This window comes from Aotus nancymaae, unplaced genomic scaffold (genome assembly GCF_030222135.1).
Source record: "Aotus nancymaae isolate 86718 unplaced genomic scaffold, 86718_ANA_hifiasm-v0.15.2.pri h1tg000028l, whole genome shotgun sequence".
Taxonomy (NCBI): domain Eukaryota; kingdom Metazoa; phylum Chordata; class Mammalia; order Primates; family Aotidae; genus Aotus; species Aotus nancymaae.
Window position 1 is genome coordinate 37,526,141 of NW_026988441.1, and position 282,990 is coordinate 37,809,130.

Consider the following 282,990-nt stretch of genomic DNA (forward strand, 5'->3'; position numbering starts at 1 on the left):
TCATTAGTTGACTGGAGGCTTGCTCCCAGGGGGCGTCAACCACTTGAAACTTCAGGCCTGGCCTCCAAGCACATAGAATGGGCTCCAGTTGGTATAATCCCACTGATAACAAAACGTAGTGACGGGCAGATGTTGAAGTGGTGTCATTCAGCTGGGGTAATACCCAAGGTTCATTGCCTCGTGGCGAGGAAATAAGAAATGCAGACATACAAGGAATAAGTTTTAGAGCAGAGGTTTAGGACGGGCGCAGTGGCTCGTGCCTGTAATCCCAGTACTTTGGGAGGCCGAGATGGGTGGATCACCTGAGATCAGGAGTTTGAGACGAGCCTGGCCAACATGGTGAAACCCCGTCTCTACTAAAAAAACAAAAATTCAAGGCCGGGCGCGGTGGCTCAAGCCTGTAATCCCAGCACTTTGGGAGGCCGAGGCGGGTGGATCACGAGGTCAAGAGATCGAGACCATCCTGGTCAACATTGTGAAACCCCGTCTCTACTAATACAAAAAAATTAGCTGGGCATGGTGGCGCGTGCCTGTAATCCCAGCTACTCAGGAAGCTGAGGCAGGAGAATTGCCTGAACCCAGGAGGCGGAGGTTGCAGTGAGCCGAGATCGCGCCATTGCACTCCAGCCTGGGTAACGAGAGCGAAACTCCGTCTCAAAAAAAAAAAAAAAAAAAAAAAAAAAATTAGCTGGCCGTGGTGGCAGGTGCCTGTAATTTCAGCTACTTGGGAGGCTGAGGCAGAAGAATTGCTTGAACCTGGGAAGCAGAGGTTGCACTGAGCTGAGATCATGGCACTGCACTCCAGCTTGAGCAACAGAGTGATACTCCATTTCAGAAAACAAAAAAAAAAGGAGCAGATAGGCAAGAGCGCTCTCCCTTGCAGAGAGAGAGGGCTCCCAAATGGATCTTCCAGTTCCATGGTGAAATGTATGGGGTTTTATAGATGAGCTTGAGGTGGTGGTATCTGATTTACATAAAGCCCAATGATTGGTTGGACCAGGTGTGCCATTTACATAGATTGCAAAGAGGCTGGCCGCCCACTCTAATATTTTATTATGCAGATGGGGTCTCTACCTGGCCAGGGCCATGTTTCCTGTTCCTTTACTGTACACGTGGTTGACAAAGAAAAGGGAAGATGGAGACTCCACGTTGAACATGGCCGGCTCCCGGTAGCCTTTTCCTATTGGCATAGCTGCCGGCGTTCATCCGTGCAAGCTTCCAGCTTGTTTTTCTACATCTGCAGCCTGACTTTTCAGGCTGCTCTTTGCTAGAAAAGAAATGATTTGGGGGCTGCTTCTTATTAAAAGAGCAACCTTACCGAGGACCCTCTTGCCCTCACTCTCTGCCTGAATAATTTCCTCCTGGCTCCTGTATCAGTGTCAAGCTAGGGTATATGAATGTGTTAAGTTAGGTCATGGGTGCGGGCAGCCACTGATAGCATCTGCTACCAGCTACAGAGGAGGCTCAAAGAGCATCCCCAAGTTCTTAGAAAAGTTCTACCTGTTTTTGCCTTCCCCTTTTCTTCTTTGCAAAGCAAACTATTAACTTTGGAGTTACTGTCACTGAAAAAAAGATTCAGGTGGCTCACTCCTGTAATCCCAGCTCGTTGGGAGGCTGAGGCGGGCAGATCACCTGAGGTCGGGAGTTCAAGACCAGCCTGACCAACATGGAGAAACCCCATCTCTACTAAAAATACAAAATTATCCAGGCATGGTGGTGCATGCCTGTAATCCCAGCTACTAGGGAGGCTGAGGCAAAAGAATTGCTTGAACCCAGGAGGCGGAGGTTGTGGTGAGCCGAGATTGTGCTACTGAACTCCATCCTGGGCAACAAGAGTGAAACTCTGTCTCAAAAAAAAAAAAAAAAAAAAAAAAAAAAAAATTCACAAATGGCTTTCTTTTTTCTTTTTCTTTTTCTTTTCTTTCTTCTTCTTCTTCTTTTTTTTTTTGAGATGGAGTCTCACTCTGTTGCCCAGGCTGGAGTGCAGTGGCACAATCTCGGCTCACTGCAACTTCTGCCTCCCAAGTAGTAGCTGGGATTACAGGTGTGCATACCATGCCCTAGCTAATTTTTGTATTTTTAGTAGAGACAGGGTTTCACCATGTTGGCCAGGCTGGTCTGGAACTCCCAACCTCAGGTGATCCTCCTGCCTTGGCCTCCCAAAGCGTTGGGATTATGGGCATGAGCCACCGTGTCCAGCCAGATTCATCAATGGCTTTCTCTTTGTGCCTTCATTCTTTCCCCGCTGGCCCCAAGAATACCAGCTGATGATGCTTGTGGCTGCAGCATTTACCCCGAGATAATGTTGCCACGAAATATCTCGCCTTTATTATTATTTTTGCATTGCTCTAGTATATCGACTTCAAAAACAAAAGAAGACATCATTCTACTTACAGTGTTCTGTTTTTAGTACGGATCTTTCCAGATTACTATATTTTACAAATATGATGTTTTTAATATATACTCAGTATACTTTACAAAATATAGTAATTCTTGATTGCTGAAAATGTCAGATCCTAGAAAACGTGACTTTCCCACGTGTGATATTAACATCGTGCTCAAACATCTGTTGGCTGAAGATTTATTTGATAAATTCAATTTCCCAAAATAGACGATTGTGGGCTGGACATGGTGGCTCACGTCTGTAATCCCAGCACTTTGGGAGGCCAAGGTGGGCGGATCACAAGGTCAGGAGATTGAGATCATCCTGACCCAACATGGTGAAACCCCGTCTCTACTAAAAATACAAAAATTAGCCGGGTATTGGGGTCGGTGCCTGTAATCCCAGCTACTCAGGAGACTCATGCAGGAGAATCGCTTGAACCCAGGAGGTGGATGTTTCAGTGAGCCTAGGCTGACCCATTGCACTCTAGCTTGGGTGACTGACAGAGCAAGGCTCCATCTCAAAAAAAAAATTCTTTTTTGAACTGACAAATTAAATTATAGATATTTATGGGGTACAACATGATGTTTTGAGATATGCATAGACAGTGGAATGGCTAAATCGAGGCAATAAACCTTTCTATTCTTTTGCATGCAATTATCATTTTTTGTGGTAAGAATAGTTACATCAACCCTCTTAGCAATTTTCAAGGATATGCTACATTGTTCATTGTTACTAACTACAGTAACCGTGTTGTACAATAGACCTCTTGAATATTTTTCTCCTGTTCAACTGAAATTTTGTATCCTCTGACCAATGTCTCCCCACCCACATCTTCCCCATATGCTTCTGATCATAGGATGCTGAGACCCTACACTCAACATCCTATGAGGTCTCATAGAACGAGTATCTCATAGGTCCCAGATACCCAAATATCCACCTGGGGACTCACAAAGATTGTAAACAAAATGGTTTCCCCTGGTGCAGTGGCTCACACCTATAATCCCAGCACTTTGGGAGACCAGGGCAGGGAGATCACCTGAGGTCAGGAGTTCAAGACCAGCCTGACCAACATGGTGAAACCCTGTCTCTACTAAAAATACAAAAATTAGCAGGGCGTGGTGGTGGGCACCTGTAATCCCAGCTACTCTGAAGGGTGAGGCAGGAGGATCGCTTGAACCCAGGACGCAGAAGTTGCAATGAGCCGAGATTGTGCCAGTGCGCTCCAGCTTGGGCCACAGAGACAGACTCCATCTCCAAAAAAAAAAAAGAAAGAGAAAGAAAGAAAGAAGGAAGGAAGGAAGAGAGAAGGAAGGAAAGAGAGAAGGAAAGAAAGGGGTTTCCCTGGAGAAGTGTTTGCTCTGCAGAGACCACAGATGGAGCGCTCCTTTCTCATTGCCTGGAAATATTGGTCCTTGCTCTCCCCCACTCCCAATAATTCCCTTTCAGGTAATGTTAGCTACTAGAAACGACTGTCAGAGGCTTGCACTTTCTCCTATAATCCTTGTTCAATGTATCCAGGAGTGTAGGCTCTAGAGGCAGGTAGACTAATATGGTGATTTTAACATATGTCCATAAAATTTTTAATACTCTTCAAGTGGTAGAGACTAATCCCTCTCTCCCTGAACATTGACTTAGTGACTTGCTTCTCTTTTTTTTAAGACAGGATCTTGCTCTGTTGCCCAGGCTGGAGTACAGTGGCGTGATCATAGCTCACTGTAGCCTCCAAATCCTGGGCTCAAGCGATCCTCCTACATCAGCCTCCCGAGTAGCTGGGACTACAGGCATGCGCCACCACATCCAGCTAATTTTTTGTTTGTTTGTTTGTTTGCAGAGATAGCGTCTTGCTATGTTGCCCAGGCTGGTCTTGAACTCCTGGGCCCAAGTGGTCCTCCTGCCTCAGCCTCCCAAAGTGCTGGGATTACAGGCATGAGACACTATGCCCAGTGTGACTTGATCAGCTGATCAGAAAATGGAGCATGTGACAGTTTGTGACTAGGTCGTATGTGTTATCATGGCATCCTCCTTGCTCTCTCTTTCCAGGATCATGCACTGGGGAGAAGCCAGTCGCCATGTTGTAGGGACACTCAAGCAGCGCTGTGGAGGAGCTGAGCCTCCCACCAACAGCCATGTGAGTGAGCTACCTTGGAAGCAAATCTTCCCACCCCAGTTGAACTTTCAGATGATCCAGCCCTGGCCAATGGCTTGACTACAACCTCATGCAAGAGCTTGAGCCAGGACTATGCAGCTAAGCCACCCCCAGACTTCTGACCCTCAGAAACTTTAAGAAACTAAAAGTTCTCTATTATAAGCTGCTATGTTTTGGAGTAATTTGATATACAGCAAGAGATGACCAATACACCTAAGAAGCAGTTTTCACTATTAATAAAATGAGAGTAATAATGTGTCTAACCTCATAGGTTTGAGGGTTAAGGTGATACAATAATAAAACCTAGCCGGGCGCGGTGGCTCACGCCTGTAATCCCAGCACTTTGGGAGGCCAAGGCGGGTGGATCACGAGGTCAAGAGATCGAGACCATCCTGGTCAACATGGTGAAACCCCGTCTCTACTAAAAATACAAAAAAAAAAATTACCTGGGCATGGTGGCGCGTGCCTGTAATCCCAGCTACTTAGGAGGCTGAGGCAGGAGAATTGCCTGAACCCAGGAGGTGGAGGTTGCGGTGAGCGGAGATCACGCCATTGCACTCCAGCCTGGGTAACAAGAGCAAAACTCCATCTCAAAAAAGAAAACAATAATAATAAAACCCTGCCTGGCACAGATTAAATGCTTAAGTACGATTAGTTATTATTGGCATTATTATTATTCCATCATGCTAAATGGTCACAGTTACTCATAGAAAAAAATCCTGATACCACCAAAATTGAATTGCAGAAGCCAGCAAAGTTCACATCAGGCAGAACCTTATAACGTGGGTGAAAGAGTTTAGGCTTTATCCTCAGGGCAATAAAAGGGGGTTCAGCAAGGAGCCACAGGCTCAGGTTGGAATTTTACGCTCGTGTTTTATAGGTGGGTATTGGACGGGGGGCTCACAGGTGGGCGGACAGGGAGGAGGCTGGGGATATAGCCAGGAGAGAGAAGAGGGCAGTGGTCTGGTCTGGGGCAGGGGCTGCAATGATGGAGAAAATTTTAGGAGGCAGGAACAACCGAATCTGGGGACTGTCTGGATGTAGCAGGAGTTTGAGACAGAAGAAGGAGTTGAAATTTGGAGGCTGGAAGGTTGGAAGGTTTTGCAATCAAGCCCAGATGCCTCCTGGGGATGGAGATGGGATGAGGCTCACGGGTGCTACAGTAAATGGCCACAGACCCAGTAGCTTGGGGAAAACACAGATTTAGTATATGATTGGTCTGGAGGTCAGAGTCCTCCCCAGTCTTGTGGGACTAAAACCAAGATGCCAGCAGGGCTGCGTTCCTTCTGGAGCTCCAGGGCAGAATCCATTGCTTGTCCTTTCTGGCTTCTGGAGGCAGCCCGCGCACCCTGGCTCCTGGTCCCTTCCTTCCTATGCAAAGCCAGCAGCTAGCAGATTCACATGTCGCCTGCACGCTCTAAATCTCTCAGTCCTGCTCTCTCTCTGTCTCTCCTTTTCCCTCCCTCTTGCTCTTTCATTCTCTCTCTTTTTTCTTATGTTTATTTATTTATTTATTTATTTGAGACACAGTCTGTCACCTAGGCTGGAGTGCAGTGGTGCAATCTCGGCTCACTGCAACCTCCGCCTCTTGGGTTCAAGGGATTCTCCTGCCTCAGCCTCCCAAGTAGCTGGGATCACAGGTATGCGCCACTACGCCTGGCTAACTTTTGTATTTTTAGTAGAGATGGGGTTTCATCATATTGGCCAGGCTGGTCTCGATCTCCTGACCTCAGGTGATCCACCTGCCTCGGCCTCCCAAAGTGCTGGGATTGCAGGCATGAGTCACAACACCTGGTCCATTCTCATTCTTGTTCTCTCTCCTTATTGCTCTTGTTCCTCTCTCTCTCATTCTCTCTCTCTCTCTCACTCTGTATCTACCTCTCCATCTCTCTCTGACCCTCCTGCCTTCTTCTCATAAGAACTTTTGTAATGACACTGAGTGAAAGTCGCAGTGAGCCGAGATCATGCCACTGCACTCCAGTCTGGGCAACAGTGAGACTGTCTCCAAAAAAAAAAAAGCGGGGTGGTCCTTAACTGAATTCCATCTGCAAAAGTCCCTTTTGTCATAGAAGGGAACTCATCCATCCACGGGTTTTAGAGATTAGGATCTTGGGTCCTGGTGGGAAACTGAGGACCCAAGACTCCAGGCACCCTTCAAACCCACAGAGGTGACGGAGGCTATGAGGTCTGCCCTGCAGCGGCCCTGAAGGCAGGGGTGTGAGGACAAGAAGGGGAAGGATGCAGAAGAGGGAAATCAACAATTCTGGCCAAGCAACTTGCAAAAGTCTGACCCCTACGACTTCCTCAGCAGAGGGGAATGCAAGGGACTCTCGAGATTAAAGAAGTCAGCAGAGGGGTGGCTGCAGGAAAATCACTTACTGTCACACAGAGTTCCAGGAAGGAGTGGGGAGGCTGGGGAATCCCTACCTAACTTGACCCTGCCCTGCTTAGACTCTAAATGCTTCCATAGCTCCCTGTTGCCCTTGGAATGAAGTTCAGACTTATTAATATGGCACTGAAGGCCCTATCTAGTCTCACTCCGGTCTCCCTGTCTTGTTTTGTGGCTCTCCACTCCCCCTAAAACCCTAGTGATCAGCTAGGCACAGAGGCTCATGCCTGTAATTCCAGCACTTTGGGAGATCAAGGCAGGAGGATTGCTTGAGCCCAGGAGTTCAAGGTCAGCCTGGGCAACGTAGTGAGACCCTGTCTCTACAGAAAAAAAAAGTTTTAATTAGCTGGGCATAGTGGCTGGTGCACGCCTGGGGTCCCAGCTACTCAGGAGGCTGAGGTGGGAGGATCCCTTGAGCCCAGGAGTTTAAGGCCAGCTTGAGCAACATGGCAAAAACTTATCTCTACAAAAGAAAATCTTTAGCCAGGTGTGCTGGTGCATGCCTGTCATCCCAGCTACTGGGGAGGATTGTTTGAGCCCAGGAAGTCAAGGTCACAGTGAGCCATGACGGCACCACTACACTCCATCCTGGGTAACAGAGTGAGACCCTGTCTCAAAACAAAAAACAAAAAAACAAAACAAAACAAAAAAAAAACAGGCTGGGCACGGTGGCTTATGCCTGTAATCCCAGCACTTTGGGAGGCCGAGGCAGGTGAATCACCTGAGGTCAGGCATTCAAGACCAGCCTGTCCCACATGGCAAAACCCCGTCTCTAGTAAAAATACAAAAAATTAGCGGGACATGGTCGTGGCAGGTTTCTGTAATCCCAGCCACTCGGAAGGCTGAGGCAGGAGAATTGCTTGAACCTGGGAGGCGGAGGTTGCAGTGACCTCAGATCACGCCACTGCACTCCAGCCTGGGCGACAAGAGCAAAACTCCGTCTCAAAAAAATAAAAATCAAAAGTCCCCGAGGGATTATAAAATACTTGAAGCCCCTGTTGTGGGTGGTGTCAACTCCCCGCCCACTGACCCTTCACAGGCTGGTGCAACCCCCCACCCCACCCCCGGCTGCTGTGGGTGCTGCCTACGATAGCTCACAGCTTCCCCCTTCTCCTTACCTGAGCAACTGTGCAAACCCTCAGACCCAGCCCACAGCCATCACGGACGGTCGCCGAGGTGCAGAAGGCCAGCCCCGTGCCCTTGGGATGAGATCAACCTGGCGACGCCAATCACACTCCAGGGCTCCCCGTGGGATGCGGCTAAGGCTGGACTCCAGCTGAGACCTCTTTCTTGCTTAGTTCTTTCTCCTGCTCTCTGCCTGATCTTCTCCCTCAAAAACACCTGTGCACAGGAAACCTCACACTTCAAACTCTCCTTTTTTTTTATTTTTTTGAGACAGGGTCTTGCAGTGTTGCCCAGGTTGGGGTGCAATAGTGCAGTCACAGCTCACTGCAGCCTCAACTGCCTGAGCTCAAGCGATCCTCTCACCTCAGCCTCCTAAGTAGCTGAGACCACAGGCGTACATCATGCCCTGATAATTTTTTTTTTTTTTTTTTGAGACGGAGTTTCGCTCTTGTTACCCAGGCTGGAGTGCAATGGCGCGATCTGGGCTCACCGCAACCTCCGCCTCCTGGGTTCAGGCAATTCTCCTGCCTCAGTCTCCTGAGTAGCTGGGATTACAGGCACGCGCCACCATGCCCAGCTAATTTTTTGTATTTTTAGTAGAGACGGGGTTTCACCATGTTGACCAGGATGGTCTCGATCTCACGACCTCGTGATCCACCCGCCTCGGCCTCCCAAAGTGCTGGGATTGCAGGCATGAGCCACCACACTCAGTTCTCTCTTGATGCCAAGTCCGAAATGCACATTCACCTCAAATCCTATGCAACATGTCTGTGTAGATATCACCTCCTCCAGGAAGGCTTCCTTGACTTCCTGTGATGCTCCTCCTCCATCCTCCCCCCGCCCCATCACCATAGTCAGTATTAACTATGCTTGCCTGAATGTCTGTTTCCCTCAAAAGATTGGGCATTTTCTCAGGGCAGGGAAAGAATTTCATTGGGTGTTGTATCCTAGAAAATAAAGAAACAAATGAAGAAAAAGAGAGGAAGAGAAATGGAAGAATATACTGACATTTGCATCCTTACCTCGCTGCCCCAGAAAGACCACAATTCTTGAGTGGGTGAGAAATGAACAGCAGCTGCCCTTTTGCTGGAGAAAAGAATCAGGGTTTCTAAGAGGGAGGTAGATGCAAAGACTTCATCGTCCTTCAAAGACTTCATGATTTATCTACGGCCCCTGAGGCTCTTTCTTTAAAGGTAGGGGTGGTTTATCCGGAGTCCCCAAGATCCCCCTCCCCAAGCTCAATGATTCTCTAAGAAGACTCAGCATATAGTCATGCTAATGGCCATGAATTATTACAGTGAAAGGATACAGAGCAAAAAGTCAGAAGAGGGAGCTGCATATGGTGGCTCACGCCTGTAATCCCAGCACTTTGGGAGGCTGAGGTGGGCAGATCGCTTGAGGTCAGGAGTTCGAGACCAGCCTGGCCAACATGGTGAAACCACATCTCTACTAAAAGTACAAAAATTAGCTGGGCATGGTGGTAGGAGCCTGTAATCCCAGCTACTCAGGAAGCTGAGGCAAGAGAATCGTTTGAACCCGGGAGGCAGAGGTTGTAGTGAGCTGAGATCATTCCACTGCACTCCAGCCTAAGCAACAAAAGTGAAACTCCATCAAAAAAAAAAAAAAAGAGGGAAATACTATTCGAGTTGAAGTCCACAAGAGACCAGGCAAGCACCCTGGGTCCCCTCCCAGCGGAGTCATGACTTACTTCATTAAGTAATTAATTCCACTTGCTCTTGCTCTGCCTGCGACAACAGGTGTGAAATGTTGTCTACCAGGGACACTCATTAGAGATTCAGCACCTGAGCTTTCTTCCCAGAAGGAAAACAGGTCAGCTGCGCATGGTGGCTCAAGCCTGTAATCCCAGCACTTCGGGAGGCTGAGGTGGGTGGATCACTTGAGGTCAGGAGTTTTGAGATGAGCCTGGCCAACATGGTAAAACGTTGTTTCTACTTAAAATACAAAAAATTAGTTGGGCGTGGTGGCAGGCACCTGTAATCCCAGTTATAGGGAGACTGAGGCAGGAGACTCGCTTGAACCCGGGAGGCAGGGGTTGTAGTGAGCCAAGATAGTGCCATTGCCCTCCAGCCTGGGGCAAGAGTGAAACTCCGTCTCAAAAAAATAAATAATGTGTGTGCATGGATGTAGAGTGTGGAATTACTAGACATTGGAGACTTGGAAGGGTAGAAGGGGAGTGAGGGATGAGAAATTACTTTGTAGGTACAACGTACGTGACTTGCGTGATGGCTACACTATAAGCCCAGACTTCACCGCTGAGCAATACATCCATGTGCCAAAACTGCCCTTGCACCGCATACATTCATGCACATTTTTGAAAAAAGAAAGAAAAGAAGCCAGACAGAAAGATGGAATAAACTAAAAGGATCCTGTATTATTTAAGTTCCACATAGAAACAAAACTAAGAGGAAAGACAGAGAGAGAGAGAGTCAGAGAGAGGGAGAAAGAGAGAGAGATTTTAAAGAATTGGTTCACGGGATTGCAGGGGTTACAAGTCTATAATCCCTAGGGCAATCTGACAGGCTGGAGATTCAGGTAAGAGGTGATGCGGCAGTCTTGAGCCCAAAGGCTTAAATGTAGGAAGAATTTCTTTCTTAAAATTTTATTTATTTATTTAGTTAGTTAGTTATCGAGACGGAGTCTCACTTTGTCACCCAGACTGGAATGCAGTGGCGTGATCTCAGCTCACTGCAACCTCCACCTCCCAGGTTCAAGTGATTCTCCTGCCTCAGCCTCCCAAGTAGCTGGAATTACAGGCATGTGCCACCACGCCTGGCTAATTTTTGTATTTTTAGTAGAGACAGGGTTTCCGCCATGTTGGCCAGGCTGGTTTTGAACTCCTGACTTCAGATGATCCACCAGCCTCGGCCTCCCAAAGTGCTGGGATTATAGGCATGAGCCACTGCACCCAGCCTTGTTTCTTTTTTTATAATTTTTAAACTTTTTGTTTTTAGTTCTGGGGTACACGTGCAGGATTGTTACACAGGCAGGCATGTGCCACGGTGGTTTGCTGCATGTATCAGCCCGTCACTAGGTAGTAAGCCCAGCATGCATTAGCTCTTTTTCCTAACACTCTCCCTCTCCCAGCCCCACCCCCTACAGCCAGTGTCAGTTGTTCCCCTCCCTGTGCCCATGTGTTCTCACTGTTCAGCTCCCAATTATAAGAGAGAACACACAGTGTTTGGTTTTCTGTTCTTGAATTAGTTTGTTGAGGATAATGGCTTCCAGCTTTATCCCTGTCCCTGAAAAGGACATGATCTCATTCCTTTTTATGGCTGCGTAGTATTCCATGGTATATATGTACCACATTTTCTTTTTATGTTAAAATATTCCTTAATGAGCTAGCAATTATTTATGTGGAGGAGAGTCTGGAAAACAGGTTCATGACTGAATTATCCTTGTCCTTGATTACAGAGATTCACGAATTACACATATCACACTATCGTGTGGAGTAGCTGCTGAAGGTCTATGGGGCTGTGAGCTCGGAGGAGCTTCTCCCTGCCTGTTAGGCTGCTCCCATTGTGTCACCACAGGATGGATGTTATTTTTCTCTTGTGAATTAAATCTTTACAACAGTTGGGATGCTCTTTCCAGAATGCATCAGTTCAAAGGCTTTGTTAATTTCATCAAAAGACAGATTGTGAGTCACAATGTCATCAACTTTTATCTTTTTGGACATATATTCAGACACCAACTTTGGGGCATTTTCTACACTCTCCATCCTCCAAAGGCAGTGCCTTTCCATGTGCCACCTGTTACCAGCTGTAATGGACGATTGGCAATTTCTCCACCTGAAGCGGCTACTCCAAATCACTACGCTGACGCCTCAGCCCTTGCGACATGCCTCAAGTGCTGCTCTCATGACCTTCACATTACTGATACATCCAAAGGAATAGTCCACTCCTCCATCAGTCATCTCAGTGAGCACTTCCTGGACAGGTCTGCTAAAATCCTGAGGGTTAATACATTCAGTGGCTCCAGACTCTTTGACCCTTGCACATTTATCTTTACTGATGTCCACACCAATGATCTGGGATGCACCAGCCACCTTGCAGCCCGTTATAACTGCCAATCTAACTCCTCCCAGGCCAAAGATGGCACAAGCAGAGCCAGGCTCCACCTTGGCAGTGTGCACAGCAGCACCGTAACCAGTTGAAATGCCACAACCTAGAAGGCAGGCTTTATCCAAAGGTGCTAACGGATCTATTTTAGCAGCAGAGATATCAGCCACAACTGTGTATTCAGAAGATGTGCTGGTTCCCATGTAATGTAAAATCGTCTTTCCTTTGCAAGTAAATCTGCCGGTACCATCTGGCACGAATCCTTTCCCTTGAGGGACTCTTACCTTCTGGCAAAGGTTAGTTGGTTAGTTTTAGGATTTAGACAAAATTTCATTGTCCACACTGTGGGATGTAAAGTGGGATGACAGTGTCACCTGCCTTCAGCTTAGTAACTCTCTCGCCAACACTTTCCACAATTCCAGCACCTTCACGTCCCAAGATCACTGGAAAACAAGCCTCAGGATCAGCTCCACTCAGAGTATAGGTGTCGGTGTGGTAAACTGCAGTGGCAATGATCTCGATTTGAACTTCATGAGCCTTTGGGGGTTCCACCTCTATCTCCTCTACGGAGAGAGGCTTTCCAGCCTCCCAGGCAACTGTAGCCTTGCACGTGATAACCTGGTTTGCCATGTCCGCAGGTTTTGGTCGGCGCCTGTACCATATTTTCTTAATCCAGTCTGTCATTGATGGGCATTTGGGTGGATTCCATGTCCTTGCTATTGTCAATGATGCTGCAATGAACATACACATGCATGTATCTTTGTAACAGCCTGATTTGCAGTAATGGGATTGCTGGGTCAAATGGTATTTCTGGTTCTAGATCTTTGAGGAATTGCCACACCATCTTCTACAATGGTTAAACTAATTTACTTCCCCACCCACAGTGTAAAAGCGTTCCTCTTTCTCTGCAACCTTGTCAGCATCTGTTGTTTCTTGACATTTTAATAATGGTCATTCTGACTCAGCGTGAGATGGTATCTCATTGTGGTTCTGATTTGCATTTCTCCAATGATCATTGATGTTGAGCTTTTCTTCATATGTTTATTGACTGCATTAATGTCTTCTTTTGAGACGTGTCTGTTCATGTCCTTTGCCCACTTTTCAGTCGGGTTGTTTGTTTTTTCTTGTAAATTTGAGTTACTCGTAGATTCTGGATATTCGACCTTTGTCAGATGGATAAATTGCAAAGATTTTCTCCTACTCTGTAGGTTGGCTGTTCACTCTTTTTGTTTTTGAGATGGAGTCTTGCTCTGTCTCTCAGGCTGGAGTGCAGTGGCGCAATCTCAGCTCACTGCAACCTCCACCTCCTGGACTCAAGCAATTCTCCTGCCTCAGCCTCCCCGGTAGCTGGGACTACAGGTGCATGCCACCACGCCCAGCTAATTTTTGTATTTTTAGCAGAGAGGGGGTTTCGCCATGTTGGCCAGGCTGGTCTGAACTACTGACCTTGTGATCTACTCGCCCCAGCCTCCCAAAGTGCTGGGATTACAGGTGTCACTCACCAGGCCCAGCCGTTGCCTGTTCACTCTGATGACAGTTTCTTTTGCTGTGTAGAAGCTCTTTAGTTAGATCTCATTGGTCAATTTTTGCTTTTGTTGCAATTCACAGGCAAAATTTCTCTATCTCTGTGTTAAAGTCTGGAGGCAGAATTCCTTCTTCTTCGGGAATCCTGTCTTTGCTCCTAAGAAACTCAACTGATTAGAAGTGGCCCACTCACATTACAGAGAGTCGTCTAATTTACTGAAAGTCAACCGACTATAAACATTAATCATAGCTAGAAAATATCTTCCCACAGTCAAGACAAATTGACACATAAAATGAACCACTCTAAGCCTATGTGTTTGAAATTCTCGAAAGCACAAACCGCATACGGTTAGGGATAGAGAAAGCAAATCAGTGGTTACCTAGGGCCAGGGGTGGACGGAGGGATGAATTACAAGAGGGTCTGAGGGGATTTAAGGGGATGATAGAAATTATATATGTGTGTGTGTGTATGTGTGTGTGTGTATGTGTGTGTGTGTGTGTGTGATATTGTTTTTGAGACGGAGTCTTGCTCTGTCACCCAGGCTGGAGTGCAGTGGCCCAGTCTCAGTTCACTGTAGCCTCCACCTCCTTGGGTTCAAGCTATTCTCCTGCCTCAGCCTCCCAAGTAGCTGGGATTACAGGCACGCACCACCACATCCAGCTAATTTTTGTATTTTTAGTAGAGACAGGTTTTCACCATGTTGGCCAGGATGGTCTCAATCTCTTGACCTCATGATCCGCCCACCTCGGCCTCCAAAAGTGCTGGGATTACAGGCGTGAGCCACCGCGCCCAGCCGTGACATTTGTTTTGAGCAACTCCAGTGAAATGTGATCTCTTAAATTTGTTTTGATATAGAGTTGATCTCTTGCACGATGATAAAGACATGACCTCATTAACCTTAGCAACAATCTAACTGTGTACTTCCTTAGACACTAAAATAAAGTAACAAAAACTGCTGCAAGTTTTGCTTCCTCACTGCAGGCTGCTGATAAGAAATACCGTCTTTGAGAAATCTTCCCCCAGTGCTGTTTAGAGCTCAGAGGGCAGGCTCATGAATTTAAACAGTGTGCAGCTGTGTGTTTATCCACTCCCCTTGCAAGGGGTACGAAACGTCTGCAAGCATTGCTATGCACAGACTCTCTCTCTGCAAATTTCTGCAAGGGTTTCTGGCTGAGCTTCAAGCCAGTTCCCCAAATTGTTTCACTTATCATTTCATCTCGCAGGAGGCAGAAGAACCAGCTAGAGGAACTGATTCCCCGCACTATCTTTGAACATTACCAGAAAAGACCCAGAAGAACACGTACAAGTGCAAAATGACTGAAGAGAAAATAATAAATCATCACGTTCATCCCCAGTGATAGGGCCCCTGAGACCAGGCAGACGGGGAGCCGAACTGGAAGGAAGTGGGTCTCACAGAATCTAGAAAAAGAAAATGGATCTCCAGGCCTAAGCCTCTGAGAAGGTAGAGGGTTCTGGGAAGTGGAGGAATTGTACAAACAGATACAGCCTAAATAAGGGGCAATAGGCTGAATGTGGTGGCTCATGTCTGTAATCCCAGCACTTTGGGAAGCTGAGGTGGGCGGATCACGAGGTCAGGAGTTTGAGATCAGCCTGACCAATAAGGTTTACAAAAATTAGCTGGGCGTGGTGGCGGGCGCCTGTAGTCCCAGCTACTCTGGAGGCTGAGGCAGGAGAATTGCTCGAACCCGGAAGGCAGAGGTTGCAGTGAGCCAAGATCGTGCCACTGCACTCCAGCCTGGGTGACAGAGTGACACTCCATCTCAAATAAATAAATAAACAAATAAAAATACAGGGCAATATGTTCTGTTTAGTCACAGAACGGGCTTTTCTGGCAGACAGACTGTTTCACTGTATTGGTCTGATAGGAATACCATAACAGAGTACGACAGACTGGGTGAGGGTTGGTTTTTGTTTTCCATTGCTTTTGTTTTTGTTTTGAGATGGGAGTCTTTCTCTATTGCCCAGGCTGGAGTACAATGGCACCATCATAGTTCACTGCAGCCTCAGCCTCCTGGGCTCCAGCGATCCTCTTACCTTAGCCTCCGGAGAAGCTCAGATACAGGCACAAGCCACCACGCCCAGCTAATTTTTAAATGTTTTGAAGTGATGGGATCTCCCTATGTTGAACAGACTAGTCTTGAACTCCTGAGCTCAAACGATCCTCCCAATATGGCTTCCCAAAGTGCTGGGATTACAGGCGTGAGACACTGCATGTGGCCCAGATTGGGTGCCTTAAACAACAGAAATTTTTCTCAATGTTCTGGAGGCTGCAAGTCCTAGATCAGGTGTTGGCAGGGTTAGTTATCCTGAGGCCCCTCTCCTGGCTTGTGGCCAGCCACCTTTTCCCTGTGTCCTCACATGGTCATCCCTCTGTGCGTGCCTGTGTCCTAATCTCCTCTCTATTTTTTTTTTTTGAGACGGAGTTTCGCTCTTGTTACCCAGGCTGGAGTGCAATGGCGTGATCTCGACTCACCGCAACCTCCGCCTCCTGGGTTCAGGCAATTCTCCTGCCTCAGCCTCCTGAGTAGCTGGGATTACAGGCACGCGCCACCATGCCCAGCTAATTTTTTGTATTTTTAGTAGAGACGGGTTTTCACCATGTTGACCAGGATGGTCTCGATCTCTTGACCTCGTGATCCACCCGCCTCGGCCTCCCAAAGTGCTGGGATTACAGGCGTGAGCCACCACGCCCGGCCCTCTCCTCTCTATTTTTTAGATGGAGTCTCCCTCTGTTACCCAGGCTGGAGTGCAATGGCACGATCTCAGCTCACTGCAACCTCTGCCTCCTGAGTTCAAGCCATTCCCCTGCCTCAGCCTCCCAAGTAGCTGGGACTACAGTTGGGCACCACCATGCCTGGCTAATTTTTGTATTTTCAGTAGGATGGGGTTTCACCATGTTGGCCAGGCTGGTCTCGAACTCCTGACCTCAAGTGATCCACCCACCTTGGCCTCCCCAAGTGCTGGGATTACAGGTGTGAGCCACCACTCCCGGACCTAATCTCTTCTTAGAAGGACCTCAGTCATACTGGAAAAAGGCTCACTCATATGACCTCATTTTAACTTAATTGCCTTTTTGAAGACTCTAAATTTAAGTGTTTAGTCTCCAGATTTAGTCACATTCTGGGGTACTGAAGGTTAGGACTTCAACACAGGAATTTTGCAGGGGACACAAAACACAATCCTGTCCCTAAATTCACATACCAACTCCAACTGCTTACTGTGTGCCCTTAACATGTGACCTCCTTAGCCTCTCTGATCCCCATTTTTCTCATCCACTTGTAAACCAAAAGTAAAATTCTAAGGCCACCCCCCTCCAACCATCAGACTGGATCAAGTAAACCTGAAAAACATCAGGCCATGATGGGAAGGGAGGGTCAGAAATGCCTCATTATTCCCTCCTCCCTTTTGGAATTCAGGAAAAGATGACCAACACTAACTTCAACACAGCTTACATCTGATAAGAAATATTTACAGTCTATTCTCTCTAAAGCCTGCTACCTGGAGGCTTCATCTACATAATAAAACTGGTCCTCACAACACCTTATTATCATAACCTAGACATTCCTTTCTATTCATTCCAGGTCTTCAGATAATAACTTAAGTCTTTTGCCTGGGTGAGGGGGCTCATGCCTGTAATCCCAGCCCTTTGGAAGGCTGAGGTGGGCAGATCATGAGGTCAGGAGTTTGAGGCCAGCCTGGCCAACATGGTGAAACCCTGTCTCTACTAAAAATACAAAAAGTAGCCGGCATGATGGTGCAAACCTGTAATCCCAGCTACTCAGGAGGCTGGGTCAGGAGAGGTTGAACTTGAACCTGGGAGGCAGAGGTTGCAGTGAGCCCATATCACATCACTGCAATCCAGCCTGGGCAACAGAGCAAGATTACATCTTGAAAAAAAAAAAAATAACTTAAGTCTTTCAACCAATTGCCAATCAGAAATTTTCTTTTCTTTTTTTGAGATGGAGTCTCACACTGTCACCCTGGCTGAAGTGCAGTGGCATGATCTTGGCTCATTGCAACCTACGCCTCCTGGGTTCAAGCGATTCTCCTGCCTCAGCCTCCTGAGTAGCTGGGATTACAGGCACGCGCCACCACGTCCGGCTACTTTTTTTGCATTTTTAGTACAGATGAGGTTTCACTATGTTGGCCAGGCTGGTCTCGAACTCCTGACCTCATGATCCACCCGCCTCGGCCTCCCAAAGTGCTGGGATTACAGGCTTGAGCCACCACACCCAGCTACCAATCAGAAAATCTTTAAAACTACCTATAACCTGGAAAGTCCCCACTTCGAGTTGTACTTTCTTTCCAGATGAAACTAACATACGTCTTACAGGTATTGATTGATGTCTCCCTAAAAGGTAGAAAAGCAAGCTGTTCCCCAGCCACCTTGGGTACATGTCTTCAGGATCTCCTGAGGCTGTGTCACAAGCAGATCCTTAACCTTGGCAGAATAAACTTTCTAAATTGACCTGTCTCAGATAATTTGGGGTTCATGTACTCAAAAATAGATATTGACGGCCGGGCGCGGTGGCTCAAGCCTGTAATCCCAGCACTTTGGGAGGCCGAGGCGGGTGGATCACGAGGTCAAGAGATCGAGACCATCCTGGTCAACATGGTGAAACCCCGTCTCTACTAATACAAAAAATTAGCTGGGCACGGTGGCGCGTGCCTGTAATCTCAGCTACTCAGGAGGCTGAGGCAGGAGAATTGCCTGAACCCAGGAGGCGGAGGTTGCGGTGAGCCGAGATCGCGCCATTGCACTCCAGCCTGGGTATCAAGAGCGAAACTCCGTCTCAAAAAAAAAAAAAAAAAAAAATAGATATTGACAACCAAAATGAGTGGTGAAGACAGGCGTTCCAATCCACTGAGATTTGTTGAGCCAGCTTGAGGGTGCACCCAGGAAAAACAGACTCACCTGGGGCTGCGTTTGTTTGTTTCGAGAGACAGTCTTGCTCCGTCACCCAGGCTGGAACACAGTGGTGTGATCCTGGCTCACTGCAACCTCCGCCTCCCAGGTTCAAGCGATCCTCCTGCCTCAGCTTTCCAAGTAGCTGGGACCTCAGGTGTGCACCACCATGCCCAGCTGATTTTTGTTTTTTGGATTTTGATTTTTTTTAAAGATGGAGTCTCGCTCTTGTTGCCCAGGCTGGAGTGCAATGGCACGATCTCGGCTCACCGCAACCTCTGCCTCCAGGGTTCAAGCGATTCTCCAGCCTCAGGCTCCTGAGTAGCTGGGATTACGGGCGCCCACCACCACACCCAGCTAATTTTTTGTATTTTTAGTAGAGACGGTGTTTCACTATGTTGGTCAGGCTGGTCTCAAACTCCTGACCTCAAGCGATCCACCTGCCTCGGCCTCCCAAAGTGCTGAGATTACAGTCGTGAGCCACTGCACCTGGCTGATTTTTGCATTTTTTTTTTAGTAGAGATGGGATTTCACTATATGTTGCCCAGGCTGGTCTCGAACTCCTGACCTCACGTCATCCACTCGTCTTGGCCTCCCAAAGTGCTGGGATTACCGGCATGAGCCAATGTGCCTGGCCTGGAGCTGTTTTTCCCAAAGCGGTTCCTGGGAGTTTAGTATTTATACATTTTCCTTAAAAAGGGAAAGTGAGAGGAATGGTTACATACTTGTGAGATGTTAGTTGGTGTAAATCTACTGTCGATGAAAAGAGTAAAACTCTGTAAAATATTTGAAGAGATATAATCTGAGCCAAAGATGACCGAGTGTGGCTTGTGACACAGCCTTTAGGAGGCCATGAAAACATTGTCCAAGGTGATCGGGGTGCAGCTTGGGTTTATACATTTTAGGGAGGCATGACACATCAATCAAATGCATTTAAAAAATACATTGGTTTGGTCCAGAAAGGTGTGTCAACTCAAGGTGGGGGAGGGGGCTTCCAGGCTATTGGCGAATTTAAATATTTTCTGGTTGACAATTGGTTGAGTTTGTCTAAAGACCTGGGATTGATAGAAAGGGAATGTTCAGATTAAGATAAAAGTTTGTGGAGAGCAAGGTTCTTTTTTTTCTTCTTTTGAAACAGAGTCTCACTCTCACCCAGACTGGCATGCGATGATGCAGTCTTAGCTCACTGCAACCTCCACCTCCTGGGTTCAAGCAATTCTCGTGCTTCAGCCTCCTGAGTAGCTGGGACTACAGTCATGTGCCATCACACCCAGCTAATTTTTTGTATTTTTAGTAGAGATGAGTCTCGCTATGTTGCCCTGGTTGGTCTCAAACTCCTGACCTCAAGTGATCTACCCGCCTCAGCCTCCTAAAAGCCTGGGATTACAGATGTGAGCCACCACACCCGGCCAGTATATATACATATTTCAAAACATCATGATGAACACCATGAATATACACAATTTCTATTTGTCAATTTCAAGAAAAAAAAAGGAAAAAAACTTTAAAAAGTTTTAAATAAAAATTCACTAGCATGTTACTCTGCTTTATTTTTCTCCGTGGAGCTAATCTCTAATTAAACTCCAGCTGAGGTCACATCCTTGCCCAGCTGTTTCCTCTGCCCCTTCCTGCTGCCTGCAGCCAGCATGGCCAGGCCTGGAAGGGAGATGCGGATTACATAGGACCTTGTGGTTATCCCCGTGTCTGAGCTCTCTTACGCTGGTTGTGCTTCTGCTGGGTGGACTGGAGGCAAGAGAGGTGAGGATACCTACAATGACTTGAAATCAGCAGTGGGCCGGGCATGGTGGCTCATGTCTGTTAATCCCAGCACTTTGGGAGACCAAGGTGGGCAGATCATCTGAGGTCAGGAGTTCAACATGGACTGCAGCATCACGATCTCGGCTCACTGCAACCTCTGCCTCCATCTCTACTAAAAATGTGAAAATTAGCTGGGCATGGTGGTTGGCACCTGTAATCCCAGCTACTTGGGAGTCTGAGGCAGAAGAATTGCTGGAACCTGGGAGGCCAAGGTTGCAGTGAGCTGAGATCATGCCACTGAACTCCAGGCTGGGTGACAGAGTGAGAAAACAGAGAAAGAGAGAAAGAGGGAGAGAGAGACAGAAGAAAGGAAGGAAGGAAGGAGGGAGGGAGGGAGGGAGGGGAAATCAATCAGCTGTGGTGGGAATATTTACACCATAGGAATGGGCAAATACTATGCAAATATCCACTGATTGCACCATCCCCACTCCAGCCAGGCATGGTGGCTCACACCTGTAATCCCAGCACTGGGAAGCCAAGGCAGGTGGATCACCTGAGGTCAGGAGTTCGAGACCATCCTGGCCAACATGGTGAAACCCTGTCTCTACTCAAAAGAAAATACAAAAATTAGCTAGGCTTGGTGGCAAGTGCCTGTAGTTCCAGCTACCTGGGAGGCTGAGGGAGGAGAATCACTTGAATCCGGGAGGCAGAGGTTGCAGTGAGCCAATCACACCATTGCACTACAGCTTCAGTGACAGAGCCAGACTCTGTCCAATCAATCAATCACCCTCATGCCATGGCTCCCCAACTCCTGCAGATTAGAACTCAAACAGCCGAGCCTGACTTCTAACAGCCTTATCTTTGGAAACAGTCTAATCAGAAAGTTTTAGACAGTGAAGTCAAATCACTGATGGCCACCAGAGGGCAGTACACAGCTAGAAATTGGTTCTCTGAGGTTAAAAAGTGCAAGCTATGGGGAACTTGGTTCCGGGACTGAAATGCCAGGGAAACGTGGAAGTGTTGGATGCCTGAGAACAAGTCCCACCTTGAATGAATGGTACCTATGAAATATGATGGCTCCCTATGTGAAAATCTGCCCATGCCTAACTTCATTGCCTGGAATTCCACCTTTAGGGAGTCATTCCTTTGGATTAAAAAGTGTTTCTCGGAAGAGGGGGTGGTCCAAGTGATTCTCCTGCCTCAGCCTGCCCAGTAGCTGGGATTACAGGCACCCACCACCACACAGCCTAGTTTTTGTACATTTAGTAGAGATGGGGTTTCACCATGTTGACCAAGCTGGTCTTGAACTCCTTATCTTAGGTGATCCGTCTGCCTCAGCCTCTCAAAGTGCTGGGATTACAGGGTGAGCCACTGCTCCCCACCTGTATTTTTGCATCTGTGTGCATGTGTTTCTATTCATTTTTTCAGTCTTGTTTGGTGGCTTTGTGGGGGGATGGAGAAAGTATTTGGGTCTGGGGTCTGTGGAGGGATGGAGAAAGTATTTGGGTCTGGGGTCTGTGGGGGGATGGAGAAAGTATTTGGGTCTGGGGTCTGGGGTCCTGTTGTAATGAGTCATGTTGTGTGTCTCTGTAGCTGTCTCTGCTGCATTTGTCTATTGCAATGGGCAGGTATTTTTGACTTCTGGGTCCATGTCCATTTGTGCATCTGCTTGCCAAGAATGTAGGGTCATGGGGAGGGAGTCTTTGTCTCTGTGAATCTCTGCTGGGTGTGTGTGGGGGGGACGTGGGGGTGCCTGTAATCCCAGCTACTCGGGAGGCTGAGGCAGGAGAGTCGTTTGAACCCAGGAGGCAGAGTTTGCAGTGAGCAGAGATCATGCCGTTGCACTCCAGCCTGGGCAACAGAGCAAGACTCTGTCTCAAAAAAAAGGAGCGTGGCTCTGTGCTTAGATGCATATGCTGTGCCCATGGCTAGCTGATGTCATCTTTCTGTGGTTCAGAGAAGTGACGTCTTTCTCAGAATTTTACAGCTAATTTCATAGGGGCAGAGAGGACCTTAACATCTCCTGGACCCTTGGCCACTATGCTCTACTTAATATAGAAATAAAAACCCACAAAACTGGTTGTGAGATCAACTTAGAGCATGTGTGTGAAGTGCTTATTTTCATGGCAAGAGACAACATGGGATACTTGATATGAGAGCCGCCCCTTTATTAGTATGGTAGGGTGATATTTGGAAGTATGAACTTATTAATTTATATAGCCCAGGATCCTTCCCCAGCCCTGTCTGCTCAGGCCAGCCCATCTTTTTGCCTACCAAAGGTTATTCTAGCAGCCTGCAGATTTACCCACAAAGCAACTCCCTGGCTTTTGTTGTCAGTTGGTTGGGTTTTGTTTTTTGTTGTTGTTGTTGAGATGGAGCCTTGTTCTGTCGTCCTGCCTGGAGTGCAGTGGCACAGTCTCGGCTCACTGAAACCTCCGCCTCCCAGGTTCAAGCAATTCTCCTGCCTCAGCGTCCCAAGTAGCTGGGATTACAGGCACCTGCCACTAAGCCTGGCTAATTTTTGTATTTTTAGTAAAAACGAGGTTTCACCATGTTGGCAAGGCTGGTCTCAAACTCCTGACCTCAGGTGATCGGCCCGCCTTATCCTCCCAAAGTGCTGAGATTACAGGCGTGAGCCACTGCACCCAGCCTGCTTGGTTTTTAAGAGATGAGGTCTCACTCTGTTGCCTAGGCTAGAGTGCAGTGATGCAAAAATAGCTCACTGCAGCCCCTACCTCCTGGGCTCAAGCAATCCTCCCGCCTCAGCCTTCTGAGTAGCTGGGACTATAGTGTGTGCCACTAGGCACAGCTGATTTTTTTTTTTTTTTTTTTTTTGTAGAGAGGAAGGTCTCACTATGTTGTGGAGGCTAGTCTTGAGCTCCTGGCCTTAAGTAACCCTCCAGCCTCCCTGGCTTTTGAACTTTAAAATCTTACTTGAAGATCCTGAATCTTAGTTTATGAGCATAAAAAAAAGTCGGCCAGGCTTGGTGGCTCACACCTGTAATCCCAGCACCTTGGGAGGCCGAAGCGGGCGGATCACGAGGTCAGGAGATGGAGACCATCCTGGCTGACATGGTGAAACCTCATCTCTACTAAAAATACAAATTAGCTGGGCATAGTCCCACGAGCCTGTAGTCCCATCTACTTGGGAAGCTGAGACAGGAGAATTGCTTGAATGCGGGAGGTGGAGGTTGCAGTGAGCCAAGATCACGCCACTGCACTCCAGCCTGGGCAACAGAGCGAGACTCTTGGGGAGGGGGGTGGAAAGTCTCAGCTCTAAAGGACTCGGTTGATAAATGTGTTGTTATTGAGAAATGCGAAGTGTATGATTATTGACGAATGCTGAGTGTATGACAGAATATATTGTTTGCTGTGAAGAACGATGGCAAGAAAAACCTAGCCGCTCCCCCACGAAAGTGGAAAACCACTTGGGGCATTCCAAAGTGGCAGGACAATGTATAACTATCACACAACGGTTACAACAATTCTTTACGATATGTGCCCCCGCCCCCGTGGCTCCCTCGTGGAGAACACCTTTTAGTTTGTCTGTGATCAGTGGTAAGCGGGCACCACCTGCCTACCTGGCGTGTTTTGTGTTATGAGAAAATACCTTCCAGCTGTTTGTTAATAATGATCACCTGTTCAGAGAGACTAACTGAGTGGGTCAGAGTCTGCGCAAAGCCTTCAGCCTGGAATGCCGTCAGCCCCTGAGGCTCTCAGCCCGGAAGGCTGCTGGTCACCCGGGTAGTCCCACCTTGCTCTTCTACCTGGGTGTCTGCCTCTCAGTTCCTTCAGCGCCGCCTGGTGGGGGTCTCTATGGCTGAGCTGGCTCTCGGTGGACTCCAGATAAAAATCTGGTCATAGTAGCTGCTAGGGGATAGGGGCAGAGAGGAATGGAGAGTTGGTTAATGGATACAGAATTTCAGTTTTACAAGATGAAAAAGTTTTGGAGATGGATGAGGGTGACGGTTACATGATAATGTGAATGTACTAATGCTAGTGAACACTTCGAGATGGTTAGGATGATAAATTTCACGTGATGTATATTTTTACCATAATTTAAATAAAGACTATTAAATTTAAAATGGCTGGGCACAGTGGCTCACACTTGTAATCCCAGAATTTTGGGAGGCCGAGGTGGGTGGATCACCTGAGGTCAGGAGTTTAAGACCAGCCTGGCCAACATGGCGAAACCCTGTCTCTACAAAAAATACAAAAATAGCCAGGTGTGGTGGGCACCTGTAATCTCAGCTGCTTGGGAGACTTAGGCAGGAGAACTGCTTGAACCCAGGAGGTGGAGGTTACAGTGAGCCAAGATCGTGCCACTGCACTCCAGCCTGGGCGATAGAGCAAGACTCCAGGCGCAGTGTCTCACGCCTGTAATCCCAGCACTTTGGGAGGTCAAGGTGGGAGGATTGCTTGAGCCCAAGAGATCGAGACCAGCCTGGCCAACATAGCAACACCCCCTTTCTACGTAAAATAAAATATTAGTTGGGTGAGGTGATGCTCGCCTGTAGTTCCAGCTACTTGGGAGGCTGACGTGGGAGGACCACGGGACACCAGGAGGTGGAGGCTGCAGTGAGCTATGATTGTGCTGCTGCACTCCGGCCTGGGCCACAGAGTAAGACTCTGTCCCTGAAAAAAAATTAAAATGATTTAAAAAGAAAAAAAAAAAATGAGTGGTACATTTTGTGATCTTGAATCTTTGAGTATAAAAGTGGGAATTTGCCGGGCGTGGTACCTCATGCCTGTGATCCCAGCACTTTGGGAGGCCGAGGCGGGTGGATCACGGGCTCAGGAGATCGAGACCATCCTGGTCAACATGGTGAAACCCCGTCTCTACTAAAAATACAAAAACTAGCTGGGTGTGGTGCTGCATACCTGCAGTCTCAGCTACTCAGGAGGCTAAGGAGGAGAGTTGCTTGAACGTGGGAGGCGGAGGTTGCAGCAAGCCGAGATCCCGCCACTGTACTCCAGTTGGCGACAGAGAAAGACTGTCTCAAAATAAATAAAGTAAAAACAATTCAGAGTGGGAATTTCTTTCTCCTTTTTTCTTTCTTTTTTTTTTTTTTTGAGATGAAGGTTTGCTTGTTACCCAGGCTGGAGTACAATGGCATTTCGGCTTACCGCAACCTCCACCTCCCAGGTTCAATCCTGCCTCAGCCTGTCACCACGCCCAGCTAGTTTTTGTATTTTTAGTAGAGACGGTGTTTCACCATGTTGACCAGGTTGGTCTTGAACTCCTGATCTCAGGTGATCTGCACATCTGGGCCTCCCAAAGAGCTGGGATTATAGGCGTGAGCCACTGCACCCGGCCCAAAAGCGGGAATTTCATATCCTGGATTCAAGTTGTATTGTATCAATAAATGACAGAGAACAGCAATCAAGTTGGGAGACAGGAACTGGCAAGAGGGTTCTTGTCTGTGAATTGGTGAGGAGGCTTTGTCTGTGGATTCGTGAGGGGTTTTGTGGATTGGTGAGGGGGCTTTGTCTGTGGATTCGTGAGGGGCTTTGTGGATTCGTGAGGGGCTTTGTGGATTGGTTAAGGGGTTTTGTCTGTGGATTGGTGAGGGGCTTTGTGGATTGGTTAAGGGGTTTTGTCTGTGGATTGGTGAGGGGCTTTGTGGATTGGTTAAGGGGTTTTGTCTGTGGATTGGTGAGGGGCTTTGTGGATTGGTGAAGGGGCTTTGTCTGTGGATTCGTGAGGGGCTTTGTGGATTCGTGAGGGGCTTTGTGGATTGGTTAAGGGGTTTTGTCTGTGGATTGGTGAGGGGCTTTGTGGATTGGTGAAGGGGCTTTGTGGATTTGTGAGGGGCTTTGTGGATTGGTTAAGGGGTTTTGTCTGTGGATTGGTGAGGGGCTTTGTGGATTGGTGAAGGGGCTTTGTCTGTGGATTCGTGAGGGGCTTTGTGGATTGGTTAAGGGGTTTTGTCTGTGGATTGGTGAGGGGGTTTGTCTGTGGATTGGTGAGGGGCTTTGTCTGTGGATTGGTGAGGGGCTTTGTGGATTGGTGAAGGGGCTTTGTGGATTTGTGAGGGGCTTTGTGGATTGGTTAAGGGGTTTTGTCTGTGAATTGGTGAGGGGCTTTGTGGATTGGTTAAGGGGCTTTGTCTGTGGATTGGTGAGGGGGCTTTGTCTGTGGATTCGTGAGGAGGCTTTGTCTGTGGATTCGTGAGGAGGCTTTGTCTGTGAATTTGGTGAGACGGCTTTGTCTGTATGGCATGCTCTTTCCCCATCTTTCTCCTGGCAGCTCCTTCTGAACAAGACCAGTCCTTCCATTCATCTTCATCCTTTTATTAAATGTAATCACCTTGAGCCCTGCCTCCTTGAGGAGACTCAAGAGGAAATCGGGGTGTTATAAATTAACGTAGCAGGGCACATTCTGGGGGCACTGCCAGCTGGACACTGGCCTCCCACAGTCCATCCCAAAGTCTCCCCCTTCCGGGAGCTGTCACAGCCCCTGGCCCCGCTGCCTGCCCACGCTGGGCTCAGAGTCTGGAGTTTCTCATCCGTCTGCCAATGCACCAGGGCTCAGCAGTATTCAGAATAATCTTCCTCCACGTAGTTGGCAGGGAACCACCCAACCTGAAAACAGATGAGGAGCTCATCAGAGCAGTCTCTGCACATTCTCCTACTGCTCCCCCACACCAGGCTGGCCCCCTCCCACTTCAGGGCCTTTGCACCTGCTATTCCTTCTACCCCAGAAAAGACATCACCCAACATACACAAGGCTGACAACCACACGTGTGTGCACTTGAGTGCGCGTGCACACACACACACACACACACACACCCATTACCTCCTACAAGTCCCTGCCCAAATGTCACTTTATCAACAAGGCTTTCCTAACCACCCTATTCAAAATTGTAAGCCCCACCCACCCCAACCAAAACTTCTTAGCCCTTTTCTTGCTTTCTTGCTTTCTTTCTCTTTCTCCTCCCTCTCTTCCTCTTTCTTTCCTTTTCTTTTTCTTTTCTTTCCTTCTTTCTCTTCTTTCTTTCTCTTTCTCTCTCTCTCTCTCTTTCGACAGAGTCTTGCTCTGTCGCCCAGGCTGGAGTGCAGTGGTATGATCTCGGCTCACTGCAACCTCTGCCTCCCAGGTTCAAGTGATTCTCCTGCCTCAGCCTCTCGAGTAGCTGGGATTACAGGTGACTGCCACCATGCCTGGCCAATTTTTTTGTACTTTTAGTAGAGATGGGGTTTCACCATGTTAGTTGGACTGGTTTCAAACTCCTGACCTCAGGTGACCCGCCCACCTTGGCCTCCCAAAGTACTGGGATTACAGGCTTGAGCCCAGCTCCTTTTCTTGCTTTATCTTTCTCTGTAGCACCTATCACCATCAGATTCATTATGTATCATTTGCATATTTACAAGCTTGTTGTCTGTTCCCCTCCCTGAAACTACAATGTGATCTCTACAAAGCAGGGATTTTTTTTTTTTTTTTTTTTTTTAAGACAGAGTCTCACTCTGTCACCCAGGCTGGAGTACAGTGGCACAATCTCAGCTCAACACAACCTTCACCTCCTAGGTTCAAGCGATTCTCCTGCCTAGGGTCGGTGGGTGAACGGATAGACAGATGAGCGAATGGAAGGGTCGGTGGGTGAACGGATAGACAGATGAGCGAATGGAAGGGTCGGTGGGTGAACAGATAGACAGATGAGCGAATGGAAGGGTCGGTGGACGAACGGATAGACAGATGAGCGAATGGAAGGGTCGGTGGGTGAACGGATAGACAGATGAGCGAATGGAAGGGTCGGTGGACGAACGGATAGACAGATGAGCGAATGGAAGGGTCGGTGGACGAACGGATAGACAGATGAGCGAATGGAAGGGTCGGTGGACGAACGGATAGACAGATGAGCGAATGGAAGGGTCGGTGGGTGAACGGATAGACAGATGAGCGAATGGAAGGGTCGGTGGGTGAACGGATAGACAGATGAGCGAATGGAAGGGTCGGTGGACGAACGGATAGACAGATGAGCGAATGGAAGGGTCGGTGGGTGAACGGATAGACAGATGAACGAATGGAAGGGTCGGTGGGTGAACGGATAGACAGATGAGCGAATGGAAGGGTCGGTGGGTGAACGGATAGACAGATGAGCGAATGGAAGGGTCGGTGGACGAACGGATAGACAGATGAGCGAATGGAAGGGTCGGTGGGTGAACGGATAGACAGATGAGCGAATGGAAGGGTCGGTGGGTGAACGGATAGACAGATGAGCGAATGGAAGGGTCGGTGGGTGAACGGATAGACAGATGAGCGAATGGAAGGGTCGGTGGACGAACGGATAGACAGATGAGCGAATGGAAGGGTCGGTGGGTGAACGGATAGACAGATGAGCGAATGGAAGGGTCGGTGGGTGAACGGATAGACAGATGAGCGAATGGAAGGGTCGGTGGGTGAACGGATAGACAGATGAGCGAATGGAAGGGTCGGTGGGTGAACGGATAGACAGATGAGCGAATGGAAGGGTCGGTGGGTGAATGGATAGATGCATAGGTTGAGATGGACGGACGCACAGATGAATGGATGATTTGTGGATGGATGGGTGGATGGATGAATCCTTTACATCCCAATCCTCCTTCAGTGCTCCAAAAGGCTCTCTCAAACACTAATTGTCCTCCACTGCTCATTAAACTGATCATCCAATGTTTTAACAAAACTACTCATCTATGCAATTATCCAGATCATTTTTTCATGTATGTTTTCCCCAGTAGAATGTAAGCTCTAACCACTGTCCTTGTCTTCATTAAACAAAAATTTTTGAGACATCATCATAATCAAGGCAGAATTCTAGAGGCTGGGAAGTCATCAGTGGGTGAAATAAAGGTGCTCTGCCTCCATGGAACAAAAATAAGAACTTGGCAGAGGGCCAGGTGCGGTGGCTCACGCCTGTAATCCCAGCACTTTGGGAGGTGGAGGTGGGTGGATCACGAGGTCAACAGATCAAGACCATCCTGGCCAACATAGTGAAACCCCGTCTCTACTAAAATATAAAAATTAGCTGGGCATGGTGGCGCGCGTCTGTAGTCCCAGCTACTCGGGAGGCTGAGGCAGGAGAATTGCTTGAACCTGGGAGGCGGAGGTTGCAGTGAGCCGAGATCGCACCACTGCACTCCAGCCTGGCACCTGGCAACAGAGCAAGACTCTGTCTCCAAAAAAAAAAAAAAAAAAAGAACTTGGCAGAAACAAGTGGGCTTGAAGAGTGTTGAGGTCTCTTCCACTCCGTAGAGTCTGAATTCAAGCAGGCAGATGAGCACAGTGATTTAGTCCCAGCTCTGCCTCTTTGTATATTCAGTATTGACTAGGCACCTACTGTGTGCCAGGCACTGTCCCAAGCACTGGTGATGTTGCAGTGCGCCAAGACAGACACAAATGCCTGCCTCGGTGTTTTCAAAACATGCCAGTCACTCTCACCCCAGGACCTTTGCACACACTGGTCCTTCTGTCTGAAACACTTTCTCCCAACCCATCTACAACCTTTTTACTTGGATAACTTTATTTATCTTTTATTAATCAGTTTGGTCTTTCAGAAATCATCCTGACCTGCTCCCAGGGTGAGTCAGGGGCTCCCTCAGTGCTCCTAAGCTGCCCTGTAATTCTCCACCACAATCTCTTTTATTCTTTCTTCTTCTTCTTCTCCCTTTTTTTTTTTTTTTTTTTGAGACAGGGTCTTGTTCTGTCTCCCAGTCTGGAGGTACAGAGACATAATCATGGCTCAGGCAGCCTCCAACTCCTGGGCTCAAGCAATCCTCACACCTCAGCCTCCTGAGTACCTGGGACTACAAGCACACACTACCACACCCAACTAATGTTTTTATTTTTATTTATGTAGAGGTGAGATCTCAGTATTTTAGCCAGGCTGGCCTTGAATTTGTGGCCTCAAGGGATCTTGCACCTCAGCCTCCCAAAGCACTGGCATTGAAGGCATGAGCCACCGTGCCCAGCACCTTTGTTAATCCTGACAGCTCAGTGTCATAACTGCTTGGGTGTAGGTCTGTCCTCCACATTAGATTAGAAGTTTCAAGAGGGCAGTCCTTGTACCGTGCTTGTTCCTGTTTCCTCGGCACCCGGCCCAATGTCTGTGCACAGCAGGTGCTCAACACATGCACGTAGGTTGCATAAATGCATAAATGACATCCCTGTCTTCCTTCCTTCCTTCCCTCCGACCAGGAAAGACCTCCATGGGAGCCATGCCTCACCTGCTCCAGTCCCCAGTTCCAGCGCAGCCCCTCCGCCACCAGGTCAACCCCTGCTGGGAGGAGGTCTTAACATGTGTGTGATGGAGTGTGTGTTTGCTGAGAGGTGATGGCAAGGAACACCGAGCCATCCCCAGGCAGAAAACCGCTAGAATAGTAGGCAATATGTCCCAGTCATGCACCAGTTAAACCAGTTCCCAAAACACAGGATACACGCCCTTGTCCCCATTGCTGCCTCGAAAAGGACGCTTTCTAGCTGATTTCTGTTTTAGTCGTGAGCAGGCGCTGTCTGCCTGTTCGTCTTTATCCTATGAAGAAACACTGAACACCTGCTTATTAGAAACCATCACTTGTTCACAGAGAATCAATCCGTGGGTCAGAGTCTGCTCTGGGCCGTCAGCTGGGAAACGCTGGCAGACGCCTGACGGTCCCACTCTGATCCCAATTTTGTACTCTTTGTTTCTATTTCTTTTCTTTTCCTTTTCTTGAAACAGAGTCTTGCTCTGTCACTGAGGCTGGAGTGCAGTGGCATGATCCCGGCTCTCTGCAATCTCCGCCTCCCGGGTTCAAGGGATTCTCCTTCCTCTGCCTCCTGAGTAGCTGGGATTATAGGTGTCTGCCACCGCGCCCAGCTAATTTTTGTATATTTAGTAGAGATGGGGTTTCATCATGTTGGCTAGGCTGGTCTCGAACTCTTGACCTTGTGATCCATCCACCTCAGCCTCCCAAAGTGCTGGGATTACAGCCATGAGCCACCGCGCCCAGGCTGTTTCCGTTTTTTAATTCCTTCAGTGCTGCCTGGACTGGGGTCTCTATGACCGAGCTGCTCTCAGCAAAACCCCATGCCCTCCCCCTGTCGCCCAGCCCTGCCGGCCTCACCCGGCCATAGATCTCCCCTCGCCACCAGCCTTGCTGTCCCTTCTTGTTAAGGATCTTGATGATGTCCCCCTCCTTGAGCGACAGCTCTGATCGGTCCCGGGCGCAGAAGTCATAGCGGGCTTTGGCTGTGCCAAAATACTTCGTGCTTCCCACTGTGGAGAGAGGATACAAGTGAGAAAAAGGTCTGTGGCAGATACTCACTCCCTGAAGGCACGAGCTCTCAGGAGGGTACCTCCAGGATCAACAGCTCCTCGGTGCTCTTTTCTGCAGAGTGTTAGATGCCCTCTACTTTAAGGAGACACAATTGTACTCCCAGCACCATCCTCCTATCTGAGTTTAGAAAATAAGACCTTTTTTTTTTTTGAGATGGAGTCTCATTCTGTCACCCAGGCTGGAGTGCGGTGGCACGATCTAAGCTCACTGCAACCTCTGCCTCCTGGGTTCAAGCAATTCTCCTGCCTCAGCCTCCCAAGTAGCTGAGATTACAGGTGTGCGCCACCACGCCTGGCTGATTTTTATATTTTTAGTAGAGACAGGGTTTCACCATGTTGGCCAGCCTGGTCTCGAACTCCTGACCTCAAGTGACCCAGACGCCTTGGCCTCCCAAACTGCTGAAATTACAGGCATGAGCCACCACACCTGGCCCAAAAAATAAGACTGGTTTTGAATTTTTATTTTTTTTTATTTTGAGGCTGAGGCATGAGAAGCCCTTGAACCTGGGAGGTGGGAGGCAAAGGTTGCAGTGAGCTAAGATGGCACCACTGCACTCCAGCCTAAGTGACAGAGTGAGTCGGTCTCAAAAAAAAAAAAAAAAAAAAAAAATCTATAGATATAGATATCGATATTTATATATTGACATCTAAGTCTATCTATCTATCCTGACGTGCTCCCAGGGTGAGTCGGGGCTCACCCTGGGATATCTATATATCTATAGGTATCTGGACATATATCGATAGATATATATTGCTGGTATATCTACATCTATAGATATAGGTATCTATAGATATAGATAGATGCTAGATGATATACAGATATACAGAGATACAAATGGATAGACAGACGTGAAAAGGGGTTTCTGCTGCTGTACAGATACGACCTCTGCAAGCCCATCGGAAGGGGTGTCAGTGATGTCCCCAAACTTCCCCTCCACGGTGGGAAGGGGCTGGGACGGTAGGCTGCCTGAGACCTCCTACCTGCTGGCTTGCTGATGGTCCTCTTCTCTGGCTCCTTGAAAGGGAACTGCAAGGTGGTGTCCAGAGACTTGAAGCAATCCTTTAGGGAGTTCTGCTGGTAAAACTCCACCAGCTCCTAGAAGGCGACAACACGGCAGATGCTATCCCAGCGGGTCAGCCCACGAGGGGGCAGAGCTAGGAAGAGCCAGATGCAACTCCTCACATGAAGCAGGCTCTGCCTCTGGCCTCTTTGGCAAGTGACCCCTTGAATGCTCCCCATGATGGGGAGCTCATCACCTTCCTGAGCAGCCAGGACCATTTATGGGGAAGGGACCACATCGCCTAAAACAAGTTCTCCTAATAGTTGACTAATTCACTTCCTGATATATTTACCAGATAATTAGCTCACCAAATTCAAAGCCTTCTATGGGTGCCAGGTGCCTTAATTTACAATTAGTAATCATCATTGGACCAGATGCAGGGGCTGATGCCTGTAATCTCAGCACCTTGGGAAGCCAAGGTGGGACGATCACTTAAAGCCAAGAGTTCAAGACCAGCCCGGGCAACATAGCAAGATCCTATCTCTACAAAAGATTAAAACATGAGCCAGGCATGACAGTGCATGCCTGTAGTCCCAGCTATTCAGGAATCTGAGGAAGGAGGATCCCTGAGCCCAGGGGTTGGAAACTACAGAGAGCTATGATCACAACACTGCATCCAGCCTGGGCCACAGAGCAAGACCCTGTCTCTTGTATATTTTTAAAAGTAAATCTATATGAAAGGTTCATAGATATTAATTACACTTTTCCTACAACTTGACTGAAATTTTTCTGAAGTTAAAAATTGGGGGAATATGTTTCAGAATAAAAAGTATGGAGGGGAAAAAAAGATCTGTTGAATAAATTAACCTTTGTGGGAGTCAAGGATCCGTTTGAGAATCAAGTGAAATCTAAGTCAACCCCCCTTCAAAAAAATAGATGCATGCAAAATTCTGGATTTTCTTTCAGAGGACTCAGCTTCTCCAGGGCCCATAGACCGTGGGTAAAAACCATATGCCTCAGACCACTAGGCTTAAAATGTCTAAAATGTGGTTGAAAATTATAAGGCGCTGGCCAGCCGTGGTGGCTCACACCTGTAATCCCAGCACTTTGGGAGGCCGAGGCAGGCGGATCACCTGAGGTCAGGAGTTAGAGATCAGCCTGACCAATATGGTGAAACCCCGTCTTTACTACAAATACAAAAAAAAAAAAATTAGCTGGGCATGGCGGCATGCACCTATATTCCAGATACTCAGGAGGCTGAGACAGGAGAATCGCTTGAACCTGGGAGGTGGAGGCTGCAGTGAGCCGAGATCCAGTCTGGGCAACAAGAGTGAAACTTCATCTCAAAAAAAAAAAAAAAAAAAAAAAAATGCAAGAAAGAAAAAGGAAAATTACAAGGCACCAAACAGAAGCAAGAACACTCAAAAGGCATCTGAATTATTGCTCACATGATTATGCAGCAGATTAGGCAGAGACAAGCTATGGGCTCTGCCATTCAGTGAAGCTAGATGAGGAGGAAGCCTCAGTTTTACCCATCTGTGAAATGGGAACTAGAACAGAGGTTGAGGGGATTAATTAGGTTCCTATCCATAACATGTTTGAGGGCTGAATCCAGTGGCTCACACACTTTCAGAGGCTAAGACGGATCATTTGAGCCCAGGAGTTCAAGGCCAGCCTGAGCAACAAAGCAAGTCCCCATATCTACAATAAAAAATTTTGTTTTAATTAGCCAGGCATGGTGGTGCATGCCTATAGTCCCAGCTACTCAGGAGGCTGAGGTAAGAGGATTGTTTAACCCAGGAATTTGAGGCTGCAGTGAGCTATGATTATACCACTGCACTCCAGCCTGGACAACAGAGCAAGACTCTCTCTCTCTCAATCTCTCTCTCTTTCTCTCTCTCTATACACACACACACACACACGCGTATATATACATATATACATATGTATGTATATATGCATAAGTAAAATTTAAATACACATACACATATGTATATATACACACATACATATATATATATATGTATGAATCAAATTTAAAAATTAACATATCAGCCGGGCACAGTGGCTCACGAATGTAATCCCAGCACTTTGGGAGGCAGAGGCGGGCAGATCACAAGGTCAAGAGATCAAGACCATCCAGCCCAACATGTTGAAACCCTGTCTCTACTAAAAATACAAAAATTAGCCAGGTGTGGTGGCGCACGCCTGTAATCCCAGCTACTTGGGAGGCTGAGGCAGGAGAATCGCTGAACCCTGGAGGCGGAGGTTGCAGTGAGCTAAGATTGCGCCATTGCACTCCAGCCTGGCGACAGAGCGAGACTGTGTCTCAAAAAAAAAAAAAAAAAAAATTAAAATATCTTACACTGAAATGCTCTGTCAGTACTCAACTGATGTTATTCATTATTACTCCCATTGTTCATCCTTAAGAGCCTCCCCAGCACTTTGGGAGGCCGAGGCGGGTGGATCACGAGGTCAAGAGATCGAGACCATCCTGGTCAACATGGTGAAACCCCGTCTCTACTAAAAATACAAAAAATTAGCTGGGCACAGTGGCGCGTGCCTGTAATCCCAGCTACTCAGGAGGCTGAGGCAGGAGAATTGCCTGAACCCAGGAGGCGGAGGTTGTGGTGAGCTGAGATCACGTCATTGCACTCCAGCCTGGGTAAGAAGAGTGAAACTCTGTCTCAAAAAAAAAAAAAAAAAAGAGCCTAAGTTGAAGGTCACTCGCACTGTAGCGCCACTAGAGGGGGTCACCCTGAATGTGGGAAAAGATGGAGGTGCAGGGAGGGTCCTCCCAGGTTCTGGGAAGCTGGGGTGGAGGGACGTTGGCCCTTACCGTAAGCCCCCGGAAAGCCTTTTTCTCCGTGATCCGGTACAGTCCTTCTGCCGTCATGATTTTAATGTGCTTGACCTCGACGTTATATCTGGAACCAGACGGTCACTGGGCACTGAGTCTGGGAACCAAGCCCATTCCCCACCAAGCCCCAATCATGGAAGAAGGAAACTTGACCCCTTCAGGGAGAAGCGACCACTGGAACCCAAAGGCTGAAGCCGTCCCAACAGAACCCCTTCCCTAGGGCCTTCGCTACTCTAAGCCCTAATGTCTTCCTCTTGTAGAAGAGGAATCGAGGAATCATCTTCCCTGACTCACAGGTTTGTTGAGAAGTCAATAAGACCCTGTGAAGAAAGCAATGTTTGCCAGGTGCGGTGGCTCACACCTGTAGTCCCAGAGCTTTGGAGGCTGAGGCGGGCGGATCACCTGAGGTCTGGAGTTTGAGACTAGCCTGACCAACATGGAGAAACCCCGTCTCTACTGGAAATACAAAAACTTAGCCAGGTGTGGTGGCGTGCACCTGTAATCCCAGCTGCTTGGGAGGCTGAGGCAGGAGAATTGCTTGAACCCGGGAGGTGGAGGTTGAAGTGAGCTGAGATCACGCCATTGCACTCCAGCCTGGGCGACAAGAACAAACTCCATCTCAAAAAAAAGAAAAGAAAAAGAAAGAAAGAAGAAAAAGAAGGAAAGAAGGAAAGAAAGATGTTGTAATGTTCTGGAATAGATAGGAAGAGAGCTCCCCTTCCACCAATATAGATGACCATAGGATAGAAATTTCTGACAATATGTGGACATAGATTAAAAGGGGCCTTGGAGAAGACTTCCACTCCTGCTCATCTGGCAAACTAGATAAAAAAACAAAACAACCAAATTTCCTATTACCCCAGAAATACTGAACAAAAAAAATGCTGAGCTCTCAAAAGAAAAACAAGGGAAATTCACAGGAGCCAAAAATAAAAATGAAATTACCAACTCAGCAGCCTGTGAGAAAAGGGAATTCTTCTACACTGTGGGTTGGAATGTAAGTTGGTTCGGCCACTGTGGAAAGCACTTTGGAGATTTCTCAAAGAACTAAAAATACAACCACCATTTGATGCAGCAATCTCGTTACTGGGTATCTCTACCCAGAGGAAAAATTAATTGTGCTGCCAAAAAGACACATCTGCTTGTATGTTCATCACGGCACCACTCACAATAGCAAAGACATGGAATCAACCCATCAACAGTGGACTGGATAAGAAAATGTGGTACATATACACGATGGACTACTATACAGCCCTGAAAAAGAATGAGATCATGTGCATGCGGCAACCTCGATGCACTGGGTGTTATGATCCTAAGTGAATTAACACAGGAACAGAAAACCAAATACCACGTGTTCTCACTTATAAGCAAGGGTTAAACATTGGGTTCACATGGACATAAAGATGGGAACAATATTGGCCAGGCATGGTGGCTCATGCCCATAATCCCAGCACTTTAGGAATCCAAGGTGGGCGGATCACCTGAGGTCAGGAGTTCGAGACCAGCCTGGCCAACATGGTGAAACCCCGTCGCTACTAAAAATACAAAATATTAGCCAGGCGTGGTGGTGCACACCTGTAATCCCAGCTACTTAAGAGGCAAAGGCAGGAGAATCGCTTGAACTCGGGAGGCAGAGGTTGCAGTGAGCTGAGATTGCACCATTGCACTCCAGCCTGGGCCACAGAGTGAGACTCCATTAAAAAAAAAAAAAAACAGATGGGGACAATAGACATGGGGGAGCACTAGAGGGAGGAAGGTGAGATGAAAGAGCTGAAAACTACCTGTGGAGTATATGCTCACTCCCCACTCCCTGGGTGATGGGATCATTCACAGCTCCAAACCTCAGCATTGTTGCAATATGCCTTTCTAGCAAAGCTGCACACGTACCCTCTAAAATAAGTCAAAAAAATATATGTAGGTGGGATGCAGTGACTCACACCTGCAATCCCTACACTTTAGGAGGCTGAGGTGGGAGGATGGCTTGAGGCCAGGAGTATGAGACCAGCCTGGGCAACATGGGGAGACCCTAGTTTCTACAAAATATATCAACATTAGCTGGGTGTGGTGGCACATACCTGTAGTCCCAGCTACTCAGGAGGCTGAGTTGGGAGGGTCCCCTGAACCTAGGAGGCAGAGGTTGCAGTGAGCTGAGATCTCACCACTGCACTCCAGCCTGGGCAACAGAGTGAGACTCTGTGACACATACACATGCAAAAATTCATAAAATTAATTTTAAAAAATTAGAAATTCCTGGAAGTTAAAAAAAAGAAAAAATATATATGAAAATTGATTAAAAATAAAAGCCTTCAGCCTGGGCATGATGGCTCATGCCTATAATCTCAACACTTTGGGAGGCTGAGGCGGATGGATCACTTGAGGTCAGGAGTTTGAAACCAGGCTGGCCAACATAGTGAAACCCTGTCTCTACTAAAAATACAAAAAGTTAGCTGGGTGTGGTGGTACGTGCCTGTAATCCCAGCTACTTGGAAGGCCGAGGCAGGAGAATTGCGTGAATCCGGGAGGTGGAGGTTGCAGTAAGCCAAGATCATGCCACTGCACTCCAGCCTGGGTGACAGAGGGAGAATGGGAAGGGAAGGGAAGGGGAAGAGGGGGAAGGGTGTTGGGGGAGGGGAAGGGAGTGGGCAGGGAGGATGGAGGGGAGGAGAGGGGAGGAGGGAGAGAAGAGGAGAGGGATAGGGGAAAGGGAAGGGGGCGGGGAAGGGGAGGGGAGGGAGGAGGGGGAGGGGAAGGGGAGGGGATGCAGGAGGGAAGGGAATGGGGTAGGGGAGGCGAAGGGAGGGGACGGGGGAGGGGAGGAGGAAAGGAAGAAAAGAGAAAAAAAGAAAGGCCAGGGTGACAGAGGGAGACTGTCTTTAATTATTTAATTAATTTTTAAAAGTCTTTTTGAGCCTCTATAAGAATCAGATCTCCTGCTTGTGGTAGTCAGTTGAAAAACATAAGGAAGGTGAAAAGCGCTCGGGACCCTGCAGGGCTCGGTAAAAGGTGAATGTTATCACTGTGGAAAACCTGGATACCCTTTTTCCCCAAGCCTATAGGGCCAAGGCCCCAAAAGGGTGTGGGGTCAGGGAGAGAGGAGTACTTAATGCTGATGGCAAATTCTGCCGCGTCCTTCACCCTCTGCCGCACCAAGAACGTCCCGTCGGAGCGGTTGGTGAGGATGCTCTCCGCCCCTGCGCGCTCCATGGGGCCTGCGTACCTGCAAAGATACCCCAGCGACAGAGTTTGTGCGTTCCCCGTGCCTGGGCCGCACATCGCCATGCAGAGGCTGCCTTTACCCCGTGAACCCTCTTGATTTTTTAAGTTGGTGACAGCCTGGATCTCACAGCCCTTCGGCACCAAGGTAGGCCCCGGGGAGGCAGGGGCCGGAACCTGTTGAGAACCTTAAGTTGACCCTGCCCCGGTGGCTCCTTTGTGGAGGGAACCTTTCAGTTTGTAATTAGTGGTAGGCTGCTAACAGCTGCCTACTTGATATGTTTCTGTGTCGTGAGTGAATGTAGAGCACCTGTGTATTAATAAGAATCACCTGTCTAAGAGTAAATACATATGTGGATGAGAATCTGCTCGGGGCCTGCAGCCTGGAAATGCTGTCAGCCTCTCTGCTCTCAGGCCGCTGGTCCCCCGATACATCCACTGTGTTGTCCTGTCTGGGTGTCTGCCTCTCTATACCTTCAGCGCCACCTGGGTGGAGGTCTCCTGACCCAGCTTGTACTCGGTAGGAGCACAGGCATGGGCAGCGGGGTTCCACTGCTGAAGGTCACAACGAAGGTTTAACACTCGGACTCGGGGGGATGGTTCAAGCCCTTTGGGTCTGGCTGGGTCTCTGGAATTTGGCGATGGCTTCGCCGGGCATTCCCTGAAGGCTCACTGGGTGCCCATCTCCGTGGTCACCAGAACAGACGTAGGGGAAGGAGAATAAGTCATGAGCCTCAGGTGCAAAATATGAGTGAGAGCCAAAAAACCCAGTCATCAAGGTAAATGACCAGAAGTAAAACAAACAGGATTTTAATACAATACTCTTAGAAATCAAAATGAATGAAAAATGAGCCAAACGGGCAGATCACCTGAGTTTGGGAGTTCGAGACCAGCCTGGCCAACATGATGAAAGCCCTGTCTTTACTAAAAATACAAAAACTGGCCGGGCATGGTGGCAGGCGCCTGTAATCCCAGCTACTCGGGAGGCTGAGGCAGGAGAATTGCTTGAACCTGGGAGGCGGAGTTGCAGTGAGTTGAGATTGTGCCGCTGCACCCCAGCCTGGGAGATAAGAGCGAGACTCCATCTCAAAAAAAAAAAAAAAAAAAAAAAAGATAGACGGGAGTGTCAGCCAGGCAAGGTGGCTCTCACTGTAATCCCAGCACTTTGGGAGGCCGAGGCTAAAGGATCATCTGAGGTCAGGAGTTCGAGACCAGCCTGGCCAACGTGGTGAAACCCCTGTCTTTACTAAAAACATAAAAAGTTAGCCAGGCGTGGTGGCGGGCACCTGTCATCCCCACTACTTGGGAGGCTGAGGCAGGAGAATCACTTAAAAAGGTTGCAGTGAACTGAGATCACACCACTGCACTCCAGCTTGGACAAGAAGAAGATAGTACCATCATCATGCTGTGATTTATTACTAGCAAAAGATGGTAAATGGAGGCTCTGGGTTCAAATCCCATCTCCATCACTTCCTCACCACGTGACATAAAGTAAGTCACTTCCCCTCTCTCACACCCCTTTACAAAAATGGATTCCTCCTTGGCAAAAAAAAAAAAAAAAAAAAAAGTAGGGGGCAGGGAATAAGAATCGCATTGCTATGATCTACCGAAGGGCTTTTGTGAAAGTTAGAGGAGCTCCTTAAAGAGCGGGGGCGCCAGCAATTCCTCAATGCACCGTTCTTTTATGTGCCATTACGAAAGAACATTTCCTGTCTGTAAAATTCAGCAGAAGACACGGACACTGTTGATTGCAAGAGCCATTTCAATAGCAGAGATGTTCAAATGTGAAGGGAAAACAAAACATGCATCTTAGAACAGATTAAAGGTGGTAACAGCAACAGCTAATGCTATATGAAGTGCTCGTGATGTGTCAGGACCAGGACGAAAGCACTTAACAGACTCACTTACGCCTCCTAACAACGCTATGAAGTAGATACTGTCATGAAGCTATTTTCCAGAGAGGAATGCTGAAACAGAGAGGTTAAGTTACTGGCCCAAGGTCACACAGCTAGGTAATGTTGGGGTCCTAATTTGAATCCAGGTCAGCAGGCTCCAAGGCTCCAAAAGCCACACTGTAAACCTCCACCCCATGTGCTTGATGTGCTATAGGTACAAAACAAACAAGGAAAAATCCCACAAAAACACCTGGACTGTCATTACCATCACCACCATCATCATCATCGTCATCATAACCAGTTTCCTTCCAACAAGACCATCATCTCCCAAGGTCAGGGACCCTCTTTTGCCAGCCCCCTCCCCAGCAGCCCCCAGCCCAGAGCTAGATTCAGAAGTCAGTGCTCGGGGTTCACAGAATACATAACTAATTAACCTGGAGGCCCCTCCCATACCCAGCCTGGAACCCCAACCCAGAAAGCCCTCGTTGAAAAAAATAAAAGCATGTTTCTACTTACCAGAGATAAACAGACAGGTCCTGAGGAGGGCCCTAAGAAGACAGACAGAGACCCTGACTTAGGGTGAAGACCCAGCCTGACAGCAGAGGGCAGGGCACTTCATTCATTCATTCATTCATTCATTCCACTTGCATTTATTGAGTGCCTATTATGTGCCAGGCACTGTGCTACTCCTTGAGGATACAGTCCCAGAATCACAGGGGAGAGACTGTGTTAGTATCACAGAAAGCAGGGGTTGTTTCTCAGCAGTTTATCATAGCCCTTAACCCAAGAATGGTTCTCACATTTTTAGATGGTTGGAAAAAAATCAAAAGAATTTGTTTTTTAATTTTAGAGACAGTTTCACTATGTTGCCCAGGCTTAGTGCAGCGGTACGATCATAGTTCACTGCAGCCTCGACTGCCTGGGTTCAAGCCATCCTCCCACCTCAGCCTCTGGAGGAGCCGGACAACAGGCGTGCGTGCCACCACACCTGCCAATTTTTAATTTTTTTAAAATTTTGTCGAGATGAGGGTGAGGGTCTCCCTTTGTTTCCCAGACTGGTCTCGAACTTCTGGCCTCAAGCAATCCTCCCACCTCGGCATCCCAAAGGGCTGGGATTATAAGCATGAGCCACTACTAGCCAAAGGAATATTTTTTGGATTGTGAAGATTATGTGAAATTCACCTGTCAGTGCCCATGAATTATGCTTCATGGGAACATAGATATGCCCACACATCATTTGCAGATTCTCTGTGGCTATTTTCGCACTGCAGGGGCAGAGCCGAAGGGGTGCAAAACTGCCTGGGACCCTCGAGGGTGACATAGTTACACTACTGTTTGGCTCTTTACAGAAAAAGTTTGCCAACCCTCATCCAAATATGGGCAAAAGTGCTCACTTCCACTACCTCAAAACCAGCAGGACAGCTACTACAAGGCAAAAACAAACCAACAGCTAACAAACCAGGAAGCAGCAAACGCTGGCAAGGGTGTGGAGGAATCGGGCCCTGTGCACCGCTGATGGGAACGTAAAATGCTGCTCTGCTATGGAAAACAGTATGGGCCGGGTGTGGTGGCTCACGCCTGTAATCCAGGCACTTTGGGAGGCCAAGGCGGGTGGATCACCTGAGGTCAGGAGTTCAAGACCGGCCTGACCAACATGGTGAAACCACATCTCTACAAAAATATAAAACTTAGCCTGGCACGATGGCGGGTGCCTGGAATCCCAGCTACTTGAGAGGCTGAGGAAGAAGAATCACTTGAACCCAGGAGGCGGAGGTTGCAGTGAGCTGAGATCATGCCATTGCGCTCCAGCCTGGGCAACAAGAGCAAAACTCTGTCCAGATAAGAAAGAGGGGAGAAGGGAGAGGGGGGGAGAGGGGAAGGGAAGGGAAGGGGGAGAAGGGAGGGGAAGGGAGGGGAAGGGAGGAGAAGGGAGGGGGCAGTCCCACCTTCTAGGTCCCTGCTCTTTCCTCCCTAGCATAGCCGGGTAGGAAGGAAAGGATTTTAATACGAAAATGATCAAGGAGAAAACGATTAATCATTGTTTCCAGGGCAGCCCCTCTGGGATCAGTTGGCAGGGTGGGCAAAGCCTTGAGTTGGAGAAAGACCTGCCATGATGGGCAGCCACCTCCCCAGCTCCAAGAGTGTCTTTCCAAGTCTGCCCGTCCTCCCAGGACCGTCCCTGGACCCCTTGCCCTGGTTCCATTCAGACTTGAGGCACTCACGTGGACGTAGGGCTTCACCCTGTTACAAGGAAACCAGCCAATTTCATTAGTAGACGTATTCCTGCCCTAAACAGCCAGGAGACAAAAATAGGAACAGAGAGGTTATGGGATCCACGACCCCTCCCACCACCTAAACCCATAACCCTACACATGGATCTTGCCTCATCACTCTTGTGCATGTGCGTGTGCATGTGTGTGTGCGTGCGTGCATGAGCGTGAGTGCCTGCATGTGTGTCAGTGAGTGCCTGTGTATGTGTGCATGTGTGTGCATGTATGCATGTTTGTACATGCGTGCATGCACGTGTCCGTGTGTGTGCATGAGTGCATGTGTGTGTGTGCGTGAGTGCGTGTGTGTGTGTGCATGAGTGCCTGCATGTGCGTGAGTGCCTGTGTATGTGTGCATGTGTGTGCATGTATGCGTGTTTGTGTGCATGTGTGAGTGCGTGCACGTGTGTCCGTGTGCATGTGTGTATGTGTGTGCATGTGTATGTGCATGTGTGCATGAGCACGACTGCCTGCATGTGCGTCAGTGAGTGCCTGTGTGTGTGCATGTATGCGTGTTTGTGTGCATGTGTGAGTTCATGCACGTGTCCGTGTGTGCATGTGTATGTGCGTGTGTGCGTGCATGTGTGCGTGTCTGCATGTGCATCAGTGAGTGCCTGTATGTGTGTGCATGTGAGTGTGTGTGTGTGCACGTGCATGTGTGCGTGTCTGCATGTGTGTGCATGCATGCATGAGCACGTGTCTGCATGTGCATCAGTGAGTGCCTGTATGTGTGTGCATGTATGCGTATGTGTGCATACATGAGTGCATGCACGTGTGTCCATGTGTGTGCATGTGTATGCATGAGTGAGTATGTGTGCGTGAGTGCATGTGCGTCCCTCTCTGCTCGATGTTCACTCTACTTGTCCATCTATCTCAGGATGGCCTGGAGAACCCAGGGAGGTGATAATCAGTATTAATTTCCAGAGAGCCATACCCAGAAATCTCAGTCTACCCCACTCCCCAGGCATCACCTCCAGAGTACAGTGGGGCTATGACCCAACTCCCTGAGGCCACATGAACCCATCACCCTACACTTGGGTCTCATCCTATTACTCCTGTGGCCCCAGCCTGTACCTCCCACCAGTTCTGTTCAGCCTCAGCCTTCGTGAGCTCCACAATGTCTCCAGGGTTGAGCCGTAGAAAGGGTCCAATGGCTCCAGGGGGTGGAGGAAGCCCGTAGTATTCCTGAAACACCTCCATCTTGGGCAGACCTAGAAGACGAGGTACAGGGGTTCAGGGTGGTTGGCAGTCAATTTTCAACCCTGAATCTTGCCACCCACCAGAATGGCTAAAATGTTTCTTTTTAGACTGGCAATACCAAGTGTTGACAAGGACGTGGAGCAACTGGAACTCTCACTCATTGCTGGCAGGGATACCCTTTGGAAAACTATTCAGCAATATCTACTGAAGCGAAACATACCTACCCTGTAACACAGCAACCCAAGATAAATTAAAATATGTGTCCTGGCCAGATGAGGTGGCTCACGCCTGTAATCCCATCACTTTGGGAGGCCAAGGCGGGCGGATCACCTGAGGTCAGGAGTTTGAGACCAGCTTGACCAACGTGGTGAAACACCATCTCTACCAAAACTACAGAAATTAGCCAGGCCTGATAGTGGGCACCTGTAATCCCAGCTACTAGGGAGGCTGAGGCAGGAGAATCACTTGAACTCAGGAGGCAGAGGTTGCAGTGAGCTGAGATCACGCCACTGCACTCCAGGCTGAGTGATGGAGTGAGACTCTGTCTTAAAAAAAAAAAAGAAAAGAAAAAGAAAACCATATATTTCAAAAGTTACAGCTTTATGCACAATATCCAAAAACTGGCAACCAACCAAATGTCTTCAGTAGGTTGATCAATCAATAAACAAATTGTGATACCATCACATAATGGAATACTATACAGCAATGAAAAAGAACAGGCTATTGCTACAGGCAACCACATCAATGCATCTCACCATCATTATGTTGAATAAAAGAAGTCAGGTGAATTAAGCATGTACTATATTATTTATAGAAAACTCAAGAGCAGACAAAATTAATCTATGTTGATAGAGATCAGGCAGTGGTTCCCTATGGAAGAAAGGTGAGTAGCAGTGCTGTCTGATAAAACTTCCTCTGGTGATGGACATGTCCAATGTAGTAGCCACTAGCCACTGGTGGCCGTTGAGGACTTCAAAGCTAATGTGAGTAAAATAACTTTAAGGTGATTTCATTTTGATTAATTTATATTGGACAATGCAGTTCTGGAGGGATGGAAACGTTCTATATCTTTATTTGATTGTTGGTTACATGGATAAAAATTTATTAACTCTCATACTTGAGATTTCTTGTCTTTATATATCTTACACTCTCTATTTTCTCTCTCAATAAAATACATATATGTATGTGTAGATATGTGCGTATATATATTCTGTTGTATAAAGGACACTTGGCTTGTTCTAATTTTGACTATTGCTAAGAAAGCTGGCTATTGCTAATTAAGTAATAAGTAATAATAATAAGGAAACATACCCACGCATATATGTCATATATATATTTTTTATTTTCTTGAAACAGGATCTTACTCTATTGCCCAGGTTGGAGTGCAGTGGCATGATCATGACTCACTGTAACCTCTAATTTCTGGGCTCAAGCAGGAGCCCTGCTAATTTTTAAAACATTTTTTTGTAGACACGGGATCTCATTATGTTGTCTAAGCTGGTCTCAAACTCCTGGCCTTGGTCTCTCAAAGCTCTGGGATCACAGGCATGAGCCACAACACCTGGCTTATGTTATATATTTATATGTCATATAAATGGCATATAAGTGGAACAGTCCTGCCACTGCACTCCAGCCTGGGACACAGAGCAAGACTCTGCCTCTAAAAATTAAAAAATTACATATATATATATACACACACATACACGCACATACATAAAATATGACATATATGTATCGGCTTTATTTGCAATAAAAAAAACTATAAACAACTCAAATGTCCTCAATACAACAGAAGGAGATATCTATATATATATAATTTTTTTTAAATTAAGGCTGGGCATAGTGGCTCATGCCTGTAATCCAGCACTTTGGGAGACTGAGCAGGTGGATCACTTGCGGTCAGGAGGTCAAGACCAGCCTGGCCAATGTGGTGAAACCGCATCTCTACTAAAAATACAAAAATTAGCCAGGTATGGTGGCATGTGCCTGTAGTCCCAGCTACTCAGGAGGCTGAGGTAGGAGAATCGCTTGAACTCAGGAAGTGGAAGTTGCAGTGAGCCAAGACTGCACCACTGCACTCCAGCCTGGGCAACAGAATAAGACTCTGTCTCCAAAAATAAATTAATGAATTAATTAAAATAAGCACATACTGTATAATTTAATTTATACACTATGGCTGGGCAACATAGCAAGACCTCATCTTTATAAAAAATTTTTAAATTAGCCAGGTGCGGTGGTGTGCACCTGACTTCAAGCGATCCTCCCGCTTTGGCCTCCCAAACTGCTGGGATTACAGGTGTGAGCCATTGCACCCGGCCCAATGTGGCTGTTGATATGATTATGGGGCTCTGTCCCTGGGTCCACATCAATGGAGATGAATTTTCCCCCTGCCCCCTGCAGACTCACCCAACTCATTCCTCTTTTTGTCCTGAGCCCTGCGATGTAGTTTGTCCTGGAAGGAGAGACAAAGAAAGCCTGTCTACCTATGCCCGGCCTGGGAGCCTGTAGGCCCCCAACACTGTCCTCACCCCACCAAGGATCATGCCCAGTTCCAGGATCTCCTGGGTCCTCCCCACACTGTCGCCCATTATTTGCCATGCACAGGAAGGAGCGTGGGAGAGTCTTACCTTCTTCATCGTTCCTGGGAAATCTATGGGAGGGTAAAGGAAACGGTGAGAAGGGGAAATCCTCCACAAAGAAGCAAGCTCACCTCCCAGCCTCCCTCCCACTCGTACCTTGCCCATGCCGGCCACAGGGAGGGACCCTCCCCAGACACTCCTTGTGTGCAGGTGCCCGACACCGATGGCAGCGGTAGCCCTGATAGAAGGTGCCTCTGAGGTGCAGGGGACACAGAAGGAAGAGTGAGTGATCTTTACAGACATGGCCAAATATTCTGCCAAGAACATAAAGGGTCCCCTTGGGTTGTCTTTAGATCAGAAGAGTGATGGAGAAGCGGAAGATCAAAATAGGGACCCCCTCCCCCATCTCCCAATTTAGGGGACCAGTTACTGGGGGAGCTTCTTTAGCAAGGAACTGATGACCAAGCCCAGGACTGGGACCCTCCTCCCAGATTCCCACCTAAGCAGCATCTGACAGGCCTTGCAGGATGTGGTCTCTTCAAAGGAGAACATCTGGAAGTCATGCCCATTGGCGGTGGCATTCTCGGGGTAGATGTTGGAGCTGCCAGGGGAGAAAAAAAAAAAAGAAGGTCAGCCGGGCACGGTGGCTCACGTCTGTAATCCCAGCACTTTGGGAGGCTAGGAGGGCGGATCATGAGGTCAAGAGTTTGAGAGCAGCCTGACCAACATGGTGAAACCCCGTCTCTACTAAAAATACAAAAATTAGCCAGGCGTGGTGGTGGGTGCCTGTAATCCCAGCTACTCGGGAGGCTGAGGCAAGAGAATCGCTTGATCTGGGAGGTGGAGGTTACAGTGCACCAAGATCGCACCACTGCATTCCAGCCTGGTGACAGAGGGAGACTCCATCTCAAAAAAAAAGGGAGGGTCAATATTTGATTCCTTTTTAGGCTGAGTACTATTCCACAGTGAACAGACCACATTTTGTTTGTCCACCCATCCACTGGTTGATGTTGGGGTGGTTTCCACCTTTTGGCCACACTGGAGAGTGCTGCTATGCACATTGGTAGAAACAGAAAGCAGGTTAAGCGTTTCCAGGGGCTGGGAGGGCGGGGAATGGGGAGTGAATGCTTAATGGGTATGCGGTCTCCTTGGGGTGATGAAAAGGTTTTGGAACTGGAGAGAGGCGATGGTTGCACAGCATTGTGAGTGTACGAAATCCCATGCGATCACACACTTTGAAACGGTTTGATTTTTGTTGTGTGAATTTCACCTTACGTAAAAAAGAGGAGAAGAAGACAAAAGTGGAAGGGGGGGAGGAGGAGAAAAGGAGGAAAGGGAGGAGGAGGAAGAGGAGGAGAAGGAGGAGAGATTGGAGGAGGAGGAAGAAGAGGAAGAGGAGGAGAACGAGGAGGAGGAGGAGGGATTGGAGGAGGAGGAAGAGGAGGAGGAAAAGGAGGAGGAAGAGGAGGAGGAAGAGGAGGAGGAAGAATAGGAACAGGAGGAAGAGGAAGAAGAGGGAGAGGAGAAAGAAAGAGGAGGAAGAGGAGGAAGCAGAGGAAGGGGAGAAAGGAGAAGGAAGAAGAGGAGGAAGAAATGGAAAGGGAGGAAGGGAAGGAGGAAGGGGTAGGAAGGAAATGAGGAGGAGACTGAAGAGGAGAGGGGAACGGGAAAGAGGAGGAGGAGAAGAGTCGGGGCTGGTAGCTGAAGCTGCACACAACCCCAGCATTCCAAGGATGAAGACGGCCTTGGGCCTATCCCTCTCATTTCCCAAATGAAGAGACTGAGGTTCAGAGTGGTCCCACGGCATAACAGGACAGAGTAGGGACTAGAGCACATTCCTCCTCCTTCCCAGCCCCTGCCCCTCTGCAGACAGAAAGGAGGAGGAAAGCGGGGACTCACATGGCCATCTCAAACTGCTCCATCCACTTCTTCTTCAATTCTCTTGTCTTGAAGAACAGCTCATAGCCCTGGGCACCTTGGTCCTCAATGAGAAGGAACATGTGGCTCCACTGCAGGGAAGCAGAGCTCAGACTGAAGGCACTGCTCCTGCGGAGGGTGGGAGCACACACCCACCGACCCCTTCCTCCACAGGGAACAAAGACTCAAGCCCATGAGTCTCTATGCCCCAGCACCATGCATGGATATCCTTGTAAAAGGGCTTTCTAGGATAACCAAATACACAATTTCACTATGTCGTGTATTTGGGTTTCACTATGTTGGCCAGGCTGGTTTCGATCTCCTGACCTCGTGATCTGCCTGCCTCGGCCTCCCAATGTGCTGGGATTACAGGCATGAGCCACTACGACCAGCCTGATTCGTATTTTCAACAAAGCACTGGTGCAGCACCTGCTGAGAAACAGACACTGCTAGGAGCTGGGGACAGAACAGTGAACAGGATGTTGTCCCCAGGGCTCCTGCCTGGAGGGACAGATGGATGCCATAGCAGGAAGTTACAAGACAGCAAGCTCCTCAATGAGGGAGGCACAGGCGGAGAAATAGAGAAGCCACAGACCCGAGCACAGGGGGGACCTCCAGGAACAAGACTAAGCAGAAGGGAAGAGTTCACAGGAGAAAAAACGAAAGGGAGCAAGGAAGAGCAGAGACGAGAGGGGTCTCCACTCAAATGTCACCTCCACAGACAACGTCCCTGAACAATGGAGGTAAGACAGCTCCCCCGGCCAGGCGCAGTGGCTCACACCTGTAGTCCCAGCACTTTAGGAGGCCAAGGCAGGTGGATCACGAGGTCAGGAGTTCGAGACCAGCCTGGCCAACATAGTGAAACTCGGTCTCTACTAAAAATACCAAAAAATTAGCCGGGCATGGTGGTGGGTGCCTGTTATCCCAGTTACTTGAGAGGCTGAGGCAGGAGAATCGCTTGAACCTGGGAGGCAGAGGTTGCAATGAGCCGAGATCGTGCCATTGCACTCTAGCCTGGTTGACAGAGGGAGGCTCCATCTCAAAAATAAATAAATAAAGACAGTTCCCTCTCCCACCCTCACCTACCACAGTCACATCCCCTGTTTTATTTATTTATTTATTTATTTATTTATTTATTTATTTATTTATTTATTTATTTATTTTTGAGATGGAGTTTCGCTCTTGTTACCCAGGCTGGAGTGCAATGGCACGATCTCGGCTCACCGCAACCTCTGCCTCCTGGGTTCAGGCAATTCTCCTGCCTCAGCCTCCTGAGTAGCTGGGATTACAGGCACGCGCCACCATGCCCAGCTAATTTTTTGTATTTTTAGTAGAGACGGAGTTTCACCATGTTGACCAGGATGGTCTCGATCTCATGACCTCGTGATCCACCCGCCTCGGCCTCCCAAAGTGCTGGGATTACAGGCGTGAGCCACCGCGCCCAGCCTCATTTATTTTTTTAATAGAGACAGGGTCTCACTCTGTTGCTCCGGCTGGAGTGCAATCATAGCTCACTGCAGCCTCCAACTCCTGGCCACAAGCGATCCCCCTACCTCAGCCTCCCATGTAGCTAGGGCTACAGGCATGTGCAAAGCCCAGCTAATATTTTTTTTATGTTTCGTAGAGACAGGGATCTCCCTATGTTGCCCAGGCTGGTCTCAAACTCCTGGGCTCAAGTGATTCTCCCACCTCGGCCTCCCAAAGTGCTGGGATTACAGGCATGAGCCACTGCACCCAGCCACCTAATTTATTTTCTTTGTAGGAAGCATCCCATAAGAATGCCAGTACCATACAAGAAATAAAATAGGCCGGGCACAGGGGCTCACACCTATAATCTCAGCACTTTGGGAGGCCAAGGTGGGCAGATCATTGAGGTCAGGAGTTTGAGACCATCCTGGCCAGCATGGTGAAACCTCATCTCTAAAATAAATAAATTAATTAATTAATTAATTTAATTTAATTTAATAGATAGATAAATAGACTCCTAGATGGGCAATGGGTGTGGTGGCAGGCGCCTGTCATCCCAGCTGCTCGGGAGGCTGAGGCGGGAGAATCACTTGAACCCGGAAGGTGGAGGTTACAGTCAACCAAGATTGTGCCACTGCACTCCAGCCTGGGTGACAGAGTAAGACTCTGTCTCAAAAACAAAAGAAAGAAAAACTCCATTTTGCTTGCCATTTTAGTCCTAGTGCCTAGAAGAGTGTCCTGGATATAGTAGGTGCTCAATTTACAAACTGTTGAGTGGATTAACACACACTACGTACTCTGGCAAACACAGGCACATGCGCAGGTGGAGAACCCCAAGCTGCAGACTGCATTGAGGACCCCCTAGATCTGGCGTCAAAGCCCCACCTTCTTGTTGTCTCGGTCTCCTGAAGAGTCATCCCGAACCTGGAAGCTGTGCAGGTTCACAAAGTCCTTGAGGTCATAAGAGTCTCCCCGGCGCTTACAGATGAGCAGAGCTTTGTCGAGCAGGAAGGCGTACCTGGAAGGATGGGTAAGGCGTTCCGCTCTGGCTCTTCCCAATCGTCCCTATCAGCTCTCTGACCAGTTTCTCCTCCATCCTGGTCTCACCCTGCCCTTCTCCTCCTCCTTGGCCAACTTGGCCATGCCCATCTGTCCATCCTGACCTCACCCACATGATCCACCTTGGCCCTACTGTCTGTCAATCTTGGCTCCACCCATGCCCCTTGCTGGCCCTGTCCTGCCTGTCCATGAAGGCTCCATCGCCTTGTCTGGATGGGTCTACCACCTGCCTATCTAGAAATCTGGCCTCACACCAACTCAGGTCCCTCCCCAAATCCACCTTAATTCCACCTACAAGTCTATATAGGAACCTGGCCCCACCCCTACCCAGGCTCCACCCCAGATCTGCGTTGGCTCCACCCGCCTATCCATCTAGGAGCCTGGCCACGCCCCTATGCAGGCTCTTCCCTAGACCCGCGTTGACTCCACCCAACTGCCCATCTAGAAACCTGGCCCCATCCCTACCCAGGCTCCACCATAGATGTGGTTTGCTCCACTCACCTGCCCATCTAGGAGCCTGGCCCCGCCCCTGCCCAGGCTCCACCCAGATCTATATGGACTCTCCACCCACCTGCCCATCTAGGAGCCCCGCCCCGCTCCTGCCCAGGCTCCACCCCAGATCTGTGTTGACTCCACCCACCTGCCCATCTAGGAGCCCAGCCCTGCCCCTGACCAGGCTCTACCCCTGATCTGTGTTGACTCCAATCACCTGCCCAACTAGAAGCCCAGCTCCGCCCCTGCCCAGGTTCCACCCAGATCTGTGTTGACTACACCCACCTGCCCATCTAGAATCCTGGCCCCACCTCTGCCCAGGCTCCACCCAGATCTGTATGAACTCTCCACCCACCTGCCTGTCTAGGAGCCCGGCCCGCCCCTGCCCAGTCTCCACCCCAGATCTGTGTTGACTCCACCCACCCTGCCCATCTAGGAGCCCAACTCTAACCCTGCCCAGACTCCACCCTAGATCTGTATTTGACTCTACCCACCTGCTTGTCTAGGAGCCCCGCCCCGCCCCTGCCCAGGCTCCACCCCAGATGTTGACTCCACCCACCTGCCCATCTAGCAGCCTGGCCCCACCGCTTTGCCCAGACTCCATCCCAGATCCATGTTGACTCCACCCACCTGTCCATCTTGGAGCGCCGTTCTACCGAGGTGATCTTGAGCTCCCCGTCGATCTTGGGCCGGCCATAGTGAGCCAGAGACTGGTCCTATGCAGCAGGCAGTGGGTCTGGCAAGGGTCTCCCAAGAAGGGAGCCAGACACCCTCCCTGCTCCCCACGTGGCCACACCCCGGCCCACCCGGCTCCACTGCCTTACCAGGTTCTCAATGGACAGCTGGAAATTGGTGATCTGCCGCAGTGTCTCGTTGTCTCGCTTGACCTCGTTCACGCACTGAGCCAGGTCCTGGGGAGGGGACAGGGGTGAGCTTTGTCCCCCAACAGCCGGCCCAGTCTCCCACCTAACCTGGGATAGAGGTTCAGCCCCCACCAGGGGTGTGTCTGCAGCAGGTGAGCCACCAGCACCCCACACCCCCTCACCCTCATGGCATCCAGGGCCAGCCGCAGGTTGTCCTTCTCCATCGCCTCCTGCGTGTGCTTCACCAGCTCCTGTAAGAAACAAGACGTCAGACGTCACCTGGGCCCGTGCCCTTCTCCCTGGGGGGAGGGCCTTCCAAACAGTGCTAGCTCACCAGCTCCTCCCTCGTACTGCTGGCCCTGGAGACGGCGACACGACCCCAGTGGTCCATCCCCGATGGTCCTAGAGACTCAAGCCCCAAAAGCCAGCCCCATCCCCACTTTTATAGACACAGGAGAGGAGAAACGTGGAGCCCACGCCTGGTGGATATGCCCAGCACCTGGAGAAGGAGGTGATATTTGAGAACTCGCTGCATGGGTACCATCAGCAGATCCCGCAAGGTGAACCTCCCGTTGTTGGCTCGTTGAGAACATTCCTGGGGAATCAGAGAACAATGGGGAAATTGAGGCAGGTCCCAGAAAAAAGCCAGTTGCAGGGTGGGTGCAGACAGATTTGAATAAATATGTGGGCAGCTCTCTACCCTAGAGCTGTGGGGACTTTTCTAGAGTCCAAAGAATCATATCTGCCCCCAAGAAAACAGGAAAAGGACTCCATGAGGTGGGGGCAGTGTAAGAACCACTGAAAGGAACTTTGGGACACTGAGGAGGGCAGATCACTTGAGATCATGAATTCAACACCAGCCAGGCCAACATGGGGAAACCCCGTCTCTACTAAAAATAATAATAATAGGCCGGGCGCGGTGGCTCAAGCCTGTAATCCCAGCACTTTGGGAGGCCGAGGCGGGTGGATCACGAGGTCAAGAGATCGAGACCATCCTGGTCAACATGGTGAAACCCCGTCTCTAATAATACAAAAAATTAGCTGGGCATGGTGGTGCATGCCTGTAATCCCAGCTACTCAGGAGGCTGAGGCAGGAGAATTGCCTGAACCCAGGAGGCGGAGGTTGCGGTGAGCTGAGATCGCGCCATTGCACTCCAGCCTGGGTATCAAGAGCGAAACTCCATCTCAAAATAAATAAATAAATAAATAAAAATAAAAATAAAAATAATAAAATAATAGCAAGCATGGTGGCAGACTCCTGTAATTCCAGCTATTCAGGAGACTGAGGCAAGAAAATTGCTTGAACTGGAGAGGCAGAGATTTCAGTGAGCTGAGATCACACCACTGCACTCCAGCCTGGGTGACAGAGGGAGACTCCCTCAAAAAACAAACAACTAGAACAAGAAAAAAATAACTAGAAGGGGCTGGGCACAACTGTTTACACCTGTAATCCTAGCTCTTTGAGAGGCTGAGGTGGGTGAATCACTTGAGCCCAGGAGTTTGAGGCCAGTCTGGACAACATGGTGAAACGCCATCTCTACAAAAAATACAAAAAGTAGCCAGGATTGGTGGCATGCATCTGTAGTCCCAGCTACTCAGGAGGCTGAGGTAGGAGTTGGGAGGATTGCTTGAGTCCAGGAGGTTGAGGTCAAGGCTGCAATGAGCTATGATCATGCCACTGCACTCCAGCTTGGGCAACCAAATGAGACCCCGTCTCAAAAAAAAAGAAGAAAAAGAAAAGGAAAAAAAAAACACTGGAAGGTGACAAATGCTGCTTGGGACACTGGGCTACCTGAGATAGAGGTCCAGGATTCTGCCTGCTAAGTGGGGCTGGAGAAGGGGAGAGGGACAGGTCTGGAGAACCCCCGTCCTCATCACCCCTGCCCTGTCTGTATTTCCATTAGACAAACAGATCTGAATTGAAGTTCAAGGTCAGGTTCAGCCTGGGATCAGGTGTCGGCTGGAGTTGGGATCAGTGAGAAGTTGGAACAATCAGTGCTAGGGCTCAGCCCGGGGCTGGGGTTCAGTGTGGAATCAGAGCTCAGTTCAGGGTCAGGACATCGCCCTGATGTCAGGGTCAGCCTAGACCCGGGGCCGGCCCATTTCTGTTCTCCATTTCCTCCGCTTGGCCGGCTGGTACCTCCCTCCCCAATTCTTTGGCGGATCCCTGGCTGGGCTGCAGCAGAAAGTGAACCATCTGCAACTCAGTGTTCTCCCTGCTGCCCCCAGAGCCTGGGGAAGAGCAGGAGAGGGCCCCCAGAAGTGGCCCAGCCCCCACCTCCAGCTTCATCTGCACATCCTCGCGGGCTGTGGCCACACGGTCCAGGTGTTTGCTGGCTGACTCCACCTGGCTGCAGTAGCGACCATAGACGAGGAACCTACAGGAGAAGACAGGCCACCAGGTAAGGGTGGCTGGCATCAAGGTCGGGCACAGGCCGGTGTCAGCCCTGGCCTCACTCTTCCCAGCTGGAGAAGAAACCTGAGTCTCAGTTTCCCCATCTGTGAAATGGGCATAACAATAGCATCTCCCACGTGAGGCTATTGTAGCATTATCTCATTTGATGCTATAGTAACCTCACCACAGTACCTGGTATTGTCTCTGCCCAATGTTTATTTATTTACTTGTTTATTTTTTAAGACAGAGAGTTTCACTCTTGTCACCTAGGCTGGAGTGCAGTGGTGCAATGTTGGCTCACTGCAACCTCCGCCTCCCGGATTCAAGCGATTCTCCTGCCTCGGCCTCCTAAGTAGCTGGGATGACAGGCACCTGCTACCTCGCCTGGCTAATTTTTGTATTTTTGGTAGAGACAAGGTTTCACCATGTTGGCCAGGCTGGTCTTGAACTCCTGACCTCGGGTGATCTGCCCGCCTCGGCTTTCCAAAGTGCTGGGATTACAGGCATGAGCCACCACACCTGGCCTATATTTGTTTTTGAGACAGTCTTGCTCTGTCACCCAGGCTGGAGTGCAGTGGCATGATCTTGGCTCACTGCAAGCTCCAACTCCCGGGTTCAAGCAATTCTCCTGCCTCATCCTCCCAAGTAACTGGGATTACAGGCATGCACCACCACACCTGGTTAATTTTGTGTGTGTATTTTTAGTTGTATTTAGTTTTAGGTGATGGAGACACGGTTTCACCATGTTGGCTAGGCTTGTCTTGAACTCCTGACCTCAAGTGATCCATTCATCTCAGCCTCCCAAAGTGTTGGGATTACAGGCGTGAGCCACCGCGCCCAGCCAATGTTCATTCATTTAACAAATATTGATTGAGCTCCTACTGTGTGCCAGGTCCTCTGTGCATCCATTTATTCAACCCTCACCACTAGCCTGGGAGGCACGTTCCTGTGATCCGCTGACGTACACACAAGGAAGCAGAAGCACAGAGAGACTAAGTGACTACCCAGTGCCACACAGCAGAGCTGGGAATTAAACCAGAGATGGGCAGCCCCTCTCCCAGAGCACACAGCACAAGTCCTCCCCATCCTGTGGTGTCTGAGGGTAACGTCTCTCGAATGCCCAGCCTAGGCAAGGCAGTGACCCCCAGAGCTTCAGTCTGGCCAGCTGGGTCTCACCTCTCTTTGTATTTGATGAAGACCTGGTAGAGGTTGGCTGCGCCAGGGGTGGCCAGAGCTTCCTTCATCTCCTTTAGGAAGTGAGTATGAACACGAAGCAGGTCCTACTTGGAGGGAAGGGTGAGGGCTGAGGCCAGAGCCCAGGGCTCAGGGGGCCAGGCAGGAAAGGGTCATCCACCCACCCCATGCTGTTCAACTCCCAACCCCCATGATCCAGGGACAGGTAGGGGCAGTGGGTTATCTGCATTAGACAGAAGCCCAAGAGGGCTGGGGATCAGCTAGCTCACCTCGATGTTGATGAAGATGATCTCAATGTCTTGAGGTTTCAGGAACCGTTGCAGGGGCTTCATAAAGTGCTGCCGGGAAGGGAGAGAAAGACGATGGAAGATAAGATCCCTTCCTCCAGGCTGGGCGCGGTGGCTCACGCCTGTAATCCCAGCACTTTGGGAGGCTGAGACGGACGGATCACAAGATCAGGCGTTCGAGACCAGCCTGGCCAACATGGCGAAATCCCATCTCTACTAAAAAAATACAAACAAATTAGCCAGGCATGGTGGCATGTGCCTGTAATTCCAGCTACTCAGGAGACTGACGCAGGAGAATCGCTTGAACCCAGGAGGCAGAGGTTGCAGTGAGCTGAGATCGCACCACTGCGCTCCAGCCTGGGTGACAGAGCGAGACTGTCTCAAAAAAAAAAAAAAAATCCCTTCCTCCAGACTGGTCTTAGAGAGACAGGGAGAAGGAGACAGTGAGAGAGAGAAAGAGAGAGAGATAAAGACAGGGAGAGTGTCCACACAAAAATTTGTACAAGAATGTTCATAGCAAAGTTATTCATAATAACCCAAAAGTGGAAACAACCGAAATACCCATCAGTGGGTGAATGGATGCTTAAAATGTGGCCCATCTGTACAGTGGAATATTATTCAGCCACGAAGAGGAATGAAGCTCTGATACAGGCTACAGTGTGGATGAATCTTGAAAACGCCAGGCTCGGCGAAAGAAGCCAGATACATATAAACCACACAGGATGCAATGCCCTTTATATGAAATGTCCAGAACACACCCATCCACAGAGACTGGGAGGAAGTTCGTGGTTGCCATGGGCTGGGAGAAGATAAGATATTGACGGGGGACAGCTAAAGAGTTTGGGGTTTCTTTGGGGGGATGATGAAAATGTTCTAAAATTAAGACCAGGAATGGCGGCTCACACCTGTAATCCCACCACTTCGGGAGGCCAAGGCAGGAGGATCGCTTGAGGCCAGGAGTATGAGAACAGCCTGGGCAACATAGCAAGATCCCGTATCTACAATAAAAAATTTAAAGAATTAAGCAGGGCATGGTGGCATGCACCCGCAGCCCCAGCTCCTCAGGAGGTTAAGGCAGCGGGATCACTCACACTGAGAAAAAGTGGCGAGAGACCAGAGGAAAAAAGAGACAGAGTGAGAGATAAAGAGAGACAGAGAGACAAGAGGAAGAGGCCCACTGCCGCCTCACAAAGGGATGGGATCACAGCCCTTTGGGAAGCCAAGGAAGGAGGATTGCTTGAGCCCAGGAGTTTAAGACCAGCCTGAGTAACATAGCAAAATATACATATACATATTATATATATGTATATGTATATATTATATACATATACATATAAATATACAAAATATACATATATAGCCAGGTGTGGTGGCATGCACCTGTAATCCCAGCTACTCAGGTGGCTGAGGCAGGAGAATCGCTTGAACCTGGGAGGCTATATATATAATATGTGTATATATATGTATATATACACATATTATATATCTTATATATATATATACTTTATATATATCTTTAAATAAAGATACATATCTTTAAAAGATAGATATATAGGCTGGCACGGTGACTCAGGCCTGTAATTCCAGCACTTCTGGAGGCTGAGGTGGGCAGATCACTTGAGATCAGGAGTTCAAGACCAGCCTGGCCAAAATGGCAAAACCTCGTCTCTACTACAAATACAAAAATTAGCCAGGCATGGTGGTGCATGCCTATAATTCCAGCTCCTTGGGAGGCTAAAGCAGAAGGATCACTTGAGCCTGGTAGGCAGAGGTTGTAGTGAAGCGAGAGTGGGCCACTGCCCTCTAGCCTGGGCAACGAGAGAAATACCCTGTCTCAAAAAAAGAAAAAGATAGATATATAAAGATACATATCTCATATGTATATAAGATATGTTAGATACATATCTCATATGTATATAAGATATGTTAGATACATATCTCATATGTATATAAGATATGTTAGATACATATATATCATATATGTATAAAAGATATATAAAGAAGATCTGTATATGGATTATATATCTTGTACATTAAAAATATATATCTATGTAAAAGATATATACCTATATTAATATATCTATGTATATTTATATATTTAAATTGTATATATTTATATATTGTATATATTATTTATATAGCTCTATATAAAAACTATATATTTTATATTTCATACGTATCTTATATATATTTATATTTTATACATATGTTTATATTTATATATATATTTGTATACTTTGCATATATTTATATATTTTCTATTTATATGTATGCGCTTGTATTGATATATTTTTAATTTTGCATGTATTTTGTTTGTTTTTGGTTTTTTGACCGCTCCTGCAGGCAGAGAATAGCTTCATGTCTGTCGGACTCATGTTTATATATACATATGTAAGTCAGAGAAACCCAGAGACAGACAGCCACAGAAAGGAAAAGCCATGGGGGCGGGAAAAGCCTCAGCTGCCCACAGGCGGCCGGACAGGTGGACCCGCACCTGCCAGCCCAGCTCCCGCGCATGCGCCTGGCAGGCGCTGGGCGGGAGGCGCCCACCTGCTGGATGGAGCCCAGCGTGTCCGTGTACTTCTCCTCCGTCTGCTGGATCTCCCGCAGGCAGCAGCAGCGCTTGTCATACTCTGTCATCTTGGGCTGAGAGCGAGGGGAGAAGCCAGTGTTGCGGGGGGTCTGGGGCTCCCCTCAACCCGTGCCCTCCCCAGGCCCGACCTTCTGCCTCACGCACCGGCATGCACACGGGCTCCGAGCGCATGAGGTCCTCGTAGATCTCATCGCCTTCCGCCTCCTCGTTCTCCACGCAGTCATACAAGTCCTCATCCTCCTCCACCGTGTCGCTGTGGGTTGTGAGATCAGGGATCCCTGGGGCCCGTCCCAGATCACAGCAGGGTCCCCCAAGACCCCCAGGACAGGGCTGTGTCTCCTCAGACTCCCAGGGCAAGGCCGTGTGCCCCAGACACCAGGGTATGGCCTTATTCCCCCCAGGGCAGGGCCATGTCCCCTCAGACCCCCTCGCCCCCAGGACAGTGCTCCAGTGAGCTGTGCACCAGCAAGCCTAAGCACTCACTCGATCTGGTCGGACAGGCCACTGTAGATGTCTTCATCACCCACACTCTCCTCCTCGGTGGGGAAGGGCCTAGGGGGCCAGGAGGGTGTGAGCCAGGGGCGGGGGGCTGGGTAGGCGTGGGGCTTCAGGGAGGGAGAGGATTGGGACTCAATGGCCCAAGGCCCAGAGGGTTACTCACATGATCCCCCTGTTCTGGGCAATCGGGGTCCGGGACAGAGCAGACAGGGTGTAGATGACCTGTGATGGGGCAGTGGCCACTGGGTGAGCCCCTTGTACACCCCCACGGTAGAACACAGCCCCCAACTGCAAGGCTCTGTCTGAGGCTAGACTCCAAAGCTAGACCCCATGCCTCTTGGGAGCCTAATTCAGGATTTTCTCTACCTCCCCATTCCCCATACCATTGTTCCCCTTAAATGCTCCCTTGTACAGGAATGTTCAGAGCCAAGTTATTCATAATAACCCAAAAGTGGAAACAACCAAAATGCTCATCAGTGGGTGAATGGATGCTTAAAATGTGGTCCGGCCATACAGTGGAATATTATTCAGCCATGAAAAGGAATGAGGCTTTGACACAGGCTACAATGTGGATGAACCTTGAAAACACCAGGCTTTGAAAATCCCACCCTTTGCTCCTATCTTTCTAGTTAATCCTCATAGCCACTCAGAGAGGGCAGGATGATAATATTCCCATATTTCAGATGAGAAACGGGAGGCTCAGAGAGGCACAGCCACATACCCAAGGTCACACAGCAAGTGTCAGAGCACGGACTCAAACCCAGTTCCACGTATCCCAAGCCAGTGCTATTTGCACCTCATGTATGGCCTGGTCTGGCTTGTCTGCCCGTCCCCTGACAGCCCATAGCTTGTCCAGTGTAGACGTCAATGGAAACGAACTGAAACTCAGTCTTTGGGCTTCAAGTGCCCAGCTCACCTTGCCGAAATCCTGCACATCGAAGAGGTCAAAGGCTTCGAAGAGCTCGCTCCGCTTGAGGCCAAACTTCTCACAGCAGGTGGACAGGAACGTTCGAATGTTCTTAAGGCACAGGAACTGTGAGGAGACAAAGAAATGAGGGTGGGGGAGGATGAAAGGGCAGAGGAGAAACTGACCTCCAGGCTTAGGGACTGATGTGGAGGGGAAAATGAAAGCACAGACCCCTTTCCTGAAATTGCATTCTCTTCCGATAAAGATTAAGCTGTGCCTGATCCAGATCTACCCTCCGAACTTTTTTATTGAGGTAAAATTCACAAAACAGAATTAATCACTAATGGTTAAACAAATGTGGTAATATCCATACAATGGAATATTATTCAGACATAAAAAGAATGAAGCAGAATAGTTCTGAGACTAAAAGTCCAAGTTCAAGGGGTCAGTAGGGTTGGTTCCTTCAAATCACAGGTCCCATACTATGATATAAAACACCAAATCACAAAATGTTTTCACAGATAGCTTGTTTCTAGTTTTTAGGACTGGATATTCATATGTTCTTATAAAGGCTTAATAGATTCGGAAACATAACTTCTTAGATTTTACAAAAAGAGTGTTTCAAACTTGTTGAATCAAAACACAAGTTCCTCCAACACTCTCCATGAAGTCACTGTGGACCAAGAGTCCTAAAGCAGGTTCATCAGGAGAGCTGATACATACTACAATGCAGATGACCTCAAAAACATTCGAACTACTCAGGAGGCTGAGATGAGTGGATCACTGAGCCAGGAGTTCGAGCCTGCAGTGAGCCACGATGGTACCACTGCACTCCAGCCTCAGCAACAAAGCAAGACCCTGTCTCCAAAAAACAAAACAAAACAAAAACAAAAAGCAATCCTCCCACCCCCAGTAGCTGGGACCACAGGCACGTGCTGCAACACCCAGCCAATTTCTGTATTTTAAAAGAGACAAGGTCTCGCTGTGTTGCCCAGGCTGGTTTTGAACTCCTGGACTTGAATAATCCACCCACCTCGGCCTCCTAAAGTGTTGAGATTACAGTTGGGAGCCACCATGCCTGGCCATCCCTGAACTTTTTTATTTCATGAGCCAAAACATTCCTTTTCTTGTTTAAGTCAGTGTAGGTTGGGTTGCCGTAGCCTGCAACCGAAAGATATTAACTAATCAAACATTCGGGCACATATGACATGGTCCCAGCTTTTGAGCATCTGGAAAAAGAAAAAAAGAATCCTTTGTATTCTTGCATTTGCCAAGTATTGGCTCATCCAATGCACCAATAGGTTCAGCTCTCTCTGAATTTCCCCACATCCTGAAGAACTCTAACCAGCCTTCCATCCACCAGCCTCCCGTAGCTTGCAGACTTGGCCTCTCCCACAGTCCCCAACACTCTCCATGAAGTCAGTGTGGACCAAGAGTCCTAAAACAGACTTCTCAGGAGAGCTGGTTAAAATCCATCTTCCAAAGCCATATATTGTATGCATCTATTTATATGAAATGTCCAGTATAGGGAAATCCACGCAATGGAAATCCACTCAGCTATAAAAAAGGAGCAAACTATGCTCCATACTACAACATGGATGAACCTGGAAAACATGCTCAGTGAAATAAGCAAACCACAAAATGCCATGTACTGTGCAATTCTACTCATAGGAAACGTCCGGAATAGTTCTGAGACTACAGTCCAAGATCAAGGGGTCAGCAGGGTTGGTTCCTTCAAAACACAGGTTCCATTCTGTGACATAAAACACCGAATCACAAAATGTTTGCACAGATAGCTTGTTTCTAGTTTTTAGGACTGGATGGTCATATGTTCCTATAGAGGCTCAATAGGTTCGGAAGCATAACTTCTTGGGTTTTATAAAAAGAGTGTTTCAAACGTTGAATCAAAACACAGGTTCCATTTTGTGATATAAAACAGCACATCACAAAGTGTGTTCATGGATAGCTTGTTTCCTTTTCTGTTTATTTTAAGATGGAATCTCACTTTGTCACCCAGGCTGGAGTGCAATGGCGCGATCTCAGCTCACTGCAACCTCCACCTCCCAGGTTCAAGCAATTCTCCTGCCTCAGTCTCCCGAGTAGCTGGGACTACAGGTGCCCGCCATCATGCCCAGCTTATTTTGTATTTTTAGTAGAGACGGGGTTTCAGCAGGTCAGGCTGGTCTTGAACTCTCGACCTCAGGCGATCCACCCGCCTCAGCCTCCCAAAGTGCTGGGATTACAGGTGAGAGCCACCACGCCCGGCCAGCTTGTTTCTACTTTTTAGGACTGAATGTTTGTTTGCTCTTCTAAGGGCTCACGTCAGTAGACAGCCACCTTCTCGCTGCACTGTCACGTGCTCTTGCCCTCTGCCTATGTGTCCTAGTTTACTCTAGTTCCTTTTTTTTTTTTTTTTTTTTTTTGACAAAGTCTCACTTTGTGGCCCAGGTTGAAGTGCAGTTGCGCAATCTCGGCTCACTGCAACTTCTGCCTACCAGGTTCAAGTGATTCTCCTGCCTCAGCTTCCTGAGTAGCTGGGACTACAGGTGCATGCCACCACGCCCAGCTAATTTTTGTGTTTTTAGTTGAGATGGGGTTTCACCATGTTGACCAGGCTGATCTCGAACTCCTGATCTGCCCGCCTCTGCCTCCCAAAGTGCTGGGATCACAGGCATGAGCCATGGCACCCGGCCCTAGTTTACTCTTCTATAAGACCATCAGTCACAGTGCATTAGGGCCCACACAGATGACTCATTCTAGCTCAGCTACCTCTGTAAATGCCCTACATCCACATACAGCCTCATTCTGAGGTACTAGGGGTTAAGACTTCAGTGTATAAATTTTGGAGCGACACACTGTTGAGAAACATTAAGTTCACCCTGCCCCCATGGCCCTTTTGTGGAGGGTACCTTTTACCTTGTAATTAGTCATAGGCAGGTAACAGCTGGCTACATGGTATATTCCTGAGTTATGTGCATACGTAGAACACCTGTGTGTTAATAAGAATCACCTGTGAAAGAGCAAAAAAAATGCGTGGATGCATCTCTGCTCGGGGCCTTCCATCCTGGAGAGCTGTCGGCCCTGCAGGCTCTCAGACTGTGGGTCCCCAAGATAGACCCACTCTGTTGGCTGCCTGGGTGTCTGCCTCTTTCAGTATCTTCAGCCTGTCTGGTTGGGGGTCTCCCAGACGAGCTGGTTCTGGGTGCACACTTCGACCCATAACACACAAGAAATAATATTCCAAGAAGAGAGGGCAGCCCATGCAAAGGTCCTGAGGCAGGACCTCACCTAACGTGTTGGAGGAGCAGCGAGGAGGCCCATGTGGCTGGAGGTAGAGTAGGCGAGGAGGAAGAAGAGGGGAGGACAGGAAGGCGACCAAGGCAATTGTTGTGAGAAAATAAATCTCTGCTGTTTAAGCCTCCAAGTCTGTAGTATTTTGTTACGGCACCCACACAAACAAATACACCCAAAGAATATACAGATAAATTGCTGAAATTAATAAAATTATTTGGCAGTGTTGCTGAATACAAAACCAATACACAAAGTGTACTAAGTGTCAGTACATCAGCAAAAATCATGAGGTTTTTTTCTTTTGCCTTTTTATTTATTTATTTATTTATTTTGAGACAGAGTCTCACTCTTATCAGCCAGGCTGGAGTGCAGTGGTGCAATCTCAGCTCACTGCAACCTCCACCTCCCGGGTTCAAGCGATTCTGCTGCCTCAGCCTCCCAAAGTGCTGGGAATACAGGCGTAAGCCACTGCGCCTGGCCATGTTATCTTTAAAAATAAAATAAAATAAAAATAACATTTGTGAAATCCTAGAGCAAGCAAAACTAACCTATGATGATAGAAATCAAATCAATGGTTGCTTCCGGGACAAGAGAGAAGGTAGAGATTGACTCAGAGAGACCACAAGTGATAGAAATGTTCTGCTTTGAAAAGGGTGTGGATTGCACAAGTGTACACAGTTGCTAGAACTGACTGAATGGTAAAGAAGAATTTTCATTTTACCATTTCAATTTTCACCATAGGGAAATCAGACTTTGATTTTAAAGAGACACTATTGACCATAGCCTAAAAGACATGAAAAAACCAACATAAAGCTAATGACCTAAATGGAGTAGAATGTATACCAGTTCCTTTCTAGCAAGACTCAGTGTTTTATTTTTTTATTCATTCATTGATTTATTTTTAGAGACAGGATATCACTCTGTCACCCAGGCCAGACTGCAGTGGTACGATCATAGTTCACTGTAACCTTGACCTCCTGGGCTCAAAGGATCCTCCTGTGTCAGTGTCCCAAGTAGCCGGGACTACAGGCATATGCCATCACATCTGGCTAATTTTTTTTTAGATGGAATCTCGCTCACGGCTCACTGTGACCTCAGCCTCCCAGGTTCAAGTGATTCTCCTGCCTCAGCCTCCCGAGTAGCTGGGACTACAGGTGCGTGCCACCATGCCCAGCTAATTTTTGTATTTTCAGTAAAGACAAGGTTTCACCATGTTGGCTAGGATGCTCTCGATCTCTTGACCTCATGATCCACCCACCTCGGCCTCCCAAAGTGCTGGGATTACAGGTGTGAACCACCACACCCGGCCTAATTTTTTTATAGAGAAAGAGTGTCACTATGTCACCCAGGCTGGTCTTCAACTCCTGGCCTCAAGCGATTCTCCCACCACAGGCTCTCAAAGTACTGAGATTACAGTTATGAGCCACTGCACCTAGCCCCAAGACTCAAAGTTTTAAAATCTTCAATTCTCTCCAAAATTGAGCTATAGATTTAAGGCAATTTCAATTCAAAACCCCAGAATGGTTTTTCATTGAACTTGACATAAAAATCCTAAGATTTGTATAGAAAATAGAGTGGTGGCTCACGCCTGTAATCCCAGCACTTTGGGAGGCCGAGGCGGGCGGATCACGAGGTCAAGAGATCGAGACCACCCTGGCCAACATAGTGAAACCCCGTCTCTACTGAAAATACAAAAATTAGCTGTGCATGGTGGCATGCACCTGTAATCCCAGCTACTTGGGAGGCTGAGGCAGGAGTATTGCTTGAACCTGGGAGGTGGAGGTTGCAGGAGGTTGCAGTGAGCCCAGATCGAGCCACTGCACTCCAGTCTGGCGCCTGGCAATGTAGTGAGACTCTGTCTCAAAAAAAAAAAAAAGGAAAATAGAAAACCTCAGAGTCATGAATAGCCAATACACTCCTACAGAGAGAAAGGCTACGAGCCCTACCAAATATGAAGACATCATAAATCTACAGTAATTAAGACAATGTGTTTGTGGTAGCTAGCCTCCAAGATGGCCCCCAATGGTCCACAGCTCCTAGTATTTATACATAAGATGCCTTTTTTTTTTTTTTTTTAAGCTGAGTGTTGCTCTGTCGCCCAGGCTGGAGTGCAGTGGTGTGATCTCAGCTCATTGCAACCTCCACCTCCTGGGTTCAAGCAATTTCTCCTGCCTCAGCTTCCCAAGTAGCTGAAATTATAGGCGCCTGTCACCATCCTCGGCTAATTTCTGCATTTTTAGTAGAGATAGGGTTTCACCATGTTGGCCAGGCTGGTCTCGAACTCCTGACCTCAGGTGATCCTCCTGCCTCGGCCTTCCAAAGTGCTGGGATTACAGGCATCAGCCACCATGCCTGGCCATTAAAATGCCCTTTTGTAATCCCCTCCCACATGGAACCAAGACTGGCCATGTGTAACTAAAAGAATATGGTGGAAGTAACAAGATGTGAGTTCTCAAGACTAAATAATGAAACATATTGAAGCTCTACTTTGGTCTCTTGGACCACTCACTAGCAACCCTGTTGTGAGGCCACTCGGTCAGCCCTGTGGGGAACCCCATGTGGAGATGAGCTGAAGTTCTATGTGACTGAGCCACTCAGGAAGTGGACCCTCCAGCTCAAGCCTTCAGATGACTGCAGCCCCAGCCAACATCTGTGTGCAACCTCATTAGAAACCCCAAACGGCTCATGCCTGTAATCCCAGCACTTTGGGAGGCTGAGGCAGGAGAATCATTTGAACCCAGGAGGCAGAGGTTGCAGTGAGCTGAGAAGCCTGGGCGACAGAGCGAGACTCCGTCTCAAAAAAAAAAAGGAAACCCCAAATGGGGACCACCTAGGTGAGTCATTTAAGAATTCCAGACCTGGGCCGGGCGTGGTGGCTCATGCCTGTAATCCCAGCACTGTGGGAGGCTGAGGCGGGTGGATCACAAGGTCAAGAGTTCGAGACCATCCTGGTCAACATGGTGAAACCCCGTCTCTACTAAAAATACAAAAAATTAGCTGGGCATGGTGGCGCGTGCCTGTAATCCCAGCTACTCAGGAGGCTGAGGCAGGAGAATTGCCTGAACCCAGGAGGCGGAGGTTGCGGTGAGCCGAGATGGCGCCATTGCACTCCAGCCTGGGTAACAAGAGCGAAACTCCGTCTCAAAAAAAAAAAAAAAAAAAAAGAATTCCAGACCTAAATAATCCATAAGCATAATAAAGGGTGGTTATGCACAATTAAGTTTGGAGATAATTTGTTTCTCAGCAATAAATAGGAAACATAAGAATAAAGACAAATGAACCAACACGAGGGGTTTATTTCTACTGTGTCATGTTGTTGTAATTCAATTATATAACGTATAAAAAGGGCTGGACATTTCAAGTTCTGGAAATTATCATTATCATCATGGTAGTGATATCATCACTGCCATCAGGATCACCATACTCGTCATCACCATTCTTATCATCATCACTACCACCGTCACCATCACATGGTTACCATTATAACCATCACCACATCATTGCCACAATCATATTCACGACCGTGACCATCGCCACAATCATCTTCAGCATGATCCATCATCCTTACTACCATCATAATCAGTATTATCATCTTAGCTCCAGCTCAGAAACCCAAGGGCATTAGCTGACCCATCAATTTTTGTGGTTTTGGTTGTTTTTGTTTTTATTTTGAGACAGAGTGTCCCTCTGTCGCCCAAGCTGGAGTACAGTGGCATGATCTTGGCTCACTGCAACCTCTGCCTCCCAGGTTTAAGTGATTCTTGTGCCTCAGCCTCCTGAGTAGCTGGGATTACAGGCACACGCCACCATGCCCGGCTAATTTTTGTATTTTCTTTTTAGACAGGGTTTCACCATGTTGGCCAGGCAGGTCTTGAACTCCTGACCTCAAGTAATATGCCTGCCTTGGCCTCCCAAAGTGCTGGCATTACAAGTGTGAGTCACCGCACTTGGTCAATTTTTGAAACTGGGAAAGACCTCAGATATCAACCAGTTTCCAATCTTCATTACTCAGAGAGAGAAACCCAACAAGGGAGAAGAAGGGTTTACTCAAGAACACAAATCAAACTGAGTGTTATACTGCTTCCAAGGCCCTAGTTCTATTCCTGCTGCCTACCTCAGGCAGAGACCACTAACGATCCACCAAAATCCATGCTTTCTCTTCCATAATATGGAATTACTGCTGTAAAATGGCTGCCCAGGCAAGCACTGCATTTCCCATCTCCCCTTGCATGTGGAGGTAGTCGTGTGACTGCTTCTGGCCAATAGAATAGGAGCATTTGTCATATGCATCACTTTCAGGGCACTGTATTTAAGGAGAAATTACTTCTCCATATCTTCTCTCTCCCTATTTTCTGCAGGCTGAGACTCTAAGGGATGGCAAAACTGCAAATGAAAGTAGCCTGGGTCCCTGAATTACTCTGTGGAGGAAAAGCCTCCCACCTGGAACCAGAAGCACATGCATTGTACTGTTTTGTGGACAAGAAATAAATTTTTACCATATTAAGTCACTAAAATGTCTTGTTTGTTGCAGTAGCTGATGTTATCTTAATGAAGTACCTTTTGGGCCAGAGTCAGCTGTTATGTGTCTGTCTGATCTTCAGAGACCCCAGGACTCTCCATTCCAGCTTCTCTTGCCAATTCTTACAGTAATTATACAGGGAGATGAATAAAGGATTAATGTCTGGGCTAAAAACTCCTCTCCTATTTGCCTGGTGAACTCCTATTCATCCTTCAAGGCCCATCTCCAATATCTCTTCTTCCAGGAAGCCTTCCCCAATGTCTTCAGCCAAGCAGAGTCCTCACTCTCCTCTCACTGCTGCCTCCATTAATATAATGTCCTTCCCCAACCTCGGCCTGACCATGAGGCCTCCTGTGCTGGGCTCTCTCCAGATAAATGCAGGACCCAGCGTTGAGTCACCTCTGAATCCTGAACATCACGTGGTGGCATGCAACGGTGCCCAGTACAATTTATTGAATAAACAAATGAGGCCAGGTGTGGAGGTTGATGCCTATAATTTCAGCACTATGGGAGGCAGAAGAGGGTGGATCACTTGAATTCCGGAGTTCGAGACCAGCCTGGCCAACATGGTGAAACACCGCCTCTACTAAAAATACAAAAATTAGCCAGGCATGGTTGTGCATGCCTGTAATCCCAGCTACTCAAGAGGCTGAGGTGGGACGATCGCTTGAACCTGGGAGGCGGAGGTTGCAGTGAGCCGAGATCATGCCACTGCACTCCAGCCTAGGCAACAGGGCAAGACTCCATCTCAATAATAATAATAATAATAGAAATAAAGTGAACAATAGATGGAACGCACTTGAATCATCCTGAAACCATCACCCCAGCTCTGGTCCATGGAAAAACTGTCTTCCACAAAACCAGTCCCTGCTACCAAAAAGATTGGAGACTGCTGCTCTGGAGGTTTGGATGATAAATTAATGTCTACCTAACCATTACAGTAGCCAAACCTCTATCCTAATGAATACGCAGCATTGATTACAACAGGCTGTAACTGAACACATCCATCAAGGCAGAAACAAGTTCTTATCAACACGGTAGACACATCAACAAGGGATGGTGGAAAGAATGAACATATTCATTAACTAATTAGGCATATATCAGTACCTCTTCCCCTTTCTCTTCTAGCAAAATGGGCTGAGAGGGGCTCCACCCCCAGTTCCAGCCAATTAGCATGGCCCATCCCCCTGCCCATGGCTATTGGTGTGGGTAACCCATGGGCACCGAGGAAGGAGAACTGTGCAGACCCCAGGCACAATTAGTGCCTGAAGTATAACTCACTGCTTACTTGTATCTAGCTTATATATATAAAATCCTACTTAGTCCCATATACTCTTTCTATATAATCATATAACGGATGTAGTCGGCGCTGTACTGACACATTTAGTGCTGATTTATATAATCCTTCCATATAACCATATAGTAGTTTGTAGCAGGAGGAATGCCTAGAGCAGTCACAGAACAGAAGTAGTACCTGGGAAAACAGCCAGACCAGGACAAGAACCAGAGACCCAGGCGGTGGCGTCCCTGCCTGAAAGGGCATACGCTGTACGGCAGGCTTGGAGCAAGAGCCTCTCCTCCTTATAAAGCAGTTGTAGTACCTTGCATCCACTTCCTGTGGAAAGTAGGCCTCAGGCCTGAGATCCTGGAAGTAGCCGAGGGAGAAGAACCCCTCTGGGGTGACCAGTCACAGCGGCTGTACACCCTGTCAGTCTTTTCTCACTCTGTGCTAGCTCAAATCATCCTCCCATAAATATCTTAAGAGAAGAGCACAAGTCTGTCAGCTCCCACTACACTGGCTTACAGTATCCTTCATTAGAAACCCTCGCCTTGGTGACCTACTGGGGGTGGACCCCTTTTCTGTACATGACCCTCTATTACTGCACATGGCATGGCCCCCAACTGTGCACGGCCCACCTCTCTGCCCAGGTGACATAATGAGGTGGCCCTCTCGCTTGTGACTCACGTGATTATGTATGCCCTATCACTAAGCCTATAGATGATGACCTCACTTACGACCCTTCCCCCTGCTTGTACCTAATAAATACAGATGCTTCTGGGTGTTCAGGAGCCTCGCCGATCTCTGCTTATAGGTGGCGTGGCCCCCCGAGTCCAGCTGCTCTTCACCAGTTCTTCAGTATCCTGTCTTTTTACTTCTGGGATCCTGCACCTCAGCACAGCATAAGGGACAGCCCATGACCCTGTGGGGCCCACAGCCCTACATATTGGTTCAGAGATTACCACATGACCTACTTCTGACCAATGAGAGAGTGCAAATCCCAGATCTTAAGCTCCAGCTTCCAGGACAGGGATTTACTCTCCCCGGTGGTGGTCAAGGGTGAGGTTATGCCGTCTGGAGCAACTGCAGCTACTTTGCTGTCCTGAGGGGAGATCTTAGATTTACAAAGCCGGGAAAGGAAACCATCACAGAGAGATGTACAGTCTTTGATGATATTGTGGGAGCTACGGAATTAAACCATACCTAAAACCCACATAAGATTTTTGCTTCTCTTCCAAAATAGCATTGAAAAAAATTTTTTCATTAAAAAAATTGTCCCATGAGTCAAAAAACTCCTTGTATGGTGTAAGACCCTTTGATTTAGAACCTTATTAAAGTTGTTCTCTCAAGGGCCAGATGACAAAAATTGCCAGGTTAGTTTTGTGCAATGTACTCCTCTGGTGCAGCTACTCAGCTCTGCCACTGTACCACAAAAGCAGCCACAGACACACATGAACAGCCACAGGCTATGCTCCAATAAAACTTCATTTACAGCCGGGTGCAGTGACTCACGCCTGTAATCCCAGCAATTTGGGAAGCAAAGGCGGGCGAATCATGAGGTCAGGAGTTTGAGACCAGCCTGACCAACATGGTGAAACCCCATCTCTACTAAAAATACAAAAATTAGCCGGGTGTGGTGGAACGCACCTGTAATCCCAGCTACTCAGGAGGCTGAGGCAGGAGAACCGCTTGAACCCAGGAGGCAGAGGTTGCCATGAGCTGAGATCGCACCACTGCACTCCAGCCTGGGTGACAGAGCAAGACTCGATCTCAAAAAAGAAAAAAAAAGAACTTCATTTACAAAAACAGGTGGCAGGCCGCATTTGGCCCATGGGTCATGGTTTGTTGACCTGTAATTAGGTTTTCTATCATTTGCAGACTTCTTGGGGGCATACCCACTGCTTTGATGAAACACCAGACCCTGTCAGGCATGAGGAAGGTGAGAAAATCAGCCCACAAATCCCTTTAGCATCCATGCCACTTCCATCAGTGCAGTCCAGAGGAGCCAGGCTGATCCATCCATCCTTCCTTCCTTCCTTCCTTCCTTCCTTTCCTCCTTTTATTTTCTTTTTTTATTCACATAGAAATAAATATTATAAACATATATTATGTATTTATATATTACAACTATATTTATTCATATATAGTGTACATTAATATATCTGAATATGAATAAATATTCATTTGAATAAATATTCATGTGTGTATGTGCACACATATATGTGTGAGCTGTATAATTATTTCATTATATATTACAATGTAATAATAGAAATAAAGTGAACAATAAATGTAATTTCCTTGAATCATCGTGAATCCATCCCCCCAACTCATATACACTCATATATGTGTGTGTATGTATACATATATATATATATATATATGTATGTATGTATCTTTTTCTAGAGATGGGGTCTCACTATGTTGTCCAGGCTAGTCTCAAACTCCTGGGCTCAAGTGATCCTCCTGCCTCAGCCTCCCAAAGTACCAGGATTACAGGTGTGAGCCACCATACCTGGCCTATTTTCTTTCTTTATTTATTTTTTGTTTTTGTTTTTGTTTTTTTTGAGACAGAGTCTTGCTCTGTTGCCCAGGCTGGAGTGCAATGGAGTGATCTCGGCTCACTGCAACCTCTGCCTCCCATGTTCAAGTGATGCTCCTGCCACAGGCTCCTGAGTAGCTGGGATTACAGGTGTGTGTCACCATGCCTGGCTAATTTTTGTATTTTTAGTGGAGACAGTGTTTCACCATGTTGGCCAGGCTGGTCTCGAACTCTTGACCTCAGGTGATCAGCCCGCCTTGGCCTCCCAAAGTGCTGGGATTACAGGTGTGAGTCACCAACCTGACCCTATTTTCTTTTTTTTTTTTTTTTTAAATAATAGACTTTCCTTTTTAAGAGCAGTTTTAAAAATTAAGCAGAAGATACAGAGAGTTCCCATATACCCCCTGCCCCCCACACACACATTGCCTCCTCCATCATCAACACCACTCACAGTGATGCATTGGTTAGTGATGAACCCACGTGGACGCATCATCATCACCCAGAGCCTGTAGTTCACATTAGGGGTCACTGTGGAGGTTGTACATTTGAGTAGGAGGCAGCGCTCAGACACTGGACCAAATTGAGGACTAGCTAAAACAGGGACAGGGTAGACGCAGCTTTCCATAAGACACACCCACCAGCGTACCTTGTCAGTTTCCCATTGCCATGGCATAACCCAGTAGTTACCACCCCTTTCTTTTTTTCTGGAGACAAAGTCTCCCTCTGTCGCCCCAGCTGGGGTGCAGTAGTGCGATCTTGGCTCACTGCAGCCTCTACCTCCCAGGTTCCAGCAATTCTCCTGCCTCAGCCTCCCTAGTAGCTGCGAATACAGGCACCCTCCACAACGCCCAGCTAATTTTTGTATTTTTAGTAGAAACGGGGTTTCACCATGTTGGCCAGGCTGGTCTGGAACTCCTGACCTCAAATGATCTGCCCGCCTCGGCATCCCAAAGGGTTGGGATTACAGACGTGAGCCACTGCGCCTGGCCTTACCACCCTTTCCATGGCAATGACCTGATCACCCAAAAGTTACTACCTCTTCCCTAGAAATTTCTGTGTATACTGCCCCTTATGCTACATGTAATTAAAAGTAGGTATAGGCCAGGCGCGAGGGCTCATGCCTGTAATTCCACCACTTTGGGAGGCCAAAGCAGGCGGATCACCTGACGCCAGGAGTTGAAGCCTGGCCAACATGGCAAAACCTCGTCTCTACTTAAAAAAAAACAAAATTAGCCGGGTGTGGTGGTGGGCACCTGTAATCCCAGCTAATCAGGAGGCTGAGGCAGGAGAATTGCTTGAACCTGGGAGGCCTCCCAAAGTGCTGGGATTACAGGCGTGGGCCACTGCGCCTGGCCACCTGTGAGGCTTCTTGGCTGAAACCAAGAACCCTCGCAGGCTAAGCCCACTTTGGGGCTTGCCTGCCATGCATCACATTCTCTGGATTTAGACACGTGTATGATGAGGGGTATCCACTGTTATAGTGTCATACGGAGTATCTTCACTGCCCTAGAAAGCCTCCATGCTCTGCCCATTCATCCCCTCTTTCCCACTAACCTCTGACAACCACTGATGTTTTTACTGCTTCTACACTTTTGCCTTTTCTGAAACATCACATAGCTGGAATCATACGGTGTGTAGCCTTTTGGGACTGACTTCTTTCACTTAGTAATATGCATTTGGGGTTCCTGCATGTCTTTTCATGGCTTGAGAGGTCATTTCTCTTCAGTGCTGAATATTTCATTGTCTGGCCTGGGAGTGGTGGCTCACACCTGTAATCCCAACACTTTGGGAGGCCAAGGTAGGTGGATCACCCGAGGTTAGGAGTTCCAGACCAGCCTGGCCAACAAGGTGAAACCCCATTTCTACTAAAAATACAAAAATTACGGCTGGGCACAGTGGTTCACGCCTGTAATCCCACCATTTTGGGAGGCCAAGGCAGGTGGATCACCTGAAGTCGGAAGTTTGAGACCAGCCTGACCAACATGGAGAAACCCCCGTCTCTACTAAAAATACAAAGTTAGCCAGGCGTGGTGGCACGTGCCTGTAATCCCAGCTACTTGAGAGGCTGAGGCAGGAGAATTGCTTGAACCCAGGAAGCGGAGGCTGTGGTGAGCCAAGACAGTGCCACTGTACTCCAGCCTGGGCAACAAGAGCAAAATTCCGTCTCAAAAAAAAAAAAAAAAAAAAATTAACCGGGTGCAGCTGAGGGAGGAGAATCGCTTGAACCTGGGAAGCAGAGGTTGCAGGGAGCTGAGACCATGCCATTGCACTCCAGCCTGGGCAACAAGAGTGACACTCTATCTCAAACAATAATAATAATAATATTCCATTGTCTGGATGCACCACAGTTTATTTATATATGAGGAAGGAGGTGCAACTTGACTCCAGAAGTGGGGCTCAGACAATGGACCAAATTGAGGACTAGCTAAAACAGGACTGGAGCAGAAACACCTTTCCATAAGACACGCCCACCAGTGTGCAATGGCAGTTTATCATTGTCATGGCAACACCAGTGGCTACCACCCCTTTCCCATGGCAATGACCTGACAACCCAGAAGTTACCACCCTTTTTCTAGAAATCTCTGCGTCATCTGCCCTTTAATTTGCATATAATTAAAGTGTAACTATGACTGCAACACTGACCACTCTGGGCTCACTGCCTGTGGGGTAGCCCCGCTCTGCAAGGAGCAGGACCCCTGCTGCTGCTGCTGTGCACGTCCACTTCATTAAAAGTGCTGTCTAATTCTAATCCAGCTCACCCTTCAATCCCTTCCTGGCCAAAGCCAAGAACCCTCCCAGGGCTCAGCCCCAGTGTAGGGGTGCCTTGCCCTACATCACATTCACCTACCTAAGGACATCTTGGTTGCTTCCCAGTTTCAGCAATCATGAATAAAGCCACTACAAGGCTGGGTACGGTGGCTCACGCGTGTAATCCCGGCATTTTGGGAGGCCGAGGCGGGCGGATCACAAGGTCAGGAGATTGAGACCATCCTGGCTAACATTGTGAAACCCCGTCTCTACTAAAAATACAAAAAATTAGCCAGGCGTAGTGGCGAGCGCCTGTTAATCCCAGCTACTCTGGAAGCTGAGGCAGGAGAATTGCTTGAACCCAGGAGGTGGAGGTTGCAGTGAGCCAAGATCATGCCACTGCACTCCAGCCTGGGAGACAGAACAAATATATATGTATTTTATATATATATATATATAATATATATAATACATCTATATATATATAAACCACTACAAAGTGAGTGGTTATATATATATAAACCACTACAAAGACCTGCATGCAGGTTTCTGTGCGGACATAAGTGTTCAACTCCTTTGGGTAAATAGAGGACCTCAATACCTAGTACCATGTCTGGCACATAGTAGATGCTCAATAAAATCTGTTGAATGAATAAATCTCCCTTTGACAGAGGAAACAACTGAGGCTCAGAGAGGGGATCCTACCCATCCAGGGTCATACAGGTAGGTATGGAGAACCAGATACCAGCACCGCGAGCCCCCCAAAGTCTGTGCCCCTAACCACTGCACAACCCTGCCTCTTTGAACCACATTAAGCAGCTCCTGATGCCTTCTACAGAGTGGCACGATGAGGGCGGTCATGGGCAGACAGGTCACCAGAGACAACAGAGCAGATGGCTATGTCTGTGGGCCAAGGGAGGAGGCTCCTTCCTGACCTCAGGGAGATCAGCTGAGCCCTGAGACAGCTTCCTTCCAGTCATGTGATGCCTCAAAGAGGAGAAAGGGGCTATGATTCATCCCCTCTCCGGGCTGGGTGGGGCCAACTAAAGAAAGGGTCTCCATCAGACAGCAGCATTGACTGCAGTTAGACCACCAGAAGGACTTCCAGTCACCTGAAGAGTGTGAGAAAGTGGCAAAGGACAGGAGGTCCTTTAAACAAATTTAGGAGGGGCGTGTGAGGACGGTTCCTCCCTGCTGGGGGCAACCCCCTCAGTGCCCCTCTTCCTTCCTCCAGGAAGAGGCGGGCACCTGTCATGTGGGCATCTTGCCCATATGCAAATCAGCACCCAGCCACGCACTGCGGTGAACCCTGAGGCTCATTCTTCCTCATTTTCCAGCCTGTCTCCCATGAATACAACCCCTGCCCAAGGAAGAAAGAGCCAGAAAGCTCAGCCGGCTTTCCACGCTCCTTCGGGGAAGCAGTGTGCAGGGACAGAGGCCTCTGGGGTCTGGGAAATGGGGACCCAGAGCTAAGCCCGATGGCTGCAATCAACTCCCCACCCCCACCCCCGCCCCGGGAGCCGGCCGGAAACCGGAAATGCCTGTTACCGGGGCTTGGTTGGTGAGATCGAAAAAAGGGTGGGTGGAGGGGCCCTTTGCATTCAACCCATCAGCCCCTTAATCAGGCAACCTCAGGCTCCCCGCGGGTGCCCAGAGAGGGAGGGTGCGCTGTGCACCCTTTAAAAGCTCCAACGCAGAGGTGCAGAATGCACACGCCTCATCCTAGCCCTCAAGCCCTTCTGTGAGGCCGCCTGTCTCTCTTCTGCCCCATCTCCTCCCACCCCAGCACACACTCCACTTTTCAGCCCTGGTGGGAGGGTCAGGCAGATCTGGTCCAACTCCCAGGCCAGCCCAGCAAGCTGAAGGAGCTTGGATGGGTCATTTTACTTTCCGTTGATTCAATTGACGCATCTGTACATTGGGAATGAAAATACTTGAACAAATTTTTGCAGTAGAGCCTGGTGTGAGACCCAGCACTCCACACCTGGTCATGCATTCATTCAGCAAGCATGTATGGAATGCCTACTGTATGCCAAGCGCCAGAATGTGGTGTGGTCAAAGCAAACAGAGCCCTGTCCTTACAGGGTTTATACCATCCAGCTAGGAGACAGACACTAAGCAGACAGCAACATGAATAAAGAACTGATGACGAAGGTGGTGAGAGAATGAACCAGAACGCACAGAGAACTACAGGAACTGGTTAAAGAGAGGAGGCACCTGGTAAGGCTCTGGGGTGGTGCAGAAGGGAATGGTTCAATGCAGGCGACAAATGGTGAGCGGTTGGTGCAGTGGCTCACACCTGTAATCCCAGCACTTTGGGAGGCTGGGGGGCGGGGGACGGATCACTTGAGGTCAGGGGTTCAAGACCAGCCTGGGCAACATGGTGAAACTCCACCTCTACAAAAAAATACAAAAAAAAAAAAAAAAAATTAGCCGGGTATGGTGACAGGCACCTGTAGTCCGAGCTACTCAGGAGGCTGAGGCAGGAGAATTGCTTGAACCCAGGAGACGGAGGTTGTGGTGAGCCGAGATTGAGCCATTGCACTCCAGCCTGGGTAACAAGAGCGACACCCCGTCTCAAAAAAAAAAAAAAAAAAAAAAAAACTCTAGGAAATGCAAACTCATCTACTGCGCCTAAAAGCAAATCAGTAGGTACCAGGGGATGAGAGGTAGGAGGAGGGGGAGGCAGGGATGGAGGAAACTTTGAGGGACAGTGGATATGATCCATTGATTTCGAGGCTGGGTTCATGGTTGCATACCTACATCAAATTTTATCAAATCAGGCCAGGTTCAGTGACACACACTTGCAATGCCAGCTACTCAGGCAGGAGGCTAGGATGGGAAAAATTAGCTGGGTGTGGTGGCACGTGCCTATATTTCCAGCTACTCGGGAGGCTGAGACAGGAGAATCAGTTGAACCTGGGACGCAGAGGTTGTAGTGAGCCAAGATCACTGCACTGCCCTGGAGACAGGGCGAGACTCCATCTCAAAAAAGAAAAAAAAGAAAAAGAGTGGACTAAACCCCAAAGCCATCAGGGCCAGAAGAGCTAAGGCGTGCCACCCCGTCCCAGGAGATAGTAAACCATGACATATCATCAGTTCTCAGACCAATAGCACGAACGACAGCTCCCATCAATTGAGAACCAGGCTGCTTACCCATTAGAGTTATAAATAAAATAAATAAATAAATAAGAGAACTATGCCCTGGGTGAAGCAGTTTGCGTGCATTACAACTGTCTCCTCTGGTCTTCAAAACGACCCTGCAATGAAGTAGGGCTTCTATTCCGCGAGTAATACACAGAGCTCAGAGAAAGAGAGTCATTTGCTCAAGTTTCATGCAGGTCATTAACCTGATTGGTTTTGCACTGCCAGAAAGGGAACTACATTTCCCAGGCTCCTTTGCACCTTGGCTTCCAGGTAGGTTCAGCCAATGGGAGGTCCTTGCTGGCACCTAGAGTAGGAAGAGAGAAGCCAGGGTATGGCTTCTTGTCACGAGAACTGCAGTGAAGTGACACTGCGTGATTTCTACGTAGGTTAGAAGCCGCCTTGCAGCTTCTGCCTTGATCTTTTGAGAAATACTTGCTCTCTCTCCGGGTTTCTTGGTACCTAGTCGCCATGTTGTGGGGAAGCCCAAGCCATTTGGAGAGGCCGCAAGTAAGTGCTCCAGTCAATAGCCCCAGCTGAGCATTGCCTCAAGTCATCCCAACCCAGACACCCATAATGTGACGAAGAATGCTCCAGAGGATTCTAGTTCCCAGAAAGCCAAGGTTTCTCACCACGGAACCAAGACACCATCATCACTATGCCCTGTCTGAATTCCTGAGTCATAGAATCTGTGAGAATCATAAAATCCTGTTTTTCTTACATCACTCAGTTTGGGGTGGTTTGTTTCACAGCAATAACTAACAACCTAAATATATGGTGGTGCCAACACCATAGGTTGTGAAAATTCAAAAGTGTTAATAAGTATAAAGTACCTAGAACAACACCTGAACATAGTGGGTGCTTATTAAAGTGAGCTATTGTTTTTGTTTGCTGTTCATGACACCTTCTGAATCTACTCCTCTCAACTCCATTAGTCTCTTGACACTACACCCACCTGGTTATCCTCTTTGTGTTTTTGTTTTGTTTTGAGATAGAATCTCATTGTCTCCCAGGCTTGAGCACAGTGATGCAATCATAGCTCACTGCAGCCTCAAACTCCTGGGCTCAAGTGATCCTCCTGCCTTGGCCTCCCCAAATGCTGGGATTGCAGGCATGAGCCACCATGCTTGGCCTGGCCTGGTTTTCTTCTTTAATCACTGTGTTCTCTTCTCCCCAACGTTTCTATGGTGTTACAACCTCAGGCTCAACCCTCAGACCATTTCTTTTCCCTCTCTCTTCTTTGTCCCAAGTGATTTCACTCATTGATAAATGATTTATTAGCAATAAACCAATAAATTAATAAATAAGTCATTTATCAATGAGTGAAATTTACGCTTAGTAAATAAATCATTTACCATTGATTTATTGGTAAATAAATCATTTATCAATGGTCTATAAATGATAAATAGCCAGGTGCGGTGGTGGGTGCCTGTAGTCCCAGCTACTGGGGAGTCTGAGGTGGGAGAATTGCTTGAGCCAGGAGTTCTGGGCTGTAGTGCGCTATGCTGATTGGGTGTCCACAGTAAGTTCAGCATCAGTATGGTGACCTCCCAGGAGCAGGAGACCACCAGGTTGCCTAAGGACGGGTGAACTGGCCCAGGTCGGAAACAGAGCAGGTCAAAACTCCTGTGCTAATTAGCAATGGGATCGTGCCTGTGAATAGCCACTGCACTCCAGCCTGGGCAACATAGTGAGACCCTGCCTCTTAAAAAAATTAAAAATAAATAAATAAATGATAAATAAATTACATATCAATAACGCTAGTAAATCACTTATTTATCACTTATTTACCAGTCACTTAACAGATACCGCTTGAAGCACTTTACAACGATTATCTCATTTTTAATTCTTATAACAACTCTATAAGGTAGGAACTATTTTTAATCCCCCTTTGAAGATGGGGAAACTGAGTCACAGAGAGGTTCTGTGTAAACACAAACTTGACCCCATCTTGGATGCTAATCCACCATATTGACTTCTGATTAATCCCAGTCCCAGGAATGTCTCCTGAGTTCTACGTTATTTGCCATCCCTAGTGTGAGAACATATCAAAGCAAACTTGATGTTATCACACAAATTACAGGCTGCAATGGGCACGGTGTTGTTGCCTGTTCTGGAGGGCTGCCTTTAATTGTCCTGCACATTTTCCTACACTATGTAACCCCTGAGTCTGCGAGGTAACGGTGCACACAGGTACCTGTCTTGCTGCTGCCCAAGACGACGTTTCTGTCCATAAGCTCCCCAACAAATCACCCTTTACCAACAAACAGGATTTGTCTGCTGCATTCTTTGGTGTCTTGGCTCCTTCTGCTTTTGGGATCACTTTTAATAGATGGTCCTTTCTTGAAGCATTTGATAACTTGCCCAAGACCCCACAGCTGTGATTGGAACCTGGACTGCCCCAGACAACTGGAGTCCATGCCCCTAGCACTGAGTCCCTCGGTCTCAGGTCTATTGATGTTGGTGGGAAAGGGGCCTGTCCTGGGCATTGGAAGACACTCAGAAGCATCTCTGGCCTCTGGGTAATAGATACCAATAGCACACCAGGTCTTTCAGTAGTGACAAATAAAACTGTCTCCAGGCATGGCCAAATGTCCCCTGGGAAGACAGAGTCACTCCCCTTGCCCCCACTCCTACCCCACACCACGCCCTAGTTAAGAACCATGCACTGGACAGGCATGGTAGCTCATGCCCTTTAATCCCAGCACTGAGGCCGGGATGAGAGGATTGCCTGAGTGCAGGATTTCAAGAACAGCCTGGGCAACATAGCAAGACCCCATCTCTACCAAATTTAAAAAAAAATCATATGCTAACCATTATGCTGCACTACCTTCCATCCCTAGCTTAATCAAGACTCCCTAAGACCTGTTCTTCCCCTAGTCTTCCCCCTACAGTAGAAGATACCCTAATTCACGCAAGTCCATAAGCTGTAAACTTAGACACCACACTGCCTCCTCTTTTTTTTCTTTTCTTTTCTATTCTTGGCTTCCTGGAATATGAGAGCTGCCTCCTCTTTTCATCCACCCCCACCCTTCCTCCTCGACCAAAATGTGGACTGGATCTATGACCCCGACTCCCAGTCCAGGCCACCATCACTTCTCATGGGGATGCCTCCATCAACCTTCTTTTTCCAGATCCCTCTGCTTTTTTTGTTTTTTTGTAGAGGTGGGATCTCACTGTGTTGCCCAGGATGGCTTCAAATCCTTGGCCTCAAGAGATCCTCCTGCCTCACCCTCCCAAAGCACTGGGATTGCAGGCATGAGCCACCACACCTGGTCAGGGACGTCTTTAAACCACTGTTCTGTTTAAATGCACCAAGGATTTCCCTTCCCCCTTAAGTTCCACACGCATCCCTATACCCACTCTAGGGAAGTGCCTTTCTCCCAAACCTCATTCTTTACCACTCTCCCTCCGCTCACTCCCTTCCTTCCAGAAGCTCCTTCATCCAGATTCTTCTCACCTTAGGGCATTTGCACAGCCTTCGCCCTCTCTGCCTTCTGCTTCTAAGAGCTGGCTTCTCCTCCTGCAGCTCTCAGCTGTCCTTGACCACCCTCCAGAATGCATACCCTCCTCTTCTTCTTCACCTTGATCCCTGATTTGTTTCATCTGTGACATTTATTACAACGTGCCAGCGTTTTGTCTATTCGTTTACTGTCTGGAACGGGTCTGGCACCCTCAAACGATACATCCAAGTCAAATCTCTGGAACCCGTGAATGTGACCTGTTGATGTTTTTTGGAGAAGAGGACTTTGTAAGATGTAAGGTAAGGATCTTGAGATGGGGGGAGGTCTCAGGGACCTTGAGATGAGGACATGGCTCAAGGATCTCCAGATGAGAAGGATCTCAAGGACCTCAAGATGAGGATATAGCTCAAGGACCTTCAGATGACATGGTATCTCTTTTATTAGTATTATTATAAAATTTTTTTTAGACAAAGTCTCCCTCTATTGCCCGGGCTGGAATGCAATGGCATGATCTCAGCTCACTGCAACCTCCACCTTCTGGGTTCAAGCGATTCTCCTGCCTCAGCCTCCCAAGAAGCTGGGATTACAGGTGCCCACCACTGCACCTGGCTAATTTTTGTATTTTTAGTGAGACAGGGTTTCAACATGTTGGGCTGGATGGTCTTGATCTCTTGACCTTGTGATCTGCCTGCCTCTGCCTCCCAAAGTGCTGGGATTACAGGTGTGAGCCACTGCGCCTGGCTATGATGAGGAGGTATCTCAGGATCTCAAAATAAGGACATAGTTCAAGGACCTTGAGATGAGAAGGATCTTAAGGACCTCAAGATGAGGAGGAATCTGAGGCATCTTGAGATGAAGACATAGCTCCGGGACCTCAAGATGAGGAGGTATCTCAAGGACCTTAAGATGAGGGTCTATCCCAGGAACCGCAAGATGAGGACATAGCTCAATGACTTCAAGATGAGGCGATATCTCAAGACCTTCAAGATGAGGACATAGCTCAAGGACCTCAAGATGAGGAGGTATCTCAAAGACCTCAAGATGAGTAGATATTTAAGACCCACCTGGATCATCCAGGATCATCCATGTGGGCCCTAAATCCAACGACAAGTGTCCTTGTAAGAGACACACAGACACAGAGGAGAAAATCATGTAAAGATGGAGCCTCAATCCAAGGATGCATGTGAGGTAGGAGGCAGGACTCGACTCTGGAGGTGGAGCTCAGACACCGAACCACATGGAGGACTAGCTGAAACAGGGAAGAGGCAAAAACACCTCTCCATAAAACACGGCCACCAGGGCTGTGTCAGTTTACCATTGCCATGGCAACACCCAGACGCTGACACCCCGTCCATGGCAAAGCCCTGACAACTCAGAATTTACCACCTTATTTCTCGAACTCTCTGCATAATCCGCCCCTTAAATGTACATGTAATTGAAGTAGGTATAAATGTGCGTGCAGCACTGCCTCTGAGCTGCTACTCTGGGCTCACTGCCTACGGGATAGCCGCTCCACTGCTGCTCTGCACAGCCACTTCCATAAAAGCTGCTAACACCACCCGCTCGCCCTTGAATCCTTTCCTGGGGGAAGCCAAGAACCCTCCTGGGCTAAGCCCCAATCTAGGGGCTCGCCTGCCCTAGATCACCTGGAGCCCCCAGAAGCTGGAAAAGGCAGAGAAAGATTCTCTCTGGAGCCTCCAGAGAAAGCACAGCTCTGCAGACACCTCGAGTTTAGACCTCTGGCCTCCAGGATTGTGCAAAAATAAACGTCCATTGTTCTTAGCCATCCGATCCCTGGCCCTTTGTTGCAAAAGCCACAAAGAACAAAAATACTTCCCCCTCCTTCACAATGGCGTCAACCCAGAAAAGCATTAACTGTGTCCATTATGTCCTTTGCTGTAACCCCAGCAATCAATGTAGCCCCTGTCACCGATGATAAAATAATATCAAATGAGTCTTCCTCCCCTCTCCCTCTCCCCAGCTTTTATTTTATTTTATTTTATTTTTGAGAGAGAGTCTCACTCTGTCACCCAGGCTGGAGTGCAGTGGCATGATCTCAGCTCACTGCAGCCTCCGCCTCCTGGGTTCAAGCAATTCTCCTGCCTCAGCCTCCCGAGTAGCTGGAATTACAGGTATCCACTACCATGCCTGGATAAATTTTTTGTAGTTTTAGTAGAGATGGGGTTTCACCGTGTTGGAGATCTGCCAGACTCAGCCTCCCAAAGTGCTGAGATTACAGGCGTGAGCCACCATTAAATAAAAACTAAGGCCAGGTACAGTGGCTCATGCCTGTAATCCAGCACTCTGGGAGGTCAAGGTGGGCAGGTCACTTGAGGTCAGGAGTTTGAGAACAGCCTGGCCAAGATGGCAAAACCCTGTCTCTACTAAAAATACAAAAAAAAAGAAAAAATAAATTAGCCAGGTGTGGTGGCGGGCGCCTGTAGTCCTAGATACTCTGGAGGCTGAGGCAGGAGAATCGCTGGAACTCGTGAGGTGGAGGTTGCAGTAAGCCGAGATCACACCTCTGTACTCCAGTCAAGGTGACAGTGAGAGTTCGTCTCAAAAAAAGGAAAAGAATAATATTAAAATGAATACTCTAACTCAAAGAAGCCCTCAATCTCTTCTTTGCTATTCTCAGCCAGTCATCGTCAGGTCTCTTTGGATCGTCCCCAAGACAGCAAGCTTACTCCCTCCAAAACAGTGGTTTGCTTCCAGGGCAATTCTGCCTCCCAGGGGACATTTGGCAATGTCTGGAAATACTGGGGAGCGGTGCCACTGGTGTGAAATGGATAGACTCCAAGGATAGTGCTAAGCATTTTAGAAAACACGGGGCAGACCAGGCACAGGGGCTCTGTAATCCCAGCACTTTGGGAGGCCAAGGTGGGTGGATCACTTGAAGTCAGGAGTTTGAGACCAGCCTGGCCAACATGGTGAAACTCCATCTCTACTAAAAATACAAAAATCAGCTGGGCATGGTGGCGTGCACCTGTAATCCCAGCTACTCAGGATGCTGAGGCAGGGGAATTGCTTGAACCCAGGAGGTGGATGTTGCAGTGAGCCAAGATCATGCCAGTGCACTCCAGCCTGGGTGATAGAGCCAGACTCCATCTCAAAAAAAGAAAAACACACACACACACACACACAAAGGAAGAAACCTGGCCAGGCGAAGTGACTCATGCCTGTATCCAAGCACTTTGGGAGGCAGAGGCAGGAGGATCACTTGAGTCCAGAAGTGGGAGGCTGCAGTGAGTGAGCTATGATGGCGTCACTGCACTCCAGCCTGGGCAACAGAGCAAGACCCCTTCCCCCAAAAAAAAAAAAAAAAAAAAGAAATAGAAAGAGAAACCTGAAGGAGATAAGAGAACACTCAAAGTGTGTATCTGAAGGAAGAGAAATCTCTGGAAAAGGAACAGCCCGTGCAAAGTCCCTGAGGCTGCGTTGTTCCGGGTGGCTGATGTGGCTGCAGTGCAGAAAGCAATGGACAGAGACGGAGAAGGGGAAGGCTGAGAGGTGGACAGAGCCCTCGTGGGCTACAGTGAGGTTTCTGTCTTTTTCACCGAGGGCAGTGGAGAACAAGAGGAGGACTGTGAGTAGAGAAAGGACAGAGATTTCCAGCATCTTCTGTGAAAGCCCTGAAAGGTGACACTTCCCAGCACTGTACCCAGAGACGAGGTCAGTGACTAGAACAGAATGGAGGCCAGGCGTGGTGGCTCACGCCTGTAATCCCAGCACTTTGGGAGGCGGAGGCGGGCGGTGACATGGTGACAACCCGTCTCCACTAAAAATACAAGAACTTAGCCAGGCATGGCAGCGTGCACCTGTAATCCCAGCTACTCAGGAGACTGAAGCAGAAGAATCGCTTGAACCTGGGAAGTGGAGGTTGCAGTGAGCCGAGATTGTGCCACTGCACTCCAGCCTGGGTGACAAAGTGGGACTCTGTTTCAACAAACAAAAAAGAACAGAATGGAATGGAAAGGAAATGCCAAGTGCCAAGTGCTGACCCTCTTAGGCGCCCCTCCTGTCGGTCCTAGCAGGCAAGGTGAGGATGTTTTCCAATCAGCTCAACCCATTTTGCTGAGGTTTGCTGTCACCCAGCCCCCTCATCCCCAACTGAATTCCTCCCCATGGCCTTGGCTCGGAGCCTCCTCATGCTATATCCCGTTGAGATTTCCACAGACCTGCATATATCTATTTAGAGACAGGGTCTTCCTCTTTTGCCCAGGCTAGAGTACAGTAACAGCATCGAACTTCTGGGCTCAAGACATCCTACCGCCTCAGCTTCCTGAGTAGCTGGGACTATAGGCATGCACAACCATGCCAGGCTAATTTTTTAATTTTTTTGTAGAGATGGGACCGTGATATGTTGCCCAGGCTGGTCTCGAACTCCTGGCCTCAAGCAATCCTCCCATCTCGGCCTCCCAAAGTGCTGAAATTATAGGCATGAGTCACCATGCCCAGCCCTAGACCTGCATTCCTATAGCCCCCTCCGTTCTGCATTTCTGCAGCCAGCTAGTCGTTACCCTGAGGTTCTAGGGCACTGACTTCTCTGCGTCCACCCAGCCTATCTCCTTCTTCTCCCAGCTCCCAGTCAAACCACATTCCTCATCTCCCTGGTAGTTAAATGGAGCCATATGACCAAGTTCTGGCCAATAACAAGAATGGAGGCTGGGCACAGTGGCTTATGCCTGTAAGCCCAGCACTTTGAGGCCAAAGCGAGTGGATCACCCGAGGTCAGGAGTTCGAGACCAGCCTGGCCAACATGGTGAAACCCCATCTCTACTGAAACACACACACACACACACACACACACACACACACACAATTAGTGAGGTGTGGTGGCACATGCCTGTAATCCCAGCTACTTGGGAGGCTGAGGCAGGAGAATCACTTGAACCTGGTGGGTGGAGATTACAGTGAGCCGAAATCACACCATTGCACTCGAGCCTGGGCGACAGGAGGGAAACTCCGTCTCAAAAAAAAAAAAAAGAGAATGGACGTGATGGAGCCATTTCCAGGCCTGGCCTGTGAAATCCTCTCATAGCAATCTTTCCCCAGCAGAAGAGACTCCAACGTCCTTAAGGAAGCTAAGACCATTTGATGCTGGAGCCTGGGGCCTAGAGAGCCTTTATAACACAGAGCCCTCCTCCTCCGACCCCCGAGATGACCCAAACTGAACTGTGATGTAAGAAGTAAACTCTCACTATCATTGTTTGGGTTTGGGGTTTTTTTGTTTTTTTCTTTTCAAGACACGGTCTCACCGTGTCACCCAGGCTGGACTGCAGTGGCATAATCACAGCCCACTGCAGCCTCCAACTCCTGGGCTCAAGAGATCCTCCTGCCTCAGCCACCCAAGTAGCTGGGACTACAGGCATATGCTACCATGCCTGGCTAATATTTTTGTATTTCTTTTGTAGATATGGGGATCTTGTATGTTGCCCAGGCTAGTCTCCAACTCCTGGCCTCAAGCAATTAGCCTGCCTTGGCTTCCCAAAGGGTTGGGATTACAGGTGTGAGCCATCCTGCCCAGCAAAATGATGCAATTTGTTACAGCGGTTAACATATATACCCTGACTTGTATACCACTGCCTACAGGCAGCTCAGACTCAATGGAATTAAATTAACAAAACTAATGACTCCCATTCATTTAGCACTCGTTGTGTGTTAATTACCATGCTGGGAATTTGATTTATCTTATCTTTAATCCTTACACCACTCTGAAATAAAGGTACTATCAACATTCCCATTTTATTTTTATTTATTTAATTTTTTTTTGAGATGGAGTCTCACTCCATCTCCCAGGCTGGAGTGCAGTGGTGCAATCTTGTTTCACTGCAACCTCTGCCTCCTGGGTTCAAGCAATTCTCCTGCCTCAGCCTCCCGAGTAGCTGGGATTACAGGTGCTGGCCACCACACCCAGCTAATTGTATTTTTAGTAGAGTCAGGGTTTTGCCATGTTGACAAACTCCTGGTCTTGAACTCCTGACCTCAGGTGATCCACCCACCTCAGCCTCTCGAAGTGCTGGGATTGCAAGTGTGAGCCACATGCACAGTCAACATTCCCATTTTATAGATTTCCTACTCTACAGATAAAACAATCAGGGATCTGATGGGTTAACTCATCTTTTTTTTCTCCAAGACCACAAAGCTAGCAAATACCTGACTTGCAATTTAAGTCAACCTAATATATAAAGAGCTTCTAAAAATCAGTAAGAGAAGCCTGTAATCCCAGCACTTAGAGAGGCCAAGGTGTGCCAATCACTCACGGCCAGGCCATTTTGAGACCAGCCAGGCCAACATGGCAAAACCCCGTCTCTACTAAAGATACAAAATTTAGCTGGGCGTCTTGGCACACACCTGTAATCCCAGCTACTCAGGAGACTGAGGCACGAGAATCACTCGAACCTGGGAAGCGGAGGTTGCAGTGAGCTGAGATCACGTCGCTACACTCCAGCCTGGGCAACAGAGAAAGACTCAGCTTCAAAAAAAAAAATCAGTAAGAGAAAAGGTCGGTAGTAAAGGGCAGCGATAATAGTAAGCAAGTGATATGAACAGATTAGCTCACCAGAAGAAAACATAAATGCTCTTAAACATAGGAAGGAGGCTCGGCTTCACTCAGAATAGGAGAAAATGTAAATTGAGACTTAATGAGCTCCACCGATTACCCATCCAGCTGGCAAAACTCCAAAATCTTGACAACAGAACCATCTGCCGGGGAGGCGGCGGCGAAGCAAGTCCTCTGTCTAGCATGTGGTGGCATAATTGAAACAATTCATATGGAAACAGTCCCAGACAGATAACAATTTGGCAATATCTATCAAAAACACAAAGATTGGCTAGCATTTCCGTTGACAAAATAAAACGTCTTAAAATTTGAAAAATAAAAACATATCATGCCTATAATCCCAGCACTTCGGGAGGCTGAGGCAGGCGGATTACTTGAGGTCAGGAGTTCGAGACTAGCCTGGTCAACATAGTGAAACCCCGTCTCTACTAAAAATAGACAAAAATTAGCAGGGTGTGGTGGTGCGTGCCTATAGTCCCAGCTACTGGGGAGGCTGAGGCAGAAGAATCACTTGAACTCGGGAGGCAGGGTTTGCAGTGAGCCAAGATTGCTCCACTGTACTTCAGCCTGATGACAGAGAGAGACTCCATCTCAAAAAGAAAAAAAAAAAAACAAGGCTTAGTGGAGGCATGATGATTCATACTTATCATCCCAGCACTTTGGGAGGCCGAGGTGGGAGGATTATTCGTGAGGCTGGGAGTTTGAGACCAGCCCAGGCAACATAGTGAGACCACCATCTCTACTTTAGAAAATAGTGGGCTTGGTGGTGTGCACCTGTAGTGCCAACTGCTTAGGAGGCCGAGGCAGGTGGATCACTTGAACCTGGGAAGTGGAGGTTGCAGTGAGCAGAGATCGTGCCACTGCACTGCAGTCTGGGTGACAGGGCAAGACTCTGTCTCAAAAGAAAGATAAGAAATCTTTGCATAAAATATGGTATAGAAGAAATCAGCTGGGTGTGGTGGCTCACACCTGAAATCAATCCCAGCACTTTGGGAGGCCGAGGCAGGCAGATCACCTGAGGTCAGGAGTTCAAGACTAGCCTGGCCAACATGGTGAAACCCCGTCTCTGCTAAACATACAAAAAAATGAGCTGGGTGTGGTGGCACACACCTGTAATCCCAGCCACTCAGGAGGCTGAGGGCAGGAGAATCTCTTGAGCCCAGGAGGCAGAGGTCACCGTGAGCCGAGATGGCGTCATTGTATTCCAGCCTGGGGAATAGAGTGAGACTCTGTCTCAAAAAGAAAAAGGAAAGATAAATCTTGTAACGCAGTGTTAAGTATTCAGTGCAGTCTGATGCTGGGCAGGTTTGTAGCCTAGGAGCCATAGGTTATACTGTATAGCCCGGGTATGCAGACGCCGAAGCATCTATATTTGTGTAAGTGTATTCTACGGTGTTCACACAACCATGAATCACCTAACAAGGCATTTCTCAGAACAGATTCCTTTCATCAAGCAACACATGACTGTATAGGCAGCTAAATACTTTTCTAGGTTCTTTACAATAATTCACTTATCCCCCACAACAATGCCTTAAATAGAAATATAGCATCCTCATTTTATAGATGAGAAACCAGGGAACACAGCGATTTAGTAATGTGCCCAAGGTCACACAGCAGAGGAGCTGGAAAATGATTCATGGACAAGGTTATTATTATTTTTTAGAAGCTATAATTGACCCAGGGATGATGGTACACACCAGCGATCCCAGCACTCTGGGAGGCCAAGGCAAGCAGATTACCTGAGGTCAGGAGTTTGAGACCAGCCTGGCCAACCTGGTGAAATCCTGTGTCTGCTAAAACTACAAAATTAGCTGGGCGTGGTGGCAGGTGCCTGTAATCCCAGCTACTCGGGAGGCTGAGGCAGCAGAATTGCTTGAACCTGGGAGGTGGAGGTTGCAGTGAGCGGAGATCACGCCACTGCACTCCAGCCTGGGCAACAAGAACAAAACTCCATCTCAAAAATAAATAAATAATTAAAAGAAAACCTCCTTCATGATGTGTTTATTTCACATTGCATGCCTGTATCAAAATAGCTCATATACCCCATAAATATATGTCTACTATGTACCCACAAAAATTAAAAATGATTTTAAAATTTTAAAAATCTTAATTAGGCAGGGTAGCAGGCACCTGTAGTCCCAGTTACTTGGGAGGCTGAAGTAGGAGGATCACTTGAGCCTGGGAGATGGAGGCTGCAGTGAGCCTTGATGGCAGCATTGCACCACAGTGCTACAGCCTGGGGGACAAAGGAAAACTTTATCTCAAAAAAAAAAAAAGCTATAATTGTAGAATAGGGAAATTATTCTCTCCCACTTTTATTTTATTTTTGACACAGAGTCTTACTCTGTCACCAGGCTGGAGTGCAGTGGTGCAATCTTGGCTCACTGCAACCTCCGCCTCTCACATTCAAGCGATTCTCCTGCCTCAGCCTCCTGAATAGCTGGGATTACAGGCGTGCGCACCACGCCCAGCTAACTTTTGTATTTTTAATAGAGACGGTGTTTCACCATGTTGGTCAGGCTGGTATCGAACTCCTGATTTTGTGATCTGCCCACCTCGGCCTCCCAAAGTGCTGGGATAACAGGTGTGAGCCACCGCACCTGACCGTGTTTGTTAAAATAAGTGGAATAGCAGCCATGTTATAAAGAATAGTTATAATCGCTACAGGCTGACATGGAAAGACTGCCAAGGTGATTAGTGAGGAAAGCACGCATGGAGCAGTGGGTGGCGTGTGTCATCTTTCCTGTCATGGGAGGAGCGGAGATAAGAACCTCTATTCTGGCCGGGTGCAGTGGCTCACGCCTGTAATCCCAGCTCTTTGGAAGGCTGAGGCGGGAGGATTGCTTGAGGCCAGGAGTTCAAGACCAGCCTGGGCAACATAACAAAACCCCATTTCTACAAAAATTTAAAAATTAGCCAGGTATGCTGGCGCACACCTGTAGTCCCAGCTACTCGGGAGGCTGAGACAGAATCTGTTGAACCCGGGAGGTGGAGGTTGCACTGAGCCAAGATCGTGCCACTGCACTCCAGCCTGGGTGACAGAAATTAGCCAAGCATGGTGATGAGTGCCTATAATCCCAGCTACTCAGGAGGCTTAGGCAGGAGTATTGCTTGAACCCGGGAGGTAGAGGCTGCAGTGAGTTGGGATGGTGCTACTGCACTCCAGCCTGGGAGACAGCAAAGCTCTGTCTCATTAAAAAAAAAAAAAAAAAGGGCCAGGCACAGTGGCTCACGCCTGTAATTCCAGCACTTTGGGAGGCCAAGGCAGGTGGATCACGAGGTCAGGGGTTCAAGACCAGTATGGCCAAGATGGTGAAACCCTGTTGTTACTAAAACTACAAAAAATTAGCCAGGTGTGGTGGTGTGCGCCTGTAATTCAGCCACTTGGGAGCCTGAGGCAGAGAATTGCTTGAATTAGGGAGGCAGAGGTTGCAGTCAGCCAAGATCACACCACTGCACTCCAGCCTCAGTGACAGAGCGAAACTCCATCCCAAAAAAAAAAAGGGAGAGTTGGTATGTCGGTATAGCTGTGGCTTCCCATGATGGTATCATTCTCTCTCTGGGCCTCGGATCTCAAGGGGACCAGCCAGCTTGGAGATTCACTCAAATCTGACCTCCTGCACCGTTCCCACCAGCTGGGCCAGTCCCTACCCTGAACATACAGGCACTGACCAGGTCCTACCTCAGGGCCTTTGCACTGGCAGTAACCACTGCCTGGGACTCCATTTCCCCAGATCCACATGACTCATTCCTTAATTTTCCCCAGGTCCCTGCTCCACTATCACCTTACCACTAGCCCTCCTAGTCACAGTGCCCCCTGCATACCCTGTCCCACCTTGTTTTCTCCAGGGCAGCACGTACCACCTCCAGGCTTATACATTGTCTTACTTCCTCACTGTCAGCCTCCCCCACTAGAATGCAGGCTCCTCAACAACAGGTGTGTGTGTGTGTGTGTGTGTGTGTGTGTGTGTGTGTTATTCCCACTGTTCCTAGCACCAAGAACAGGGCCTGGCAGACGTTGTCATTGTTGGATGGATGGGTGGGTACATGGACAGATAGATGAGTAGGTGGGTGGATGAGTGGATGGATGCAGTGGGTGGATGGATGGATGGGTGGGTGGGTGGGTGAGTGGGTGACAGATATATGAGTGAATGGATGGATAGACTGATAGAGGGATAAATGAGTAAATGAGTAGATGGATGGATGGATAGATGAGTGGATGAATGAGTGGGTGGTTGAATGGATGAATGAATAGATGAGTGAATGGATGGAGAAATGAGTAGGTGGATGGATGGATGGATGAGTAGATGAATGGGTGGCTGGGTGAGTGGGTGGATGATAGATGAGTGAACAATGGATTCACGGATAGATGGGTGGGTAGATGGGTGGATGGATGGATGGAAAATGGATGGATAGATTGATAGATGGATAAATGAGTAAATGAGTGAATGGACAGATAGATGGACAGACGAGTGGATGAACGGGTGGGTGGTTGAATGGATGGACGGATGAATAGATGAGTAATGAATGAGTGGATGGATGGGTAGAGGAGTGGAAGGATGAATGGATGGATGGGTGGATGGGTGGGTGGGTGGGTGAATGGATGGATGGATGGATGGGTGGGTGGATGGATGAGTAGATGGATGGGTGGGTGGGTGGGTGGATGGGTGGGTGGATGATAGATGAGTGAACAATGGATCCATGGATAGATGGGTGGGTAGATGGGTGGATGGATGGATGGAAAATGGATGGATAGATTGATAGATGGATAAATGAGTAAATGAGTGAATGGACAGATAGATGGACAGATGAGTGGATGAACGGGTGGGTGGTTGAATGGATGGATGGATGAATAGATGAGTAATGAATGAGTGGATGGATGGGTAGAGGAGTGGATGGATGAATGGATGGATGGGTGGGTGGGTGGGTGAATGGATGGATGGATGGATGGGTGGATGGATGAGTAGATGGATGGGTGGGTGGGTGGGTGGGTGGATGGATGGATGGATGGGTGGGTGGGTAGGTAGATGATAGATAGATGAGTGAATGCATGGATCCATGGATAGATGGGTAGGTGGATGGGTGGATGGATGGATAGACTGATAGATGCATAAATGAGTAAATGAGTGGATGGATAGATGGACAGATGAGTGGATGAATGGGTGGGTGGTTGAATGGATGGATGGATGAATAGATGAATGATGAATGAGTGGATAGATGGGTAGAGTGGATGGATGAATGAATGGATGGATGGGTGGGTGGGTGGATGGATGGATGGATGGATGGGTGGGTAGGTGGATGATAGATGAGTGAATGCATGGATCCATGGATGGGTGTGTGGATGGATGGATGGAAAAATGGATGGATAGACTGATAGATGGATAAATGAGTAAATGAGTGGATCGATAGATGGACAGATGAATGGATGAATGGGTGGGTGGTTGAATGGATAGATGAATGAATAGATGGTTGGATGGATGAGTGGATAGATGAGTAGATGCGTGGATGGATGAATGGAAGGACGGATGGGTGGATTAGGACTCTCTTTGGAGTGCAGCTGCTCCCCTAGAGATTAGCTTCATGCATCCTCACCCTTCATCCAAAAACTGGCTTTAACTGAGACACACACAAGAGTGGAAGTTCATTCTTAAGTCTATCCACTTTCCCATTAGCTGCTATTGAAGCATCACAGAGACCTTGACTCCCTGCCGGGTCTGGGGCCTAACGGGTCCCATGACTACTTCCTCATTCCCTGGGAACCAGAAGGAGGTTACGCAAATGTAGGCAAAGCTGGGATGGCCCGTGGCCAGAGAGGATGGATGCTCGGGTACAGGGAGGAGTGTCTTCTCCTTTCGGGAAGACTTGTCCCAGCTGAGGATGGCGTAAGCCCCTGGCACTAAAGAAACAGAAGGGCCAGGCATGGTGGCTCATTCCTGTAATCCCAGAATTTCGGGAGGCCAGGGAGGGCGGATTACCTGAGGTCATGAGTTCAAGGCCAGCCTAGTAAACATGGCAAAACCCCATCTCTACTAAAAATGAAAAAAAAAAAAAAAAATTACCCAGGCATGGTGATACATGCCTGTAGTCCCAGCTACCAGGAGGCCGGGGCAGGAGAATCACTTGAACCCGGGAGGTGGAGGTTCCAGTGAGCCAAGATTGCACCACTGCACTCCAGCCTGGGTGACAGAACAAGACTCCATCTCAAAAATAAAACACAAAATAAAAAAACAAAAGGAACAAAGGCCCACCAATCTCTCCCACCAGTGGCCCTGCCCCTGAGAACCACCCCCCAGGAACCCCCATGGGCCCATCTCCATGAACTTATCCTCCCAGCTCCTCAGCTGCAGGGCCAGCCTAAGGGCCAGATGCGAGCTGTCCCCTCAGACCTCAGGGCAGGGCTGTATCCCCCAGACCCCAGGATAGGGCTGTCTCTCCTTATACCCCAGAGCGGATGGGACTCCACCAGCCCTGCCCCGTCCCCTATTTCCACCCAGCAGCCCTGGGGAAGCAGACAAGAGATGCTACATGAGCATGAGCCAGTACATCCCACGCCCAGCCAACCACATTCAAATAGGGATTTGAATATATTTCCTGAGCCAGCCTGGGACGGCCACAGTCAAATCCGACATCACCCCTCCAGCCTGGGCCCCTGCAGAAATCCCTGCAGAGAAAATGCAGCTCTTCCAGGCGCCAAGACCTCAGGACCCACTCAGTCTCTAAGCCCAGGACTGGGCCTGCCTCAATGTCTCCCCTGGGAGGAAGCTCGGATCCCTGGGGCCGCAGCCCCCCACCTGCCCCACGTTGCCCCAGGCCCAGGCAGGAAGCCAAGGGGGAAGGAAGATGTAAGGGGAAGGAAGGGGCCCAGGGCCTGGGAGGAGGAGACACATGTGGGGAAGATGTTGGCGGAGGCCCCTCCCCCACAGCCAGACTTGGGGGGTCAAAGGAGTCCAAAACTTCAGGTAACCCATCGGCTACCCTGGGGGTTCTGAGGTGCCCCCAGGGACCTCGGGTTGGTCCCATTTGGGGGCATGAGCCCCAGTAGGGTCAGCCTGGGGCTTGAGAGAGTTAACCTCTAGTTCGCCAGTTCTCAGCTGAGTTTGGGCCAACTCAGGGCCTGTGAACTCACATGGGGTAGGGGAACTGTTAAGCTTCGGGAGGCCACACCAGAATCTCAGATTGTGACCACCCCCTGGGCCAGCCCTGGACCTATAAGCATACCCCCCTACTTTGCAGGCCCAGAGGTGGAGCACATCAACCCCTTACTGTCAGCCCCGGGGAGGACCCCCGTCTCCAGCCCTCAGCACACCTGCCCTCGGAAGGCTTACCTGGGACATCTGGGGGCGCAGGTTGACCTCACGAAGGTTGATGGCATGCGGTAGCAGGTTGTTAAGCAGCTGACACAGAAGGACACCATCGCGGAGGGCCTGGGCCAGGTCACACACCTGAGCCCCATCCCAGGTCACACGGTGGCTGGGCGGCAGCACGCGGCACTGGATGAGCCAGTGGGTGCACTGGCGCCACAGTTCCATGGCCGCTGCCTGCCCGGGGCTGGCCGTGCACCCTCTCGGCCTCCACCACCCGCCCGCCCGCACGCCCGCCCTGCTCGCCTGTGGAGCGACAGCTAGTGCTACCACTTCCTCTTCTTTGCCTGTAACTGTCGCCCTGAGAGGGGGCGGAGGAGGAGGAGCCATGGGGCAGGGGGAGTTGGGGGAGCACCTGCAGCCCAGCCCCACCCCATACAGAATCTGACATCTCCTTCCTCCGCCCACTGGACACAGGCCTGGGCACGGGGAGTTGGGGGGCTAGGGGAGTCAAGCCAGCTAGACTACAAGACAGGCGAGCTTCCTCCATATGCAGACAGTGACACTCTGAAATATACCCAGAATTCACCCACTTCTCACCCCATCCTCTGGTCCAGCCCCATCATCACTCGCCTGGTCTCCTGACTGCAGCCCCCATCCCCCACAGTCTGTCCTCCCTGCAGTCACCAACAGAGGTTGCCTGTGAGCACCTGAGTCAGAGCCCACCCCTTCTCTGCCCACAACCCTCTATGGCTCCCACTTTCCTCAAGGGACAAGCCCAAGTCCTCCCCAAGGCCCACAAAACTCTGCTTGAATTGCCCAGTTCCCTCCCTGTCTGTCCTCCCCTCCTCCCTCTCCCTGCTCCTCACTCTTTCTCCATGGTGCAGGAGCATACGGTCCTGCCCCAGGACCTTTGCACAGCTGTGTCGTCCACCTTAAGCCACTTCATGGCTAGCTCCCTCACTCCTACAGGTCTTTGCTCAAATGCTACCTTCCCATGAGGTCTTCCCAAATCCCCTGATTTCAAATCACAGCTTTTTCTGCACACCATCAGCCCTACCTACTTCCCTAGGTTAAGCCCTGATCTTTATCCAACAAATCTTGTTTTTATCATAGTTATTTCATCCTTTTTACCTTCCTTCCTCTCTCTCTCTCTCCCTTCCTTCCTTCCTCCCTCTTTCTCCCTTGCCTGCCTTTCCTTTCCCTTCCCTTCTCTTTTCTTTTCTTTTGTGACAGGGCCTCACTCTGTCACCCAGGCTGGAGTGCAGTGGCGAGATCTCGGCTTACCAAAAGCTCTGCCTCCCAGGTTCAAGTGATTCTCCCCCACCTCAGCCTCCCAAGCAGTTGGGATTACAGGCACCTGCCGCCACGCCCAGGTAATTTTTGTACTTTCACAGAAACGAGGTTTCAGCACGTTGGCCAGGCTGGTCTCGAACTCCTGACCTCAAGTGATCTGCCCGCCTTGGTCTCCCAAAGTGTTGGGATGACAGGCATAATCCCAACCCAGGCTGGACCTCAGTGGCACAATCATAGCTTACCACAGCCTTGAACTCCTGGACTCAGGTGATCCTCCAGCCTCAGTCTCTCAAGTAGCTGGAACTACAGGCTTGTACCACTGTGCCTGGCTAATTTTATTTTGAGACAGAGTCTTCCTCTGTCACCTCTGTCACCCAGGCTGGAGTGCAGTGGTGTGATCTCGGCTCACTGCAACCTCCACCTCCCAGGTTTAAGCTATTCTCCTGCCTCAGCCTCCCGAGTAGCTGGGACTAGAGGCGCATGCTACCACGCCCGTCTAATTTTTTTTATATTTTTAGTAGAGACTGGGTTTCACCGTGTTAGCTAGGATGGTCTCAATCTCCTGACCTCATGATCTGCCCGCCTCAGCCTCCCAAAGTGCTGGAATTACAGGCATGAGCCACTGCACCCGGCCTAATTAAAATTTTTTTTTTGCAGAGAGGGGCTCTTACTATGTTTCCCAGGCTGGTCTTGAACTCCTGGCCTCATGCAATCCTCCCACATCGGCTTCCCAAAGCATTGGAATTACAGGCGTGGGCCACGGTGCCCGGCCTCTTTGGGTCACTGCTGACCTTCCCTTATGCAGCACCTGGCCTGTAAATACATGCCCCATAAATACCTGTTGAATAAATAAATAATTGAAAGCTCTATTGGCTGAACCTCTGACATTTATCCCAAATCAATCCCTTTACCACCATGTCCATGGCCACCACCCAAATCCAAGCCACCATCATCCCTCTCCTTATAGACTGCAATAGTGTGTTTGGTTGGTTGGTTGGTTTTGTCTTGCTCTGTCGCCCAGGCTGGAGTGCAATGGTGCATCTCGGCTCACTGCAACCTCCGCCTCCCAGGTTCAAGTGATTCTCCTGCCTCAGCTTCCTGAGTAGTTGGGATTACAGGTGTCACCATTTGAGGCTAATTTTTGTATTTTTAGTAGAGACGAGGTTTCTCCGTGTTGCCCAGGCTGATCTCAAACTCCTGGCCTTAAGTGATCCACGTGCCCCAGCCTCCCAAAGTGCTGGGTTTACAGGTGTGAGCCATCGTTCCCAGCCCAAATGTGTCTTTCATTAATTCATTCAACAAACATTTACTGGCTTCCCAGCCATTACCGCATCATTAGCTGAAATCATCTTCACAAGGATAGGTCTCTCCACCCACACCTCCAGCTTCCACCCGACTAGAGTGTAAGCAGGACCCTCCCCCTCCATCCAACACACAGCCCTTGTCTTGGAGTTCCTTTTTTAATTATTATTTTGAGGCAGAGTTTCGTGCTTGTTACCCAGGCTAGAGTGCAATGGCACGATCTCAGCTCATAGCAACCTCTGCCTCCCAGGTTAAGTGATTCTCCTGCCTCAGCCTCCCCAGTAGCTGGGATTACAGGTGCATGCTACCACACCCGGCTAATTTTGTATTTTTAGTAGAGACAGGGTTTTCCCATGTTGGTCAGGCTGGTCTCGAACTCCTGACTTCAGGTGATCTGCCCACCTTCGCTTCCCAAAGTACTGGGATTACACGTGTGAGCCACCGCGTCCGGCCCTGTTTTTTAATGATTATAACCAGGAGGAGGCGCTAGACCCCTTCGCTGAACAGGCGCTACCCTCTGATTGTACCAATACTAGAAGGGTGGGGATTAAGGAAGAAATCTTCCCTTCTTGAGCCGGGAGTCTCTTCCACATTGGCCAGGGCCGGTGGGAGGAGCCCAGTCTGGTAATTCCCTGCTTTGCAACCCTATGGGCATCAAAACTTTTCATCCCCAAGCATCCTTGGCCCTCTGTGCCTCAATTTCCTCATCTGTAAAATGGTGGGTGAGTAACTTTCACCGCGAAGCACTAGCGTGGAGAAAGTAGGCATGCAAAGATGGAAAGGGAGGCAGACAGGATAAAAGCTCCACAGCCTCGGGTTTGAATCTCACCTCTACCACTTACAAGTCAGGTTAACTTGGGCAAATGGTGTAGCTGCCCTGTGTCTCAGTTTCACCATTTCAAAAATGGAAGTGATGAAAATACTACCTCCCACCCTTACAGGGTGGCCTGTATGAAAATTAAAATAGAGGCCTCATGCCTGTAATCCCAGCACTTTGGGAGGCTGAGGTGGGCAGATCATCTGAGGTCAGGAGTTCGAGACCAGCCTGGCCAACATAATAAAACCCCGTCTCTACCAAAAATACAAAAAATTATCCGGGTGTGGTGGCCAGCGCCTGTAATCCCAGCTACTCAGGAGGCTGAAGCAGGAGAATTGCTTGAACCTAGGAGGTGGAGGTTGTAGTGAGCTGACATAGTTGCCACTGCACTCCAGCCTGGGCAACAAGAGTGAAACTCCGTCTCAGAAAAAAAAAAAAAAAAAGAGAGAGAGAGGCAAGTTGACAGAACAGCTATACAGTAAGTGTTCAATAAATGTTAGCTGCTGCAACTGCTTTTAAGACTGTGGTTACTGGGGCCAAGCACAGTGGCTCATGCCTGTAATCCCAGCGCTCTGGGAGGCCAAGGCAGGAAGATCGCATGAGCCCAGGAGTTCCAGAGCCTAGGCAGCACAGTTAAGACATCATCTCTGTAAAAAATGAAATAAAATGAGCTGGGCGTGGTGGTGTGCACCTGCAGTCCCAGTTGCTCGGAAGGCTGAAGTGGGAGGCTCGCTGGAGCCTCAGGAGATTGAGGCTGCAGTGGGAGTGAGCTGTGATCATACCACTGCACTCCAGCCTGGGTAACATCGCAAGACCCTGTCTCTCAATAAACGTGGCCAAAGCGTCCTCTCTCTCACACTAGGTCCCTTTCACCTTTACCCTTTAAAGCTCAGGCTTCATGATGAAGTCCCCCCACCCTTCCTCCCATCTAGGAGACCGCCTGAATGATTTCCCTTCCACCTCCCCCAAAGTCCCGCCCCGCTCCAGCGTGCTGTCACTGAAGGAAGTTGTCGCGTTTTCCCGCACGTCTCTCCACGAAACCCGCCACCCAAATGGGGCTTCTTTCCGAAAAATCCAGGAGGGCGGTCTGGAGGAAGCTCACCCCTCCTACGTAACGGTTGCCGCACCTGCCCCAGCCTGGCCTGAGAGCTGGAGGGAGTTGCCCCGCCCCGCCCCGGAGCCTTGGCGGGGCGGGGGGAGAGACACCGCACCCCACCCCTCCCTGGTACCAAAAAAGGCCAGGGGTGCTTGGGGCCGCCGCGGTGGAAGGGAGGGGCCGGGTTCTTAGGGTCGGGAACGTGGGGGTGAAATTTGTTCTATTTCCCTAAGGGGCGGGGCTAAGGAGGTGGTTGCGGTGGGCGTGGTCATTCTGTGGTGGGCATGGCTATGGGCAAGGGGGCGGGGCCATTGGCAAGAAAGGTTGCGCGGTGCTCCCCTAGTGGGCAAGGTCTACGGGGAAAGCGGTGCGTTGCAAAGGCGGCGTGGCCAGTAGCAAAGAACTGCTCTGAGGGGGCGGAGCGAGGGCCTGGGAAGTTAGAGGCGGGGCCTGCAGGGGGCGGGGCCTTCAGGAGTCGTAGTCAGGTACTGGGCTGCTTTCCCACTAGGTGCGGTCTAGGGGTGCTGGGGAGGTGGCAAGGGTGGAGGGCGGGGGGGGTGACAGCAGCCTGGAGCCGCAGAGGCTCAGCTTCCGCCTGGTCCCAGCCTCGTGGGAGCCCCGCGGGTCCTGCCCAGGTGAGTGGAACCCCAAGGCAGATCCAGAACCAGGATTATTCGGGTGGGGAGTCCTCTCTTTCCGGGTGAGGTCACCGGCTCGCAGGGAGGATTTGGGGTAGAAGAGATCGCCTCGCGAGTGAGTGGGTCGCTGTGCGTCACGCGTGTCGGCGTACCGCGCTCACCTGGGCGTGCCCCTCTAAGTGTATTTCCTGTGCAGCACAGAAAGCCATTGTTCCCATTTTTGCCTGAGTGATGCTTTTTAAACCGCAAATCAGATCTGGCCCCTCCTTCACTTAAAACCCTTCCACCACTCGCGTCCCATCCCATAGAGATTAAAATCCAGAATCCACCAGTTTCTGCCCGGTCTCTCCTCCTGGTCTCTCTAACCTCGAAGCCCTCCTGTCTGCTCCTTATTCATTGTATTCCGGCCACACCAGCCGCCTTGATGATGTAAAATATAAAAAGCAAGTCCATCTCACCTCCAGGCCTTTGCAGTTACTCTACCCCTCACCCGGGCGACTCCTCCAAATCTTTGCCTAACTGCCTCCTTCTGTACTGAGGTCTCAGCTTCAATGTCACTTTATAGGAGAGGCTGTCGTGTCCATCCTCCTCTATCACATCTCCCTGGCTTATCACTTTCGTGGACAACTCTTAGAAATGGTCTTCTGCATTCATCTTGTGCTCCTTTGCCAACCGCAAGCGCTTGAGGGCAGGGCGGCGAAGGGCTTTAATCTCCTTACTCCCTGTATCTCCAGGGTCTAGAACAAGTGCTCCATCAGTGTTTGTCCAATGTCAGAAGCAAGTCCTGCATGCCTCTGTGTATGTTGTCTGTGCTGGTGGTTCCCGCCCTCCATGGCCCTCCCCACACGTGTACACGTTTATGATCCTACTGGAATATGAATAATTCCCTCTTTCCTTTCCCCATGCTTGGTCCGACCTCTTTTCCCTGATTATACCCCCTTTTCTACCGCACCCAAATAAATTATCCCTTGGCTGGGCACGGTGGCTCACGCCTGTAATCCCAGCACTTCGGAAGGCCTAGGCAGGCAGATCCCCTGAGGTCGGGAGTTTCAGAACAACATGACCAACATGGAGAAACCCCATCTCTACTAAAAATACAAAATTAGCGAGCCTGAGGCAGGAGAACTGCTTGAACTCAGGAGGCGGAGGTTGAGGAGAGCTGAGATCATTCCATTGCACTCCAGCCTGGGCAACAAGAAACTCCATCTCAAAAAAAAAAAAATTACCCAAAAGGACTCAGAGGCAGGAGAGTGACTTAGTTGGCCTTTGGCTGACCTATGGCCACCCTGTGTCCCCAGACTAACCAGAGCCTTGCCATGGACTCAACTTCACTCTCACTAACGGAGACACAGACAGGAACTTGGGGTTGGGAGACTCTAAGGCCACGGCTAGGCCTGGTTTAGGTGACAAACAGGAAGTGCACAGGCATTCCAAAGACACACCTGGCTTCAGGTATGCAGCGCCCGCCAGCAACAGGCTCCCGGCCCAGTGCTCCTCCCCTAAAACTGCCTAGGGCTGGTCTGGGAACTTCCTGCCCCTTTCCGGCCCGCAGCCTGCTGACTCAGGAGGCAGGAATTTCTCCACGGACCCTACCAGACCCGGAAGACATCGCGTGGCTGTAGGAAGAGGCTTCAGGAGAGTTAAGAAACAGATTATCTTCGTGGCCATCCAGAGAAATCTCCCCAACAAGACACTTGAGACACACTGGCCCCGAGGCCTGTGAGCTTATCAGGAAACTACCAAATGCTCTGAGGTCTAAGATTGATCACCGTGATAACCAAATGTATGGGCTCCAAAATAGAAGGACCTGCAAAGGCGACATTGCTGTTTGCTGTCATTACTACAGAATGTGACCTTTTAAAAATCTTAACCCCAGGCTGGGCACGGTGGCTCATGCCTGTAATCCCAGAACTTTGGGAGGCAGAGGCAGGTGGATCACCTGAGGTCAGGAGTTTGAGACCAGCCTGGCCAACATGGTAAAACCGTCTCTACTAAAAATACAAAAATTAGCTGGGTGTGGTGGCGCATGCCTGTAATCTCAGCTACTTGGGAGGCTGAGGCAGGAGAATCACTTGAACCCCGGAGATGGAGGTTGCAGTAAGCCAAAATCACACCACTGCACTCCAGCCTGGCTAACAGAGCAAGACTCTGTCTGAAAAAAAACAACAACAACAAAAAAAAAAAACCCACTCTGGGTTACATTCTTTTTTTTTTTTTGAGACAGAGTCTTGCTTGGTCACCCAGGCTGGAGTGCAGTGGCATGATCTCGGCTCACTGCAGCCTCTGCCTCCCAGTTCAAGCTATTCTCTCACCTCAGTCTCCTGAGTAGCTGGGACTACTAGGACTACTAGCACACACCACCATGCCCAGCTAATTTTTGTATTTTTAGTAGAGATGGGGTTTCACCACGTTGGCCAGGCTGGTCTCAAACTCCTGGCCTCAGGTGATCCGCCCACCTCCGCCTCCCAAAGTGCTGGGATTATAGGCATGAACCACCATACCTGGCTTCTGGCATTGCATTCTAAAGCAAAAAGTAGGGGTTAGATTTGCACCTATCCTGAGAACCTCTGAGTGTGCACGTAGGTTGCCGAGAAGTCGTGGATGTTTGTAAGCTAAATTCCCCCTGACTGGAGTGTTTCTTCACGCAGAGTCACCTGGCACATTCCCCCGAAACTCTTTCAGACTTTACTCAATGAGACCTTCCCTGGCCACATGAACAAAAATGTGCACCCAGTCTGGATAACACACACACACACACATACATAAATTAGCCACAGCCAGGCACAGTGGCTCATACTTGTAATCTTAGTGCTTTGGGAGGCTGAGGCGGGCGGATCACATGAGGTAAGGAGTTCAAGACAAGCCTGGCCAACATAGTGAAACCCCACCCCTACTAAAAATATTTTTTAAATTATTAGCCATACACGGGCATGGTGGCACACTCATGTCGTTCCAGCTACTCAGGAGGCTGGGTTACAAGAATTGCTTGAACCCAGGAGGCAGAGGTTGCAGTGAGCTGAGATCACACCACTGCACTCCAGCCTGGGTGACAGAGCGAGACTCTGTCTCAAAAAAAAAAAAAAAAAGCTGGGTGTGGTGGCTTATGCCTGTAATCCTAGCACTTTGGGAGGCCGAGGTGGATGGATCATGAGGTCAGGAGTTCAGGACCAGTCTGGCCAACATGGTGAAACCCTGTCTCTACTAAAAATACAAAAAAATTAGCTGGGTATGGTGGTACACATCTGTAATCCCAGCTATTTGGGAGGCTGAGGCAGGAGAATCACTTGAACCTAGGAGGTGGGTGTTGCAGTGAGCTGAGATCATGCCATTGCACTCCAGCCTGGGCGACAGAGCAAGACTTTGTCTCAAAGGGAAAAAAAAAAGATTTGATGGAGCTGTCTCCAAAATTAAGAAGAGGATGGAAGGAGCTGACCCAGACACTCAAGAAGCCGGGCTAACTATTCCCATTTTACAGATGTGGAAGACTGAGGCCTGTTGAAGGTGCAGAGCTCAGCCCCGTCAGCCCTGGCACCCGCTGTTCCCAAGAGCTCCATGCATGTGCCGCAGGATGGAGAGGACCTTGCTGGCCAACCCTGGTACCACGGGCCCCTATCCCGCCAGGTACTGCCCACAGCAGGGCCTCAATACCGTCTGGTGGGAAGCCTCTCACACCCTTGACTTTCCAGGGACTCCTGGGTCCCTGGATGAGGGACTTAGGGCCAAAGTCTATTGGGACAGGTGGCAGAGAGCTGGGGACTGTCTAGAAGGTTGGCTGGCTGGGGACTGTCACCATATTTAAGTGATCACTTTCTTTGGGATGATATCGAGATTGGTGATGGAGATTGAGGAGAGTCCTAGTGCCCCCCAAACTACTCCTGGCTCTGTCTGTCTCTCCCTCTGGACTCTATCTCCCTCCTGGTATTTCCCTCTAAATCTGAGGCTCCCGAGCCAGGCATAGTGGCTCATGCCTGTAATCCCAACACTTTGAGAGGCCAAGGCGAGATCACCTTGAAGTCAAGAGTTCAAGACCAGCCTGGCCAACATGGTGAAACCCCATCTCTACTAAAAATACAAAAAGTAGCTGGGTGTGATGGTATGCACCTGTAGTCCCAGCTACTTGAGAAGCTGAGGCAGGAGAATCGCTTGAACCCAGGAGGCAGAGGTTGTAGTGAGCCAAAATTGTGCCACTGCACTCCATCCAAACAAACAAATAAATCTGAGTCTCCCACCCCCATCTGCAACTCAGCTGTCACCCCCCAAAATTTTGGGACCCTGAGCGTCTTTTTTTTTTTTTTTTTAAAGATGGGGTTTCACCCTGATGGCCAGGCTGGTCTTGAACTACTGACCTCAGGTGATCCACCCACCTTGGCCTCCCAACGTGCTAGGATTACAGGCATGAGCCACCGCACTCGGCCAGGACCCTGAGCATCTAATGAAATGATGAGAGGCAGTATAGCTTAATAGTTTAAAATCCCATAATCTTGGCCCAGACACCCTAGGTTCAAATCCAAACCCTACAACTTATATTGTGTGTGACCTTGGTCACGGTATTTAACCTTTATGGGCCTCAGTCTCCCCACCTTTAAAATGGGGGATAGCAGGCCAGGCATGTTGGCTCATGCCTGTAATCCCAACACTTTGGGAGGCTGAGGCAGGAGTTCCAAACCAGTTTGGGCAACATAGCGGAACTCTGTCTCTACAAAAAACACACACACACACACACACACACACACACACAAAAATCAGCCAAGAATGGGTGGCATGTACCTGTTGTCCCAACTACTCAGGAGGCTGAGATGGGAAGATGGCTTGAGCCCAGGAGGTCAAGGCTGTGGTGAGCCATGATTGCTCCACTGCACTCAGCCTGGGCAACCGAGAGAGACCTTGACTCAAAAAAAAAAAAAAGGTCAAAAAAATAAATGGGGATAATACTACCTGCCATTTAGCCTTGTTACAGGGATTACAGGAGTTAATACCCTTTACATTTAAAGCAGTGGTTGACATATAGTAAGGGCTACAGGTATGTCTGCTACATCTATTATTCAGTCCCCAGACCCCATCTTCAGCTCTATTTTGCTTCTCTCTGGGGTCCTGGCCCTCCTACCTGCCCCCATCCAAATTTTTTTTGAGACATGGTGTCACTGTGTGACCCATGCTAGAGTGCAATGGCACAATCTCAGCTCACTGCAACCTCTGTCTCCTGAGTTCAAGTGATTCTCCCACCTCAGCCTCTCGAATAGTTGGGACTACAGGTGCACACCACCATGCCCAGCTAATTTTTACATTTTTTGGTAGAGACAGAGTTTTGCCATGTTGCCCAGGCTGGTCTCAAACTCCTGACCTCAAGTGATCTGCCCACCTCAGCCTCCCAAAGTGCTGGGATTACAGGCATGAGCCACTGTGTCCCGCCCTTCCTACCGTATTTTGATACCAGCCACCATAGCTGGCATAAGACTGCTTGCAAATGTCTATAAAAGAAGGGGCCCTGGGCTGGGTGCAGTGGTTCGTGCCTGTAATCCCAGCACTTTGGGAGGCCAAGGTGGGTGGATCACAAGGTCAAGAGATCGAGACCATCCTGGCCAACATGGTCAAACCCCGTCTCTACTAAAAATACAAAAATTAGCCAGGCATGTTGGCAGATGCCTGTAGTTCCAGCTACTCCGGAGGCTGAGGCAGGAGAATGGCTTAGAACCGGGAGGCTGAGGTTGCATGAGCCAAGATCGCACCACTGCTCTCCAGTCTGGCAACAGAGTGAGAATCCATCTAAAATGTTTTTCAGATTTGTAAGGTGAAAAAATAAGAAGAAGAAAAAAAAAAAAAAAAAAAGAAGGGGCCCCATCTGGAAGGATCCAGCTAATGGCTTCTCTTGAAGCCAAATTTGCATAGTAAGCCCAGTCCATTTACCAAATTTGATGTTGCATCTATCAGCATCTGCTGTAACAAACATTCCCAAGATATCACCAGCAAAACACAGTCAACATGTTAATGTGATAGTCCAAGGTGGCTGAGGAGAGGAGATACAAATCTCCATAAATCAGTCAGGAGCCAAGTCCATCTTGTTGCTCTGTCATCCCTCAGGCCTTTGGGGATATCAGCTGACAGACAGGGGACAGAAACTGTAAGACTGTGCAGCAGGGTTTTATGGGCCAGGTCTGGACATTTCCCATGCCCTTCTAACCCACATCCCACTGGCCAGTTCTCATCACTTGACAACCCTAGCTGCAAGGGAGCCCGGGAAATGCAGTCCACATAGGTGCCAGGAGAAAGGGCAACAGGGCTTGATGTGAAACTTCCCAGTCTCTGCCTGCCCCAGAAGTTTCAGTGGGGTAGCTTTTCTTGGGTGGTGGGAGTGATGGTGGAAGGAGCCACCATTAACCACTGCTCTGAGCTCATTCCTAATTCCCCTGTCCCCTTCCTCCATCTACAGAAAGCTGAAAGTCTTCTTCAGCAAGATGGCGACTTCCTGGTTCGTGCCTCTGGGTCCCGTGGGGGCCACCCCGTGATTTCCTGCCGCTGGCGGGGCTCGGCCCTCCATTTCGAGGTGTTCCGTGTGGCTCTGCGTCCCCGGCCAGGCCGACCCACAGCCCTCTTTCAACTCGAGGATGAGCAATTCCCTAGCATGCCCGCTCTGGTTCACAGCTACCTGACGGGCAGGCGCCCGCTGTCCCAGGCCACAGGGGCTGTGGTCTCCAGGCCCGTGACTCGGCCAGGGCCTCTGCGACACAGCTTTAGCGAGGACACCCTGATGGATGGCCCAGCTCGGACAGAGCCGCTCAGGTACTCACAGTCTCCCTACCTCCTGGAGAATACCCAACACTCCCAGGGTTTTCCAACTCAATGGTTGACTTTTTTATTTTTGAGACTGAGTCTCACTCTGTTGCCCAGGCTGGAGTGCAATGGCAGTCTCAGCTCACGGCAAACTCCACCTCTCAGGTTCAAGCAATTCTCCTGCCTCAGCCTCCCAAGTAGCTGGGATTACAGGCATGCACCACCGCACACAGCTACTTTTTTTATTTTTATTTTTTCTTGTTTTTGTTTTTTTGTTTTGAGATGGAGTTTCGCTTTTGTCGCCCAGGCTGGAGTGCAATGGTGTGATCTCGGCTCATTGCAACCTCCGCTTCCTGGGTTCAAGCGATTCTCCTGCCTCAGCCTCCCGAGTAGCTGGGATTACAGGCATGTACCACCACACCTGGCTAATTTTGTATTTTTGGTAGAGACAGGGTTTCTCCATGTTGGTCAGGCTGGTCTTGAACTCCTGACCTCAGATGATCTGTTCACCTCGGCCTCCCAAAGTTTTGGGATTACGGGCATGAGCCACCATGCCCAGCCTTATTTTTATTTTTTTTCTTGACTCGAACTCTTACTCTGTCACCCAGGCTAGAGTGCAATGGCACTATCTCAGTTCACTGCAACCTCCACCTCCTAGGTTCAAGTGATTCTCCTGTCTCAGCTTCCAGAGTAGCTGAGATTACAGGCACCTGCCACTATGCCCAGCAGTAGAGATGGGTTTTCACCATGTTGGCCAGGCTGGTCTCAAACTCCTGACCTCAAGTGATCCACCCACCTCTGTCTCCCAAAGTGCTGAGAGTACAGGCGTGAGCCACCAGGCCCAGCTAATTTTTTGCATTTTTAGTAGAGACAGGGTTTCCCCATGTTGGCCTAGCTGGTCTCGAACTCCTGACCTCAAGTGACTGCCCGCCTCAGCCTCCCATAGTGCTGGGATTACAGGTGTGGCCAACCAAGCCCTGCCATGGTTGACTTTTGAGGCCCAAACATTCTTAGTTGGGGAGGAGGTGGAGCTGTCCTGTGCATGGTAGGATGTTTAGCAGCATTCCTGAGCTCCATCCAACTAGATGCTGCTAGTCGTGACAACTAGCAGGTATTTTCTAGGTATTTGTGAGGGGCTCTCTGCTTAGGTGGGGACTACAGGTTTCTCCCACTTCTGTCCCCCAGGGTGAGGAAGTGGAGCAGCAGTCAGCCTGCAGATTTGGCACACATGGGGCGGTCAAGAGAAGACCCCCCTGGGATGGGTGAGTGTCTACCAGAACGGCCGCGGCTCAGGGATTGCTCTGCCATTCACCGCCTAAGAGATCTTGGGCAGGTGCAGAAACCTCTTGGAGTCTAAATTTCTTTTTTTCTTTCGTGTTTTTTTTGAGACGGAGTTTCACTCTTGTTGCCCAGGCTGGAGTGTAATGGAGCGATCTTGGCTTACCGCAACCTCCACCTCCCGAGTTCAAGCGATTCTCCGTACTCAACCTCCCGAGTAGCTGGGATTACAGACATGCGCCACCATGCCTGTCTAATTTTGTATTTTTAGTAGAGATGGGGTTTCTCTATGTTGGTCAGGCTGGTCTGGAACTCCTGACCTCAGATGATTCACCCACCTCAGGCTCCCAAAGTGCGGGGATTACAGGCATGAGCCACCGCACCTGGTGGAGTCTCAATTTCTTGCTTTGGAAAATGAGGACAATCACGGTGACTTAAAACACACAGGCACTTTGTGGGTGCTTAAAATGTATGTTTACGAGACTGAGCACGGTGGCTCACGCCTGTGATCTCAGCACTTTGGGAGGCTGAGGCCAGTGGATCACTTGCCGTACAGTGGTTGGCCACACCTGTAATCTCAGCAGTCACTTGAGGTTAGGAGTTCGAGACCAGCCTGGCCAACGTGATGAAACCCCGTCTCCACTAAAAACACAAAGTTAGCTGGACATGGTGGCATGCACCTTTAATCCCAGGTACTCAGGAGGTTGAGGCAGAGGAATCGATTGAACCCGAGAGGCAGAGGTTGCAGTGAGCCGAGATCATGCCACCGCCCTCCAACCTGGACAATAGAGCGAGATTCTGTCTCAAAAACTCAACACACACACAAACACACATACACACAGAGTAAGGGTAGGACGAGGTGGCTCAGGTCTGTAATCCCAGCACTTTGGGAGGCCACGGTGGGTGGATCACTTGAGGTCAGGAGTTCAAGACCAGCCTGGCCAACATGGTGAAACCCCATCTCTACTAAAAAAAAAATAATAATAATACAAAAATATGTCAGGGGTGGTGACACGTGCCTGGAATCTCAGCTACTTGGGAGGCTGAGGAAGGAGAATCACTTGAACCCAGGAGGTGGAGGTTGCAGTGAGCCAAGATCACACCACTGTACTCCATCCTGGACGGCAGAGTGAGACTGTCTCAAAAACCCAAAAACCAAAAAAATAGAGTAAGGGATTTAGGGAATATAAGGATGGAGATGGATACTGCAATTTTAAATAGTCAGGAAAGGTTCCACTGCAGAAAAAGATAAATTTGAAGGAAATGAGTGAGGGATGAAGGTGGATAACTGGAGGGATAAGCAGGTGGAACGAAGAGTCAGTGCAAAGGCTCTGGGGTCAGAACAAGAATTTAAACTGTTCATTCAACCAAAAAAATGAGTGAGTAGCTGGGCGAGGTATTGCGTGCCTGTGGTTCTAGCTACTTGGGAGGTTGAAGCAGGAGGATTCCTTGAGCCCAGGAAGTCAAAGATGCAGTGAGTCATGATCGCACCCATTGCACTCTGGCCTGGGCCACAGAGTGAGACCCTGTCTCAAATTTAAAACCAAAAAAAAAAAAAAAAAAAAAAAAGAAAGAAGAAAAAGACAAGTGTAGCTGAAGCAGTGGGAATGAGGGGAGAGTAGAGAGACTTTGGGGCTCAGATTGTGAGGGTTTTTCAGCTACTGTGAGCACTTTGGAGCCGGGAACTGTGAGATGGTTGGAAATTCCTAGAAAAGAGCCTATTCAAGGGTGTGGTAAGTACAGTCTCCCAAAAGTCTTGGTGCAGTTCTAAGTACTAATAGTCCGGGAGGTCAACATGCCACCAACTTACAAAAGACATCATTTGGAAGTTTAGGGGGAGGGGAGGGAACGTAGAGGACGGGTCAGTAGGTGCAGTAAACCACCATGGCACACGTATGCCTGTGTAACAACGCTGCACGTTCTAAACATGTATCGTGGTTTTTTTTAGAAGAAAAAAAAAGAATGTTTAATAAGCTTAGTTTCTCTAACACTTCTTATATGAGTGTCATGCCATACATAGTTTTGTGAATTTTGCTTTATTTGTTTTTTGAGACAGTCTCACTCTGTCGCCCAGGCTGGAATGCAATGATGCGGTCTTGGCTCACTGCAACCTCCCTCTCCCGGGTTCAAGTGATCCTCCTGCCTCAGCCTCCTAAGTAGCTGGGATTACAGGCACCTGCCACCATGCCTGGCTAATTTTTCTATTTTTAGTATAGATGAGACAAGGTTTCAACATGTTAGCCAGGCTGGTCTTGAACTCCTGACCCTGTGACCTGCCCACCTCAGCCTCCCAAAGTACTGGGATTACAGGTGTAAGCCATCTCACCCGGCTACTTTTGTCAATTTTGAATACTCTTTCTCTGTCTCTCTCTCTATATATATTAATTATATATTTGATAGAGATATATCTGTGGAGAGATATATATAGATATATTATCACAAAAGTTAAATTATCTATCTTATATTAAATGTAATTATATAATATATGGCAACATTATACATTTAATAACATACTTAATTAAATATATAATATATATTTATATAATATATATCTCTGTATAAATATATAGATATCTATACATAGTTATAGATAGATATAAATAGGTTTTTTTGAGATAGGATCTCACTCTGTCATCCAGGTTGGAGTGCAGTGGTGCAATCACTGCAGCCTCAGGCTCAAGTGATCCTCTCACCTCAGCCTCCCAAGTAGCGGAGACCACAGGTGCACACCACCATGCCCAGCTAATTTTCTAACTTTTTGTAGAGACAAGATCTTGTTATGTTGCCCAGGGTGCTCTGGAATCCCTAGCCTCAAGCGATCCTCTCACCTTGGTCTCAAAATGCTGAGATTACAGGCATCAGCCACCATGCTCAGACTTTTTTTTTTTTTTTAATTTAATTGCATTGGGTCACTGCTTGCCATCTTTCAGTCAGAGGTGCAAAAACAAAGAATTCAAACTTAAAATGTATTATTCAGAATTCATACGGTCAGGCAAGGTGGCTTACACCTGTGATCCCAGCAGTTTGGGAGGCCAAGGAGGGAGGATTGCTTGAGACTAGGAATTCCAGACCAGCCTGGGCAACACAGTGAGATCCCATCTCTATAAAATAAAATAAAATTTTTAAAAAAGAATTTACAAAACTATAGAGATATCAATGTTTTCCAACCATGTGTAAGCACATGGCATTTCTACTGTGGAGATTGTTAAAATTCAAAACTGCACCCCACTAGGCTGGGATACCCCATTATTGGAATGAGTGGATGGATCAGGTGGGTGGTGACCCATGAAAACCCCACCCCTGCCCATTCAGCAGTCTTCTCTGTATATTCCCATTGACCCCTCTTGTATGACCTCCAGGAGCCTCCACTATGCCCGTATCTGCCTTGCCCCGATCAGGCAGTGAGCCCGTGTTGCTGAAGGCCCCTGCTTCCCTGGGAACTATTGCCAACAGTCTCAGGGGTTCCGACGGGCAGCTTCAAGCCAAGGCACCAACGAAGCCCCCCCGGACACCCTCCCTCGAACTGCCTGATGTCCCTGAACGCCCCTCAACATACTGCGAGCTGGTGCCCCGAGTGCCCAGTGTCCAGGGAACATCCCCAAGCCAAAGCTGCCAAGAGCCAGAGGCGCCATGGTGGGAGGCCGAGGAGGACGAGGAAGAAGAGAACAGATGCTTTACAAGACCACAGGCTGAGATTGCTTTCTGCCCCCCTGATGCCCCCTCCTGCCTGCTGGGTCCCCAGAATCGGCCCCTGGAACCCCAAGTCCTGCGAACTCTCCGTGGCCTGTTCCTGGAGCACCATCCTGGGAGCACCGCCCTTCACCTGTTATTGGTAGACTGCCAGGTGGGTCACCTGCCAGAATGCTCCTCCCCAGGCCCAGGGCAAGACCCAACCACACCTACATGATCACTCTTCACCTGACTTCCCCATTCCTTTCTGTAGGCCACAGGCCTCCTGGGAGTGACCAAGGATCAGCGGGGCAACATGGGGGTCTCATCTGGCTTGGAGCTGCTCACTCTCCCCCATGGACATCGCTTGAGGTTGGAACTGCTGGAGAGGTGAGCCAGCCGCTTGGAATCTTGGTTGGGGGAGGCCAATTCCCCCCACTTTCCAGGGTCTCCAAACAGCTCCCCATTGATGGCTCCCCAGGGAAGAAGGGAGATGCGCAATTCCACCTCCTGTCCCCCCTCACCCCTGCATTACAAACCGCCCCACTGCCCCCAGACCCTTCCCCTCTACCTCTACAGGCATGAAACACTGGCGCTGGCCGGGGCGCTGGCGGTGCTGGGCTGCTCGGGGCCGCTGGAGGAGCGCGCAGCCGCACTGAGGGGCCTGGTAGAGCTGGCGCTGGCGCTGCGGCCAGGGGCGGCGGGGGACCTGCCCGGGCTGGCTGCGGTCATGGGTGCCCTGCTCATGCCCCAGGTGCGTGTAGAGCAGGGACTGGTGGAAGGTGGAGTGCAGTTGACTGGGAAGACGGGAAAGTAGGCATGCGCAGGTCTCTTCTCCCAGGTGTCCCGGTTGGAGCACACGTGGCGCCACCTTCGAAGGAGCCACACGGAGGCTGCGCTGGCCTTTGAGCAGGAGCTGAAGCCGCTGATGCGGGCTCTGGATGAGGGCGCTGGTGAGTGAAGGTCTGGGGCATGGCATCCTCCGGGTCCCAGACCAAATTTAACAGGAATCTTAATCTAGGTTCCCCCGTGCACTTTTCTCTAGATCCCGCCCTTCACACGAGACTTGGCCCTAGGCTCCTCCCCCTCACCATAGGCCCCGCCCTCCACACGAGACTTGTTCCTAGGCCCCGCCCCTTCGCCATACACCCCGCCCTCCATCCAAGGCCTGTGGTAGTGGCCCCTCTCCACAGACCCCGCTGTCGCTCAGCCCTAAGCCCCGCGCCTGCATGTATCCTAGGTTCCACCTCCGCCCTAAGCCCCATCTACAGCCCCAAACCCAGATCAGACTCTCCCCCTCCGCAGGACCCTGCGACCCCGGCGAGGTGGCGCTGCCGCACGTGGCACCCGTGGTGCGCCTGCTGGAGGGCGGGGAGGAAGTCGCGGGGCCGCTGGAGGAGAGTGGCGAGCGGCTGCTGCGCACCCTGCACGGGGCGCGTCAGATGGCCCGGCTCGCACCCAAATTCCGCAAGGTGGCGGCCCAGCGCCTGCGAGGTGAGCGTCCCGTCAGCGCTGGACTGCAGACTTCAGAGCACCCCGCAAGCTCTAACTGGACCCCCTGCAACCCAACCTGTCCCAGGAGGGGAGCCTCTCGCCACTCCTCCCAGAGCCCCACCCAAACTGGGGCGGCTCCACCTCAAAACGGGCTGTCCTGCTCCCGCCACCTCCGCTGGTCCCCACTCCCCATTCCCACCTAGGACGAACCCGCCCCCAGGGATCTCGATCCCCAAGTACGCCCTGCTCCCTCCAAAACGATTCCTCCCTCCTATCCTAGGGTAGCCCAGCCGACTAGATCCCCCACCTCCCCCGGCAACCTGGGATCCCGCGCCTGGGGGAGCCCACCTCCGGGCACAACCCCTAATGCGGGACCCCCGGGATCTGGCACCTGGAACAGGCCATCCCCTTGCACACTGGTAGAGTCCCTCAGGCACCCCCCACCCCCATTCCTGCAGAGACCTAGGAGCCCACTCCCCTCTGACCCCGCCCAGTCATCCTACAGGTGGGGCAAGATCCTCCCGGGCCCCGGTTGGATCAAAGTCCTCAGGGGAAAGGCAGGTGCGAGATGGGGGTGGCGGGATTGAGAGGGGCGTGGCGGGCATCTGCAACCGCCCCCAGCCCACCTGACTTTGCTTCCAGGATTCCGGCCTAACCCAGAGCTGAGCGAGGCCCTGACTACCGGCTTCCTGCGGAGGCTGCTCTGGGGTAGCCGGGGCGCCGGAGCTCCGCGCGCTGAACGCTTTGAGAAGTTCCAGCGCGTTCTCGGCGTCCTGTCGCTGCGCCTGGAGCCTGACCGTTGAGAACGCAGACCCCCTTCCTCACACCCGGGCCCCCCAGTTTTTGCGAACCCCAGAAGAAACCAAGGGAGTCGTCCCAGGCTCCTCACGTCCTCAGGTGGAAACCTGCCCTGTGCCTCGCAGAAGAGGTGGGGAGCACAGTCAAGGTCACCTGGGTCATGGTGCCCATGTGACCTGCAGATCTGGCGTCCGAGGCCAGAGTTCAACTATGACTCCACCTCTTAAAACCTGTGATTTCTAGCAGATCAGTTGACCTCTCTGTGTCTGCCTTTAACTTAAAATCGTGGCCTGTAATCTCATCACTTTGGGAAGCCGAGGAGGAATGATGGCTTGAGGCCAGGAGTTCAAGAGCAGCCAGGGCAACATGGTGAGACCTCAGCTCTACAAAAACTTAAAAAAAACTTTTTAAAAATGTAAAAGTTGGTACTGTGTACTTTATTTTTTTGAGACGGTGTCTCTCTTTGTTGCGCCCAGGCTGGAGTGCAGTCGTGCAATCTTGACTCACCACAACCTCCGTCTCCCAGGTTCAAGCGAATCTCCTGCCTTAGCCTCCTGAGTAGCTGGGACTACAGGCGCCTGCCACCACGCCCAGCTAATTTTTTATATTTTTGGTAGAGACAGGGTTTCACCGTGTTAGGATGGTCTCGATCTCCTGACTTCATGATCCGCCCACCTTGGCCCCCCAAAGTTCTGGGATTACAGGCGAGAGCCACCGTGCCCAGCCAAGACCATGTACTTTCTAAGAATTGTGGCAGGAATGAGACCGTGGGAGGAGAATGCCTGGCACACAGTAGGTGCTCAATAAATGCCACCCATTCTCAGAAGCTGCAGTGCATTCAGAAGGGATGAAACTTGGTGTCCTGGCTGGGTGTGGTGGCTCACGCCCATAATCCCAGCACTTTGGGAGGCCAAGGCAGATGAATCACTTGAGGTCCGGAGTTCAAGACCAGCCTGGCCAACATGGCAAAACCCTGCCTCTACAGAAAATACAAAAACAATTAGCCGGGCATGATGGTGTGCGCCTGTAATCCCAGCTACTTGGGAGGCTGAGGCAGAACTGCTTGAACTTGGGAGGTGGAGTCTGCAGTGAGCCAAGATCACGCCACTGCACTCCAACCTGGGCAACTGGGTGAGACTGTTTCAAAAAGAAAAAGAAACTTGGTATCCTTCTCTCTACCTGAGTCACAAGCAGGCACCCACTGACAATGACATAAAGCCAACTTCTAGAAAGGGGCAGGGTTGACCCAAGGTATGCCCAAGAGCACCTGCCCTTTCTTGTTCCCTGTGTGTGTGGCCTGTAAGAAATGTGGCGTTAAGATACTTCCACTCCCAGTATTTAAATCTTCTAATAAGGCACCGACTCCAGGAACTTTATATAATTAATTTTTTTCCCATTTTTGTATAAAACAAAATAGCCGGAGCCGAGCAGCAGGAAGAAAAGATGTAAAACATGAGTATGTACATCAATGGTGGGACGATGGTGGAAGAAGGCACAGCGGGTCCATCTGGAGTAACAGGTGGGATTAGGTTGTGGGGGTGGAGGGGGCAGCAGGTTACACAGGTTTCAGCCGAAGCCACGGGGTCAGAAATAAAGTGCATAGGTCCTGGGGCACCCCTGTGGCCCAGAAGCAGCAGCCGACAGCCCCCCTCTTCCCGCCTCCGGCAGGGTTCAATTGAGCGTGACTCGGAGGTAGGAGGTAGGAACGTAGCCCTCGCCTCCCTCTTTCCGTCTGACCCGGGTCCAGCCATCCCCTTTGTCTTCTTCCATAAGACTGAGGTCTTCACCCTCAGCCATGGAGATGGTGCCTTCACTGGACCCTGTCATGGGAGTGGGGGTAGGCTTAGATCTGCTTTAGGCAAATTTATTTATTTTTTATTTTTGAGATCAAGTCTCGCTCTGTCACCCAGACTGGAGTGCAATGGCGCGATCTTGGCTCCCTGCAACCTCCGCCTCCTGGGTTCAAGAGATTCTCCTGCCTCAGCCTCCTGAGGTAGCTGGGATCACAGGCATGCGCCACCACACCCGGCTAATTTTTGTATTTTTAGTAGAGATGGGGTTTCACCATGTTCACCTGGTTGGTCTGGAACTCTTGACCTCAAGTGATCTGCCTGTCTCAGCCTCCCAAAGTGCTGGGATTATGGGCCTGAGCCACCACGCCCGGCCCTGCTTTAGACGGATTTAAACTGAACCTAGGCAGAGACACCCCGCAAGCCCACTCTGGCCGTCCTCACCTTCAAAATGGTAGATGGCCACACAGTGACCTATGGGGGATGTGGCTTCCTCCTCGAAATCTTCATCAAACTCTGTGTAAATGGGGGTGTCCTGGCTCTCTTCTGAGGGAGGCTCTTCAGAGCTGTTTGGGGAGAATTTGGCTGATAAAGATGTGCCCTCCCGGGTCCCTGGGAACACACCCACTCTGGCGTCACCCCTCACCTCTCCTTGGCATCCTGTGATCCGCTGTTGCTGCTGCTGTTGTCTGGCGGGGCGCTAGTGGGGGGGTCGGGAGGCCGGGCGTGCCGGCTCAGGCTGTCTCCGCGGTTACTAAGGACTCGACTTTCAGCTTCTGCCAGCCACGCCTGGGAGGAGAGGACCGCCAAGATCGGCTCCAGGACAGAGCTCCCGGGTCAGCCCACTCTGGCCCCAGAGGATCCCTGAGATCACTCAGGCACAGCCAAGGCTGTGATGGAAAACAGCTGGAGACCCCCCTGGCTCCAAACACCTCCCCTGTCCCCGACCCCCACCCCACCCTGCAGTGACTCAGCCAGGCCCTCTGGCCCCCACCCCTCCCCAGGGTGTTTTCTGACCTCATACTTCTGCACTTCCAATTTCAGCCGTTCAATGTTGCCCAGGGTTTCGGTGATCTGGGGCTCCAAGCTGGCAGGGTCCCCCATCTGGGGTGTCTTCTCATAGACATCCTTCATTTTCTTCAGAGCTTCCCTACAGCAAGGGAGACAGACAGATGGGAAAACACAATTCCCTGTGAGTTTTTTGTTGCTGTTGTTTTGTTTTAAGTCAGGGTCTCGCTCTGACTCTTTCCCCAGGCTGGTGTGCAGTGGTGCAACCATAGCTCACTGCAACCTTGACCTCCCAGGCTCAAGCGATCCTCCTGCCTCAGCCTCCTGAGCAGCTGGGACTACAGGCCCACATCACCACACTCGCCTGATTTTTCTTTCTCTGTTTTATTTTGAGACGGGGTCTCACTCTGTCACCCAGGCTGGAGTGCAGTGGCATAATCTTGGCTCACTGCAACCTCCACCTCCTGGGTTCAAGAGATCCTCCTGCCTCAACCTCCCCGGTAGCTAGGACTACAGGCACGTGCCACCAGGCCCGGATAATTTTTGTATTTTTAGTAGAGTCGGTGTTTCACCATGTTGGCCAGGCTGGTTTCGAACTCCTGATCTCATGATCCACCCACCTTGGCCTCCCAAAGTGCTGGGATTAGAGGCATGAGCCAGGGGAGGGGCTCTATGTGATTTAACAAGCGAAAAAACAGGGGTTTTGCATCAAGGAGCAAATAGCAAGGCAGGACAGTGATTAAGTCTAGTGCCCAACTGCCTGGGTTCGAATCTTAGTGTATTTCCTAGTTCTGTGAGCTTGGCTTAAATCAACTAAACCCCTGCTGCTGTTTGCTTAACTTGGAAATGGAGATGATGATCCAAATATCTCACGTGGTCATTGTGAGGATTAATACAATGCCTGATACTTGGTAAATCCTCACTATTACTCATCTACACACTGAGTACCTACTGCATACCAGTATTATTCCAAGCATCAGAAATAAAACACTGTGTTTTATAGATGTGGCCATGGTGGCTCACATCTATAATCCCAGAATTATTTTGTAGGCTGAGGCAGAAAGATCACTTGAGGCCAGGAGTTCAGGACTAGCCTGAACAACAGAGCGAGATCTTGTCTCTAGTAAAAAATTAAAACAAGGCCAGGCACGGTGGCTCATGCCTATAATTCCAGCACTTTGGGAGGCTGTGGCGGGTGAATCACAAGGTAAAGAGATCGATACCATCCTGGTCAACATGGTGAAACCCCATCTCTACTAAAAATGGAAAAATTAGCTGGGCATGGTGGCGTGCGCCTGTAGTCCCAGCTACTCAGGAGACTGAGGCAGGAGAACTGCTTGAACCAAGGAGGTGGAGGTTGTAGTGAGCTGAGATCGCGCCACTGTGCTCCAGCCTGGGTAACAAAAGCGAAACTCTGTCTCAATTAAAAAAAAAATTTTTTTTTAACAATTTTTAAAAAAATAGGGGGAGGAAGGGATGGGGAAAAAATAAAGAAAGAAAGATAAATATGGCCGGGCGACGTAGCTCATGCCTGTAATCCCAGCACTTCGGGAGGCCAAGGTGGGCGGATCATGAGGTTAGGAGTTCGAGACCAGCCTGACCAATATGGTGAAACCCCATCTCTACTGAAAATATAAAAATTATCTGGGCATGGTGGCACTTGACTATAGTCCCAGCTACTTGGGAGGCTGAGGCAGGAAAATTGCTTGAACCTGGGAGGCAGAAACTGCAGTGAGCCAAGATCATGCCACTGCATTCCAGCCTGGCCCACAGAGCGAGACTCTGTCTCAAAAAGAAAAAAAAACAGAAAGATAAATATAACACTAAACAAGACAGTCAGGATCTTAACTCTGCATACAATCTCTCAGGAAAACTTGAGAATTCAAATAAATCCATGTACACTGTTTAGAATAGTGCCTAGAATACAGTAAGTGATTAATAAATACTGTTTTCATTATCATTAGTCTATCATCTCTGTCTCCTCTATGTCTATATATACAGGTAGTCACGACTATAATAGATCTTTGGAAAAGGCCAGACCTAAGCTCAACTTACTTCCAGTTATTTATTTATTTTTTATTGAGACACAGTCTCACTCTGTCGTCCAGGCTGGAGAGCAGTGGTGCAGTCTCAGCTCACTGCAACCTCCGCCTCCCGGGTTCCAGCGATTCTTGTGCCTCAGCTGCCCGAGTAGCTGGGATTACAGGTGCACGTCACCACGCCTGGCTAATTTTTGTATTTTTAGTAGAGTCAGGATTTCCTTATGTTGCCCAGGCTGGTCTCGAACTCCTGGCCTCAAGCCATCCACCTGCCTCGGCCTCGCAAAGTGCTTGCATTACAGGCATAAGCCGCTGCGCCCGGCCAACTTCATTCCAATTCTAACACCTGACCCATTTTACAGATGAAGAAACAGGAATTAAAAGGTGAAACAAGCTGCCCAAGATCTCGGAGATGAAGCTGGAAATCAAGTCCAGTTTGTTCTGACGCTAGAACATGCACCCTTAACCCCTCCACCATAGACACCCAGGAACTAGAGAGTTCTAAATGGAACTTTACACCGATAAAAGCTATTCTGTCCAAGAGGTTACATGCAAATGGCAAAATACCATTTGGCTGCCTGTTAGCAAGTGGCAAATGTCATTCCTATTATGTAACAGGACTGGGAAGAAGATTTTGTTGCTTGGAAAGAGTAAAGATTTTTTTTAATCTGGCAGATTTTTTTATTGTTAATATTTTATGTGTTTGAACTATTAAACAGATAACCGTATGCTGCTTTTTCTTTCTTTTAGCCAATTGATGTGGTGATCTAGATGGATAGATTTTTTTGATATTGAACTATCTTTGCATTATTGGGATAACACCCAACCGATGATGGATTTTTTTTTTTTTTTTAGTTTTTAAAAAATTTGTTGTTTTTTCTTTTTTAGACAAGAGTTTCACTCTTGTTGCTCAGTCTGGAATGCAATGGCTCGACCTCGGCTCACCGCAACTACTGCCTCCTGGGTTCAAGCAATTCTCGTGACTCAGCCTCCCAAGTAACTGGGATTATAGGTGCATGCCACAATGCCCTGCTAATTTTTGTATTTTTAGCAGAGACAGCGTTTTACCATGTTGGTCAGGCTTGTCTCAAACACCTGACCTCAGGTGATCCGCCTGCCTCAGCCTCCCAAAGTGATGTATTATTTTTTAAACACTGGATTTGCTTGGCTAGGCTTTTGCGAAGGATTTGCTTGGCTAGGATCTATGATCATAAATAAAGTAAAATGAGCCCTCGATTTTCTCTTCTTGAATTCTTGGCCAAATCTTCTTGATTTGGGAATCAGGATTCTTCAGCCTACAGAGGCTGACAGCTTTCACTCTTTTTCTGTTTGCTGGAAGGACTTTTGTAAGACAAGAAGTAACTGTTTCTTTCTTTTTTGAGACAGGGTCTCACTCTGGCAGCCGGGCTAAAGTGCAGGTGGTGCAGTCACAGCTAACTGCAGTCTCAACTTCCCAGGTGCAAGCCATCCTCCCACCTCAGCCTCCCAAGTAGCTGGGACTACAGGCACAAACCACCACACCTAGCTAATTTCTTTTATTTTTTGTAGAAATGGAGTCTCACTCTGTTGCCCAGGCAGGGCTCAAACTCCTAGGCTCAGGTGAATTCTCCTGCCCTGACCTCCCAAAATACCAGGATTGCAGGCATGAGCCACTGCACCTGGTCAAGAAGTAACTGTCTCTTGTAAGTGTGGCAGGAATCACCTGTAAAACCATCAGGGTCTTGGGATTGTTGGGGAGATCTCTGAATACCATTTAGATGTCATTCATTTATAGACCAGGGCAGTGGCTCACGCCTATAATTCCAGCATTATGGGAGGCCAAGGCAGGCAGATCACCTGAGGTCAGGAGTTCGAGACCAGCCTGGACAACACGGGGAAACCCCACCTCTACTAAAATATAAAAAGTAGCTGGGTGTGGTAGTGCACGCCTGTGGTCCTAGGTACTTGGGAGGCTGAGGCACAAGAATCTCTTGAACCTGGGATGTGGAGGCTGCAGTGAGCCAAGATTGCACCACTGCACTCCAGCCTGGGTGACAGAGCAAGACCCTATCTTAAAATAAAATAAAAATGGCCAGTGCGGGGGCTCACTTTGAGAGGCTGAGGCGAGCGAATCATGAGGTCAGGAGTTTGAGTCCAGCCTGGCCAACATGACGAAACCCCATCTCTACTAAAAATACAAAAACTTAGCCAGACATGGTGGCGTGCAACTGTGATCCCAGCAACTCAGGAAGCTGAGGAAGGACAACTGCTTGAACCTGGGAGGTGGAGGTTGCAGTGAGCTGAGATCGCACCACTGCACTCTGGCCTGGGCAACAGAGCAAGACTCCATCTCGAAAAATAATAAAATATAACAAAAATGAAATAGTAATAAATAAATGGAATCCATTTACTATTGCATCACGTTCCTTGCCTGCCCTCCCCACCCCGCCACCATACCTCTGGTCAACCTCCTTCTGAAGCTCACGACTGCGTTCTTCCAACTGCTGCTGAAGCCGTTTTCGCTGCTGCTCTGGGGGCAAGTGGCTAAAATCCTCGGTCACCACTGTCTGCAAGGTGGGTATGGGGTTGAACTGGGGATCAAGGAGTCTAGGCTGCTGGACTCTGCACACGTCTGAGCTATTTCACTTCCTTCCCCAGCCACGGTTCTCGGCAGCGAGGCCATGCACAGAGCAAAGCGGGTCTGGGTTGGGCAACCAGGGAAGAGGGGCCCAGCCAGCGGCAGGAAGCGAGCCCAGGGTCCCGCCACCCGCCGCTGGGCAGGCTAGGGCCACCACCTCCTCCTGCCCCGAGGCCTCACTTACCCCACGGCTGCCTCGAAGGCTGCGGAAGGATGCTAGCCTCGGTTTGACCGACTTACTGATCTCACTCAGTATGGTCAAGGGGTCACGGCCGGAGCGGGGGGACGGGGGTCCATTAGGCAATGCCAAGGGTACGGGGCCCCCCAGGGGGGAGAGGGGTGGGGGGCGAGGCTACCGGCAGGGGGCGGGGAGGGGGATAGGTTGAAGGGGTGGGCGGGGGTAGGAAGATGCAGAGAATGAGGACGAATGGACGGAGGGATGGACGCACGGATGGACGGATGGACGCAACAAAGAAGAAAAGGAAAAACAAAATGGAGAAAGAAAAAAATGGTAAGAAAACCACAACTCAGGATGCGCAACCACACAGAGAAAAACGCATGCAAGAGCGACACAAAAAAATCTGGAAGGTGGCGGTGAGGAGGTTGAACTGTAAGCCCAAAAGCCAGAGCTCTCAGGCCCCCGGGTATCTCCTAGGTCTCTGGAAGGTGATGTCCAGGGGGCAAGCATGGGTCCAGGAGGCAGGGGGGCACATGTCTCTCTGTCCACTTAGCTTTCGGGGCTGACAGTCTAGAAGACGCATGCGGGAATCACGGTCTCAGACAGGTATGAGGCCACAGAGGCCACAAGCAGAGAGCGGAGCGGGAAGTAGGAAGGTGAGAGCGGTGGGGGCGTCAGAGGGTTAAGCCTGGAGATCACGGGTGTAAGTCGAGGAGAGGTAGGAAAGTTTAAGTCGAGAGGGCCCCGAGGTGTAAATCAAAGGTATAAACCAAGGGTGCCAAGCTCTGTGAAAATCCAAACAGCCAAGACAACAGGACGTGCAGGGTGGTTCCCAGATCCCACCAGCAGGATGGAGAGAGGAACTCGGGGAGTCCCCAGGGATGATGTCACCAGCCCTCAGGCCAGCCCTCAATTCCACCAGCAGGTCTTCTCCCAGCATCCCGAGAAGCAGCAAACAGACAGACGCCACAGACCTCCCCACCCCACCCCCGCTTCGCCTCCGGGGACTCCCAGGCCAATGGGCCCGCCCGCCTTCCTTCCCTCCAGCCCGGGCCAGCAGCCAGGAGGAAAATTCCTGCCCGGGACTCAGCGTTCAGGCGGCTGGGACTGACTCAGTAGGGGCCCCACTGTCCCCACCTCACTGTCCTCCCCCAGCATCCCAAGGGTCCCGGCCCCCACCTTGTTCTTCTTCCCAAAAGGCCAGCGCTTGGCACGGCTGCGGCCCGGGCCCCGGAGCTCAGGCCGTCCTTCCGAGGGGGTGCCCAGGCTGCTGTCCGAGGGTGCCCGGTTCATGGGCTGGCTGAAGTCCTCGAATTCCACGTCGCCCGGGCGGGCAAAACCTGACTTGTGCAGCTCTATAAGGACTTGGGAGTCCTGGGGGAGGGGCACAGGGGATGTGAAGTCAAGCGCCTTGCTTATGGGGACCTCCCTCTGCCCACCCCGCGGCCCACTGTTCCCAAAACAGCACCCACGTTCTTGGGATCCACAGCATGTGCCGCCACCTTCATGCCCTCCAAACACTTGGCGATGATGGGCACCACCTCCAGCTCGGCCTCCGACAGGAGCCCATACCCGGCACCCAGGTGGATAGCCCTGCGTTCGTCCATGTCCTGGAGCTTCTGTAGGGACGGGGCAAGTGGGGCTCAGGGGTGCTAACAGAGGTTCTAGAAGCACAGTGAGTCACTCTGCAACTATGACCCTGCTCCACACTGGCCTCAACCCCAAGCCAGTCTGGAGGGGAAGACAGAGTTGGGAAGAGAGACTCCAGCCCAGTGTGGTTGGGGAGAGACACAGTGCCCGGGGGATGGCAGATGGGGACACCTGCCTAGGGGGTCAGCAAAGGCTTCTCCACGGAGACAAGAGGGCAGGGATTTAAAGAAAAAGCGGAACCAGCCCTGATATTCCCAAGGCCAGGGACCGGGACAGAGAGTGGAGCACTCGATTAAAATCAAGAGGGGAACTTTGGCCGGGCGTGGTGGCTCATGCCTGTAATCCCAGCACTTTGGGAGGCCGAGTTGGGTGGATCATGAGGTCAGGAGTTTGAGACCAGGCTGGCCAATATGGTGAAACCCCGTCTCTACTAAAAATACAAAATTTAGCCAGGTGTGGTGCCGTGCACCTATAGTCCCAGCTACTCGGGAGGCTGGGGCAGAAGAATCACTTGAACCCAGGAGGCAGAGGTTGCAGTGAGCTGAGATCGCACCACTGCACTCCAGCCTGAGTGACAGAGCAAGACTCCATCTCAAAAAATAAAAAAAAGAAGAGGAGAAATTTGAGACCTTTCAGAAGGGTTGTTAGAGGTGGAGCTTAGGAGAATAAGGAGGAATTTCAAGAAGAAAGAAAGGTCGCTTGAGCCCAGGGGTTCCAGGCTGCAGTGAGCTGTGATCTTGCCACTGCTTGGGTAACAGAGCTGGGCCCCATCTCTCTATAGAAGTAAATAAACAAACAAATAAGTAAAAGGCATGCCCAGCAAGAAGACCAGCTGTACTAAAAGCACAGCATCTGACTGTTATTATCGGTTTCTGATTCACTTTCCATCTAGGGACTGGGACATTGCAGCTGGGGTTTTGATGAATGTGTAGGAGTTGGTTAACATTGGGGGCTTTCGGGAAGGTAGGTCTGAGAACTGGGAGCACTCACATCGAATATCTGGGGCATCTGTGAAAAATAGAAGTGGGCTTGGTCTCGGTTGAAGCGTTGTAGTTGAGCCGCATATTCGTTTTTGCTTTCTTCTGCCATATGACTCCGGAGGTGGGCTTGCTGCTTGGCCTGCGGAATGCAGAGGTGGAGGATACTGCCAGGTTCTGGTCACATCCCACCCAGATTCCCCCAAGTCTGTCCCAGACCCTGCCTCCCCTCCACACACACCTTCTCCACATCAGCCTTGGTGGCGTTGATATCCTGGTCTAGCCGCTCAGCATTCTGGGCTGCCTTCTCTGCCTCCCGGCAGTCCCGCTCAAATTTACGCTTACTCTGTGTAGGGGACAGAACCAGAGTGAAGGAGCTACCATCCCAAAGACAGCGGGTGGAAAGCCAGCTTTCAGGGATTGTTGGGATGTCACCCATAAGTAGGGGACAAGGGCATACTGGAAGCCTATGGGGGAGGGAAGGGCTAGGTCCGATAAAGAGGGCAGCTGCCTGACTCCACGATCCGCAACCCTCCCCCCTGCCTCCAGGCCATAGTCACTGCCGCCTCTGCACACTCACATTCTCCAGCTGTTTGAAGCCGTTTTCCAGCTGCTGCTGGGCCCTGCGTCCTTCTTGGAAGTGCTACAGAAAGAAGAGCGATAAGGCTCAACAGGGTTCCAGCAGGAGCCCTTTGCAAGACCTGGAGAGAGGGTTCCTCACCATCTTCCTCTCCTGTTTCATCTCTTGCGAGTACTTGGTCAGCTCTAGACACACACGGACACTGAGGTTCTCGGCCACCAGCTCCCGCTGGCCGGCAAAGTCATTCACTTCCTGGAGAATTTGTACGAAGGACTGCTGCTGGCTGAATCTGGGGTAGGATGAGAATCGTGGAACAGGGAGTCAGGCCCCCCCCAGTAGGCTGATGCCCCAGGACGCACCTCCAGATGGAAAAGGGTTAAGCCCCAAGAATTTCTTGCTCTGTTGCCCAAGCTGGAGTGCAGTAGCCTTGGCTCAGTGCAACCTCTGCCTCGCAGGTTCAAGCTATTCTCCTGCCTCAGCCTCCTGAGTAGCTGAGATTACAGGTGTGCACCACCACACTCAGATAACTTGTATTTTTAGTAGAGGCAGAGTTTCACCATGTTGGTCAGGCTGGTCTTGAACTCCTGACCTCGTGATCCACCTGCCTCAGCCTCTCAAAGTGAGATTACAGTCATGAGCCACCGCGCCCAGCCTAGCCTCAAGAATTTCATCCTTGAAGAGATGACAAATTCTGGTCCATATTCCTTAACCCCAACCTTTGAGTAGAATGCATTTTGTTGTTGTTGTTGTTGTTAGAGGTGACCACCCTAGCATTTTTTTTTTTTTTTTGAGACAGGGCTTGCTGTCACCCCACTGCAGTGCAGTGGCAAGATCCTGTCTCGTTGCAGCCTCAAAACTCCTGGGCTCAAGTGATCCTCCCACTTCAGCCTCCCAAACAGCTAGGACCACAGGCACACGCCACCAAACCTGGCTAATGTTTTAAATTGGAGATGAGGTCTCATTACATTGCCCGAGCTGGTCTCAAACTCCAATCACCCCTGAACTCCACCACTTCCTGCCTCGGCCTCCCAGAGTGCTGGGATTACAGGTGTGAGCCACCGCACTGGACCTTGAATGTATTTTGGAACTTAGAATTTTCCAGTTTTTGGTTTATTTTATTTTTTATTTTAAAGAAAAAGACGGGGTTTCACCATGTTGGTCAGGCTGGTCTTGAACTCCCGACCTCAGGTGATCCGCCCGCCTTGGCCTCCAAAGTGCTTGGATTACAGGCGTGAGCCACTGCGCCCGGCCAGAATTTTCCAGTTTTTAAAGATGGTGTACAAGGCTTATATCATCTTTTATGCATCATTTCCATGGGGTTGGGGATAGCTTTTTGTAATCAAACACCCTATCTGTTTTTCTTTTTTAAAACAATGAGAGGGATTAACATTCACGTGGGATAAAAATCAAAACTATAATTAATAGCCTGGCTGACATGGTGAAACCCCATCTCTACTAAAAATACAAAAATTAACTGGGCATGGTGGCAGGTGCCTGTAATCCCAGCTACTAGGGAGGCTGAGGTAGGAGAATCACTTGAACCTGGGAGGCAGAGGTTTCAGTGAGCTGAGATCGCGCCACTGCACTCTAGCCTGGGCAACAGAGTGAGACTCTGCCTTTAAAAACAAACAAACAAAAAAATTGGCCGGGCGCGGTGGCTCACACCTGTAATCCCAGCACCTTGGGAAGCCGAGGCAGGTGGATCACAAGGTCAGGAGATGGGAGACCATCCTGGCCAACATGGTGAAACTCTGTCTCTACTAAAATACCAGAAAGAAAGAAAAGAAAAAGCCCGGCATGGTGGCGCATGCCTGTAGTCCCAGCTATTCGGGGGGCTGAGGCAGGGGAATTGCTTGAACCCCGGGAGGCGGAGGTTGCAGGGAGCTGAGATGGCGCCACTGCACTCCAGCCTAGCAACAGAGCAAGATTCCGTCCCCCACCCAAAAAAATTAGTTCAGGTCAGAGATTGCCGCCAAATAAGTAACCAACACAACTTCATTTCCAGGGCTTTTTCGATTTTGGAACTGGGGACTCAAAGTAAAGTCAAATGCTCCTCACGACATTTATTTTAATACGGACTGCACACTTTTAACTCAGCTCGTGTTCATGCAAGCCCTACAAAGCTGGAGCAATCATCATCATCCCATTTCACAGAAGAGGAAAATAGAGGCACAAAACAAAAAAGTCATCTGCCTAAAGTGACTGCCTTGGTAACTGCTGGGGCCTCAGTATTTAATAGTTAAGGAAAATAGAGGCAGAGAACCTGAGTCACAAGCCCAAGGCAATTCATCTACATAGTAGTGGACTCAGGATTCCAACCCAGATAATCCCGCATCTTACATCCAAGCTCTCACCTCTAGAGAGGAAGTGAGATGAGCAGTGGGGTGTCCCAGCCGAGGGAGGGGAAGGGAGACCCATGCTCCGTCCTCCCCCACCAAATCTAGCCCTGCAGCCCCTCTCCAACCTTACTTGGACTCAGGATCATCCTTGGCAGGTCTCTTGGGCAGATATTTTTTCACCAGGCTCCTAAGGGGAGACAGAGGGAGGAGGGCTGAGCCCACAGCCCTCCCACCCTACCCCTCGCCCCAGGCGTGCCCAGCGCCCACCGTAGCGTCCACTCCAGGGTCTCACCGCAGTTGCTTGGCGTAAGCTTGTTCCACCTCCGTGCGTTCTTTCACGAACTTTACGTATCTGTCCAACAGGTCCAGACCCCACTGCGTGTGGCGCTCGAGCACCTCGAATTGATCCTGGCAGGGGGTATGGTGGGGGAGGAGGGGAGAGGGGCCGGGGTCAAGATCTTGGGACCCCACAGTTCGCCGACCAGACTCCCAGGGAGCCCCAAGGCTCTGCGCTCCTAGGAGGAGTGGCTTCCCGGCGCCGCCCAGGCGTGGCGCGGGGGGGGGAGGCAGGAAACTGGCGGGAACCCCCTCGCCTTCCCGGGAAGGGCCAGAGAACAGCGCCCAGGCCCCAGCCACCCCGGCCGGGAGATGGGGGGTCTCCGACTTAAGACTGCCAAGAGGGGCGTGGAAGGGGGGCAGGGCCACTCCCTCAGCTCAGGCTCCCCTAATCCCCCCGGATTCCGGAAAATCCGGCCAGCCCAACTTGAGTCTAGGCCAGAGGGGAAGGGTTCCTCGCAGACTGAGGGCCCCTGAGTGGCCAGGGGGCAGGCACCAGGTTCTCTGAATCTCCCTGCCTCCCAGGATCCCCCAGTGAGTGACTCAATTTCCCCCACTGACCCCACTACACCTCCAAAAGAAATTGCAAAGTTGGAGGAGGGGATGGCAGTCTGGTTACCCCCGCGGCACTAAGAACTCAGGGATTCCACCGCCCCCAGGAATGGGAGGGGTCAGAGGTCCGGCTAGGATAGGGGGAAATTTCTGGGGCTTCCAGGGCTGAGGATAGAGGTGACCAGTGGGCGGTCCCGCCCTGGGCCTGGGGCGAGCAGGGGGAAGCCAGGGAGGGGGGTCAAGCCGAGCTTAGCATCCCCCTTCCCCTCCAGGAGCGTCCCCAGCCCCTAGGTGTTAATTAATGGCGAGGAAAAGGGCGGAGAGGACTTCTAAGTTCCACGTGGGTGGGGATCAGGGTGACCAGAGGGTCCCCTCCCCCCTCTCTGCCGGACAGGAGGACGACGGGCAGGGACCCAGGGGCCGTAAGATAAGCCGCCTGCCCCGCCAGGGCGCCCAAAATAGGTGACCTCTCCCAGCCGCCCGGCCTGGTCCCAGGATTCCTTCTGCCCTTCTCACTCCCAACCCTGTGCCTCAGTTTCCCCACGCCGGTCCGGGAAAGTCGCTTTTTGCCCCTGAACGTGCTGAGACTCCCAGATAAACTCCGAGAGAGGGCGAAGGGTGGAGGGCGGGGATCCACGGGTCGGTGGAAGGGAAAGGCGCGGAGCCCCCGCTAAGATATGCTGGGGACAAAAGCGGGGGTGCCTGGACCCCAGCAAGGGGGAACTTAGAGGCGGGACGATTGGACTTACCCACAGCTCAGTGCCCCAATCCATGCTGCTCCCGCCGCCGCTGCCGCCGCAGCCACCACCGCGCCCGGTCCCCGCCGCCCGCCGCCCTCCCCGGGGAGACTCTGCCGAGGGCGGTGCGCCTGGCCCCGCCCCGCCCCGCCCGGCCCCGCCTACCCCAGACTCTTCCACGCCCCTCTGCACGCTTGTCCACGCCCCCCTGGACGCTCTGCCACGCCCCCGCCCGCGCGGAGCCCAAGCCCTGCGCTTCAGAGGCGGGGCCCCGAGAAGGCGGGGCCCAACGGACGCCCCCCGCCCCCTTTTAAAGCAAAGGTGCCACTAGACGCCGCTGGACCGACCCCTTAAAGAACCCCCACCCATTTTTCCAAGACCCTGGGACCCCTCTCATCCTCCTATCTTCCTTCCCTGCTCCAAACGGTTTTTCCTATCTCCTTTTCCCCTTTCTCCGCGATTATTCCTTAAAGGGCCAAGACACTAAAACTCCAAACCCAAGGAGTCTTTCCTCAACCCCGTTGCAGGGGGATCCTGAGGTCACCCCGTTCTTGCGAGACGGCCCGGCTCCAGGCGTCTAGGTTCGTCCCACTAATGGTCTGGTCCCTCCGGCCACAGGGCGGATGAGGACTTCGATCCAGCCCGGGACGCGCCTCCGCCAAGGCCGGGTCCATTAGCTCCCTCACCGCATCCTGCCTTCCCTCCCCCAGAGTCTCCGCTGGGAAACTGAGGACGGGCTGTCCTTGGGATGCGAGGCCCAGGCCCTTCCCCAGCTGCGGTCCAGTTCGCGCCTGCATCTGTCCATTTTCCAGTCTCATCCATGGAGGTTGAATCTGGTTGAATTCTCAGTACTGCCCCTGGGATTCCGACTCCGCCCCTCCCCCAGACGTCTGGGGCCCAGGGGAAGGGAAGTTTGTCACTTCTCCCATAAAAGTCTGTTCACACCTTATAAATCCCTTTGAGGTGCTGGGATGAAAGAGGAGAGGAGGCACCGGGGATTCCCACCCCCATTCTCTCCAGCTTTTGGCCCTTTCTGTAGCTACAGAGAAGGCGGGGCGTCTTGCAGGGGGTCCCTTGAGGATACGTTCCCCTTACACAGAGCACCCAGGATCCCAGGACAGAGAGATACGGGGGAACCCAGGAGGAGAGCTTTGGGACTGATGGCTCTGCTGGGACCTGGCCCCACCTGCTGGTGGCTTCTGAGCTAGAAAACGTCTGATCGTAGTTGGGCAATTGAATGCAGTGAGTTCAGTGGCTCGTCTGAAATGGGGGCTCAGCCTAGCAAAATTCTGAGCTCAACTCTGGTCAGACTCAAACTGGAATTAGGGTTCAGCCCAGGTCAGCACCACGGTGGGGACTGGGTCTCAAACTGAGGTCGGAGGCGTAACCAGACGGATTAGCAATCCAGGGTTCAGGTCCAATCCGGAGTCAGGACTAGTCCAGATCGGCGGCCTAAACCAGAGATTAAGCCTCAGTATGCGGTGGGGGCGCGGGGGGGCGAGTGGGTGTCAAAGTTTCAGGCTGAAGCTGGGGCTCAACTGCAGGGAGGGAGTTCACCTAGGTTCAGCCCGAAGTCCAGTCTAGCCTGGAATCTGGCGGTGGGGCTCCAATTGCCTCACTCTGGAATAGGAGGCTTAGCCTAAGGCTGGGGTCTCAGCCTGGGGTCACAGGTCATCCTCGGGTCAAACTTTAACCTGAGGCCAGCTTTAGGCCTCTCTGTGGACCAGAAAGATTAGGAAAACAGGTCAGGCCTGAACAGATGCGTGTGTTTACCAAAAGCCTGAGTTCTGGCTGGGAGCCACTTCCCTAGGGCAAGAAGAGGAAGTCCGTCTTTGGGGTACTGGGAAATGTAGTTTATTTAATGCCTTGTTGCGCTTGTCTGGTTCCGCTGCATTCTGGGTAGTGTAGTCCTGGACCGTTAAGAGTGGGTGGAGAAATTTCGCCTCAAGGCCGGATATCAGATCCATCATAATTGGTTAGATGAACTGCTCATTAAATCACATCCTGGACAATCTTTATAGCGATTGGTGAGGGTGAGAGAGTGTTACGCGCTATTGGCACTCCCATTCGGAACCGGTGCTGTCCATCGGATGTCGTAAGAAGGCGGGCTTGCGGAGAGACAGTTTCTGATTGGCTGGCGCGCTGGAAACTCCGAAGCGCCGGGCCCCGCCGTGCGGCGATTGGCTGACCGGTGGGCGGGCTTGGGAGCCAGAGGCGGAGTCGGGGAGGCGGTGGCTCCAGAGATGGCAGTGAACGAGAGGAGGGGGCTCGGCCGCGGGAGCCTCGTGGAGTGCGGGCTGCGGCTACTTCTGCTGCTGCTGCTGCTACTGCTGGGCAGCTGCTCCGGGCGCATCCACCGGCTGGCGCTGACGGTGAGGCCCACCGCGCGGGGGTCTGGGGTGGGGTGGGCGCAACTTTGTCTCGGAGAAGCCTTGGCTTGGAGTGGTCTCGTCCGGCCTCCCCTGCAACCGACGCGGGATGGAGTGGTCCGGCGCCCCCCGTTTCCCGGTCCGGAGTGGTCTAGTCCCGGGATCCCCTTCCGTTCTCCGGATGGAGTTGCCAGGCCGTCTCGCTAGGGTCGGGCCCCTCCCTTCGGGGGCGGGGCTCCATCTCTTGGGAACACCGCCCCCAACGCTGGGTCTTAGTCCTTTACATTCTTGAAATCACTTTTGGGGCCCTGGGGAACCTGGAGCCGCACAGCGGGGGCCTGGTAGGCTATGGAGTGGGGTCCTCTGGCCACTTAATAGGATTTGGGGGGTTCTGTTGAAATGCTGCTAGGAGCTCAGCTGCAATCTAGAAATTCTTCCAGGAGGTGAAGGCCAGGCGCACCAAGGTGAACAACTGCTCTGCGGGTGGTGCTCACCCCGGTGGGGGGACTTCCAGATGCCCCAGAATCTCTGTTCCTGGCTCTCAGAACAGAGGTCAGAGAAGAAGAATCCAAGGCCACCCTTTCCCTGCAGGGAGGAAGTCCTGCTCAACTTTCTCTTATTCTCTGGGCCTGTCCTAAATAGAGGGGTACCAGGAGGCCCTTTGGCAGGGTGAGGGGGGGGCGCTCATGCCAGGTCTCTGGGGCTGGGCAGGCTGAAGCGGTTTGAACTGCCTCTGCCTCCTTGGTCTCCGGCAGGGGGAGAAGCGAGCAAACATCCAGCTGAACAGCTTCGGTTTTTACACCAATGGCTCCCTGGAGGTGGACTTGAGCCTCCTGCGGCTGGGGCTCCGGGAGGCAGAAGAGAAGTCCCTGCTGGTGAGATGCCTTGAGGAGTTTGCTGGAGGAGAGCAGGGTGCAACCCCCCCGATTCTGGGTTCCCAGCTCTGCTTCTACCCATGTGATCTGTGCAAATCCCGTGATCTCTCAGAGCCTCAGTTTCCTCATCTGTACTGGGAATAATAATGTCTTACACAGCATGTGCTAGGCACTTTTCTTAAGAGCTGAGGGACAGGTGGGGCGCGGTGGCTCATGCTTTGTAGTCCTAGCACTTTGGGAGGCCAAGGTGGGAGGATCGCTTGAGGCCAGGAGTTCAAGACAAGCCTGGGCAACATAGTTAGACCCTGTCTCTACAAGAAGTTTTAAAAGTTAGCCAGGCAGCCGGGCATGGTGGCTCACGCCTGTAATCCCAACACTTTGGGAGGCTGAGGTGGGTGGATTGCTTCAGGTCAGCAGTCTGAGACCAGCCTGGCCAACATGGCGAAACCCCATCTCTACTAAAAATACAAAAATTAGCCAGGCGTGGTGGTGGGCACCTGTAATCCCAGCTACTTAGGAGGCTGAAGCAGGAGAATCACTTGAACCCGGGAGGCAGAGGTTGCAGTGAGCCAAGATTGTGCCATTGCACTCCAGCCTGGGCCACAGCGAGACTCCATCTCAAAAAAAAAAAAAGATCGTCAGGCTTGGTGAGGTGTGCCTGTAGTGCCAGCTAGTCGGGAGGCTGAGGTGAGAGGATGCCTGGGAGTTCGAGGCTGCAGTGAGCTGTGATTCTGCCACTGTATTCCAGCTTGCGCAACAGAATGAGGTTCACCTTCCTCCCTGATTCTGAAAAAAAAAGAGCAAGAGTGTGTGGGATCTAGCACATGGTAGATGTTCAGTCAGTGTGAGGTTAGGTTTCTGTTGCTACCGAGAGGGATAACTGGGAGGTCGCTACTGTCCCTCACACTCTCCCCGTTTTTTCCACACACCAGGTGGGGTTCAGTCTCAGCCGGGTTCAATCTGGCAGAGTGCACTCGTATTCAGTGAGTGGAGGGAATGGGGAAGGAGGGAGAAGGGGCCGGAGGGAGGGGTTGGTGTCCATCTTCTGCACCTGTAACTCAAAGGCCCCTGTTCTCTCTCAGAGGCAGGAGCAGAAAGAGCTCCTGGGTGGACCGGGAGGGAGACAGGGTGGAGCTGGGCCAGGGGAGGAGTAACCAAAACTCCCTCCGGCCCACCCCCAGACTCAGGATTTCCAGGACTGCCCTCTCCAGAAAAACAGTAGCAGCTTCCTGGTCCTGTTCCTCATCAACACCAAGGATCTGCAGTGAGTTGGGGACCGGGGCTCACTCAGATCCTTCATTTGCATTTCCCCGGTGTGATGCCCGCAGACACCTGAGCTGATCAAGTGGGATGAGCGGCAAAGAGAGAAGAGGCCACTTACTTTTTAGTTTTGCCTTCAAGCCTTGTGATTATTGGAAGGAAGGAGAGAGGGACCCAGCGGGTATTGGTGTCTCAGGGCAGAAGACCCGGATACAGAGCATTGTTGTGAGAAGGAATAACGATTGTTCGTCCATATTGGGTGCTTCCCGTGTGCCAGGCCATGTCCTGGAGCTTTAACACATTAATTCATCCGTTCCTTACCCTGCGATCATCTCCGCTCTTCAGAGGAGAAAACTGAGTCCCAGGAACTGGGATGCGGAGTCAGGCAGCCTGGGACCAGGGTCTGACAATACCATGTTGCTTCTCTGTAGATAAGTGTTTCCTTTTTGAATAATATACTTAGGGCAGGGGCAGTGGCTCATGCCTCTAATCCCAGCACTTTGGGAGGCCGAGGTAGACAGATCCTTGAGCCCAGCAATTGTAGACCACCCTGCTGCAACTTTACCTTGTCTCCCCCTCAAAAAAAAAAAAAAATACAGAAATTAACCAGGCTTAGTGGCGCATGCCTGTAGTCCCAGCTACTCTGGAAGCTGAGGTGGGAGGATTGCTGGAGCTGGGGAGGTGGAGGTTGCAGTGAGCCAAGACTGCACCGCTGCATTCCAGCCTGGAGAGCCTGTCTCAAATAATAATAATAATAAAGTAGGGCTGGCCACAGGAGCTCATGCCATTAATTCCAGTGCTTTGGGAGGCTGGCTGAGCCGGAGGATCACTTGAAGCCAGGAGTTTGACACTAGCCTGGGCAACGTAGGGACACCAACCCCCTATACAAAATTTAAAAATGAGGTCAGTGGGTGCGGTGGCTCACACCCGTAATCCCAGCACTTTTGGATGGTGGAACGGGCAGATCACGAGGCCAGGAGATCGAGACCATCCTGGCTAGCACGGCGAAACCCTGTCTCTACTAAAAATACAAAAAATTAGCCAGGCGCAGTGGCACACACCTGTAGTCCCAGCTACTCAGGAGGCTGAGGAAGGACAATTGCTTAAACCCGGGAGGCGGAGGTTGCAGTGAGCTGAGATCATGCCATTGGGCTCCAGCCTGGTCAACAGAGTGAGACTCCATCTCAAAAAATGAAAAATTAGCTAAGCCTGGTGGCGTGTGCCTGTGGTTCTTCTGCGCCGGAGGCTAAGTGGGAGGATTGCCTGATCCCAGGAATTTGAGGCTGCACTGAGCTGTGATTGCACCACAGTGCTCCAGCTTGGGCGACAGAGCAAGACCCTGTCTCTAAAGAAAAGAGAAAAAGAGTAGATTGATGCCATGGGAAATGACAAATAATTGCTGGTGCAAGCGGCATGTGAAGGCGGCAGCCGCCTTGACCGGTGGGCACCAAATGCTGAAACTCAGTGATAACTGAATCGGCTGGACCCCGCCCCGCAGGGAGGACACGCAGAGGGTCCCAGAGGCCACTGAGTCCTTTGCCCCGGCTTGCGTGCCTGACCCCAGGTTCAGCCCCCAGCCGCATTCCCTGCCCCACCCCTCACCCCAGGGTCCAGGTGCGGAAATATGGAGAGCAGAAGAAGTTATTCATCTTTCCCGGGCTCCTCCCCGACGTGCCCTCTGAACCAGGGCTCCCGAAGCCAGAGCCCACAGTACCCCGCAAGGTGGATAGCGGTGAGTCAGCCTGGCTATGCAGGCAGGGGTGGATGGGCAGGTCTGCCCTCTGCGTTTTCCCGCCATCCCTCTATCCGTCCATCTCCGGAAATCACTCCCCGGTCTCTTCTAGGGACCTCTACGGCCAGCAAGCCCAAGTCAACACCCGCAGTGTCTCAGGTTTGGGGGAGGCAGGGCAGGAGGGAAGAAGGCACACCCCAGGGGCCACAGGGACCCAGTGCCAGCTTATGGAGGGGCTCTGTCCCTTCAGAGTCCTAGCGGGAAGGACAAGGAGCTGGTGTTGGGCCTGAGCCACCTGAACAACTCCTACAACTTCAGTGTGAGTGTCCTTGGCGCCTGCGGCCCTGCCATCACCCCAGAGCATGTGACCCCCAAGCTGAGCCCTCCTCTCTACCCCCGCCCAGTTCCATGTGGTGATTGGCTCTCAGGCGGAGGAAGGCCAGTACAGCCTGAACTTCCACAACTGCAACAATTCGGTGCCAGGAAAGGAGCATCCGTTCGACATGACGGTGAGTGGAGGGGAGGGCCGCAGCGCCGGGGAGGGCGGGCAGTGCCGGGGTGGGGGGGGTGGCAGCACGGGGCAGGGGGGCGGCAGCGCTGGGGCGGGGGAGCCGCAGCGCCGGGGGTGGGGGCGGGCCACAACATCCAGGAGGGCAGCAGTGCTGGCGAGCACCCACTGCGGGCCAGGAGTGCCACACCCTGCTTAGCTTCTCGCAGCCCTCCCAGGTGCGAAGTGAGAGCTGTTACACCCATTCAGGAGATGGGGCCAACTGAGGCCCAGTAGAAAGTGGGAGAGCTGGCTAGGTGCGGTGACTCACGCCTGTAATCCCAGCACTTTGGGAGGCCAAGGCAGGCGGATCACGAGGTCAAGAGATGAGACCATCCTGGCCAACATGGTGAAACCCCATCTCTACTAAAATTACAAAAATTAGCTGGGCATGGTGGCACATGCCTGTAATCCCAGCTACTCCAGAGGCTGAAGCAGGAGAATCACTTGAACCTGGGCGGCAGAGGTTACAATGAGCCGAGATCGTGCCATTGCGCTCCAGCCTGGCAACAGAGTGAGACTCCGTCTGAAAAAAAAAAAAGCGGGAGAGCTGGAGACCCTCAGTCACTGCTCTCCAAGGCCAGAGGCAGGGCTGTGTCCCCGCCGCCACCCACCACTGCCTCCTCCCCAGGTAATGATCCGGGAGAAGAACCCCGACGGCTTCCTGTCAGCGGCGGAGATGCCTCTTTTCAAGCTCTACATGGTCATGTCCGCCTGCTTTCTGGCTGCTGGCATCTTCTGGGTGTCCATCCTTTGCAGGAACACGTAATGCCCCTGCCTCTGGGGGTCCCCCATTTCTCTTCACCAGACCCCCATCCCTATCCCTGGCTGATGCCCCCACCCCCATCTCTCCCTGACCCTCCCACCAGGTACAGCGTCTTCAAGATCCACTGGCTTATGGCGTCCTTGGCCTTCACCAAGAGTATCTCTCTCCTCTTCCACAGCGTGAGAGCCTTGGACCAGGGAGTGGCGAGGGTGGGCTGGAGGAGACCATCCGGGCCATCCCCCATCTCTGCAGTCCCTGGGCTTGTGGGAGGGCCATCTGCCAGCTATCCACGTATCCACCCATCTTACCAATGTGGCCAGCCGCCCATCCCCTCTGTCTGTCCGCCAGTCCTGGGCAGCTCTGTCCACTACTGTCTCTTGGTTCAGCTGTGACTGTCCGCCTCATTGATTGTCCAACAATTCGCCCCTCCAACTGTGACCATTCCCTCCATTTTTTCAGCCCTGATTACCACTTTTGAGTCCTATGCACCATCCTCAGTATTCAGCTTTCTGACCACCCATCTGATGGTGATGGTTCGTGTTCCTAATCCCCCCGCACCGTCACCGTCCTCCGCCCCTCTGTCCGCCTCACTGTCCGTCTGTCCGTCCACCCCCAGATCAACTACTACTTCATCAACAGCCAGGGCCACCCCATCGAAGGCCTCGCCATCATGCACTACATCACTCACCTGTGAGTGCCCCGCTCTTCCGTGTAGCTGGCGGGGGCTGGTCAGGGGAGGGTGGGCCCCCACCGCATCATCACGCCCTCCCCTGCTCCCCCAGGCTGAAGGGTGCCCTCCTTTTCATCACCATCGCCCTGATTGGCTCAGGCTGGGCCTTCATCAAGTACGTCCTGTCGGATAAGGAGAAGAAGGTCTTTGGGATCGTGATTCCCCTGCAGGTGCAGATGGAGCAGGGAGCAGGGGAGGGCTGAAGGCGGCGGTGGGCGTGGAGGGAAGCAGGCCGGGCAGTGCCCACCCAACCCCGCTGCTCGCGCAGGTCCTGGCCAACGTGGCCTATATCATCATCGAGTCCCGAGAGGAGGGCACCAGTGACTATGGGCTGTGGAAGGAGATTCTATTCCTGGTGGACCTCATCTGCTGCGGCGCCATCCTCTTCCCCGTCGTTTGGTGAGGACCCTGCCCCCAGGCCGAGGCCCTGCCCCATGCCCATGGGCGATGTCCTCACTGACCACACCCTGTGTCCCCCACCTGTCCCAGGTCCATCCGGCATCTCCAGGACGCGTCTGGCACAGACGGGAAGGGTGAGGCCCTGAGCCTTCGGACCCTCCGTTCATGCCCCCTTCCTGCCCCGGGCCCTTCATTCTGCCCCTTGGACACCCCTCCTGGCCTCTCTGCCCAGCCCCCAGGCTTCTGCCTCCCTGAACACCCCAGTCTGTATTCTCTTTCTCCTGAATGCCCTCATCTGGCTTCTCTGCCCCGTTGGGTGGCCCTTTCTCCTCTGTGATCTCCCTCTTCGGCCTTTCTGCGCCCCTAATGTCCCCTCCAGACTTTCTGCTCCTTGGACACTCCCTCAGATGTCCTGTTTGTCCCCTCCCCCAGTGCCCTTCCCCTCCCTCCCACCCTCAGTCTCCCCTGACCCCCGTCTCTGTGCCCACCCTCAGTGGCAGTGAACCTGGCCAAGCTGAAGCTGTTCCGGCATTACTATGTCATGGTAGGAGCCCGACTCACTCACGGTGGCCGGGGGGAGGGGAATGGGGGGACCACCGGCCTGCTGTGCGCCCACCCCAGCCCCATCCTGAGGCCCGCACCAGGCGCCCTGGCCCGCGGTCCTGCAGTCCTGGCTTCATGCCTGCACCGCCCCGGCAGGTCATCTGCTACGTCTACTTCACACGCATTATTGCCATCCTGCTGCGGGTGGCTGTGCCCTTCCAGTGGCAGTGGCTGTACCAGGTGAGCCTGAGGCCCCAGTGGGACAGGAGGGCAGCCACGGTGGAGGTGGGGTGCGCCTGACGCCCCTGCTCTGCCCTGCCCCCAGCTGTTGGTGGAGGGCTCCACCCTGGCCTTCTTCGTGCTCACGGGCTACAAGTTCCAGCCCGCAGGAGACAACCCGTACCTGCAGCTGCCCCAGGAGGACGAGGAGGACGTCCAGATGGAGCAAGTGTGAGCACGGGCACGGTGGGCAGGGCGGCGGCTCTGGGGGTGGAGTGGGGGGTAGGCAGCTCTACAGGCAGGGTGGGCGGGGGCAGGGACCGCAGCAGGCCTGGGGGCAGTGTTCGGGCAGAGGCTGGTGTTGAGGAGGACTGGAGGGGAGGTGAGGGTGGCCAGGGCAGCTCTGTGGGTGGGGACTGGACCTCTGTGGAGTGCCTGAGGCCAGGCTAAGATGAGGGTGGGGTTAGGGCCGCTAGGGAGACTGCCAGGCTGGCCCTGGGGGTGGGGTGGGCGGGGCCTAAGTGGTTGGAGTAGAATGGGTGGGGTCTGGGCTGCTGTGAGGTGGAATGGGCAGGGCCAGGGCTACTCTGGGAATGCGGGGTGGGGCTTAGGTGATTGGAGTAGAATGAGTGGGGCCTGAGCTGCTGTGGGGTGGGCTGGGCGGGGGCGGAATGGGTCTGGGGTAGAGTGGGCAAGGCCAGAGCTGCTGGGGTGGTGGTGGGCGGGGCCTGAGTGGTTCCGGGTAGAGAAGGTGGGGCCTGGTGCTCTTCGGTGCTGGCGCTGGACGGCCTCCTTGCTGTCTGCCCCTAGAATGACGGACTCTGGGTTCCGGGAAGGCCTCTCCAAAGTCAACAAAACAGCCAGTGGGCGGGAACTGTTGTGATCACCTTCACATTTCAGACCAAAGTGTCCTCCTCCCGCAGCGCTTCTCACTCCTGCCCCTCTTCCACAGCGTATGTGGGGAGGTGGAGGGGGTCCATGTGGACCAGGAGCCCAGATCCCTGGGACCCCGGTTCCCCAATAAGCCCATTTGGAGGAAGAGCCCCTTCCTCCCCGCAAGTGTTGGGCAGCCCTGTCCTCACCCCGGGACCACCCCTCCCTTCCAGCCATATGTACAATAATGACCAATCTGTTTTGCTACGCCGGTGTCTTGCCTTTTTGGGGACTGAGGTCTACACAGAGATCGTGTAAAATTGTAAAATGTAGAAACCTGTTTTTGCTGTGTGAGGTGGGGCGGGAGCGGGCACAGGGTTCACGGCTTTGCACATTCAGTAAATATCCATTGAGCAACCACTGCATGCAGGGCCCAATGCCAGGCGCTGGGGACGGAGCAGTGACCAAGACCCACCTGGTCCCAGCCCTCGAGGGGCTCCCAGTGTCCACGGTGGGGGTCAGGCAGAGGGACAGGTCACCTGGCAGTACCATCACTGAGCCATCGGCCCTCTGACAGCTGACCCAGCCTCGGGGGTCAGGAAAGGTCAGCAGAAACATGGCGGAAGAGTTCATGCCCAGATGAGGGAACCGCGTGCATGAAAGCTGGGGGCGAAGGGAGAATGGGGATTTGAAGACCCCCCAGGTGGCTCAGGCTACGGAGGAAAAGAAAGAATGGGCCGGGTGCAGTGGTGGGTGCCTGTAATCCAAGCACTTTGGGGAGGCTGAGGCAGACGGATCCCTTGAGGTCGGGAGTTCAAGACCAGCCTGGCCAACATGGTGAAACCCCAACTCTACTAAAAATACAAAAATGAGTCTGGTGTGGTGGTGAGCAACTGTAATCCCAGCTACTCAGGAGGCTGAAATGGGAGAATCACTTGAGCCAGAAAGGCAGAGTTTGCAGTGAGCAAAGATTGCACCATTTTACTCTAGCCTGGGCAACAGAGCAAGGCTCCATCTCAAAAACAGTAATAACAGAAGCTAAGCACGGTGACAAGTGCCTGGAGTAACTGCCGCTACTCGGGAGGCTGATGCAGGAATATCACTCCAGCCCAGGAGTTAAAGACCAGCCTGGGCAACATAGTGAGACCCCATCTCAAGAAAAGAAAAAATAATACGAGATAATGCAGAGTGATAGCTACGCCATACTGTATATTAAGGCTTCCATGGATTTTAGTTTGTTAAAAAGCCTATGAGCAGCAGGGTATAAAGCCCTTTTTTTTTCTTTTTCTCTTTTTCTTTTTTTTTTCTTTGAGATGGAGTTTCACTCCTGTTGACCAGGCTAGAGTGCAATGGCTCGATCTCTGCTCACTGAAACCTCTGCCTCCTGGGTTCAAGCAATTCACCTGCCTCAGCCTTCTGAGTAGCTGGAATTGCAGGCATACGTCACCACGCCTGGCTAATTTTGCATTTTTAGTAGAGACGGGGTTTCTCCATGTTGGTCAGGCTGGTCTCAAACTCCCGACCTCAGGCAGTCTGCCCGCCTTGGCCTCCCACAGTGCTGGGATTACAGATGTGAGCCACCGTGCCCAGCCCCAAGAAACCTTTTTGAGGTCACACAGCTAATGAGTGAGTGGGAGACTCAGGGCTCAAAGCCAGACACTGACTGCTCATTGCTGCTCTGTAGCTAGACTCTCTGGGACCAAACCTCTCAGCCTGTTGGCATTTGCTGTGTGGCCCTTGATCACTGGCTTACCCACTGTTTCCTTGCATGTAACATGGGGCCTCCTAAGTTTGTTGAGTATCTCACATACAATAGGTGTCAGTGGCTTGACACAGCGCCCAGCTTTACAGCCTCAGCCTGATATCTAGGGGACCAGCCCTGAATCTCGAGGGGCGACTGCGGAATTCGAGATCCACTTGTGCACATGCGTAAGAGCAGGCTCCCAAGGTGGGTCTCCACCCCCCGCCCACCCACCCTTCAACTACAGCACCCACAGGGCCTTTTGGAGCTCGGCCATGCCTTCCTTGCTGAAGGCCACAAGCACAGTACAGCGGCAAGGAGCAGGGCTGGGGCGACGTCTTCCTGTAAGCAGAAACAAATATAGCTGGGGCCCAGATGAATACATGGCCTGGTCAGACAAAGAAGGAAGTGGGAGGCATTGCCGACTGGGGAAGTTACATGAACAAGGCGGGGAAGGCTGGGATGGCCCGCAAGGCTGGAGTGGGGCAGGAGGAAGGCGAGAGAAGCTGGCAGAGTCCTAAAGACAGGCAGGCACATGGGGCTTCATGCAGGGGTCCACGGGAGCCATGGAGGAATGTAAAGCAGGGGAGGAGCATGGCCAGAGAGAGATGTTTGAATCCATGTGCATGCTGCGGTCGGCTGAGTCATGGTCCCCTCAAAGATGTGCACATCCAGCCGGGCACTGTGGCTCATGCCTGTAATCCCAGCACTTTGGGAAGCCGAGGCAGCTGGATCACTTGTCAGGGGTTCGAGACCAGTCTGGCCAACATGGAGAAACCCCATCTCTACTAAAAATACAAAAATTAGCTGGGCGTGGTGGTGGGCACCTGTAATCCCAGCTACTCAGGAGGCTGAGGCAGGAGAATTGCTTGAACCTGGGAGGTGGAGATTGTAGCAAACCATAATCACACCACTGTACTCCAGCCTGGGTGACAGAGCGAGATCCTGTCTCAAAAAACAAAAAAGAAAGAAAGATGTGCACATCCGAATCCCAAGGCCTTGTGGATGTATTCTGTCACGTGGCAAAAGGGACTTTGTGAGTGGGATTACGGTTCTTAAAATTGGGGGATTATCTTGAATTATCTGGGCATGCCCAATATTGTCACAGGGGTCTTTATAAGAGGGAGGTGGGAGGGTCAGAGTTAGAGGAGACGCAGTGACAAAGACAGAAGCTGCAGTGATTCTGAGGAATGGGCCACAAGCCATGGAATGCACGTGGCTCCTAGATGATGAACAAGGCAAGGAAACGGGTTCACCTGTTTCCTCCAGAAAGGAATGCAGTCCTGTTGACACCTTGATTTTACACTTCTGACCTCCAGAACTGTAAGAGAATAAACGTGTTGTTTTAACCTACCAAATGTGCAGTAGTCTGTTGCTGCAGCAGTTAAGAACTCAGGCAGTTGGCCGGGCGTGGTGGCTCACGCCTATAATCCCAGCACTTTGGGAGGCCGAGACAGGTGGATCACGAGTCGAGATCGAGACCATCCTGGTCAACATGGTGAAACCCCGTCTCTACTAAAAATACAAAACTTAGCTGGGCGTGGTGGTGTACGCCTATAGTCCCAGCTACTCGGGAGGCTGAGGCAGGAGAATTGCTTGAACCCAGGAGACGGAGGTTGCAGTGAGCCGAGATCGCACCATTGCACTCCAGCCTGGGTAACAAGAGCGAAACCCCGTCTCAAAAAAAAAAAAAAAAAAAGAACTCATGCAGTTTAAGAGCACACGCTCTATAGAGCCCAGCTGCCTGAGTTCAGATGTCGGCACTTATCGGCTGCAGGAACTTGGACAAATGGCAGAAGGCTGTGTTTCTTCATCTGTAAAGTGGGGCAATGATACTGCCTGTGGCATGTGGCATAAGCAAGGGTTAAAGTACATGAAATAGATAAGATGCCACCACCAGCATCTCATAGGCGTTTGTGAACACGAGTGCACATTCATGTGTTATACATGATGGTTGTCAAAGGAATACAAAGGTGGGATTTTTGTTGTTTAGACAGTCTCGCTCTGTCGCCCAGGCTGTAGTGCAATAGCATGATCTCAGCTCACTGCAACCTCCGCCTCCCAGGTTCAAGTGATTCTCCTGCCTCAGCCTCCCAAGTAGCTGGGATTACAGGTGCCCACCACCACGCCTGGCTAACTTTGTATTTTTAGTAGGGACAGGGTTTCACCATGTTGGCCAGGCTAGTCTCAAACTCCTGGCCACAAGTGAGCCACCTGTCTCGGCCTCCCAAAGTGCCAGGATTATAGCCGTGAGTCACCGCACCCGGCCCAAAGGTGGGTTTTAGAAAAGGAGCCCCCAAGCCAGGCATGGTGATGGGCACCTGTAATCCCAGCTACTTGGGAGGCTGAGGCAGGAGGATCAGGTGAGCACAGGAGTTTGAGGCCACAGTGGGCTGTGATCGCACCACTGCACTCCAGCCTGGGCGACAGGGCCAGACCCTGCTTTTAAAAGAATAAAGTAAAAATAAAGAGTCCCCAGCTGCTGCGGCGTCAACAGGCTGGTGAGGAGGCCGGGGCAGAGGTCAGGACAGAGATCACAGTGTTGGAGAGGGAGGATGAGCTGGGAGATCCCGGGCAGGGGCTTGGCCAGCAGGTGAATTCAGGGAATGAGAGGAAGGAAGGAGCCTAGCTTGGAGGCCTGGTAGGGCTGTCGCCCAAGCAAGGCTAGGGCAGAAGACGCGGGTGTTAGCAAAAATAAAAATGCAGTTCATCCGGAGCTCAAGACCAGCCTGGCCAACATGGTGAAACCCCGTCTCTACTAAAAATACAAAAATTAGCCAGGTGTGGTGGTGGGTGCCTGTAATCCCAGCTACTCGGGAGGCTGAAGGAGGAGAATCGCTGGAACCCAGGGGGCGGAGGTCGCAGTGAGCCGGGATCGCGCCATTGCACTCCAGCCCGGGGTTACAACAGCGAGACTCTTTCTCAAAAAAGAAAAAATACAGTTCAAGTGTACTGAGCGATCAGTATGTGCGGGGCGCCGGGCTAAGCACCCCTTGGTGCTACTCAGGACTTCCACTCCAAGACTAGAAAGGAGGCTCTAGGCTGTGATCTCCAGTTGACAGATTAGGAACTGAGGCTAGGAGGAGGGGTCGGACCTGCCTAGAGGCCCCGCAGAGCTGGAATCAAAACCCACTGCTCTCCATTTTCCCAGGGTGGGAGTCCCCAGGGCCCCGGCTTCTTTCTGCAGAGTATATGAGAGGGAGGGGAGGGAAAAAGCCATTGTCACCAGGCAGATAGATTGATTCAGCCAGGTCAAGGTTAACTTGAATTAATCAGTAATGGGCTGGGAGAAGGGAGGGCCTGGCTCCCGGTCCTGGAGAAAAAGTCTAGGAAATCAGGCACCTCAACCTGGAATTAGATGGTGGGATAAGGGGCTTCCCAGCTGCTCCCAGGCCTGGCTGCCCCTCTGTCAGGGGGAAGGGTAGGGATGGGGTGTAGCGGGGTGTAAGTAAACCCAGGCAGATGTGAAGCAGGGCCACTTGGGTCCCCCACCCAGCGATCATTCCTGCTTCCTTCCTCTTATTTTCTTTTTTCTTTGTCTTACATATGTATGTATGTATGTATGTATGTATGTATGTATGTATTTTGAGACAGTCTCGTTCTGTCACCCAGGCTGGAGTTCAGTGGTGCGATCTCGGCTCACTGCAACCTATGCCTTCTGGGTTCAAGCGATTCTCCCACTTCGGCCTCCCGAGTAGCTGGGACTACAGTTGCGTGCCACCACGCCCAGCTAATTTTTTGTATTTTTAGTAGAGATGGGGTTTCACCGTGTTAGCCAGGATGGTCTTGGTCTCCTGACCTCATGATCCACCGGCCTTAGCCTCCCAAAGTGCTGGGATTAGAAGTGGGAGCCACCACACCCCGCCCTTTCCTTTTTTTTTTTTCTTTAGAGACAGAGTCTTGCTCCATCATCCAGGCTGGGGGCAATGGTGTGGTCAGAGCTCACTGCAGCCTCTAACTCCTCCTGCCTCAGCCTCCCGAGGAACTGGGACTACAGGCCTGCCACCATGCCCTGCTAATATTTTTTTTAATTGTAGAGACAAAGTTGCACTGTATTTCTCAGGCTGGTCTTGAACTCCTGGGCTCAAACGATGCTCTCACCTTGGCCTCCCGGAAGTGCTGGGATTTCAAGCGCGAGCCACTGTGCCCTGGCCTCTTCTCATCTTCCCCTTGCACCCCAGCTAGGGTTGCCGAACAGAATTCAGGACGCTCGGTTACATTTGAATTTCAGATAAATAACAAATATTTTTTCAGTATATATAGCTCCCAGATAACCCCCGAATGGTCAGCCCAGGTGCCCGTACTCTCCCTCTCTCCCTCCCTTGCCTTCTGGAATGCTGGGCTGGGTAGACCTGCAAATGCAAAGTACCCTCTACACACCCAGACCTCCTCCTCTCCCTCCCCTGCTGGCTCATCTTTGTGTACTTCCCCCTCCCAAACCTCTGGACACAAATGCACATCTCCCAGAAAAAGGTCACGAGGTTCTAAAGAATTCCCCGGCTCGCCTCCCTCCCTCCTAGCAGGCTATGATCCACTCCAGCCTTCGACCCTCTCACATCTCATCTTGGCCCTCCCCTCTGGTCACTTCTTGGAGGTCAGGATAGGGCCAGACCCTTCCCAGGTTCAAGTAATTCTCCTGCTCAGCCTCACGAGTAGCTGGGATTACAGGCACATGCCACCATGCCCAGCTAATTTTTTTTGAGACAGAGTTTCACTCTTGTCACCCAGGCTGGAGGGCAATGGCACGATCTTGGCTCACTGCAACCTCTACCTCCCAGGTTCAAGCGGTTCTCCTGCCTCAGCCTCCTGAGTAGATGGGATTACAGGTGCCCGCCACCACGCCTGGTTAATTTTTGTATTTTTAGTAGCCATGAGGTTTCACCATGTTGGCCAGGCTGGTCTTAAACTCCTGACCTCAGGTGATGTACCCGCCTCAGCCTCCCAAAATGCTGGGATTGCAAGCGTGAGCGATTGCACCTGGCCAGGGGTTGCAGTCTCAAAAGCTGAACCCCAATTCTGGAGAACAAGCAGGTGTTTGCATTCTCCCTCCTCCTCCTCTTCCAAAGAGTGTGTTGCAATCAGTGCAGACACCAGGTTTGTTCTCACGCTCCATTCCTCCTCCTCCCCCTGACACAGAAAAGAACGTGGTTTACAGGAAATCAGCGAAAACTCCCCATTAACTCCTTCTGTGAAGTTTCAGACACCACCTCTCCAGTGATAAGGGGACCCCACCCACATACCATTCTCCTCCCTTTACCGTCCACCTCCTATCTCTGGACAGCAATGCTACTGGCCATCAGAGGATGCCAGTTAAAATGACACCGGGCGGTTGGGTGTGATGGCTCCCACCTATAATCCCAGTACTCTGGGAGGCCGAGGTGGGCGGATCACCTGAGGTCAGGAGTTTGAGATCAGCCTGGCCGACATGGCAAAACCCTGTCTCTACTAAATATACAAAAAAAAAAAAAAAAAAAAAAAAAAAACAGCTGGGCGTGGTGGCGCACGCCTGTGATCCCAGCTCTTTGAGAGGCTGACGCAGGAGAATCGCTAGAACCTGGCACGCGGGGAGTGCAGTGAGCTGAGATGGTGCTGCTGCACTCCAGCCTGGGCGACGCAGCAAGACTCTGTCAAAAGAAAAAAAGAAACCAGATAACTGCCCCCACCCCTCCGAAAAAAACGAGGCTGGTTGCTTTCTCACAATATAAGAAGAGGTCTGTAACCTGTAAGAATGAGGAAGTTCTTTGTGCACCGAGGTGGAACAACCTCTGAGGTATATTGTTCATTACAAAAATAAAAAGCAAAAAACCCAAGATTTAACTGAAGAGACTGGGAAGAATAGTGTGTCGAATGTGCCATCCTCAGGGCACAGTGGTTTGCACTGGCACTTTGTGAGCCTGCTGCAGGAGGATCACTTGAGCCCGGGAGTTCAAGACCGGACTGGGCAACATCGTGCGACTCCATCTCCACAAAAATAAAAAAATTATCTGGGCATGGTGGTGGCAGGCACCTGTAGTCCCAGCTACTCGGGAGGTTGAGGCAGGAGGATCACTTGAGCCCAGGAGGTTGAGGCTGCAGTGAGCTGTGATCGCACCACTGCTCTTTAGCCTGAGTGACAGAGTGAGAAAAAGATTTTTAAAAGGAAAAAGCAAAAAGAATATGCCGTCAGCAGGGGTGGGAGGAAAACTATCTTTCCCTCTATACACAGTTATACCTTTTAGATGCTGATCCATATGAATATATTATACACACAGACACACAGACACACACACACACACACACACACACACACACAATACAATTTAATAATATCCTAACAGGATGCTGACATAAGACAGGTATAAAAGCTAGAAATGAGGACTTTTCTCAGTGATGGCTTTTTTCTCAGGGATGCCAAAGTCACTCAGGCATCCCACAAAGGTAATTGAGGGGAGCTTCCCTGGAAAATGAGCGCACCTGGATAGTGAACTCCTACATATACCTCAAAGCCCATCTGAAGTGGGACCCTCGTACAGGAAGTTTTCCCTGACCCTCTAAGAAGCAGCATTCTATTTCACTGCGGAAAACATTTCTTTCTTTCTTTCTTTTTTTTTTTTCTTTTTCTCCTACACTGCACATGAGCTAGAAAACATTTCATGAGACTCCGAACTTCTGTGCTGTACTCTGTCCCTCCCCCATCCTACTTCCCCTCCCTCAGCATGGAAGCCTCTGGAAGTAAGGCTCTGGCTCCCAGCCTACAGAGAAATTTCTAGGAATGGTTCAATTGATAAATGGATGGCCAAAAGTGAACTGGGGATGAGGCCCAAGACATCTGCGGTGGGGGGTTCTCCAGACCTTAGTGTTCTTCCACTACGAAGTGCGTGCAACAGAGAAAGCTGTGTGTTCACCAGCTGGCCCTGACCCTGGGAGAGTCCAGGGCAGGGTGCAGCTACGTTCATGCTGCTTGGGAGCATGTCCTCAGGTTACTCACCCCACGGACATGTTGGCCCCAGGGACTGAAAATCTTAGGAAATGGTGTTGAGAAATCTGGGGCAGCCCCAGAAAGGGGAGAGGCCACAGGGAGAAGGAGGGGTTGAGTGGGGGAAAGGCAGGGGCCGGATAAAGAGCCAGCTCCAGCAGGCGCTGCTCACTCCTCCCCTTCCTCTCCCTCTGTCCCTCTGTCCCTCTGTCCCTGCACCGTCCCAGCACTATGGGACCTGTCTCAGGTCCCAGCCTCCTGCTCCTGCTATTAACCCACCTCCCCCTGGCTCTGGGGAGTCCCATGTGAGTGATTACTGCTTCAAGTGTGGAAGCAGCATCTGGGGTCCAGATCTCTGCAGAACTCAGGGTGCATTTGGGTGTTTGTGGATTCAGGGGTTAGCAGGTTTATATAAATTTGGGCTGCCTGTGAGTTTGGGTGTTTATGGGTTGGGTGTTTGTGAAATCCAGGTATTGTGGAACTGGGGGTTGAGATGTTTCTAGAATTGAGGCCATCTGTTGGTTTAGGGTGTATGGGTGTTCAGTGGTTGTGTGGTTGGGGTGATCTGGAGACTCGGAGGTTTAGACTTCACAAGGTTTGAGAGTCTGAAGCTTGGGTTAGGGTTAGAGATTGGCTACTCTGGGCTCCTGTAGGGTTGGGGAGTTTGGAACTGGTTCTATTTATAGGACTGGGGTGCTGGAGGTTTAGGCTTAGGTCTGGGGTGCTCTAGGACTTGAGCTTTAGAGGTTTTGGTGAATGTGGGTTTGGGCATGTTTACATATTTGGAGTGTTTAGAGATGTAGAGGTTTAGGGTTTGGGGCCTGTGTGGGTTTAGGCAATTGTGGGTCTGCAAGTCTGGAGGCTTGAAGGTTCAGGGGTTGGTGGGGTGCATGCCCCCTCATTGCCCAGGCTTTCAAAGGCCAGGCCCAGCTGGCTGAGAGCGGGAGTCACGGTAGTTGCTGTCCTGCCCATGTGGTTGAGACGGTGGCAGTGCCCAGAGAAGAATTTGGACCCGGATATTGGAATGGGCAAGTGCGCCGGCAGTCACTGGATCCTCTCCAGGACCAGGGTCTGGGGCACACAGCCTGCCAGGCGCTGACTCCGGTGAGAACTGGAGTCTTCCTGGAATGACAGCGCCACTCCCGTGCCCCACTCCGACAGGTACTCTATCATTACCCCCAACATCCTGCGGCTGGAGAGCGAGGAGACCGTGGTACTGGAGGCCCACGACGTGAATGGGGATGTTCCAGTCACTGTCACTGTCCACGACTTCCCAGGCAAAAAAATAGTGCTGTCCAGTGAGAAGACCGTGCTGACCCCTGCCACCAGCCACATGGGCAGCGTCACCATCAGGGTGGGTGCAGACTGGAGCAGACCCGGCTGGCACCCACAGCCACGCCCACTCTCCCTCCTTCTGAGCCCCTCCCCTTCTGTCTTCTTCCCTTCTAAGCCCTGCCCTTCCCTGAGTCTCCACCCCTCATGAGACTCCTTTCTAAGCCCTGCTCTTCTCTGAGACACCACCCTTTCTGAGTCTCCTCCCCTTCTAAGCCCCTCCCTTCTCTGAGACCCCACCCCTTCTGAGTCTCCTCCCCTTCTAAGCCCCTCTCTTCTCAGACCCCACCCCTTCTGAGTCTCCTCCCCTTCTAAGTCCCTCCCACTGAATCTCTTCCTTTTCTAAGCTCTTCCCCCTTTAAGTCTCCTCCTCTGAACCCCTCCCCTCTCAGTCTCCACCCCTAAGTTCCCTCACCCGAGTCCCTCCCCGTTTCTGAGTCCCCGCCCCTTCTGAGCCCCTCCTCTTATATACTCTCTCTTCCTTGTGAGCCCTCCCTTTTTTTTTGAAAGAAAGAAAGAGAAAGAAAAAGGGGGAGAGAGAACAGGAGTCTTGCTCTATTGCCCGGGCTGGAATGCAATCTAAAAATAGGTATTAAAAACCTCTTTTTTGCCCATAATTGTGCTTAATAGCGGAGACAGGAAGGAATAAGAGAAGAAAATAACAAACAAACAGCCATCCAATATTTCATTTAAGTCTGTGAAATGCTATGCACATGCTGAAGAGTGATTTACTTCCAATTATGTGGTCACTTTCAAAATAGGTGTAATGTGATACTGAGAAAAATGTATGTTCTGTGGACCTGGGGTGAAGATTTCTATAAATATTCACTGAGTTTACTTGTTCCAGGTCTGAGTTCAAATCATAGATGTCCCTGTTAGTTTTCTATCTCGTTGATCCGTCGAATATTAACAATATGGTGTCAAAGTCTCCCGCTATTATTGTGCGGGAGTCCAAGTCTCTTTATAAGTCATTAAGAACTTGTCTTATGTATCTGGGTGCTCCTGTATTGGGTGCATATATATTTATGATCATTGACTCCTGTTGTTGCATTGATCCTTTTACCATTATGTAATGTCCTTCTTTGTTTCTTTTAGTCTTTGTTACTATTAAAGTCTATTTTATCAGAGATGAAAGTTACAACTCCTGTTTGTTTGTTTGTTTGTTTTTCTCTCTCTCCATTTGATTGGTAAGTCTTCCACCAACCCTTTGTTTTGAGTCTTTGTGTGTCCTTGCTTATGAGATGGATCTGGATACAGTGTACCGATGGGTTTTGACTTTTTATTCATTTTGCCTGTCTGTGTCTTTGAGTGGGGCATTTAATCCATTTAAATTTAGGATTAATATTGATTTTTGTGAGTTTAATATTGTCTTTTAATGCTAGCTGGCTGTTTTGCCCATTAGTTGATGTACATTCTTATACTCTTTATGCTTTGGTAAATTTTTGGGATGATTGATACTGGTTGTTCCTTTCTGTTTGTAGTACTTATTTCAGAAGCTCTTGTAAAGCAGGCCTGGTGGTGATGAAATCTCTGAGTGCTTGCTTGTTCACGAAAAATTTTCTTTTTCCTTCGCTTATGAAGCTTAGTTTGGCTGGATATGAGATTCTGGGTTGAAAATTCTTTTCTTTGAGGATATTGAATATTGACCCCCACTGTCTTCTAGTTTGTAGGGTTTCTGCTGAGAGATCTGCTGTGAGTCTGATAGGCTTCCCTTGATGGGTAACCTGACCTTTCTCTCTAGCTGCCCTTAGAATTTTCTCCTTTATTTCAACCCTGGTGAATCTAACGATTATGTGTCTTGGGGTTGCTCTACTTGAGGAATATCTTTGTGGTGTTCTCTATATTACCTGGAGTTGAGTATTGTCCTGCCTTACTAGGTTAGGAAAGTTTTCCTGACTAATATCCTGAAGAATATTTTCCAGTTTGGATTCATTCTCTTCATGACATTCAGGTACACCTATCAAATGTAAATTAGGTCTTTTCACATAGTCCCATATTTTTTGGAGACTTTGCTCATTCCTTTTTACTCTTTCTTCTCTAATCTTGTCTTCTCATTTCATTTCATTAAGTTGGTCTTCGACCTCTGATATCCTTTCTTCTGCTTGATCAATTCAACTGTTAAAACCTGTGCATACTTCGTGGCGTTCTCGTATTGTATTCTTCAGTTCCATTAATTCACTTATATTTCTCTCTAAATTGTCTATTCTCGTTAGGATTTCATCAAATGTTTTTTCAAGGTTCTCAGTTTCTTCACATTGGGCTAGAACATGTTCTTTTAACTCACTGAAGTTTCTTATTATCCACCTTTTGAAGCCTAATTCTGTTAATGGAACGCACTTCATCCATCAGGCCTTGTTCCCTTGTTGATGAGGAACTGCGATCTCCTGTAGAGGGAGAGGCATTCTGATTTTGGGTATTCTCAGCCTTTTTACGCTGGTTTCTTCCCATCATTGTAAATTTATCCACCTGTCGTCTTTGTAATTACCGACTTTCAAATTAGGTCTCTGAGTGGACATCCAACTTGTTGATTCCCAGTGCCGGAATCTGAGCAACCCACTGCGCTGTCCAAAACAGCAGCGTTAAGATTGATGGTGCTTTTCTGCCCAGGAATCTCCGGTCTGGCCTCCTTCTTGAGTCCCTTTTTCAATCAGCTGAATAGGTGACTCTGCCCTCCCGGAGCTCCAAACGTTGACCAAAAGGGGACCCAGTTCGTTTACTTTGCACCAAGAACCGCCACACCAGGGCGCCGGCAAAACTGCCGCGCTGGCCACAAGAGTTGTGCTGGCGACCCATGGGGCTCCTCTGCTGGGAATCTCCTGGTCCATGAGCAACAAAAATTCATCTGAAAGTGTGGCGTCCTCTCATTCTCTGCACTTTCACTGGGAGCTACAATCCTGAGCTGCTAGTAATCGGCCATCTTGGATCTCTCTCGAGCCTTCCCTTCTCAGTCCCCTTCTGGATCCCCCCCACTCCCCTTGCACCTCCTTCACATGCCCCCCCTCCCCAAAACTGGGGCAGGCAAGGAGGGACCCAGCCCAAGATCCGGAAGCTGGACTGTGGTCACGGGGCCTTGGAACAGACCCCTGACGAGGCCCTGCCCATGCCTAGATTCCCGCCAACAAGGAGCTCAAGTCAGACAAGGGGCACAACAAGTTCGTGACCGTCCAGGCGGCCTTCGGGGCCAGCGTGGTGGAGAACGTGGTGCTGGTCAGCCTTCAGAGTGGGTACCTCTTCATCCAGACGGACAAGACCATCTACACCCCCGGCTCCACAGGTGAGGCCAGGGGCAGCTGGAGAGGGGGGCACCGGCCTGGGCGGGCCGGGATCTCACCAGGCCTCCCTGTCTGTTCCACTGCCTTCCAGTTCTCTGTCGGATCTACACTGTCAACCACAAGCTGCTACCCGTGGGCCGGACGGTCGTGGTCAACATTGAGGTACCAGCTAGAGGGGGCCCCAGGGGCAGCAAGGGCGTAGGCTCAGGACAGACAAAGAGATGGAGAGAGACAGAGAAAGATGCACCAGAGAGGTGCAGTGGCAGGGACACAGAGGCAGAGAGATATATAGACACACATGCACCCACACAATGCACACACACAGCACACACACAGACACAGAGGCAAAGAGATATGTAGACATGTGCACCCACACAATGCACACTCACAGCACACAACACACAACACACAGACACAGAGGCAAAGATATGCAGACACACGTGTGCACACACAACACACAGCACACAACACACAATGCAACACAACACACAGTACAATACACAATACACACACAACACAGTACACACAATGCAATGTGCATAACCACACAACACACACAAAAGAACACACACAACACACAAACACATAACATACACAACCACACAATACACACAACATACACAACACATAACCACACGACACAATATACATAACCACACAACACACACAAAACACACATGGCGCACACACACAACACAACACACACAGTCACATAACACAATACACACAAACACATAACACACACAACACACAATCCACAATAAACTATAGGACACATATACACACACACACAGGCCAGGAGACAAGATGGAGATCCAGGGAGACCCCAGGGAGAAGTGCAGGTGTCCGTGGATTCTGCTTTCAGATAAACCCCTGGTCACTTCGCCTCCCTGAACCTCAGTTTCCTCATCTGAATGTTGGGATCAGGACAGAAAATTCTATGTCGTCTATTCTACCGACCCCGCAGCCAGAGGATGCCTGTGAGCACCTCCTCTGCCTACAGCCCTCCATGGCTCCCACCTTCCTATGGGTCAAAGCCCAAGTCCTCTCTGCGGTCCGCAAGGCTCTGCGTGAACTGCCCCATCCTCTCCCTGCCATCCCTTCCTCCCTCTCTCCCCTTCAGTCACTCTGCTCCAGCCACACGGGCCTCCTCGCTGTTCCTCCAACATCCCAGGTGCAGTCCTGCCTTGGGGCCTTGGCACGGGCTGTGCCCTCTTCTCAGAAAACCCTCTTCTTCCAAATATCCACACAGCTCGTCCTCTCTCCTCCTCTAAGTCTTTGCTCAAATGCCATCAGTGTCTCCATTTTACAATGAAGTCTCTCTGAGTAACCTATAAAGTTACAAATACCCACCCTGATATCTCTCTCTCTCTCTCTCTCTCTCTCTCTCACACACACACACACACACACTCACACTTTCACTCACTCTTCCTTCCTGCCATGTCCTGCAAGTGAGATTTATTCATTTGATAATTGCTTTTCCCCTCACCTTGCCCTCTATTGAACCTAAATTCCATCCAGGAAGGAATGGATGGATTGTTCAGGGTTTTGTCACCTGAACTCAGCCCAATGCCGGTATATAGTTGGGCTTAATAAATTTACTGGGCTGGGCGTGGTGGCTCACGCCTCTAATCCCAGCACTTTGGGAGGCTGAAGTGGGCAGATCAGGAGGTCAGGAGTTCAAGACCAGCATGATCAGTATGGTGAAACCCCATCTCTACTAAAAATACAAAAATTAGCCGGGTGTGGTGGCACATGCCTGTAGTCCTAGCTATTTGGAAGGCTGAGGCAGAAGAATCGCTTGAACCACAGAGACAGAGGTTGTAGTGAGTCAAGATTTCGCCACTGCACTCCAGCCTGGGTGACAGAGCGAGCCTCAGATTTATTTGTTTGTTTATTTATATTTTTGACAGAGTCTCGCTCTGTCACCCAGGCTGGCATGCAGTGGCACAATCTCAGCTCACTGCAACCTCTGCCTTCCAGGTTCCAGTGATTCTCCTGCCTCAGCCTCCCAAGTGACTGGGATTAACAGGTGCCTGCCACCATGCCCAACTAATTTTTGTATTTTTAGTAGAGACGGGGTTTCACCATGTTGGCCAGGGTGGTCTCAAACTCCTGACCTCAGGTGATCCACTCGCCTCAGCTTCCCAAAGTGCTGGGGTACAGGCGTGAGCCACCGTGCCTGCGCAGGTCCTTGTTCTTAACCACAGTAGACACTGCACAGAGAATGTCCAGATGCAGAGAGGTCAGGGAGAGCTGAGAGGCTAAGCCCAGCCTCTGAAGAGACTCTCCCGTATCCTTCCCTCCTGCCTCCTGCAGAACCCGGAAGGCATCCCGGTCAAGCAGGACTCCCTGTCTTCTCAAAACCAGTTTGGCATCTTGCCCTTGTCTTGGGACATTCCAGAACTCGTCAAGTATGTCAGGCTCTTGAGAAGGGGGCTCAGGGCTCCCCTATTTCAGGAGAGGGAGCTGGGGTGGGTCTGGGGGATCCGAGGCCGGAGCAAACTACTCATCCTCCCTCTTGACAGCATGGGCCAGTGGAAGATCAAAGCCTACTATGAAAATTCACCACAGCAAGTCTTCTCGGCTGAGTTTGAGGTGAAGGAGTATGGTAAGAGGAGGGGCCAGGGGATGGCAGCGCTCAGGACACCGGGCCTAGCGCCAGCCCCGCCAACGCCGCTGTCTCTCCCCCAGTGCTGCCCAGTTTCGAGGTCATAGTGGAGCCTGCAGAGAAATTCTACTACATCTATAATGAGAAGGGCCTGGAGGTCACCATCACCGCCAGGTGAGGGGCTGGGGGTGCCACCAGGTAAGGGCCAGATGAGGGAGCAAGTGAAGCCCAGGTGGGGGTCTGGGGGATGGGACTAAGTGAGGGGTTGGGGCCAGGTAAGAACCAAGTGAAGGACCAGGTAAAGACCAGGTGGGGGGGCTGGGGTCTGGAGGGTGAGATGAGGTGGGGGCTGGGGGATGGGCCCAGGTGAGGGGCTGGGGGAGGTATCAGGTGGGGGGCTGTGGGAGGTACCAGGTGAGGTGCGGGGGGAGGTACCAGGTAGGGGTCTGGGGTAGGTACCAGGTGGGGGTCTGGGGTAGATACCAGGTGGGGGTCTGGGGGAGGTACCAGGTGGGGGGCTGGGGTAGATACCAGGTAGGGGTCTGGGGAAGATACCAGGTGCAGGGGCTGCGGGAGGTAACAGGTGGAGGGCTGGGGGAGGTGCAAGGTCGGGGGTTGGGGGTGGGACCAGGTGAGGGGCTGGGGTTGGGGCCAGGTGAGGGGCTAGGGGTGGAGCCAGGTGAGAGGCTGGGGGTAGGGCCAGGTGGGAGACTGGGGTTGGAACCAGGTGGCAGGCTGGGGGTGGGACCAGGTGGGGGGCTGGGGGTGGAGCCAGGTTGGGGGCTGGGGGTGGAGCCAGGTGGGAGGCTGGGGTTGGAACCAGGTGGCGGGCTGTGGGTGGGACCAGGTGGGGGGCTGGGGGTGGAGCCAGGTGGGAGGCTGGGGTTGGGACCAGGTGGCGGGCTGGGGGAGGGACCAGGTGGGGGGCTGGGGGTGGAGCCAGGTGGGAGGCTGGGGTTGGAACCAGGTGGGGGGCTGGGGGTGGGGCCAGGTGGGGGGCTGGGGGTGGGGCCAGGTGGGGGGCTGGGGGTGGAGCCAGGTGGGAGGCTGGGGTTGGAACCAGGTGGGGGGCTGGGGGTGGGACCAGGTGGGGGGCTAGGGGTGGAGCCAGGTGGGAGACTGGGGTTGGAACCAGGTGGTGGGCTGGGAGTGGGACCAGGTGGGGGGCTGGGGGTGGGACCAGGTGGGGGGCTGGGGTGGAGCCAGGTTGGGGGCTGGGGGTGGAGCCAGGTGGGAGGCTGGAGGTGGGACCGGGTGGGGGGCTGGGAGTGGGGCCAGGTGGGGGGCTGGGGGTGGAGCCAGGTGTGAGACTGGGGTTGGAACCAGGTGGGGGGCTGGGGGTGGGACCAGGTGGGGGGCTGGGGGTGGGGCCAGGTGAGGGGCCAGCAGTAGGCCAGGGCTCCAGTCTTCAGCACAGGCAGGAGAAGCTGGGGGAGATCCTGTTCTCGAGGAAGGGTGAGCTGAAGCCCACTCCGTCTGCCCCGTAGGTTCCTCTATGGGAAGAAAGTGGAGGGAACTGCCTTTGTCATCTTCGGGGTCCAGGACGGCGAGCAGAGGATTTCCCTGCCTGACTCCCTCAGTCGCATTTCGGTACCATCTACAGAGGCTGCTAGGTCCCTCCCTCGAGTTCCCTCCTCCTCTGAGTCCCTTCCCCTCTCTAAACTCTCCTCTTCCCTCCCAGATTGAGGATGGCTCAGGGGATGCCGTGCTGAAACGGCAGGTACTGCTGGATGGGGTGCAGAACCCCCGAGCGGAGGACCTGGTGGGGAAGTCTTTGTACGTGTCCGTCACTGTCATCCTGCACTCAGGTGAGGCCTGGTCTGAAGGCCAAACTCAGGACCACCAAATGGGCCGGTCTGAGAGGGGAGGCCCAGTCGGAAGAGAAAGCCTAGTTTAAGGAGGGAGGCTCAGAGTGAAAGTGGGGTCCAGTCTGATGGGGTAAGCCCAGTCTGAGAGGGGAGGCTGAGCATGAAGGCTGTGTCCAGTCTGATGGAGGAGGCAGGGCCAGCATAAAGGTGGGGTCTGAGCTGATGGGGAGGCCCGGTATGAAGTCTGTCCAGTCTGATGAGAAAGGCAGGGCCAGCATAAAGGTGGGGTCCAGTCTGATGGGGAGCACAGGATCAGCATGAAAGTGGACTCCACTCTAAAGGAAGGGGCTTAGTCTGAAGGTGGGGTCCAGTCTGAGGGAGGAGGCCTAGTTCTGAGGGGTGGCCCAGGAGCCTACACTCACAGCTGGTCCTCTCAGGCAGTGACATGGTGCAGGCAGAACGCAGCGGGATCCCCATCGTGACCTCCCCCTACCAGATCCACTTCACCAAGACACCCAAATACTTCAAACCAGGAATGCCCTTTGACCTCATGGTGAGACCCAGGGCAGGAAGGGGTCCCACTCCTCCCTTCTGGTACACCAGCCACACCCCTGAGCCTGCCTGAAACTCCCCCGCCTGCACCCCACGTCGTAGGTGTTCGTGACAAACCCCGATGGCTCTCCAGCCTACCGAGTCCCCGTGGCAGTCCAGGGAGAGGACAACGTGCAGTCTCTAACCCAGGCAGACGGTGTGGCGAAACTCAGCATCAACACACACCCCAGCCAGAAGCCCCTCAGCATCACGGTGCGTCTGGGCTCAGCCTCAGAACCCCACCACTGGGAACACGGCGTGGGGGTCCTGGCGTTTGCACAGTGGGGTCCTGCCATTTGCATAGAGACATTCTCATCTGCATAGAGGGGCACACAGTTGGAGGAAACAGGGCTCTCCCACTTACACGCCCTGCGCCTTCCACTGACACGGAGAGACGCCCCATCCATGCACAGTCTTTCCACGCCCACGGGGGAAGTAGCCTGAATCTCACAGGAGGGCTGTGCAGTGTTGGGGACAGGCCCCTTGTTGTGAGGTGGTCTCCGTTCTCCTGGCTTCTGTGGACGTGGCCCTGTTGCCCCTCACTGGGAGGGAGGCAAGTCTCAGGGCAGCTGCAGAGGTCACCGATGGTCTCCATGTCCCCTCTGCGGCTCCCAGGCTGGGCACCCCGCTTACCCCTTGCTGTGCTCAGCATGCATATGAATTTCCAGTGGCTGCCATGACGGATGGCCACAGCCTAGTGATCTAAAGCCACACACACTCATGGGTCTGCAGTCAGAGGTCGGCAGTCCTGGCTCTGGGATGAAGTTCGTTCCCTTGCTTTTTCCAGCGTCTAGAGGCCAACCTAGAGGCCTGGCTCATGGCCCCTTCTTCCATCTTTAAAGTCAGCATAGTGTCTTCCAATGTCTCTCTCTCTCTCTTTCCCCCTTCCTCTCCCTTTCTCTCCCCAGTCTCCTTTCTCCCTCTCTCTTCTCTCCTCTTCTTCCTTTCTCCTCCTCATCCTCTTGTTCTGTCCCCCTCCTCCTCTTGTTCTCCCCCCTCTCCCTCTCTCTCTGCCTCTTTGCCTCTCTCTCCTTCCCTCTCTCCCCTGCCCCCACCTTAGTAGAGACACTTATGATGACATTAGCTCCACAGGACCCAGCACAATGATTCCACCTCCAGGTCCCTAACTTCCTCTTACCTGCAAAGCATCCTTTTCACCAAGAAAGGCCACCAGTTCCCAGGTCTCGGGGATTCAGGTGTGGGCATCCTTGGGAGGGACCAGCACGCCTCCCTGTCTCCCACCCCAGGTGCGCACCCAGAAGCAGGGGCTCTCGGAGGCAGAGCAGGCCACCAGGACCATGCAGGCGGAGCCCTACAGCACCGTGGGCAACTCCAACAACTACCTGCACCTGTCAGTGCCACGCGCGGAGCTCAGGCCGGGGGAGACCCTCAACGTCAACTTCCTCCTGCGGATTGACCGCACCCAGGAGGCCAAGATCCGCTACTACACCTACCTGGTCCGTGGCCACCCGGCAACCTCTGCCCCCGCCCTCCTCCTCCTGGCTTCTTCCGAAGCCCCAGGACCCCTTTCCCCATCCCGGACCCCTCCCTGCACGCCCTCCCGAGCCTGAGGCCAGCCTGTCCCCCCAGATCATGAACAAGGGCAAGCTGTTGAAGGTGGGGCGCCAGGCGCGAGAGCCCGGCCAGGACCTGGTGGTGCTGCCGCTGTCCATCACCACCGACTTCATCCCGTCCTTCCGCCTGGTGGCCTACTACACGCTGATCGGCGCCAGCGGCCAGAGGGAGGTGGTGGCTGATTCCGTGTGGGTGGACATCAAGGACTCCTGCGTGGGCTCGGTAAGCGCCCGGGGCTGGCTCCCTCCCTCTCCCCGCTCTTTCTCCTTTTCTCTCTCCCTGTCTCCTCTTTCTCTCTCTCTCCCTTTCTTTCTCCTTCTCCTGTTTCTCCTTTTCTCTCTCCTCTTCCTCTCCCTTTCTCTTCTCCCTCTGTCTCTCATCTGTCTCTCTTTTTATCTCTTTCCCTCTCTTTTCTTCTCTCTCTCCCTCTCTCTCCCTCCTTTTTCCCTCTTTCTCTTTCCCTTTCCCTCTCTCTCATCTCCCCCTCCCTTTCTCTTCTCTTTTTTTCTCTCCCTTTCTCTCTCCTCCTCTCTTTCCCTCTTTCTCTCTCTCCCCCTTTTCCTCCCTCTTTCCCCCTCCCTCTCCCTGCTCTCCCTTCTCTCTTTCTCTCCCTCTCTCTCTCCCTTTCTCTCTCTCCCCCTCCCCCTTTCTCTCTCTCTCCCCCTCCCCCCTCTCTCCCTTTCTCTCTCCCCCTTTTCCTCCCTCTCTTCCCCCCACTCTCCCTTCTCTTTTTCTCCCTCTCTCTCTCCCTTTCTCTCTCTCCCCCTCCCCCTCTCTCCCTTTCTCTCTCCCCCTTTTCCTCCCTCTCTTCCCCCCACTCTCCCTTCTCTTTTTCTCCTTCTCTCTCTCCCTTTCTCTCTCTCTCCCCCTTCACTCTCCCTCTTTTTCCCAGTCTGTCTCCTCCTCTGTCCCTTTCTCCCTCTCTCTCTCTCTCTCCTGCAACCTCTCCCCCGACCCTTTCTCTCTTTCCACTCAGCCCAGCACCCCCTCCATGCCTGGCACTCCTCCCTCCCAGGGCTGACTTCTTCCCGCATCTCCACCTTCCCCACAGCTGGTGGTAAAAAGCGGCGAGTCTGAAGACCGGCAGCTTTCACCTGGGCAGCAGATGACCCTGAAGATAGAAGGTGACCACGGGGCCCGGGTGGGACTGGTGGCCGTGGACAAGGGCGTGTTCGTGCTGAATAAGAAGAACAAGCTGACGCAGAGTAAGGTAAGGAGCGGTGTCCCAAGGCTGCTGAGAGGAGGCAGAGGCACAGGGGCGAGGGGAGTGTAATGGGTGTGGGGGAGGGCTGAAAGCAGAGGTCAGAGCAGACCAGACACAGGGACGGTTGAAGCTGAAGATGGGAATGAGGTTGGACAAGGGTTCAAATTGCGGATGGTCATGAGAACTGGACACTTTATTTTTTCTTTTATTTTATTTTGTGACAGAGTCTCCCTCTGTCACCCAGGCTGGAGTGCAGTGGCATGATCTTGACTCGCTGCAACCTCCACCACCTGGGTTCAAGCGATTCCCCTGCCTCAGCCTCCCGAGTAGCTGGGACTACAGGTGCCCACCACCATGCCCAGCTAATTTTTTTTATATGTTTAGTAGAGATGGGGTTTCACCATTTGGCCAGATGGTCTTGATCTCTTGACCTCGTAATCCGCCCACCTCGGCCTCCCAAAGTGCTGGGATTACAGATGTGAGTGACTGCGCCCGGTCGAGAATTGGACAATTTCAGCTGCGGCAGGGGCAGCACACCGAGGGTCATCCAGTGGGGGCGGTTTCGGGGGTGGGAGGAGGATGGAGGTGGGGTTGGCCTGGGATCGGGAGTGAGGATGGGAATTCAGAGGCAATCAGAAGGGGGATGGAGATAAGATTAGGAACGGAGGTGGGGGTGGTGGCTCACGCCTGAAATCCCATCACCTTGGGAGGTCAATGTGGGAGGATCACTTGAGGCCAGGAGTTCCAGACCAGCCTGGGCAACATGGCAAGACCCCATCTCTACAGAAAATTTTAAAAATTACTGGGCATTATGGCGCATGGCTGTAGTCCCAGCTATTTGGCAGGCTAAGGTGTGAGGATTGCTTGAGCCCAGGAGGTTGAGGCTGCCGTGAGCTATGATTGCACTCCAGCCTGGGCGACAGTGGGAGATCCCATCTAAAAAAAAAGAACAGAAAGAAAGTCGGGGAAAGGAGGAAAGAGAGAGAAAAATAAAACAGAGAAAAAGAAACAGAGAAAAAAGGAAAGGAGGGAGGAAGGGAGGGAGGGAGAAAAGGAGGGAGGGAGAGAGGGAGAAGGAAGAGAAGAAGGGAGAAAGGGAAGAGGAGAGGAGGGGAGGAGGGAGGGAGAAGGAAGGGAAAGAAAGAAAGAACGAAGAGAAAAAGGCCAGGCACGCTGGCTCACATCTGTAATCCCAGCACTTTGGGAGGCCAAGGCGGCGGATCACTTGAGGTCAGGAGTTCTAGACCAGCCTGGCCAACATGATGAAATCCCATCTCTACTAAAAACACAAAAATTAGCTGGGTGTGGTGGCGGGTGCCTGTACTCCCAGCTATTCGGGCAACTGAGACAAGAGAATTGCTTGAACCTAGGAGGCGGAGGTTACAGTGAGCTGAGGTTGCGCCATTGCACTCCAGCCTGGGCAACAAGAGCAAAACTCCATCTCAAAAAAAAGAAAAGTCGTGCAGGGGCAGGAGTGGGGGAGATGAGAGTGAGACGAGGTGGGGTCATTCGGGAAGGGATGCGCAGGTCCATTTGAGTGATCCCAACTGCTGGCCTGGCCACCCTGTGTTCTCCCACCCCCATGCCCCCCACCTCCGAAGATCTGGGATGTGGTGGAGAAGGCAGACATCGGCTGCACCCCGGGCAGTGGGAAGGACTACGCCGGCGTCTTCCTGGATGCAGGGCTGGCGTTCAAGAGCAGCAGTGGCCAGCAGACCTCCCAGAGGTCAGGTGAGGACGCCCCCCGAGCCAGTGCAGGGACAGCCAGCACCTCCACCTCCCAGATGCTGGGAGCAGAGCTCTGGAATCCGGGGCCCTGGGTTCAAGCCCCGCCTCCGCCACCACCTAGCAAATCCCTTCTCTCTGAGCCTCAGTTTGCTCACCCATCAAATGGGAGCAGGAGCACCCCCACCTCACACGATGGTGAGGGGTGAGGCGAGGACACTTAGTAGGTGCCCCATTCCTTGTCTTCTCGGTCCACCTGCCCCGCAGAACTTCAGTGCCCACAGCCAGCCGCCCGCCGACGCCGGTCTGTGCAGCTCATGGAGAAGAGGATGGACAAAGGTGGGAGGCCCTTCCCACCCTACCCTGCCCCAGAGCCCCACCCGAGGAGACCCCAGCCTGGCCGTGCAGGAGGCGGAGAGGGAGGAGGGGAGGGTCTGGCATGGGTGGGGGATGTGGGGAGCGGGGAGTGGAAGTCCTCGCTGGGGTCCATCCCGCGTCCCCGCCCCTGCACTGCCCCGCTGAGGGTCTGGCCTGGGGGATGTGCTCCCGCAGCCGGCCAGTACTCCAAGCAGCTGCGCAAGTGCTGCGAGGACGGCATGCGGGAGAACCCCATGAGGTTCTCGTGCCAGCGCCGAACCCGCTTCATCACCCTGGGCGAGGCGTGCGTCAAGGCCTTCCTGGACTGCTGCAACTACATCACGGAGCTGCGGCGGCAGTACCAGCGCGCCAGCCACCTGGGCCTGGCCAGGAGTAGGTCCCACGGGCGGGGCGGGGCAAGGGGAGGGAGTGGCCTGAGGGGGGAGGAGGCCTTGTCTGGGGGCGGGGGGCGGGACTGGAGAAGGTCCCTGTCTGATGGGGGAGTAGGTCCCTGTCTGAGGAGGGAGGAGTCCCTGTCTGAGGAGGGAGGAGGCCCCTGTCTGAGGAGGCAGGAGGATTCTGTCTGAGGGAGGAGGATGTCCCTGTCTGAGGAGGGAGGAGGCCTCTGTCTGAGGGAGGGAGCCCCTGTCTGAGTGGGGATGATCTCATGTCTTCACTTCTTTTGTTTTTTCCTTTTTTTAATTTTTTTTTTTTTTTTTTTTTTTTTAAGATGGGGTTTCACCATGGTGGCCAGGCTGGTCTTGAACTCCTGACCTCAGGTGATCCACCCACGTTGGCCTCCCAAAGTGCTAGGATTACAGGCGTGAGCCACCGTGCCCGGCACAAGTGTGAGCCACTGTGCCCAGTCAATTTTCTCTTATTGTAAGATAAATTTTTCTTTGCTTCACTTAAGAAAATTGACTGGGCACAGTGGCTCACACTTGTAATCCCAGCACTTTGGGAGGCCAAGGCAGGCAGATGACTTGAGGTCAGGAGTGAGACCAGCCTGGCCAACATGGTGAAACCTCGTCTCTACTAAAAATGCAAAAATTAGCCAGGCGAGGTGGCAGGTGCCTGTAATCCCAGCTACTTGGGAGGCTGAGGTGGGAGAATCACTCGAACCTGGTAGGTGGAGGTTGCAGTGAGCTGAGATTGCGCCACTGCACTCCAGCCTGGGCAACAGAGCAAGACTGTCTCAAAAACAAAACAAAAAAAGAAGGAAGGAGGGACGGGAGGGAGAGAGGGAAGGAAGGAAGGAAAGAAGGAAGGAAGGAAAGAAGGGAAAGAATGGAAGAGAGAAAGAAAATTGGACGGGCAAAGTGGCTTATACCCTTAATCCCTGCACTTTGAGAGGCCAGGGAGGGCAGATTGCTTGAGTCCAGGAGTTCGAGACCAGACTGGCAACATGGTAAAACCCCATATCTACTAAAATAAAATAACTAGCCAGGTGTGGTGGTGCACACCTGTAGTCCCAGCTACTCGGGATGCTGAGGTGGGAGGATCATTTGAACCCAGGAGATGGAGGCTTCAGTGAGCCAAGATACCACTGCACTCCAGCCTGGGAGACAGAGCAAGAACCTGTGCCAAAAAAAATAAAGAGAGAGAGAAAAAAGAAAAGACAATTCAAGCAAATTCAAAATGATCTTCACAAAGAGGAAATGGTGTGAGGGCCATTGGGAAAATTAGACAAAAGTCTGGTCTACTGAAATATGGTTTACATCCACATGGGGGTGAGTTTTATTTTTCCCCAGCATTGGGTAATTCCTTTAGTCTATTGGGGGTCGAAAAAAAAATGGCCAAATGTTACTATCCCAAGGCACTCGGATTGATTATTTCAGAGTATGAGTATATTTAGGTATCTCTTTAGAAATTCCACCCACTTTGGGCTGGGCACAGTGGCTCACGCCTGTGATCCTAGCACTTTGGGAAGCTGAGGCAGCAGGATTGCTTGAGATCGGGAATTCAAGACCAACCTGAGCAATGTAATGAGACAAAAAAACTTTTTTTTTTTTTTTTTTTTTGGAGACAGCGTCTTGCTCTGTCACCCAGGCTGGAGTGCAACCTCGGTTCGCTGCAACCTCTGCCTCCAGGGTTCAAGCGATTCTTCTGCCTCAGTTTCCTGAGTAGCTGGGATTTTTGTTTTGTTTTTTTGAGTTGGAGTGTCGATCTGTCACACAGGCTGGAGTGCAGTGGCACAATCTCAGCTCACTGCAACCTCAGCCTCCCAGGTTCAAGCAATTCTCCTGCCTCAGCCTCCCGAGTAGCTGGGATTACAGGCATGTGCAACCACATCCAGTTAATTTTTGTATTTTTAGTAGAGACAGGGTTTCACCATGTTGGCCAGGCTGGCCTCGAACTCCCAGCCTCAGGTGATCTGCCTGCCTTGGCCTCCCAAAGTGCTGGGATTGCAGGTGTGAGCCACCTCGCCTGGCCAGATTTTTGTATTTTTAGTAGAGATGGAGTTGCACCATGTTGGCCAGGCTGGTCTCAAACTCCTGACCTCAGGTGATCTACCCGCCTTGGCCTCCCAAAGTGCTGGGATTTCAGGCATGAGCCACGGTCTGGCTGGCCTGGTCTGTTCTAAATGCAGATCCAAACCCCCTGCAGGTGACCTGGATGAGGACATCATCCCGGAAGAGCACATTGTTTCCCGAAGCGAGTTCCCAGAGAGCTGGCTGTGGAAGATTGAAGACTTGAAAGAGCCACCGAAAAATGGGTAAGGCCGGGGTAGTCGCGATGCCACCTATCTCAGGACCAGACCATTTAATTTGCATGCACCTGCCATCTCTTGCCTTCTCTGGAATCACGGTGCAACCCACAGCCCAAACTAGAAAAATCAGGAGTTGGGTTACCCACGTGGAGGCAACCCCAGACCCTTCCAGCTTGTCCCTTGGGGTCCCTCTGCACCAGCTCACCCCCTCTACCACCTTGCTAGATGTCACCTCCTGATGTCCCAATCTCTTCTCCATCCAGAATCTCAACGAAGCTCATGAATATATTTTTGAAAGACTCCATCACCACTTGGGAGATTCTGGCTGTGAGCTTGTCGGACAAGAAAGGTGAGAGGGTGGCGGCTAGTCCCAGGGAGGCAGGGACCCCAGGGTGTCTGAGTGTCATCTCATTTTGTTCAAACTCAACCAACCCTCTGTTTCTTGGCACTTGCTTCTCTGCCCTGGTTCCCACAGAGGTGTTGTTATCAGGAACTGTGGGAATCCTCAGTTCTTGTCTAACTTGGAAGACAGAATTCAGCCAAGAGACACAGGGCAAGGTTAAATAGCAGAGTTGATGGAAGGAAGGAACAGCTCAGGCTGGTTCCGCTGGAAAAATTGCAGTAGCAGTGCTTATTTAAAGAGATAGGGCCGGGTTCAGTGGCTCACGCCTGTAATCCTATCACTTTGGGAGGCCAAGGTGGGTGGATCACTTCAGGTCAGGAGTTCAAGACCAGCCTGGCCAACATGGTGAAACCCCATCTCTACTAAAAATACAAAACAATTAGCCGGGTGTGGTGGTAGGCGCATGTAATCCGAGCTACTCAGGAGGCTGAGGCAGGAGAATCGCTTGAACCCGGGAGGTGGAGGTTGCAGTGAGCCAAGATCACGCCACTGCACCCCAGCCTGGGTGACAAGAGTGAAACCTGGTCTCTAAATAAATACATAAATAGCAAAAGTATGCTCTGAAAGATGACACACAGACCTGGCTGCCCAAGAGAATGAGCCAGCAGCAGATGCTGCTGGTGGACTGTTTTTATGAGACTCTTACATGATTTTTCATGAAGGGGTGTGAGGGGGTATCACTTGCAAGCATGTTTCGGGAGGCCTCATTGGGCGCGCATGCTCTGTGACTGTATGTGCCAGCATGCACGTGGCGTGTCTCGTTAGCTTCTAAGACCTCCACCCAGGAGTGTGTTTTTTACTATTATAATGAGCAAAAGATGACTCTAGGGTGAGTTTTTGGAGCAGTGCACTTGCTCGTCATCGGGTAAAATCCCTAGCAGTGTTATCTCTGGCTTCACGCCTGATGGGTCCCCTTCAGGGCGGGAGGACCCCAACCACAGGGCCACGTGTAGCCAATGTAGCTGTCGTCCTTTTCGCTGACCGACAGTGGGCAGCATGTCCGGGACGTCTTTTCCCAGGGATGGGGGGAGCTCTCTAAAATTGGTGCTTTTCTTCCTTTCTTTCTTTCCTTCTCTTTTTTCTTTTTTCTCTTTCTTTCCTTCTCTTTCTTTTTCTTTCTTTCTTTCCCTCCTTCCCTCTCTTTCTTTCCTTCTTTCTCTTTTTTCTTTCACTTTCTTTCTCTTTCTTTCCTTTTTCTTTCTCTCTTTCCCTCCCTCCCTTTCTTTTTTCTCTTTCCTTCTTTCTTTTTCTTTCTTTTTTCTTTTTCTTTCTTTCCTTCTTTCTCTTTCTTTTCTTTCTTTCCCTCCCTCATTCCCTTCCTTCCTTCCTTTCTCTCTCTCTTTCTTTCTTCCTTTCTTTCCCTCTTTCTTTCTTCCTTCCTTCCTTTTTTTTAAAGACAGTCTCGCTCTGTCACCCAGGCTGGAGTACAGTGGCACAATCTCAGTTCACTACAACCTCCGCCTCCTGGGTTCAAGTGATGCTCCTGCCTCAGCCTCCCCAGTAGCTGGAATTAACAGTCACCCGCCACCACACCCAGCTAATTTTTGTATTTTTAGTAGAGGTGAGGTTTCACCATGTTGGCCAGGCTGATCTCGAACTCCTGACCTCAAGCGATCTGCCTGCCTCGGCCTCCCAAATTGTTGGGATTACGGGCTTGAGCCACCGCAGTGATTTTCTTTAAATGTGCTTTATTTTTTAGAGTTTTTTCAGGTCATAGAATAATTAAGGAGCGAGCGCAGAGGGTTCCCACATACCCCCAGTCCCCACACATTGACAGCCTCCCCCGCTGCCAGCACCCCTGGTTGAGCAATGCCTTGGTTGCAGTCAGCAAACCTCCAGGGACACATTACTTTCACCCTAAGTCCCAAGTTTCACACGAGAGTGTTGTACATTCTGTGGGTTTGGACCAATGGATAAGGACAGGAATCCACCTGCCATGTCGGAGTTTGAGACCAGCCTGACCAGCATGGTGAAACCCTGTCTCTAGTAAAAACACAAAAGTTAGCTGGATGTGGTGGCAGATGCCTGTAATCCCAGATACTTGGCAGGCTGAGGCAGAAGGATCACTTGAACCTGGGAGGCAGAGGTTGCACTGAGCTGAGATCGCACCACTGCAGGCCAGCCTGGGCGACAGAGCAAGACTCTGTCTCAAGAAACAAACAGAAACAACAAAAAAAGAAAAGATACAAGAGGAAGCAGGAGGAGGAAACACGTGGTTGGCACATTGGTGGTCAGACCACGTGGAAGCTTTCTTCTCCTCCTTTTTCTCTTTCTCTACCTAAATAAATCACTTGTCTGCCAAAAAAAAAATTCACAACATTAAGTGTAAATATTTATGCCCAAACTATAATTTATAATAAATTATAATTTATATATATTTATTATATGTTTATAATAGTTAATTATAATGTAATATATAATATATATTATATATACATTACATTATATATTATATATATTACATTATATATAACATATCACATTGTACATTATATATATTACATATATAACATATATAATATGTATTATTTATAATTGATTACAATTTTATAAACTAATAAATCATAATATATTACAATATAATTTTGTTATAATGTATAATTATATTTTACTACCATTATATCATTTATTAACATAATATATAATGTATATTTTCTTAGATATTATATAATATAAATGACATCATTTATTATTGATTACATATTTATAATTATACCACATTATAACTTATTACAAAACATTCTGTTTAATCCAAATATACCCAAAATAGTATCATTTCAACATTTAGTAAAACGTTGCAAAACCACATCACCCTAATAATAATGCGACTATACTCTTTTCATATTTGCTAATAACCTACGAGTATGTCAAAATTACTGATGATATATTTTATTTGCACTAAGTCTTCAAAATCTCGCATGTATTTTACAATTCAGTACATCTCATTTAGGATACTAGATTTTTTTTTCTTTTTTTCTTGAGAGACGGTCTTGCTCTGTCACCTAGGCTGGAGTGCAGTGGCGTAAACAGGATACTAGGTTTTCTTTTTTTTAGTAGATATGGGGTTTCGCCATGGTGGCCAGGCTGGTCTCAAACTCCTGGCCTCAAGCGATCTGCCTTCCTCAGCCTCTCAAAGTGCTGGTATTACAGGAGTGAGCCACCACTCCCAGCCCAGGATGCTGGTTTTCATTGGAAATAGTTTGATCTGTATTTTAGAGTTCATGAAATATACAGCTGAAAAGCTAGATTCTCAGGCCGGGCACAGTGGCTCACGCCTGTAATCCCAGCACTTTGAGAGGCTGAGGCTGGCAAATCATTTGAGGTCAGGAGTTCAAGACCAGCCTAGGCAAAATGGCAAAGCCCTATCTAAAAAAAATTAAAAAAAAAAAAGGAAGGAAGGAAGGAAGGAAAGAAAGAGAGAGAAAGAAAAGAAAGAAAGAAAGGGTAGAATGTCATACTCAAGTTGTTGCAAACATACTTAAACCTTTTCCACTCAATCAAGCATCATTTTTAAAAAACTAAGATTTAATTCACTTACCATATATCACCCTTTTAAAATGTACAATTCAGGCCAGGTGCAGTGGCTCATGCCTGTAATCTCAGCACTTTGGGAGGCAGAGGCGGGCAGATCACCTTAGGCCAGGAGTTTGAGACCAGCATGGCCAACATGGTGAAACCCCGTGTCTACTGAAAATACAAAAGATTAGCTGGGCATGCTGGCGCATGCCTGTAATCCCAGCTACTCAGGAAATTGAGGCAGGAGAATGCCTTGAACCCAGGATACAGAGGTTACTAGTGAGCTGAGATCATGCCACTGTGCTCTAGCCTGGGTGACAGAGCAAGACTCCATCTCAAAATAAATAAATAAATAAAATAATAATAAAATATACAATCCAATGGTGTTTCATATATTTACAATGAGCTTCAGTTTTTTTGTTTTGTTGGGTTTGGTTTTAGAGACAGGATCTCACTCCGTTGCCCAGGCTGGAGTGCAGTGGTGCGATCATAGCTCACTGCAGCCTTGATTGCTCAAGCAATCTTCCCGCCTCAGCTTCCCAAAGTGCTGTGATTACCGGAGTGAGCCACTTGGCCTAGCTAGAAGATCAGGTTTAAAATTTAAGTCTGAATGGCTGGGCAAGGTGGCTCATACCTGTAATCCCAGCACTTTGGGAGGCCAAGGCAGGAGGATCACAAGGTCAGGAGATCAAGACCAGCCTGGCCAACACGGTGAAACCCCGTCTCTACTAAAAATGCAAAAATTAGCCTGGTGTGGTGGTGGACACCTGTAATCCCAGCTATTCAGGAGGCTAAGGCAGAAGAATCACTTGAACCCGGAGGCAGAGGTTGCAGTGAGCCAAGACTGTGCCATTGCACTCCGGCCTGGGCGACAGAGTGAGACTCCATCTCAAAAAAAAAAAAAAAAAGTTTAAGTCTGAATTAAATTAAATGCATTTAAATACAAGTACAACAAATAAAAATACAGATCCAGCTTCTCACTCGCGCTAACCCCATTTCGAGTGCTCGGCACTCACTCACAGCTTGGGGCTACCATTTCAGAGATGCAGATATATTTTGGAGATGTCCCTTCCTCCCTACATAGATATCTGAGTCAAACTACAAACAGAATGGAAATCATTAAATCATGGTAACCCCCAGCCACCACTATCATCTGTCACTTATCACCATTGACGGCGTTTAGTTCATGGGCTTCCACAAAGATGGCTGAGTTAGGGAGAGCTCCCACAGTGAGTAATAAGAGCTGAGACCCAGGAGCCTGCGCTTGTCCACTCTGTCCACTCCCCGACCTTGACCCTTCGTGTGGGAAGTAGCAAAGTTCCTTTTTAAAATTTCCTCTCTTCTTAAAAAATAAGTGTGCTAGTAGCTCCTTTTAAGTCCTGTCCTGTACAGCTGTTAGACATGCTTATAGGCACGTGGTACATTCTATGTCTTTGTACTTTAACCAAGATGTCTGTGCTGGACGTGCTCACAGGCATGTCTCAGCTCTCCATTGCTTTTACCTGTTGAGAAAAGGTTTAAGTTGTTAGCCAATCGGGTTTTATTTATTGTTTTTTTTTTTTGAGACGGAGTTTCGCTCTTGGTACCCAGGCTGGAGTGCAATGGCGCGATCTCGGCTCACCGAAAGCTCCACCTCCTGGTTTCAAGCAATTCTCCTGCCTCAGCCTCCTGTAGCTGGGATTACAGGCATGCGCCACCGTGCCCAGCTAATTTTTTGTATTTTTAGTAGAGACGGGGTTTCACCACGTTGACCAGGATGGTCTCGATCTCTTGACCTCGTGATCCACCCACCTCGGCCTCCCAAAGTGCTGGGATTACAGGCGTGAGCCACTGCGCCCGGCTGTTAATCGGGTTTTAGTTTAGATTGTGAAGTCTGGCTCCAGCCACCGGAGATCAGACACAGCAGTAAGGATGACCCCAAATGAGTAAGGGATAAATTTGTGTGTGTTCCTTTATTCTTGTACTCTCATTGGAAAATGGCTAGCGAGAGTACCCTTCCTGCAGCCCAGGAAGTAAAAATTACGTGGCTCAAAGATCCTTTGTCTCAGTGCTGATTTTTCTTTGTGGCACCGAGCCTCTATTTCCATCTGTTTCCAACACTCCATGTTCTGTCTCTGCTCGGCAGGGATCTGTGTGGCAGACCCCTTCGAGGTGACGGTCATGCAGGACTTCTTCATCGACCTGCGGCTACCCTACTCTGTCGTTCGAAACGAGCAAGTGGAAATCCGAGCCGTTCTCTACAATTACCGGGAGAAGGAAGATCTCAAGGTGGGTCCCAGGGTGGCAGACGCTTCATGGAGGCTGCAAGCCAGTAGGTAGCCTGTTGCACACACGCTTGCCCTGATACTTTCTCTCTGGCAGGTGAGGGTGGAGCTGCTCCACAACCCAGCCTTCTGCAGCCTGGCCACTGCCAAGAGGCGTCACCAGCAGACTGTCACTGTCCCCCACAAGTCCTCGCTGTCCGTTCCTTATGTCATTGTGCCCCTAAAGACTGGCCTGCAGGAAGTGGAAGTCAAGGCTGCCGTCTACCATTTTTTCATCAGTGATGGTGTCAAGAAGTCCCTGAAGGTCGTGGTGAGTGCTCTGGGCACCCACAAACCCTTGTCCTTCAGAGAGGGCTCCTGGTCTTCATACTATTGACTCAGGTTGGAGATCCAGGCTCTGAGACACCGAGAATCATAGTGTCTGGCTTAGGAAATTTGGAAGTCCCAGAATTTCAGAAGCGGAGCCAGGATTGGGGTAAAGTGAGGGAAATAACCCCAAGCATGGAATTTTAGGGGGTGCCGAGAAGCTCATCAACCATCACCAATCAATAATATGTGGTTTTTTTAAATTTTTTTTATTTTTTATTTTTTTTGAGATGGAGTCTCACTCTGTCTCCCAGGCTGGAGTGCAATGGCACGATGTCCTCTCACTGTAACTTCTGCCTCCTGGATTCAAGTGATTCTCCTGCCTCAGCCTCCCGAGTAGCTGGGATTGTAGGCGCCCACTACCACACCCAAACTTTTTTGTATTTAGTAGAGATGGGTTTTCACCATGGTGGTCAGGCTTGTCTCGAACTCCTGATCTCAGGTGATCCATCCACTTCAGCCTCCCAAAGTGCTGGCGTTACCGGCATGAGCCACTGTGCCCGACCCCAAAAATATTTTTTATACTCAGTTTTAAAATTTTATTTTAGTTATTTATATTTTTGAGACAGAGTCTCACTCTGTCACCCAGGCTGGAGTGCAGTGGCATGATCTCAGCTCACTGCAACCTCCCCCTCCAGGGTTCAATCAATTTTCATGCCTCAGTCTTCAGAGTAGCTGGGATTACTGGCATTCACCACCACGCCCAGCTAATTTTTGTATTTTATTGTATTGAGACCCTGTCTCAAAAACAAAGAATTCAAAAGGTTGTATTATTTCATTATTAATTTATAGTTTTCTGATAAATTCACACCACAACACAATAGGCAGGTGTTTGTATTGGCTTCTTATAAGGAGGAAGCTGAGGCACAGAGAGGTTAAGTAACTGCCTCCTAATCACACAGCTGGGGGGGAGGGGCCGGGTTCAGAAGCTTTGACACCTATGCTAGGATAATTCTAAGGACAGTGCCCTGCTGACCATCTGTGTGTCTGTCTGTCCTTTTATCCATCCAATGACTCCCCTCCACCTCCAACACCGAGTAGCCGGAAGGAATCAGGATGAACAAAACTGTGGCCGTTCGCACGCTGGATCCAGAACGCCTGGGCAATGGTGAGTCGGCTGTAGGGGTAGGGGCTGCGGGGCTGGCGGGGTGCGGCGAGGAAACGACCTGGGTTTGGTGAGGTAGGGTAGGGTGGGAGGGAGCTAGCGCCATCGGTGTCTCTCACTCACCCCGCAGAAGGAGTACAGAAAGAGGACGTCCCACCTGCAGATCTCAGCGACCAAGTCCCGGACACAGAGTCTGAGACCAGAATTCTCCTGCAAGGTGAGATGCCCTTGGCCCCGACCCCGTGGGGTCCAAGAAGGCATGGGGGGAGCCGAATTCCGTCTCATTCTGGAGGTGCTTAACCCGCACCTTTCTCTTCCCCTTCAGCTAGGACAGCCCCTCTGTGATCCGATTTCTCTCTTTTAAATTTTTTTTTTCATTATTACTTTATACGGAGCCCTGTCACCCAGGCTGGAGTGCAATGGCGTGATCTTGGCTCACTGTGACCTCTGCCTCCTAGGTTCAACCAAGTCTCCTGCCTCAGCCTCCCTAGTAGCTGGGATTACAGGCACACACCAGCACCACCAGCTAATCTTTTGTATTTTTAGTAGAGATGGGGTTTCATCATGTTGGCCAGGCTGGTCTCTAACTCCTGACCTCAAGTGATCTGCCCGCCGTGGACTCCCAAAGTGCTGGGATTACAGGTGTGAGCCACTGTGCCCAGCTTTAAAATTTTTTTTAACCATACAGACATTATTTACTATGATCGGTTTTATAGAAGCCTCCAGATAGTATTTAGTTCAGCAAAAAGCTTTTGCTGATACATCAGTTTATTTAATTTTTCTAGAAGTTCTGTGCTTCTTAGATGGGAATTCAGCTTAAATGAGAAGCAATAGCCTGTAATCCCAGCACTTTGAGAGGCCAAGGAAGGCACATCACCTAAGGTCAGGAGTTTGAGGCCAGCCTGGCCAACATGGTGAAACCCTGTCTCTACTAAAAGTACAAAAATTAGCTGGGCGTGATGGCACATGCCTGTAATCCCAGCTACTCAGGAGGTTGAAGCAGGAGAATCACTTGAACCCGGGAGGTGGAGGTTACAGTGAGCCGAGATCACGACACTACACTCCAGCCTCCAGCCTGGGCGACAGAGAGAGACTCCTTCTCAAAAAAAAAAAAAAAAGCAATATAGTACAAGACCAGAAATTCTGGAGCTCATTTCTTGCCCCAGTAGGGTAGACTGGAGAAAGATATAAGGCCCTGGGACAAGCCTTGTTTTTTTCATCTTTGATAGTGGAAGAATAATAGTATCTACCTCCAAGGGTTGGTGTGACTTTTTTTTTTTTTTTTTTTTGAGACGGAGTCTTGCTCTGTCGCCCAGGCTGGAGTACAGTGGTTTGATCTCAGCTCACTGCAACTTCTGCCTCCCGGGTTCAAGCGATTCTCATGTCTCAGCCTCCTGAGTGGCTGGGTCTACAGGCACCAGCCACCATGCCTGGCTAACTTTTGTATTTTTAGTAGAGATGCGTTCCACCATATTGGTCAGGCTGGTCTGGAACTCCTGACCTCAGGTGATCCACCCACCTCAGCCTCCGAAAGTGCTGGGATTACAGGTGTGAGCCACTGCACCTGGCCTGGTGTGATGATTAAATGAGATACTCTGTGGTGTTCTCTTAGAACAGTCTGGGAAGTAACATTAAGCACAATATGAGTATTCCTGAATATAGTTACTGGAATTATTTTACTGCTGGTGAAACGAGACCCAGGGACCAGGGTACACTTATGAAGCACGTCCCCCTCCCTACAGTGCAGACCCCCAACAGTCACTCAGCCGTGCAGCCTCCCGTCCCCGCAGTCACATTTTCCCAGCCCTCGACTGTCCCCGACCCCGACCCCTTGGCCCTGGCTGGATAGGAGGCTGGAACCCTTTTCACCCTACCCCAAGGTGGGTCACCCGGCTTGAGTGACGTCCTCTCCTCACCCGCTGCAGGGACCCCGGTGGCCCAGATGACAGAGGATGCCATCGACGCGGACAGGTTGAAGCACCTCATCGTGACCCCCTCGGGCTGCGGGGAACAGAACATGATTGGCATGACACCCACGGTCATCGCGGTGCATTACCTGGATCAAACGGAGCAGTGGGAGAAGTTCGGCCTGGAGAAGCGGCAGGCGGCCGTGGAGCTCATCAAGAAGGGTGGGCGCCCTGACTCTCTTGGAGACCCCAGGGACCCTATTCCAAGCTCCCTCCTCCCCTAAGGCCACACTTTGTCTCGAGACCACGCCCTCCCCTGAGGCCCCGCCTCCTCTCCTAGTCATTCCCCTCATTTGGGGCCCCACCTCTTTTCAAGGCCACGCCCTCTGAGGCCCTGCCTCCTCTCAGGCTATGCTTCTTTAGACCTCGCCTCTTTCAAGGCCACGCCCATCCCCTGAGGCCCACCTCTTCTCAAGGCCACGCCCTTTAAGGCCATGCCTCCTCCCAGGCCAAGCTCATGAGACCCTGTCTTTTCTCAAGGCCACACCCACCTTCTGAGGCCCACCTTTTCTCAAGGCCGTGCCCGCTGAGGCCCTGCCTCCTTCTAGGCCAGACTCATGAGACCCCGCCTCTTAGGGCAACTCCCATTTGCTGAGGCCCCTCCTCTTCTCAAGGCCACACCCTCCTGTGAGACCCCACCTCTTCTCCCAGCCACTCTTATCTGAGGCCCCACCTCCTCTCTAGGCCGTGCCTCTTCTCTGAGACTCTACCCCCTCTCTGAGATCTCTTCCCTCCCTGAAAGCCCCCTACCCTTAAGATCCTTCCCTTCTCTGAATCCCAGTCCTCTGAGAACTCCTCCCCCTCCTCGCTCTGATCCCCCAACCTCTTTGAGTCCTTCCCTCTTTAAGCTGCCCTCCTCCCAGAATCCCTCCCCGACCCTGAGCCCCTGTCTCCTCTCTGCACCCCACCCCTGCCTTCCAGGAGGTGTGCCCCCTCTGCTCAGCCCCGCTCTTTTGGGGTCACTCTCTCTTCCATGCAGGGTACACACAGCAGCTGGCCTTCAAACAACCCAGCTCTGCCTATGCGGCCTTCCTGTTCCGGCCACCCAGCACCTGGTGAGTCCCAACAGCCAGCTCAGCCAGCTTAGGCCATGCATACCCGCTACTCTCACACCCCAGCAGGGCCCAGACCCCGGCCAGGGGTAGTCCCCTAGGCCAGACTTGCCCAAACAGCCCTAGACGCTTCCGTCCGCAGAGTCCAGGCATGCGCTGGCTGAGTGGCCGGTGATCATTAAGCAGATATCCTTAAGCACGGACCGCGTGCAACAGCTGGGTCCTGGAACCTGGGAAGGCAAACCGGGCAAACAGGCCCTGGTCACTCCCCTCTGCTCATTGGCTGGTTGACATGGCAGTCTTTGTATCTCAGAGCCGATTGGCTCACGCTCTGTGCCCACCCCCAGGCTGACCGCCTACGTGGTCAAGGTCTTCTCTCTGGCGGTCAACCTCATTGCCATCGACTCCCAAGTCCTCTGCGGGGCTGTTAAATGGCTGATCCTGGAGAAGCAGAAGCCTGATGGGGTCTTCCAGGAGGATGGGCCCGTGATACACCAAGAAATGATTGTAAGAGACTGGGATTTAGGGCAAAATGGAAATGAGTCTCATAGGATGAACACGAAACAGACCCCCACTTCCACCTGCCCACTGCCCAGTCAGAGATTGGGGTGGGGGCGGGGGCAGAGAGATAAATGAGCCAGAGGTGTCACTCCAGCACTGCAAAACCCAGACACCTGTGGAGCCCAGTGCAAAATGAAGATGCGTGGCCTCTCGTTCAGAAATTATGAAGAACTTCATTATGCCCGGGCGCGGTGGCTGAGGCCTGTAATCCCAGCACTTTGGGAGGCTGAGGTGAGCGGATCACGAGGTCAGGAGTTCAAGACCAGCCTGGCTAACATGGTGAAACCCTGTCTCTATTAAAAATACAAAAAGCCAGGTGTGGCGGCACACGCCTGTAGTCTCAGCTGCTTGGGAGGCTGAGGTAGGAGAATCGCTTGAACTCGGGAGCAGAGGTTGCAGTGAGCCGAGATCATGCCACTGCACTCCAGCCTGGGCAACAGAGAAAGACTCTGTTTCAAAAAAAAAAAAAAAAAAAAAAGGAGGGGGGGATTTTCATTAAACCAAGTGCAGGGGTCCTGCCTGGGAATCCCCTTATCATATTCAATCCCTCAATACCCACATTCTCCCATGATGTTGCAAGAATCATCCCCTTCTCTCCCTCCTCGGGACCAGCCCCTGGACCAAGCAATACTTCCCCCTCCCCTCCTTATTAGGAGATCCTGTAGAAGCCACCTCCTGGCCATCATCCTGGTGGGCTCCCACTCTTATTGGCCCTCAGACACTCACCACATAGCAGCTGGGGTGATTTTTTCAAATCCAATTGGATCAGTCCTTAGAAAGTCCCGTGGCTCCCCCATGGCTCTTAAACACAAAATTCCTTCCAGCAGTGGTTCTCAAAGTGTGACCCTCAGACCAGCAGCAGCAGCAGCAGCAGCACCCATGAACTTACTAGAAACGCACAATCTGTGGCTAGACTCCATGGTCCATGCCTGTCATTCCAGCGCTTTGGGAGGCCGAGGCAGGAGGATGGTTTGAGCCCAGGAGGTCGAGGCTGCAGTGAGCCATAATGGTACCACTGCACTCCAGGCTGGCAACAGAGTGAGACCCTATATCAAAAACAAAACATATACTGAGACTGGACCCCAGACTCACTGAATCTGGGGGCAGGACCCAAGAATCTGAGGGTTTTTTTTTTTTTTTTTGAGATGGAGTTTTGCTCCTGTGGCCCAGACTTGAGTGCAGTGGTATGATCTCAGCTCACTGCAACCTCCACCTCCCCGGTTCATGCGATTCTCCTGCCTCAGCCTCCCTAGTAGCTGGGATTACAGGCATGCATCACCACTCCTGGCTAATTTTGTGTTTTTGTAGATGGGGTTTCTCCATGTTGTTCAGGCTGGTCTTGAACTCCTGACCTCAGGTGATGCACCCACCTGGGCCTTCGAAAGTGCTGGGATTACAGGTGTGAGCCACTGCACCCGGCCTGAGGGGTGTGTGTGTGTGTGTATGTATGTGTTTTGAGATGGAGTTTTGCTCGTTACCCAGGCTGGAGTGCAATGGTGCAATCTCAGCTCACTGCAACCTCCGCCTCTTGGGTTCAAGCAATTCTCCTGCCTCAGCCTCCCAAGTAGCTGGGATTACAGGCGTGCGCCACCATGCCCAGCTAATTTTTGTATTTTTAGTAGAGACGGGGTTTCACCATGTTGACCAGGCTGCTCTCAAACTCCTGACCTCAGGTGATCCACCCGTCTCAGCCTCCCAAAGTGCTGGGATTACAGGCGTGAACCACCATGCCCTGCCTAGGAATCTGAGGTTTTTAAAGTACCCCTATTCCCTTAGGTGATGATAATGTGTGCTTGAGATGGAGAGTCACTGCTTCAGTCTGACTTTCAGGCTTCCAGCCTTCCAGCCTTTCTTCTCTTTCCAGCCTCCATCCATCAATAGGAGCCTTGCTCTACTGTGCTACAGGGCCTTTGCACATGCTGTTTATGCCACCTAGCATGCTAATCCCTGCCCTCTGTGAGAGTTGACTCCCTCGGGGACACTTTTCCTGACCTCCCATCTGGGTCACACTCCCACAGTTCATTGTCACTGCTGTGTACTCTATCCCTGCACGGAACTCGTCCACTTATAGGTATATATCTCTTGGCTGGGTGTGGTGGCTCACGCCTCTAATCCCAGCACTGTGAGAGGCCAAGGCAGGTGGATCACCTGAGGTCAGGAGTTCGAGACCAGCCTAACCAACATGGGAAACCCCATCTCTATTAAATACAAAAATTAGCCAGGCATGGTGGCACATGCCCGTAATCTCAGCTACTCGGGAGGCTGAGGCAGGAGAATTGCTTGAACCCAGGAGGCAGAGGTTGCAGGGAGCCGAGATTGTGCCATTGCACTCCAGCCTGGGCAGCAAGAGCGAAACTCTGTCTCAAAAACAAACAAACAAACAAAAACAAGTATCTCTTGAGGAGCTGGGTGGACCATATCCATCTTCCCTACTAGACAAGAAGCTCCGTGAGGGCTGGAGCCCATGTCTGGTTTTACAATAGGTCAACCATTGTACCCATGGTGCCAGCACAGAGGCCCTCCATTGACATTTGCAGAAGGAAGAAATGATTGCATGAATTAATACTAAGAAGTTTGACCTACCTGGGGTGCAGGGTGACATGAAAAGAGACTCAGCCCTGCCCAGTACCCCTGATTCTGTAGGGGGGATGACTGGTATGTATGGACACACCTGTGACCCCATCCTTGCTTTCTTCTGCTCCCCATTCCAGGGTGGCTTCCGGAACACCCAAGAGAAAGACATGGCCCTCACGGCCTTTGTTCTCATCTCGCTGCAGGAGGCTAAAGATATTTGCGAGGAGCTTGTCAACGTAAGTACCCTCCACCTTCCCACCCTACCCTACCTCACCTGACACACAGCACAGCCACGGTGGTGCACTGAATCTGATCCATACTAGTTTATGAGTAGCAATTTGGAGAATCTCTCCCCACACTTTGTTCAGTGACGTCACATCAACAGCATGAAATTGGCCCCAGTGGGAGCACTTACACTGGAGAAATTGTCAATCGTTACAAACCAAGGATCCCTCAACTCTCCCACTGGAGAGCTGGTTGTTAAACATTTACCAGCATGCCATGGGGTACATGGACTTCTCCAGATACGTAGTAGGTATTCAGCGACAAGGCAGCTCATGCCTAAAATGTCTGGGGAATCCTCAAAAATGGACAGATCTAAGACAGATATATCCCAAGGGCAGAAGTCCCTGATGCTCAGGAAGTGCTGCTTGTATGAGCCTTACTAATGAGACAGCAATGCCCATGTGACCAGAGAATCTGATCCTCTTTCTCACAGAGCCTGCCACGCAGCATCATTGATGCAGGAAACTTCCTTGAAGCCAACTACATGAACCTACAGAGATCCTACACTGTGGCCATCGCTGGCTATGCCCTGGCCCAGTTGGACAAACTGAAGGGGCCTCTTCTCAACAAATTTCTGAGCACAGCCAAAGGTGAAGGATGGCCCGGAGGGGAGAAGGCTGGAGTTTAGGGCAGGAAATAGTGAGCTGGGATGCATGGCTTTTAGCTGAGCTGGGATGGATGACCCTAAGCCAATGGATGGACAGTCCTAGGCTATCAAGCTGGGACACATGACCCTAAGCTGAGCTGGGATGCATGGCTGTAAGGTTTACCAGGTGCTCACCGTCAACCACACAAGAAAGTTTGTTGCATGATTTATTCAACAAATGCGTGTTAAGCATCCATTTCAAAGGGAGAAGTGAGAGTTGATGAAGCAAGAGGGCAAGGTAGGAGCCAACGAATTGAGAGCCTCAAACGTCAGCCAGGACACCTGGACACCAAGACGTGTAGCATGCATCTTTTTCTGAGCTTTGTCTGAGCCATCCCCAGGCTGGACAGAGCAGTAAGCATTGGGGTTGGGGTATCCACTTTGCAGATAAGAACCGCTGGGAGGAGCCTGGTCAGCAGCTCTACAACGTGGAGGCCACATCCTATGCCCTCTTGGCCCTCCTGCAGCTGAAAGACTTTGACTTTGTGCCTCCTGTTGTGCGTTGGCTCAATGAGCAGAGATACTACGGTGGTGGCTATGGCTCTACCCAGGCAAGTGGTCCCCCCACCCCAGGTACATGCATATCTGCCTCCTGTGGCTTCCACGGGCCTCCTAGAGAAGACACTGAGGCCCAGAGAGGCAGTTCTTCTTTCCCACGAGCCAGTGTGATGGGAGTGGAGTGGAGAATCAGTTTTTCTTAGTTGCAAACCCATCTGTAGGTTCTAGAAGACAATCTGGATACTCTAAGCTGTGTGTTGAGCCTTCTTGTTGCCCCAGGTGTCTAGATCATGTTCTTAGGGCCCAGGTTCAGGTCTAAGCCTCTCTCTCCACCTGGTGGGTTCTAGACCAGGTTCCCAGTTCCAATAGGCTCACTGTCTTACCCTGCCTCGCTGGTGGGTTCTAGACCAGGTTCCCAGTTCTACCAGGCTCCCAGTGTCACACTGTCTCACTGGCGGGCTCCATACTGTGTTCTCAGTTACTCCAGGAAATTATCCAAACCCTCTTCTAGACCATGGTTTCAGTAACTTGAGGCTTCAGCATCATTGGGCTCCAGTTGACCTTTCTTTCTAGTGGTCTGTCAATTATGTTCTCAGTGTTACAGTATCACTTTTGAGTTCTAGATTATATGCTCAGTGTCCTCTGGCTACAGTTTTATTCTGTTTTTCATGAGTGGGTTCTAGACATATTCTCAGTGTCTCCAAGTCCTGGTGTAAGACTCTGTCCTCTGGATGGATCTAGACCACATCCTCAGGGTCACTAGACCTTTAATCTTATATCTAGACTTTCTAGTGGATTCTAGACATGTTCTCAGCATCTCCAAGTCCTGGTGTAAATTTCTGTCCCACAGAGGGTTCTAGAACATGTTCTCAGTGTCCGATGACCTCCAGTATTACTCCTGAACTCTCTAGTGGGTTCTGGGCCACACGATTTGATGTCCGAGCTCTGATTTGAACCTCGTTATCCCCCACTGGATTCTAGCCACTTTCCAAGGTTCCCAGCTCACCATCTTTCTCTCTCGTGGGTTCTAGGCCACCTTCATGGTGTTCCAAGCCTTGGCCCAATACCAAAAGGACGTCCCTGACCACAAGGAACTGAACCTGGATGTGTCCCTCCAACTGCCAAGCCGCAGCTCCAAGATCGTTCACCGTATCCATTGGGAATCAGCCAGCCTCCTGCGATCAGAAGAGGTACAGTCACCCAGCCAAGCCCTCCTCACTGTCGCTTTCACCCTCTCCACCAGCCAGGGTTGACTGCAAAGCAAGAGGGAGGGCAGGTGACCATCACAGGCAGCAGAAGGCTTAATTCCCAACATGCTGTCTTCTCTCTCCTCACTCTGCAGACCAAGGAAAATGAGGGTTTCACTGTCACAGCTGAAGGAAAAGGCCAAGGCACCTTGTCGGTAAGGAACAGGAAAACAGAAACCCACACTGGCCTGGCTCATGCCCCTCTATCTCAGAGGGACCCTCTCTTCTTGTCTTCAGCAGTCTAGTCCGGCGGGCTGACACTGTGTCTCCTCTCCCATCTTACCAGGTGGTGACAATGTACCATGCTAAGGCCAAAGGTCAACTCACCTGTAATAAATTCGACCTCAGGGTCACCATAACACCAGCCCCGGAAACAGGTAAAAGGAACCGAGGCATTATCTGCCACCTTCCTCCTACCCCTCTTCTAATGTCTTCGCCCCTCCTGAATCAACACACAGGTATACCCTCTCCCATCTTTCTTTCTTCTGTGTTTCTAGAAAAGAGGCCTCAGGATGCCAAAAACAGTATGGTCCTTGATATCTGTACCAGGTAAGAAGCTAGATGCCTGGGGTTCATCTTGGCCATCCCTCTATCTCTAGCAAGACTTCTTGCAAAGAATAACCATGATATTCAATACTTTCCAAGTACACCGTGTATCTGGTACTGTTCTAAGTATCCGCCACGTCCTTTCTTTGCATGTCAGTGTGAGACCACAGCAATGACCATGGAAGTTGAGACTGTCCAAGTGATCTTAGCAATCAATGGAGAAAAGTACACAATCATTCCATGACCTTTAAATGTTTCTTTTTTTCTTTTAAGAGAGAGAGGGTCTTGCTCTGCCAGCCAGGCTGGAGTGCAGTGGCATAATCATAGCTCACTGTAACCTCAAACTCCCTGGCTCAAGTGATCCTCCCGCCTCAGCCACTGAAGTAGCTGGAACTACAGGAGTGTACCATAACACCTGGCTAATTTTTATTTTTTACTCCTTCTAGACGTAGGGGCCACTGTGTTGCCCAGACTGATCTCGAACTCCTGGCCTTGAGCAATCCTCTACCTTGGCCTCACAAAGTTTTGGGATTACAGGCATGAGCCACCATGCCTAGCCTAAATGTTTCTATTGCAACATTTTAAATTCTCATACTGCCAGTTATAAAGATACAGGGAAATGAAAGATATAGTAAGATGACTATTTGATTACACTGTAATTTAAAACACTAAAACATTGAGATGCAAGGTGTTTTTTTTTCATTTGTAAGACACTTATGGAGAGTGCTTCAGAAAAAAAAGCATTAAAAAATGCTTGCCTTCTTCTCTTTGTGTAATTTACAACATGGAGTAAATATCTTTTCTATGCCTTAGTACGTTGTCTTGCTCCTTTCTTTTCTTTTTTTTTTTTTTTTTTTTGAAACGGAGTTTCACTGTTGTTACCCAGGCTGGAGTGCAATGGCGCCATCTCGGCTCACTGCAACCTCCGCCTCCTGGGTTCAGGCAATTCTCCTGCCTCAGCCTCCTGAGTAGCTGGGATTACAGGCACGCGCCACCATGCCCAGCTGATTTTTTGTATTTTTAGTAGAGACGGGGTTTCACCATGTTGACCAGGATGGTCTCGATCTCTTGACCTCGTGATCCACCCGCCTCGGCCTCCCAGAGTGCTGGGATTACAGGCGTGAGCCACCGCGTCCAGCTGTCTTGCTCCTTTCTAAGTCTGGATCAGCTTCCAATATGTTATCCTTTGAGCTTTCTGTGTCATGAAATTCCTCCAAGAGTTCCTTTAAAGTGACTTTTTATTCTATAATGTCCCTTCTCGGACATCTTCATCCTTTTTGTCCCCATGACCTTCCTCATTTATGCTAATACATTTGCCTTCACTCAGTTCCTCTAGCCACTTGTCAACATCCCATGCTCTGCTAGTCTTCTACAACTCCATTTATGCCCTCTTTGAAGTTCACTTCTGGCATTATCACTTTTCATTTCTTTGCTGCATTTTTATCTTTGTTGGCCAGTTCCCTCTTTTGGTGATACTTTGTTGTAAAATCTCATGGGAGTTTGCCACCTGGAGACAGGGAGGCAACATAACTACACACTTTGCTGTCTGTGCATAAATTGAATATCAGAAGCTCAGTGACCAATCACTGATGGACTTCGAAAGGAGTGACAGTAATTGGCCCTCAATTATGATGGTCATCTGTTATTTAGGTAGTGATTTCTAGACTGAAGAGTTAGCAACAAAGTCTATACCTCATGCAGCTACTCATGATCAATATACCAAGGTGCTGAAATGTGAACCATGTCACTGGGGTACTAGTGTTATTTAACTGATTCATGCCAAATGAGGGTTGTCTGTATTCTTGCCTTTGTTTTCTAGAACTGATGCATGGAGGGGGTCAAATAATGCAACCAATGTTATTTAGAGCTGGAATTTGAATCCATGCAGTTGGGTCCGGAGTCTGAGCTCTTAATCAATCACCTTGACCGTTACACTACCCTGCCTTTTATTTCCTTTGGGGAAATGTTTCCTAAAAAATGTAACGCCCCTCTGTGCTGCTGTGTGGGAATTGGAAATCTCAGTGCCTGACCAGACCTCCTTGTCCAGGAACAGACTCTTGGGGCTGACCCCACCTTGGGACCCAATATCCTTCTTTCTGCACTATCCAGGTACCTGGGAGACCAGGATGCCACTATGTCTATACTGGACATATCCATGATGACTGGCTTCGCTCCAGACACAGAAGACCTCAAGAAGGTATGAAGGACTCAGAAGCTGGGATAAGTGGAAAGGAGCCTGGGGTCTGGAAGAGGCTGCAGGCAGAGAACAGTCAAGGAAGGACTTTTCACAGTCTTTACCTTTCCCCAGCTGAGCAATGGCGTTGACAGATACATCTCCAAGTATGAGCTGGACAAAGCCTTCTCCGACAGGAACACCCTCATCATCTACCTGGAAAAGGTAAGGCTGCATCATCCTCCCCTGGGAGGCTTCCATGGGCACCTTGACCTCTATCTGGCTGGTCTTTTCTTTTCTCTTCAGCTTTTGTGTCTGGGTCAGGCTAGCCCTAGGCTAGAGGAGACAGGGTCTGTGCTGCTGGGTGATAGGGGAAGGAGCTTGTAAAACAAGGGGGTCAACCCAGTATCTTCTATAAGTGTCTCATCTTCTGACCATTTGGCTCCTCCAGCTTCTCATCAGCGTCTTAAACCATTGAAAAAGGGCCCCTTTGGGTTGGTTTTTTTTTCTCCCTTTTTTGCTATATTTTTAAAACTCTGATAAAGAGTGTTTTTTTTTTAAGTGCTTTATGGAGAGAAAGCTCTTGCCTTGTTCCCTAGCCCAATCCTGAGCTTTGTTTCTTTCTTTGCATCTATTTCTCTCTTCTGTTGTTTTCTTTCTTTCAAGAGACAGGGTCTCGCTGTATCACCCAGGCTGGAGAGCAGTGTCTTGATACTAGCTCACTGCAAAGTCAAATTTCTGGGCTCAAGAGATCCTCCTGCCTCAGCCTCCTGAGTAGCTGGGACTACAGGCCTGCAACACTGCACCTAGCTAATTTTTTGTTTGTTTGTTTATTTTTTCATAAATATTATGCTTTTGTACCCAGCCTTTTTTTTTTTTTTTTTTTTCACTGCAGCCTTGACCTCCCAGGCTACATAATCCTCTCACCTCTACCTCCTGAGTAGCTGGAGTTACAGGTGCATGCAACCATGCCCAGTGAATTAAAAAAAAGTTTGTAGATATGGGGACCCACTATAATGCCCAAGCTGGTTTTAAACTCCCAAGCTCAAGTGATCCTCCCACCTCAGCCTCCTGAAGTACTAGGAGTACAAGCATAAGCCCCTGGTGCCTGGCCCCAGCTAAATTTTTGTTCTTGTTTCTTCATAAATATTCTTTGTAAGTATCCAGCTGATTGTTTTATTTTTTGTAGAGATGGAGGTCTTGATATGTTGCTCAAGTTGGTCTCAAACTATTGACCTCAAGCAATCTTCCTGCCTCAACCTCCTAAAGGGCTGGGATTCCAGGCATGAGCCACCACACCTGCCCTCTCTTCTGTTATTTTCTCTCCATCTGGTATTCTCTTACTCTTTTATATCTACCAGGATTTGGGCTTTCTCCTCTCCCTTCTCTATTTCTTCCCATTCTCCTATCCCCATATCCTCCCTGCTAACTCCTGATACCCACAGGGCCCCTCAATCCCATTTTAGTCAGTTTAAGTAATACTAGCTACTAAAACAAAACACCTAAGAATATGGGATCTTAACACAACAGACTTGTATTTCTCACTCATGTAAAGTCCAATTGGCATCGGAGGTAAGGAAGAATCCCTCTGCTCCATGTGGTCACTCAGGGATCCAAGCACCTTCCATCCTGGGGCTCTGCAATCCTTAGGATCTTTTGTAGTTCTCTGTAGGATTTATTCATTATAGATGAAAAGAAGATTGTGCATGGGTTGTTTTTATGGGCATAGATAGCAATCCATTGGCCAGAGTTCAGCCACCTGGCCACACCTAATTGGAAGAGGAGCTGAAAATGTAGTCTAGCTGTGAGCCTAGGAAGAAAAGTAAATGTATTTGGTGAATTGCTCATTTATCTTCACCACTTCCTCCTCGACTCATTCAATTTCTCCATCACTGCCCCAGCTCACAGGACCTAATGCTGGACTGCCTCCCATGTCACCTCACTGACCAAGCTCCTCCTTCCCACTCAGGTCTCACACTCCGAGGAAGACTGTCTGTCTTTCAAAGTTCACCAGTACTTCAATGTAGAGCTTATCCAGCCTGGTGCAGTCAAGGTTTATGCCTATTACAACCTGGGTGAGCAGCCAACCTAGGGCCTGGGGTCTAATGGTTCCAGGGGCTGGAGAGTCCCAGGTATATATGAGTTGTGGGGATCTGAGAATGAAGCTCTAAGGAGTCCAGGAATTTGAGGATTAGGAGTCTGAAGGTCCCATGAGTTTGAAGATCCCAAGGATCTATGAGTTGAGGTTCTGAGGTTCTGAGGGGATCTGAGAATGAAGTTCTAAGGAGTCCAGGGATTTCAGGATTAGTTGTCTGAAGGTCCCAGGGGTCTAAGGGTCACAAGGATCTATGAGTTGGTTCTAGGGATCTGAGAGTTGGGGGTCTGATGGATCCAGGAGTCTCAGGGACCTGGGTATATGTGAGCTGGGGGAGGCAGTCTGAAAATAAGGGTCTAACGATTCCAGGGATATGACGGTTGGAGATCTGAGTGTCCCAGGAATGTATGAATTTGGGGTCTGAGGGTCCCAGGCGTCTGTGAGCTGGGTCTGAGAATCCCAAAGATCAGAAAGTAGAGGGGGTCTGGGGGTCCGAGGGAGCTGAGGGGTTGAAGACCTGGTGTCTCCAGGTCTGTAGACTGAGAACTGGGGATCTGGACCTCCCAGGCGTGGTCTTGGGAGGGAGGCCCTTACCCCTTGATCTCCTCCGCATCATGTCCGCCTGCAGCGGAAAGCTGTACACGGTTCTACCACCCGGAAAAGGAGGACGGGAAGCTGAACAAGCTATGCCGGGATGAACTGTGCCGCTGTGCTGAGGGTGAGTTCCCTGGAGCCAGGAACAGGTGGGCCTGAGCAAGCCACACTTCCCCAGGTCGTCCATTCCATGGCCAGGGACCCCTCAGGGGCCATATCCAGGGGATATACCAAGAGGGATAGGCTCCCAGAGCTGGCCACACCCATGGGCAGTAGGCCCAGATGAGGAGTGGGACTTAGACCCTGTCTCCACCCCTACCCTGCAGAGAATTGCTTCATCCAAAACTCAGGAGACGAGATCACCCAGGAGGAACGGCTGGACAAGGCCTGCGAGCCAGGAGTGGACTATGGTGAGTCGGGGGGATCACTCGTGTGGCTGTGTGTGTCCACCTGTATGGTGGGTGGTAGGTACGGTTGTCATGGTGTGGCTTCAGGCTGTGGCTGTGAGTGGCTGTGGTGTGTGTGTGTGCATGTGTTGTGAGGGGCCATGACTGTGTGGGGAACCGTGACTAGGAGTATGTGTACGTGAGAAAAGGTGAGTGTGGCTGTGTGCAGTGTGGCTGTGAGGTTGTAGTTGTGTGTGGCCACGGTTATGTGAGGCTGTGGTTGTGGACACCTGAAGTTACGTATATGACTGCAGTGGTTGTGGCTTTGTGTGCTGTGATTGTGGCTGGTTATGCTCGTGGCCATGAGGCTGTAGTGTTGTGTGCATATGAGTAGCTGTCATTGCCTCGTATACCTAGTATATTACTACACTTTATAGGTGGCTGGGCCTGTGTGCATGCAGGTGACCCTCTATGCTTGTGTGTGTAATGAGGGGTGTGCCATAGTGTGACTGGCTGTGATTCTCCAACTTTCTGCTTGGGGGAGAGAGCCACATGCCCTGGTGCACTTGCAAACCAGGGTGCCCCTCATGGTCAACCTAGCCCACGACCCACACTGTCCGCCTGTCCCCCACAGTGTACAAGACCCGACTGGTCAAGATCCAGCTGTCCAGTGACTTTGACGAATACGTCATGGCCATTGAGCAGATCATCAAGTCAGGTCAGCCTCAGCACGCTGCCCGGGGGTGGGGGGCTCCCTGACTTCCTCCCCATGGCTCAGCTTCTTCCCTCTGCCCACCACTCCAGGCACAGATGAGGTGCAGGTTGGGCAGCAGCGCACATTCATCAGCCCCATCAAGTGCAGAGAAGCCCTGAAGCTGGAGAAAGGGAAATTCTACCTCATGTGGGGCCTCTCCTCCGACTTCTGGGGAGAGAAACCCAAGTGAGTGCTGTCCCGCGCAGGCAGGCGCAACCACCACGCCCATGCCACGCCCACACCATTTGCCCCGCCCTATACCCCGCCCACACCACGCCCCTTCCTGACCTGCTATTCCTCCCCTCCAGCATCAGCTATATCATCGGGAAGGACACTTGGGTGGAGCACTGGCCGGAGGACGACGAATGCCAAGACGAAGAGAACCAGAAACAATGCCAGGAACTGGGCACCTTCACGGAGAACATGGTTGTCTATGGGTGCCCCAACTGACCACACCCCCATTCCCCCACTCCCAATAAAGCTTGTTGTATTTCACGCCTCTGGAGTTCTTTGCCAGAGAGCAAGAGGCTTCAATCCCCCAGCCGCCTCACCTGCAGCTCAGCTCCATCCTACTTGAAACCTCACCTGTTCCCACTGCATTCTCTCCTGGCGTTCACCTGCGAGTGTGCTGACTTCTTTATCCAAGTAGCATGGACCTGCCTCTCCTGCACGTAGCATGAAGTGAACTTGCATCTCACCTCCATTTCGCCTGCATACTCACCTGTACACTCACCGGTAGCTCACAGCCCCTTCCCCTGAATTCTCACCTCTTTGCTTACCTGTATCCTCACCTGTTAATTCTACCAAAATTTTCTTTACTTTTCTTTTCTTTTTTTTCAAAATCCATTCCACACTGTCTTCTTTTTTTGGTGGGGTGGGAATGGAGTCTCACTCGGTCGCCCAGGCTGGAGTGCAGTGGCACGATCCTGGCTCACTGCAACCTCCACCTCCCAGGTTCAAGTGATTCTCCTGCCTCAGCCTACTAAGTAACTGGGATTACAGGTGCCTGCCACCTTGCCCAGCTAATTTTTGTATATTTAGTAGAGAATGGATTTCACCATGTTGGCCAGGCTGGTCTCGAACTTCTGACCTCAAGTGATCCGCCCACCTTGGCCTCCCAAAGTGGTTGGCTTACAGGTGTGAGCCACCGCACCCAGCACCCCCATCACCTAGGTATAAGCCCACGATGCATTCGCTCTTTTTTTTCCTAATGTTCTCCCCCCTCCCAATCTTACCGATATTTTCATCTGAATCTTTACCAGCGCTCATCTGCACCCTCAGCTCTATCCACGTATGGGTTTATGTTATTGTTGGTGGTGGCGTTTTGTTTCTGTGGGTTTTTTTTTTTTTTTTTGAGGCGGAGTTTCGCTCTTGATACCCAGGCTGGAGTGCAATGGCGCGATCTCGGCTCACCGCAACCTCCGCCTCCTGGGTTCAGGCAATTCTCCTGCCTCAGCCTCCTGAGTAGCTGGGATTACAGGCACGCGCCACCATGCCCAGCTAATTTTTTGTATTAGTAGAGACGGGGTTTCACCATGTTGACCAGGATGGTCTCGATCTCTTGACCTCGTGATCCACCCGCCTCGGCCTCCCAAAGTGCTGGGATTACAGGCTTGAGCCACCGCGCCCGGCCTCTGTGGGTTTTTTTGAGACAAAGTTTCGTTCTTGTCGCCCAGGCTGGAGTGCAATGGCATGATCTTGGTTCATTGCAACCTCTGCCACCTGGGTTCAAGTGATTTTCCTGCCTCAGCCTCCCAAGTACCTGAGATTACAGACATGTGCCACCACGCCTGGCTAATTTTTGTATTTTTATTCGAGACGGTGTTTCACCATGTCAGCCAGCCTGGTCTTAAACCCCTGACCTCAGGTGATCCTCCCACCTTGGCCTCCAAAAATGCTAGGATTACAGGCGTGAGCCATCGTGCCCAGCCAGGGGTTTTTTGTTTCTGTTTTTGGCCTCCTCACCTGGCCCCAACACCTACATCTCTATCTGTAAGCCTACCTGTATCTTTACCTTAACAACATTCTTACCTATATTCTCACCTATTTTTTCGCAACTGCATCCTCTTCAGCGAGTGTATTTTCTCTGCGTCTTCATCCGGGTCCTCACCTGCATCTTTCCCTGCATGCTTTTCTAGATATTTTCTTGTGTTCTTGCCAGCATTGTCACCTACATTCTCACCTGCAGACTTATCTGTCTTCTTACTGTAACCACCCAATGGGTTCACTTTGTCCACTGCCTAGACAGAGCCGATTTATCAAACGGGGATTGCAATGGAGAAAGAGCAATTCACGCACAGCCAGCTGTGTGGGAGGCCAGAGTTTTATTATTACTCAAATCAGTCTCCCCGAGCATTTGGGGATCAGAGTTTTTAAAGATAGTTTGGTGGGCCGGATGCAGTCGCTCACGCCTGTAATCCCAGCACTTTGGGAGGCCGAGGCAGGTGGATCACAAGGTCAGGAGTTTGAGATCAGCCTGGCCAATATGGTGAAACCCCATCTCTACTAAAAAAATACAAATATTAGCCGGGCGTGTTGGTGGGCTCCTGTAGTTCCAGCTACTCGGGAGGCTGAGGCAGGAGAATGGCTTGAACCCAGGAGGTGGATGTTGGAGGTAGCCAAGATCGTGCCACTGCACTCCAGCCTGGGTGACAAGAGCGAGACTTCGTCTCAAAAAATAATAATAATTTGAAAAAAAAAAAGTTTAGAAGCAAGATGGAGTTAGGTCTGATTTCTTTCACCATCATAATTTCCTCAGTTATGATTTTGCAAAAATTCGTTACCTGCCCCTCCTTCTGCATCTATCCCTGTAGCTTCACCAGCACGATCAACCTGCAGTCCTGCTCTGCCCTCCCACCTGCATCCCCACCTGTCCCCCTTTGCATCCCTCCTCCCTCCTCCAGCCTCACCTCACCCTCCCAGACCCCGTTTCTAGATGGGCCTGAGCGAGGAGTCAATGCATCAGGTTGAGCTGTGTCTGGTAACTCTGTACACAAGAGGGGACAGTGGCGAGGGTGGGGGCTGGCCACCACGGCAGTGTTTCTGGCTGGAGCTCCAGGGAAGGGAAGACGTGAGTCAGCAGGCAGGGAGTGTGGGGGCTTTGTGGTCACAGCATCACCAGCACTGCGTGGGGAGCCACAGCCTTGGGTGTGGGGAGTGGGAACACATTTGCTGAGGGGAAATGGAGCCCCAAGCACCTCCTCTTGCTGCACCTCTGGTCCCTTGGAGACTGGGAGGGTGTGCGTATGGAGTGTGGGATGCAGCCTCCCAAGTCTGCACCAAGTCATCACGAAACCCCCACTGAGCCTGAAAGTCACACCTGCACAGCCTCTTTTCCCTAAGACCCCCCGCCCCACCAACTCCAAGGGTACGGGGAAAATGGATGCACACCCACCCTACTCCATCCAGCTCCCAAATGCCAAAGCCTCCGGCCAAACGCCTCATAACTCACTAGGTACTGGGTATCCCAGCTGACATCTGCCAAGCCCACCACTCTGCTTCACATCCTTCTTCTCATTTCTTTTCTTATTCATTCCTCCATTTTTTTTTCTTTTTCTTTTTTGTTTTCTTTTTTCTTTTTTTTTTGAGACAGAGACTTGTTCTGTCTCCCAGGCTAGAGTGCAGTGGCGTGATCTCGGCTCACTGCAACCTCTGCTTCCCAGGTTCAAGCAATTCTCCTGCCTCAGCCTCCCAAGTACCTGAGATTACAGGTGTGTGCCACCATGCCCAGCTAAATTTTTTGTATCTTTAGTAGAGACAGGGTTTTACCATGTTGGCCAGGCTGGTCTCGAACTCCTTACCTCAAGTGATCCACTTGCCCCTGCCTCCCAAAGTGTTGGGATTACAGGTGTGAGCCACTGTGCCCAGACTTCACTCCCCCTTTCTCCTGTCTGGGATCTATTTGATTCATTTCTTCAACATATGAGAGTTTTGTGTTTGCTTTTATTTTGAGCTAAAACCTATCACTTGAGGCTGTGAATGGTGCAGATAGGGTCTTATGAATCTTACATTCTAAAAGGGGGCGCAGGAAAGAACCCTTGAAGACAGCATGGGGCCAGGTGCAGTGGCTCATGCCTGTAATCCCAGCACTTTGGGATGCTGAGGCAGGTGGATCACTTGAGGTCAGGAGTTTGAGACCAGACTGGCCAACATGGCAAAACCTCATCTCTACCAAAAATACAAAAAATTAGCTGGACGTCGTGGCAGGCACCTGTAATCCCAGCTACTTGGGAAACTGAGGCAGGAGAATCACTTGGACCCAGGAGGCGGAGGTTGCAGTGAGCTGAGATAGCACCACTGCACTCCAGGCTGGACCACAGAGCGAGACTCCATCCTTCCCACTGTCCCCCAAAAAGGAAGGCATTGTGGAATGGATTTTAGACAGTGAGGATGTCCAGAAAGGAACGTTCACCATGCGGTAGGTCCAGCAGTTAAGAAGATCACTTAGCTTGAGTGGCATGAGGGCTAATGTATGGGATAACATAGCTAGGCTAGTGTTTTACAGTTGTTTGTAGAACATTAGTCTAAATGTTGCTAGAAATGTAAGTTATATTTCTTATTTTTTGTCATTTTTTTTCTTTCCTTTTTGTTGAGGATGGGGTCTGTTGGAAATAGTTGCTCGGTGCCACAAAGAAAAATTAGCACTGAAACAAAGGATCTTTCAGCAACACAATTTTTACTTCCTGGACCGCAGGAAGTGTACCCTCCCTAGCCATCATGCCACCAGAGTACAATGAACAAAAGAAAAGCAGACAAATTTATCCCTTATGCATCTGGGGTCATCCTTACTGCTGTGTCTGATCCCCATTGGCTGAAGCCAGACCTCACAATATAAACTAAAACCTGATTGGCTAATAATTAAAACTTTTCTAAACAGGTAAAAGCAATGGAGAGCTGGTATATGCCTATGAGCACGTTCGGCACAGATATCTTGGGTTAAAGTACAAGGACATAGAATGTACTACGTGCCTGTAAGCATGGCATGTCTAACAGCTACAAAGGACAGGGCTTAACAAAGTTATTAGCACACTTATTCTTTAACAAGAAAGGAAACTTTAAAAAGGAACTTTTCTACTTCCCACAGGGTGTCACTATATTGCCCAGGTAGGTCTCAAACTCCTGGGCTCAGACAATCCTCCCCACTCTGCCTCCCTAAGTGCTGGGATTACAGGTGTGATCCACAACACCTGGCCAGAAAGATATTCTTCAGATGGGACGCACATCAACAAACACAGCTGACTTTCAGTACAGGAGATGAGCCTCGGTAATGTAAGTGGGCAGCTGATCAGATAGATCAGCTGATCTATCTGATCAGTGGAAGGTCTGAGGAGTAAACACCAAAGTTTCCTGCAGAAGGAATTCTGCCTCAAGGTTGCGACCTAGAAATTCTATCTGAGTTTCCAGCCTTTAAGACCGCAGTATCACCTCTTACCTGAGCCTCCAGCCTAACTGGCTTGTCCTGTGGATTTCAGACTTGCCAACCATGATCGTGTGAGCTAATTCCTTGAATTAAATGTGTTGTGATATCTCTGACGCTATTCTTCTCTGTTTCTCTCTCTCCATTTTTGTACCTCTGTCTCCTGTCTCTCTCTAGCTTTCTGTATCTATGTCTGTCTCTATAGATTTTTTTTTTGAGATAAAGTTTTGCTCTCGTTGCCCAGGTGGGAGTGCAATGGGGTGATCTCGGCTCACTGCAGCCTCTTCCTCCCAGGTTCAAACGGTTCTCCTGCCTCAGCCTACTGAGTAGCTGGGATTACAGGCATGCACCACCACACCCAGCTAATTCTTCGTATTTTTAGTAAAGACTGGGTTTCTCCATGTTGGTCAGGCTGGTCTCAAACTCCGAACCTCAGGTGATCTGCCCACCTTGGCCTCCCAAAGTGCTGGGATTACAGGAGTGTGCCACCACACCCAGCTAATTTTTTATTTTTATTTTTTTATTTTTAATAGAGACAGGGTGTCACCATATTGGCCAGGCTGGTCTCGAACTCCTGACCCCAGGTGATCCACATGCCTCGGCCTCCCAAAGTGTTGAGACTACAGGCGTGAGCCACCACGTCCAGCCTATAGATCTCTATTTCTATCTTTATCTGTCTGTCTTCTATTGGTTCTGTCTCTTGGGAGACACCTGATCAATACAGGGAGGGCTCCTGTGAGGAGAAGTTTCTTGAGTCAAGACGCAGATGACCAGGGAGAACTGGCTTTGGAGATCTGGAGAAGATAGTTCCCACCAGCAGGAAGAGGAAGTGCAAAGAAAGACCCAAGATGTCTGCCGGGGCAGAGTGAGCAAAAGCACAGGGGCCCAAGCCCAGAGGCCCCAGCGAAGGTCACTTGGTGTCCTAGCCTGAGCTCAGGGGCAAGCTGGCAGCAAGCTTTATCTATAAAGGGCCAGAGAAGTGTTTTTAGCTTTCAGAGTCAAGAGGTAAAATCAAGGATATTACCAAGATACTTATGAAACAAGACAGAAGCCAGGCGCAGTGGCTCAAACCTATATAATTCCAGCACTTTGGGAGGCTGAGGAGGGCAGATCACCTGAGGTCAGGAGTTCGAGACTAACCTGGCCAACATGGTGAAACCCCGTATCTACTAAAAATACAAAAATTAGCTATGCATGGTCATAGGCGCCTGTAATCCCAGCTACTCAGGAGGCTGAGGCAGGAAAATTTCTGGAACCCAGGAGGCAGAGGTTGCAGTGAGCCAAGATGATGCCACCGTGCTCCAGCCTGGGTGACAAGAAAGAAAGAAAGAAAGGAAGGAAGGAAGGAAGGGAGGGAGGGAGGAATCCAGGTACAGTGGCTCACACCTGAAATCCCGGAACTTTGGGAGGCCAAGGTGGGAGGATGGGGGACCCAGTATGTATTATACAAACTTTGCTTTTTAATTAGCCAGGTGTAATCGTGAATGCCTGTGGTCCCAGCTACTTAGGAGGCCAAGGTGGATGGCTTGAGCCCAGGAGGTCAAGGCTGCAATGAGCTGTGATTGTATCACTACACTCCAGCCTGGGCAGCAGAGGAAGACCCTGTCTCAATCAAACAAACGAAAGAGGAAATTTCCAGCCTGGAATATCCTGTTTCCTTAGGATGAGCCATCTGGGATGGCGGGCAGGCTTTGCTCCCAGCCGCTGGAGACATTCTCTGGATAAAGAGTGACCCATCTGAGGCGTGTGGAGTGGAGGTCCAGGAAAGTCGGGTTAGCAGGGATGACGGGTGACCACCAAAGTCAGTTTCTGTCTCTGCTCCAGTGACTCAGATCCCAGAGAATTTTTCTCTCCAGAGAGCCTAGCTCCCATCTCTGCAATTCACCCAGCAATTCAGCAGGAGATTCCCCCACTTAGTGCACAGCAGTTGTCAACAGAGGAGACTCCAGCAAGTGGGTGGCCACCACCACACACTGGAATTACAGGAGTAAGCCATCACGCCCAGCCGAGTTACTGATTTATTTTATTTTATTTTATTTTATTGAGACAGAGTTTTGCTCTTGTTGCCCAGGCTGGAGTGCAATGGCATGATCCTGGCTCACTGCAAACTCCACCTCTCATGTTCAAGCGATTCTTCTGCCTCAGCCTCCCGAGTAGCCGGGATTACAGGCGCGTGCCACCACACCCGGCTAATTTTTGTATTTTTAGTAGAGACTGGGTTTCTCCATGTCGGTCAGGCTGCTCTCGAACTCCGAACTTGAGGTGATCCGCCCACCTTGGCCTCCCAAAGTACTGAGATTATAGGCGTGAGCCACCGTGCCCGGCTGAGTTACTAATTTTTAAATAGTTTTGTTATGTGACTTTTACCCCAATAAAACAAAATCCAAATAAGTAAGTAAGTGAGCTTGCGCTAGCTCGAGGGGAAAACATGAATTTTAAAGCAGCAGCGGGTGAAGCACGACATCTAGGCGTCTAATGAGGAAGCTGCTGCAACAGTCAAAGCGAGACATGAGGGTACCTTAGTGTCTCAGTCATCTTGGGGCGTTGTAACAAGATACCACTGACTGCATGGCGTGAATGGCAAGTGTTTATGTATCATAGTTCTAGAGGCTGGAAGTCCAAGAGCAGGGTAAGGTTCTGGTGAGGGCTCTCTTCCTGGTTTCCAGACGGCCACCTTCTTGCTGCATCTTCACATGCAGGAGAGAGTGAACATCTCCTGTCTCTTCCTATATTGGTGCAGATCCCATCGCGGGGCTCCAACGCCATGACCTGGTTACCTCCCAGAGGCCCCATCACCTAACACCATCACAGTGGGGATTAGGGCTTCAACATATACATTGGAGGTTGGCAGGGGGAGGGGCAGACACAAACATTCAATTCATAGCACTGAGCTAGGGTGATAGCAGCAGGGATGGAAACCGGCAGTGGGATTTGAGATCTGGCTTGGAGCTTGACTGAACAGGACTTGCTGCAGGGTAGAATGTGGGGACAAGACAGAGGGAGGGACTCCCAGGTCTTAGGCTTGATTTACTGGGTGAACAGTGGTTCTAACACCGGACTATGAGTTCCAATGTTTAAAATCCACACATGAATGCATGCACGCTCTCTGGGATCTGGGTCACTGGAGCAGAGAGGGAAACTGACTTTGGTGGTCACCCCTCATCTCTGCCAACCTAACCCGCCTGGACCTCACTTATTTATCACACATGCACCTCCCCACACATATGCACACACCTGTACAAGCATGCATGCACACACACACTCCAGTGCACAGGTACATACATGCACACCCATTTGCACATACAATGCATGTACATACATGCACACACCTGCATATGCATGTATGTACACGAACCACATGCACACAGACACACCACACAAGTATGCATGCACCTGCCTGCATATCCACACACGTACACACCAGCACATGTATGCATACACAGGCATGCACCTGCACACATGTGCACAATACAAACTTGCATGCACACAACTGAATACATAAACCCACATGCACATACCTCACACATGCATGCCAACTCAGGCACACACACACAGAGAGCACACATCCACACCTTCATTCTGCTCTAGCACTTTTCACTGCACTTTTCACATCAAACCACAACAGAAAGCCGGATGTGGCAGCTCACGTCTGTAATCCCAGCACTTTGGGAGGCTGAGGCAGGCAGATCACTTGAGGTCAGGAGTTCAAGACCAGCATGACCAACATGATGAAACCCCATCTCTACTAAAAATACAAAAAGTAGCCGGATGTGGTTGGGGGCATCTGTAGTCCCAGCTACTTGGGAGGCTGAGGCAGGAGAATCACTTGAACACAGGAGGTGGAGGTTGTAGTGAGCTGAGATCATGCCACTGCACTCCAGTCTGGGTGACAGAGTAAGACTCTATATCAAAATAAAAGAAAAAAAAAACCCAACATATTATTTTCTTGTTTATGAGGTTTCTTGTCTCTCCGACCCCACCAGAAGAGGCCCACCATTGGAGCAGGGGCCCTTGCCACTCTTGTTCACTGCTGCATCCCCCGCACCTAGAGCAGTGCATGGCACACACAAGAAGTCCTCAGTAAATATTTCGTGGCCCCAAGTGATGTGTCCAAGAAGGGAAAGCTGGGGGCTTCCCACTGCACTTCCCACCTGAGTCACATTTTCAGAAGGCTCTGGAAAGTGTAAGAGTCTGCGTGAGTGAGAGTGAGACAGGGCAGAGGCCGGGGGCGGCCGGGGGCGGGGGGACAGGAAGAAGAAGAGGGTGAGTGGGGAAAGGGGTGGGGCTGATCCCCGGCTCTAAAGGCGGCCCCCGGGTGCCTGTCCTCAGCGTGCACAGCCCAGGAGTGTTGAGCAATTCCGGTTTCCTCTGAGGCTGAAGGACCCAGACGTGCCAGTCCCACTCCGGGCACCTTGGGCATGGAGGAGAGTGTGGTGCGGCCCTCGGTATTTGTGGTGGACGGACAGACCGACATCCCGTTCACGAGGCTGGGACGAACCCGCCGAAGACTGTCGTGCAGGCCAGCCCTGGTGGGTCTGGGTCTCTTGGTGTCGCTGATGGGGGCTGGGCTGGCCGTCCAAGGCTGGTTCCTGCTGCAGCTGCACTGGCGTCTGGGAGAGATGGTCGCCCGCCTGCCTGTGAGTGGAGCCTGGGGGCTGACGGTCGGTGGAGGCCGGGCGGGGAGGGTCTCTTGTGTCTGTGTGTGTGTGTGTGTGTGTGTGTGTGTGTGTGTGTGTGTGTGTGCACGCACAGGACAGGGCACAGGCTGAGAACAGCTGGCTTGACCAGTTGCTGCTGTTATCCCCGGACAAGTGAATTCCCCTCTCCAAACCTCAGCTTTCTCATCTACAGAATAAGGGCAGTCTCTTCATAAGGCTATGGCGTGTGTGGTGCACATGGCGCCTGCTCTACCTGTCGGAACTGACACCCCAACATTGCTAGGCACACCCCTGTGCACACACACATGCGTTTTTCTGTACTTATTCCTGTTGCTACAATTGTCACTAATTCTCTAACCATTGCCATCTGTGGGAGTCTCTCTCTCTCTCTCTTTTTTTGAGATGGAGTCTTACTCTGTCGCCCAGGCTGGAGTGCAGTGACGTGATCTCGGCTCACTGCAACCTCTGCCACCCGGGTTCCAGCGATTCTCTGCCTCAGCCTCCCGAGCTGAGATGACAGGCGCACACCATCACAACCGGCTAATTTTTTTGTATTTTTTGTATTTGTTTGTATTTTCACCATCTTGACCAGGCTGGTCTTGAACTCTGAACTTGTGATCCACCCACCTCGGCCTCCTAAAGTGCTGGGATTACAGGTGTGAGCCACTGCACCCGGCCTCCATCTGTGGAAATCTCTCAAACTGCTTCCAGCTGGCCGTGGATGTGTCTGCCTGTCTGTGTGCCCCACCTGTGGGTCTGTATGTGCCCAATACCGTATCCATATGGGTTTGGCCCCTTTTGTGTCCTGAGTCTGGATCCAGTGGCCACACATTCATGTCCACGTACCCATGTGGATGTATGCGCATGCACCCACACGTCCACACACCCACCCATCTACAGCCGGTGTATTTGTGTTGAGTCTCTGTCTCTGGGGCTCTGTGTCTATAGACGCATCCATAAACCACAAACCATGTGTCCACGTATCTGAGGCCACGTGTGTCTTTTCAGTGTCATGTCGATGTTGAGTTCTGCGCCCTATGTCAGGTGCTATACCCTAAGGGTGGTGTCCATGTGGTCCGCCATATCCCTTGTCTGCTTTTTTTTTTTTTGAGACAGGGTTTCTCTCCCATCATCCAGGCTGCAGTGCAGTGGTGTAATCTTGGCTCACTACAACCCCACCTTCCAGGTTCGAGTGATTCTCCTGCCTCAGCGTCCTGAGTAGTAGCTGGGATTACGGGCATCTGACACTGCGGCCAGGCTAATTTGTGTATTTTTAGTAGAGATGGGGTTTCACGATGTTGGCCAGGCTGGTCTTGAACTCCTGACCTCAAGTTATCCACCCACCTCAGCTTCCCAAAGTCCTGGGATTACAGGTGTGAGCCACCACACCTGGCCTCATCCATGTATTTTAAATATTACTTATTCATTTAATTACATATTTATTTATCTTAGAGACAGGGTCTCACTGTGCTGCCTGGGCTGGACTGCAGTGGCATGATCATAGCTCACTGCAGCCTCAAGCTCCTGGGCTCAAGCAAGCCTCCTGCCCCAGCCTCATGAGTAGCTGGGACTACAGGCACACCCCAGCATGCCCAGCTAATTTTTAAAATTTTTTGTAGAGACCAGGTCTTGCTGTATTGCCCAGGCTGGTCTTGAACTCCTGGCCTCAAGCGATCTTCCCACTTTGGCCTCCCAGAACGCTGGGATTACAGATGTAAGCCACCATGCTGGACAATGTTACTTATTTATTAAACCCTTCTCTCTTTTTATTTTTTTTTTTGAGACAGAGTGTCACTCTGTCACCCAGACTGGAGTGAAATGGCACAATCTCAGCTCACCGCAACCTCCGCCTCCCGGGTTCAAGTGATTCTCCTGCCTCAGCCTCTGGAGCAGCTGGGATTACAGGCATGCACCACCACACCCAGCTAATTTTTGTATTTTTAGCAGAAACAGTGTTTTACCATGTTGGCCAGGCTGGTCTCAAACTCCTGACCTCAGGTAATCTTCCCGCCTTGGCCTCCCAAAGTGCTGGGATTACAGGTGTGAGCCACCATGCCTGGCCTATTAAACCCTTCTCTAGCGCATACTATGTGCCAAGTACTGTAATAATGTTTTACATATATTAATTCATTAAATGCCAAGCAGACACTATTTGTAACCCCATTTACATAGAGGGAAACTGAGGCACCAAGTGGTTATGAGGCTGCTGGGCAGGGTGTGTGTGTGTGTGTGTGTGTGCGAGTGAGTGCATGTGGCCCTGTGTACGTGTCTGAGGGTGTGTTGGTGGCTATGGTCCTCATGTCTCATAGCCGCGTGTGAGCAATGCAAGGGCGTGGCCCCACTGCCGGTTCTCACTGCGGGCTCCTTCTGTATTTTCAGGACGGAGGTGCAGGCTCCTGGGAGCAGCTGATACAAGGTGAGTCAGGGTTTTGCTCCCCAGAAAGGAGGTGAGATGATTCCCACGCTACCCGCACCCCTCGGTCAATTGCCCAATGTGATTTGCACAACTGACCAAATCCTCACAGGTGCCCCTCCCCCAGGCTTGAGAAGCAGAAGTGTGGGTTACTCCGGAAGGGGTGGGGTTGACTCCAGGAGGTAGATGTGATGACCCTTTAGGAGGCTGGCTTTGACTTCCACTGTCTGTCTTCGTCTCTCACCTCTGGCCCTCTTTCCCCAGAACGAAGGTCTCACCAGGTCAACCCAGCCGCGCATCTTACAGGTGAGGGGGACCCTGGATCCTGGCATGGGGCAGGGGTCAGGGTGTCTCAGGAAGACCAGATGAATGCCATGCATGAATGAATGAATGCTATCAGTGCATTCATTTATTCATTACTTATTTACTCACAGGTTGCTCAGAACATAGGCTGCAAGTGATATGTATTTCTAGTTTATTTATTATTCATTATTTTTGTTTATTTTTTGAGACAGAGTCTCACTCTATTGCACAGGCCAGAGTGCAGTGGCATGGTCTCGGCTCACTGCAATCTCCGATTCCCGGGTTCAAGCAATTTCTCCTGCCTCAGCCTCCCGAGTAGCTGGGACTACAAGCATGCATCACCACATCTGGCTAATTTTTGTATTTTTAGCAGAGATGGGTTTTTGCCACGTTGGCCAGGCTAGTTTCGAACTCCTGACCTCGGGTGATCCACCCGCCTTAGCCTTCCAAAGTGCTGGGATTACAGACATGAGCTACCACACCTGGCCTAGTTTTATCTATTTAATGAACCCTCATATAGTGCTTATGCTGCGTTATGCGCTGTGATCTGCCTTCTACATATTAATTTATTACATTCTAAGCAGGTGCTATTAATATGTCTATTCTACAGAAAGGGAAACTGAGGCACACAGAGGGTACAGCACACAGAGATGCTGCCTTGGTTTCTTGGTTTCACAAACTTGCATATTTTGACCTTTTTTTTATTTTCTTTTCTTTTTTTTTTTTTGAGACAGGGTCTCCTCTGTCACCCAGGCTGGAGTGGTGCTATCATGGCTCACTGCACCCTCAATTTGCCAGGTGTAAGCAATCTTTCCACCTCAGCTTCCCCAGCAGCTGGGACTGTAGGTGCTGCCACCATGCCCTGCTAATTTTTTGTTTTTTGTAGAGACGGGGTCTCCCTATGTTGCCTCATCTCCAACTCCTGAGCTCAAGGGATCTTCCCGCCTTGGCCTCCCAAAGTGCTGGCATTATAGGGGTGAGCCACCACACCCAGCTAAGGTTTGACACTTTTGACAAGTCACTTCATGGTTCCATGCCTCAGTTTCCCCACCTGCAAAAGGGGGATGCAAAGAGTTGAGAGGTAGACTAAGCGAGTTAATTTGCTTCCCCGTGCCTCAGTTTCCCTCATCTGCAAAGCAGGGATGAAGTGAATTAATACATACAAACAGGCTAGGCAGGGTGGCTCATGCCTGTGACCCCTGCACTTGGGAGCCTGAAGCAAGAGGATCGATTGAGCCCAGGAATCCAAGACCAGCCTGGGCAACATTGTGAGACCCCACCTCTACAAACACAAACACACACACACATAGACTAGTGGTGACTGGCTTGGAGTTACACAGCAAGAGTAAGGCACGTGAGGCCGGGCGCGGTGGCTCTCTTCTGTAATCCCAGCACTTTGGGAGGCCGAGGCAGGTGGATCACAAGGACAAGAGATCAAGACCATCCTGGCCAACATGATGAAACCCTGTCTTTACTAAAACTACAAAAATTAGCTGGGCATGGTGGCACATGCCTGTAGTCCCAGCTACTCGGGAGGCAGAGGCAGGAGAATAGCTTGGACCCAGGAGGTGGAGGTTGCAGTGAGCCGCGATCACGCCACTGCACTCCAGACTGGGAAACAGAGTGAGACTTCATCTTAAAAAAAAAAAGTAAGACGTGCTGACCAGCAGCTCCCTTTGTCTCTCTCTCTCCCTCCAGGGGCCAACTCCAGCTTGACGGGCAGTGGGGGTCCATTACTGTGGGAGACCCAGCTGGGCCTGGCCTTCCTGAGGGGCCTCAGCTACCGCAATGGAGCCCTGGTGGCCACCAAGGCTGGCTACTACTACCTCTACTCCAAGGTGCAGCTGGGCGGTGTAGGCTGCCCGCAGGGCCTGGCCAGCACCATCACCCACGGCCTCTACAAGCGCACGCCCCGCTATCCCGAGGAGCTGGAGCTGCTGGTCAGCCAGCAGTCACCCTGCGGACAGGCCACCAGCAGCTCCCGCGTCTGGTGGGACAGCAGCTTCCTGGGTGGTGTGGTACACCTGGAGGCTGGGGAGGAGGTGGTCGTCCGTGTCCTGGATGAGCGCCTGGTCCGACTCCGTGATGGCACCCGGTCTTACTTCGGGGCTTTCATGGTGTGAAGGAAGGAGCATCGTGCCTTGGACAGGGGTCTGGCAGGTGGAGGCCTCAGAGGGTGCCTCAGGAGACAGAAAACTCGGGAAGCAGAGGCCGAGCATGGTGGCTGATGCCTGTAATCCCAGCACTTTGGGAGGCCAAGGCGGGCGGATCACCTGAGGTCTGGAGTTCGAGACCAGTCTGGCCAAGATGGTGAAACCCCATTTCTACTAAAAATACAAAACTTGGCCGAACATGGTTGTGCTGCCTGTAATCCCAGCTACTCGGGAGGCTGAAGCAGGAGAATTTTGCTTGAACCTGGGAGGTGGAGGTTGCAGTGAGCCAAGATCGCATCAGTGCACTCCAACCTGGGCAATAGATCGAGACTTCATCTTGAAAAAAAAGAAAACTCAGGTCTTGGAGGACACCCCAAAACTCAAAAGCAGAAAGCTCAGTGGGCGCTGCCAGGGACCAAAAACTCAGACATCTCGAGGGCTGAGGACCCAGGAGGCACCTTCAGAACACCCGTGTAGACTGCAGACCTTGCCACGGACAATACTAAGTCAAAGACCCAGAGACTTGGGGTCTGTGGGCCCCTAAACGTTGGGTAAAGTTGATTTGCCTGATATTCAGGAAGAAGGGGTGAGGGAGTGGGTATTTATGCTTTTGATTCAGAAGAAAATAGGACTTGGGATTCCAGGGACTTGGCTGTGGGTGGAAAACGTTGTCCACTTCCCTACTCTCATGAGCATGGACAGAGTGGGCAGGAGACTGGTCATCAGGACTCAGCCCAGCCCCACCCACCTACAGTCAGAGTCACATACTCAGATCCCACCCACAGATTTGTGGCCACACAGCCTGGTCACAAAGAGTTACACTCAGAAACATGGGCACAGCAACATACTCATAAATGTTTAATAACCAGCTGTCCTGCAAGAGGAACAACTTTGTAATGTTTGCCAATTTCCATGGTGTAAATGCTACCAGCATGGCTGATTTCATCACTGCCAAGCATAGACATCCCACTGGGACACCGCAGCTCTGTCCTCGGCATGCAGCCCGGGGCCTGGCACAAAGCTGATGGAAAGGAAGAAAGAAAGAATGACTATACCGTGACACCTATGGCATCCCACGAAATCTGTCACACGGCTGTGAAATAGCCACTCTTTCCCAACTGTAGACTCACACACGCAAAGGGCCAGATTCATGGACGACCGCACCATCACGTGGAAGTCACAGACGGCATAACAGACAGCCGCAGCGCTGTGTGCATAACACAACCACACAAAACTCAGACTATAGCCCAGCCACACAGCCACCCCCAGAGGTGTCACCGTCACACTTGGTAATTAATGCTCGTTACGTCAGACACAGACATGCCAAGTTATAGTCAGACCTGGTAACACACGCATACACACACACACAACATCACAATGGCAAACACACATTACACACACACACATCACAATGACAAACACACATTACAAAACACATCACAATGACAGACACACAACATTGCACACATATACACACAGCCTGAGGGTCCTCCCCAGCCCAGACTAACACATCTTGGGGTGAGGATCAGACTTTGTTTATAACCCTGGGCCTCTTGACCACTGGTCTTTGAAATAAATGGCAAATCACTGTACCTGGATCTGTCTAGTTCTCGGGGGAAGAAATGAAGGATGGGGTGGAAGTGTCAGGCCCAAACAGCCTCACAGGGAAGGGGAAGAGTCGGATGGGGGGCAACCATCAGCAGCAGGCGGTGGCTCCTAGAGGCAGAGGGATGGAGGTAATGACCCATGGAGGTCACATTACAGATGAGGAACCTGAACTCAGTTGGCCCAAGTCCATGGAGGAAATGGAGGGCAACCAGAGGCCTCGTGCCTGGACCTGCCTTCCTCTCCAATCCACAATTCCTGAGGAAGTGGAGGCTACATCCCACAAGACACCCGTATTAGACACACCCAGGAGAGAGTGACAGCCCACCAAGCCAGTTGGGAGCATAAAAAACAGGGAGCTTGCATATAATGATATGCATGCAAATTAGAGAGTCTATGCAAATGAGTATTGCCACAGTGTGGCTGGAGGGAGTCCTAAGTTCCCAGGATTCTAGGATGTGGGTTTGGACCTCGCAGGTGAACGTATTGTTATTATTGTTTTGTTGTCGTTAATGACAAGTCAAAACTTGTGGATTTTTATTGCAATTGCCAGTAGTATTCTTGTCACTGTCGCACAGTACAGGGGTGAAGGAAACAGGCTTGGCAATCAGATGAGCCTGGGTTCTGAGTCCACTCTGCCACTCACTAGCTATGTGACCTCAAGCAAGGTCCATCACCTCTCAGTGCTTCAGTTTCCTCATCGGCAAAATGCTTAGAGGGAAACAACAGTACAGATTGGCCATCCCAAATTCAAAATGCTCCAAAGTCTAGGCTGGGCGTGGTGGCTCATGCCTGTAATCCCAGCACTTTGGGAGGTGAAAGTGGACAGATAACCTGAGGTCAGGAGTTCAAGACCAGCCTGGCCAACATGGTGAAACTCCGTCTCAACTAAAAATACAAAATATTAGCTGATTGTGGTGGTGGGCACCTGTAATCCCAGCTACTCAAGAGGCTGAGGCGGAAGAATCTCTTGAACCCGGGAGGCGGAGGTTGCAGTGAGCCGAGATAGCACCACTGCACTCCAGCCTGGGTGACAGAGCGAGACTCCATCTCAAAAAAAAAAAAAGGCTCCAAAATCTGAAACATTTTGAGCACCAATATGATGCCACGAGTGGGAAATTCCACAACTCAACACACGTTCACAGGTTGCAGTGGAAATGCAGGCACAGATCACAAAGTTTACTCAGCATCCCCAAGGGAAAGTCCCATCAGCTGCTATAAATCTTTTCCTCACATGCAGATAGGTATCTCATTTTTACAGTTAAGTCCTTCTGTGTGAGTAGGTGGAGGAAAATGACTGCTGATTAGTAGTGTATACATTCAGAGTCTGGAAAGATGGTGATGCGGGCGGGAGGTGGTGACTCACACCTGTCATCCCAGCTCTTTGGGATTCCAGCTGAAGTGGGTGGATCACTTGAGGTCAGCAGTTCGAGACCAGCATGGCCAACGTGGTGAAACCTCATCTCTACTAAGATACAAAAGTAGCCAGGCACGGTGGCAGGTGCCTGTAATCCCAGCTACTCAGGAGACTGAGGCAGGTGAGTTGCTTGAACCCGGGAGGTGGAGGTTGCAGTGGGCCGAGATGGCACTACTGCACTCCAGCCTAGGCAACAGGGCAAGACTCCGTCTCAAATAAAAATTAAATAAATGTAATTAATAAATAAAAGGAACGATGATGATGCCAAACAACCACAGATTGTCCACATGGGTGGCTGAGACAGTGACCTTTGCTTTCAAGCGGTTCAGTGTACACCAACTTTGTGTCATGTGCAAAATTATTAAAACTATTGGATAAAATTACCTTCAGTCTATGTGTACAAGGTATGTGTGAAACATAAATGAATTTTCTTTTTTTGAGACTGAGTCTCACTCTGTAAGCCAGGCTGGAGTGCAGTGTTGCGATCTTGGCTCACTGCAACCTCTGCCTCCCGGGTTCAAGTGATTTTCCTGCCTCAGCGTCCTGAGTAGCTGGGATTACAGGTGCCCATCACCATACCCAGCTAATTTTTTTTTCTTAGTCAAGATGGGGTTTCACCATGTTGACCAGGCTGGTTTTGAACTCTCAACCTCAGGTGATCCAACCCCCTTGGCCTGCCAAAGTGCTGGGATTACAGGCGTGAGCCATCACACCCAGCCTATTCAAGCGCCAGACATCTTGTGTGAGTTACACATTTACATACATAGTTTGGCTTCAGGCAGGAGCTGTCACCGTCTGCACATTTGAGATGCAGAACTGTGACCCGAGAGAGGCAGAGATGTCCTTTCCCTCTGCCTAGGGTACGCAGTGGATTCAGGGCCGTTTCCTGCCTCCCTGCCCTCGCTGGGCTGGTGGGAGGTAGGAGAGCCCCCAGTGTCTGGCCCCAGCCCCCGCTGGAGTTTCCTTCACTCTCATCATGGTCTTCTATTTCTGTGGCTTTGATGAGGAAACCAAGGTGTGGGGACCGTGTATTGATAAAAGTCACCAGTAGCTACCAACTTCCGCCTGGGGATGGAACCTTTTGCTAAGTTTAGCCTCCAAAAATCATTCTGAGAGCGGTCCCTCAGCCTGGAGGAGCAGGAGAGCGAGGAAGAAGGAGAGGAAGGTAAGGAGGAGGATGGAAAGAGAGGGAAGGGCGGATGAACAAAGAGGGGAAGGAGGAGGAGACCGAAGAAGGGAGGGAAAGAAGGCGGAAGAGCCAGAGGAGTGTGGAGGGGAAAGGAGATGGAAGGAAGAGAGAGGAGGGAGAGGGAAGACGGAGGGGAGGAAAAGATGGAAGGAGAACAGGGAAAATCCCCGCAAAGACAGAAGCCAGTGCAACGAGAGACCTTAGACCTAAATCTGACTTTCAATGAAGTTTAGGGGCGGAGAGCTGCTAGACCAGGCCACTAACCTACTTTTGACTTCTGAGAAGTTTATCTGCTTCATTTCCGCTTTTCGCCTCCTGGGCCCCGGCGCCTTTTCAGAGAGCATCCTCACCGCCCCTCCAACCCGCGGCCACTGTCGACTCTTCCTCAGGACCTGAAGTCCACCGTCCTCACCTACCCCCACCCCTCTGGGCAGGAAATCCGCCCCCTCTCTTCATCTCTTGCCAAGACCAAAAGGTGGTAGAAGGCAAAAAGCAATGAGGAGAAGACAAATTATTATTACTATTATTATCATTATTGAGACTGACTCTCGTTCTGTCTCTCAGGCTGGAGTGCAATGGCACAATCTCAGCTCACTGCAACCTTCGCCTCCTAGATTCAAGCAATTCCCCTGCCTCAGCCTCCCGAGTAGCTGGGATTACAGGTATGCGTCACCACACCCGGCTAATTTTGTATTTTTAGTAGAGACGGGGTTTCTCCATGTTGATCTGGCTGGTCTCAAACTCCTGACCTCAGGTGATCCACCCGCCTCAGCCTCCCAAAGCACTGGGATTACAGGTGTGAGCCACCGCACACGGTTGAGACAAAATTATTAATCCCACGGTAGGATGCTGTGTTCCTCCTGCTGAATGCCAGGGCACTTGAACACTTGAGCTGCATCCTTGCAGAGAAACAGGATGGTTCTTATACAGGAGCCTGATGACCAGAGGCAAGAGTCAATATATATTTTTTTTTTTTGCAAGACAGAGTCTTACTCTGTCGCCAGGCTAGAGTGCAATGGCAAGATCTCGGCTCACTGCAACCTCCGCCTCCCGGTTCAAGCGATTCCCCTACCTCAGCCTCCCAAGTAGCTGGGACTACAGGCACGAGCCACCACGCCCGGCTAATTTTTTGCATTTTTAGTAGAGAGGGGGTTTCATCATGTTGGCCAGGATGGTCTCGATCTCCTGACCTTGTGATCCACCCACCTCGGCCTCCCAAAGTGCTGGGATTACAGGTGTGAGCCACCGCGCCCGGCTGTAATCAAGGTTTCTTAAGCCAGCTTTGGTGCACATCTGGGAAAATCACCAGCCACAGACACCTACCTCTGTGGTTGTTTTTCTGAAGAATTTCAGGAGGTCTCATATTTTCGTATTTACACATTTCCTTTTTTTTTTTTTTTTTTGAGATGGAGTTTTGCTCTGTCTCCCCATCTGGCAGTGGCGCGATCTCGGCTCACTGCAACCTCCACCCCCCCGGGTTCAAGGGACTGTTCATTCTATTTCCACAACTTCTGCAAAGTATCAAAATCACAGTGACAAGATCCTTGCTTCTTATAGATAGATAATTAGGAGTATACAGTGGTGATATGTGCGTATCTCTATTGCCAGATCATGCCATGGATCACCAATGCTCTTCTACCACTGCAAAGAGTCATCAGCCCCTTTCAGTTTAATCAGATTAGAGAGCCAATTTCAGAAGCCCAAGAAGCAATTCAGAAAGCTCATTCTTTCTCTGGAACCACTTTTTTTTTTTTGAGCTGGGGTCTCACTCTGCTACTTACTCATGCTGGAGTGCAATAGTGTGATCATGGCTCACTGCAGCCTCGAACTCAGCTCAGTGGATTTTCCCATCCCAGCCTTCCAAGCAGCTAGAATTACAGATGCACACTGCCACACCCGACTAATTTAAAAAAATTTTTTAGAGATGGTCTCGTTACATTGCCTAGGCTGGTTTGAATTCCTAGCCTCAAGCAATCCTCCTGCCTCAGCCTCCCAGAATGCTGAGATTTCTGGCATGAGCCATCACACGCAGTCTAGAATAACTCTTGGTACCAAAATCTGTATTAATCAGGATTCTTCAAAAAAATGGAACCAATAGTGTGTGTGTGTAGGCACGCGCGCGTGTGTGTGTAGACATACCAAACATTGGAGGTCTTTCAGCAGAGGACTGATGTGATTAGAAGGGTGGATTCGCAGTACCTTGTTAGGAAGGGGGTGATTCGTGAAGAGAGAGGATTCTGATTGGAGAAGGAACAGCAGGCTCCAGCATCAAAGCTGGAAGGGAGGTTGTGAGGTAGGGAGACAAAAAGATAAGCTCAGACCTCCTCCATAAGGCTTCTCCTCAATCTCACCCACATCCCATCTCCTCCATTCCTAGTGTCCACTCCTGGGGCTCCATTCCTCCAGCCCTGACCACACAGAGCTAAAAGCGTCTTGTCCAGCTGTGACTCCTCCACCCACCCCAGAGGATCCTCAAAAAAACAGCCCAGACATGAGTTATTCTAGGGTCTTCCACACCCAGTGAGGGGTCCAGAAAAAATGTTCTTCAGGATTTCTGCAAAGGGAGAGAGCTCAGTGGTCTGAGGCCATGGAAGGCTGAATGAGGATCAGGAAGATCCCAGTGAATGGGGAGGAAACTCAGGGCCATCACTGGTCTAAGGCTGCAGTAGAGGGTGACCATGGCAGGGGGGGTCACAGAAGAAACTGAGGCAGGGAAAGGGGAGATTGTAAATGCCAGGGTAAAGAATTGTGGTGTTGGCCACGTGCGTTGGTTCACGCCTGTAATCCCAGCACTGTGGTAGGCCAAGGCGGGCAGATCACCTGAGATAGAGAGTTCAAGACCAGCCTGACCAACATAGTGAACCCCCCCGTCTCTACTAAAAATACAAAAAAAAAAAAAAAAAAAAAAGCCAGGCATAGTAGCGCATGCCTGTAATCCCAGCTACTCGAGAGGCTGAGGCAGGAGAATCACTTGAACCCAGGAGGCGGAGATTGCAGTGAGCCAAGATCTCGCCATTGCACTCTAGCCTGGACAAAAAGAGTGGAAAAAACTCCATCTCAAAAAACAAAACAAAAAAAAAAAAAAAGAATTTTGGTATCGGTTACAGGCAATAGAGAGCCTCTGCCATTAACACATCAGGGAGCAGCATTTAACCAATGATGGATGGGATTTAGTGGATAAATACTCAGTTTCCCTGTCCCCAGGGTGGGACAACTCCAAGGCATAGTCTACACAGTCACCCCGAAGTCCGCAGTGGGCTAGCCCATAGCAGACACCTGTATTACTTCCCACCCATACCTCTTCTTGCATTTCTGGGGGATGCCTTTGTGGCGTACAGACCCCGGGGTGATTTCCCAATAATTCCCACCTTGCGGCATCCATGCCTTTATATAATCCCCTCTCCTCGAGTTCAGCAGAATCTGACTTGCTTCTAACCAACAGAAGATCACAAAGGTGGCGGGGTGTGTGGTGGCTCGCACCGGTAATCCTCGCAATTTGGGAGGCCAAGGCAGGAGGATTGCTTGAGCCCAGGAATTGGAGACCAGCCTGAGCAACACAGTGAGACCTCCATCTCTACAAAAAAAAATTTTTTTTTAATTAGCTAGGCATGGTGGCACATGCCTGTAGTCCCAGCTACTCAGGAAGCCAAGGCAGGAGGATAACTTGGGTTCAGGAGTTCAAGACCAGCCTGAGCAACATAGGAAGTCCCTGGCTCTACAAAAAAATTTAAAAATTAGCCAGTTGGCTGGGCACAGTGGCTTATGCCTGTAATCCCAGCACTTTGGGAGGCTGAGGCAGATGAATCACGAGGTCAGGAGTTCGAGACCAGCCTGGCCAACATGGTGAAACTCTGTCTCTAATAAAAAATTAGCTAGATATGGTGGTGGGTACCTGTAATCCCAGCTACTTAGGAGGCTGAGGCAGGAGAATTGCTTGACCCTGGGAGGAGGAGGTTGCAGTGAGCCAAGATTGTGCCACTGCACTCCAGCCTGGGTGACAGAACAAGACTCCATGCCAGGAAAAAAAAAAATTAGCCAGGTGTAGTGGCACAGGCCTGTAGTCCCAGCTACTCAGGAAGCTGAAGCAGGAGGATCGCTTGATTTCAGGAGTCCAAGACCAGCATGGGCAACATAGTAAGACCCTGGCTCTACAAATTAATTAATTAATTTTTTTGAGACAGAGTCTCACTCTGTTGCCCAGGCTGGAGTACAGTGCCAGCATCTCAGCTCATTGCAACCTCCACCTCCCAGGTTCAAGCCTCAGCCTCCCAAGTAGCTGGGATTATAGGCGTGTGCCACCACACCCAGCTAATTTTTGTATTTTCAGTAGTTACAGGGTTTTACCATGTTGGCCAGGCTGGTCTCGAACTCCTGACCTCAGGTGATCCATCACCTTGGCCTCCCAAAAGTGCTGGGTTAACAGGCATGAGCCACCATGCCCAGCCTACAGTTTTAAAAATTGCCAGGTGTGGTGGCACACACCTGTAGTCCCAGCTACTCAGGAGGCTGGGGTGGGAGGATTGCTTGATTCCAGGAGTTTGAGGCTGCGGTGAGCTATGATCACACCACTGCACTCCAGTCTGGCCAACAGAATGAGATGCTATCTCAATTAAAAAATAAGTTTTTTTAAGTTCATTTATTTTTTATTTTATTTTATTTTATTGAGATGGAGTCTCTGTCGCCCAGGCTGGAGTGCAGTGGTGGAATCTCAGCTCACTTCAACCTCCACCTCCTGGGTTCAAGCCAATTGTCTGCCTCAGCCTCCCGAGTACCTGGGATTACAGGCAACGGCCACTGTACCCAGCTAATTTTTGTATATTTAGTGGAGACGGGATTTCACCATCTTGACCAGGCTGATCTTGAACTCCTGACTTCATGATCCACCCACTTGAGCCTTCCAAAGTGCTGGGATTACAGGCATGAGCCACCGCACCTGACACAAAACAAAAGTTTAAAAGATGGCAGAGGTGACAGGCTGTCGATCCTTTGATTAGGTTACATTGCATAGGACTATCAGACTGGAATGAGAGGTTCCCTGATGACCTTGAAGAAGCACACTGCCAGTTGTGAATTACCCATGGAAAGGGTCACGTGGCACAGAATGAAGCCTCTAAACGCTGAGAGCCTCAATCCCACCACCACAAGGAATGGAATTCTGCCAACAACAACCAGCTGAGCTTGGAAAAGGACCCCAAACTTCAGGAAGGAAGGTAGTGCAGCTGACGTCTCAATTATGGTCTTATGAAACCCTCCGCGGAGTGCTCAGTTAAACTGTACCTGGACTTTGTTTGTTTGAGATGGAGTCTTGGCTCATTGAAACCTCCACCTCCCGGGTTCAAGCGATTCTCCTGCCTCAGCCTCCCGAGTAGCTAGGACTACAGGCGTACGCCACCACATCCAGCTAATTTTTGTATTTTTAGTAGAGACGGGGTTTCACCATCTTGGCCAAGATGGTCTCGCTCTCTTGACCTCGTGATCCGCCCGCCTCGGCATCCCAAAGTGCTGCGATTACAGACTTGAGCCACATCACCCGGCCTTTCGTTTGTTTGTTTTTTGAGACAGGGTCTTATTTTGTCGCCCAGGCTGTAGTGCAGTGATGTGATCTTTGCTCACTGCAAACTCCACCTCCTGAGTTCAAGTGATTCTCCTGCCTCAGCCTCCCGAGTAGCTGGGATTACAGGCACCCACCACCATACATGGCTAGTTTTTATACTTTTAGTAGAGACTAGGTTTCACCGTGTTGGCCAGGCTAGTCTTGAACTCCTGACCTCAGGTGATCTGCCTGCTTCGGCCTCCCAAAGTGCTGGGGTTACAGACATAAGTCTGTACCTGGACTTCTGACTGAGGACGCTGAGATAATGATAGATGTGGGTTGCCTTAAGCTGCCAGATTTGAAAAGAAAGGCAGCGCCTTTTCTACGGCTCCTGTACCCTGTTCAGGAGGCTGATTTTCAGCTGAGCGAAGACACAGGAAGCTCTTTGAGGCAGTCTGTGGCTACCAATATGCCCAAAGCCACTATTGAGTCACTTCCTTTTTTGGACACCTGCCGCTTCTCTGGTCTCTGTTGTGGGGAGCGGTCCAAGCCCATTCTATCTTTGGGTTCCCCTAAAACTCCTCTGGGGAACTTTCCATGTTTCTAGAGGGTATAGGAACTTTCCTCCATGTTATGGGCTGCCCTGTGTTCCCATGAAATGTATACCCTGGAGTCCTCACCCCAGCACCTCAGAATTTGACTGCATTTGAAGACTCAATCTTCAGAAAGGTAATTAACTTAACATGACCTTTAGATGAGCTCCAATCCAGTAAGACTAGGGTCTCTATAAGAAGAGGGTTGGGCGTGGTGGCTCATGCCTGTAATCCCAGCACTTTAGGAGGCCGAAGCAGGTCTATTGCTTGAAGTCAGGAGTTCGAGACCAGCCCGGCCAACACAGATTAACCGCATCTTTACTAAAAATACAAAAAAGTACCCGGGTGTGGTGGCAGGCGCCTGTAATCCCAGCTACTAGGGAGGCTGAAGCAGGAGAATTGCTTGAACCCAGGAAGCAGAGGTTGCAGTGAGCCGAGATTGTGCCATTGCACTCCAACCTGGGCAACAGGAGTGAAATTCCGTCTCAAAAAAAAAAAAAAAAAGGAAATTAGGACAGGGACACAGAAAAAGGGACCATCCTATAAAGACACAGGGCATGGTGGCTCCTGTAATCCCAGCACTTTGGGAGTCCGAGGCAAGAGAACTGCTTGAACTCAGGGGTTCGAGGCTGCAGTGAGCTATGATCATACCACTGCACTCCAGCAGCCTGGGTGACAGAGAAAGACACTGTCTCTAAAAATAAAATTTTAAAAAATCACAGAGAGAAGGCTGGTGAAACTGACTTTGGACTCTGGCCTCCGGAACTTTAAGGTAATAGACTTCTGTGGCTGGACACGGTGGCGATGGCTCATGTCTGTAATCCTAGCACTTTGGGAGGCTGAGGCGGGCGGATCACCTGAGTCTGGAGTTCGAGACCAGCCTGACCAATATGGAGAAACCCCGAGTCTACTAAAAATACAAATTTAGCCGGGTGTGTTGGTGTGCGCCTGTAATCCCAGCTACTTGGGAGGCTGAGGCAGGAGAATCTCTTAAACCCAGAGGCAGAGGTTGCAGTAAGCCGAGATCGTGCTATTGCACTCCAGCCTGAGCAACAAGAGTGAAACTCTGTTTCAAAAAATAATAATAATAATAATAATAATAATAATAATAGACTTGTGTTGTTGTTTTTGTTAAGAGACAGGCTGTCATCCAGGCTGGAGTGCAGTGACACGATCATAGCTCACTGCAGCCTCAAACTCTTGGGCTCAAACAATCTTCCCGCCTCAGCCTCCCAAGTTGCTGGGACTACAGGTGCGTGCCGCTGCACCCAACTAATTTTTTTTGTGTGTGTGTGAGACAGAGTTTCACTCTTGTTACCCAGGCTGGAGTGCAATGGCGCAATCTCGGCTCACCGCAACTTCCGCCTCCTGGGTTCAAGCAATTCTCCTGCCTCAGCCTCTCGAGTAGCTGGGACTACAGGCGCGTGCCACCATGCCCAGCTAATTTTTTTTGTATTTGTAGTAGAGACAGTTTCACTGTTTTGACCAGGATGGTCTCGATCTCTTGACCTCATGATCCACCTGCCTCGGCCTCCCAAAGTGCTGGGATTATAGGCGTGAGCCGCCGCGCCCAGCCTCACCTAACTAATTTTTAAATTGTTTTGTAGAGTCGGAGTCTTGCTATGTTGCTCTGGCCTGTCTTAAAGTCCTGGCTCGAGCAATCCTCCCACCTTGGCCTCTCAAGGTCCTGGGGCTAAAGGCGTGCACCACCATGCCTGGCTACTTTTTTTATTTTTATTTTTTGTAGAGATGGGGTATCACTGTGTTGCCCAGGATGGTCTCAAACTCCTGGCTTCTCACTACACTCCCACCTTGGCCTCCCAAAGTGCTGGGACTGCAGATGTGAGCCACTGTGCCCAGCCAATTTGTACTGTTTTAAGCCACTAAGCATGTGGTAATTAGTTATGATAGCAATAGGAAAATGGTGGGGTTGAGTAGCACACCATAGCATCCACTATCGCTCACCCTGTGCCACTCAGATTCATTTGGGTTTTTTTGTTTGTTTTTGTTTTGAGATGAAGTCTCACTCTGTCACCTAGGCTGGAATGCAGTGGCATAATCTCAGCTCGCTGCAACCTCCACCTCCCAGGTTCAATCAATTCTTCTGCCTCAGCCTCCTAAGTAGCTGGGATTACATGCACCTGCCACCACGCCCAGATAATTTTTTGTATTTTTAGTAGAGACGGAGTTTCACCATGTTGGCCAGGCTGCTCTCAAACTCCTGGCCTCAGGTGATCCTCCCAACTTGGCCTCCCAAAGTGCTGGGATGACAGGTGTGAGCCACCGCACCCACCTGGATTCATTTGTTTTATAAAGAGACTCACTGCATTTGAGGACAGCTACTTAGGATTCTTGCTCTCTATGCCAGCCAGAAAATGACGATTGGTGGGATGAACCAGCTTCCACTGCAGGAGCTGAATCTAGCAGCCCCGGTGAGTGTTCGCCATCTCCCTCTCCTACTGGCCCTTCTAGAGTCCCTTCATCTTCAGGTGGCCCTTCTGTTGATATAGGTGGCTCGCCTGGTGGGGTTACCTAGATCCTCATCCCTGAGGGGCTAAGACCTTGCTCACTATGTCTAATCCCAAACTCCTGGGTTCAAGCAATCCTCCTGATTTGACCTCTCAAAGTGCTGGAATTACAGGCATAAGCCACTGTGCCAGGCCTCCATTTTTGCTTCATTTGTTTCTTTTCTTTTCTTTTTTCAAGACAGGGCCTCACTCAGTCACCCAGGCTGGAGTGCAGTGGTGCAATCACGGCTCACCTGCAGGTGAGCCGCCTCCCGGGTTCAAGCGATTCTCCTGCCTCTGCCTCCCAAGCAGCTGGGACTACAGGCATGTGGCACCACGCCTGGCTAATTTTTCTGTTTTTTGGTAGAGATGGGTTTTCACCATGTTGGCCAGGCTGGTCTCAAACTCCTGACCTCAAGTGGTCCACCCGCCTTGGCCTCCCAAAATGCTGGGATTACGGATGTGAACCACTGTGCCCGGCCACAACAGCACATTTCAGTTCAGATCCACATTCCAAGTACTGTAGAGTGACATCTGGATATTGACAGGGAGTATCACGGTATGGAGGGGCACAGATTTGGACCATCTGCATTAACTGCAATTCCTGATATATTCCGAATTTTTTGGAGGAATTACTTGCCTCTTCTTTTCTGTATTTCTGTTTCTCTCTTTTCTTGCCTTGACTCGGATTTTTTTTTCTTATTCTAGTTTTTTCTTCTGAGTTCAGAAATTATACATTTTATTCCTATACTTTTAGAAATTTTCAATTTACGTGTGTTTGATCTATCGGAGCCTCTTTTATCTGCAAAAGCCTCCAATCCGGTCTTCTTGTATCCACTGGCTCCCCCTACAGGCCATTCTTCATACAACAGTCAAAGTGAGATGTTTTGCACACATTTTATTGAAGTAGTCCATTGACAGTTGACCTTTGAACAATGTGGGGTCTTAGGGACACCAACCCCTGAGCCGTCAAAAGTCCACATATAACTTTTGACTCCCCAAAAACCTAACTCAGCCGACTGTTAACCAGAAGCCTCGCAGATAACATAAACCGTTATCACATATATTGTATGTTACATGTATTATATACTGTATTCTTACAATAAAGTAAGCTAGAGAAGAGAAACTCTTCTTAAGAAAATCATGGCTGGATGCAATGACTTACATCTGTAATTCCAGTACTTTGGGAGGCCGAGGTAGGCGGATCACTTGAGGCCAGGAGTTCAAGACCAGCCTGGGCAACATGGTAAAACCCTATCTCTACAAAAAAAAATTACAAAAAATTAGCCCGGCACGGTGGCATGGGCTTGTAGTCCCAGCTACTCAGGAGGCTAAGGTGGGAGGACTTGAGTCTGGGAGTTCGAGGCTGCAGTGAGCTATGATGGTGCCACTGCACTCCAGCCTGGGCAGCAGAGTGAGACCCTGTCTCCACAAAAGCAAACAAACGAACTAACAAAAGAAAGAAAGGAGGGAAAGAGGGAGGGAAGGAGGGACAGAGGGAAGAAGGAAGGAAGGAAGGAAGGAAGGAAGGAAGGAAGGAAGGAAGGAAGGAAGGAAGGAAAGTAGGTTACTATATCATCTCCATCAGCCAAATGTGAGAATTTCTGATGCTTCTCATTCCACCAACTCTTATTATTTCCCATATTTTCCTTAGTTTTATTTAGGAATCATTGGCAACTAAAAATTATGTATATTTAAGGTGAAGATGTGACGCTTTGATATACCTATATGCTGAAATGATCGCCACAATTACATCTCACTGTGGTTTTAATTTGCATTCCCCTGATGATTAATGATGATGAGCATCTTTTCATACACCTGTTTTGTATGTCTTCTTTTGAGGAATGTCTACTAAGGCCATTTGCCCATTTTTAAATTAAGTTATTTGTTATGTTGCTGTTGAGTTATATGAGGTCTTTATATATTTTGGTTACCAGCCCCTTATCAGATGTATGGCTTAAAAATATTTTCTCCCAATCCATACGTTGCCTTTTAATTTTGTTGATTGCTTCCTCTCCTTGGCAGAAGCTCTTCAGTCTGTTGCAATTCCACTTGTTTATCTATTTATTTATTTATTTATTTTGAGACGGAGTTTCGCTCTTGTTACCAAGGCTGGAGTGCAATGGCACGATCTCGGCTCACTGCAACCTCCGCCTCCTGGGTTCAGGCAATTCTCCTGCCTCAGCCTCCTGAGTAGCTGGGATTACAGGCACGCGCCACCATACCTAGCTAATTTTTTTTGTATTAGTAGAGACAGGGTTTCACCGTTTTGACCAGTATGGTCTCGATCTCTTGACCTCGTGATCCACCCGCCTCGGCCTCCCAAAGTGCTGGGATTACAGGCGTGAGCCACCGCGCCCGGCTTCACTTGTTTATTTTTGCTTTTGTTCTCTGTGCTTTTGGTGTCAAATCTAAAAAATCATCACCAGCCGGGTGCGGTGGCTCACGCCTATAATCCCAGCACTTTGAGAGGCCAAGACAGGCAGATCATGAGGTCAGGAGATCGAGACCATCCTGGCTAACATGGTGAAACCGCGTGTCTTTTATTTCTGAAGGATAGCTTTGCTATATAGTATGCTTGCTGGACAGTTGTTGTTTTTTTCTTTTGGCACTTTGAATACATCATCCCACTTTCTCCTGGCCTGCAATGTTTCTGCTGAGCAATCTCTGATACTGTAAAGGAGGTTCTCTTGTATGTGATGCGTTCCTTCTCTCTTGCTGCTTTCAAATTCTTTTTATCTCTGATTTTTGAGAATTTTATTATAATGTGTCTCAGGGAAGTTCTCTTTATCTTAACCCTGTTTGGGGTTATTTGGGCTTCATGGATCTTCATATTCATTTTTCCCTTTCCAGATTTGGACATTTTTATGGTTTTGGGGAGTTTGTTTTTGTTTTCGTTTGAGACAGTTTCACTCTGTTGCCCAGGCTGGAGTTCAGTACAACAATCTTGGGTCACTGCAACCTCCACCTCCCAAGTTCAAGTGATTCTCATGCCTCAGTTTCCCAAGTACCTGGGACTATTGGTGTGCACCACCACCTCCAGTTAATTTCTGTATTTTTTGTAGAGATGGGGTTTCATCAAGTTCACCAGGCTGGTCTCAAACTCCTGACCTCAAGTAACCCACCCGCCTCAGCCTCCCAAAGTGCCGGAATTACAGGCATAAGCCACCACACCTGGCCTCAGAATTTTTCTGTCATTGTTTTTGTAAACAAGTTTTCTCTCCTTTTTACCTCTTCTGCTCCTTTTGGAGCACCTCCATAATGCATATATTGGTTTACTTAATGGTATCTCATGAGCCTATTGAGCATTTTCATTATTATTCATTCTTTTTTATTTTTGCTCCTTTGAATGGATAATTTCAAATGTCCTGCCTTTGAGCTCACTGATTCTTCCTTCTTGATCACATCTGCTGTTGAATCTCTCCATGAAGCCTTTTAGTTCAGTCCTTGTTTTCTTCAGCTCCAGAATTTATTTTTGGTCCTTTTGTTTTTGTGGCTGGGTGACCCCAGGTAATTTATTTTATTACTTTATCTCTGAACCTCAGTTGACTTATCTATAAGATGGAGATAATAGTAGCACCCATTTCATAATTATAAAGATTAAATATATTACGAAAAACACTAGTATGTGCCTAATATCTGCTAAACACTCAACAAAGGTCATCTGTACACACTGATGTCTCAAACAGGGATGGAATGTTTAACACACAAACCAGGAGATTTTAGTCACTCACTTGTTCTCCTGGCTCCCAAAACACGAGCTGCCCCGCCCCAGTTCATTCAAGCCCATCAAGATAGTTGTTCCTGTCCTTAACCTCCACAGCTGTTCAATGTGAGCCAACTGTCGGATGGCTTTCACCTGCACAACTGAATAACCCGTATATGCCTCGTGTTCCATTATTGGAACGCTAAGCTTATGGGAGTTATTTATATCCTACTGCTCAAGGTCATCACCAAGATCTGATTTTTCACACACACACACACAAAATGTGTAACCTCCAGTATACATGGGATAATCAAAGCGATTGTGGCAGTTTTGGGGGGGACAAAATGCTAGAGTTTAATCTTCCAGCTTGACTGACTTGGAAGTGTTCCTGTCAATATAAAAGAATTTGTTGGGGGTGGTGGAGAAGCTGGGGGCTTGAAGAAGCAGATGCTGGCTCTGTGGCTCTACTTCCAGCTTTTGGCCTGGTCATAGTCCTGCTGCACGTTCTGCTGCAGGCTCTGCGGCAGGCTGTCAGCTGCCTTCTTGCTGAGAGCCATGTAATCGGGCTGGCGGTGGGGGAGGTGGGTGGTTGAATGAATTGGACAGGTTTTTTTTTTTGTTTTTTTTTTTTAATGGACAGACTGGTCTCGAACTCCTGACCTCGTGATCCACCTGCCTCGGCCTTCCAAAGTGCTGGGATTACAGGAGTGAGCCACCACACCTGGCCAGGGAAAGGTTTTTGAAGCCACACATAAGTTTGCTAAATTTCAGTTTCTGTTCCTGGTTCTCAAAACCCGCATTATCCCACGGGCCAAACTGGGTTCCGATCCACTTCCTAGTTTCAGAAGCTTCCATTCTGCCTGATTCGCAATCAATCTCTTCTTGCAAGGCCTTTCACCTCAGCTGGTCTACAGGCGCCTCGCCGATGAATTCACAGCCAAATTCTACCAGATGCACAGAGCAGAGCTGGTGCCATTCCTACTGAAACCATTCTAAAAAACTGAGGAGACGAGACTCCTTGTGTTACCTTTCTTTCCAACACCACCTCTAAGCCCGTGTCTGTTTCCTCCTTCCAAGAGTCTCCTGCTACCCCGCTCTCTTTTCTCTTCTTCCTTTTTCTTCCTTTTCAGAGCCAGCTCCTGGATGACTGGCTGCTCTATCTTCCTCTTTGACTTCATCGTTTTCTTCGCGGGGGGCCTTCGGGCCATCTCCTATGAGGCTGTATTCCGGAGCCTCAGCTTTGACTGGCTTCTTTCTACTTCCTCCTAGGGCTGATCTCCATGGACCTGGAGGGCTTGGAGTGGCCTGGGAGGGCATCTCCCTCCTGGTGGATTTTTTTCTTCTTCTTCACCTTCCCACTGTGTTCCCTGGGGCTCTTCTGCTTCTGTTTCTACCCAAGGCTGCCTGTTCCTCACCCTCCTTCCCCACTGAGCAAGTGTCCGTGGCATCCCTGGCTTTGCAGAAACAAAGGTCCTGGACTGAAAAGTCTGTGGGGTCCTGGGCCCCCTTTTTTTCCTTTCGTGTTTTTTGAGCTTCTTGCCTACTCTGCTTTCCTCCTCACCCTGTCTGAGGTCTGGGGAGGTTTCCATCCCAGAGGCATGGGACATGGCCAGAGGTGACTTTTCATTCTCTTCTCCCCACTGAGGAACTCCAAGGGGCCAAGCGCCTGCTTCCTGGGGCTGCGTGACTTCTCTGTCCGTCTGGCACGCAGCGTGGTCTCAGGTTCTACGTGCTCCTCGCAAAGGGTGCTGACACCTTTCTTTTTCTTCTTCTTTTTCTTTGCTAGAGGCATCTCAGATGCCTGCCCGTGGACCACACTCTTAGTGGAGGATATGCCTCTTAAAGGAGAAACATCGGCAAAGTCATCATCTTTGTTTAAAACTGAGTATTGAGTCTCTGGTTCTTACCACTTTCTTCTTCTTTTTCTTCTCTGGAATCCCAGGGCCCAGTTCTACCTTGTATGTCTTGGTGATCATTCTGGTGGGCCAAACTTCCCCGCCTCCACGTGACAGCCTGCTCCGCCGTGACTCAGAAGTCCACTTCTTTAGTCCTATTTAAAAAATTGTTTCTATCTCTTTGTTGAATTTGTCATTTTGTTCATGTTTTGTCTTCCATTCAGTTGTCTATTTGTGTTCTCTTGTAATTCGCTGAGCTTAAGATGATTATTTTGGCCAGGCGCAGTGGTGCGTGCCTGTAGTCCCAGCTACTGGGGAGGCTGAGGTGGGAGGATCGCTTGAGCCCAGGAGTTCTGGGCAGTAGTGCGCTATGCGATCGGGTGTCTGCACTAAGTTCGGCATCAATATGGTGACCTCCCAGGAGCAGGGGACCACCATGTTGCCTAAGGAGGGGTCAGAAATGGAGCAGGTCAAAACTCCCACGCTGATTAGTAGTGGGATCACAAGTGTGAATAGCCACTGCACTTCAGCCTGGGCAACATAGCGAGACCCTGTCTCTAAAAATAAAAAATAAATTTAAAAAAAGAGTTGATTGTTTTGAATTCTTCATCGGGAGTTCATAGATCTCCACCTCTTTTGTGTCAGTTTCTTGTACTTTCTTTTGTTCTTTTGGTGCTGTCATGTTCCTCTGATTATTCATGATCCTTATGGCCTTGCATTAGTGTCTGTGCATTTGAAGTAGTCACCTCTTCCAGTCTTTACATGCTGGCTTTAGCAGGGAAAGCAGTTTATCGGTCTATCTAGAGATTCTAGAGAGGTGGTTTGGTGGGGAGTTGCTGGTGGACTTCTTGCTGGAGTCCTTGAGAGGGATTGTCTGGTGCCTATGTCAGCAAGAGGGGAGGCTTGGCTTGGTTCCACAGGGGCTGACCTGGTGACTACATCCACTGGGATGGACCTGGATCTTGAGTCCACATGACTGATTGTGTGTGTGTGTGTGTGTGTGTGTGAGATAACAGATGAAGTTTAATTCTAGCACCTGAAGCTACACAAGGGTATGCTCTATAAACTTCATAGGACTGTTGTACACACTTGATAAAGTGACAGCTGTGCAATACCACTCAGCATCTCAAAATCAGGAATGTACTACTGAATTGCTTAAACGCAATCCACAGAATTAAAAACAAAATCAGATGCCAGCCACAGTTATACTAATTGTCCATTGAAAGCTTACACTTAGGCCAGGTGTGGTGACTCACGCCTGTAATCCCAGCACTTTGGGAGGCCAAGGCAGATGGATCACGAGGTCAGGAGTTCGAGACCAGCCTTGCCAAGATGGTGCTACCCCACCTCTACTAAAAATGCAAAAAAAGCAGCCGGGCATGATGGCATGCACCTGTAATCCCAGCTACTTGAGAGGCTGAGGCAGAAGAATAGCTTGAATCCGGGAGACAGAGGTTGTGGTGAGTTGAGATTGCACCACTGCACTCCAGCCTGGGCAACAGAGAGAGACTCTGTCTCAAAAAAAAAAAAAAAAAAAAAAAAAAAGTGAACAGTAGGCCGGGTGCAGTGGCTCGCACCTATAATTCCAGCACTTTGGGAGTCCAAGGCAGGTGGATCATCTGAGGTTAGGAGTTCAAGACCAGCCAGCCAATATGGAGAAACCTCATCTCTACTAAAAATACAAAAAAATTAGCCAGTTATGGTGGTACACGCCTGTAATCCCAGCTACTCAAGAGGCTGAGGCAGGAGAATCTCTTGAACCCAGGAGTCAGAGGTTGCAGTGAGCTGAGATCATGCCATTGCACTCCAGCCTGGGTGACAGAGTGAAACTCCACCTCAAAAAAAAAAAAAAAAAAAGTGAGCAGTGAGAATTAAATACTTACCTTTACATAGACACAAGGTATGCTGTGAAAGCATATCTGCTTACAACCTTAAAAAATAACTTGTTAACTAGTTTGATAAGAAAATAATATATAAAAGGATCTAGCAAGAACAATCATCCCTAACCCCAGAAAGATCAATTCCATAGTTTATATTATATCAAACAAAAACAGTTTTCATTTTTCAAATCCCTTATCCAGAAATACTGGAAAAGGAAGACAGAGAGAAACCGTGCAGTTTTTACCCTTAGCGTGGCTGTGAAAAATAGTTAAATTAAAAAATCAAATACACTGAAAAGTGTAAGTCCTGAATGAGGCCTAATATTTGACCACCTAGAATATTATCATCTTCAAGAGTAGGAGTAATAACACAGGCATTTATGAGCAGTTTCTAAATCCATAAATACAATAGGCATGTTGGTATTTTGGCCACCAGAAAACAAAAGCTGTGGTATCAGTAAAGGTCTGAGATGTTTCTCTTTCGCAGATTCAATTCAGTGTATTTAAAGGTAACAAAGGCTGACATTGAAATTTTTAAAGACAGGCAAAAATTCACCTTAAAAAAAAACCAAAAACCCTATGTTTCCGTTTAGAGTAACAGCACGCAGTATGATTCCAGAAGTTAAAAATTATTTCGCGACCTGTGGCTTCAGCTTGGCAAACAGCTTAGATTCCAAAACCAGTTCATCTCTATTAAAATGCAAGCATTTAAAAAAAGAATGTGTCCGTGTTTTATTTTATTTATTCATTTATTTTGAAGGAATGAGATCATCTTTGAAGCAGCATTGGTGTTTCCTTTACATTTGTCTGGAAATGCCCATTGTATTAGCTGCACGGAAAGGGCTATCCAGCTTCTGAGCTTAAAGCTAATATGGTGATCATTTGTCTAAGGCTAGAGAGATACTAACAAGCTGGAAACTGAGGCAAGGAAGAGTGATGAGGGCTTTTCCTGGCAGTTGGTAGCTAAAACTGAAGGGATTCTAGAAAAGGACACAATGGCAGTCTTTCTTGTCTTTTATTTTTGGAACAGAGTTTCTCTCTTGTCGCCCAAGCTGGAGTGCAGTGGCGCCATCTCGGCTCACTGCAACCTCCGCCCAAGTGATTCTCCTGCCTCAGACTCCTGAGTAGCTGGGATTACGGCCCCTGCCACCACGCCCGGCTAATTTTTGTATTTTTGGTAGAGACGAGAGTTTCACCATGTTAGCCAGGCTGGTCTCGAACTCCTGACCTCAGGTGATCCGCCCACCTCTGCTCCCCTAAGTGCTGGGATTACAGGCATGAGCCACCACGCCCCGCCTTTCTTTTTTCTTTCCGTGTTGGTTCTGGTGAAGGACACTCCTGCTCTTGAAATTTCCTGATAACCCAGACAAATTCATGAAAAGCTTGATCTACATTCAACCTCATCTTTGCTGCTGCCTCCATGGATGTTACCTCAAGTTGCCGTGCTAACTGCCGTCCTTCTTCCTGTGTTCCTGTCTTTGATGATCCAGATCTGCTTTATAACCAATTAAAATCCTTGGAAACTCATCATAATCCTTTATTCTGAGAATCTGTCTTAGAAACGTATAGATTTCTTCAAAGCTGCCTCTAGGCCGGGCGCGATGACTCACGCTTGTAATCCCAGCACTTTGGGAGGCCGAGATGGGCGGATCACCTGAGGTCAGGAGTTCAAGACCAGCCTGGCGAACATGGTGAAACCCCGTCTCTACTAAAAATACAAAAATTAGGCAGGCATGGTGGCGTGCGTCTGTAATTCCAGCTGCTTGGGAGGCTGAGGCAGGAGAATCGTTTGAACCCTGGAGGTGGAGGTTGCAGTGAACTGAGATCGTGCCACAGCACTCCAGCCTCGTCAACAGAGTAAGACTCTGTCTCAAAAACAAAACAAACAAACACAAAAGAAAACAAAACTGCTTCTGTCTGTGACTGCAAAGACCAACAGGAAGCCCTCACCAGTCCTCATAGGTTCTTCTTCCCTGGCTCCAAACTCTTCTTGTCCAGAAGATCTAGCCAGGCTGCTCTGTCGTCTATCACACACTGCTTTGCGTCAGAATCTTCAGTGGTTGGCTCATAATCCGTTACAAAATAGGACTCTGGGTGAACCGGATGGTGAATGCCGACTTGCCCACACCGCCCCCGCTGAGCTCCTCGTGGGAGCCGTCCCACCAGCCAGCCATGATTATGGAGACACCACAGAGCCCAGCCTGGCCGTGGCGAGCTGCCACTGCTGCCACCCTTGGCCCGGCTTCTTGTTGATCTGCATGTTGTGTAAGCAGAAAATAAACTTAAAAAAAAAAAAAGTAAGTAAGTTTATTAAGAAAGTAAAGGAATAGGCCAGGCGTGGTGGCTCACACCTGTAATCCCAGCACTTTGGGAGGCCGAGGCAGGCAGACCACTTGAGGTCAGGAGTTCAAGACCAACCTGGCCAACATGGTGAAACCCTGTCTCTACTGAAAATACAAAAATTAGCCAGGCGTGGTGGTGCACATCTGTAATCCCAGCTACTCAGGAGGCTGAGGCAGGAGGATCACTTGAACCCAGGAAGCGGAGGTTGCAGTGAGCCAAGATCATGCCACTACACTCCAGCCTGGGCGACTGAGTGAGACTGTCTCAAAAAACAACACAAAATAAAGTCTGTGAGAATGGGCCTCGTTCTTGGGTTCACGGGGGCCGATCTAGCATGGAGGCAAGTCCAGAGCTGGAGTTTGTGTGTGCCAGCCTGGAGCCTGGAGCCACGGGGTCCTGCCTGAGACTAGGACAGTGCTGGAGCCTGAGGCTGTGGGAGCCAGACTGGTAATGAGATGGGCCTGGAGCCTGGGTCTGTTGGGGACAGCCTGATATCAGTGTTCACTACAGGGGAACCGGTGCTTGGGTCTGCAGTACAGTCAGGTACTCACCTTACTCACTGCTCCCCATGCAGTAGGTATCTCTCTCTATGCTACCTTGGGTTAGTGAAACCATGAAAGTGAAACCTTCCTACCCTCTTCGGTACATCTTTTCTTATTTCTTTTTCTGAGACAGAGTTTCACTCTTCTGGTCCAGCTTGTTGCCTAGGCTGGAATGCAATGGCGCCATCTCAGCTCACCCCAACCTCCATCTCCCGGGTTTAAGTGATTCTCCTGCCTCAGCCTCTAATCCCAGTAGCTGGGATTACAGGCACGCACCACACCTGGATAGTTTTGTATTTTTAGTAAAGATGGGGCTTCTCCATGTTGGTCAGGCTGGTCTCTAACTCCTGACCTCAGGTGATCCACCCGCCTCGGCCTCCCAAAGTGCTGGGATTACAGGTGTGAGCCACCACGCCCAGCCCTCTTTTCTTATTTCTATGCTACATTCAACTGCCGTAGCTTCTCAGCTGGATTCCTTGGCTCTTTTGTGAAGGTATTTTTCTGCACAGAAGATTGTTGAAATTGAACACTGGAGACATGGTTTGCTAACTTGCTAACTCACTCTCAGAGTCATGGTCAGTCTTGTAAATTTCCACTGTTGAATAAGGGAATTCCCTGTGGTTTTAATGTTTTTATGAGTAATATAGCTAAACATTCATTCAAGTTTATTGTCCACTTGTATATTATTTTATGTGAAGTGTTGGTTCACATCTTTTACATCTTTTAAAAATAGGTTGTCTTTATCTTTTCTACTTACAGTAATTTTTTTTTTTTTGAGACAGAGTTTTGACTCTGTCACCGAGGCTGGAGTGCAGTGGCGCGATCTCTGCAGAGTGACTCACTGCAACCTCTGCCTCCCAGGTTCAAGCAATTCTCCGGCCTCAGCCGCCTGCGTAGCGGATTTACAGGTGCACGCCAGCACGCCTGGCTAATTTTTTGTATTTTTAGTAGAGATGGGGTTTCATCATGTTGGTCAGGCTGATCTCAAACTCCTGACCTCATGTTCTGCCCACCTCGGCCTCCCAAAGAGCTGGGATTACAGACATGAGCCACCACGCCCGGCCCACATCTTGCATATCTTTTAAAAGTAGGTTGTCTTTTTCTTCTTGACTTACAGCAATTTTCTTGGTTTTGTTTTGTTTTTGTTTTTGTTTTTGAGACAGAGTTTTATTCTGTAACCCAGGCTGGAGTGCAGTGGTGCTATCTCAGCTGACTGTAATCTCTGCCTCTCAGGTTCAACTGATTCTCCTGCCTCAGCCTCTTGAGTAGCTGGGGTTACAGGTGCCCACCACCATGCCCAGCTAGTGTTTTGTATTTTTAGTAGAGATTGGGTTTCACAATGTTGGCCAGGCTGGTCTCAAACATCTGGCCTCAGGTGATTCAGTTGCTGTGGCCTCCCAAAGTGCTGGGATTACAGGCATGATCTACTGCACCTGACCCACATCTTTTATATATTTTAAAAGTAGGTTGTCTTTTTCTTCTTGACTTAACGGCAATTTTTTTGTTTTGTTTTCTGTTTTTGAGACAGAGTTTTATTCTGTCGCCCAGGCTGAAGTGCAGTGGTGAGATGTCAGCTGACTGCCACCTCTTTCTCCTGGGTTCAAGCAATTCTCCTGCCTCAGTCTCCCAAGTAGCTGGGATTACAGGTGCCCCTGACCATGCCTGGCTAATTTTTTGTATTTTTAGTAGAGACGGAGTTTCACCATGTTGGCCAGGCTGCTCTCAAACACTTGGCCTCAGGTCATCCACCCACTGTGGCCTCCCAACATGCTGGGATGATGAGAATGAGCCACCATGCCCAGCCCAGAAATCCTCTATGTAATCTGGAAATGAGTCACTTGTGAATAATATTTTTTCAAATATCTTCTTCCACTCTGCAGATTGCCTTTGTAGATTGTTCTCTGAATTAGTGTCTTTTGAAACACAGATTTTAATTTTAATGTGGTTTAATCTGATATTTTCTTTTACTGTTGGTATATTTTGTGTCCCATTATATCTTTTATTTATTTATTTTTCCTTTTTTCTTTTTCTTTTTTTACCATGATCAGGAGAATCCTTTTTTCTTTTTTAAGTTGGAGTCACCTGGGCTGGAGTACAAAGGAACATTTTTTTTTTTTTTTTTTGAAACGGAGTTTTGCTCTTGTTGCCCAGGCTGGGGTGCAATGGTGCGATCTCGGCTCACTGCAACCTCTGCCTCCCAGGTTCAAGCATTTCTCCTGCCTCAGCCTGCCAAGTAGTTGGGACTACAGGTGCACGCCACCACACCCAGCTACATTTTTGTATTTTTAGTAGAGGCGGGGTTTCGCCATGTTGGCCAGGCTGGTCTCAAACTCCTGACCTCAGGTGAGGTGATCCACCTGCCTCCGCCTCCCACAGTGCTGGGATTACAGGCGTGAGCCACCGTGCCCAGCCAGAGCAATTATTTTGATAACCCCATTGGATTGTAGTTTCTCCTTCAGCTAATACCACACTGCTGTTTAACTTACTGTAGCCTTTTAATAAGACTCAATATATAGTAGAGTCTCTCCATTTTGTTCTTTTTACGTATCATCTTGTCTTCCTTAGTTCTTTGCATTTCCCTGTGTTTTTACAATTTCTCTCTCTCTCTCTCTCTCTCTCTCTCTCTCTCTCTCACACACACACACACACACACACACACACACGTATACTTCCTGCTGAGGTTTTGACTGGGATTGCATTGAATCTACAGATTAATAGATATTGATGTAGAATTGGTGTCTTCATGGCCGGGCTCAGTGGCTCATGCCTGTAATCCTAGCACTTTGGGAGGTCGAGGCAGGTGGATCACAAGGTCAAGAGATCGAGACCATCCTGACCAACACGGTGAAACCCCGTCTCTATTAAAAATACAAAACTTAGCTTGGTGTGGTGGCAGACACCTGTAGTCCCAGCTACTCAGGAGGCTGAGGCAGGAGAATCAGTTGAACCCAAGAGGCGGAGTTTGCAGTGAGCCGAGATCGCACCACTGCACTCCAGCCTGGTGACACAGCGAGACTCCGTCTCAAAAAAAAAAAAAAAAGAATTGATGTCTTCATGATATTAAATCTTCCAACCTCTTGGCCATGGTATATACTTCTATTTATTTAAGTTTTCTTTAATTTTCTCAGTAACATTGTATCGCTTTTGGTGTAGAATTTGTATAGTGCTTCCATTAGATGTAGTCCCAGGTATTTGATCCATTTTTGTTGCTTTTGTAAATGACATAGTCTTATATGTCTTTTCTAGTTGTTATTGCTGTATAACAACGTGAGTTATTTTTGTACTTCGTCTTTGCATCCAGTGATGTTGCTAAATGAATATACTAAAACTATGTGCAGGCCGGGCGTGGTGGCTCATACCTGTTATCCCAGCACTTTGGGAGGCCGAGGTGGGTAGATCACCTGAGGTCGTGAGTTCAAGACCAGCCTGGCCAACATGGTGAACCCCCATCTCTACGAAGAATACAAAAATTAGCTGGGTATGGTGGCATGTGCCTGTAATCCCAGCTACTCAGGAGGCTGACACAAGAGAATCACTTGAACCTGGGAAGAGAAGGTTGTGGTGAGCCGAGATCACGCCACTGCACCACAGCCTGGGCAACAGAGCAAAACTGTGAAAAGAAAAACAAAAAAAAAAAACTATGTGTAGGCAGGGAGCAGTGGCCCATGCCTGTAATCTGAGCACTTTGGGAGGCTGAGGTGGGTGGATCCCCTGAGGCCAGAAGTTTGAGACCAGTCTGGCCGACATGGTGAAATCCCATCTACACTAAAAATACAAAAAAATTAGCTGGGCATGGTGGCACATGCCTCTTGTCCCAGCTACTTGGGAGGCTGAGGGAGGAGAATCACTTGAACCCTGGAGGCGGAGGTTGCAGTGAGCCGGATCATGCCACTCACTGCGCTCCAGCCTGGGTGACAGACTGATTCCATCTCAAAAATAAAAATAAAATCATGTGTAGACTCTTGAGAATTTTCTATGAGAACAATCATGTAATCTGTAAATAATGACTCATTTCTTCCTTTTCAATCTTTTTGCCTCATTGTATTGACTAAAATCTCAACTGCAATATTAGTTAACTCATTTACCAATTTGCAGAAAAGTGCAGCTCACTGCCAGAGTTTTTTTTTTTTTGAGACGGAGTTTCGCTCTTGTTACCCAGGCTGGAGTGCAATGGTGCGATCTCGGCTCACCGCAACCTCTGCCTCCTGGGTTCAGGCAATTCTCCTGCCTCAGCCTCCTGAGTAGCTGGGATTACAGGCACGCGCCACCATGCCCAGCTAATTTTTTGTATTTTTAGTAGAGACGGGGTTTCACCATGTTGACCAGGATGGTCTCGATCTCTTGACCTCGTGATCCACCCGCCTCGGCCTCCCAAAGTGCTGGGATTACAGGCTTGAGCCACCGCGCCCGGCCCTGCCAGAGTTTATTTAACTTTACATAGCCACACTCTTTGAGGCTGAAGCAAACCTGACTGAGTTTCAATGTGAAAATAAAATATAAAAACTGTTCTTGGAGTTATTTCTAAGTAGAACTTGTCTCTAATTTTAATGTAATCAAAATGTATATGATGTTACATTACAATTAGAGACGAGAGTATTCTCCTGGCAAATGGAAAATCGGTTAAAAGTACTAATAACAATCCCAGCCAGGTGCGGTAGCTCAGGCCTGTAATCCCAGCACTTTGGGAGGTCGAGGTGGGTGGATCACCTGAGGTCAGGAGTTCGAGACCAGCCTCGCCAACATGGTAAAACCCCATCTCAATTAAAAATACAAAAATTAGCCAGGTGTAGTGGTGCACACCTGTAATCCCAGCTACTCAGGAGGCTGAGACAGAAGAATCACTTGAACCCGGGAGACAGAGGTCGTAGTGATCCAAGATCATGCCACTGCACCACTGCCTGGGTGATAGAGCAAGACCCCGTCTTAAAATAAATAAATAATAAAGTGGGGAGGTAGGAAATAGGTCTAAGTGTGGATGACACAAAAATGACATATGACTAGTAGCTGTTAAAGCTGGGTGACAGGTCTATTACACTGTCTTTGTATTCTGTATGTTTTTTTTCTTTTTTGAGATGGAGTCTCAATCTTGTCACCCAAGCTGGAGGGCAATGGCGCAATTTTGGCTCATTGCAACCTCCACCTCCCAAGATCAAGCAATTCTCAAGCCTCAGCCTTCCCCATAGCTGGGATTACAGGCGCATACAGCCATGCCGGGCTAATTTTTGTATTTTTAGCAGAGAGGGGGGTTTGCCATGTTGGCCAGGCTGGTCTCGAACTCCTGACCTCAGGTGACTGGCCTGCCTCAGCCTTCCAAAGTTCTGGGATTACAGGCATAAACCACCACAACTGACCTGTATTTTGCATATTTTTTTTTTCTTTTTTATTTTTTGAGATGGAGTTTCGCTCTTGTTACCCAGGCTGGAGTGCAATGGCGCGATCTCGGCTCACTGCAACCTCCGCCTCCTGGGTTCAAGCAATTCTCCTGCCTTAGCCTCCTGAGTAGCTGGGACTACAGGCATACGCCACCATGCCCAGCTAATTTTTGTATTTTTAGTAGAGACGGGGTTTCACCATGTTGACCAGGATGGTCTCGATCTCTTGACCTCGTGATCCACCCACCTCGGCCTCCCAAAGTGCTGGGATTATAGGCGTGAGCCACCGCGCCCAGCCCTTTTGCATATGTTTTTAATGTTTGATAATAAAACACTTGTAGAAAATGAAAAAAAAAATAGCCAGGTGTGTTGGTGCACGCCTATAATACCAGCTAGTCAGGAGGCTGAGGCATGAGAATCACTTGACCCTGGGAGGCAGAGGTTGCAGTGAGTCCAGTCCACTGCACTCCATCCTGGGCAAAAGTGTGAGGCCGGGCACAATGGCTCAAGCCTGTAATCCCAGCACTTTGGGAGGCTAAGGCAGGCAGATCACCTGAGGTCAGCAGTTTGAGACCATCCTGGCCAACGTGGTGAAATTCTGTCTCTACTAAAAATACAAAATTTAGCCAGGCATGGTGGTGGGTGCCTGTAGTCCCAGCTACTTGGGAGGCTGAGGCAGGAGAATTGCTTGAACCTGGGAGGCAGAGGTTGCAGTGAGCCAAGATCGCACCACTGCACTTTAGCCTGGGTGACAGAGCGAGACTCCATCTCAAAAAATAATAATAATAACGAGAGTAGTAGTGATACAGGAGGTAGAAATTATTTAGGTGGAAAGTGAGGGCAACAGAGTCCTCGGCAGAACTTCCCTTCTAACAGAAAGCAGCCCCCAAATCATTTCTTTTCTAACAAAGAGCAGCTTGAAAAATCGAGCTGCAAACTTAGGCAAGCCAGAAGCTTTCAAGGGAGAATGCCGGCAGGTGCACCAATAGGAAAGGGCTACCTGGGGGCCAGGCAGGTCCAACACGGAGGATCCCCCTTCCTTTGTCTTGTTACCACATGTACAGCAACAGAGAAATGGGCAACATGGTGCAGCTCAGGCAGAGAATCCGCCTGGATCATAAAAGATTAGTGTGCAAGGCTACCAGAATTTCATGCCCTGTGTCCTGTTTTATAAAATCTGGATTGTAATAAAACTCTGCCCTATTTTATAAAAATCTGGATTATCAATAATACCTTGAGGTAACTTATATATACGTTAATAATTGTTAAGTGGAGTAATTCATTCTTTTTCTTTGAGACAAAGTTTCAATCTTGTCGCCCAGGCTGGAGCGCAGTGGTGATGTAATCAGTCTTTCACACCCTGTGTAAACCAAACATGGCCTCCTCCTCAGCTCATCTACAGAACCCCCTTCATTCCACCGCTAATCTGGCAATGCATTTTTCCGGGACCCCTCTCTGCAGCAGAGAGCTCTTCTCTTTCTTTTGCCTATGAAACTTCCACTCTCGACCTCAGTCTTTCTGTGTCTGCGTCCTTGTTCTTCTTGGCCGTGAGATCGTGAACCTCAGGTGTTACTGCAGACCAGGAGGCCGTTTCATCAAGTGCAATGATAATAGTTCTCACCAGTTCCTTGCTACGTACTGGCTCTGTGCTCAACAGTTTACCAATATTAACTCCTCCCATCCTCATAGCAAGCCTGTGAGATAGTTTTATTACTTCCAAGGAACTGAGACGCAGAGAGGTTAAATCGCTTGCTGAAAGTCACACAGCTGGTAAGTGTTGGAGCCAGAATTCAAATTTGGGCTGCAAGACCAGAATTAGGGTGGATAAAATGAAGCAGATTGTGCAAGGGTAGGGTTGGATCTGATCTTCATTTAAAACGTTTTTGCAATTTGTTCGTCATGAATTTTCTTTTTGACCTAAACTTTTTAGACGTTTTTAAAATGTTGCCTGAGAATATTATTTGTCTTGACAGTGACGGCTTGAGATGTCCCATTGAAATTTACACCTGAGGCACAAAATTCTATTACTGATATTAAAAGAACCCTTGAGTTTCAGTTGGGTACTTGGCTAATAGAATGAAAACTACATTTCACAGGCTCCCTTGCGTGAGTCACATGACAAAGTCCTGGCCGATGGGTTGTGAGCAGATTTGATTGGGGCAAGCACTTCCTTTAAAAGGAAGGTCAGTACCTTCCCTTCACTTTTTGACCTTCCTGCTTCCTGAACCTCAGTCATGGTGGCGTGTGATCTTGTACTTTGCAGACAAGGACATCACTCTTGATGTGTCAGAGGCACGTGAGCAAAAGAATTTTGGCTCCTGAAGATTTTGCAGAACAGAAGTGACATGCCAGCTCAGACTTTCAAGTAGGTGCAAATTGTTTCCTGTTGCTTCCTTTTGCACAGAATTCTCCTAGTCCTACTGGCTCATGGGATAAAGAAAGGAAAAGGAATTATAACTCGATGAAGACAGAAAAAAAAAGAAAAAAGAAAGGAAAAGGAATGAGCTGGGCGTGGTGGCTTACACCTGTAATCCCAGCACTGTGGGAGGTCAAGGCTGGTGGATCACTTGAGGTCAGGAGCTCAAGACCAGCCTGGCCAACATGGTGAAACCTCGTCTCTACTAAAAATACAAAAATTAGCTGGGCGTGGTGGTGAGCACCTGTAATCCCAGCTCCTTGGGAGGCTGAGGCAGGAGCATGGCTTGAACCCAGGAGGCGGAGGTTGCGGTGAGCTGAGATCGCACCATTGCACTCCAGCCTGGGCAACAAGAGCAAAACTCTGTCTCAAAAAAAAAAAAGGGAACAGGAATGGAAGAGTGAGAAGTAAGTGCTGAGACAAAAAGGGTCTTGATACCCTCCCTCCCAGCAGAAATCCCAGCAGTAAGGGGTATGCTGTGTGGTTAAGGGGGAAGCTATAAGCTGAAGGGTCCCTGTCCTTTTCCTGTTAGAATTCTGCCAAGGGTAACACTGAAGTGGCTACGCTGTCTGGGCGGTACACCTTGGGGTTCGTTGACATGTTCAGAGAAAGAATTCAGACACGTGGGTGGGTTAAGAGTGGAAAGGTTAATAGAAGAAAGGAGAGAGGGCCGGGTGCGGTAGCTCACACCTGTAATCCCAGCACTTTGGGAGGCTGAAGCGGGTGGATCACCCATGGTCAGGAGTTCTAGACCAGCCTGGCCAACATGGCGAAACCCTGTCTCTACTAAAAATACAAAAAATTAGCTGGGCATGGTGGTGCACACCGTAATCCTACTTGGGAGGCTGAGGCAGGAGAATCGCTTGAACCCAGGAGATGGAAGTTGTAGTGAGCTGAGATCACACCACTGCACTCCAGTCTGAGTGAGACTTCGTCTCAAAAACTAAAGAAGAAAGAATGAAAGAAAGAGGAGAGCAGCTTCTTCAGAGAGAGTTCTGAAAAAAGGGGAGCCAGCAGATCACAGCAGATTTTATAGGCAGGCTGGAGAAGGCAGTGTCTATATAGAGCTCACAGATTGGTTTGATCAGGTATGACATTTACATAGTATACAGGGAAGGCTGGTTGCCCCACCCTAATCGCTCTGTGTGTGTGCATGCACACGTGTGTGTTTTTTTGAGATGGAGTCTCGCTATGTTGCCCAGGCTGGCGTGCAATGGCACGGTCTTAGCTCACTGCAACCTCCGCCTCCCAGGTTCAAGCGATTCTCCTGCCTCAGCCTCCTAAGTAGCTGGTATTACTGGTGCCCACCACCATGCCCTGCTATTGTTTGTATTTTTAGTAGAGATGGGGTTTCATCATGTTGGTTTCGTCACCAGCCAGGCTGGTCTCGAACTCCTGACTTCAGGTGATCCACCCACTTCGGCCTCCCAAAATGCTGGGATTACAAGCGTGAGCCACTGCGTCCCTGCTGTCCCACCCAAATCTTCTTATGCAAATATGCTTTCCAGTTGATGGGCGCCATCTTGTCTGCTGTTTTACAGGACACGTGGCTGGCAGAGAAGGGAAGATAGAGCTGCCATCTGGAACATACCTAGTCCTTAGTTCCTGCTGGCATTCATCCTGCAATCTCCCAGCTTGCATGCTGCTTTTTGTTAGAAAATGATTTGGAGCTAAAAGCCCATCCTCATCACCAAATAAAATATAAAAAAGAAAAAAGACAGAAAAGCCTTACCAAGGACTCCCACATCCTTGCTATCTGCTTAAGTAATTCCTTCTTAACTCCTATATGAACACCAAGGGTCATAGCCCTGTGGCAACTTAGAATCAGCCACAGCAAAGGGAAAGGGAAGGAATAGCTAAGTTGGACAAAGAGGAAGCCTCAGTCAGCACTTTCAAGCTGCCCATGGCTTCCTGGAGTATGGAAGAGAGGCAGAAGTTTCTCAATTTCCCAAGAGGGAATGCAGAAGGCAGCCAAAACTCAGCCTGGTGGACCTCAGGCTTCCTTAGGAGGAAAGCTATCTCACTTCCTGTCCTCCAACTGTCCCCTGGGTCTGGCTGTGTTGCCCAGGCTGGTCTCAACTATTTCCCCTCACAGGGCTCATGATTCCCCTGACTTAGAGGAAGAGAAATAGAGGGAGAGAGTGACAACATCAGTGGACATCTCGTCCTGTAGCCTCGGCTGTAGAGTCTGCAGATAGGGAAACTGGTTTGAAAAAACCTTCTCAAACGTCACACACACAAAAAATGCACATAACTGAGGCCAGGTGCGGTGGCTCATGCCTGTAATCCCAGCACTTTGGGAGGCCGAGGTGAGCGGAACACCTGAGGTCAGATCACGCCACCGCACTCCAGCCTGAATGACAGAGTGAGACTTCATCTCAAAAAAGAAAGAAAGAGAGAGAAGGAAAGAAAGAAAGAAGGAAAGAAAGAAAAGTGAAAACCCCATCTCTACTAAAAATACAAAAATTACCTGGGTGCAGTGGCTCACGCCTGTAATCCCAACACTTTGGGAAGCTGAGGTGGGCGGAATACCTGAGGTCAGGAGTTTGAGACCAGCCTGACCAACATGGAGAAACCCCGTCTCTACTAAAAACACAAAATTAGCCGGGCGTGGTGGTGCGTGCCTGTAATCCCAGCTACTCGGGAGGCTGAGGCAAGAAAATCACTTGAACCCAGGAGGCAGAGACTGTAGTGAACCAAGATTGTTTCACTGTACCTGGGAGGCAGAGGAAGGCAGTCTTAGAGAAAAGAGAGAGAGAAAGGAGAAGTGTGTTTCACGGAGCTTTCAATTTCCAATTTTCCCATGATGCCTGAGTTCAGTTTCATAAACAGTTGTATTTATTTTTATAAGTTGGCTGCTCCTGTTTCATTTTGAGGTTTTCTTAAGACCTGGTCTTACTCTGTTTCCCCGGCTGGAGTGCAGTTGCATAATCAGGGCTCACTGCAGCCTTCACTTTCCAGGCTAAAGCAGTCCTCCCACCTCAGCCTCCTGAGTAGCTGGAAATACAGGGTGACCACCATGCCAAGCTGATTTTTTTGTAGAGACAGGGTCTTGCTGTGTTGCCCAGGCTGGTCTCAAATTCCTGGGCTCAAGCAACCTACTTGCCCCAGCCTCCCAAAGTGCTGGGATTACAGGCGTGAGCCACTGTGCTCTTTTTCCCCAACTTTCATTCTTCCTTTTTTTTTTTTTTATTTGTTTTGAGACAGGATCTCACTCTGTTGCCCAAGCTGGAGTGCAGTGGTGCAATCTTGGCCCACTGCACCTCAAGCGATCCACTCACTTTGGCCTCCCAAAGGACTGGGATTACACGTGTGAGCCACCACATCCTGTCTCTTTCTTCCCCATCTTTTTAGAAGGTATTAGCTATTTCTTAGTGATGTGAATTCTAAGCTATTTATATCTTCTTTTCTTTTTTTGAGACAGAGTTTTGTTCTTGTTGTCCAGGCTGGAGTGCAATGGCGCGATCTCGGCTCACTGAAACCTCTGCCTCCCAGGTTCAAGTGGTTCTCCTGCCTCAGCCTCCTGAGTAGCTGGGATTACAGGCATGTGCCACCATGTCCAGCTAATTTTATATTTTTAGTAGAGATGAGATTTCTCCATGTTGGTCAGGCTGGTCTCGAAAAAACAAAGTCTGTCTGTCTATCTCTCTCTCTCTCTCTCTCTCTCTCTCTCTCTATATATATATATATGTACACACACACACACACACACACACACATCATGTTCCTGAGAGCCTCTGGCTGTGAATCATCGAGGTCAGTGCATGAACTTGCTTTATGAGTGTTTTTGTTGAAAGACACCTTGCTGAGTATTGTATTTACTGACCTCAGATGATCCGCCAGCCTCAGCCTCCCAAAGCGCTGAGATTACAGGCGTGAGCCACTGTGCCCGGCCACCTATTTATATCTTAAGCTGATAAAAAGTCAGCTAAGTAAATATCAAATAAATTGGGGTAGGAGGCTGCCTTAGAGGTGCTGTCTACGCACTCCCCCAGACCTGGAGTCCTAGGTCTTCCATGAAGGGAAATCCCCTTAGTACTTGGGGACCACAGGGAGGATGTGCTAATCTTCCATCTACCTCAAAATTCTGGACCTATTTCATCATCCTTTTTCACCCACCTAGAAAATGCTACAAGCTCAGGCTCTGAAATCTCCCATTTTTATCTGCTTTTTTTTTTTTTTTTTTTTTTTCAAAAGACTGGGTCTCACCATGTTGCCCAGGCTGGTCTCAAACTCCTGGGCTCAGCCATGCATGGTGGCTCACGCCTATAATCCTAGCACTTTGGAAGGCTGAGGCAGGCGGATCACAAGGTCAGGAGTTCAAGACCAGCCTGACCAACATGGTGAAATCCCATCTGTACTAAAAATACAAAAATTAGCCAGGCGTGCACCTGTAATCCCAGCTACTCAGGAGGCTGAGGCAGGAGAATCACTTGAACCCAGGAGGCAGGGGTTGCAGTGAGCTGAAATCACACCACTGTACTCCAGCCAGGGGGACAGAGGGAGACTCCGTCTCAAAAAAACAAAACAAAACAAAAACCTCCTAGGCTCAAGTGATCCTCCTGCCTCAGCCTCTCAAAGTGTTGAGATCGCAGGCATGAGCCACCAAGCCTGGCCAATCTTTTGCTTTTTGTTGGTAATTTTGCTCTTTCAGACGGCCCCCAAGTAGTGCTGAAGCCCTGTCTAATGTCCCCAAGTGCACGGAGGCTGTGACGAGCCTCACAGAGAAGGAAACTGGTGTGTTAGAGAAGCTACGCCCAGGCACGAGTCCTAGAGCTGCCGGCTGTGAGTTCAGTGTGAATGAATCAACAGCAAATAGAATAGTCAGCAAGGTGTCTTTCAACAGAAACACTCTTAAAGCAAGGTGATGCACTGACCTTGATGATTCATAGCCAGAGGCTCTCAGGAACCTGATGTATATGTGTGTATGTGTGTGTGTGTATATGTGTGTGTGTATATATGTGTGTGTATATATGTGTGTATGTGTGTGTATATGTGTATATATGTGTGTATATGTGTGTATATGTGTGTGTATGTGTGTATATATGTGTGTGTGTATATATATGTGTGTATGTGTGTGTATGTGTGTATATGTGTGTGTATATATGTGTGTGTATATGTGTGTATATATGTGTGTGTATATGTGTGTGTATGTGTGTATATGTGTGTATATGTGTATGTGTGTGTATATGTGTATGTGTGTGTATATGTGTGTGTATATATGTGTGTATGTGTGTGTATATGTGTGTATATGTGTGTGTGTATGTGTGTATATGTGTGTATGTGTGTGTATGTATATATGTGTGTGTATATATGTTTGTGTATATATGTGTGTATGTGTGTATATGTGTGTATATGTGTGTGTATGTGTGTGTATATATGTGTGTGTAGATATATGTGTGTGTATGTGTGTGTATGTGTGTATATGTGTGTGTGTATATATGTGTGTATATGTGTATGTGTGTATATGTGTGTGTATATGTGTGTATGTGTGTATATATGTGTATATATGTGTGTATATATGTGTGTATGTGTGTGTATATGTGTATATATGTGTGTGTATATATGTGTGTGTATGTGTGTGTGTAGATATGTGTGTGTATGTGTGTGTATGTGTGTATATGTGTGTGTGTATATGTGTGTGTGTATATATGTGTGTATATGTGTGTGTATGTGTGTATATGTGTGTGTATATATGTGTGTGTATATGTGTGTGTGTATATGTGTGTGTGTGTGTATGTGTGTATATGTGTGTGTATATGTGTGTGTGTATATATATATGTGTGTGTGTATGTGTGTGTGTAATATAGATAGAGAGAGAGACTTTTATTTTTAAGGCAAAGTCTCACTTCATCACCCAGGCCGGAGTGCAATGGTGCAATCTCAGCTCACTGCAACCTCCGCCTCCCAGGTTTAAGCAATTCTTCTACCTCAGTCTCCTGAGCAGCTGGGATTATAGGCGCCTGCCACCACACCCAGCTAATTTTTTTATTTGTAGTAGAGACAGCGTTCCACCATGTTAGCCAGGCTGGTCTTGAACTCTTGACCTCAAGGTGTCTGCCCACCTGGGCCTCCCAGAGTGCTGGGATTACAGGTATGAGCCACCACACCCAGCCCCTAACCATATAATTTCCCTTAGAAGCAATTGTTTGATGTTCAAGGAACATAACTACCTCAAATAACAGGAGTTGAGTGTAACTTGTTTTTGGTTTTTTTTTTTTTTTTGAGACGAAGTCTCACTCTTGTCGCCCAGGCTGGAGTGAATGGCACCATCTTGGCTCACTACAACCTCCGCCTCCCAGGTTCAAGCCGTTCTCCTGCCTCAGCCTCCCGAGGAGCTGGGATTACAGGCGCCTGCCAGTACGCCTGGCTAATGAGTGTAACTTTTTCTTGTGAAATAGTTTAAGACTTAGAAGAAGCTGCAGAAATGGTCCATAGAATCCCCTTGTGCCCCCCACCCACATCGACAATGTGTAACGAAACTTTGGAATGTCACTGTCGACAAGCAAACATTAGCCACGCCCTGTTGGCAAGCTTTTGTGCTATGGTAGTGAAAGCTGACTTGTACATCTTCTCACTATCGTGCAAGGTTAGGATGGCCTTCACGCTCTAACTAGACCTTCGTATTCATTTTTCGGGGAGTCTGTAACAAAGTGCCACAAACTGGATGGCCTCACACAACAGAATTGTATTCTCTCACTGTTCTGGAGGCCACAGCCTGAACTCAAGGTGTCACCAGGGCCACCAGCACGGCCAGATGCTCCAGGGGATACTCCATTGCTTCTTCCGCTTTCTAGTGGCCGGAAACCGGGAGAGACATGAGATTTCAGAGCCTGAGCCCACAGTGTGTGCTAGGCAGGTGAAAGATGGGAGCCAAATCGGCCCAGGATTTTGGGGTGTCCAAGAAATCAGCATATCCATATGATTACATAATACCTGGGATCTCCCAAGTACTAAAGGAATTTCCTTCACGGAAACCCTAGATCTCCAGGTCTGGGGGAGTGGGGCAGGCAGCCCCTCCAGGATGACCTCTTACCGCAATTTACTTGACATTTTCTTAGCCGGCAGTCCTTAGTGTTTCTTTGTTTCTGTTTTGATTTGGGTTTTGGTGTTTGGTTTGGTTTTGGATTTTGAGACGGAGTCTCGCCCTGTCGCCCAGGCTGGAGTGCAGTGGTGCGATCTCAGCTCACTGCAGCCTCTGCCTCCCAGGTTCAAGCGATTCTCCAGCCTCAGCCTCTCAAGTAGCTGGGATTACAGGCATGTGCCACCACGCCCAGCTAATTTTTGTATTTTTCGTAGAGACAGGTTTTCACCATGTTGGCCAGGCTGGTGTCAAAGTCCTGATCTCAGCTCACTTGAGACTCCGCCTCCCAGGTTCAGGCCTGATTCTCTGCCTCAGTCTCCCAAGTAGCTGGGATTACAGGCACCCAACACCACGCCTGGCTAATTTTTTGTTTCGTTTTGTTTTTAATTTTTTTTTTGCCTGGTCGGTGAGTACCAAAAATTTTTGTATTTTTAATAGAGATGGGGTTTCTCCATGTTGGCAGGCTGTTCTCAAGCTCCTGACCTCAAGCGATCCACCCACCTCGGCCTCCCAAAGTGCTGGGATTACAGGCGTAAGCCCCCACGCCCTTCCAATCCTTGGTGTTTCTTGACTTGCGGCTGCCTCATTCAGTTTCTGTTTCTGTCTGTTTCTGGCTCCCTTCGCTGTGTGTCTATTTGCTCGCCACCTGAGGGCCCACCCTAATCCAGTATGACCTCATTTAACCATAATTACATTTGCAAAAAACCCCCTAATTTCAAAATGAGGTCATATTCTTTGGTTCCAGGTGGTCATGAAATCTGGGAGGACACCGTTAAGCCACTACAACCATCAAAAACAGGAAGGGGGCCTGCGCAGTGGCTCAGGCCTGTAATCCCAGCACCTTAGGAGGCCGAGGCTGGTGGATCAAAAGGTCAAAAGATCGAGATCATCCTGGCTAACACGGTGAAACCCCATCTCTACTAAAAATACAAAAAATTAGCCCAATGTGGTGGCACACGCCTGTGCTCCCAGCTACTCAGCTTCTTGGGAGGCTGAGGCAGGAGAATCGCTTGAACCCGGAAGGCAGAGGTTGCAGTCAGCTGAGACGGTGCCATTGGACTCCAGCCTGGGTGACAGAGTGAGACTCCATCTAAAAAAAAAAAAAAGGTAGGGGCTGGGTGCGGTGGCTCACACCTCTAATCCCGTCACTTTGGGATGCCTACACAGGAGGACCCCTTGAGCCCAGGAGTTTGAGACGAGCCTGGTAACATAGTGACACCCCATCCTCTACCAAAAAAAAAAAAAAAAAAAAATTAAAATTAGCTGGGCATGCGCCTGTAGACCCAACTATGCAAGAGGCTGAGAGGGGAAGGCCACTGGAGCCCAGGAGGTTGGGGTTGCAGTGAGCTTTGATGGCACCGCTGCTCTCCAGCCTGGACCACAGAGCACCACCCTGTCTGTTACAATATTAATTTAATTTCATTTAACTTTAAAAAAAAAAAAACAGGTCTCCAAGAATACAGGAGATAACTGACTGGGCACAGTGGCCCACGCCTGTAATCCCAGCACTTTGGGAGCCTGAGGCAGTTAGATCACCCAGGGTCTGGAGTTCAAAACCAGTGTGGCCAACATGGTGAAACCCCATCTCTACTTAAAATACAAAAAATTAGGCGGGCATGGTGGCAGGCACCTGTAATCTCAGCTACTGGGGAGGCTGAGGCAGGAGAATTGCTTGAACCTGGGAGTCGGAGGTTGCAGTGAGCCGAGATGGTGCCGCTGCAGTGCAGCCTGGGTGACAGAATGAGACCTTCTGTCTTAAAAGAAAGGAGAGAAAGAGAGGAAGGAAGGAAGGAAAAAAGGAAAGAGAAAGGAGAGAAGGAGAGGAAAGAAGAAAAAGAAAGTAAAGGAAGGAAAGAGAAAAGAATGAAGGAAAGAAAAGAAGGAAAGAAAAAAAAAGAAAGGAGATAAAGAGAGAAAGGAAAGAATAAGAAAGGAGAGAAAAGAAAGAAGGAAGGAAAAAGAAACGAAAACGCAAGAGAGGGACACACACATATCTGGAGCGCGCCCCCAATTCCTGGTTGCCGGCTGTACCTGCAGTGCACACCATACCGTCTAGTCCGTAATAAATGCGCAATGGAAGGAGGTTCGTTGAATGAACGAATGAATGTGCCCCAGAAGAATGAGGTGGAGAGTGAAATAGGAAGGCTGGCTGTGTCCCGCCTGAAGGCGAGGACGGGCCGGCCACTCTGAGGCTCACCGGGGGCCCTTGCCCCACCCCTCTAGGAGCTGGAGAGTGGCAGCAGTTGGAGGGAATTTCCCCTGGTCGAATCGCTCAAGCCCCTCCCCTCGATCCGCAGGACATCCCCAGAGGGGCAGGCGGGTCCCCAGACAGGTTGAGGCACGAAGACGCTCCGGAGCCCTGGGAGGGGGCTGCCGTTTCCTTCCTCCTCCTCGGCCGGCCGCGCTCCGCGCCCTGCCCGCCCCGCCTGCGCCAGCGGAGGTGGCCGCGATGCCCGAGGACGGTTCCGGCTGCGCGGGGCGGCGCCGGCCCCACGCGTGCGTCCTGCGCGCGGCTCTGGCCCTGCTGGTCGTAGTGGTCGTGGGGACCTGCATCGCCGTCTGCAGCTGGCGCCCCGCGCAGGTGCCGCCCGAGTCCCCAGGGGTGAGTTGAGATGGGAAGTTGGGAAGGAAACGTCCACCCGGGAGAGAAGCTGGAGAGGAGCGCGGGGACCGTGCGCCAGGGCGGAGACCGAGAGGCGCCTGGCGGAGAAGACGAAATGAGAATGAGACGGGGCAGAGAGGCCCGGGAGGAAGATCTGGTAGACCAGAGACAGAGACCAGAACAGGGAGGCGAGGCGGGGGTTGGGAACCAGGCTGCCCGGCCGGGGTCAGGGCTGGGGGGAGGCAGCCCTGCCCGGGAGGTGCCGGGGGATCCCGGGATGGGAAAGGGACGTGCACGTGGGCATGGAAATGACTCGGCTCGGGTCTTCCCCCGGCAGGCTGACTCAGAGGCTCCTGGGGGCTTCACCAGGCTGGGTGTGGGGGCTTCCTGGAGCCTCTTACGACGGGATGGTCCCCAGCCACTGGCCCCGGGGTGGGGAAAGAGGTTCCCTGGGAGACCCCGCCGGGCCGGGCGCCTTTGCAGCCGAGAAAGTCCGGTGCGCGCGCGGGGTTGGGGTGGGGACGGAGGGGGGGCAGTCCAGCGCCCGGTGCCATCCAGGAAAACGATTCAGGAAACTAAGAAGTTCTTTTGAAGGTCTCAACTTTACGCTCCCCGCTGGTTCAGACCTGCTTCCTCTTTAAGAAGTCTTCAGGAGAAAACAAATAAATAAATAAAACTCACCAGTGCGCACCGTGGGAAGTAGGGGTGGGAAGGAGGATGGACGGAGGAAAGAGAGTCCCTGACTCAGGGCACGCAGAGAACCTCTCTGCTGACATCCGTGCCCTGTTTTCTGGTCTTTTCTTCCAGTGGGACGTAGCTGAGCTGCAGCTGAATCACACAGGTAACGCGGGGGACGTTGGGGGACAGGGAGAAGAAGAGACAGAGAGAGAAGGAGGGAGAGATGGAGAGACGCGGGAGGAGAGGCAGAAACAGACACACAGAGAGAGGGAGGGAGAGAGGGAGAGATAGGCGGGGAGGGAAACAGAGAATGGGGAAGACAGGAGAGAGAGGGAGGGAGAGACTGAGAGGGAGGGAGAGACTCTGAGAGGGAGGGAGAGACTCTCAGAGGGAGGGAGAGACCCAGAGAAAGGGAGGGAGAGACCCAGAGAGAGGGAGGGAGAGACTGAGAGGGAGGGAGAGACTCTGAGAGGGAGGGAGAGACTCTGAGAGGGAGGGAGAGACTCTCAGAGGGAGGGAGAGACCCAGAGAGAGGGAGGGAGAGACTCTGAGACGGAGGGAGAGACCCAGAGAGAGGGAGAGAGAGACCCAGAGAGAGGGAGGGAGAGACTCTGAGAGAGGGAGGGAGAGACTCTGAGAGAGGGAGGGAGAGACCCAGAGAGAGGGAGGGAGAGACTCTGAGAGAGGGAGGGAGAGACTCTGAGACGGAGGGAGAGACCCAGAGAGAGGGAGGGAGAGACCCAGAGAGAGGGAGGGAGAGACTCTGAGAGAGGGAGGGAGAGACTCTGAGACGGAGGGAGAGACCCAGAGAGAGGGAGGGAGAGATGCAGAGAGAGGGAGGGAGAGACTCTGAGAGAGGGAGGGAGAGACTCTGAAAGGGAGGGAGAGATCCAGAGAGAGGGAGGGAGAGACCCAGAGAGAGGGAGGGAGAGACCCAGAGAGAGGGAGGGAGAGATCCAGAGAGAGGGAGGGAGAGATCCAGAGAGAGGGAGGGAGAGACCCAGAGAGAGGGAGGGAGAGACCCAGAGAGAGGGAGGGAGAGACTCTGAGAGAGGGAGGGAGAGACTCTGAGAGGGAAGGAGAGACTCTGAGACGGAGGGAGAGACCCAGAGAGAGGGAGGGAGAGACTCTGAAAGGGAGGGAGAGATCCAGAGAGAGGGAGGGAGAGACCCAGAGAGAGGGAGAGAGAGACTCTGAAAGGGAGGGAGAGATCCAGAGAGAGGGAGGGAGAGATCCAGAGAGAGGGAGGGAGAGACCCAGAGAGAGGGAGGGAGAGACTCTGAAAGGGAGGGAGAGATCCAGAGAGAGGGAGGGAGAGATCCAGAGAGAGGGAGGGAGAGACCCAGAGAGAGGGAGGGAGAGACTCTGAAAGGGAGGGAGAGATCCAGAGAGAGGGAGGGAGAGACCCAGAGAGAGGGAGGGAGAGACTCTGAAAGGGAGGGAGAGACCCAGAGAGAGGGAGGGAGAGACTCTGAAAGGGAGGGAGAGATCCAGAGAGAGGGAGGGAGAGACTCTGAGAGGGAGGAAGAGACTCTGAGAGGGAGGGAGAGACTCTGAGACGGAGGGAGAGACCCAGAGAGAGGGAGAGAGAGACCCAGAGAGAGGGAGGGAGAGACTCTGAGAGAGGGAGGGAGAGACAGCAAGAAGCAAGGACAGGGAAAGAGACAGAAAGAAACAAACAGCTAGAGACATAGGAAGAGAGAATGGGAAAGAGATGGGAAGAAGGAGGGAGGAAGGCAGGTGGGGAAGACAGAACGAGAGAGAGGGAGAGACAGACAGAAAAAGAGGAGATGGGGAGAGAGCGAGGGAGAGACAGAGAAAGAAAAGAAAGGAAAAGAGAATGAAAATGGGAGAGTGAGGTCCCTGCATGGTGGCTGGGGGCGGGGAGAGAGAGACAGAGAGAGAGAGAGCGAGAGAGAGAGAGAGGCATATATATATATCAGGGGTCAGAGAGGGTCAAGGAGAAGAGAGAGAAACATTTTAGTCTCTGGGGATGAGAGAGAGAGGAGAGAGAGACACATCAGTCCCAAGAGAAAGGAAGAGAGCCCCGGGGCAGGTGTGTGTTTCTGAGCATCCAGTACCGGTCTCTCTCTTTCCCCCTCAGTCCTTCACGTTTGATCTCCTTCCTTGGAAGAATCAGAGGGGGTTTTAGTAAACAAAAACGCTCACTGGAATGGCCACCTCCCTCCATTCCTGCCACAAGCATTACACACCTGCCGTGGCAGGCACTGTGGGCTGCCGCAGTCGGGCACAAAACTGACAGAAATCCCTGCCTGGTGAGCTTCCCTTCTGCTGCTGCTTCTACCGAGGGGGAGATGACAAAACATATGAATGAACATGTGACGAGCAGAGCAATGCCACGCGGAGTAAAAAGGCCGAGAGCAGGTTCTAGAGAAAAAGCAGGCATGGGGGTCCGGGCGTGCCAGGGTTGGGGTTTTCATTTAAAGTGGAGTCATGGTGGGGCGGGGATGGGGGTGTCTCTGGGGGGGTGTCTCTGAGGGGGTGGCATTGGCAAGAAGCCCTGGGGAGGTGAGATGATGACACCTTCTGCTCTAGGTGGGGGGATCTTTCTCCTCTCAGCCTCTCTGAGAGAGGAAGCTTCTTCCTCTGTTTATCCACAGTTCATCCCCAGAGACTAAAATGTTTCTCTGTCTTCTCCTTGACCTCTCTAACCCCTGATATATATATATGCCTCTCTCTCTCTCTCTCTCTCCCCCCGCTCCTTCTCTCTCTCCCTTTCTCTCTCTCTCCTCCATCCCACCCTCCCTCCCTCCCTCTCTATCTCTCTCTCTCCCTCTCTCCCTCTCTCTCTCTCTCCTCCATCCCACCCTCCCTCCCTCCCTCCCTATCTCTCCCTCTCTCTCTCTCTCTCTCTCTCTTTCTCTCTCTCCCTCTCCCCCACCCCACCCCCCTCTGTGTTTTCTGTGATTTCCTCTGAGGCCCGTTTCTGGAGAGTGGCTGGAAACTCTGGCCCAGATCCACAGGTCGCCAGGGCAGTGGTCATGGGTGTTGACAGTGTGTCTTTCACAGGCTAGTTCTTTCTTCTGGTGGATGACATCATGCCTAGGTGTCTGGCAGGGGACCGGGTGTCACTCTCACAGGAAATTTGCATCACCCGGTAAACACTCTTATGGCTCCTGTTTGATGTGTGCTCAGTTCCTTCCTAACAAGACAGGCAGCCTCCAGGAGAGCCTTGAGTGAGGAGGAGAGTGAGGCTCAGGTATGTCCGTCAGATGAGACAGGGAAGAGGCAGGAGATGCTGCGGTGAAACACGTAACATACAGCCGAGCACAGTGGCTCACGACTGCGAACCCAGTGCTTTTGGAGGCTGAGATAGGAGGATTGCTTCAGCCCAGGAGTTGAGACCAGCCTGGGAAACACAGCAAGACCCCATCTCTTTGAAAGTTAGCTGGTCAAGTGCCTCTTCCCTGTGACTCCGGTGGCTGAGGTGGGGGGATTGCTTGAGCCCCAGAGGTTGAGGCTGCAGTGAGCTATGATTGCACCACTGCACTCCAGCCTGGGTGACAGGGCCAGACCCTGTCTCTAAAGAAAATAATGATCTGGCCAGGCACGGTGGCTCACACCTGTAATCCCAGCAATTTGGGAGGCTGAGGCTGGCAGATCATGAGGTCAGGAGTTCAGGACCAGATTGGCCAACATAGTGAAACCCTGTCTCTACTAAAAATACAAAAAATTAGCCGGGCGTGGTGGCGGGCGCCTGTACTCCCAGCTGCTTGGGAGGCTGAGGCAGGAGAATCACTTGAACCTGGGAGGCAGGAGTTGCAGTGAGCCAAGACCGTGCCATTGCACTCCAGCCTGGGTAACAGATGGAGACTCTGTCTCTAAAAGAGAAAATAAAGATCCCAGAGAGAAGAGGCCGACGGGAAGGTAGGGGAGCTCGCCGAGACACACACGCTCAACCAGTGGGTAGAAAGCAGGCAGGGAGGTGGGGTCCGGGAGCCACAGCCTTTACTGGGGTTCAGGGTGTTACCCAAGCAGGCTTCCCTCGGGGAGTTGTGATCAAGCCCGTATGCTCCATGGAGACCCCAGCCGAGGCTCAGCTCTGCAGTCTGTGCAGGAAGAGGGAGCTGATGGGGTGAGTGGAGTGGGGTGCGCGGAGCTGCCCTGTCGGTGGTTGTATAGGGCACGTGGCCAAGTCGATAACATTGAGGACCTGGGAGGGGGCGGAGAATGGAAAACGGTATCACGGGAGAGGGAGCACAGAAAACTACATTTACATTCAAGTGGGATGCTGAGGCAAGATAATCGGAATTCACTCACACACACACTCCCCTGGTTCCTGTCCCTCTGCCTTCCTCTGCCTCCTGCTCTCTCTCTCTGCTCTCTCTCCCTCTCGTTCTCCCACTCCCTCTCTCTCCCTCTTGTTCTCCCGCGCTCTCCCTCTCCCTCTCTCAATTGCGCTCCCGCGAGCTCTCTCTCTGTTTCCCTCTCTCTCCCTCTTGTCCTCCTGCTGTCTCCCTCTCCCTCTCTGAATTGCGCTGTCTCTGTCTCTCTCTCCCTCTCATTTTCCGCTCTCTCTCCCTCTTGTCCTCCCGCTGTCTCCCTCTCCCTCTCTCAGTTGTCCTCTCTCTCTGTCTCTCTCTCTCCCTCTCATTGTCCAGCTCTCTCCCTCTCTCTCCCTCCCCCATCTCTCTCTACCCCTGTCTGTTTCTGTATTTTTTTTCTCTCTCTCCTGATGGCTCTCTCTCTCCCTCTCTCTACCCCTCTCCCCTTACCCCTCTCTCCTTTAGATCTCTAGCCTTCTATTCCCCTCCCTTTTTTTATTTTTTGTTGTTTTTTGTTTGTTTGAGACAGGGTCTCTTTCGCCCAGGCTGGAGTGCAGTGATGTGATCTTAGCTCACCGCAGTCTCAACCTCCCAGGCTCAAGCGATCCTCCAGCCTCAGCCTCCCAAGGGTAGCCAGGACCAGAGGCATGTGGCACCACACCTGGCTTTTTATTTTTTGTAGAGAAAGGGTTTGACCACGTTTGGCCAGACTGGTCTCAAACTCCTGACCTCAGGCGATCCTCCCACCTCTGTCTCCTAAAGTGCTGGGATTACAGGCGTGAGCTGCCACACCCAGCCTATCCCTTGATCTCTAACTCTCAATTTCTACATCTGACTTTCTCTAGGACCCCCGTGCCTCAGTCTCCCTAACCCTCCATCTCATCCCTCTAACCTGTGCCCCCAGGACCTCAGCAGGACCCCAGGCTATACTGGCAGGGGAGCCCAGCACTGGGCCGCTCCTTCCTGCGTGGACCAGAGCTGGACAAGGGGCAGCTACGTATCCATCGTGACGGCATCTACGTGGTACACATCCAGGTGACGCTGGCCAACTGCTTCTCCAGACCCCGCCCCCGCGCCACCCTGACCGTGGGAATCTGCTCTCCAGCAGCCCGGAGCATCAGCCTGATGCGCCTCGGCTTCTACCAAGGTTGCTCTGTCGCCTCCCAGCGCCTGACGCCCCTGGCCCGAGGGGACACGCTCTGCACCAACCTCACAGGGACACTTACACCTTCACGAAACACTGACGAGACCTTCTTTGGGGTGCAGTGGGTGCGTCCCTGACCACTGCCTCTAGTTAGGGTTTTTTTAAACTTTATTTTATTTTATTTAAGTTCAGAAAAAGAAAAAAAAAAATGTACACACGAGCCAGCGGGGTTGGGAGTGTATTGGCTTTTTTTCTTTGTTTTCATTTTCCTCTTAAAAATACAAAAATTAGCCTAGTGTTGTGGCATCCATCTGTAATCCCAGCTACTTGGGAGGCTGAGGCAAGAGAATTGCTTGAACCTGAGAGGCAGAGGTTGCTGTGAGCCGAGATTGCACCACCGCACTCCAGCCTGGGTGACGTCTTGGAAAAAGAAAAAAAACATGTTCTTGGTTAGGGATGTTTAAAGAATAGAGGAAGCTGGCTGGGCACGGTGGATCATGCCTGTAATCCCAGCACTCTGGGAGGCCGAGGCAGGCGGATAACTTGAACCCAGGAGTTCAAGACCAGCCTGGGCAACATAGTGAGACATCTGTACAAAAAATACAAAAATTGCTGGGCGCGGTGGCACGTGCCTATAGTCCCAGCTACTCGGGAGGCTGAGGTGGGAGGATCGCTTGAGTCCAGAAGTTTTGGGCTGTAGTGTGCCATGTCATCAGGTGTCCACACTAAGTTCGGCATCAATATGGTGACCTCCCGGGAGCAGGGAACCACCAGGTTGCCTAAGGAGGGGTGAACCAGCCCAGGTAAGAAACAGAGCAGGTGAAAACTCCCGTGCTGATCAGTAGTGGGATCGTGCCTGTGAATAGCCACTGCACTCCAGCCTGGACAATATAGGGAGACCCCGTCTCTAAAAATATATATATACAAAAATTAACCAGATGTAGTGGTGTGCCAGTCCAAGCTACTCGGGGGGCTGAAGTGGGAGGTTGGGTAGAGCCCAGGAGGTCAAAACCTGCAGTGAGCCATGATCGTGCCACTGCACTCCAGCCTGAGCAACAGTGAGATTCCATGTCAAAAAAAAAAAAGTTCTGTTTTCTCCTTGGTACATCTGTTTGTCAAGAAAGGAAACACAAGGGTCACTTACTTGGGTGACTGTCTCTCAAAGCAGACGATACAAAGTATCTAACGATTTGGGAGGCCAAGGTGGGTGGATCATTTGAGATCAGGAGTTAGAGACCAGCCTGGCCAACATGGTGAAACTCTGTCTCTACTAAAAATATGAAAATTAGCCGTGCATGGTGGAGGGCGCCTGTAATCTGAGCTGTGTAGGAGGCTGAGGCATGAGAATCATTTGAACCCTGGAGGCAGAGGTTCCAGGGAGCCAAGATATGCCACTACACCCCAGCTGGTGATACGCGCAGCAAACCATCATGGCACACGTTTATGTAACAAGACTGCACATCCTGCACATGTACCCCAGAACTTAATAAAAGATCACTTGAGGTCAGGAGCTCAAGACCAGCCTGGCCAACGTGGCAAAACCTCATCTCTACTAAAAATACAGGGTCTTGCTCTGTCACCCTGGCGGCAGTGCAGTGGCATGATCCTGTCTCACTGCAGCCTCAAACTACTGGGCTTAAATGATCCTCCCCCCTCAGACTCCCAAATAGCTGGGACCACAGGCCTATGCCACCACACCCAGCTATTCTTTTTTTTTTTTTTTTTTGAGATGAAGTCTCATTATGTTGCCTAAACTGGTCTCAAACTCCAATCTCCCGGGAAGCCAATCTTCCCGCCTCAGCCTCCCAAAGTGCTGGGATTACAGGCGTGAGCCACTGCATTGGACCTTGAATGCATTTTGGATCAGAATTTTCCAGTATTGGGTCAGCCACGGTGGCTCAAGCCTGTAATCCCAGCACTTTGAAAGGCCGAGGCGGGCGGATCACTTGAGGTCAGGAGTTCGAGACCAGCCAGGCCAACATGGTGAAACCCTGTCTCTACTAAAAATACAAAAATTAGCTGGGTGTGGTGATTTGCACCTGTAATCCCAGCTACTTGGGAGACTGAGGCAGGAGAATCATTTGAACTCAGGAGGCGGAGGTTGCAGTGAGCTAAGATCGTGCCATTGCACTCCAGTCTGGGTGACAAGAGCAAAACTCTGCCCCCCTGCAAAAAAAATCAAGACTACATGTACCATCCTGGCCAACATGGTGAAACCCAGTCTCCTAAAAATTTAAAAATTAGTCAGGTGTGGTGGCACATGCCTGTAATCCCAGCTACTTGAGAGGCTGAGGCAGGAGAATCACTTGAACCCAGGAGGCGGAGGTTGCAGTGAGCTGAGATGGCACCATTGCACTCCAGCCTCGCGACAGAGTGAGACTCTGTCTCAAAAAAAAAGAAAAGAAAAGAAAAGAAAGAAAGAAGCCAGCCAAAAAGGGAAAATGCTGTATAAACTAACTGACAGGAATCTACCACATATGACTAAAACTGCTCACAGGAATATTAAATAGAATTTTTTAGATGTACAGTCTTTGAGGGTTTCTTTGTGTTTCTACCAATCGAGAATTTTTCCTCAGGTGCTTAACATTCATTTGAATCATTTCTGTTTTATCTTTTGTTTATTTGAGATGGAGTTTCACTCTTGCCGCCCAGCCTGGAGTGCAGTGGTAGTCTCGGCTCACTGCAACCTCCGCCTCCCAGGTTCAAGTGGTTCTCCTGCCTCAGCCTCCCGAGCAGCAGGGATTACAGGTGCCTGCCAGCACCCCCAGCTAATTTTTGTATTTTTAGTAGAGATGGTGTTTCATCATGTTGCCCAGGCTGGTCTCGAACTCCTGACCTCAGGTGATTTACCTGCCTCCGCCTCCCAAAGTGCTGGGATTACAGGTGTGAGCCACTGTGCCCAGCCTTGTATTTTCTTTTCTGTAAAACCATGTGTATACACTCTTTTTTCAAAAAATGAGGTGAAAATCACATAACATCAAATAAGTTATTTTTTCCTTTCTTTCTTCCTTTCTTTTTGATATAGGGTATTGCTTTGTCACCCTTGCTGGAGTGCAGCTTAAACATAGCTCATTGCAGACTCCTTGGCTCAAGCCTCCGGCCTCAGCCTCCCTGAATGCTGGGATTACAGGTGTGAGCCACTGTACCCAGCTGAAATGAACCCTCTTAACGTGGGCAATTCAGTAGCATTTAGTACATTCACAATATAGTGCAACCACCACATATTTCAATTTTCAAAACATTTTCATCACCTCAAAAGGAAAGTCAGCCGGGCGTGGTGGCTCATGCCTATAATCCCAGCACTTTGGGAGGCCGAGGCAGGCGGATCATTTGAGGTCAGGAGTTCAAGACCAGCCTGACCAACATGGTGAAACCCCGTCTATACCAAAAATACAAAAAAATTAGCCGGGCATGGTGGCGGACACCTGTAGTCCCAGGCAGGAGAATCACTTGAACCTGGGAGGCAGAGATTGTAATGAGCCAAGATTATGCCACTGCACTCCAGCTTGGGTGAGAAAATGAGATTCCATCTCCAAGGAAATTCATCAATGTCCAGTAACAGTGAATCACCATCCTGTCCACCTCCTCAAAAGGGAATTCAATGTCTGTTAACATGGCCGGGTGTGGTGACTCAACGCTTGCAAGCCCCTCACCCTAAAACCAAGGCCAAGGCGGGTGAATCACTTGCGGTCAGAAGGGCCAGATCAGCCTGGCTTATGTGGCAAAACCCTGTCTCTACTAAAAACACATACACACACACAAAAAAATAGCCGGGCATGGTGGCAGGCATCTGTAGTCTCTGCTACTCTGGAGGCTGGGGCAGGAGAATCACTTGCACCCAGGAGGCAGAGGTTGCAGTGAGCTGAGATTGCACCACGTCCAGCTAATGTTTTTGTATTTTTAGTAGAGACAGGGTTTTACCATGTTGGCCAGGCTGGTCTCAAACTCCTGATTTCAGGTGACCCAGCTGTCTCGGCCTCCCAAAGTACTGGGATTACAGGTATGAGTCACTGCGCCAGACCTCATCTTTTAAAATTTAGCATTAATAAATTTAATAAATCCAGATTAATAGGATAGAGAACAGAGATGTCTACAGTCATAAATTTACTCTGCAAAAAGGAGGAACTGGTATTTTGAGGAATCTGTGTAATTCACGAGTTAATCGACCACACCTTGTACATGGTCTTTTTTAAGGGTGATGGTAAATGCTTCATGAGTATGTTGTGCTGAGATAGAAAAACTGCATCTCAGCCGGGCGTGGTGGCTCACACCTGTAATCCCAGCACTTTGGGAGGCCGAGGCAGGTGGATCACCTGAGGTCAGGAGTTCGAGACCAGCCTGGCCAACATGGTGAAACCCTGTCTCTATAAAAATACAAAAATTAGCTGGGTGCAGTGGTGGGCATCTGTAATCCCAGCTACTCGGGAGGCTGAGGCAGGAGAATCATTTGTACCCAGAAGGCAGAGGTTGCAGTGAGCTGAGATTGTGCCACTGCACTCTAGCCTGGGTGACAGAGCAAGACTCTGTCTAAAAAAAAAAGAAAAGAGCCAGGTGCAGTGGCTCACACCTGTAATCCCAGCACTTTGGGAGGCCAAGGCGGGCAAAGCACCTAAGTTAGGAGTTCAAGAACAGCCTGGCCAACATGGCAAAACCCCATCTCTACTAAAAATACAAAAAACAAATTAGCTGGGTGTTGTGGCAGGCACCTATAATCCCAGCTACTCAGGAGGCTGAGGCAGGAGAATCGCTTGAAGCCAAGAGATGGAGGTTGCAGTGAGCCGAGATCGTGCCATTGCACTCTAGGCTGGGGGACAAAAGTGAGACTTCGTCTCAAAATAAAAAGTATATTTCTTTAGAATTCTCAGAGCACTGATTCAAATACCATGCCAGTGTGTATATGTACAATGCACATGCAAATTTCCAGCAAACCTTACCAGCCCTAAGAGCCAAGTGAAACTATTTGAACACCCAGCTAAAACTGTCCAATTTGGGGCAAACTCAATTCTTAATATTATGCAAGCGCCCAGAGAGCCCACACGTTTGTGCCCCAATATCTGCTCATTTCCTCCCACCCCTATTTCCTGGTAACCACACTTCTATGTCTCGAAGAGTTTGGCTTTTTTTTTTAGATTCCCCGTATTGACAGAGAAGGAGTATCACCGTCTTGGACAAGTGCCGTCATTTCAAGTTTCATCTTGATCAAAGACCGCCTGAATCCAAATGGCATCAGCCTAATGGCTAAGATCAGCATGACCATAAACCACAACTACAGACATCCCAGTCCCAAGATAACCTCCCCTCTGCCCAGAGACATTCCAACCCCACCATAAATTTCTCTCCCACACAAAAACATTCCAAGCTTGTGATAATCTCCCCACCCTAAAACTAATACATACTCTCAGTCTGTACAAGAAAGCACTCCTGACAGAAATCGGCCAGAAGCCCCTCTAAGGTTTATCCTCCAAAATAAACCTGTCTTTGATTGTTGAGCCACTTCTCATGTTTCTTTCCTCGTTCTTTCTTACACATATAAGTGAGATCATGCAGTATTTGTCTTTCTGTGTCTGGCTGATTTCACTTCGCAGAATGTCCTCCAGGGTCATCCATATTGTCCCGAGTGTCAGGATTTTCTTCTCTTGTAAGGTGAAATAATGTTCCAATGTGTCTATAGACCACACTTTCTTCATTCATTCACTAATGGACACTTAGGTTGTTTCCGTATCTTGGCTATTATAAATAATGCTGCAAAATAAATGAAAAAGAAAGCAATAAAATAAAAATAATGCTGCAATGGCACCATTCACAATAACAAAGACTTGGAACCAACCCACATGCCCATCAGTGATAGACTGGATAAAGAAAATGTGGCACATATACACTGTGAAATATGATCCAGCCGTAAAAAAGAATGAGTTCATGCCCTTTGTAGGTACATGGATGAAGCTGGAAGCCAAGCCATCATTCTCAGCAAACTAACACAGGAACAGAAAGCCGAACACTGCATGTTCGCACTCATAAGTGGGAGTTGAAAGGCGGTCAGGGGTAAGGGGTGGAAGAGCATTGGGACAAATACCTAATCCATGCAGGGCTTAAAACCTAGATGACGGGTTAATAGGTGAGCAAACCACCACGGTATGTATATACCCATGTAACAAACCTGAATATTCTACACGTGTATCGCAGAATGTAAAGTAAAATTTAAAATAATAATAATAATAATAATAATGCTGCAATGTTCGTCCAGATATTACTACATTCTGACTTCTCAACGTCAGAAGCTCGACCTTTGAGGAACTGAAGCCTGTGTGGCTGAAAGCTATTAAAGAGCAGAGTCTCCTGCTCCAGATACTGCATTCCAGAAGAGGGAACTAAGGTCTTCCAGTCTCAGTGAAACTGTTCTCTGGCATCTTTCTAATATACCCTGGTTTCTCAATGGGGCTGCACAAGACCCAGAAAAGGCAAACACTTCCACTGGCAGACCTGTGGCAGATTCCTCTCTCCTCTGGCCCCAAGATCATATCGAACTTGTAAGACTGTTTCCTCCCTGAGAATTGGCTTAACACTGTGTCATTATTCAAATAGGCCAAGAGAGAGTGTGCCTCATCCGCTCAGGAGGCAAGCCCAGGCAAGCCCAGGCAAGACCGAGCTTTCTTTATATTCAGATACCATCTGGATGCTCAAACTCAAATACAAGTCAAAAACCACACTTCCATCACTCGTACACACACACACACACACACACACACACTGGGCACAGCCTCCTCCTCATGTGCACACACCGGGGCCTTGGTCTTTTACGTGCACAGGCCATTACTCTGTCAAATAAAAAGCAAATCTGAATTTAGCAAGGAGAGACTTTATTCAAAAAGACTATTGCAAGGAGGGTAGAAAAGAACTATCCCAATAGAACACTCTGACTATAAAGTCGGCAAATATCTCAAGAGTTAAGCAAAACGGATTTCTTTTATAGAAAGGGGTCTTTATAGTTTAGAAGTCTGAGGAAAGAGGCGAAGCTTAACCCAAGACTGGCTGACAAGCATGTGTTCTCATTGGTCAGCAGGGACAAGCAGTTCAGCCATTCATTTATGAGGCAAAGAATGTGTCATGAGCCGCGCAAGGTCAGACACAACCAGATCTGTAACCCAACCCAGGTTTGGCTGCTCATCATTTGAAAGCCAGACTTGAGACTAGGATTGGAGGAAGGAAAAGCAGGTTTAATCAGACAGCCAGCAGACTAGGAAGATGGGGGACCGCAGTCGTAAAGATCATCTTAAATTTTAAAATCTTACCATAGGGATTTTACAGGAAAGCTTGGTATTGATATAGGAGTCAAGAAGAAATTACTCAGGCAGATAGTCAAGAGTCCAGAGGTCCTCGGTAAGGTTTTCCTTTTAACAAAAAGCAGCCCCCCCAAATAGTTTTCTTTTCTAACAAAGACCCTGTCAAATCGCGTGGGAGACATAGACAAGCTAGCAGCTAGAAGTTTGCACTTCTGGGCGAACGCTGGCAGTTGTGCCACTAGGAGGACACTACCTGGGAACAGGCATGTTCAAAACAGTAGCTCCCTCTTATCTTCTCTTTGCCAGCCACTTCTGCAGTTAGGGGAAGACGAGATGGCACTGGCCAAGCAGAAAGCCTATTTGCATGTTAAGATTAGGGCGGGGCGTCTTGCGTTCCCCACGCACCATGCGAACATCACACCTGGTCGAACGAATCTGTGGGCCTTATGTAAGTCAGATACTTCGTCCTCAAGCCTGCTTATAAAATCCAATGTGGCCCACCGCTTTTTCCTTTTCAGACACCTCTCTCTCGCGAGAAAGAGAGAGCGAGCGAGCTGCCCTCCTGTCTCCTTTCTTCTGCCTCTTAAACTTCCTGCTCCTTAACCCATTCCATGCGTGCGTGTCCACGTTGTTCATCTTCTCGGTGCAAGATGATGAAGCACAGGTACTTACCCCGGACAACGATGCACGTCAGTATGGGAGACGTGGAGTGGAAGGCGGCGGAGTACACGGTCTGTGTAGTGGCTGTCCTGGGTTGCCATCTCTTCAGGGGTCTCGTTGGTATTATCTTGACTTTGGCCAAATGGTGGTGGACTGATTGTTAGGATTACTGACTGTCTCTAAGCAGAAGGATTCTGTAATCAGGGCTCCTGATTTGCCTGGCTTGTTTCAAGATTAGCCTCTGGAATTTTTCAAGAAGTGCCTAATTAGGTAAGCATGCATTGCCAGAAGGGAGTGTCTAGAGTGGGAAGGAATGAAGAGGTGAAAGGAGAGGAGAGTGATTAAAATATATATATATAATTTTTTTTTTTTTGAGATGGGGTTTCGATCTTGTTTCCCAGGCTGGAGTGCAATGGCACAATCTCAGCTCACCATAACCTCCACCTCCCAGGTTCAAGCCATTCTCCTGCCTCAGCCTCCCAAGTAGCTGGGATTACAGGCATACGCCACCACACCCGTCTAATTTTTTGTATTTTTAGTAGAGACCAAGTTTCTCCATGCTCATCAGGCTGGTCTCGAACTCCTGATCTCAGGTGATCCGCCCACCTCAGCCTCCCAAAGTACTGGGATTACAGGCGTGAGCCACCATGCCCAGCAATTAAAATATATTTTTAGGCTGGTCCAAGTGCAGTAGTGTTTACAACTAATTGTTCACAACCATTTACAGAGTTTCTTTTTTTTTTGAGACGAAGTCTCGCTCTGTCACCAGGCTGGAGTGCAGTGGTGTGATCTCGGCTTATTGCAACCTCCACCTCCCAGGTTCAAGCGATTCTCCTGCCTCAGCCTCCTGAGTAGCTGGGACTACAGCATGTCACCACACCCAGCTAATTTTTTTATTTTTAGTAGAGACAGGATTTCACCATATTGGTCAGGATGGTCTCAAACTCTTGACCTCGTGATTCACCCGCCTCATCCTCCCAAAGTACTGGGATTACAGGTGTGAGTCAATTGTGCCTGGCCAGTTACAGACGTTTTTATTCCTTCTCCACTCCACTGCTTCACTTGTTACCCTAAAAAGAATTAATAAATAAAATTTAAAATATATATATTTGTGTGTGTATGTGTGTGTGTGTGTGTGTGTGTGTGTATACATATATATATATTTCTGAGACGGAGTCTTGCTCTGTCACCCAGGCTGGAGTGCAATGGCACAGTCTCGGCTCACTGCAACTTCCGCCTCCCAGGTTCAAGCAATTCTCCTGCCTCAGCCTCCTGAATATCTAGGATTACAGCCATCACCATGCCCAGCTAATTAAAATATATTTTTATTTTTATTTATTTATTTGAGACAGTGTCTCACTCTGTCGCCCAGGCTGCAGTGCAGTGATCTTGACTCACTGCAACCTCCACCTCCCAGGTTCAAGCAATTCTCTGCCTCAGCCTCCTGAGTAGCTGGGATTACAGGGGCCCATGTAGGTATTATTTTTGATTGTTTTATCATTTAGTCTTTCTATTTAAGATAAGAGTACTTTATGCACCACAGCTACAGTCTTACAATATTCTTTGTTTTTCTGGGTACTTACTATTACTAGTGAGTTTTGTACCTTCAGATGATTCCCTCCCATTTTTTTTTTTTTGAGACAGAGTCTCGCTCTGTCACCAAAAGTCATCTGATCTCTCCAGATGATTTATTATTGCTTATTAAAAACCTTTTCTGGCCAGGCATGGATGGCTCATGCCTGTAATCCCAGCACTCTGGGAGACCAAGGCAGGTGGATCATGAAGTCAGGAGTTCAAGACCAGCCTGGCCAACATAGTGAAAGCCCGTCTCTACTAAAAACAAAAAAAATTAGCCCGGTGTGGTGGCGGGTGCCTGTAATCCCAGCTACTTGGGAGGCTGAGGCAGGAGAATCACCTGAACCTGGGAGGTGGAGGTTGCAGTGAGCCGAGATGGCGCTAGTGCACTCCAGCCCAGGCGACAGTGGGAAACTTTGTCTCAAAAAAAAAAAAAAAAAAAACCATTTTCTTTCTGACTGAATCACTTTCCCTCAAGTTCACTTAAGGACCCAGAACACTCCAGCCTGCAGCGACAAGGCCTGCTAGAACGCAAGCGCTGAGCACTGAAATGGGTGATTCCCCTCTGGCTAGGACCAGTCCAACTGCTCCCGCCATGGGTGAGTCAGCAGAGGACAATCCAGTTCCGTTTTCCGCTGTGACGAGGCAGCAATGAATTAAATGCGAAGCCTTAGAGTTGCTGAGCTTTCCTCTCCCAACGCACAGATTTTCTTCCCACGTGGCTGCTGCTGGGGGAAGCAGGGGCATTAGCAACTCAAGACTGCCTTCCCTCTTCAGTGCCTCCTTCAGTGATAGGAAGCTGAGTGCTCACCTGATTTTTGGGTCCTATGAAGGCACTCCCTTTGTGGAGCTAGTTGTCAAACGTGGTGCCCCTGTTGGGGGGATGATCACTGGAACTCTCTATTTCACCACCTTGCTCTGCCCTTCCCAGAAGATTCTCTTCTGTAAGCCCAGGGACTTGTGAATACTTTCAACTCCAGGTGGGCAGGTTCTAGCCCATGGCTGCCAAACTCTGCGCCTTTCAGCAGGAAGCAGCCAGAATTGATGTTATCACCTGTTTTCCATGGAACTGGAACGGAGCCAGGCGAGGTGCGTGTCTCTCGCCTGCACTCCAGCCTGGGCGACAGAGCAAGACTCTGTCTCCAAAAAAAAAGAGAAAGAAAGAAATAATAGGCCGGATGCAGTGGTGCACACCTGTAATCCCAGCACTCTGGGAGGCCGAGGTGGGTGGATCACAAGGTCAGGAGTTCAAGATCAGCCTGTCCAAGATGGTGAAACCCGGTCTCTACTAAAAATACAAAAAATTAGCTGTGCATAATGGCAGGCGCCTGTAATCCCAGCTACCTGGGAGGCTGAGGCAGAAGAATCGCTTGAACCAGGGAGGCGGAGGTTGCAGTAAGCCAAGATTGCGCCACCACACTCCAGCCTGGTGACCGAGCAAGACTCCGCCTCAAAAAAAAGAAAAATTAAAACAATTGAACTCATAGAGATGGAGAGTAGAAGAATTGTTACTAGAGGGTGGGAAGGGTGGTGGGGTGGGGGAAGTGGGGATCATTAGTGGGTACAAAAAAATAGTCAGAAAAAATGAATAAGAGGACTGGCGTGGTGGCTCACATCTATAATCCTAGCACTTTGGGAGGCAGAAGTGGGCGGATTGCCTGAGGTCAGGAGTTCGAGACCAGCCTGGCCAAATGGCGAAATCCTGTCTCTACTAAAAATACAAAAAGAAATTAGCCAGGCATGGTGATGGGCACCTGTAGTCCCACCTGCTCAGGAGGCTGAGGCAGGAGAATCGCTTGAACCTGGAAGGCGGAGGCTGCAGTAAGCTGAGATCACAACACAAAGGATAAATGCTTGAGGGAATGGATACCCCTTTGGCCCCTGATGTAATTATTATGCATTGCATGCTTGTATCAAAATATCTCATAAACCCATAAATATATATACCTACTATGTACCCACAAAAATTAAAAATATTTTTTAAAAAGATCTCCTGAAGCATCATGCTTCAAGGGATTAGATGCCTCTGGGAAACCCAGTCTTGCTTGTTACATAGCATGCAACAGCAATATAGTCCATGGTAGAAGAATAAAGCTATCCCTGTCATCGTGGCTAAAATCATGGGCAAATTTTTCCATCTGGAGGGACCTGATCCAAACCATGAGGAGAGTCATCAATTTAAAGACACTGTGGGGCTGGGTGCGGTGGCTCACACCTGTAATCCGGCACTTTGGGAGGCTAAGGTGGGTGGATCATTTGAGGTCAGGGGTTCAAGACCAGCCTGGCCAACATGGTGAAACCCGGCCTCTACTAAAAAGATTAAAAAAAAAAATGTCGCTGGACATGGTGCTGCGTGCCCGTAGTCCCAGCTACTTGGGAGGCAGAGGTAGGAGAATCATTTGAACCCAGGAGGTGAAGGTTGCAGCGAACTGAGATCACACCACTGCATTCCGGCCTGGGCAACAAGATCAAAACTCTGTCTCAAAAATAAAGGGCCAGGCACAGTGGTGCACACCTGTAATCCCAGTACTTTGGGAGGCCAAGGTGGGCAGATCACGAGGTCAAAAGATCGAGACCATCCTGGCCAACATGGTGAAAGCCCATGTCTACTAAAAATATGAAAATTAGCTGGGCATGGTGGTGCACACCTGTAGTCCCAGCTACTCGGGAGGCTGAGACAGAAGAACCGCTTGAACCCAGGAGGCGGAGGTTGCAGTGAGCCTAGATCACCCCACTGTACTCCAGCCTGGCCACAGAGCAAGACTCCATCTCAAAAAAAATTAAATTAAATAATAAAAATAAATATATTATAATTAGGCCCTACACATCAAAAGTTCTTTTCAGGACAAAAAGGCACACCAGCGTGCAATTTCTGTAAAGCAGCCAGCCCCAGTCCATAGTCAGTGATCTCTTCATCTGAAAAATATTACTGAAATCAGTCTCTTGCCTAATTAAAGCCGTACCTATCTATGGCCGATGGCCAGTTAGCATCAGGTGGAGCTGCAAAGTGCTTTAATGCTGCTGATCTAGAGGCAAATTCTTGTTTGGCCACTTGAGAAAAAGAAAACTTTGTATCATTTAGAACACAGTTCACTTTTAGTTCGGTCATGGTGACTCTCACCTGTAACCCCAGCACTCTGGGAGGCTGAGGCAGGCAGACCACTTGAGGTCAGGAGTTGGAGACCAGCCTGGCCAACATGGTGAAACCCCATCTCTACTAAAAATATAAAAATTAGCCTGGCGTGGTGGCAGGCACCTGTGATCCCAGCTACTCAGGAGGCTGAGGCAGGAGAATCACTTGAACCTGGAAGTGGAGGTTGCAGTGAGTCGAGATTGTGCCATTGCACTCCAGCCTGGGAGACAAGATCAAGACTCCATCTCAAAACAACAACAAAAAAAAACTTTACTTTTTAAATGAAGGAGCGTGTAACTTAACCTTTGCCTGGCATGGTCCTACGTTCTGTATATAATTTGGTATCTTTTTTTTTTTTTTTGAAACAGGGTCTTGCTCTGTCTCCCAGGCTGGACTGCAGTGGCACAATCATAGCTCACTGCAGCCTCAAACTCCCAGGCTCAAGCGATCTTCCCACCTCAGCCTCCCAAATGCCTACTACTGCAGGTGCACACCACCATACCTGGCTTAATTTGCTCTTATTGTTACAGAAGGTCTGTCCTATCAGTCTTGTGGTTTTCATTTGACCATTAATGCTGGTCAGTTATTGTGTCTAAACCATAAAAGGAAGGTATGTCTGGTCTCCCGTCCCATTATGCCTGGGAACTAAGTTTTTTAAGGTTTTCTACAAGGGGTTCCCTTGGCCAAGGAGGCACCCATTCGGTCAGTGGCAGCGGGAAGGGGGAGCTTAGGATTTAATTTTTAGTTTACATTCCCCTTGTTTGGTCATTATATGCCAAACGCAACACTGATGGCCAAACTTTTTTTTTTTTTTTTTTTTTTTGAGACGGAGTCTCACTCTGTCACCAGGCTGGAGTATAGTGGTGCAATCTCAGTTCACTGCAACCTCCACCCTCCAGTTTAAACGATTCCTCTGCCTCAGCCTCTCAGTAGCTGGGACTACAGGTGTGCACCACCACGCCTGGATAATTTTTTGTATTTTAGTAGAGATGGGGTTTTACCATGTTGGTCAGGATGGTCTCGATCTCCTGACCTCGTGATCTGCCCGCCTCAGCCTCCCAAAGTGCTAGGATTACAGGTGTGAGCCACTGCGCCCGGCCGATAGCCAAACTTTTATTTTGTCCCCTATCATTGCTGTTGTGGTGTATCTGCCTACCCAGACCCATTGTGTCCCTCGGCGGGACCCCTATGGCCAAGGGACTTGCAGTCAGATACTTATAGCCAACTAAAAGGTCCAGGCCAGATGGGAATGGTAGTGGGCAGGTTCTCATTAACCCTGGGAACCCTTTAAGTAGCATAAGAGCAAAAAATCGGCCAGACACGATGGCTCACGCCTGTAATCCCAGCACTTTGGGAGGCCGTGGCAGGTGGATCACCTGAGGTCAGGAGTTCAAGACTAGCCTGGCCAACATGGTGAAACGCCGTCTCTACTGAAAATAAAAAATTAGCCGGGTGTGGTGGCACATAACTGTAGTCCTAGCTACTCTGGAGGCTGAGGCAGGAGAATCGCTTAAACCTGAGAGGCGGACTTTGCAGGGAGCCAAGATCACACCACTGCACTCCAGCCTGGGCAACAGAGTGAGACTGTCTCAAAAAAAAAAAAAAAAAAAATAGCTGGGGGTGGTGGAACACGACTATGGTCCCAGTTACTCGGGGAGACTGAGACAGGAGAATTGCTTGAACCCAGGAGGCAGAGGTTGCAGTAAGCCAAAATCGCACCACTGCACTCCAGCTTGGGCAACAGAGGAAGACTCCATCAAAAAAAAAGGCAAGTTTATAAAATCGATATCTATAAGTTCTATGCATTGTAGACAACCAAGTCTACAACTGTAATCTTGGTTGTAGCTACATGCTTGTAGCAATTAGCTATACAAAACGCAAGCATTTCCCTAAAACCGTTTAAGCTAAGGAATTCAGAGACTTTCCACGTGCTGCAATGCTTTTTGCAGTCTTTTTAGTAATTTCTCCTAAGGTGGCTGATAAAATTGTTTATATAATCGGCATAATTTTATTACTAGGAGCACTATACGCAGAAGACTCTGTCACCAGGTGATACAGCTTGGCTGTGACCCCGCCCAAGTCTCCTCTTGAATTCCCACCTGTTGTGGGAGGGACCTGGTGGGAGGTGATTGAATCATAGGGGTGGGTCTTTCCCATGCTGTTCTCTCGATAGTGAATAAGTCTCACGAGATCTGATGGCTTTAAAAACGGATTTCCCTGACCCCGCTCGCTCTCTCTCTCTCTGTGCCTTCTGCCACCCACGGAAGACCTGGCTTGCTTCTCCGTGCCTTCCTTCGTGATTGTGAGGCTGCCCCAGCCATGTGGAACTGTAAGTTCTTTTTCCTGTTTAAATTAGCCAGCCTCAGGTATGTCTTTATCAGCAGCGTGAAAACAGACTAATACACCAGGTATCTGGATATCATCATTTTTTTTTTCAATTCTTTGGAAAGCAAAATGTTTTATGGTTGAGATGGATGGAGATAGGCCACGTAGTAGCCCAGGAGGCAGTCTTATTTAGGTACGTGTTTGGGCGTCTGTGTGCCTATCCTTGTGCAGGAGGGTCTGAATAATTCTATCCCTCAAATTTGGTCATTACAATCTCACATGCCCACCTCTTCTGTGATACTCCCTGGGTCTAGAAGGAAGGGGCTTATATTGTTTTAACAGCAGGGTGTTCGCAATAAAAGCACATAAGTCCCAGTGAGATGTTAAATAGTTTTTAAATTTCAGAGACATCAGGCTAGGAATGGTGGCTCACGCCTGTAATCTCAGCAGATTTGGAGGCCTAGGTAGGACGATCACTTGAGGCCAAGAGTTCAAGCCTGCCTGGCCAACATGGTGAAACTCCTTCTCTACTAAAAATATAAAAATGAGTCTGGCATGATGGTGTGCACCTGTAATCCCAGCTTCAGGGGAGGCTGAGGCATGAAAATCACTTGAACCTGGGAGGTGGAGGTTGCAGTGAGCCGAGAGCACGCCATTCTACTCCAGCCTGGGTAACAGAGCAAGACTCTGTCTAAAAAAAAAAAAAAAAAAAAAATCTGGGTGTGGTGGCTCACACTTGTAATCCCAGCACTTTGGGGAGGCCAAGGCAGGTGGATCACAAGGTCAGAAGTTCGAGGTCAGGAGTTCTACTAAACGGGGTTTCTACTAAAAAAAAATACAAAAAGTAGCTGGCCTTGGTGACACTTGCCTGTAATCCCAGCTATTTGGGAGGCTGAGGCAGGGGAATTGGTTGAACGTGGGAGGTGGAAGTTGCAGTGAGCCAAGATAATGCCACTGCATTACAGCCTGGGTGACAGACTGAGACTCTGTCTCAAAAAAAAAAAAAAAAAAAGAGAAGAAGTAAAGAATGAGAGTTGGCTAGGTAAAGGATAGAAAGTTTCAAAGAGAGAAAGGAAGGGGCTGGGCATGGTGGGTCACACCTGTAATCCAAGCACTTTGGGAGGCTGAGGCAGGTGGATCACCAGAGGTCAGGAGTTCAAGATCAGCCTGACCAGTATGGTGAAACCTCATCTCTACTAAAATTACAAAAATTAGCTGGGCGTGGTGGCAGGTGCCTGTAATCCCAGCTACTAGGGAGGCTGAGATGGTAGAATTGCTTGAACCTGGGAGGTGGAGGCTGCAGTGAGTCAAGATTACGCCACTGCACTCCAGCCTGAGAAACAGTGAGACTCTGTCTCAGAGAGAGAGAGAGGAAGGGAGTTCCGGACCGTAGGAACCACTGGGCAATAGCTGGGAAGTGGAAAGGAGAAGGCAAAGGAGGCTAATGTGGATGAAGAAGAGGGTGGTGCAATATTCTTCTGAAGAACTAGGCAGGGACTTGTTCACTCAGGAACTTGCAGGATTCCTAAGGCACCATCTTCGTGGTTGGCAAAGAGAAGTTGAGTCTGCAGACCCTAACAAAATCTGACTGGTCCAGGGATCAGTGCCCAAGTCAACAATTGTGCAATAGGATCATTCCAGTTTGGATGGTGACTAATCCAGCCAATCAGCTGTGCCCTGGCATGCGTTCCACTGTCCATGGTTCTGAAGTATCTGCAAAATAAGACTGCTGATCCCAATCACCAGGTTGGAGACATAACCCAGTGTATTAGTTAGCTACTGCTGTGTAACAAATCATCACAAACTTAGTGACTTGAAACAACATTCATTCATTATCTCATGGTGTCTGCACATCAGGAATCTGGGCAAGATTTATCCGGATTCTATTCTTGTGGGTACACAATCAAGGTGTTCACCAAGTCATGTTTTCATGTTCAAACTCATTAATGTTGTTGTCAGAATTCACTTCCTTGCAGTGTAGAACTGAGGTCCCTGGTTTTTTTTTGTTGTTGTTGCATTGTTGTTGTTTTTTAACTCATTGCCAGCCAGGGATCACTCTGGTCCTAGAAGATGTTCTTGGGTTTTTGTCATGTGGTCCCTACCATCTTTAAAGCCAGCAATGACAGATCAAATCCTCCTCAAGGTCTGAATCTCTCTGGCTTCTGACTTTATGGATATTTGACTTCTACATTCAGATTTAAAGAGCTTGTGTGATTAACTCATGCTCACCTGGAAAATTCCCCTTTGATTAATTTAAAGTCAATTGAGGAAGTGGCTCCAGCTGCAGTGTGCTGAGGAGCTAAGGCCATGGCTACCTCAATTCCAGACTGTCCAGTGAGCAGCATGGCCAGAGCCATCAGCCAGAGCAGCCCTGGAGCAGAAGCAGCAGCTGCCACCATTTGCAAAGCCCAGCTGAGCTGCCCTTGGCATCATCGATGCCACTGAATGGGTTGAAGGAGGAAGACAAAGAGCCCCTCATCCAGCTCTGGGTCAAGGCTGGCAGTGATGGTGAAAGCATAAGAATCTGACTTTTTTCCAGAGGTTCCTCATGATTCTTTAGTTCAAAGGAGTTGTCTTTAGTGTCACAACTGTTGATCTAAAAAGGAAATGTGCAGATCTGCAAAATTTGGTTCCTGGGAACCACCCAGCACTTATAACTTTCAACAGTGAAGTCAAATAAGATTGAGGAATCTCCTGAAGAAGACTTAGGGCCTCCCAAGTATTTAAAGCTTTCACCAAAACACCCAAAATCAAATACTGCTGTAATGGACATATTTGCCAAATTCTCTGCATGTTTCAAGAATTCAAGGCCAGAGGTTAATGAAGCACAAGTGAGGGGTCTCTCTAAAAACCTGCAGAAAATGGTGATTATTAAAAAGCCAAGAAACAACAGATGCTGGTGAGGTTGCTGAGAAAAAGAAACACTTTACACTGTTGGTGAGAGTGAAAATTAGTTCACTCATATGGAAGACAGACCTTTGAGATTCCTCAAAGATCTAGAAGCAGAAATACCATTTGACCCAGCAATCTCATTACTGGGTACATACCCAAAAGAATATGCATCATTCTATTATGAAGATATGTGCATGTATATGTTCACTACAGCACTATTCACAATAGAAAGACATGGAATCAACCCAAATGCCCATCAATGATAGACTGAATAAAGAAAATGTGGTACACGTACACCATGGAATACTATGCAGCCATGAAAAGGAACAAGATTATGTCTTTTGCAGGGACATAGATGGAGCTAGAGGCAGTTATTCTCAGCAAACTAAGGCAGGAACAGAAAATCAAACATCGCATGTTCTCACTTATAACTGTGAGCTGAACAATGAGAACGCGTGGACTCAGGGAGGGGAACAACACTCACTGGGGCCTGTCCGGGTGGGGAGACAAAGAACATCAGGAAGAACAGCTAATGCATGCTGGGCTTAATACCTAGGTGATAGGTTGATCTGTGCAGCAAATCGCCATGGCACACATTTACCTATGTAACAAACCTGCACATCCTGCACACGTACACCGTCTTTTTTTTTTTTCTTTTTGAGATGGAGTTCCCTCTTGTTGCCTAGGTTGGAGTGCAATGGTGTGATCTCGGCTCACTGCAGCCTCCACCTCCCAGGTTCAAGTGATGCTCCTGCCTCAGCCTCCCGAGTAGCTGGGATTACAGGTGCCTGCCACCACGCCTGGCTAATTTTTGTATTTTTAGTAGAGACGGGGTTTCACCATGTTGGCCAGGCTGGTCTTGAACTCCTGACCTCAAGTGATCCACCCTCCTCCATCTCCTAAAGTGCTGGGATTACAGGTGTGAGCCACTGCACATGGCCTTAAGTGGCTGTTTTTAAAAAGAAATTCTTAATATGAGTCTTGTAAAATTAAACTTGTACCAGTCCTATTACTATTTCACTTTCAAGTATTTTCCCCAAGAGAAATGAACACATGTTGACAAAACACATACCCATCAGTGTTTATAGCAACATTATTCCAAGTTGCAAAGGGCAGAGACACCCCAAGTGTTCGTCAACTGGGGAATACATAAACTGTGCTCCATTCATACCATGAAATTGTTTTATTTGACGATAAAAGAATGAACTGTTACAATGCATAATGTGGACAAATCTGAGAAACAGTTTGACAGAGCCAGACACAAATAATACATATTTGACTGGGTGCAGTGGCACACATCTGTAATCCCAGCCCTTCGGGAGCCTGAGGCAGGAGGTGTTTAATAGGAGGTGCTGCAGGGAGTGAACTTTTTGGGTTTTGGGTGTTTGTTTTATGGTTTTTTGTTTTTGTTTTTTTGAGACAGAATCTTATACTGTGGCCTGGGCTGGAGTGCAGTGGTGTGATCTGGGGTCACCATAACCTCCGCCTTCTGGGTTCAAGTGATTCTCCTGCCTCAGCCTCCCGAATAGCTGGGATTACAGGTGCACCACCATGCCTGGCTAACTTTCATATTTTTAGTAGAGAGAGGGTTTCACCATGTTGGCCAGGCGGGTCTCAAACTCCTGACCGCAGGTGATCCGCCCGCCTCTGCCTCCCAAAGTGCTGGGATTACAGGCCTGAGCCACCGCGCCTGGCTGATGATTAATTTCATGTGTCACCTTGTCCAGCACACATGATGTTCAGACATTTGTTTAAATATTACTCTGGGCCAGGCATGGTGACTCATGCCTGTAATCCCAGCACTTTGGTAGGCAGAAGCTGGTGAATCACTTTAGGTCAGGAGTTCAAGACCAGCCTGGCCAACATAGTGAAACCCCATCTCTATTAAAAATACAAAAGATTAGCTGGCATCGTGGCGGGGGCCTGTAATCCCAGCTACTTGGGAGGCTGAGGTAGGGAGAATCTCTTGAACCCAGGAGGCAGAGGTTGCAGTGAGCTGAGACTGCATCACTGCATTCCAATGTGGGTGATAGAGTGAGACTCCATCTCAAAAAAATAGAAGAAAAAAAGAAAGAAAAGTAATCCTCAGTGTTGGAGGTGGGGCTTTGTGGGAGATGACTGGACCAAGAAGGCAATTCCCTCACGAATGGTTTAGCATCATCCCTTTGGTGATAAGCCTGTTCACTCTCAGTTCATGCAAGATCTGGCTGTTTAAAAGCATGTACCATCTCCTTCCTCTCTCTCCCTCACTTCTGTTCTTACTATGTAACATTTCTGCTCCCCTTTCATCTTCTGCCATGACTGTAAGCTTCCTGAGGCCTCACCAGAAGCAGATGCCAATGCCATACTTCCTGTACACCAGGCAGAACCTGAGATCAGCAGTTCAAGACCAGCCTGGGTAACATAGTAAAACCCTGTCTCTACTAAAAATACAAAAATTAGCCGGACATGGTGGTACACACCTCTAGTCCCAGCTACTTGGGAGGCTGAGGCAGAAGGATCACTTGAACTCAGAAGTTTGATTCCAGCCTGGGCTATATAGTGAGACCTCATCTCCATTAAAATATATATATATATATATATATATATATATATATATTTTTTTTTTTTTTTTTTAATTTTAAGAGCTCTAGCAGTTTGGCATGTTGCCTGAATCATAGACCAGAAAGTGACCTACACCAAATGAAGTTGGAATACCAGAACTACCTTGGTACATGAAGAAGGAAGGGATAAAATGGTTAGGATACAAGGCTGGGAGCAGTGGCTCACACCTGTAATCTCTGCACTTTGGGAGACCGAGATGGGAAGATTGCTTGATACCAGGAGGTTGAGGTCGCAGTGAGCCATGATCTTGCCACTGTACTCCAGCCTGGGTGACAGAGCAAGACTCCATCTTAAAAGTAAAATAAAATAGGCCGGGTGCTGTGGCTCACACCTGTAAGCCCAGCACGTTGGGAGGCCGAGGCAGGCGGATCACCTGAGGTCAGGAGTTCGAGACACCCTGGCCAACATAGTGAAACCCTATCTCTTCTAAAAATACCAAAAATTAGCCGGGCATAGTGGCAGCCACCTGTAATCTCTGCTACTCGGGAGGCTGAAGCAGGAGGATCGCCTGAACCTGGGAGGCAGAGGTTGCAGAGAACCAAAATTGTGCCACTGCATACCAGCCTGGGCAACAGAGAGAGACTCTGTCTTGAAAATAAATAAATTAGTTCAGAAATTACAATGGAGACTACTGCCACTGAATCTGGAAACCTAAATATTATGGGGATAACAGGGGGGCAGGATATCAGGGGTCTCGTGTCCCCACTTAATCACCAGTGGTAAGGTACATAGTTACCATAATTAACAGAAACTCAAAGCAGCCATTGGAACAGTTTATCTGGGAAGTTGTTTACTGAATTCTTTTTTTTTTGACGAAGTCTCACTCTCTCACCCAGGCTGGAGTGCAGTAGTACAATCTCAGTTCACTGCAACCTCTACTTTCCAGGTTCAAGTGATTCCCCTGCCTCAGCCTCCCAAGTAGCTGGGATTACAGGCCCACAGCACCATGGCCTGCTAATTTTTGTATTTTTAATAGAGACAAGGTTTCACCATGCTGGCCAGGCTGGTCTCAAACTCCTGACCTCAAGTGATCCACCTGCCTTGGCCTCCCAAAGTGCTGGGATTACAGGCATGAGCTACCTCGCCCGGCCTAAATTCTTAATTAATTTGTATAAGCGGAAACATTCTAAGTCAATAAACAAAAATCTGAACACAAAAACAGAGTCACAGGCTGGGTACAGTAGTTCACACCTGTAATCCCAGCACTTTTGGGAGGCGGGGGCTAGAGGATCACTTGACCCCAGGAGTTCAAGACCAGCCTGGACAACACAGTGAGACCCTCATCTCTACAAAAAATAATTTTAAAAAAATTAGCCATGTGTGGTGGTACACACTGTAGTCTCAGCCACTCAGGAGGCTGAGGCGGGAGGATCAGTTGAGCCCAGGAGGTGGAGGCTGCAGTGAGTTATGATCATGCCACTGCACTCTATCCTGGGGGACACAGTGAGACCCCGTCTCCAAAACAACAGAGTCACAGCCTCTCAATCAGTTCCCAAGATTTGAGCTAATTTATAGACCCAGAATGCCTTGAACAAAGGGGAGGCCAAGTCCCCTTGAGAATGGACTCCAGCACACTGCCAAAATGTTGTATTGTTCATCTTTCTTCCATTCTTCCCCAAAGGGACCTAAAACCTTTTACTGTTGACTGTGCGTGGACAAAAGGAAATCAAAACTTTTCAGGGATTACTGTACACTGGTTCTAACTGCTAATTTCAAGGACTGAAAATGGCACTGTGGTCTATCAGTCAAAGGGTAAAGGTTTATGGAGGTCAGGTCAGGTGACGGTGTACACTTTTAAGCTTAATGAATAATTAGTTGATTGCAGCTGCTGTACCAGATACAGTTTCAGTGCTTGAACAATCAACACATCCCCTGGTACCTAGTGTGCAGCTATTGATCTGGTCAGTGCTTTTTTGTATTTTTGTTTTTTCTGAAATGGGGTCTCACTCTGCCACCCAGGCTGGAGTGCAGTGACACAATTTCAGCTCACTACAACCTCTGCCTCCCAGGCTCAACTGATCCTCCCACCTCAGCCTCCCAAGTAGCTAGGACTACAGGCACACACCACCATGCCCAGCTCATTTTTAATATTTTTTGTAGAGACGAGGTTTTGCCGTGTTGCCCAGGCTGGTCTTAAACTCCTGAGCTCAATCCTCCCATCTTGGCCTCCCAAAGTCCTGGGATTACAGGCATGAGCCACTGCATCCAGCCTGGTACATGGTTTTTTGCTCCATACATTTGTAAAGAATACCAGAAGCAGATGGCATTCATTCAGCAAGGCCAGCAATATACCTTCACGATCCTGCTCTACGAGTATATACACACTCCAGCCTTACATCAAACTTTACTTTGAAAATGTTTTTTTTTTTATAATTTCAACTTTTATTTATTTATTTATTTATTTTTTGAGATGGAGTCTCACTCCCATCGCACAGGCTGGAGTGCAGTAGCGCGATCTCAGCTCACTGCAACCTGCATCTCCCACCTTCAAGCAATTCTCCTTCCTCAGGCTCTGGAGTCACTGTGATTATGGGCATGCGTCATTGCACCTGCCTAATTTTTTTTATTTTTAGTAGAGATGGGGTTTCACCATGCTGGCCAGGCTTGTCTCGAACTCCTGACCTCAGGTGATCCACCCGCCTTGGCTTCCCAAAGTGCTGGGATTACAGGTGTGAGCCACCATGCCTGGCTTAGGGACTGACATTTAAATCAGAAGAGTTTCAGGAAAGTCCCTGGGAGACCCTCCATCATGTGGGTGGGCCTCAACCAATCGGTTGATGGCTTTAAAAGAAAATGACTGAGCTGGGCACAGTGGCTTACACCTGTAATCCTAGAACTTTGGGAGGCTGAGGCAGGTGGATCACCAGGTCAGGAGTTCCACACCAGCCTAACCAACATGGTGAAACCCCATCTCTACTAAAAATACAAAAATTAGCCAGGAATGGTAGCATGTGCTTGTAATCCTAGCTACCAGGAGGCTGAGACAGGAGAATCACTTGAACCTGGGAAGCAGAGGTTGTGGTGAGCCGAGATCACATCATTGCACTCCAGCCTGGGCAACAAGAGCAAAACTCCGTCTAAAAAAAAAAGACTGAAATCTACCACAGGGAGGAGTCCTGTCTCTAGTCTCTGCTTCAGATTCAACAGCTCTCCCTGGATCTCCAGCCTGCCCTGCAGATTTCAGACTTGCCAACCCCATCAATCGTGCGAGACAATTTCTTAATATCTTCTCTCTCTCACTTTCTCTCTCTCTCTCTGTGTCTGTCTGTCTCCCTCTCTCCCTCCCCTCCCCTCTCTCTCCCCCGCCCTGCCTCCCTCCCTCTCCCCTTCCCTAACCCACTATACATGCATATCCACAGAGGTTACACAGTCTCTGTTACAGGTACTTAACTCTGCTATTGTAGCATGAACACAGTTATAGACATTACATAAACAAATGATCATGGCTGTCTTCCAATCAAACTGCACTTAAAAAATGGACAAGTCCAGGCACAGTGGCTCACACGTGTAATCCCAACACCTTGGGGAACCAAGGCAGGCAGATCGCTTGAGCTCAGGAGTTCAAGACCAGCCTGGACAACATGGTGAGATCCCATCTCTACAAAAAAAAATTCAGGTCATCGCTACAAAAAAATCAGGCCAGGCACCGTGGCTCACGCCCGTAATCCCAGCACTTTAGGAAGCCGAGGCGGGCAGATAACAAGGTCAGGAGTTTGAGACCAGCCTGACCAATATGGTAAAACTCTGCCTCTACTAAAAATATGAAAATTAGCCAGGAGTGGTGGCAGGCACCTGTAGTCCCAGCTACTTGGGAGGCTGAGGCAGGTGAATCATTTGAACCTGGGAGGTGGAGGTTGCAGTGAGCCGAGATCAAGCCACTGCACTGTAACCTGGGCAAGACAGCAAGACTCCATCTCAAAAAAAAAAGACGCATGCCTGTAGTCCCAGCTACTCGGGGGGCTCAGGCGGAAGGATCACTTGAATCCGGAAGGTCGAGACTGCAGTGAGCCATGATGATGCCATAGCACTCCATCCTGGGTGACAAAGTGAGAGCATGTCTCAGAAAAATAACAGGCCATGGGCTAGAATTGACCTGCTAGATTTGACTCGTAATCTAAAAACTAACTGCTTGAGGGCAGAAACTAGTCTCTCCCCTTTTTTAACTCTGTATTATTGCACCCAGAAAAATGTGTGCACGGCTGGCGCAGCAGCTCACCCTGTAATCCCAACATTTTGGGATGCCTGAGACCAGGAGTTTGAGACCAGCCCAGGCAACATAGCGAGACCCCTGTCTCTACCAAAAAAAAAAAAAAAAAAAAAAATAGCTGAGCATGGTGATGTGTGCCTGCAGTTCCAGCTACTTGGGAGGCTGAGCTGGGAGGATTGCTTGTGCCTGGGAAGGAGGTCAAGGCTCCAGTGAGCCATGACCCCACCACAGCACTCTAGCCTGGGTGACACAGTGAGAGTCTGTGTTAAAAAATAATACAGATGTTAAGAGGAGTGCTGGTTAGTTGATATTTCATACCCCCAGGGGCTAATGATATCATTTGATCTGCTTCACTCGTGCACCAAAGGACCAGGCAATGCTAACCCCAGCCGTCCTGCGTTTCTTTCTAAGAAATCACAAATGCCCCAGGACTCCCTCCTGTTTCTTGGATCCTCTCTCACTGCACTGGGAATTTCCCAGGACTTCTCTGGACTCTGAGGCTGTGGTTTCCTCTGCCCTTGATTCTTAATGACCCTCATCTTACCAGGCTCATCATAAATGAAACTTCCAAATCATACCCACAAGGGAGACGACACGGGAAACTGAGAGACCGAGAAAGAGATAGGGAGAGATTGAGAGACAGAAAGACAGAGAGAGAGAGATCGATCAAGAGATAGAGAGATTGAGATAAAGAGAAAGAGGTAGAAAAAGAGAGAGCCGGGCATGGTGGCTCACGCCTGTAATCCCAGCAATTTGGGAGGCAAGTGGATCACGAGGTCAAGAGATTGAGACCATCCTGGCCAACATGGTGAAACCCTGTCTCTACTAAAAACAAAAAAAAATTAGCTGGGTGTGGTGGCACGAGCCTGTAGTCCCAGCTACTCAGGAGGCTGAGGCAGGAGAATTGCTTGAACCCAGGAGGCGGAGGTTGCAGTGAGCCAAGATCGCACCACTGCACTCCAGCCTGGCGCCTGGCGATGGAGCGAGACTCTGTCTCAAAAAAAAAAAGATAGAGAGAGATATAGATGGAGAGATAGAGACAGGGAGATTGAGATAGAGATAGAGAGATTGAGATGACATAGAGAGATAGATATAGAGAGAGAAGGCCAGACACGGTGGCTCACGCCTATAATCCCAACTCTTTGGGAGGCCGAGGCAGGCGGATCACCTGAGATCAGGGGTTTGAGATCAGCCTGGACAACACGGTGAAATGCTGTCTCTACTAAAAATGCAAAAATTGGCCGGGCATGGTGGCACGTGCCTGTAATCCCAGCTACTTGGGAGGCTGAGGCTGGAGAATTGCTTGAACCTGGGAGACAGGTTGCTGTGAGCTGAGATCGTGACACTGCACTCTAGCCTGGGAGACAGAGACTTTCTCTCAAAAAAAAAAAGATACAAAGAGATAGAGATAGAGAGATAGGTGAGAGAGACAGAGATGAAGAGATCGAGAGATTGAGATAGAGACATACATAGAGATGGAGATAAAGAGAGATAGGGAGATAGAAAAAAAATTACAAAAATAGAAAAAAGTTTCTTTGTCCGGTGTATCATTGATGGCATTTGGGTTGGTAAAAAAGGATGAATTCGTGTCATTTGCAGGGACATGGATGAACCTGGAAACCATCATTCTCAGCAAACTGACACAAGAACAGAAAACCAAACACTGCATGTTCTCACTCATAGGCGGGTGTTGAACAGTGAGAACATATGGGCACAGGGAGGGGAGCATCACACACTGGGGTCTGTTGAGGCGTGGGGGGGCCAGGGGAGGGACAGTGGGGGTTGGGAAGGTTGGGGAGGGATAACACTGGGAGAAATGGCTGATGTAGGTGACGGGGGCATGGAGGTAGCAAACCACCATGGCATGTGGGCACCTGTGCAACAACCCTGCAAGATCTACACATTACCCCAGAACTTAAAGTGTAATAAAAATAGAAAAAATTAAAAACAAAATTTAAACATTTTTTAGAGAGAGAAGCAGAGAGACACAGAGATAGAGACAGAAAGGGAAAGAGACAGAAAGAGGAGAGAGAGATGAGGAGAGCGAATAACAGGAAATACTAACTGGGGAATCTGGGTGTGAGACTGAATGGGTGCTGCTTGTACTTGTTCATTCATTTGACTGTGTTTTTTGTTTTGTTGTGAGACAGCGTCTTGCTCTGTTGCCAGGCTGCAGTTGAGAGTCTCTATCCTTGGCTCCAACGGTCTTCCCGCCTCAGCCACCCGAAGTGCTAGGACTACAGGCAGGCATCCCCACGCGGGGCTAATTTCTTCTAATTTTCGTAGAGACAGGATCTCACCGCGTTGCCCAGGCTGGTCTTAAACTCCGAACTCAAGCAATCCGTGCCCGGCCTCCTTTGCTTTATATTTGAAGTTATTTCCCAAAAATAATGTTCTTAAAGACGCTCTGTCTATAGGCTCTCTTCAATTCTGTGCTTGCCACTAATTTCTCAAAGCACTGACACAACGGAATTCACTCCCATCACTAAAAATAGCCCTCGTAAAATGGCCCCGTAACTCACGTGGTTCAAAATCCAGTAAATGTTTTCAGTTCTCTTTTAATTTTTTTTTTTTTAATGTGTGGTTTCCAGGTGAGACCAAATCTTTTTTTTTTTTTTTTTTTTTTTTTTTTGAGATGGAGTCTTGCTCTGTCACCAGGCTGAAGTGCAGTGGTGCGATCTCAGCTCACTGCAACCTCCACCTCCACTGCCTCAGCCTCCTGAGTAACTGGGACTACAGGTGCGTGCCACCATGCCTGGCTGATTTTTTGTGTTTTAGTAGAGATGGAGTTTCACCATGGCCAGGATGGTCTCAATCTTCCGACTTTGTGATCTGCCTACCTCAGCCTCCCCAAGTACTGGGATTTCAGGTATGAGCCACTGTGCCCAGCTGAAACCAAATTTTAGAGTAAAATAAAAACCAAACAACAGAGGAAGCCTGATTTGCTGGGCTGGGCCTTGGTTTGGTTTGGTTTTGTTTGAGACAGAATCTCCCTCTGTCACCCAGGCTGAAGTGCAATGGCATGATCTCAGCTCACTGCAACCTCCACCCCCAGGTTCAAGCAATTCTCCTGCCTCAGCCTCCTGAGTAGCTGGGATTACAGGCACCCACCACCACGCCCGGCTAATTTTTTGTATTTTTAGTAGAAACGGGGTTTCACCATATTGGCCAGGCTGGTCTCGAACTCCTGACCTCAAGTGATCCGCCTGCCTAGGCCTCCCAAAGTGCTAGCGTTACAGGCATAAGCCACCACACCCAGCCTGGGTTTACTTTAAATTCATAGCTAAGGTAGAAATGGCTTAGCGAAAGCAACTGAAGAGAGAATGTGCCTCTTAACAATTTTTGTTTACAAAAGTTTATTCTTGGGCGGAGAATGAAGACTAGATGATTGATGGTACAAATACACAGTTTGATGGAAGAAATAAGACCTAGCATTTGTTACCTCAATAGGGTGTCTATAGTTTATAAGAATCTATTGTCTCGCTGGGTGTGATGGCTCACGCCTGTAATCCCAACACTTTGGGAGGCCAAAGCGGGCAGATCACTAGAGGTCAGGAGTTCAAAATCAACCTGGCCAACATGGTGAAACCCTGTATCTACTAAAAATATAAAAATTAGCCAGGTGTGATGGCAGGCCCCTGTAGTCCCAGTTACTCAGGAGACTGAGGCAGGAAAATCACTTGAACCCAGGAGGCGGAGAGGTTGCAGTGAACTGAGATTGCGTCACTGCACTCCAGCCTGGGCGACAGAGTGAGACTCTGCCTCAAAAAAAAAAAGGTGTTTAAGATTAAAAATAAATAAACTGGGTCTGTGACCACAATATATTGCTGCAATCAGAACCATTGCAAATGGCTCAAGCCTGTAATCCCAGCACTTTGGGAGGCCGAGGCGGGTGGATCACGAGGTCAAGAGATCGAGACCATCTTGGTCAACATGGTGAAACCCCGTCTCTACTAATACAAAAAATTAGCTGGGCACGGTGGCGCGTGCCTGTAATCCCAGCTACTCAGGAGGCTGAGGCAGGAGAATTGCCTGAACCCAGGAGGCGGAGATTGCGGTGAGCCGAGATCGCGCCATTGCACTCCAGCCTGGGTATCAAGAGCGAAACTCCGTCTCAAAAAAAAAAAAAAAAAAGAACCATTGCAATGAAATAAAACACTCAACTAGTGTAAAAACACTCATCTGGGCAGGTCCCGTAGAACTGGCAGCTTTCATTGCCTCCTCTGCCTCTCACTCATGCTGATGATCTGTTTCTACCACAACCACACTGTCACTCACCATCCAGTGTCAAATAAAGAGGCTCCTCCATTATCTCATCCTTTTATTTCAGAGGGCACTATGTTAAAAGATTTCATTTATTGTGGCCAGGCGCAGTGGCTCACTCCGGTAATCCTAGCACTTTGGGAGGCAGAAGCAGGTGGATCACGAGGTCCAGAGTTCAAGACCAGCCTGTGCAATATGGTGAAACCCCGTCTCTACTAAAAATGCAAACATTAGCCGGGCACATTGGTGGGCACCTGTAGTCCCCGCTACTCAGGAGGCTGAGGCTGGAGAATCACTTGAACCTGGGAGGCAGAGGTTACAGTGAGCCAAGATCTCGTCACTGCACTGTAGCCTGGGCGACAAAGCAAGACTCCATCTCAAAAAAAAATTTATGATATGGCAACATCAGGCTCTGGATCAGGTCTACTATTGCTTGTTTGGAGAACAACTGTAAAATCTATTTGGTTAGAATAGTTTTACAGTACAACGTTTGCACTGGCAAAGGTTGGTGTAAAGAATTTGGCAAGGAAAGTGGCAGGGAGAAGTTGCCATCAGGATATTCCCTTCGTGGCCAGGCGCAGTGGCTCATGCCTGTTATCCCAGCACTTTGGGAGGCCTAGGTAGGTGGATCACCTGAGGTCAGGAATTCGAGACCAGCCTGGCCAACATGGTGAAACCTCACCTCTACTAAAAATACAAAAATTAGCCCAGTGTGGTGGCGGGTGCCTGTACTTACAGCTACTTGGGAGGTTGAGGCAGGAGAATCGCTTGAACCCAGGAGGCGGAGGTTGCAGTGAGCCGAGATCATCCCACTGCACTCTAACCTGGGTGACAGAATGAGACTCCATCTCAATTAAAAAAAAAAAAAAAAAGGGGAGAAAGAAAACCTCCTGGGATTTATAGCAGCAGACAAAAATGACAACGGCACTTACACTCAACTTTGGTTGATAGCAGTCTCATGACAGATCATCTCTTTTTGATTATTTGAACAGAAACACAGTGGCTATGAAAAGAATGATAAAACTTGCTCTGTCTGCAGAAAGCCATCTCGCCCATCTTCACACAGATTATTGGTTTTACCCAAGGAAAACCACCCATTGCTCATAAACATTTGAAACCGAAGAGCATCTTCCTAAAAAGTAAGGAACTGCTATACTGCAGATTTAGGATCGACAGTAAGACGTGATTCAACCACAGACACGACTGATATTGCTCCAAACCACAGTGAAAACAAGAAAGTACGTGACCCCTGAAGTTACCCATGATTCTATAAACACAAAAGATCTTGTTGGTTGGTTGGTTCATTTTGAGACATGGTCTGGCTCTGTCATCCAGGCTGGAGTGCAGTGATGCAGTCACAGCCTCCTGCAGCCTCACTCTCCTGGGCCCAATCCATCCTCCCACCTCAGCCTCCCAATTATCTGGGACTATAAGATGGGAGCTATCATATGCAGCTAATTTGTGGGGTTTTGTTTTTTGCTGTTTTGTTGTTGTTGTTGTTGTTTATTTAGACAGAGTCTCGCCCCTCTGACACCCAGGCTGGAGTGCGATGGCGGGATCTCTGTTCACTGCAGCCTCTGCCTCCCGGGTTCAAGTGATTCTCCTACCTCAGTCTCCTAAGTAGCAGGGATTACAGGCACCCACCACTGTGCCCAGCTAATTTTTGTATTTTTAGTAGAGACGGCGTTTATCACCATGTTGGCCAGGCTGATCTCAAACTCCTGACCTCAAGTGATCTGCCTGCCTCGGCCTCCGAAAATGTTGGGATTGCAGGCATGAGCCACTGCGCCCGGCCACAGACTAATTTTTTCTACAAGGGAAGGTTTGTCCAGCTTCTTGTGAAAACTCGTGTGATATTGATGGCGGTGGTCTGTCTGGCTGCTGCCATCACACCAGCTGCTGTAGGGAGGGCCCGGCTGGGGAGGAGGCTGACGGCTCACCAACCATGCAGCCTACAGCCCTCGGCACCGTGCCTACCCCGCCGAGGGTTCCAGGTTCCTAGGCCTCAGGAGGAAACTCCATGCAGGGCCTCCTGGCCGTTTTCCTGGGGTCCATCCCAAATCAGGGTGACCACCAACCCTGCCACTCCCCACAGACAGGCTGGAGCCACCATCAGCTACCCCCAGGCTGCCCCTGAGTTCCGGGGCCACAGGGGCAGTGCCTGGTGATGTTGCTCTTGCCCTGGACGCCTGCCCAGGCCCAGCAAGGGTCAGGAATCCCCCCTCTCCAGGGCTGCAAGGGGGCACACTGTGGCTCATACCTATAATCCCAGCATTTTGGGAGGCTGAGGTGGGAGGATTGCTTGAGCTCAGTCCAAGACCAACCTGAGCCACATAGTGAGGTCCCACCTCTGCACTCCAGCCTGGGCAACAAGAGCGAAACTCCATCTTAAAAAAAAAAAAATTAGCCAGGCGCAGTGGCTCACATGTGAGCCTGCATCCTGCTGGGCGAGGCTGAGCCGCCCAAGATGTGGCTGCAGATTCAAGCCTCCCTGTGCTCTCGGTGGGGGGGTGGGGCACAGAGCCCCCCCCCACCCCCAACTCTTACAGGCTCCAAAGTGCCTGCTCCCACTGCCTGGTTTCTGCTTACCAACAGTGCCTGCTCTGATCCTGGAGCACAGTCAGGACCCAGGCTGGGCAGACTGATTCCTGGCAGAAGCAGGCAGGTCCCCACTAAGACCCCATCTTTAGGCCAGGGAGGGCCCGAATGCTGAGGGCTGGGAGACCTGTGAACCAGTGTGGGGGCTTGTGATGCCTTTTCCAGGCCCACCCATGGCCACTGATGGACCAATCAGCACACACCACATCCCCTCTGAGGCCCATAAAAGTCCCAGGCTCAGCCAGAGCTAGGCAGAAAAAAGAGAGACATCAGGATGACCAGCTGCAGAGAGAAGCTACCCTCTGTGCTGATAGCTGGAGATGACCTGACCACAAGCTGCGGAAAGGATCCTCTCTGCCGAAAGCTGCAGAGAGGATGGATTGACCTGATAGGCAGAGAGAAGCCACCTTCTCCAAGGCCTCCTCTTTGCTGAGACCTGCAGGCATCAGGAGGCCCAGTGGCAGAGGAGCTACCCTCACTGGGGACTCCTCTCTGCTGAGAGCAGAACATTCAATGAGATGATCTGCCTACAGAGAGGAGCTCCACTGTGGGTCTCCTGTGGGCTGTTCTAACACTGAGTAAAGCTCCTCTTCATCTTGTTCACTCTCTACTTACATATGTATCTCATTCTTCCTGCACATAAGACAAGAACTCAGGCAAAGGTGTCATGGGCCACAGATGTTTCCAACCAGAAAAGTGACACCCTAAAGATTCTGTAACAGTATTATGTAAGCCATTTTTATCTGTTCAAAGACAGTGGGGTTATTTTTTTTTTTTAAGAAATGAATTATATTTAAAATTAGAATATGGCGAATGTTCAATAATAGGCCTTTTTCTAGAAAGGCAAAGAAAGTTGATGATTTGAATAGGTAACAGGTGTGCCAGAGTCACATTTGTTTTGCAGAAGTAAACGGTCAGTGCGTCCTCTGTTTTGGTTACTGAGGTTACAGTTAAAGTGGTTTTGAGGTCTCACTACACTTAGCGGAAGGCAGCTTTTAAATTAGCGTTTCCATATGTTTGTATACCATTGGAACGAATTCACACGTGATTTCTGTCATGAACTCAGCGCACCCTTGATGTGTGAGAGAGAGATAACTAAAGAACGTTCTGAATATAGCTTCTCCGTTTACAGAGGTTTTCGGTCAAATTAAATGTTTTGGGGCTCTTTTGAGACAGGGTTTCATTCTGTTGACCAGGCTGGAGTGCAGTGGCACGATCATGGCCCACTGCAACCTCAACCTCCCAGGCTCAAGTGATCCTCCCACTTCAGCCTCCCTAGTAGCTGAGGCTACAGACAGGCACCACCATACTCGGTAATTTTTCAATATTTTGCAGAAGTGGGGCCTCACTATGCTGCCCAGGTTGGTCTTGGA

General features: G+C 49.8%; 7 protein-coding genes, 1 long non-coding RNA gene and 3 pseudogenes across 13 annotated transcripts; 6 read left to right on the forward strand and 5 right to left on the reverse strand.

The window, feature by feature from the left end:
- Positions 1 to 11,550: 11,550 nt before the first annotated feature.
- Positions 11,551 to 13,327, reverse strand: LOC105706138 (alcohol dehydrogenase class-3-like; annotated as a pseudogene).
- Positions 13,328 to 26,613: 13,286 nt separating this feature from the next.
- On the reverse strand, positions 26,614 to 95,488 carry VAV1 (vav guanine nucleotide exchange factor 1). Its single transcript, XM_064382009.1, has 27 exons — positions 95,185 to 95,488; positions 60,323 to 60,439; positions 59,570 to 59,628; positions 59,392 to 59,460; positions 59,053 to 59,161; positions 58,866 to 58,961; positions 56,298 to 56,366; positions 56,011 to 56,114; positions 54,718 to 54,817; positions 52,939 to 53,034; positions 52,622 to 52,690; positions 52,401 to 52,487; positions 52,207 to 52,292; positions 50,911 to 51,043; positions 48,541 to 48,650; positions 47,141 to 47,242; positions 46,798 to 46,895; positions 46,690 to 46,712; positions 46,469 to 46,514; positions 43,937 to 44,073; positions 42,818 to 42,883; positions 41,112 to 41,143; positions 38,588 to 38,704; positions 35,467 to 35,554; positions 32,608 to 32,722; positions 31,415 to 31,566; positions 26,614 to 26,920 (listed from the first exon to the last, which is right to left on the reverse strand). Exons 1-27 carry the CDS (start codon positions 95,386 to 95,388, stop codon positions 26,867 to 26,869), a joined length of 2,538 nt encoding a protein of 845 aa, XP_064238079.1. The 5' UTR covers positions 95,389 to 95,488; the 3' UTR covers positions 26,614 to 26,866.
- Positions 95,489 to 100,222: 4,734 nt separating this feature from the next.
- SH2D3A (SH2 domain containing 3A) lies at positions 100,223 to 117,521 on the forward strand. The gene is given in 9 exon segments (XM_021676807.2): positions 100,223 to 100,306; positions 103,785 to 103,930; positions 106,737 to 107,086; positions 108,263 to 108,339; positions 111,715 to 112,199; positions 112,299 to 112,414; positions 112,604 to 112,977; positions 113,330 to 113,518; positions 114,161 to 117,521. Coding segments are annotated over 8 exon segments (1,821 nt in total). The 5' UTR covers positions 100,223 to 100,306; positions 103,785 to 103,861; the 3' UTR covers positions 114,322 to 117,521.
- Positions 115,315 to 129,233, reverse strand: TRIP10 (thyroid hormone receptor interactor 10). 2 transcript variants are annotated; one of them, XM_012436051.2, is made up of 15 exons: positions 129,132 to 129,233; positions 127,787 to 127,902; positions 127,625 to 127,681; positions 125,297 to 125,444; positions 125,156 to 125,218; positions 124,817 to 124,921; positions 124,589 to 124,717; positions 123,421 to 123,567; positions 123,128 to 123,322; positions 121,955 to 122,122; positions 121,590 to 121,699; positions 117,124 to 117,256; positions 116,753 to 116,895; positions 116,551 to 116,672; positions 115,315 to 116,136 (listed from the first exon to the last, which is right to left on the reverse strand). In XM_012436051.2, the coding sequence occupies exons 1-15, from the start codon at positions 129,153 to 129,155 to the stop codon at positions 115,988 to 115,990; spliced, it is 1,809 nt and encodes a 602-aa protein (XP_012291474.2). In that variant the 5' UTR covers positions 129,156 to 129,233; the 3' UTR covers positions 115,315 to 115,987. The 2 variants fall into 2 exon arrangements, with proteins under 2 accessions (XP_012291474.2, XP_012291475.2); XM_012436052.2 differs by lacking the exon at positions 121,955 to 122,122 and having other exon boundaries at positions 115,317 to 116,136.
- A 2,113-nt stretch (positions 129,234 to 131,346) lies between these two features.
- On the forward strand, positions 131,347 to 140,708 carry GPR108 (G protein-coupled receptor 108). 4 transcript variants are annotated; one of them, XM_064382013.1, is made up of 18 exons: positions 131,347 to 131,491; positions 132,244 to 132,363; positions 133,296 to 133,346; positions 133,545 to 133,627; positions 135,231 to 135,355; positions 135,468 to 135,514; positions 135,606 to 135,674; positions 135,760 to 135,864; positions 136,534 to 136,667; positions 136,772 to 136,847; positions 137,285 to 137,358; positions 137,451 to 137,568; positions 137,667 to 137,797; positions 137,888 to 137,931; positions 138,292 to 138,341; positions 138,497 to 138,580; positions 138,666 to 138,790; positions 139,512 to 139,699. In XM_064382013.1, the coding sequence occupies exons 1-18, from the start codon at positions 131,363 to 131,365 to the stop codon at positions 139,678 to 139,680; spliced, it is 1,734 nt and encodes a 577-aa protein (XP_064238083.1). In that variant the 5' UTR covers positions 131,347 to 131,362; the 3' UTR covers positions 139,681 to 139,699. The 4 variants fall into 4 exon arrangements, with proteins under 4 accessions (XP_064238083.1, XP_012291479.2, XP_064238082.1 ...); XM_012436056.2 differs by having other exon boundaries at positions 139,370 to 139,538; XM_064382012.1 differs by lacking the exon at positions 137,888 to 137,931 and having other exon boundaries at positions 139,370 to 140,708.
- Positions 140,709 to 148,285: 7,577 nt separating this feature from the next.
- On the forward strand, positions 148,286 to 188,840 carry C3 (complement C3). The gene is made up of 41 exons (XM_064382010.1): positions 148,286 to 148,433; positions 149,290 to 149,482; positions 152,569 to 152,734; positions 152,824 to 152,894; positions 155,052 to 155,146; positions 155,261 to 155,343; positions 155,427 to 155,517; positions 156,831 to 156,933; positions 157,025 to 157,151; positions 157,589 to 157,704; positions 157,806 to 157,955; positions 158,990 to 159,199; positions 159,333 to 159,539; positions 160,369 to 160,527; positions 162,123 to 162,252; positions 162,514 to 162,585; positions 162,799 to 162,996; positions 165,211 to 165,319; positions 165,577 to 165,662; positions 171,358 to 171,500; positions 171,594 to 171,806; positions 172,904 to 172,970; positions 173,098 to 173,184; positions 174,893 to 175,096; positions 175,914 to 175,989; positions 176,334 to 176,493; positions 179,259 to 179,357; positions 179,840 to 179,996; positions 180,440 to 180,603; positions 181,582 to 181,740; positions 181,893 to 181,952; positions 182,084 to 182,174; positions 182,295 to 182,346; positions 184,453 to 184,540; positions 184,652 to 184,741; positions 186,486 to 186,591; positions 187,240 to 187,329; positions 187,532 to 187,615; positions 188,226 to 188,309; positions 188,396 to 188,531; positions 188,654 to 188,840. Exons 1-41 carry the CDS (start codon positions 148,360 to 148,362, stop codon positions 188,793 to 188,795), a joined length of 4,992 nt encoding a protein of 1,663 aa, XP_064238080.1. The 5' UTR covers positions 148,286 to 148,359; the 3' UTR covers positions 188,796 to 188,840.
- A 9,262-nt stretch (positions 188,841 to 198,102) lies between these two features.
- On the forward strand, positions 198,103 to 204,651 carry TNFSF14 (TNF superfamily member 14). Its single transcript, XM_012436057.2, has 4 exons — positions 198,103 to 198,398; positions 200,799 to 200,835; positions 201,097 to 201,138; positions 202,834 to 204,651. Exons 1-4 carry the CDS (start codon positions 198,180 to 198,182, stop codon positions 203,256 to 203,258), a joined length of 723 nt encoding a protein of 240 aa, XP_012291480.2. The 5' UTR covers positions 198,103 to 198,179; the 3' UTR covers positions 203,259 to 204,651.
- Positions 204,652 to 215,994: 11,343 nt separating this feature from the next.
- On the forward strand, positions 215,995 to 236,017 carry LOC105705895 (uncharacterized). Of its 2 annotated transcripts, XR_002479582.2 has the most exons (3): positions 215,995 to 216,057; positions 234,134 to 234,235; positions 235,828 to 236,017. It is a non-coding gene; the product is annotated as an uncharacterized LOC105705895 (long non-coding RNA). The 2 variants fall into 2 exon arrangements; XR_001104749.2 differs by lacking the exon at positions 215,995 to 216,057 and having other exon boundaries at positions 234,059 to 234,235.
- LOC105705815 (lysine-rich nucleolar protein 1-like) lies at positions 220,193 to 221,814 on the reverse strand (annotated as a pseudogene).
- Positions 224,594 to 225,787, reverse strand: LOC105705894 (ras-related protein R-Ras2-like; annotated as a pseudogene).
- Positions 236,018 to 243,819: 7,802 nt separating the features above from the next.
- On the forward strand, positions 243,820 to 250,217 carry CD70 (CD70 molecule). The gene is made up of 3 exons (XM_012435886.2): positions 243,820 to 243,972; positions 244,780 to 244,813; positions 249,841 to 250,217. The coding sequence occupies exons 1-3, from the start codon at positions 243,820 to 243,822 to the stop codon at positions 250,215 to 250,217; spliced, it is 564 nt and encodes a 187-aa protein (XP_012291309.2).
- Positions 250,218 to 282,990: the final 32,773 nt, after the last annotated feature.

Excerpts from the sequence above, each read along its gene's own strand:
- VAV1 (XM_064382009.1), bottom strand. The coding sequence starts at position 95,388 with ATGGAACTGTGGCGCCAGTGCACCCACTGGCTCATCCAGTGCCGCGTG. Across the intron at positions 46,713-46,797 it reads CTGTGGCCGGCATGGGCAAG|ATTTCCCAGGAACGATGAAG; the intron begins GTACGAGTGGGA and ends ACCCTCCCATAG. Across the intron at positions 26,921-31,414 it reads GAGGGGAGATCTATGGCCGG|GTTGGGTGGTTCCCTGCCAA; the intron begins GTGAGGCCGGCA and ends ATCTGTTTTCAG.
- TRIP10 (XM_012436051.2), bottom strand. The coding sequence starts at position 129,155 with ATGGATTGGGGCACTGAGCTGTGG. Across the intron at positions 125,219-125,296 it reads TGAAACAGGAGAGGAAGATG|CACTTCCAAGAAGGACGCAG; the intron begins GTGAGGAACCCT and ends TTCTTTCTGTAG. Across the intron at positions 124,922-125,155 it reads GCTTCAAACAGCTGGAGAAT|AGTAAGCGTAAATTTGAGCG; the intron begins GTGAGTGTGCAG and ends TCCCCTACACAG.
- GPR108 (XM_064382012.1), top strand. The coding sequence starts at position 131,363 with ATGGCAGTGAACGAGAGGAGGGGGCTCGGCCGCGGGAGCCTCGTGGAG. Across the intron at positions 135,356-135,467 it reads ACCCCGCAAGGTGGATAGCG|GGACCTCTACGGCCAGCAAG; the intron begins GTGAGTCAGCCT and ends GGTCTCTTCTAG. Across the intron at positions 138,581-138,665 it reads AGTGGCAGTGGCTGTACCAG|CTGTTGGTGGAGGGCTCCAC; the intron begins GTGAGCCTGAGG and ends CCCTGCCCCCAG.
- C3 (XM_064382010.1), top strand. The coding sequence starts at position 148,360 with ATGGGACCTGTCTCAGGTCCCAGCCTCCTGCTCCTGCTATTAACCCAC. Across the intron at positions 165,320-165,576 it reads AAAGAGCCACCGAAAAATGG|AATCTCAACGAAGCTCATGA; the intron begins GTAAGGCCGGGG and ends TTCTCCATCCAG. Across the intron at positions 182,347-184,452 it reads GTCCTTGATATCTGTACCAG|GTACCTGGGAGACCAGGATG; the intron begins GTAAGAAGCTAG and ends TGCACTATCCAG.
- TNFSF14 (XM_012436057.2), top strand. The coding sequence starts at position 198,180 with ATGGAGGAGAGTGTGGTGCGGCCCTCGGTATTTGTGGTGGACGGACAG. Across the intron at positions 200,836-201,096 it reads CTGGGAGCAGCTGATACAAG|AACGAAGGTCTCACCAGGTC; the intron begins GTGAGTCAGGGT and ends CTCTTTCCCCAG. Across the intron at positions 201,139-202,833 it reads CCCAGCCGCGCATCTTACAG|GGGCCAACTCCAGCTTGACG; the intron begins GTGAGGGGGACC and ends CTCTCCCTCCAG.
- CD70 (XM_012435886.2), top strand. The coding sequence starts at position 243,820 with ATGCCCGAGGACGGTTCCGGCTGCGCGGGGCGGCGCCGGCCCCACGCG. Across the intron at positions 243,973-244,779 it reads TGCCGCCCGAGTCCCCAGGG|TGGGACGTAGCTGAGCTGCA; the intron begins GTGAGTTGAGAT and ends CTTTTCTTCCAG. Across the intron at positions 244,814-249,840 it reads GCTGCAGCTGAATCACACAG|GACCTCAGCAGGACCCCAGG; the intron begins GTAACGCGGGGG and ends CTGTGCCCCCAG.